The sequence below is a fragment of the Melanerpes formicivorus genome, unplaced genomic scaffold (assembly GCF_026170545.1).
Source record: "Melanerpes formicivorus ecotype bairdi unplaced genomic scaffold, bMelFor1.0.p_v2 SCAF_32, whole genome shotgun sequence".
NCBI lineage: Eukaryota > Metazoa > Chordata > Aves > Piciformes > Picidae > Melanerpes > Melanerpes formicivorus.
The window spans coordinates 5,319,834-5,560,473 of record NW_027142384.1 but is presented as its reverse complement, the minus strand read 5'-3'; the positions used below and the strand labels follow the sequence as shown (position 1 = coordinate 5,560,473).

At 41.0% G+C, this 240,640-nt stretch overlaps 2 protein-coding genes across 4 annotated transcripts; both read right to left on the bottom strand.

Moving 5' to 3' along the window:
• Positions 1–1,428: 1,428 nt before the first annotated feature.
• HHLA1 (HHLA1 neighbor of OC90) lies at positions 1,429–18,867 on the bottom strand. The gene is made up of 15 exons (XM_068155436.1): positions 18,760–18,867; positions 17,256–17,312; positions 15,618–15,698; positions 15,078–15,161; positions 14,889–14,972; positions 13,433–13,516; positions 12,735–12,791; positions 12,542–12,628; positions 11,744–11,836; positions 10,493–10,678; positions 9,803–9,874; positions 9,571–9,642; positions 2,133–2,289; positions 1,693–1,775; positions 1,429–1,472 (listed from the first exon to the last, which is right to left on the bottom strand). Exons 1-15 carry the CDS (start codon positions 18,836–18,838, stop codon positions 1,429–1,431), a joined length of 1,320 nt encoding a protein of 439 aa, XP_068011537.1. The 5' UTR covers positions 18,839–18,867.
• Positions 18,868–26,543: 7,676 nt separating this feature from the next.
• KCNQ3 (potassium voltage-gated channel subfamily Q member 3) lies at positions 26,544–213,632 on the bottom strand. 3 transcript variants are annotated; one of them, XM_068155519.1, is made up of 17 exons: positions 212,939–213,632; positions 62,612–62,702; positions 60,802–60,928; positions 58,658–58,830; positions 57,289–57,444; positions 56,569–56,679; positions 54,754–54,849; positions 53,298–53,392; positions 51,669–51,695; positions 47,437–47,493; positions 39,937–40,124; positions 38,908–39,010; positions 36,029–36,160; positions 34,758–34,856; positions 34,250–34,334; positions 32,374–33,154; positions 26,544–26,624 (listed from the first exon to the last, which is right to left on the bottom strand). In XM_068155519.1, the coding sequence occupies exons 1-16, from the start codon at positions 213,277–213,279 to the stop codon at positions 32,417–32,419; spliced, it is 2,619 nt and encodes an 872-aa protein (XP_068011620.1). In that variant the 5' UTR covers positions 213,280–213,632; the 3' UTR covers positions 26,544–26,624; positions 32,374–32,416. The 3 variants fall into 3 exon arrangements, with proteins under 3 accessions (XP_068011620.1, XP_068011619.1, XP_068011621.1); XM_068155518.1 differs by lacking the exon at positions 26,544–26,624 and having other exon boundaries at positions 27,364–33,154; XM_068155520.1 differs by lacking the exons at positions 26,544–26,624; positions 47,437–47,493 and having other exon boundaries at positions 27,364–33,154.
• Positions 213,633–240,640: the final 27,008 nt, after the last annotated feature.

The following is a 240,640-nucleotide window of genomic DNA, read 5'->3' as shown; positions in this document are numbered from 1 at the left end:
AAGGTTGAGCCAATGAGCTTTGGGAAGGCTTCTCCTGATCGAGAAGGTGCACTTTCTGCTGGGGCCAGATGCATCTACCCTTCAAAGATGCCATCAACAAAGGCAAACAGTCCACCGAGTTCTAGCACAGAGCAGTGACAAATTGGGAATTGCAGCAAAGCGTGAGCTGCAAAAATATTTTTGTGAACAAAAAGCTCTACCAAAGCCCTCTGAATTACATTGTTTTCAGAAAGCCTTTGACACTGTCTCCCACGAGGTACTCTTAGACAAGCCGTTGATATATGAGCTGGAGGAGCCCAATGACAGCCTGAAAACTGGCTGAATGGTGAGGCCTAGAGGGTGGTTGTTTGCAGCGCCGTGTCTAGTTGGAGGCCAGTGACTAGTGGTGTACTCCAGCTGTCCATAGTGGGTTCAGTCTCATTTACCAGCTTCATTATCTGCATGCTGGGGCAGAGTGTACCCTCAGCCAGTTTTCACTTTTCTTCTGGGTAATCCAAACAGTAGATCTTAAACAACTCTGACAAGTTTGTCATTTGGAACACCTACTATTAATCCCTTCTCAGCTCCTTTGAGAAGACACCCATAACTGTGTGATACATTCTAACTCTTTCCCCATGAACACAGTTAGGTAGTAGCTCCCAGGCTTTCCCAAGACCTAAAAAAATGGATACAGCTGCTACCTACCTCCAGTGTTGGGACTTGTCTCAGCCTCACCCTGTCACTGTAGAGAAGTTTGCACTCTGTCAAGGGACTTGTATTCCTGCAGAAATGTCTTATGCACACACACACATGTCCTTTATCATGTAGATCAGCAGTGGATCAAAATACGGGATCATGCAATTTGTTTCATTACTCCATTTTAGTGCTGCCTTTTAATTCACCAGAGATGTATATAAGAAAGGAGATGAATCTTGGCGAGTTGATGCCAATATATCACTCAATAAGTAACATTCTTTTGGCCAAGTTCTGCACTAGGTGAGTTGCTGAAGTAATGGTAGACTCTTGATTTGGAATAAAGGATAATCTGCATGCATTTAACACTAGGAAAATCCTTCTTCTCTTCAGTATTTTATGCTTCTTTTAAATTATTTTATATTTGTTAATTTTGATGACTGTATTATAATTGTAAATAAAAGCAGAAAAGCTATTTCCATTCACTAGCCAACCATACAAGTACACTTCATAAAATATGATTTTTAAAAGTCTTTCAATGCTTTTATTGCAGTTGCATCACTTACAAAATGCATCTGTTTTTACACATTATTTTTACAATGCCTTGGAGAAAGACACATTTCTAAGTCAACATCTGGTTAATAGCTTGTCATTGCAGTTGACATGTTGCATCCTGATTTTTACACTGAGAAATGAAGGAGGCAACTAATAAAACTGCCACAGATCTTCCAATTTGCAGTAGAATTCTTCAGTGCTCTAGAGCGACGCACAGATATTTTTAAGGCATTTTTGTTTTAATGCTGAAAGAACAACAAAAAAAGCCTGTCATTAGAGGAGGAAAATGCTAAAAACATAAATGAAAGTTATATGATAAGTTGGGGTTTTTTTAATCCCTCAAAAACATTATGAGATGAAATAGCTATCTGATGAAAGATAGTTAATGCTCTTGTGGAAATCTGAACCTTTTTGTTATGCATTCCTAATATGGTATATAAAGATATAAAGAGAAAATCTACTTACTGTAAGAGTAAGCAACTCTTTTGACTCTTTCACAGACATAACTTGCATTATTCAAGAACCAGGAATAGTATTCAACACAGTACCTGTAGTGAGGAGAGTAGTAGCTTGTTGCCTTTCATAAGCACAGCTGTACGGATATCGTACTGCTAATAATGAGCATGGAAATAAAAAGCTAGGTTGCAACCTCAATGGTGCTATTAGATATTATTATTAGATACTTAGAAAAATTCAGCTCAGTTTTATTCACTTTGTTAGAATACTGGAAACCAGACCAGGCATTGATTAGTGCACTGAAGACCTATTTGGGTCTCAGCCAGTAACCACAGACTCTTAAAAATGAGCATTAGTGACTGCAAATTGTCATTTTAAAAGAGCCTGATGGAGCATTTTAAACAGAGAGAGAGAGAGAGAGAGAGAGAGAGAGAAATGCCAAGTTTTACCTCATAGATTCCTTCCTGGAATATCTTCTCTGACCAACACAAAGACATAGCTGAAAAAACCTACACAGCTCCATCACACAGGGATTGATCTTTTGAACTATAAGAGTGACAGGAGGTGAGGTCACACGGGACTCTTTGAGGATCGCTTGTGGACACCCTAGGGAAAAATGCAACTTTGAACTTGCTGAAATGCTTGTTCCAATGATTTTTCTTGCAAAAAACCCATACCTGGACTATGAGAAATATGCAGATTAATAATTTGTAGAGATCTTAAAATCAAATATGATTGAGGCATATAATTGAAAGGAAACAGCACACAGCCTGGCATTTACTTGTATGAAAGCACAAATATTCTGTTCTATTATTATTTAGCAACATTAGTTAGTTACTTAAATCCACTTCTCTTTCATTTATCACAAATGCAAGGAACAACTCTAAAGATGCAACTTGTTGCTGTTGCCTTTAGGTTAAGGCTCAGTAGCCACTGAAGCATCAGTGTAAAGCAAGACAAAGAACGGCACTGTAAGTTTATTTGGTTTGATCTTTTCTATATGCATATGCTACTTCAATGAAAAAAAATTACCTCTAGCTCCACAAATGTCCTTTGACCCACCTTCTAAACATGAATCCTAGATTAAATATGACTGAGCTACTAAACAAACAGCCTCTTAATGTTCTTATCATCACATTTTTTTCACCTTGTTAGCAAACTAAACTTCATTCGTGCAGGGGTTATGACTTCCTGTCAGTTTTCCCCTTCTTGCATCTAGTAGTTTGAATAATCAACTAAATTCAGACCAGTTTTTAGGGATGGGTTAAGAACCTCTGGATAAATACATTCCCACAGGTTTTGTGAAAACTGACAAATAACTAGAGGAACCAAGAATAATTTCTTCATTTTATTATTTGTTTGCCAGAAGCCAGTTCATTAACTACTGTTTTTTTCCTTCAAGAGACTACCATGATACTATTTTAACTTAGGAAGAATGCAGAGAAATGATGTACCTGGGGGTGAACTCCCCCTATCCCTCTTTTGAGTCAACTGAAAGGAAAAATATCTAGTTTATACTATTCATTGAAGCTTCTACAGTCAGCAGCAAGAGATAAACATTTGCACATCAAATATTTCATCCTGACAGCAAATGCAGCTGCGCCCGACTGCAGAGAAAGCAGTACTACAGAATAGGTGATGGCAGTTTATGAAATAATCCTGAATTGCTATGCAATTTTTCTGTGACAATTACAATGTCTCTTCAGACTCTCTTTCTGTTATAGAAGAGAACATGAGGTGAAAACAGGAAATTGAGAAAAGGTAAGGGGAAATGGAAGCCTTTTCCAGGGCTTTCTGTTATATTAAAACCTAAATTCTGCCATAGTCTTTTCTTCCAAACCATTATCTGTCACACACCATATTGTACCTTAGCTAACAGTTGCATTACAATAGGTCAGAATTGAAGGACTTGATAGAAAATAAAAATGCAATTCTATAATTCTATGAATATATACAGTATGCTAAAAGGCATATTTAATTACAGGGCTCTAAGGAGGACATGCTGTGTCACTAGGACACTCTGGGTCACTGCAGTAAAGCCACCTGCCCTTCAGGGCATCACATCTGACTCCAAGGAGCTACATGCACACCTGTGTTTTCCCTTGCATAGAGCAATACTTCTACAGGAATGTCTCTACTATGCCACCACTCTGGAAAGTGAGGGACGTCCTTGTAAACACCGTGCTGGGGCTCTGAAGACCAGGGACCAACCTGTTAGAGGGCACATTTTGCATGACATGACTGTCCCACTCACATGCATCTCTATTGGTGTAGAGGAGCCTGAATGCAGAGAGGAGGTAGCTGCAGTGTGATTGTCAACTGGCTTTTCTGTTTGTGTAACTAGCAGCAGATTTGGCTGTGTGCAGATAAACTGCCTTACCTGCAGAGGATAATCCCCTCAGACAGTGTAATTGCATTTCCAGGTTCACATGTCCCACATGCTTTATAGATTTGGGCCATCTTATGTCATGTGATAGGAGAGGTTACAGAGGTTAACTGTGAACTAATGAAGTTCTGTTGAAATAAGCTTGAGCTGTCTAATGCTGACAAGAAATTTAATATAAAATGGCATTCATGGGCAGGAGGAAAATAAAGGCACTGCCAACCTGAAAGAGAACACTATGAAACTATTTCTCTTCTGCCAGTGCTTGCCCAAAGTAGCAGGTATCACGGAGGAGTATCAGGCAGATGTTTGCAGCTTCCAAACTCAAGGGCTAATTCAAAAGCTAGTTGTGTGTCGAAAGCACTACACAAATATCAGGCACAATTAGTCAGGGATGGGCAAGAGTGAGTCCTCTTTCTCTTTGGAAAATGTCACAAGGCTTTGTCCACTTCATAGAATTTGACACACTGATTTATTTATTTTTTTTCCCCACTTGACAGCAATTAAAAATTAATGATTTAGGGCTTTAATAAACATTCTTCGTGTTAATAACTAAACATCAGAGCATGTGGCAATGAGGCTTTAATATAAGATATCCATGCAAAAGGATGCAAAAGTTACTGTGAATAATTAAAACTTGCTAAAGGCCACACTCCAAGGAATCTTAAAGCCTCCACTCAAGTGGGTACTCGCTATCCTGTCTAACAGGTGTAATTGCTTTACTCAAGCTTTGTGTTTTGCCAGCAGAAATTCAGCTTTATCTAAATGTAAATTGAATGACTGCAATTTCAATTAGAGTTCATCTATGTGGGAAAGACAAATCAAACAAAGAAGCCGAAAGTTAAACAAATTACTTGGTTTTCATGTTTGACAATCGCTTCATTTTAAATGAATGCTGTGTTTACAGAATGCTGCATTTATTTAATGCTGAAAAGCTATTTCAATTAATGCTGTGCTTAATTTTGTTTGGATTGGATAGCATGCTCACATTATATCACTGAAATTAAAATTTCCAGTGTTCACAGCAATGTTTGTGGTTTGCTTTTTTTTTAATCCCTTCTGCAATAAATTTCTTCTGTGAAATGAGAGTTTTGTATTCAATTCCTAAGTTCCTAGAGCTTTGGATTGAAATTTTAATAAAATAGAAGCAGGCATTTATTTCAGGAGTTTCTTTCTAAGAATTTTCTTTTCTATGAATTGAATCAGTCAAAAGAGGCCAGACAATACAGGAACCACAGATTCTCTGTGCAGATCTTTGCTGTTGTCTGTTTGAAATGACTATGTTACTGTCACAGGCAGATAAGTGACCAGCTCTTGCTGCAGTAAACAGACTTCTCCTTTATTAATACAGTATCACATCCCTCTGACACTGAGATTAAATTTTGACTTCAGCAAAAAGAAATGCTATGGCTACTGTGAATAATTATGACTTAAAATCTCCCTCCCTGCATGATCTAATACACACACTTGTGATTGCCTGTTGGAATGGGCTGCCCAAGGAGGTGGTGGACTCACCATCACTGGAGGTGTTCAGGAGAAGACTTGACAGGGTGCTTGGTTGCATGGTTTAGTTGATTAGGTGGTGTTGGATGATAGGTTGGACACGATGATCTGGAAAGTCTCTTCCAACCTGGTTTATTCTAATCTATTCTACTTCTTGGCATAATGTCTCAGTCTTCAGGGCATGCTGGGTGCCCTTTGTTGTTTTGCAGACCCACTGTTTGATTTTTTTTCCCCAAATATATGATTGTTATATGCAGGCAGACAGCATTTTGTGACTCCATTCCCTGATCTCACTGAAATCCATGTTTCCCAGCTTTCTCAGAACAGGCTGGCTCCCACTTCTAGGTCTCCAATATCTGTAGTGTGCACACCAAACAGCAATGGCAAATGAACAAACACTATGGACCGGGCACACAAGTCTAGTCACTTCCATTTGACTGGCTGTAACTTAATCCTCAAGGAGAAGTCACCCAAAGACGACAAGACATGATGAGACCTTTGGGTTGGTGCAGATTTTTGGTAGGTGTTAATTACCAGAACATATTACTGTGCCCTCAGTCAAGGCAAGGAAGCCTAGTTTATCTCAAATTCTGCTTTTAACACCACCAAGAGTGTCGTACTATATGACATTGGCATTTTTTTTCTCCATGCAATAAATATATGTCTTGAGACATGAGAGGAGAACTCCAGTATTTCAATCTCTTTAAAGAGTAGTAAATCGAGATAAAGATTAAAAAATAAAGATAAAATATATAATATTTGGGGTTTTTTTAACCTCCATGATTCAAAAAGCTTCTTAACATCCAGAATTGCTCCTTGACTCAGTCCCAGTGAGTCTTGATCACTTGATCCTCTTGTCAAACTGTATTTCCTGTTCAGCATTTTATCACTGATAACAATATTCATTTCTGAAAGTAGGTGCCCCACCGAGTTGTATACTCTCAACTGCTTTCTTTTCTAACAGACTGAGTTAATGCTTTCTTTTAAGAAACTTATGACAATAAATCCAACATACACTGATAAACTCAGCCAACCAGAAGAGGGCTGGCAGCTATGGAAAAACCTGGTTAGAATCAGCAAAAGCTACAAAAAAGTAACAGCACAGAATCCTGATCTTGGATTGCTGCTGTAGGCAACAACAGCAAAATTAAAGGAAAAAGCAAATGATGCCAAAACTGTAGGACGCTACTGCTCAGCTACTATGTGGTTATTCTCAGAGACAGAAAAATTGAAGATTTGTGAAAGAACCTTTCTGACTCAGACATATTTACCTCCCCCAGAAAACCCCAAACCTTTACAGACAAATAAAGTCTTGCTGGAATTCGGCAATGATACAAGGGAAGTCCATATTGAAAATACCATTAGAAATGGTGTTATTAGCAAGGAATTCAGGGAATTCAGAACATGGATTTTAATACCAAAATGAAGACCTGGGGGATTGTCTTTATGGAACCAGGGAGCTGGCTGCATCCCCAATGCTCTGAGTCATCTCCACTAGCAGAGGAGGACCATATGACTGCAGTTTCCCTTGAAAAAAAACTGCTGGTGATGATCAGCTTTCCACTTTGCCTCTCCTGTTTTGACAGGCTGTCAGCACCAGTTTAATATCAAAGCATCCACATCAGCAGCATTCACATCAAAGACCCATTATTTCCTTTGACAATTCCAGAGTGGTGCAATTTATTTTGCCATGTTTCCTATTAATCCATCACAACTCCTATAATATTATATGGTTGGGTTTTTTTTTTGCTCTTCTTGCCTGCCATCCTTCAGAAATTGCAAACCTTTATTTCATCATATTGATTTTTCTCTTATATTTTTTACATGTCCAAACAGATCTTTGAAAAAGTATTATTTGACTAGCATTTTAGTTCTTTAGATTCCTCTGCTTCTACCTGTAGTATTAAGTCAAATAATACTGAATATTCCCAAAATGTAGTCCTCTATATTTGCACCACCCAGCATCTATGCTTCTCTTAGACAGTTGACAAACAGTTGAGGGACAGATTTACAGAATTCCCTCTGGCAGTCCTCACCACCCAGCAAGAGATGTGCTCCCATTCATTTGTAGTACCCACAGAATCAGTTTCAGCAGGGAGACCAATAGCACTCTCTTGCCAGATCATCCCATGAGCTCCTATTCCCATCACAGCTCCACGCAGCCAAACTGGCAGGACATAGTCTTAAACCCAGGAAACCTTGAAATGGAGCCACCTGCTTATTCTGAAAAAAGTAGGGACCATTGTTTACCTTTCTAGTCTTAGGCTGAACACAGTTATTGCCCCAGTGTCGTACACTAGGATTTTCCACACGGACCTCAGTGGTAGCTATTAAATTTCTCTTCTTGAAAAGATTATGCTGCATGAAAGAGCAGACTATTACAGCTCCCATCTGGAATACAGGCACACAGATTTTACCTGGATCCTAGGATCAACAGTCTGGATTTTTCTCCAGTATGAAATCATAATAGTATCAATGTGCTTTCCATATAAGTATCAGTGCTGGAACATGTACACCAACATACTCCTCAAATTTGCTTCCTTAACTAGCATGGTAGGAAACACACAATTAGGGACTATGCCATACATGCAGCTTCAGCTGTACTTTGTTGCACTGCAGCTAGTCAGGTGACTGGGTTTCCAGTGTGACCACTGGGAACAAGGGCATGAGACAGGGTGGAAGGATCCCAATGGTCCTGAAAATGTCTACAGGATTTTGCCTAGTTGTAAGCGTCCCTGATGCCAGTACCTAGAGCTGAACTAGTTGTATTCAGTTCTCAAGACCTGAATTTGTAGCTGAGATTTATTCCACATTGTAGCCCTGAGTACTGCTCCTGGTTTGCAAATTTGTGCAGATGCACACATCCAGCAGCCAAAGCAAATGCTGGGCTCTCCCAGAGTTCATATTCTCCACCAGGTATTGAATCAAGTCCTGTTTTCCAAAGCACGTAATCTCTTACTAAAAAAATTATCTGTAAATAGAAATGTATTGCTAATGTGAACATAAGATATTTATGAGTGGAGTGGCACGTCATCTTACATTAACTCTTAATTTCTAACTATTGTGGTGTTAAGAGGAAGAAAAGCCTCCTGAAAATGTAGTTCATAACAATCCTTTTTTAGCTGAAGAGGAATTTTGTAGCACTGCAAACTCAGGGCAGTTCTGGAGATTTCATGTGTCACGGACTGACTTAATAGTATATTTATTTCAATAGGGAGATTTAATTAATGATATTTTAATTTGAAATGAATGAAATTTAAGACCCTGCAATAATCAATCCATGCAAAAAAAAATACACAGAGTTTACCTATTTTCATTCCATCAGCAAAGCAGAATTTACATTTTGCCTGTATGATTGTGCATGAAGCTGTCACAGAATCACAGAATCACCGACGTTGGAAGAGACCTCAAAGATCAAGTCCAACCTGTCACCACAGACCTCATAAATAAACCATGGCACCCCATGGCACCAAGTGCCATGTCCAATCCCCTCTTGAACACCTCCAGGGATGGTGACTCCACCACCTCCCTGGGCAGACCATTCCAATGGCTAACAACTCTCTCTGTGAAGAACTTTCTCCTCATCTCCAGCCTAAACTTCCCCGGCACAGTTTGAGGCTGTGTCCTCTTGTTCTGGTGCTGGTTGCCTGGGAGAAGAGACCAACCCCCTCCTGCTTACAATCTCCTTTCAGGTAGTTGTAGAGAGCGATAAAGTCTCCCCTGAGCCTCCTCTTCCCCAGGCTAAGCAATCCCAGCTCCCTCAGCCTCTCCTCATAGGGCTTGTGCTTGGGGTCTCTCCCCAGCCTCATTGCTCTTCTCTGGACACGTTCAATAGTCTCAATGTCCTTCTTAAACTGAGGGGCCCAGAACTGGACACAGACATTTTAGATGTTTTAGGTACCTAAGATACCATATCAATTAAATGCACATTATTTCTGCATGCACACTGATACACTTTCAAACACACTTCTGGTTTTGCTGCACAAGATGCAGCTACTTACGGGTAGCTGAGTAAAGTTTCAGTGACACACCAGGCTTGTGTGGTGGCAAAGGAAGTACTGAGGAAGACAAACCTAGGGGAAAAAGAATATAACTATAGACCACTAATAAGCACTTCCATAGATATTGATGTATGCATGCATTCTACATTTACAGCTCTTTCTATAGATCTTATTTTGTATTTCATAAATGTGCCAATTGCCATGCTCTGTTATTATCTCAGACCCATCTCACCTGGCTCTGTTTGCATCACTTTGCTGCTTTCTTGAGGAGACATTGTCTGCATCCAAAACATGTCCATGTCAGCTATGGGAACAGAAAGATACATGCTTCATGTCATTCAAGATATTTTTTTATATCTGTCTAGTGAGAAGAATTGCTATAGCTGAGACAGCTCAACAGCCAGAGTCCCAATATTTCCCTCACCTAATATTTCCAGTGTCGTATAAAAATGTCAAGATGAAATAAGAAGGATGAAATTGTGCTTTGCTAGATCTTAAGGAGACTGAGGGCTAAGGAAGTGTAAGATTTGAAGAATATATGTTTCCTGGAGACCAAGAGAAGCAGCTCTGTATTGTCTTTCCACAGATTCTCTCACAAAATCTGGAGTTAATCTGTGTCAGCAGTGTCCATGAAAAGCAAGACTTCGCTTTTTTCCCCCCCAAAGTATATGAAACTACAAGATGGGCCCTGCAACCGGTGGTTTGTTTTTGTGTTGCTTTGTTTGTTTGGATTTTGTTGGTTTATTTGTTGGGTTTTGATTTTTGTTTTTTTTTTCTTACAGTAAGAAATCGACTCACTAGTGACCTAGAGTGGGTGTCCCTGAAGGGCCTCCCAGCCTCCACCGCAAAAGATGCAGTTTCAGCTTTTGTCCAGATCCCCCCGCTAGCAGGGTAAAACAGCATCACTCCTTGCCACACTCACTGGTGCTGGGCTGCAGGGCTGGCGACAGGGCTAAGCTCCTCCCAGCAGTTGGAGGGGGTATGGCTGTGCCTCCTGGTCTGGAATCATCCACTTGCGGTGATCCTTTTGCTCCCGCTGTCTTTGGCCATGCCGAGAACCTCGTGGTGGGGATTTCCTCCTTTTTCTGGACAAGAGGGATCCTGGTAGCTGGAGAAGCAGGAGAGGCAGAAACAGGAGGAGGGCACCAGCAATGTGCTGTGGATGCTGGTGCCCCATGGCAGCAATGAGCACATCACACAAGCAGGCATTAATGTTAAAAACACACCCTTGAAATCTCATCTACCTCTTGAGTGCCTCCCTGGTAGGTGAGTGGCTACCTCTCAGTGTCATTAAAAATACAGAAACATAGGGAGTGTCAATAATACTTGAAACAGATAACATTGCAAGCTTTCATAAGCAAAACAAGAAACTGAAATGTTCCTGCAAAGTGGTGGTGTTTGGTTTTCTGCATAAATTATTTTTCATGTCCTAAAATGCTTCACTATAGAGGAAAGAAGTGGAAGCTCTTGTCTGTGTGAAGGAGAGCAGGCAGGTACTGGAGGGTAGAATCTGGATTTTGGGAACTGATGACATTTTGAAGCAGGAATGACAGTTTGGGCCAGAAGAAATGGAAAGGTCAGCATGTGGTTAAGCAAATCAGAGCTGACAAAAAGACAGCACACTGGCTAGGGAAAATGTAGACATTTTGTTGTGGAGGGTTGCAGCTGCAGTGACAAAGGTATGAAGTCAAGGTCTGAATTTCTTTTGGCTTCTGCTACACGCAAGCAAGTGTGAAGCCTTGCAAAATAAGGCAGACTAGCACTTTTCCATCATGTAGCCCTGCAGTGAAAATAAATGTAATTAAATGTATTAAATGATTGGCAATGAAAGATGGAGAAAAAGGAAGAAAGAAAAGGACAATAAAATGGAGAGGAAATAGTTGTTTGTTTTTTTTTTAAATTAATACCAACAACTATTTTTCTTCTTCTTTGCCTTTTTAGAAAATTCCTTTTTGTAATGAAAAGGATTTTCACACAATTTTTTCTATCCTTCCCCTATTCAGAGCAGTACTGACCTAGATGATCTCCTGTTGTTTTGGGCAAACTTCTATCTTACTCTGTAATTGCAGTACAGCATCATAGTACTGTGCAGAACTCCCCCCCGCCCCCCATGCTCACTTGTGAAGACATTAATCAAGGAGAATATAAATTAGGTCTGACAACTTTTGCTTACTTATTGAAGTCCACACATGTTCTGTCAATGCATCCAGTGTTTTGTTTGAGTCTTCCTGCAATTTCACGAACCTTGAAAACACCGAATCTGGGTCTTCGAGGTACAAGAAGATGGGGTTAGAATGCTCACCATCCATCACATGTTGTGTGATTAAAAGGAAGTAAATTAGGTTCTGATCTAACAGTTGTTGTCTTTTTAAATTAATGCCATTTTTCTAACAGCATCCTACAGGCTTCAGCATAGGTAATCTTGCCACTGCTTTCACTATCTTCCTGTTTCAGTCAAGTGTTGAAAATAGTCTTGGGCAGCAATGAGAGGTGAGCATCTGGAGTGCAGCTCAACCTGGGAAAGAAGTTTTGGGTGGAAAAGCCATGCAGCACACTTGCTGAATACATTCATGTCCTTTCTGAAGGCAGCTCTCATAAAGGCAGGAGGAAACGGATGCTGAGGGCTAAGGCCCGTACCCACTTAAATTAAGAGCATCAGGGAGCCTCCCCAGTCCAACACTGAATTCTGCAATAGTTCTCATCCCAGTCAGTTTTGTTTGTTCCTCAACTAGAAGACCTTGTAGCTAGCAATTTAAAAATTGGAAAACTTTACTTAGAATTATGATATTACAGAACACAAAGTAATATAAAACATTCCAATATAATGATAATAGAAACATATAATAAAAATGTCAACTAATATTTTAAGAAGTATTTGTACATTCTGAGGATGGAGCATTCATTGCAAGTGCTACTTGGATGTGGGTTTCATTGTTGTTGCTGCTTCTTTTATTCTCCAGGATATACTCACCCAGGTCAGAAGATGCATTGCTGGAAAATGTGTAATTAACAACAGGAGACTTTTCCAGTGTTTCCCAAAAGTCAGACAAATTTCTCCCTGCAAATAGAAGTGCTTACAAATATGGGGAAAGGCTCATTTCTGGTATGTCATTAATGAGAATATGGAGGGCAACATTTTGAGGTGAAATGGTTTTAACTTTTACCTGTCTGTCCTGTCATCACGCAAATGTAGATACAATCAGAATCATTGCTCTGACGCACTGAAAGGCAAAAAAATATGTAAACCAGGTCATTGTTACCAGTTTTCATTATATGATATTATCTTGAAGAGTTGAAAACACAAACACAAAATGGTATGCAGCTACTGTAGCTGGCCAAATATTTTCCTTCTGATCCGATTTCTGACAAATACCTTGAACCAGTTGCAAATACAAACGCTGTTTCCAGGGGAAATATTTCTATCTAATGAAAATTCTGAATTTCAAGTATTTGTACATTAAAACCCCAAAACAGCTTCTGAAAATAAAGCCCATAGTTATCTGTGAATCATAAGTCCCCCCAATATATATATATAATGATATTATAATATTATTTTATATTATTATAATATTATTATATTATATAATTATATTATAATAATATATAATAATAATTCAGCAATTTTTCAAGCACAATATAGCTGCTCACAGAGACATGTATGTCTCTGTATTACACATAGAAATGTTATGTGTGTATCTTGATCCTCTAAGGAGACTTTGTTTACGACTGCAGTCCACGCTTTGCAACTGAAATACTGCTTAGTAGGAGCAACAGGCTTTTAGGCATCTCTCTATGTTTGTTTCCATGCCAGAAGTCAGTCAGACAAATAAGACAACAGTAAATGTCAAAAAGAAATGCAGACCTGAGAGAATAGAACTGGATTTGAAAATCTCTGTGAGATAGCTGGTGGAGTTTCCAACAATATCAAGAAGCAAAGCTGTAAAATCTAGACAACAAAGTAGAGAGAGGTTATGATTGAGAAGACAAATTCTGCCATCTATGCTAAGCCAAAAGAAAATAATCACTTTTCTAAATGATCATAATTTGGGTATATCCTTGTATGTGACAATGTTTACAATATTTTAAAGTTTAAAATGCCCCTGTTGAAGGAGATCAGACTTAAGAAGCCACTGGAATACTCTGCAGAAGTATCTTCTCAAAGGCGATATCCAAAATAATACCAAATGTGCCTGAAAGTAAACTTCAGTGGAATTTATCTGTTCATGTGAACAATTGAAAATAACACTCTGCTTAGCCTGCTTAAATGTAGAAAGAGACCTAAAGCCTCTAGTTTTTGCTTGAGCTAACTTCCCTTCTGCCACATAGGACCTTCCAGGAGGCATCTGATTGTCTCTTCTGAGGTCTCCTTCAAACATAGCTATGCTGTTGTTGGCTCAAAAATGACTAATGATGGTGTGATGCTACAACTTTTTCATGAAGGTCTATAGCAGTAACAGGGAGTGACAAACATGAGCCCTATGTTGCATTCTGGATTTTTGCTGCTTGGGAGGATGCTCTAATCACCAAGATATTATGGATTTGGGACAGAAAGGCTTAAATATTGCCCTTTTCCTCCAAGGCATAGTGAGTCCTAATGCAGTAAGGCTTGTGAGATATGTGGTTCCAGAAAAAAACATGAGAGCCATTGTGGCTTGTATGTGGTCATCACACACATCTTAGAGGATATGGGTTCTGGTCCCTAGCTGTTGAGCTACTCTTGACATCTTACATTAACCACACATAGAATCCAAGCTCTCAGATCCATCCTGGAATGTTAAATACTATGAGATCAGGGTGGGAACGAAGTTTATAGGGGAAAGATTTGCCCCAAAGCATTTTCCACTCCATTAAACAGATGTATGAAAATGTTGGTTCTTGCTTTTTCACTCCTGTTAAGCTCAGTGAAGTTACTGGAGTCTACTGGTGTATAGAAGCCCTTATTCATCTCTGCTGATTATCTCAGAAGAGGGAAAAGACACTAAGACACTGTACCATGCATTGCCAGGTTGTTTCTCCTGTGCTGCTTTTTTGTATTCCAAAGAGAAAAGGGAGTCTTTTCCACTATAGAAACCATGATGGTCACCTGAATGATGGCTCCATCCCAGACTGTCTGGCTGGGTGCAATCATCTACAACTGAGTTCATTGAGTCTCCTCAAGGTTCAGAGCTTCCACTTGTCATGAGTTATGGCTGCTGACCTCAGTATGGCGATGCTACTCATAAGGATGAAGTCAGCAGAATTCAGGCTACAGCTTTCAACTCCAAAGAATATAATTCAGCTTAAGCACATAAAATTGCCAACCTCTTTTGTGTACCAACCTGTCAAGTCATTTGTCACGTTGTTCAAACAGTAGCAGTAATGCATAGGGAACTTGCCAGGGTCAACATTTTTCACATTAGAAACTGGAGAGAGAGATGGAGGGGGAAAAAAAAATGAATCATTGTCTGGGTGCACAGGGAGTGTGAGAGAAACTGCTCCTGTGTGGAGCAAGGCACTGAGGCACTCACTGTTATAAATGGTGACTGACACTTTGTGGAAAGCAAAGGAGCTGTAAGATGTGACACTCAGCAAAGAGAAGAGTTTTTTGGTACCTGCAGAAACACATGCCCTTGTAATTAGTGGTTGGAACAAATTACGAGAACAGCATGTTTTGACTCTACTAATTTAATTTCCGAAAGACTCCTGAGGTGCCTGAGACTCAATTTTTTCTCATTTCACTGAGGGTAGAATGATTTGTATTGCTTCTTCCTTTCATTTTATTTTTTGGTACTTTTTAAAATTCAAACCTACACTGGATTATAAAGTGCTTTCTGAAGGCATCCCAAACGTAATTATGTTGTGTCTATATATAAACACACACTAATTTCTGAATTCTTGGGGGCAGACAGCTATCTGCATTATAAATCCACAGGGCTCACATGCTCTTAGAATCAATTGTGGAGCAGATGCCCTGCATTTATGGCTCCTGCTGCTGATGCTGTTAGCCCTTTATCTCAGTGACTGCCGGGCTGACAGCCTGCATGACCTGCCCTGCCCTGTCCCATTACCTTTGAGGGCTGTGCTCAGCATACTATTCACCAGCTCTGTCAGGTTAATAGCAGCCAGATCCAGGGACTTTGCTGGCAGCTCTGCAAAAGAGGAGGACTCTGAGCAGCTAGCTGTGTGAGCATACATAGGGAAATAGCCATTAACCCCCTTATAGAAACATAAAATTACAGAATTATTAAGGTTGGATAAGACCTCTAAGATCATCATGTCCAACACTTCTTACGTACTGCAAAAATCTTGCAGAATGGGAAAAGTAGAATAGAATAGAGCAGAGCAGAGCAGGTTGGAAAAGACCTTTTTGATCATCGAGTCCAACCTATCATCCAACACTACCTAATCAACTAAACCATGGCACCAAGTGCCTCATCTAGTCTTTTCCTAAACACCTTCAGTGATGGTGACTCCACCACCTCCCTGGGCAGACCATTCCAATGGCCAATCACTCTTTCTATGATGAACTTCTTCCTAACATCCAGACTAAACCTCCTCTGGCACAGCTTGAGACTGTGTCCTCTTGTTCTGGTGCTGGTTGCCTCGAAGAAGAGACCAATCCCCACCTGGCTACAACCTCCCTTCAGGTAGTTGTAGGCAACAATAAGGTCTCCCCTGAGCCTTTTCTTCTCCAGGTTAAATGAGCAGTTATGTAGTGGAGTGCACTGAAAAGCCTGTGCTGGGAAAATAAAGATGCCAGGAGTGCAACGAAGAGCCCAAAACCAGCAATCTCAAGTGGGCAGAGAAATGGTAGGCTAAGATTTAGGTCAGGCTTTATGTCCCCTAGTCCCTTGAGCTTGCACCTGAGCACAGGCTGCTGGGTAACAGACAGGCCCAGTGGCTTGTTGCCCTCTCATGCTGGGCAGTGGGTATTTACTGCCAAAAGAACAGCAGATCTCTCCTGGCAGATCACAAATGGAGAAGAAAGTGCCTAAAAAAATGTTCTCCCTTCCCCAATGCTACATGGAACTGGGGTGAAAATACAGAATTTAATTTTTTTCAGTTGCCTTGGAGGCTATACTGCTATGGCAGAATAAATTGATGGTAGCTGAATCACACTTCTTCTTTTAATATGTTTTCTTCTTGTTGATGTTGCTTATTTATTTTTCCCCAGTCAAAATTTCCCAAGATGTTCTTTTGCTTCCCCCCCACAAAGCTGTGAAGAGGCAGAGCATTGTGTGTGAGGAGGAAGGTCTGTGTGTACTTGACAGAGAGAGGAAAAAAAAACAGACCAGGATGGAAAAAGCACAGAAAGCTGAGATGAGAGCAAAACCAAACTTGGAGAGAAATGCAATTTTACAATTACATTAGTATTATTTCTAACTAAATCATAACCAAGCTGCTGAAAGTAGGACTTGTCCACAGCATAGAAGAAAGTGAAGATTAAGAAAAGGAAGGAAGGAGCTGGGAAGGAATGAAAGGGGAAAGAAAAACCCACAACATTTTAGATTTCTTCAAGGACACAGGTTAAACTGACCAGGGACTTGGTTAAGCCCTGGATTGGGCAAAGAGCCCTTGCTCCCAATGGTGGGTCATCTTCTCACCCGTTGGAAGAGGGGTCAGTCCACTAACACTTCCATGCCCAACATGATACTTCCCATGCCCCTTAACACCCACACACAGACTCCTGACATACTGCTTGTTACCTGCTGTAGCCAGCACTGCCACTTGCTTCTCTCTCTTTTCTCTTCTTATGCATGAAGCTGTGAAGTGAAGAAAGAGACTGAGAAGCAATTTTCCCTGTTGAGATACTAAGCAGCTCTCTATTGAGGTCTCTCCCCTGGTTACTTTGCTGCTCTCATTCATTGTATGTCAGAAACTGATGGGCATAAGCGCTGCAAAGCAAGCCACCAAGTAGCCACAACAGCAGCTCATCTAGTGCCTGAGGGTAAGGATGCCTTAAAAGACTTATCAGGTCTTTCATATATCAGCTAAAGAAAGAAAGTAGGTTAAAGATCTGAGCTCACACCCTTAACTCAAGAATTAAAAAGAAAATAGTAGCAAAATGTTGTGAAGATATGCATTGGGCTTGCACACAACATTAACTGCAAGGTGCAGAGTATAGTAAGGAAGATCTAAGTAAACCTTCACAGGCTGTGTGTATGTTTGTTATTTAGGGCAAGCGTTTAATGGAGTACTGTTCTCAAGAGCTGTATTGCAGAAGGAATGAACAGCAATGTGCCCTTGTGGCCAAGAGGGTCAATGGTATCCTGACATGCATTGAAGCGTGTCTCCAGCAGATCAAGGAAGGTTTTCCTCCTCCTCCTCTACTCTGCCCTAGTGAGACCCCACCCGGAATATTGCATCCAATTTTGGGCTGCCCAGTTCAAGAGAGACAGGGATCTACATGAGAGTCTCCAAAAGAAGGCTACCAGGATGATGAAGGGACTGAAGCGCTGCCCTATAAAGAGAGGCTGAGAGCCCTGGGGCTGAAGAAAAGACTGAGAGGGGATTTAATAAATGTTTATAAACATCTGAGGGCTGGGTGTCAAGAGAGAGAGGACAGGCTCTTACTTGTACCCTGTGATAGGACAAGGGGTAATGGATATAAACTACAGCCCAGGAGGTTCCACCTCAACATGAAGAGGAACTTCACTGTGAAGGTGTCACAGCCCTGGAAAAGGCTCCCTGGAGAGGTGGTGGAGTCTCCTTCTCTGGAGACTTTCAGGACCTGTGTGGATGCATTCCTGTGAGACCACTACAGATTCTAAGGTCCTGCTATGGCAGGGGGGTTGTACTCAAAGACCTCCAGAGGTCTTTCAAACCCCTAACATCCTGTGAACTGAAAAAGAAAAGCCTATAGACAATGCAGGGTCATACAATGCCTGTCAGCTGTATTGGCAACCCTCACCCAGTATGAGCTAAACTTGGACTGCCAATCTAGGTGGTAGAAGCTCTTCTAACCCTTAACCCTCTTTCCACATAAACCCTTCTGACTCTAGATTTATGACACGGGACTTAAGAATAGACCTTTGCCAACATCTGGTCTACTCTGCTGCATAGCACCAGCCGTGGTGTTCCAGCCCATCAATTTTGCCTAAGCAGGGTGAAACAACCAAGCCTGCTACAGATGTGGGAATGAGGCTATGGGAGGAATTTGAACAAGACATCTGGCTTATTCCCTGGGAAGTATGGAAGCATCATCCTTACCAGTACTGAAAACCAGAAATAGGCACAGAAATCCCAGGCTCATCTTCACTGCCACATGCCAGCAGAAAAACTGCATCATGGACTCTGACTTCCAGCAGGTTTGGCTGCTCTAGGAGAAAGAAATACTGTTTTGATGGTGTTAGTTTGTGGTATTGCATGATTTTTGTCCAAGTCTTGTCTTGGAATGCTATGGCTATGAAATAAATGTTAGGTCTCTAGGACGTAGAGAAAAGATTGGCTGTGTAAATGGCAGAGAATCAGACATCATAGGATCAGTATATTCTGCATACATGTGGGCAGCAAGAGCTTTATATGTAACTCCTGCTTTTTGAGTCCTATATGACTAAGGCTTTGGTAGGACTTGGTAAGGTCATCCACAGAGTCTGCTTCTCTGGCAGGCTGACTTGTGCCCAAAGCACACTGACACATTAGATGCTTACATCCTTTCTGTTGAAACAAGATAAAATTTACTTATTCTATTTCAGACAGGATATCAGTCAAAGTCCTTTTCTGCAGAAACACTCTTTGCCCAGTCACCTCTAGTCTTTCTATGGTTAATTATTGTCACCAAGCTGCATCCTGTGCTGCTTTACCTAGTTGCTTGGGAGGGATAAATGGTCCTCTGTCTTTGAGACAATGAGCCCCTTTCCAGGTTTCAAACATTTAATTAAAAGGGGCTAGGAAAAGAAAAAAAAAGGAAGGAAAGGTCTTGCTTCTTTCTGCATTCTGCCCTGTTTCTGTAATATGTGTGCACACCAAATAGCTCTGCAGCTAGCAGAAAATGAAGGAGTGTATGACAATTCATTAAAAAAAGTCCAACAATTTTTTCCCCTATCCTCTCTTAGTGGCTAATCTTGTGAGTACACAGGAAACCATTATCTTGAAGATAATACTGTTTGATTCACAAACTATTATCACAGTGTTTAAAATGTTTCTCATATTTAATGTGTACTAGAGAATTCACATGTTCTGAAAATGGCTAATTTGTGCTGAGCAGTTCTAAAGAGACACTTTCCAGGGATGATGAAATGATACCAAACACTTCTGTTGGAAATATCTGCGACTGCTCATCTGATTAGCCTAAAGCATTTAAGTGACAGCTCTGCTACTTCAAACAAAGCTGTGAGAGGCTTTTTAGATAGTTCATCCTATCTATTCAGTTCATCTGCCTAATCCTTTTTATTTAACTCCAAGCCTGTACTCATCCTTGGTTTCTGCACAGTACGTGCAGAAGAGTAGGGCTGAGGCAGAGAGAACACCACGGCCAAATCTTACTCCCCAGATTTCATACTCCATCACCTTTCTGGGAGCTGGACTAATTATTCATGGACTGATTCCAGTGTCCTGTGGACTAGTCTAGCATCAAATATCTGAAACTTGGCTCTTCATGCCACAAGATTTGGGATATGACCAACAACTAGAATACAGACTATGAGTGTATTGTTGGCATGACAATCTGTCAAGGCCATCCTTACTTTCACTATCAGGTATTAGGAAACTTACTGGGACTTGTAATGACTTATTTTATGGACCTGTGGACACATTAGTTAGAGGATATAGAAACTGTATGATGCTAGCTCAAGTCTGCTAGCATGCTCGTGTAATGAAAACAGAGGTGATGTCTGCACTGAAGTCAGTATAAAAACTAATCCACATTTATGGATTCTGCTCAAGGTTATGGTGTTTTTCTCCTCTTTGGTTTGACTGTATGAAAAGAAGAAGAGTTAATGAATGATACTTGTCAATGGTGCTGAGTTTGAAGAACTGATGTTCCATAAAGGTGTGGGGAGGTGGATGTTGGGGAAAGCAGGATCTGTGGTCAGCTGGTGTTATGGGATGGAGAGCTGGGAAGTTATGTCAAGGGAAGATTAGTATCTACCTATGCCTTGCAGCAGGGGGGCTACAGCGGCTGCTGCACCTAGTCAATAAAGTGTCCTGCTAAGGAGGAACTCTTTTAATGTAACTTCATGAATTTTTATTCCTGTACTATGAGATGTGGCTGCTTCTAACTCTGGAAGATCTACATTAGAATGACCCATGCTTCATGATGATAATTCAGTTTTTATGGGCCACAGATCACCCCCTGACCAAGTTTCTTATGACCTGTTCCCTGCACAGAGTGTGTGATCAGGCTGCATGGCCAGTGATGTCTCTGTCTACATTGATCTTAGGGAAATCAACCTGAAGCATGGCCAAAAGCAGTGTTGGCACCAAATTGTCCCTGTAGCATAAGGCTAGTCGTACCTGGGGGGTCTGTGCTGTTCAGGCAGCCAAAAGAGCCCAAATCTCTGTCCTTCATGAAAATTTTGGCTGTGTGGAAAGCAAGAGACTCAGACCTAGGATGTGAGAGGAATTTGGGCTCTCCTGCATCACCACTGAATCATGCTTGGACTAATTCAGAAATCCTTAGTAAGTGCATTCTACAGCTGTTCAACCAGCACAGCTGTTCTATAGAGCTTCACAAGTAGAAGGGCTGATAGACTGGACAATTTGTTGTCAGCAATCTAACTTTATTACTGATTTACTTAAACTGGCCCACAGCTGTTCATGATAACAGACTACAGCAGGGACTAGAGAAAGCACATTCCCAAGAGATAGAGAAGAGGCAGCAAGATTGACACCTGAAGGCACTGTCCTACCAAAGTACCTTAGGAGAATGAGAAAGGAAAAGAAATGAAGAGCAGCTGCAAATCAGAAACAAACTTGAAAGAGAGTGAAATACAAAATTATGCTTGGAAGATGCTTTCTTGCTCATCTGAATTTGCAGCTCAAGCTGTCCTCTCTGCTGGGCTGCTCCTCCATGCTAACACACACAATTTGATCCTCATATAATGCTGATTTACCACAGAAATTCAGAGCAGGCATCAGCATGGCCATAGCATCCCACATTTAACTGAGGTGTGATTACACACTACAGACTCAAAGTATCTAATGACTGTGACAACATGCACACATAACCTGGAAGGACTGACCATAAGAAGACAAATCCTGTTCTAACCTGTAGTACAGACATTTTAAATAATGTTTGTATAAACTGAATGGAAAGGCTTGGTTGTTTGTTTTTTTTTTTTCCATGGGAAGTTTTGTTTTGCCTGAATGCCAGATTTAGCACTGTGGTGGTCTCTGCCCAGGTCAAGATGCTTAAAAGGAAATTTCAGAGAAATCTCAATGCTAAGAGCATTGTTCTAGAAGGGGCTGCTCTTACTTGTCAACTGGTAGAGAATGATTTACATTTGAAGCATTAGAGTTTAGCTGCTTTCCAGAATCTTTTCCCAGTATTAACTCTCTGAGCCTTTATGCTAATTAACTTCTAAAGCCATCTGTGGCAAATACTCCTAGATCTTCTGCCTAAAATATCTTCTCCCTCAACAACATCAATATTACTCGTAACAACTCTTATAAGTCATGTTTGTGTTACTCTGGTTGTCTGATGATAACTAATTTTTATCTATCAGAGACAAGTATTTACTACTTTGCAGCTGCATCTTTTGTGTTTGTCAGTGTGACACTGCTGTGCTGACTAAAATACAGTCAGGTTGCAAATACTAAACCTTCATTGTACTCCAGCTCAAAATCACCAATTTCCATTTTAAAACATAGTGTTAGTCACAGGCACTACAAGCACAGGTGCTGCAAAACCATCCCATAAAATGCCTCTCAGTGGATATTTTCCTGCCAGACATTTGTCTGATACAGGTCAAGGCTTTAGTAACAAGTTCTCTTTCACCTCTGCTGGATATGATAATCCTTCTGTATTTATTTTAAGCTGAATGATACTGGTAAAATTAATTTTACTTAGAACTGTTGATCCAGAGTTCTTTGAACTTCTGAATTGAAGATTTTAATCCACTTCAGATTACCTTTACACAGTCACGAAGATCTCTTATTAAACAACTCTGTTCGTCTAGATTAACAGCAATCTTTAATCAACATGTTTATTAAGCTATGTTTCATTACAATTCATTTTAATGGGGCAGGAAACCATGAGGTCTGAATTGCTTGCATTTTCTTGTACAGAGTACAACCAAATGTTTCGTTTTCCTGTGTCTTTGTGTTAAACGGAGCAGAACAGAAGTTAAGAGACCAACTAAATTAAAAGGAAAAAGAAAAAAAAAGGAGGAAAGTCCTTGAGTTTTAATTTCCTTACCTTCATTCAGCTCCAACATCTAAAGGTCATGTCTCATTTTAAGCACACCGTGATACACCAGGTCTAAAGAAATACTGCACATTAATATGAAAACATGCCCCTGTTACAATGAAGGGTGCAATTGAACTGCTACAGCTACTTCCTAAGTTCAGGTTTATTTGTATGAGAATTTAACAAAATGTAACAAATATGCTTTAAACACTACTCTATTTCATTTGCTACATTTTCACTGAGCATTAATAGCACAATTGATACGGTTTCCTCCAAAGTACATGTGAATCCAGCGAGGTCTGGAATGGTTGATATCAACTTACCTGATTTCTCTTGACAGAGATGATTATCTTCAGAGCCTATATAAAACTGAAGGTTATTGCCAAGTCCTAATAATCACTTCATGAAAGACTTTGACTAGACAGGCTTGATAATCTTTCTTTAAAATCCTGTGAAAATTGTTATCCTAATCCCAGAAGGGCTAACCAGAGGTAACACAATCATAAGCACACAAAGTGCCTGTTGAATCCTGCATGGAAAGGCTCTGTGACAGGCCAGGTGAGGGCTGGAGGCTCCTTTTGGCAGTAATGACTGCAACTGCTGAGCAAAAAGGACTTTTTTCCCCCTCTTTTTAAAGGCACAGCTCATCTTACTGCAATTAGGCCAATGCCACCTTTGGTTGTGAGAAGTAGGCCAGGGTAAGCCCCTTTGGTAAAGCTTTGGTTATCCTTAGAGAGAGAATTTAAACAGGGAGGCACTGTTGAGATGATGGTGAAGAAATCTGAAGTTTGTCTTAAAGGTAGAAAACCAAAAGGAACAAAATGACTGATAAAATAGATAGTCATCTGGCTTGTGGTTAAGTGGCAAAGAAGGAAGAGTTAATCACAATGATGCAGGACAACTTCAGTGATGAAAAGCAATGTTTATAGCATTACCCAAGAGACAACTGCTAATAGAAGCAGTGGGTGAAATTCTGCTCCCATTTACTCCTGTGGACTGCAAGCAATTCCTCTGAAATCAGTGAGTTTAGATGCAACTACGTTAAAAGCAAATACTCATCTGTTCATATGGAGTTTTATCATATGCCACCAAACACCTCAGTGTGTGAATTAGTTCAAAACTCTGTAGCAATTAGAGGCACCCTGAAAAGATTCACAGCTGGTCCATGAAATAAAAGTACTTTAAGGATCTGCCCAAAACCTCAAGAGAGAAATGTTCTAACTCCTGTTTGAAAGGGAAAGAATAATGAGGAAGTGGTAGACTGGATTCACAGGATGGTTGTATACAAACTATCTGTTTGGAATAGTCTCTAGCCTCTCTGTTTCCAAACATGTCTTAGAAAACATTGCAGCTTCTGGTCAGGAGCACTCTGGGATTGTCCTTTCAATGCCATGGTCCTACCAATACTATGGATATTTGGACCACAGGGGTTCCCAGCATCACTGAATTTATTATTTTAGATGCTGCCTGGTAACTAGTGTGTCATTAGGCTTGCTTTACTGTCACTTGTCTCTGTTTAGTTCTATCGTCCCTGTCTTGCACTTTCCCCAGTTAATGCAAAGCAAGCTGTGATGTTAACCAAAGAAGGAAGAAATGTGTTGCAACAGATAAAACACTGCAACCTGCCAACCTGTCAGATAGGAGAGAGTGACTTTCCTGGTTTCAGATTTTAATCATCTCCTTTGGGGATTCTGATTTACCACAGAAAGCTATTTAGGGGATCATGTAATGTGTTGTGGTAGGCTGTGTTTGCCTGTTCTGCAGCCCTGCCATCACAAAGAACTTCACATGATGGAAGGTAACTGCAGCCACATTGAACAGTTAAAGCTGGTGAATATGGCCCTTCCATACATGTGCACATGCATGCACAATCTTAACTTTGTTTTCTTTCCCTCTTCCTCTCATGAAAAAACATTATCCATTAGAATATTTCATCTAAAATTACCTGGTTCTGTATGGAAGTCACTGGGGTGATAAAAGGAAATGTTTCATGACTCATGAAACTGCAGCTTGAGGAATATGGAAGCATATTTTCTTTGACAAGACTTACCTTTACTGATTTAATTATCAGTTGCTCAATATCTCATTAAATACTGGGATGAAAGTCCTCTCTGTAACCACCAACAAAACCAGGTATGGCCAGGGAAATGTGTGCTGGGATGAGTTCCAGCTGTTTGATGTTTGGCTATGAGGATAATTTGACTTTCAGCAGGTTTTGCCTCATGCTGGGTCTCTGTAATTTTAACTTTCTTCAGCTGCAGAGCAATGCTCAGGTGACTGGGGAGGGGGCTATTGTTCAGCCCCAGCTTTGACTCCTGGGGACAATGCTATGTTCTCACTCAGAGCATCATTCTGGGCAAGTCACTTTCTCAGGAGTATAGTCTTTACACACCTTCTTTTTCCATCATCTCTTTGTGACAACCCTGTATCCATAACCACCATCCCAGCATCCAGAACAATAAAAGCACACATTTTGATGCCTTCTTAGTAACACAGTATAGGTACATAATTCATATAAATTACTGAGTAAATGCATTCAGTTGCTGAAGGCTACACAGGGTAAGTCCCTGCTAATGCAATTAAATAAGCATGCTTTCAAGCCAAATGCCTGTGACATCTGAAAGAGAGAGGACAATATGGCATGAAGTTCTGGTGAGGAGGGAGAAAACAAAATCTGCATGTTGGTGCTTTATTTCCCTGTGTTCTGAGAACACAGTGCAGAAGCAATTCACTGCTTCTTCCTGGTGTCTTTTTTTCTTACACATTTTAAGCACACCCTTCTACGCAGCAGCTGCAATATGCATGAGTGACTGCAAGGGCTTCAGCCATATGTTCTTGTGACCTGTGCCAGGGTCAGCAGCCAGTATTCTCTCCCACCCTCTCTGTCTCAGCCTGTCAGTGTTTTCAGGTGTGGCTACCTACCACTCTGGCTGAATAATAACCCATCTGTGCCATAAAAGATGATCTGAGGTACATGGAATACAGCAGTACATAAAGCCTCTTGCAAATCTACCTCTCTTATATGCCTCTTAGTACAGCACATCTGTTTGCACCTCTGCCATCAGAGGCTAAGATGCAATGGAGATGGAAGCACTGGTTTAAAAAAAATAAAAATAAAGAGAGCAAAGAAGCAAAATTAATCCAAACTTGTCTGAGAAGATTGAAGTAGTGAGGTGGGCTTTAAACTGAGGGGCTCGAAGTGATGGGTCCAGCGATGTTTTGGGGAAAGGTGATGTTTCACATGCTCTCTCCCTGTCTCATTCAGGACAGCTACCTTTCACCATTTTCTCTGAACGGGTTGGATGGAACTCATCCCATCTTGTTCAGCAATCTAAAAGATATGTTTTTATCCAAGCTGGTCATCTTCATCTCTTTAGTTAAGAAAGACACCAGTTAGAGACAGGCATCATCTGAGAGAGGGATTCTGGGTCATTTGATGTAGGAGTGATTGGACCATGCTCTGAAAAGTGCTGATTTTCCTTCCCCAAAAGGGGCCTGGGGCCTAACAAGAACAGAAACTCCTATCTTCAACTTGATATTGATCTATTACTTGACTTGTAACTCAGAGAAATCAAGTCATGCTCAGCCAAACAGGCTGCGCAAATGTTCCTCTCCTTCCATACTCACCAATCCTTGGCTCCTCTGAGCCAAGCAAATTTTGTTTTGTGCATGTGCAGGCACTTCCTGTGCCTTTTCCAAGGAAACGTGGGAACTTCCAAACCAGCAGCTAGGAGAAAAAAACAACATATCCTCTATATATGCACACATATATATAATACTACTAAAATGTTATCTCCAGCCAAAACTACAGAGACAGTTGTTTGTAGAAAAGAGCTGAGTATTCCTCAGCAATACTGTCCTATTTGTGTAAGAGGGCAAGACATTTTAAATAGTTCATGTGGTCCCACAGTTTTGCTGGAGGCAAGTGAGCAGCCTTCTGGCAATTGTACACATCAGGAAGACAGACAGACAGCTGAAGATGCAAGGCCAAGACCACACAGAAATGCAACAACAGGATCAGGGACAGAATTCAGGCAACTGAACTCTCAACCTAGTCCTCTTGCCAGCTGTTAAATTCCCTGCAGAGGATATTTGGAGCAGCCTTGTGCCATTACTATGTTCTCTATATTTTTTTATGTAACTTCATCATATTTTAGCACATTAATGTCTCTAATATGAATAGATTTGTCCATACTTTTCATTTTTACCACATGTATGATCAAAGCCATATAAACTGCATGCCCACAAAATCAAAGGAGTCACAAATAATTGGACCTACTGCATGCTATAACAGGGCGAGCTGTGGAAGCCAGATAAAGTCTACTTGTAGGTATGAATTCAGTCCTGCAAAGATCAGGTCAAAAGGATCTTTGTTAGTGTCTTTGCTGTGGGGAGATTTGCTGCTGTGTTCTTTGAATATGTGTGAAGATATCACAATTTAAGCGAAACCAACTTCCTCCACATCATAATTGAAATTTCTATTTATTAATAAGTGGTGCAGTTTTTAAAGACAGAACATAAAAAAATCAGTTAAGAAGTATTGTTTGCATAATATATTGAAATAAACATATTAAAGTTGTTCAAATATTGGACAGTGCCAGAATATAAATTACACATACAGTTTAAAAATTACAATAAATAATATTATAAAGAGCACTAAAGGCCACTTGTATAAAAGTTGTGTTCCCTTGTCAGCCAGAATCTGAAAAGCATCTTTGTAGCATGGAGAAATTTCAGTGAGCAAGGCACAAATACTAGTAATAATAAGATGCCAGGACTAGAAAACAAAATGCAGTTGGCTATGTAACCTTCAGTCTCAGCATATTCTTGACAATGGAAATAAAATCCCACTTCCAGTATTTTGCTTCACTTAGCTTCAGAGGGAAGCTGCTAAAAGCTGAATTGGGAGGGATCAGATCTTACAGCCTAACTAATCAGAAGCAGCAGTGCTAACCCAGGATCTTCATTCCCACAATGCCCAGATAAAAACACTTGAAAATGCCCCTTTTTTCTTCTGCACCTCTGATAATTGTCTTCAAAGGTGAACACCCACATTCAGTTGAGCTCATGAGAAAGTGATATCACAGCAAATTTAGGATGTGCTGAAGAAAATGAAATTTTGCAGCTCAAACACCTAAAGCTTAGTTTTGGGGAGGGGGGGGCTGTGGGGTGCAAGGAATCAAGATCCAGCTCTTTCTTACATATTCTGCACTAAGCAAGACAAATTCAGTTCTTACATAAGCAAATGTGACAACCCTGAAACAACTGGGCTCCCAGCAGGGCTGAACTTCCTCCTTAATCTGCATTTTCTGATTGCTTTAGGCTGTGATCTTGTAAATCGATTGGGCCACGGTGCTTGCCTGAAGGCCACAAGTCAGCAGCCCTGCTGTGCACAGGTTCAGACATGAATTAGTTTGCAGCACTGCTAGGCCACAATTCGAAGCAGAAAAAATGTAAAACTATTTCCACTCTGAACCGTAACAATGCAGCAAAGTTACAGATAGAAATAGAGCAAGTATAGCAAAAGTCAGTTTAGGGACTTTTCAATCAATCTCTCCACATGCTGAATTCCCTTGTATTTTGATAGGAGCCAGACATCAATTCAGTGCAGGGAAAAGCCAAGGCAAGGACAATAGCCATTATCTGACTAGATTATTTTTTTTTAAAGGACTAACTCCTCCAGTGGAGCATAAATCACATGTTCTGTATGTGTGTACTTTTAACTAAACATTCACTTCTGCCTTAATGAAATACTCTGAGTGTGAATCTAAAGTGAGGAAACTTGACTGATAGTGATGCTGTAAAGACAGGCACACAGTGTAAACACAGATTTCACCTTTTCAAAAACTTTCAGACGTGTGTCACTTGTTAGTGACTGAAAAATCAGTGCAAAAATGTAGCTAAGAAAAACATCTCCAGATCAGCTCTGTCTTTCACAAGAAAATTCATCAATAAAGGCAGATTGATACCTGGTTCTGCTCCCAGAACCTCAGTGTGAGTTTTCTTGCTGACTTCAAGGAGAACAGAGGAGAGCCCCATACTTTATGACAATGAAAAACATTTCAGGGCCTGAAATAAATTCTTGGCTACTCGTAGGAGCTAATGTTCATCAAAGAATAGACTCCAATAGTTAATTCTCTTTATTGTTAACCATAGATAAATGAATTCTCAGTATCAGTCTTAGACACTAGGAAGATCAGACCCAAATAAAATGGACCGTTGTTAAACCGAAACACAAAGGGAAGAAGACATAAATTTCATCAATTCCTAGTATGAAGACTACAATTGAGTTAAATGCCTCTCTCATATGAAATTATTAATTCATTGATTCATTATGATTCATTGTATGTAGTGAACTTATGCCACAAAACAAGTCCTGACTTCTTAAATGTCGCCAGTGTCAATAGCATCAGACACTTTTGTCTTGTCCAGTACCTCTGGCAGGCATATAAGCTGTAGCTCAAGTTTGTGCATTCCCTAAACTGAATCTCAGCTGGAATCTGATAGAGCTGTTGTGCACATTCCATATCAGGGATGGTCTCCAGATATCACCTTGCTAGAGACATCAAGACACATACCTGTTTTCAGCATAGACAGCAGAACTGCTGTACACCCTGTTTTTAATCTAGATAATGTAGAAGGCAGAGAGCTGCTAAGCTCTTCTACCTTCTGAACAGAGCAGTGACTGTTCTCAGGGCAAAATAGTGAGATAGAAAACAAAAATATTAAAATGAGCTAATCAGACCTTCCTTGACCCTCTTCTTGGGCCACTTCCAGAGGATCCAGAGACATCCACTGCAGAGGGTCTTGCTGAGTTTTCCGCCAGTGCCTTTTAAGAAGAGACAGATCTCATCTGGCCAGTTAGCACATTAAATATCTTATGATGTGGCTACAAATACCTGACCTAGTGCTTTTAAGCTGCATGTAGTAAACTGTTGCTTACAGCCCATAGAAATTGCTAACCCAAAGACAGTTCAGCTGCTGAGTCTCCACAGTTCAGGGCAGCCCTAATCAATCCCACTTTCTTTGGGGCTGTACTCTGTAGGCAGGTGAAGACTCATCCAAGTCTATGGCCTTGTTTGGATTTTCTCTTGGAAAGAACATACCTTTATAATGAAGGGATTTAAGAATTTTCAGCCAGGTTTAATACTGAAGAAGATTTCCTTTATATGACCTGGCATGGCAGAGATCTGAGAGACCTGAACTGAGGAATCTGAAGGGGAATTGGGCAGGGAACTACAGAGCACAGCCGACGCCAAAGACACTCACAAACAAATTTGTCAGATTTTGCTTGGTGTTTGGCTGCCTTGAGTTTTGATTGCTCAGATCTAGAAAGCATTTTAAGAAGGGCCCAACTCAAATTAAATCAGCAGGAACGCCAGGCACTTGACATAGAAGAAAAATGAAACAGGCTTGTCTAACATATACAATGTTAAAAGCAGTTTTCATTCTTTTTCATTGATTTTTGCTGTGAGAGTTAGCTTTTACAAGCTGCCACAGACATGCATTACAATGTCTGAAAGGCTGCAGCAGCTGCAATTCAGGTATTTCCAAGAAATCACCGATGGCCAAAGAATTCTCAATATGCCAAATTATAATGAATTATAATTTTGTCAACTAGTTTTATTCTCTTTCAGAAACTGCACCGAGCACAGATTACCTTTCAGGTCACTGGCTATTTTTTCAATTATGCAATTACTAAAATTGTGCCTCATGTCATCATAGTTACTGGCCTCAGAATTAGCCCCATGGACTCAGCTTAGTCTTCAAAGGTTGTAACTGGTCTGCATTATTTACTCAAGTAACCAGAGCAATTTGTTCTCGCTGTAAATTTGTCCCAGAAGGATGATTTAACTAAAGACACAGATGAACTAAAGCAATCCTAATCTTTTAGATGTTTCTTAAATGGAGAATGAACAATGAAGGTAATGCCCGCATAGGCTTCCCACTGACCGTAGGTGCCTCTGATCATCTGCTCCCTTTGAAATCAGCAGAAATTTGGCCATTGTAGATAATCGAGTTAAAGATGTGATTAAACTCATCCTAAACTTGATATGTGTCTGTGCTCACCAACTGTACTGATTAGTTTTCCACAAGCCCTAAAGAGTGCATAGCCATAAAACTTGACATCAGATGGATGCTGTTTCACAAACACTTGGGTTGACGTCAGAAAAGAGCATAGACTGTTTGGACAGACTAGTTTCACTAGCTATATAGATAGTACATTCCTGCTGTAGTGGTGAGATCATTGAAAGCTTCCTGCACTGTTCCCAGTGGGCTGGGTTGTTTTCCTGCTCTCTCTCAACAGAATTTGCAATTCCCATGAAAAAATATTAGGCCGAGGCCTACTTGAACATTCTTAACCTTCTGTTGCTCAGGGGAAAGTGACATACATTGATCTTCCATATGGCACACATTAATGGATTTGGAGAAGTCCATTTTCAAGAGAAACACTACACAGAAACAGATCCTAGGAGCATCCCACATTGTGGAAGTCCCAGGGAACAGAGCAGTGATACTCTGCACATCTCAGGCTGTACAGAGTGTGTGGCAAATAGTGAACTGAGCCTTACAACCTGTGTTTATGCACGGAAGCTTAACTTCCAATTAACAGATTGGGAAACTGAGACAGTTACATTATGTACCTTGCTTAGCAGGGAAAAAAAAAAAGTCACTAAAAAGAGTGTAGTGTAAAAACCTGGAGTTTCCTAAACTCAACAACTTTCTTTTTCAAACAGAAAGAAAAATTGGTTCCACAGGTAGCAAATGGGCTCAGCAAATGATTTTCTACAAACCAGCATTCTAGTCAAGTTTTGAGCAATGTCTTGAACACTGATGAAGATTTTCAAAGTAGTTTGAGGAACTTATATTTACATTTTATAATAAATAGTCATGATCAGTCCCACAGAATTTTAACTGCTGTCCTTAATTTTGCTTTGACATTGTATTTCATAAAGAGCTATATAAAAGATCACATGAGAAATATTTGATTCACAAAATTGTTTCAGAAAGGTCATTTGCTTTGGCTCAGCTTTCTTCCTGCTTTGAATATTAGATGTCCTTGGCTAGGTTGGTTAGAGATTTATTTACTTACACTGGAAAATGGACTCAGACATGTGTTTCCATACAGGGATATTGCTCCTGAAAATATTTTTACTTTGCTGCTCTGTTTACAAAATGTAGCAAGGACCACCATATCTTGCCTGTTATCAATCCACCATTGTATTGAAGAGTATCAGAGAGATATGTATCATAGAAGAAATCAGCTGTACCATTTATATAGGGTAAAGTCATGCAAACCATGCTCAAAACTAAGCTCCTTAGTTTTGGTAGCATGAACAAAACTGCATTAGTAAATTGTATGAAATGGTGCAGAATGACTACCACTAATATCACATGCATCTTATGCAGCCATTGGTGTTTTGAACTAGTAAGCTTTGGGTGTAGAGTAAGTGAGATATACAAAGTATGCTTACATTACATGGAGAAGTCAACCAGTGACCGCCCCCACACATATTTTTAAACTGGCTTATTTGAAGGGGTCCATACTGAATCTGAAATCCCATCTCCTGTAGAAGACAAAGGCATGGAGCCACTTGGTGTGAAAGGGTCGGTGTCTGTGTCCGTTTCCCCCTCTGCTAGGTAGCGTTTCTCTCTCATCCACGCTGATCCTCCATTGGGGCCAAACGGGAAGTCGTCTCTCTCTTGGGAGATACTGAAGCCACTTGGCGAGCGCTCAAGTTCCTCGTGGTTGACGGAGAGAAGGGACAATGGAGTATCGCTGTCTCTTGTTAAGCTCCTTCTCTGCCTTGGAGACACCTTATCTGAGTAAGGGCTTTGTAGGTCTCCTTGGGAGTGGTAGCTAACCTGGGAGTCCATTAATGTAAATATAGGCAAAACTGTTGGTCTTTCTGCATATGAAGTTGAAGAAGGTGTGGCTTGCATTTTGCCAGAGTTTTGCCCACCTATTGATAAAGGTTGTGAATGAGTCATATGACCATGTGCTGAAAAACCATAAGGACTAACTTTGTTGACTGGAACCTGCTGGAAATTATAAGGAGTTTCATGAGCACTCTGCTCAGTGTATTTATATATTATTGTTTTTAATTCAGAATATTTGTTATCTTCTCTCCTCTCCTTTGCAGGAGAAGCAGTTTCTTTCAGTGGACTTATCTCAGCGACTTGTATTTGTAGCTGTTCCATATGATGCATATGCATATCAACAAGAAAATCCAGTTTCTTTCCCATGTCATTAACCTGAAAAAAAACAAAGTCATGATATTGTCCCGAGTTAATTGTTCAACAAAAGAGTTGCTGCTTTCACATGTGCACTGCCCCCAGCTGTGGTGTGCTGCCATCTTTATTAATTCATGAAGGTATTTTATAGGATAATCTCAACTTTCCCCTGGACTTCAAGGGATGCCAGTTTTTCCTCTAACTGCCTCAGATTACCCAATCCTATGAACTATGCTAAAAAACTCCTTAGCTTAGTCCACATGTCCCAACTAAAGATCATGGTGAGAGTCTTGCTGCCATATATAATGGTATTCATTCAATGGGTTTCCAAATACATACTTCTCAGTTTACTAAGTTATTGAAGGAAAAAATAACAACACTGTTTTGTGATAATTGGTACAAGATCTGTGCGACTCTAAGCATCACAGAATCAACAAGGTTGGAATAGACCTCAAAGATCATCAAGTCCAACCTATCACCCAAGACCTCATGACTACTAGACCACGGCTCTAAGTGCCACCTCCAATCCTCTCTTGAACACCTCCAGGGACGGTGACTCCACCACCTCCCTGGGCAGACCATTCCAATGGCCAACAACTTTCTCTGTGAAGAACTTTCTCCTCACCTTGAGCCTAAACCTCCTCTGGTGCAGCTTGAGACTGTGTCTGCTCATTCTGGTGCTGGTTGCCTGGGAGAAGAGACTAACCCCCTCCTGGCTACAGCCTCTCTTCAGGTAGTCGTAGAGAACAATAAGGTCTCCCCTGAGCCTCCTCTTCTCCAGGCTAAACAATCCCAGCTCCCTCAGCCTCTCCTTGTAGGGCTTGTGCTCAAGGCCTCTCACCAGCCTCACTGCCCTTCTGTGGACATGTTCAAGAGTCTCAATGTGCCCTTCTTAATTTAAGGGGTCCAGAGCTGGACATAGTACTCAAGGTGTAGCCTAACCAGTGCTGAGTACAGGGACACAATGACTTCCCTGCTCATCTGGCCACACTATTTCTGATGCAGGCCAGGATGCCATTGGCCTTCTTGGCCACCTGGGCACACTGCTGGCTCATGTTCAACCAGCTGTCAATCAGTACCCCCAGGTCCCTTTCTGTTTGGCATGAAATTACATACCTGTCGTTCAACTTTAACAAATTTGCCCATCATACTTTGGTCTTCAGTGTCTGCTGTGGATGCTTTGGCTACATATGGATCATTTCTATAAATAATTAATGACTCTATTAGTGTTCATATTTTCTTTGCATACCAGTAAATAATTTACATCAGAAAACAGGTTTACTAGCTGAATGTTAGAAATTCAGCATATCAGCAATCAAATGTGCATGTTTCATATATAATCACATTTCCAAAACATAAGGAAGAAGAGTTAGACATTTAAAAAGACATTAGGTTTGGATTTCCATCATACATTGCTTTTAGGGAAGTTTGTGTCTTTCTGTCTTAATGTCTACACACACTTATATATATACACACACATATATATTCTCAGTTTCAGTGTACTCTCAGTTTCATTGCTATAACAGTGTACTGGCTGGATAAATGAAGATAATGCTTCTTTACATGAATAAACTTTTGGTTTCCCTTTTGGACTGTGCAAAATACTAGGCATAAAAAAATTCACCTGGGAGACTGTTGTGAAGGGTAAGAAAAAGCTCCTCCCTTTTGGGATTTCTTATGCTTGGGAGTAGATGGAGGTCCAGGTGTAAAAATCATATCTACTCTGAAAAAAAGAAAAAGTGCAACTGCATAAGTCCATCTCTAAATGCTAACACATGATAGAAAAAATAAGGCATCTGTGCAGCAAAGCATCATATGGAGGGTCATGATGCGTTTGTTGTGCTCCGGATCCACAATCAATACACTCAGTTGTGAATACCTGGGAATTCCATGGCAATTAATTAATTATCTAGCTCACTGTTTTTCAGCTTTAACATTTGAAACACATTACTTCCTTTCCTTCGAGGAAACAAAATAGCACTGTTGCCAAAAAAAAAACCTACCAATAATAGCTGCTCCTAAAATTGTCTGGAGACACCCATCGGCTTGTGTGATGGGTCGTGGAAATCATAAAGTGGTTAAAGGTGGCAATCCCTGACACTCTTAATAAACCAACAGCTTTCTAGAAGTTATTGTATCTAATTATCAGGTTTGGGGGGGTTGATTGTTTCATTTATTTATTTATTATTCTTTTGGTTTGAGTGACTGGGGGGTTAGGGAATGTGGACAGTGCTGTTCAACAGGCACATACACACACAGCTCAAGCTCTGAAATGAGCAATATGGCTCAGGATGCAAGCAGCACAAATTGTTGTTGAAATGCTTCAAATGCACATCATGTTGAACCATTTCTGTGAGGAAACAACTATGGGGGCAGATTGCACCTGATCAGTCACAAGGGCCTGAATTTCCAATGTAGTTTTGGTTTTTTTTACATAGGTCAATTTACATCTGAGTGAAGGGGATGTAAAACTTTCTGTGCTGATGGATTTTTGCATTTGTACAAGATGTTTCAACAAGGCACAGTTCAGCAGAGAATCCAGCCCAAAGCCAACCTCAGGTAGAGCATCTATTATTTATCATCTGTTAAAGCTGGAGAAGGGGAGAAGCTTTGTCCCCAGTCAAATAAAGCAATGGTCAAGCAAATTCACAGGATTTTTTAACTCAAATTGCCTTGTTCTAAATATGAGCCAGTGGTCTCTTTTGCTGCCATTACCCCTTCTAGTTGCTCATTTGCCTTTATTCTTTGGGTAAAGGTCTGGGTTTTATTGACCAGCTACACTACACAAAGACATAGTGCCTGTACGTGTGTACTTCCACACACACAAATAGCTAATTATGCTTTTATTTTGCCAGCACAGCTATGCAGGTTCCCCATTTGTCAGAGGATTCTTACCTTGCCTGAAGATACTTGATTCTGGAAAGCATATCAAGATGCCCTGCTGAGTATTGCTCTATCACATCCTTTACATCATAAGGCCTCAAAGTCTCCTTGAATTTTTTTTTATAGAGACGAAACTGTAGTATTCTGTGAAATAAACAGAAAAATTATTAACTTAGATAAACTCCATATGGATAACTTGCAGCTTTATTGAATAAGTGCTGTGGATGTTTAGAAATGTGGCATGCTATTTCAAAACAAGGTAATAAGAATCTCTAATATCATACCACATCTGTAAATATATGAAAGTTGTTTTTTCATAATTGCTAGGCTAAACCAGATTATCCACACAAAATGTCTTTTTCATCAGTATCATTACAACATGGCTAAACATCTAGAAAATCATGGAATTTCATTTTGAGCAACACAAGTCATGGGAGATTTTGAAGCTGTGAAGCTGAAGATGCCTTTTTATGCTTTAGCCTATTGTAAGGCTAATACGTAGTATATATGATACTGAAGCATTTTCAGCTTGATTTCCATTTTGCACCTGGGAAAGTTTCAGATATGAAATGTTAATTGGAGAGTATTGTGAAAGCTAAGTCAGCAGCAGATCAAGTTGTGGAGAAAAGAAAAAATGTTAGAATTTCATGGAGTGTTCTTATAAATCCAGCAGTATAACATTATAGCTATTGTTGAATAATGGCAATAATTGCTGTTATTATTACTGTTGTTTAAAATGATCATAGTAATTAAGAACCAGTGCTGGTCAGAACACTTGAACACTGACATTCTCTTTTTTTGCCCAATTCTTTCCTGTTTATGCATTAGTTTACACTATTATGGCTTGCTAGACTGAACAAACAGCCAAGAAATATATTAAGTGCATGAAAAGAATTTTGACCTTGGGTTCTGCGAGCTTACTTCCTCAGTAAAGTCTCCATGTTCTTATTGGTTTGAGTTGGGGAATTGCTATTCTCTGTTGTGATTCTAACCAGTTGGGTCTTCTTTTCAAGTGTTTTTTGGGTTTTTTTTAACCTTTCTAGAATCTGTATAAACTGTTATTTAACAAAGATAATTCTATTATGACATTTTTAAGTGTTTTCAACTCATTAATTCTGTTGCTTATAAATGTGTCAAGATACACCTATTTTAGACAAACTATGTATGATAACAGCAAATCAATAAAAAAACCTATAACTGATGAATGGGAATCACACTGCTAGCAATTTCAATGTTAAATCTCCTTGATCATGATCTGAGACCCCAATATGTGGTTTTGACTGAAAGAATTACTTACCATTAGCACTGAGGGTCTTATTAAACCATGAAAACAAACAAAAGCCAAAACACACCAATAAAAGAAAAAAACCCCACCCAAACCCCCAACAAACCACCAAAACCCACCAAAAAAACCACCAAGGGCAAAAGAAACTCAAACTTGACCCATGAATGAGTTTAAATGGAAATTACATTCATCAATTAGATTTTGATGGGATGGAAAGGTAGTTTTGCAAAGATAATAGGCAAATGTCTCATGGAGATGCATCTGGAAACCAGGATAGTAGCAGAGTCTCTGTTTGAAAGCAAGCAGGGAAAAAAAAGGGAAAAACTATGGGGGAAGTAGGGATGAAGAAAATTCCAGCTGGAGGGAAGCCTGTGGAAACATGGCTTTCAAGCAAGCTTTAGAAAACTATCATTTTTTAATGACTGGTTCTGCACCCAATTGGAAGCAAATCAGAAGATATATTATGGTTATATACTTGCAAACATCTTCCTTGAAACTTTTTTAAGAAGATAATTTTACAGCACTTGCAGACTTGCAGCATTTCACCTGAAAGGCAGTAACTCCTGGGCTCAAAACTTTGCAGCTTCTGGGATAAAAAGCAATTGTAGTGAAAGCAGAGTATTCTCCTATGGGGACATTTTTCAAGGGAAGAGAGTAAAAAATATTGAGTGGAGGCGTTAACAGAGCCTCAGTGAATGAATTCTGTCTGCTCAATGTGAACATTATCGTGATTTAGTAGGAGTTTTCTAACCCTAGGGAATACCTCTTGTAATATGAAAATAGAGGTGACATGTCACGAGCTGAAGACTGCTGAAATGAAGACTTCCCCATCTTTTAAAAAATGACAGGTGAAAGTATACTGCACACTCAAACAATTGTGAATAAAGAAGAGTTGAGTCAGTTCAGAGTTTATTGTTTAACAAAAATTCCAGTTTTACACAAAACAGTGCAGTCACTGGATTGAACACGATATCCTATTTAAGGCATATTTTAATTTAGAACTGTATAGAATCATAGAATCAGTCAGGGTTGGAAGGGACCACAAGGATCATCTAGTTCCAACCCTCCTGCCATGGGCAGGGACACCTCACATTAGATCAGGCTGGCCAGAAAATACTATTCTACAGTAAATACATTTGTGATATATATTGCAAAAATGGCATGGTCAGTGTTACTGAAAAACTTTTTCCATTCTGTATATTTTCAAAGAGGACCTTAAATAAAGTCTGTCTTATGCTTTTCAAAATAGCTAGACTTATTTAATCTATTTAATTTATATTATAAAAAAAAAAGCAGTAGCTATGTATCATAGAATCATAGATTCATAGAATGGTCTGGGCCGGAAGGGACCTCCAAAAGGTCATCTAGTCTGACCTCCCTGCAGTCCACAGGGACATTCCCAACTAGACCAGATTGCCCAGGGCCTCAGCGAGCCTCACTTTGAATATCTCCAGGGAAGGGGCTTCAACCACCTCCCCAGGCAACCTGCTCCAGTGTTCCACTACCCTCATGGGAAATCGACATGTAGCAACATGGTAGTGTAATTTCCTGAAGCATAAGCATTCAAAGTCAGAGCAAAGAACTGAGGAGCATCAGGGACATTTACCTGACAGCTCGGATGGCTGTCTTGAATGTTGGAATCATGTCTTCCATAAGGAAGTCGTTACTGTCGCCTCTCTCTTCTGCCATGGGCTCCCCTGTTCCTGCATCTGCAAAGCAGGCCAAAAAAAAATGCTGTGTGAACATCTGACCACACAGTATTTAAAGGGAGGTCTGGCTGCCTAAAATACTACATAAATTAAGTGCATTTTAGTAAAGGAACACTTCTTGCAGATTCCCACATTATTTGAGGGTTCTCCTCTCAGATTCCAGCCTTTCTGAAACATTGGAAACATTTCTTCCTTTCCAATGGATTTAGAAGTTCCCACTCTTAGGAGCTTTTACAATGCAAAATCTTAGCCAAAATTATTTCATGTAAAGCTACAACTGGTTTAGAAGCTACAGGCCAAGTTCTCCCACTTTCACTGCTTGGAGTTCATGTACCTTCTTGGAAAAGAGTAATCAAGTTCCCAGTGTGGACACTCAGATTACATCCACAGTAGTATGACCGTATACACTGATGCCAGCTGGCACAACAAAAAAGAAATTTGTATTTGGACACCATTTCAGAACTACCAGCAAGAAGAGGAAATTCTGTGCTCAGGGAAACTGAGAGGAAAAATGCCCTATGATACAAAAAGCTAGGGCAGGTATGGATGCAGTCTAGGAGGGAGCAGCATTAGCATAGCATCCATGTTGATAAAACAAGCTGTGACAGCATGTGCTTTTTAGGGGGTAGAGTTTCACTCCCCAGTGTGTGCTTTCTTTCTCCAGGTCAAATCGGTTGATTCCACCACTGGCTTTATCCCATGTCCCATTTGTTGGTTTTATGGACGGCCATTGCCTTATTTCAAACACCATGTTGCTTGCACTCCGGCATTCATTTCCTGGGGCTTTCCCAAGTGTGCTGTGTAAAACCAAGGCCCAGCCATGCTTGGCCCATAAAGTCACAAACCTTCAACAGAAGATGAAGAGAAAGAAAGTAAAATGGGGAGGACAGGGGATAGACAGAAAGAAATCAACACAGGTGGGCTACCTTCTGAGCTTTGCCAAAAAGCGTACGCTTTCATTCGGAATGCAGTGCGAAAACGTTCCTTATTATTCAAGACAACATTCTTAGGCTCTTTTGAAGGACTTTCTTCAATGGCATCTACATTCAGAGGGGTAAATAGCTTTCCTTTAGTATTGGTACCACGAACCCGATCCAAGAGACCCAGCTTTTGGCTACAAAATAAGCAAAAGTAATCATTTTCCTCCTTTGTACACTTCTAACTTGTTTTACATTTTTTTTTCCACGATGCTTTAAGTATATAATGGGCTAAATAAATGTTTTGTTCACAAGGACACTGCTTGGGCTACCATAATATATCAATGTCTTTGTAAGCAACAGTTAAGCTCCACAATTAACTTCTTTTTATGAGCATTTCTTGTATCAGTGTTGAAAATGTTACCAGAGGGTCTTAATGTCTTCTCTATGTAATAGATCACAGTGCTTCAGCTCCCACAGGATGTCAGGAGCATTAGATTTATTATAAGAAGAGAAACACCACTCTCAGGCAGTTACAGTCGCTAATTATAAGGATGCTTTGCCTTCTCTGTTTAGTACTTGCTTTGATTACCAAGAGTGTGGCAGGCTATTAAGTTGATAACTCATAGAATCGCAAAATTATTTGGCTCAGAAGGGAACTTAAAAGTCATCTAGTTCCAACCTCCCTGACATGGTCAGGGACACCAGCCAGTAGACCAGGTTGTGCAAAGGCCCATACAACCTGGCTTGAACACATCCAAGAAGGGGGTGTGTCCACAACTTCTTTGGACAACCTGTTCCAGTGACTCACCATCCTAATAGTGAGGAATTTCTTCCTGTTATCTAATCTAAGTCTGCCCTCTTTCAGCTTAAAACTGTTAACTCCTTGTCCTATCATTACAATCCCTGATAAAATGTCCCTCCCCATATTTCCTGTTGTCCCCTGTTAAGTACTGAAAGGCCACAGTAACATCTCGCTAGAAGCCTTCTTTTCTCCAGACTGAACAACCCTCAGTCTCTCAGTCTATTTTCATAGGAGAGGTCTGTGTAGCCAAAGTAAAAAAAGAAGCCAGATATGCCATGAACCAAATAAATGATCAGCAAAACACTGGAAAGGCAACGCCAAGCAATTACTAGCAATGTGCTAAGGCAGACTACCCAGTTCTCTCCACCATTATCTTTCAGTCATCTTTCATTAGACTAGAAATTGAGGTGACCTATATGAATTGTAGTAAAGGGACATAGTTTGTTCCTCTGATGAGTCTTTGTGCAGTCTTCTTAGCAGATATACTGACCAAAGATACTTGTCCTTCACTAGCAACATATAGTTGGAATTGCATCTACCTGCCATCTTACCAGCATCAATGACACTTCTGATAGCCTGGTGACTGTAACGGTCCCAAGGACAATTACTAATACCACTGAAAAGGGCAACACAAAAGCAATTTGCTAGTGAGTCTATCAGCTTATATATGCTCCGAACAGTTTGTAGGTGATAGATGGTTTAATATTTGATTTGCTTTGTTGCTTAAATATTTGTTAGTTGCACATTTGTTTAAGAATTGTGGGACTAAGCCATGAGGAAAAAGCCTGCTGTGCCTGGACATTGCAGTGTGGGACAGCTCTAGGGGGACGTTACTTGTGTACACATGGTCAAGAGGCAGTTCTGTGTGGGACATTGGGTTGAGTAGGTTAAGTGAGGGTAAGGAAGAAGCCACCACAGCTGACAGGTCTCTGAGAGCCACTGATGGCAGCAGAGCTGAGCAGTGGTAGTGACCAGGAAAAAGATTTTGTAGGTATGCTTCGATGAAGACACTAAATTTGCTGGAAGGAGAGGCAAATGTAGGGAGGGTCTACAATGCAAGAACATATTGGAGAAAGATAAAGACTAATGTGCAAAACTTGCAAGTGAAGAGTTTCACAGAACTATACATATCCTCTATTTAAAGGAGTTATCTTGGTCAGATGGATTATTTTTATGTTCTATAATCTCTGGTGTCATTGATGCACCTCATTAAAATGAGGATCTATTTCTATCTCAGAGCTCTCTCTGTTGCAGTATCCCACCACAGTGGAAGTTCCTAGGATATTCTAGGTGAATAGTACTAATATTATTCAGAGTTTGCCTTAATGTAAGTTCCTGAGGAATTCATGACGTGGAGGGAAGGTAAAGCGCAGATGAATGGACAGAGCAAAAATCAAGGATTACATCTTTGTGGAAAAATATTGGATGCCTCTTGTTGATATCTGTGGCAAATAATTCACCACAGAATGTGTAAGGGCAGTCTCATGTTCAGTCTTAAGGACTTATTTAAAAAATAGTTTCATTGGTACTTGCTTTTAGGTTGGAATCTTGATCTGATTGATCCACTAAGGTGCTCTAACAGCTGAAGTGATGGTGAGAGTGGAGTCCCAACAAGTGATTTGTGCTCCACGAAGGGATATTCCTGTGCCTCTGCACCACTTTTACTTCCTTCTTTCAGAGGCCAGGTTCAAGGCAGTAGTGCTTTACAAGAAAGGCATCTGTGGCATGTCTCTGAAATTTGGATTCTGCAAGCACTTCAAGCACTCAGCTACCATACGTGAATATATAGAGGAGATGACCACAGCTGAGGAGCAAATTTGAAAGGGCATGAAAAATACAGTTGAGGAAGTCAGCTGGAGGAAGTCACTAGTCAGTTGAATGACTTTTATCTGTTTTTTTTTAAGAGGGTAAAGTAGGGAAAACAAATTATTATGTCTCATTAGTAATAAAATCAATGTTTGAAGGAGGAAGTAATTAGAAGGGTGAAACCATGGCACATCACTGAAAAGGATTTAATTCAAAGAAATGCACCAACAATCTGAGTGATATAAAGGGGTCAGCTCATAAGTCAATGAGCATGAAGATGTTACAGAGAGTGACCTTAAGAAGCCTTCAATGTGGAAAAAAAAAGACAGCATTTAAGCATGCTTGGCATGGTGGTGATCTTTGTAGACTGAAGGAGACTGTGAAGTAAGCTACACAAAGGAAAAAACTGAAGCAGTTTTAGGACCTATTCATAATTAGTAAAATAAAGACATTTTTCCCTAGGTCTGAAAAAATCATGTGTACAACAGGCTTGTTTTGGAGATTATCTTTTCTTCTTGGGGGGATTAACAGGTCACCAGTGACAGATGAATCTCAAATGAAAGGGGAGATTTTAGTCAGGATATCAAGACTGAATGTTTTGGTTCAAGAGTTTCTGGAGAGATCTCCCAGGATGAGAAGGAAGCTCCTAGAAGGATGAAATCTAGCAGGGAAACTCAGTTGATTTCAGATGATGAGGTGATTTCTCCAAAGGCAAGTTTTCACATCACACTGACTTTGTGCAATGTATTTAACATCACAAGATTTGGTTCAGTAACAGTGCAGAGAAGTTCTCAAGACAAGAATATGTTCAGGACAGAGAATCTGAAAGATGAAGAGGCAAAAAATAGGTGAGACAGAAGATTGCTACTGTTTATAGAAAGCATTTTAACATTTAATAGAATATAGTTGTCATTATATATGGCCTCTGATTCTTTCTTCAGAAACTTCTTAATCCCTCAAAATACATAACCAAATTTCTCACGGACTGACCTTCGAAACTGTTTTAATAACTCTTCCTTTCCAAAAGACAAAGAGGCATGAAGTGTATTACAAGGATCTATAGTAATCAGGCCACTAGGAAAAGGGTCAGTGCAGGATGCAAAGTATCCAAAAGGAAAATCTTGTGGGTTTCACTGGGGGGGAGGGATTTTGTTTGTGTTTGGTTTTGTTTTGTTGTGTTTTGTTTTTTTCTTGCACTATAGGACAGAAATATGGGCAATATGTGTAGTAATCTCTGCCATGGAACTACACAAGAATAGGAGAGTTCACAATTTGGTAGCTTTGTTATAGGTCAAATCAGGCCAACATATTCTCCTGCATTCCACACAAAAAGCTCTTTATGTGCAGTGATGTTTTGCAACACCTAGGGAGGGAAACTCATTTATGGGTTGAATTTATTTTATTTTTTTTTCTTTTGTGGGATGGAGTTTAAGGTAGATAATATGAACCAAAAGCATTCCCAAACTCTCTTTCTAGGGAGCTTCTCAGCTTTGCCAATTAAAAAGTGTCAGTTTAGGAACAAACTCACATTTGACCAGACACTTTTTTTTATCCAAGACCCTTGCCTTTACATTTTAGGCTTAGGAGCTGTATTAAGCTGATCTGTATTAAGCTGTTTAAAAAGTTGCATGTCCTGTCTTAAGATTTATCTTTAGACCCCTTTCTATAATTGGTGGGAATTAGTTACCAATTGATTAGGTAAATTAGCAACCTACAGAGTGCTATTCAGCTCCGTTTCACTTTAGGATGACTTTATAGCTGGAGAAACTTGTCTCTTACTATCGAGTGCAGAAAGATCTTGATGAGAAGTCATTTAAAAAGCAGGTCTCTATTCTAAGTTAGTTACCTGAGCTGAAGCTTTCCTCAGCTGAAATCCTGATGATTAACCCTTAAAGTAACATTCAGATTCATAACAGTATATTTATGCAACAAATATAGGCAATTGTGTTTATATCCAGGCAGCCAGAGCAGTAGAATCATTATAAAATAATTCAACAGCTTCAGATGAAAAGCAACAATATGTTGTACACACAAAAAAAAAATCCAAAACAAAACCCAAGCGTCTTTCCAGATAATGACTAACTGTCATCAGATGAAAAATGGACTCTCTTCTTATTTCCAGAGGATGAAATCTGGGTCTGCTGGGGTTTTTGTTTTCATTGTGCTTTTAAAAAGGACTTATGAAACATTTGTTCTCATGACACCATTCCCTTCATTAAAACAGCATGCGCATGGCTCAGTCTCAGAGTACAAAGCATGCGCAGATCACATCAACCTTCATGAGAGTGGCTAGGACAGTGGTTCCCACCCACAGTTTCATGTACTGCTGCTTGCCTTTCAGACTCCTCCTGATGCTATTAGCTGTGATTCCTCCCCTTGGGACAGTGATCCCATTTCATTTGGCTTCCTTTCATTCAACAAAATGTTATTCTCAATTTCCAGTGGAGTTCCAGAAACTGGAGTGATTCAAATGCATCCCAAATATGCTGATAAAGGTGCAGAGTAATTTCTCTGACTAGCTTGTATACGTTGTCATTGCTTGTCTTGCATTCTATTGCATCCTCTACTTTGTGGAAGAATAAGGATTTTCCCAAAATCTTTTTCTTTGAAATGGAATCCTAGGATGAAAAATTCTTAACTTTTTGGTAGATACCAATCACCATAAAAAGAGGAAGGCAGGAGCAGTGCAGACACTTTAGCCTGAAAACTTCCTACCTAAAGGTAAATTCAGCTCTCAGTTTATTCTCCACATGAGCAGAGGATATTATTTTAGACCACCTGAGATTAATTTGGTGGCTGGATATAAAAGGGATGACTGGCTTCCACAGCAGATATTTTTACCTTTACTTAGAATAAAGAGTGGGAACCACTGAACTAGAAATGCTTTCCCAGAAACAATCATGCAAAATAATGCAGTGGCATCCCATCATGCAACCAGATACTCTCCTCTCTGTGCTTTGCTTAGTATTGGAGTTTCATAAACAAATGGTACATGTATAAGAATAATAAACTAATGCTAACAGTGAATAAAAACCAGCTCTCTTCCATGTATTTACCACTTTGACCTAAGAAAGACTAATAACAATTGAGAAACGTTTCCTTATTTCTTTCACTTTAGATAATCACTAGATTTAGTTGGTGTCAAGTAACTGAAAGCAAAAGGCAGTCAGGTTAACTTCACTATTTTAGTACATTGTTATCTGTAGTTATACCAGTGAACTTAGTTTTGTAAAGTCAAACATTCTGAATGAGATTTCCAAAGTAGTCTACTTTGAACTGCTCCAAACAGAAATCATTGCAAAACTAATGTTATGAGAAAAGCCTGCAGTGAACATATTTAACTCATCTCAGAGAGTCCACGAGTACTTCTAAACTTTGGTCATTTAGCCTTTCTTTTTATCAAGCAATACTGTTTTGTTTTTTTCTTTAGAAAGGATCTCATTAAATTTTTCAACCTCAAAATAATTGACTGCAACTTCTTGACAACTAGTGTCATCTTCAAAAGAAAGCCCCCAAAACTGAAACAAACAACAAAACACTTTGCATCCTGAATCTTGAGATCTAAACTTGCAGGTTTCTAATGTCTGAGAAGGAAATATTCCCTTTTAGCCAACAAATTTCCACACTCTTTGATGGTGTATATCCTCATTGGTATTTAAGTGTAGTGACTCTACACGCAAACTCACCTATCTTCCAGATTATTTGCCCTGAAACATGAACACAAGTCCTAACTTGGGCTCAACTTTGATGCTTTTCAGAACAAGAAAGACCCCTTATGCACACTAAAGACCTTTGCTTAGCCCCTCTTCTCATCCACACTTTCTTAATTGACTGGAAATGGGTAAAAATAAGCAACATCACACAAAACCATGGGGTGAATGATCTGTGTTCAATTATTTCACAAAAAAGAACAGATATGATACTCTTCACTAATGGTTGCCACCAGCAATGTAGATAGAAACCATATGGATGCTGACCCACTGTTTACTTTGCAGTGAACATATCTCCATTTATCAAGCACTAGAAAGCAAACCAGACTGCAAAATCAATATCTTTTTGCCATTTTGCAGGGGCCAGTCATCCAACAACAAAAAAAAATGGAGTACCTCACTAGCAGCCCTCCAAGAGCCGAAAAGCTTAAGCTAGAAGAGCTGTGTTGTGTGTTGACGATTTCATGTTTATAGAATGAAATGGGAATGAGAACAATGAGCTAAAGTTGAACGATTGCAATGTGTTTATGTGGTGAAAAATAAAATGCTTGGAAATTAAGTATATATTGTTATTTCTGATGATGTGTCTTTCAGATTCCTGGAATGCCACAAATTATTTCTATGTCACTTTTCAGGGAAATAAAGCTCTTGGCCTGCATCTAGGGTTACAGTTACAGGACATCACTAACTTTACTCATATAATCAAAAGTATCAACTTGTTTTCCATTTGCTGAACCAGAACCTACAAATATATGTGCAGAGACATTGTTCCACTGAAGTCAGGTGTGAATAAAATTACATGATTTTTTTTTTGGTGGGGTAGGGACAGCATAAGGAACAGTATTTAACTCTGACAGTATATATTTCTTAACAGCAAATTTCTAAATTATTGGCAGAGTAGGTTAGTATCATTCCCATTTTATGTAAACAGAGAAACATACTCATTTCTAAGCAGATCCCTGGCAGAGCCAGGATTAGATCCCATGTTTTCTGAACAGCAGAGCATTGAACCATCTGCAAGGTCATGCAACTTTGTTTAGATGCATAATTAAGTTTACAGTCTTATTGACCCTTACTTTTTTTTGGTGGTTAGATGAACTACTGTAGTAAAAATGGAAAGTGCAGGCAGAAAATGGCATGCAAAAAATATGAAAAGGTAAGGATCAATTGTTACTTGAATGCATATACCTAAGTTTTCTTGTGAGGCTTGATCCAAAGAATGACTCCCTACTAAACATGACATTACTGTAAAGCGAAGAAAAGTTATTAAGATGAGACATTAATGATTACCCATGAAAAGCTCTGTGAAAAAGAATGGGAAAGCCTTTCATCTGTAGTTAATGTAGTGTGCAGATCAGAGTGGCTTTTTTCTCCTTCTTCTTTTGGGCAGTTTTATTAAAGAAGAAATGCTGACAGTGAAGTTTTCCACCATGAAAACCATTATTTTGTTTTCATTGTGCTTTTAGTCCTGGCAATACAAAAATGCACCATATTGTATGCATTCTTTCATACATACTAGGAAGGATTAATACTTTCACTTAAAAAAAAAGAATAAATAACAAAACAAAACAAATCCCACAAGTTTCCAGAGGCTGATAAAGATTATTTATCTTGTGGAGAGAGGGAAACAGGAATGAATTTATTTTCAGCAATCACATAATAGGCCTAGGGATGAGCATGCTCTCCTGATAACTAGTTCTGCAGATGGACAATGCTGATTAGGAGCAACACTCGAAGGCAAAGTTTAAAATTCTTTGCTAAAGGGCCCATGCATACAAGTATCAAAGTGCTAAAAATAGCACTGACAAATCAGACTCACAATCCGTTCCTCACAGGCACAAAGAGTTGGTTCAAAAGAAACAAAATGTTTATTAAGGAAAGGCCTATTTCAATGTAGGTCAGGCATCAAATATCTGCTGAATGATCTGCTGCACCCCAGCAGAAATGAGCTTTACTCTCTCTTGCTCATACATCTTCCTTCTTGGGATCTGAACAGAATCAAAAGCTTCACAATACCTGCAGAATAGCAATTGCTACCCTAGATTTTTATGGGCCGGCAGGTTTAGGCATTGATTAAGGAAGGAAAAGTTAATGGCATCTCTGGCATGAAGTCAGTAAACTCACTGAGCACCACCCCAGTTCCCCCTGGTTCAGGGGACAACAGAGAGCACTTAGGGAAAATACTGCTCTTGAAGTAGCACATTTCTCTCCACTATTTACAGGACCCAGCCCACTGTCTTGCTCAAGGGTAGTCCCATATGCTCTTCATCATAGCTGCTCACATCTTCACACTATTAGTTTGAAGAGACAGCTTCAATAAAGCCTTGGACTGCTACCAAATTGTTAGTTGGCTTTCTACTATCATAAGTCTTTCCCTGCAAACTTGGCTTGGGAACTAACTTCTGAAACAGACTCTTCCACTCTGTTGTCTCCCCAGTGTTTTTCCCCAAATGCTCCAAGAACAAGAGCAGCATCTAGCTGTGACTCTGTCACAATGCCAACTCCTGCTTCCAAGGAGTGGTCCTAGAAGGATCTGTCTCAGAGTTCAGCTCTGCTGGCATGGAGTTCCTACAGAATTTCACACCACTGAATAGAAACCCTACAAACTTAGAGTGCTACACATCCTCAAATCTTCACACAGCCAGGCCTTATTTTTAGTTTATTAACTAGTTAAATTTTCTGACTCATGTGGGAAAGCTTTGGAACAACTCTTATCTCTCTTTTATCGACCACTGTTCAGACAATGTAGTTTATCACTGCAGCTTTTCTCTTAAATACTTAACTGATGCAAGAACCTGAAGACTGAGTGCCCTTATGGCCTGTTCTTTCCATTAGGTCTGTGCTCCCTTATTGCTCATTTATTTCAATACAGCTTTAAATGCAAACTGCAATGGAGTAAGAGCAATGCTTTCTATAGCAGATCACTGTAGGGGAGAGAAGAATATTTGATTGGGGTTTTTTTAATATAATTTTTTTTTAATTGTTCTGGTCTATAAATAAGAGTTTAATGAGAGATGGGAGGTGAGACTGTCAAAACAACCAGTTATAGCTCAGTCCCATGTCTACTGAAGTCATTGGATGCTCCCACAAGTACCATAATTTTTCTGTTTATCTGGAGGGTTTCCAATCTCTCTTTTTGAATGCTTATACCCATAAACACATTCCTGCTAACAGGAAGGCTCCAGTGAATGTTTACTGATGATTTTTGCTGAAGGTTATTACACATGTAACAACATAAAAGCACAACACATCCAGCTAGAATGAGGGGCCTTGGGATTACAGTTTTAAACATTTTGAGCTGTGAGTCATGCTTTTCAATTTTCAATCCAGGGCTTCCACATAAAATGACTCTACTGGCCTGAAAGATACAGTAACTCAGAAGCTACCCCACAAACTGTTCTGTCACTGCAGGTGTAGGATCTTCCCTAGGGGGCTGTGACACACAGCAAATTGTAGTAATCATTCAGTTGCTGCTGCATCTAAGTCAGAACGTTTTTGCTAAAGGCATAGGTTACATACTCAAAAGGATTTCAGCTCCTAAGCTCCTGCCAACATATTAAAGACCAAAATTCAACTGCTTCCCACACTGAAGGTGGCTAAAATCTCCAGACATCTGTAACAATGCAACTGAGTTTGTATGTGACTGCTTAGCCTGGGCAGTGTCATAGAGGTATAGTACTTAAGCTAGATAAGGGTTCACAAACTAAGTAACAACCATCCAAGAGGTCTTAGAAGAGGAGCAGATTAGCTCATGATGATGGGGGCAGGAGGAGGGAGTCATCTTTTGCCAATAGTTCAGCCCTATAGCTATTACCTGTATTGTATAGAAAACTAGAGCTAGTTTTTCCTTTTCTGTTAAAGACAGTTTGAACTAAAAGCCAGGTAGGAAAAGACCTTCAAGATCACTAAGTCCAACCCATGACCCAACACCATCTAATCAACTAAATCATGGCACCAAGTGCCTCATCCAATCTCTTCTTAAACACCTTCACTGATGGTGACTCCACTACCTCCCTAGGCAGCATTAAGTAATTCACTTTTTTGTCCTAAAAGGTTGAAGTGGCCTGTATCAAGAACAGTGTGGCCAGCAGGAGCAGGGAGGTCATTCTGCCCCTGTACACTGCGCTGGTTAGACCACACCTTGAGTACTGTGTCCAGTTTTAGGTCCCTCAGATTAGGAAAGATGTTGACTTGCTGGAATGTGTCCAGAGAAGGGCAACAAAGTTGGTGAGGGGTATGGAACACAAGCCCTATGAGGAGAGGCTGAGGGAGCTGGGGCTGCTTAGCCTGGAGAAGAGGAGGCTCAGGGGAGACCTTATTGCTCTCTACAACTACCTGAAGGGAAGTTGTAGATAGGTGGGAGCTGGCCTCTGCTCCCAGGCAACCAACACCAGAACAAGAGGACACAGTCTCAAGCTGCACCAGGGGAAGTTTAGACTGGATGTTAAGAAGTAATTCTTCATAGAGAGAGTGATTGCCCATTGGAATGTGCTGCCCAGGGAGGTGGTGGAGTCGCCATCATTGGAGGTCTTTAGGAGGAGACTTGATGGGGTGCTGGGTGCCATGGTTTAGTTGATTAGATGGTGTTGGATGATAGGTTGGATGCAATGATCTTGAAGGTCTCTTCCAACCTGGCTTATTCTATTCTATTCTATATGGTTTTGAATCTGCAACCTAGATGAAGTGGATTATAAATATGCAATTTCCATTAGAGACCTTGTAGGATGACTGACAATAGGTTGGACTCAATGATCCTCGAGGTCTCTTCCAACCTTAGTTATACTGTGATACTCTAATAGTCACTCCTTTGTACCCTTCAGTAACTCTTTGCTGGTAAATTCCCTGGAATGACTGGGAGCTTTCCCATTTGTTTCAAAAGGGATGGCACCAGGGCCTTAAACCTAATGCAAATGTTTGAGTACTACCAGAAAGGTTGACTGTCCTGCTGACCCATCTTATCCACCCATCTTAGTATTTATCATCAAGAAATCTTTGCATATGGTGAACTGACACAGCCTCAATCCGTTACACCACAACACTGCTCTGTGCAGGACTGCTGAGCAATAACATGAAATAGAACTTTAAATTCACCCAAGGACAACATGGATGATAAACTCTGGCTCTCTGTCATGGATCAGGAGAAGTCTAGACCATAACTAATCATACCAAACAGTAAAGCTGTTTACAGACAATCAGCAAGCAACACTGGATTTGTACAGTTAGCATTATAGCTGTGTTCTTTGAGGAAAAAAAAAAAAAAGGCAAGCAATTAGGCAATGGATTGGTTAATCATTTTAATGACTACCTGTTGTGTTAGTAGAATGTTTTGGTTAATAGCTCATGGATCCACAAAGAATCATTTAAGATGCGTTCTCCAATAACCACATTAAAACAAAGCCATAATAATCATAGCTACATACCTGGCAGTACCATCCAACTGCTCTTTCCTTTTATAGAAGAGAGGAAGATTAAAGGAAAGCAAGAAGAGAAGAATTACATAATAAATTCAGCAAATTTTTTAAACATAAGTTACTAATCTATTGCTAACACTTTATACCTCTTTTGTTCTATAACGGTAACTGACAGCAGAATAAACATTACATTTTCAGTTAATCACAAAGCAAAGAAAATGATACACGTTCCTGAAACCAATCTGTGCTATTTAGACTGGCAATCCAGTTTTTGGTGAGTAGGGCATGCTTCTTTGCCCTTTCTCCCAGGGCCTTATTTGCAGAACACCTGTTAGATTTCATCTCACATTTGAGTCACAGAAGAACCCACATAAAATGAGCTAGCTTGAAGTCACAGTAATGAGTCTAGACTCCAGGTGAACCTGAAAATTGTTCTCTGGACAAAATCTGAGGTTAATAAACCCTCTGCAAATGCCTCTGTAGTGGATAATGTGGAAATAGAGAGTGCAAAGGGATAAAGAAAAGGAAAGAAATTTACTGAGCCTTATTTAAACACTTAGAGATTTCCTTTTTGATGTATGTGAAATCAATCCTAAAGAAATATATTGGGAATAAAACGAAGAGTTAGTATTTGTGATTTGCCCTTTGTGAAGGCAGGAGCCTGAAATATTTCCTTAAGTCAGTTCTGAGCAATAGTCAGAGCTGCGACATTAAAACATCGAGCACAACTTACACATGGAGACTGCTGTTTGACCTTAGCAGTAGTTTAAAAGCACATTTGGGGTTTGGTTTTGGTTTGTTCCCCGCCCCCAATAAGACATAACAGAATGCCCAGAGTGAAAGTTTAAAGCATAAAGCTGAACACATAACGCCCATAATTAGCAGCTGATAGTCTATGGCTAAAAGTCTTGGCTTTCGCAGGGCCAGTGTTTTAAAATGTTACGACCTGAAGGTGAGGAAGATGCCTGTTAAACAGGCAAGAAAACTGAGGATTGACAGACCTGTAGAATCATAGAATGCACCGGGTGTCCATAAACATTTGAACATCCATCAATTCAGAATGTCTTTATGTATGGAATGTTTTCCACTGAACTCAGAAGTGGCAATTGAATCAAAAGCATGAGACTAACCTCCCAGAAAAGGTTTCTTGTGAATTTTCAGTTAATAGTTTCAATGTGAGACAGTTTTAAACATGCTTGGGCTCTCCTCCACTGATTTATCTCCTTGAGAAACTGGCATTTCCAAAAGACAAGCATATAACAAGCATGAATTATGTTCACATGCTGTGGTCACCTCTGAACAACACAATTCACAGGCCTGCTGTGTTAAAGAGGGAAACCCAAGAATTTTCAGCATGGTTTCCTTATCTCAAAATACACGACCACATCATAAAAGGTGTGAGAAGTATGGGTGCCTCTGAAACCCAGGGCTAAAATTTTATCAGGCTGAAAATTACAGAGGAAGTATTTGAGATTTCTAGGGCAATAAACACCAGTCATAGAAAAAGAAGCTGGCAAAGAGGAAGTTAATCAGGAAGTGATCTGGCAATTGATTATATACATATAAAAAAATCTCTGTTTCCTGTCCTGACTTGTAGCTCACATAAAATGATGATGGAGAGGTGGACAATGCACATACCTGAAAAATGGAAATGACACTATTGACTCATAAAACCTCCAGGTGGCAACTAGGTCAATCCTGTTGGGGTTAGTAGCATAGTATCTCCAGGCAGCCTGAATTACAAGGGAGAGGAAATAATTAGCACTAGGTAAAGCTATTCCCAGGCTGACAGCAGCCAGATTGTTTCAAGGAAGATAATGATGCACCAGAGTGACTATTTGGAAATTAATTACTAATCACCCATGAGTGTCACTATACAGCAAAGTTATAGACATTCAATTGTGATCTGGGAGGGCTGTTAAAGGAGATGGGACATGGAGAGAATCACCAACATTGACAAGACATTAAGTTTGACTCAACTGATCTTATTCTTCCCTCTGATATGTCTCAAAGGGCTTCAAGCACTGCTGAACTTGTCCAATGTTTCTCAAAGTGCTTCAGGTAGTTTACTATCTGATGTACCAGCAGAGGAAATCTCACTGAGCAATTTTCTATTCCAGCATTTAGGTGCAAACCAAATTCTCTAAGCACAAGTCTAAAAATACTGTAGCTAAATTAGCTACCTGCTAAAAGGAAATGCTTTAATTTAAAAGGTGAATTCAATTCACGACTCGTCCCTGCAGCCCCTTCTGGTTGCTAAGGAGTGATTTTAATGAGAACAGCACAGTATGTCACTCAGCCTGATTCTCCTGAGGGCTGGTTTAATTCTGAGCACCAATGCTTCCATCTGATATCACAGACTCTTTCAAACTGCCCCTCTTTCAAACTGCTGTCATTTACTTCACTGCCATAAAGGTGTGCTCTGCATCTACTAAGTAGTGTAGTGACCTGCTCCTGTCACATCCATCAGCTCCCAGACTAGTAATTTTAAGATTAATCTTCTGAATTTGTATCAAAGGCCATAACTGAAGTTCAGGTGAGCTAAGGAGCCTCTTCCCATTGAATCCTCTGTTTGTCCAGTGACATAACAGAAGATTCAGGGTGTGTTTCAGATGTTATAAATCACACAAACTGTTCATGTCATTTTGCTTGATTGAAGCAGGCATTACCTATTGTGTTACTTCTGTGGCTGTTTTCACAGCAGTAACAAAATAACTTTGTTTGCACTCTCCCAAGAGAGCTGACAAAACCTGGATTTCGGAAACTGTTCTCAGCAGCTCTCTTTCTGTGGTTTTGTGGCACTTAGGAGAGGTAGGTTGATTTCTGGTTGGTAGGAGATGAGACTATTTCTTCTCAAGACACTTTTCTTCTGGAAGATGTACTGGGAATTGAAAGACTCAAAGCCTACAAGGATCTCTTGAATCATCTATCTCCATGTGAAAAAAAAAAGCAACCTCCTTTACAAACACAGCTTCTCATCTCTTGGAATGAGACATGAGAATCTGGGCAGGGAGGAAGCAATGGCCCTTGTTAACACGATGCAGCAGTTTTCATACACAGTAATTCTTCAAGGAGAGGACAAGTGGCTGCCAACCTGAATGAGTTCAGCTGCTGGCTTTCTTCTTTTCTCAAAATGTTTTTGACGATGTTGCTCCTGGACCTTCAGCGCCAGTCCCGAGCCCAAAATACCCTGAAAGCATAGTGATGCAAGATTTTAGAAGTTTCTTACTCAGAAAAAAAATGGATCAATAGTGAGAGGAAACAAGTCTATTGGTGGAGATGGCTATGTAGAACCTTTTTGCAGTACAGCATGCCTTTCCTGCTGCTTCACACTAGACATGAGATTGTCATGATCCTCTAAAGGGCCACAGGACATACCAAATCCTTCTAGGTCACTGGAAGGCTTCTTGAATGTCTACCGCTTTTCCAAGCTGGAGGTACCTCGAGTACTGTGTCCAGTTCTGGGCCCCTCAGTTTAGGAAGGATGTTGACTTGCTGGAACAAGTCCAGAGAAGGGCAACAAAGTTGGTGAGGGGTTTGGAACACAAGCCCTATGAGGAAAGACTGAGGGAGCTGGGGTTGCTCAGCCTGGAAAAGAGGAGACTCAGGGGTGACCTTATTGCTCTCTACAACTACCTGAAGGGAGGTTGTAGACAGGCGGATGATGGTCTCTTCTCCCAGGCACCCAGTACCAGAACAAGAGGACACAGTCTCAGGCTGTGCCAGGGAAGGTTCAGGTTGGATGTTAGGAATAAGTTCTGTACAGAAAGAGTGATTGCCCATTGGAATGGGCTGCCTGGGGAGGTGGTGGAGTCGCTGTCATTGGAGGTGTTCAGAAGGAGACTTGATGGGGTGCTTGGTGCCATGGGTTAGCTGTTTGGGTGGGTTGGATTGGTTGATGGGTTGGACGCGATGATCTTGAAGGTCTCTTCCAACCTGGTTTGGTTTATTCTAAATAAAGGTTTTATTCTAAATAAAAGTGTCCATGTGGTATATTACTCTCCCCTCAGGGTAAAGTGATACTGTGCTTGTCTGACAGAAGTGTTATACTTTGGAATTGGGTGAGTGGGAATTCCCATCCTCTGTTGCATTCTTTTCAAGTCTTGATCTAAAGAAAAAATATCCTAAAATCTGGACTTGGGATTGTTTCTGTTGCTATTCAGCCTATCCCACACAGATCATGAGGACTTTGCAGACAAGGTAAATACTTGGCCCATGTAATACAAGAGATAAATGTAATTTCAAAAGCAATTAAGAGAGAATTTCTTAAGTAGCCAGAGGAGAATTCACCTGCCTCGATCAAAAATACCTATACTGTCACCTGCTGTCTGGGTAGAAACAGCACTTTCCATGGTGGTGTTAGAGATCACTGGTAGGACAAGAGGGAAACAGGTGGGATGAAATGCTCTGCAGACCTGCACTGGTTGTAAAGGATAATCACTGCACTCAGATGTAGATCTCTGCCTTTCAAGTGTTTAGACTGGGTGAGATGGATCCAACTTTAATTATTAAAACAAAAGGTTTCAAATACATCTTGTGTAGCTGTGTCATTAAAAGTAAACTAACCCAGGCCAAGGTGTAGGCTCATGAACTGTCCTGGGATTTCCCAGCCCATTCACTTGCCAGATTTATTTTGTCCTGTGCAGGACAAAACTATCTGTCTCAGCATTTTCTTGGGCAATGACCACATGTGTTTTGAGGAGTGATGGGGTGACATATTATTCCCATCAGGCTCCATGCAAAGTTGGTAAGAAAGGAATTTGATTTACTCCTATAGACCAGCCCAAGTGTCTGAATGACATTTTTAAAAGGGATTTTGATTGCACTGATAGTTTTTGATCACTTTACCTTCATTTTCCAAGTGCACAGTACTGGGCTATGGCTAGCAGAGTTGGGGAAAGGTACTCACTGCAGGAAGAGCAAAGAAAGACACTCCAATGAGAGAGAATGTAGCTGCAATCAACCGTCCTTCCCATGTTTTAGGGGTCTTGTCACCATATCCAATTGTAGCAAGGGTGATCTGTAGACAGAATCATCAGGATTTCCCATGAGAAGAACAAAGCCAATGGGTCTGCTTTAAACATCACTATGAAACCTGCATAACTCACTTAGCTCTATGAGTGCTCATGCACAGCTTCTTGAAACAGGACCTTGATAATGGGCCAACCAATTTTTTTTAATGGCATGATAGTCCAGAGGCATTGCACCAGGGAGGATACACTAAGTCTTAAAGCAGCTACCTTTGCTGAAAGGAAACTCCTTGTGATACAAAAGGCAAGACCTCTAGTTCAATATTGTATCACCAATGGAATTCTTGAGTGTAGTGCATGCAAGACACAAAAGAACTGTTTATTCTTTCCAAAGATATTTTGGACTTGTTAAATTTCATCCCATTAATCACAGTTCAATGAACCAGACTATCTAGATCCTTCTTTGCAAGGCCTCTTGTTCCTTAGGAGAGTCAACAGCACCTCCCAGTTTGACCAGTTGTGGTTTTGCCATTTTTAGATTGATGTAGCACCCACAGTCAGGATACTGCTGTCATGAGAGCTAGATCACCCACAGGAGAGACCTAATCATACACAAAGAGACACTCCACTAAAAGAGAGGTTTCCCAGAAGCCACTTACCAGTCCCCACCAAAGGGCATCTGCATAGGTTTCAAACTCCTCCTTCATCTCCACTCCATTAGCGTCCTTTTCAGGAACATCTTTTTCAACCAGATAAACAAGAAACGAGGACAGGATGAGTGTCAGGAACCCGATGTACCAAGCAGTGATGAGTTCCTACAAAAGAAACAGATGGACAACGAAGAGGCTGAAAGCTGTCTCAGTACCCACAGTGACAGACTAAACAGAGAAGAGAGAAGCACTGAGGATAACAGCAAAGCTGTCACTACTGGCTTGGTCACGGTTCATGACTAGCCCAGCTCAGCACTTACTGGGAAATAATGCAGAGATTTACAAGAATTAGCCCTTACATGGCATCTTCCTTGGGAACAGCCTGGAGCAATTGCAGTTGTAGTTCTGCATAAAGCTGTGTTAAGGTCCATGATACAAGGCTCTCTCTCTTTGACCTTAACTTTTCCCCACTCTAGCTGCCCCTGGTCTAGGTCAGTCTTGGCAAGCTAATCAACAGCTCCTCTCTCTCCCTTCCTTCAGAGACAAGGTTGCAGAATGCACTTCCTTCATTTTTTTTGGTAAATAATTACAATGTTCTCCTCCCCATCTCACAACCTGACCTCGATTTCCTGTAACCCTGCTCAAGTGATAGTGACCAGTGGTGGTCATAATAGATGTGTCTGTCTGGTCATGTGGATTCAAAGGAGACAGATAGCAACACAATAGTCAAGAGCTAACTTCAGCAATGTGCCCATTTAAATACAGTGCTACTCCACGTCTGACAGTTTTGTCTGACCTTTTCCTCTATGCAGTCAAGAATCAAGTGCAGCTTGTCATCAAACTGATGTTTCATATCAATAAACATACTGTTGCTTCTCTCTTACAGTGGTGAAATGCACCACTCCATCCACAACACGCATCAAAGTAAGTTCTACCACAAATAATGCTTTCACTATGAACTGATGTAATAAGAACGGAACTCCAAAAATCATCTTTATGAAAACAAAACCTGATCCCCTTTGTTTCAGAGAACTGGGTTTTCTGAGAACTGGGTTTTTTTGGGGAAGGAAAAAAAAAGAAACAAAGTTAAAAACGTGGTAGTTGAGAATTTCATAACTGAGTCTTGAGATAAGTCCATTTTCTTGGCTAGTTTCTGGGATGCAATCACAGAAATAAGTTTGTTGGCTAATCTTGCTATCAAAATAGTTTCTTTAGTATCTCCAGTAAAGCAAAGTTCTCACAACCCCTTCTTATCTCCCTCACACAGCTGTGGACTAATGAGGGGAGGAAGGGAATCAAACAAGGATCATTTGAATGAAATCCCACACAATGAAACCTTAAACTTTTTCTAAACAATGTATTTGGCACAGAGGCTTACTTTGCTGTGTGCACAAATGGCTGATCCCAAAAGTTTCCATGTGCCACCTCTCCTGTCCATTCGGAGCATCCGTAGGATCTGGAGGAAGCGGAGGCTTCTGAGAGATGTGGCCAGAACATTTCCCTGGTTCCCAACAGCAACCACTGGCACTGAAGCAATCAGCACAAAGATATCTGCAAGGCGAAAAGAACAAAGCCTGCCAACAAGTGATCCCATCACCTGCTTCTTAATCCCACCTGGTTGTACTGCAAATTTCCCTAAGAAAATGTTTAGGCTTCCTGAAAATGCCTTCTCTTGCCAATCTGCACCTGCCACACAGTCAGCATCATAGACACAACCCACCAGAAAACCTCATAATCTGCTTACAGACCAATGCATGGGATTTGAGACACTTTCTGAGCTAGATTAGGGGATGCACAGAAACAGTGTCCCAATGATGACAGAAAAACAGCCTGAAATTCATCTGTCCCACAGGGACACCATAGTGAACAGGTCAGTAGATAAACTCAGATCTTGGTGGTGCATCTAGTGTTTTGGGTTTTTTGGCTGAGTTTTCCCATTAAAATCTCAAAGTCCGTACTACTATTTCTGGTAAGAACTCACAAGGCCAATTTACTGATCAACTGAAGAGACTTGAAATGCAAATCACATCTCTTCTTCTTGGTTTATGACTTTTTGCTTTATTTTCCTCCCCTCCCCCATCCCCCATCCCCATCCCCCCGCTTTATGTAGAAAAACCCCCATGATATCAAAGGGCTTCAGGCACTCTCCATTCACTCAGTTGCATAATTGTCCTCATGTTCTATTTCCAGATGAAAAGAGTGGCACTGGATGGGTCTCAGATTTATTCAATCATTCTCAAAACAAACTCATGCCAGTGACAACCCAGAGAGGATATTAATAAATCCAGTGGGATCTTTTCTGTTATTTACTCATATATCAGTCAATATTCATTCTCAGAAGTGAGATGGTGCTTCTACCAAGAACACAAGGCAGTATGAATCCCACTTGCTTACACCATGCTCTACTACTTTCACAATGCTATTGGAAGTAAAAGAAATATTTATGCCACAGTAGCACTTAAAGGAGTGCTATTAAATTGAAGATAGAACAGATGTACAAAAAAATTTGTTTCAGTTTGTTCTACCATTTAAACCCACAAGATGAACAAAAGGAGAGAGAGGGAAGAGAGTAGCCTATGTTCATATAACTGCAGCACCACAGCTCCCCAGAGTGCTCTGTGCTGTACAAATAAAGAACAAAAAGCTAGTGCTTCATCTGAAGGGCATCAAAATAAAGAAGGGAGTCCTGGAAACAATGAACTAATGTGGGTATTCATGACAGGTGCTCCTAAATGTTGACTTCCTGGTTTGTGGACATAACAAGGAGTCTTAGGAGGGATTAAAAAATGAATAATGAGTAACTTCATGACAGTTGTAGGCAGTGCCTTCTGGGGCTGAAAAAGAACATGGCTGAAGTCACAAAGATACTTGTTTGCAGATGCAGTTCAACATTATGAAGGTAAAAGACAACATCTCAGTACGAGAGAGGGGAAGTTTAGGCTTGAGGTGATGAGAAAGTTCTTCACTGAGAGAATCATTAGTCAATGGAATGGGCTGCCTGGGGAGGTGGTGGAGTCACCATCCCTCAAGGTGTTCAAGAGGAGATTGGACATGACACTTGGTGCCATGGTCTAGTCATGGGTCTGTGGTGACAGGTTGGACTTGATGATCCTCGAGGTCTCTTCCAACCTTGGCGATACTGTGATACTGTGAGAGAGCACTGCAGAAGATAGCACCTTGTAGGGATGGCATCTTGTTGGAATCTGAATTGAAATTGAAGGCAGACACAGTATACTTTGGGATGAGCTTCAGGAAAATGCATTGAGGCTCAGGACAAGAAAAATGTGTTGGAAGAGTAGAAGGATTCATTTTTTTCTCTCTTTGACCCAAGAGCATCTTGAATGAATCGTTACTGCCAAGTACTTCAAATAACTGCTCCAAGCAGGAAGTGGGCAGGAATAAAGGGCAGTCCTGATTTCAGTACTCTTTGCGCTGCCATTTGGTAGTTTGACACCCCCCCAAAACTGGCTTAGAAGGAAAACAACATGGTGAGGAAAACAGCAGGAGAGAGCATGTGCTTACCCAGCATGCACAAAGGCTTCCTGGCAAATTTGAGTCTCCCCCTCCATCCTTTGTATCGACAGCAACACCCAGCAGCCCAGATTCTTAAGGCAAACTCTGCTCCAAAGATGAAAATGGCAAAAGTTTCCTGTATCAAAGACACAAACTATGTTGTTAGACTTGAAACACGTTTTGCGGTAATTCTGGACATTTGGCGATAGGTGAAGGGAATAGATGAGATGCACACGTTGTGGTATGTGTCTGTGAGTGACAGAGAAAGGAAAGAAAGTTGGAAGAAGGACAGAGACTAATGAACGAGGCAAGGCAAAGTGGGACACAACTTTACAGCCGTCTAAGTGCTCTGTAAAAAAGATGTGAAGTGCTTACCCTGCCTAAATGGAAGGGCAATTACTTCACAAAAAGACCTCCTGTTTAACGTGAAAGAGAAGACACCTGTGAGTGATGGCTGCAAAGTTCCCAGTGCACTGTATACCTACAATCAAGGTTACCCACCGGCAACTCATTCATGCAGCTGTATCTTTAGAGACAGGGACAAGGTGCATACAGTATATTCGTAAGGTTATAAATTGAAGACAAATCTAAAAGCATATATAAGACAAATTTAAGGCATATATTATCCACCTAAATTTATGGTCCAAAGAATAGAATTTTTCCATGCTGCTCAAGAACTTTTCTAAGCATGGGAAGGGAATAGAGAGGAAAGCTTCTCTGAGGTGCTCAGTGGAAATGGGCCAAAGGCAGCATGGGGCATATAGTTACTTTTTCTTTCTGTGACTAGCTGACAAGGAGAAAAGGAGGATTTTGTCTGATGCAGAAACTGACAGCTGCTAGGGAGTTCTGAAAGTCACTGAGAGCCACAGAAAAGCAAGCAGAGGAGAAGGAAAAATACCCTCAGGCTTCATCAAATGTGAAAAGATGGGTCTGAGCAGGGCAACAGGGACCAAAAGTGAGTTTCACATTCCTTAAGGGATGAGAGTGTTTTCATACAGGCACTTTTTGAGAAGGAGCGTACAAGGGGAAAAGGCAGAGACAGAGTAGTTCCAGGATCTCAATTTTCATTTCCCCTAAGGATGTTTTTCTACAAGGCCAGGTTAGGTGAGAGGTTGTGGTCTCTATTTCATGACAGCTGTGGGAGCAAAGGAAGTTCTTAGTCAGGGTCATTGTCATAAAGTGATGTCATGTCTATACTTAATGAGGCCTTCCTCCCCCCCCCTCTTCTGCTTAGTGGGAAGCCTACAGAAATACAGCCTGGATCATGAACTCCACTCATTTATAAAACAGGAATACTGGAAAACACAGAGAAAGGAATATATGTGTTGCAAATATATTTTGTCTCAAGGATAGTCATCAGAGACATTGCTTGTAACAGTGTGAGTTTTGCTATTGGGCACAAGCGTGAGTCGAATTCTGATGACATCCCTTGAAAGAAATGCTCTGATAGGTAGAATACTGCAAAATGAATAACAACTGTTGAAAGAGCCCAAAAAAAGGAGTTTTCAAATGTGCTCAAGTATGGCATGGTCAACAGGAAAAGTATTGATGCTTTGATAAGAGACCTGTTAGGCAGATGCTGAAAACCCATTATTTAAAGTTCCTGGGCTGATATTTTTCTTCTCTCCTTACTTCAGTTTTACTCAGCCAGTGCAAACAATGAATTGAGGACTCTCCAATAATTAAGTGTACAGTCATTGCTCCAGGATCAACAAAGAAATCTTATTGCATGCAAACTTGGAAGTAAGTTCCCATCACTGCTGATGGGACTGACTTCAGTTCAAAGACATTACCAGAATGAAACATTCAATCTGCTTACCAGCAAGAGGAGCCAGTCTCCCGAAACAGTTTCATACTCCTTGAAAGTTGTCAGGACAGCTAAGATCAAACATCCCAAGACAATCAGAAACCTGGAATGACATCAAAAGAAAAATCATAACATTGTTACCCCTCCCTGCATTGGCATTGGAGATGTTGCCTACAAAAACATGTGCGGAGACATTCAGGGGATGGCTACTTCCCATCAGTGTGCAGCAAGGCAAGCTGTCATGAAGATCAAGAGTTCTCAACCTGGACAAAGGGGGCCTGGAAGTCAAGAAATGATGGCAAGATCTTTAATCTGAATGATCCTGTGACAGACATGAATTAATTACCTTGGTTGCATTCTTCAGGAAAGAAATGGATGAGATTGCATTTTGGGAAGGGATTGTAAAGTATGGCAGAGGATTGTAATGCTGAGGATGTTTATTCCATGCTGACATGCTGTGCACTTTCCAAAATGACACTGCGTTTGCAGTGGAATAAATCTTCTTGGCATATCATGAGACCTCAGAAAAAGTAAACACCCCAATACAACGCAGCTCTGGCACAAACCCTCCCTTGAAATTTTCAGTGTATTTATTATTTTTTCACCTTTATGCACTCATTTCTAAGCAGTTGGGGGGAAAAAGTTTAAAAGAGAAACAATAAAGACGGCAAGGTTCTGCTGTCCAATAAACACAATATATTATAAATCACTGTCCCTGTGCTATTGCCTATGAGGCTCCAGAACACAGAGATTTGATGGAAAATGTAACTCTCACTACTGGTAAATCCAATTCAGTCCAATCTAAAGTCACATTGATCTGCTTTGTAAATGCATTTCCAGGTTCAAGATATTCAAAACCTTTTAAACATGAAGAGGTAAGAAGAATCAAGGGAGTCTTCTAAGGAATAACTGTGAAGCAGTGTGGGGGAAGCTCATATTCGAGTACTTCATGTACCTAAATTGTGGACATTTTAATGTGCTCCCAAAGCCTAACCCACAGGAACAGTAGGGCAGAAGGCCATAGCAGGGCAGAAGGCCATGGAAGTATTTCAGAGCTTAGTGAATAATTTGGAAGGACATCTCCATAAAAGCTCTGAACCCCTTGCTTTCATAGGTAGGATACATCAAAGAAGTTATAGCCATTAAGTACTGAAATCATCCAGGGAAGAAAGCTTGTTAAGCATCAAACTGTGTTTAATGTGTTCTACTTGTTTTGAACTTCAATCTGATATCTAAAGTGTGATTTCATTTCTCTCTGACTAAAACCCCACTTTGTTTCACTGGGTAAAATGGGCAGAGTTGACAGCCAGCCATGCAGAGGCAGTAAGGACTTTGAGGAAGGGAGGTACATGTCACCTAACCTGTTCTGGGGTTGTGTTTCCTTCGTGTATAGGGAAACCTAGGGCTAAGGGTGCCTGTTCTGAGAGCCTGCAACATTTTTAAAGCTGGAGTAAAAGTAGAGAGGTAAGCTCCAGACAGTTCCTGCTGCCTTTTAGGGGGGAATTTCCTCCAAAAAGCATCAACTAGCACTCTCGATACAAGGAATGGGCAACAGTGAAACACTTCACAGCAAACACTGGAGGATTACTTTGCTGTGGCTTTCCTAATATTAGATATTCAGATTGAAGTTTCCTATGCCAGGTAAATTTCAGATCAGCCATTTTGAGCGAGGTTAGAACAGAAATACATGTGTTTCACCTTGTCCCACTCACCAGCCATGCTCTAGAGCAACAGTTATGTGGTTGATAGGAAACAGTTTTGCAATCCAGAATGTTGGGGGGGGGTGTGTGTGTTTGTTTGTTTGACCTTCTATGTATTATGACCACACCCATTCTGCTGAAGACATTCACCAGTTTACTTAGCAATACTGTGATACTCCTGCCAAGCCCCCAAGATTGTCTTGTCACACCACACCTCAATACAGTAAAATTAATCTCAGTGGAAATGAAGACTTGCTGATGAAGAGCACCTATGGAATTTGCAAGGACAAGACACTGCTGTTCTAACCAGGCACAACAGATAAGGAGGAACCTTGCTTCCTTGATAGGAAGTGAACTGGCCTGAATCAGACCACCCTGAGATATCACGAAGGATGAAAACAAGTTGTAAGATTCCAGAAAACTGTGGAAATTCAGTACTAAACGTCAACTAAAAGTAAGACCTCAGGAAATAATATGAATATGTATGATTATTATGGGAAATCTAATGTATATGCATGTGTTTAAGAAGTGGAAAGCTGCTACTCTGTCTCATCAGTGTGGAAGAACTAAGAGTCTCCTTGCTCCCAAACTTGAGCAACTTTGTAATGAAGAATGCTTGCCTCCTGAAACTTAAAACTGGAGTCTTAGAGGGTTTCCTTATATAGCCTGATTTGATGGCATCACCTTGCTGTTCCCACCTTGTAATTATAAACCCAGTGTCTCTGTGTCTCCCAAGACCCATGATCTGGCTAAACTGCATCTCTGTCTGCAAACTGGTGCAATCTCAACCAAGACATGATTCCTTTGATTAGCTATAAACCACCTATGATCTGCCACATTACAGGGGTACCATCGCTAACTTGCCATTTAAAGCCTTGAGTTGGTGCTATTTGTTGCTTTTCATTGTAGCCATTTCTTCATATAATGTGGAAATTTGGTCACCCATCAGCTCACAGGTATCATTTAAATTATTTAATGAAAAGAAAAACACTCTGAAAAAAGTCCAAGGAAACGGCAAACAACAGCTACTTAAACTAGAGGTGTAAATTTGCAGCAGTCAGCTAAAGATGATGTGCAGACTTTTGTCCAAGAGGAAGACAGGAGGTAAGTTAGTAGTGAAATCGTCTTTTGCCTAAAAATGTGAGCGGTTTTACCACTAGAGGGCACCAGTGCTCTACAAAGCAAGGGGATACAGACTCCTGTTTTCCTTCCCGAAGAAGATGCAGGTGTTCAGGAGATAGCATACATGTATTTGATATGCAAAGAAAGAGACTGTCACAGAGGTGAAAATTATTTTCCTTGACCATCAAGAAACCCAGATGTTGGCATTACTGAAACCCGGGTGCTGCTTGCTTGATTGCTCTGTGCAGCACCATTCCAAGTGAGAGCCCACCCGTGAAAACCACAGATCACGCAGGACAAAAAACCACTGCAAACAGAGCGGCAGGGTGAGACTGGGAACTACCTATGACCATAAATAATTTTAAGGGCAAATCTGAGTAGGGAATGTGGTCTGAATCCCCAGTTGCAGGAAGTTCATTAATGCAGCCCATTAGAAGGTCTCAGAAGTGCAACTCCCTAGCAGAAGCCACAGTTCCAAAACCTACAGAGCAAGGGTCTTGCTCCCTCCTTCAGTAGTCTGGGCTGTGCAGGGGTAAAGAGCTTCTGTTGGGACATATAATTGCAACCCATCTTGGAAGGGACAACTATTCTCCCATCACACTGTTTCCAAAGCATAAACAACTACAAGTTAATCAAATCACATCTCAGTAATCTCAGTTATCTTCCCCTAGCATCTGCAATGACAACCGTGTGCAGAGCACTTCATGAATTTTAATCTCCATTGATACTATGCAACCCACAAATTTCCCTGCAGCCTCTTCTGTTTCAGATCCTGGTGTTTACAAAGCCTGTGAGTCTTCTTGTGTCCTCCTTCTATGGAAGATGCTACAAAGGTGTCTTCCTCCCCCCACCCCCCTATCCCTTGCTTAGCAAAGATGATAAAAAGCTACATCTTCACCTTGCTGCTTATGCCCATAATGTAAGCACACACAGAACCTATGCCTGTATTATGGTCTTGCAAACATAAAGACTCTAACTTGCCTAACCGTTGCTGAATCTGTATGGTTCTATGGCAATGGAACAATAAACAAGTCCATATTGTCCAATTCAGAGGCAGCACTGTGGGTCCAGTGATTGAGCCTAACTATAACATCAACCACAGGCAAATCATATGGAAAGAAACTGCTAAAAGACCAGAGGGTGAACAGAAGGGACACTAAGACTGATTTGAGGAATCAAGGGACAGAAGAGAGTTTGGAATTTATTCAGTTATAAAGATAGTATCTATGGGATATAGAACACCAAGGGGTAGAAGAAAGAAAGAGGGTAAAAGTCAAGGTTCACTAAAGAAAATTGAGTCCTACTAAGCATAAGCTTCCTATCAGACAGTCTTTCAGCAGGTGGCAGTCCAGACTTCAAGATCAAAATTAGAGATGCCAAATGAGGATCTGAATTAGGTTCTTCATTTTTTAGAGTTGTCCTTGCTATGATTTTGCATCATTTTTTCCACAGCCCATTACATTGTGCCTATTTTCAGTGCTGTGCCTATTTTCAGTATTATGCCTAAGATCCCGATTCATTTCTTGTATGTAGCAAGTATGTAAGTTGCAAACCTTCCAAACCACCAAATGGCAGTGCTCTTTTGTCACAACTAATATGATAGCCTCGTGAATACATCTCTTGTTATTGGAAATCATGTTTCACACTCATATTTCTAATTGTACTATTTTGCTGTCTTAAAGACAGTATTCCAAACCCTATATATATTTTTTCATTGATGAGCATCACTCACTGTTTTGTTTGATAAATTTTGATTCAATATTTCACATTCTCTGTGGTTTTGTTCTATATCTGCTTTCATTTGAAGTTGATGCAATGCAGATCTAGCTGAAAACCTTTGTATTTTTACCATCTGTAAGTGCTTGTCAGGTATCCTGTTCACCAGATCTTCCTTCAAACTCCTAGGAGCAGATCACACAGTAAATTTCCTACAGTCTGTTTCTAAACATACCAGTCCTTTTGAAGCTGTTATGAGGACTAGAAACATCATAGACAAGTCAAACAATATTTGCATTTGGTGTCATTTTGGTAATTTTTTGTGCCATGTAACAAAATACTAATTAGAATAGAATCGAATAGACCAGACCAGATTGGAAGAGACCCAACCCATCATCCAACACCATCTAATCAACTAAACCATGTAACCAAGCACCCCATCAAGTCTCCTCCTAAACACCTCCAATGATGGCAACTCCACTACCTCCCCAGGCAGCCCATTCCAATGGGCAACCACTCTCTCTGTGAAGAATTTCTTCCTAACTTCCAGCCTAAACCTCCTCTGGTGCAGTTTGAGACTGTGTGCTCTTGTTCTGGTGCTGGTTGCCTGGGATTAGACTTGCAATTAATGGATAGGAATGTGTACTTCTAGTGTACAACTCCTGTTGTTTTAAAGTAGACATCTCAAAGTGGTCAGAAGCACCCACAGAGACAATTTCTTCTGTATAACTATAAAGAAAGACTCTGTGAGCAGCTCCTGTGGAGATATTTACTGTACAAATCACCTGAATGGTGGCCCTTATGTAGGTTTTGAATACAATTACAAACATTGCCTTTTAATAATGCTTATATATTTTTACTACTAAAAGAATTAGCCTACCAAGTGTACTAGTTTCCCTCATACATGACCAGTTTTCTCTGAAATCCCTTGTTGTAAATTTAGGTGTTGCATCTTAAAGGTGTTTGAGAATCCTGCTTACAAAATAGTAATCCAGGCTCTGGGCAGAAAAGCCTCTTGAACAGTTACTAGTAAGAAATCCCTTCCCATGCAACCAAGCATAGATTTCCGTCTATCTACACATCTACAGTGCCATTTCTTGCAAGCCATTGGAATTGCTTCTGTCTTCAAATGTCCTTATGGATCTTAGATATTTTTGCTTGGCTTCATTCCATACTTTCTTGTTTTTCCTTAAAACTTGTGGTCTAGGTTCATTATGTTCTGCCACCTGGTAAATGCTAATGAAAATCTCTAAGATTAGATTAGGAAAATCTGGCAAGGTTTTACCAAATTTTTGGTGTAGTATTCTCAGTGCAATATGGTTCTAAACCCGTGATTCCCACACACTCTCCCAAATTTCAGATTGGAACAACCTTATTTTCTTCAGTTATTGGCTTTTACCCATAAGGAATAAAAATGAATCTTTTTCTCACTGTACTTTCAGTTGCTTTCTATTCCTACTCACCATCTTTTTCTCTACATCCAAACTTCAGCTTTCACAGAACATCTGCAGTATCTTGCACTGATAGTTTTATGCTTGCTAATGAGATGCTTGCAATGGGATTTTTAACACAAAAAAAAAAAAAAAGAGGAAAAAAGGGGGGGAAAAAGAGGCATTACCAAATATTTGAGAACAGCTCTTCAGAGAGAAGGAAGTGCCTGCCTGATTTTCACAGACTTGGGAATATTTACTGGTTAATATTTAGATTCTTGTATCTCTGCTCTTCCAAGCAATAGGCCAGCTAATCTTACAAAAAAAAAAAAAAATGGTACTGAGATGAGGGCTACAGGAAAGACACAAAACTTTTGGGAGGCTACAAATGTGCACTGTGCAGAAGGGTGAATGGAAGGTCACTTAGTGGAGATCCCAAAGGCAGGAATATTGGCAAGTGTTGCAGGTAGGTATGTTCTAAGTTTCCTCTTTCTCTGAGTCCACCATTCCACTGGGTACACACAAACAATCCTATGCAGGAACCCTTGGCTCAATGCCATCATACAGCAAGGATAGGGTAGAAATACCATGCTTGCTAAGATGATCTGCACTCCTGCTCTGCTGCAGTGGCAGAGACAGAAGATTCTCTACAAGATGCTGAAGGAAACCCTAGGAAGTAAGAAAAGATGCCCAAAAGATTGCTGGTCTCACTGGCATACCAGCTGACCTGGCAAGTGATGAAATGGTAGCCCAGGATGATACTAGCCATTGATGACTGAAGTGAGAGTCATTGTCCCTCTCATAGTAAGAAGCTGAGATAGAAAAGTCTAAATGCTTACTAAGGCCAGCTTTTTATGACCTTGGTCTTTCACTGGCAGCAGTGCCTCTGAACAGGCTTTACTGCTGCTTTCTTAAGTTTGGAAAATGTAAAAAGTAGGATCTAAGAGAAGAAAGCTGTGCTTCACAGGTGCAGAACAGCTTTTAAATCAGATAGTTTCTCTCTCCTGTTGCCCATGTACAAGCCAAAAGCCTACTTAAGGCTTCCTCTTCTTGCTTTTTTCTTCAGGGCCACTCCTAAAAACCTTGTGTCAGTGCCCTGTGTATCACCACTGCCAGCTTCCTCAGGGAGTTTGGCATGCTGATACAAAATATTTGGATCAGCAATGTCAGACAGCATGAACACCATCAACATGGATTTTCTCTAGGGGACATTTCAGAACAATGGCCTGATGCATTTCCCAGGTTTTCTGGCATAAGTGTGCAAAATAGCCCAGAACACTAAAATTTCCTAACTGATTTTTCCCGGCTTGGAAGACAGGATTCATCTATCAAGATTACATTTCCATCTTGTCTCTGACAATAGTTTTGAAGATGCTCTGAAAGAGCTAGCATACATAGGTTACAAGATGAGGCCTAGACATAGGTGAAAGTCTGCAGAAGCAAATAATAAACTATGAAAGCATTAGCTACCAAGAAGTTATATGTCTTGTATCCTCCTGTGGCTTGAATAAGGACAGAAAATCTGACTGTTGCATCTAAATATTGTGAGTTGCTCTGTTAGTAATTTTAAATTCTATATTTATATTGAGTGAAAGACATTGGACTGAACTATTGTTTGGGGCTTTTATCTGTCATGACTAGTATGCCTGTCCATAGGCTTATCTATAGCTGTCAGCATGCTGGTAATTGAGTTGAGATATATAGACTAGGAAACATGGTGGGCTGTGTGGCACAGCAAAGCAGGAACAGCAGAGAGACAAACTGCATTACCCAGCAACCCCAAAAGCACTAACAGCAAATGAGTTTCAGAAATGCTTCTAAGAGGACATTCTCCAAAGGACATACAAATTTATGTGAAGCCATTTGAAAGTCAATTTAAGATACACACATTGGTTTCTGCTAAATGTTGTGAAATACAAGTATTTTGAAAGTCAGCCTGTAATTCAGCAGTCAAGCGTCCAGTTTTCAGCAAGAGAAGTGAATTTAGTATATAAGGAGCCTAAGAGGAGAGTATTAGTCATTCATGTCAATACTAAAACTTCCTGAGTAGGAATTTCCAGGAAGACATCTTTCAAAATGTCACAAATACTGTTGTGTCCAGAGAGACGAAAGATCAAGGTACACACTTCTAAACATGACAAAATCTCAGGCATACTCAAGAATTAGCATCTCTCACACAGACATACACTAATCTCTCCACAAATCCTTCTAATTTCTTTAGAAAGAAGGAGTGGGATGAGTTATGTTCTCTCAAGGAATTTGTAGAGAGTGTCAAAGAATGCAAATCTAGGGTTTCTAGGTAGGGAAGTGATAACATAAATTCAGTGTTTGCTCAGCCAGATTCCTACAGCGAACTGAAAAGATAATCTTTACCCAAGACTTTGATCTATTTTTGAGTTTTGATAGGTTTATATTTTTTTTTCTATTTTTGACCCTACATTATAAAAGAACATAATTTTTAAACAATGCCAACACTTCCACCCTAAACTAGCGCTTTCAGACAGGTGGGATTGGAAGTGCAGAAATAGTTTCCACTTTGGGCTGTATCTTCTTTGCCTGTGCCATTTCAATCACACACTCACCTTTATATGTGATCATGAGCATTTTATGCAACGATCTCAGTTGTCAGATGGAGTGGGACATTCCATGGAAAAGTTGCATGGCTCCATTCCCAATGGATTCCTTTGCATGGTTAAAGGTTTGCAGCTGTGAAGGGAAGAGCTACATGACTCCACTTAATTTGCACCCCACAACAACACTATCAGTACACTTCAGGTCTATGTAAGGTTTTAGTATGTTTTCTATTATGGGCAATAAAGCTTTCCTTCATTTTCTAACAACTCTACAGAGACCTCTATCATTTTGCACCTGAGGTGGACACAGTTTTGGCTACATTGCAGGACACTTGACTCAGGACTTCTCCAGCTAAAACCATGAAGCATACAGCTAGAATGATCTTTGTCTATGTGACACATTGCACGTCAGTTTTCCCTGACAAACTGGTCTGCAGCCTATGACCCACTCCCAAATCCAGTGGTGCCACAAAACAAGCTCACATCAATCAGTCAAGAAAAGACTTCCTATTGTGTGGAATACAAAGTAGATGAGCTGCTCTCATTTTGTTCACAAGGAGAGAAGAAGAGCAGAAAGATCCTATGCTAAAAGATACCAAGATTAAACTCATGTTGCAGCAGCTGTGGATCAAATAAACAGTGGTGGTGTAGCGGAACGCTTTTTCATTGGATATACAAGTCAACATAGACAAAATACTATGTTAACAGATAGACCCAACTTCCCAACAAACTAAACCAGAATTTTTATCTACTTTGACTTGATAGTGTTCCTATAAAGCTTTAATTACATCAGACTCTTAACAATTTATTAAGAAGAGATAAGAGGGGCAGAAAGTGAATTTCAACCCTAAAATATCAGTTGCTACCTTGATGGTTTAACAAATGACAAGATATGGGGTCTGGATAGAAATGTGAGGGGAATGATCAATTACTTTGAGGTAAATTCCTTTATAATAGTGATTTTTCCAGTGTCTTGTATTTAAACTAATGAGAGTATGCCAATAATACTAAAGCCTCTGCTTACAGAGGCTGTCATGGGGAATTTCTGTAGAATCTCGATCTCTACAAGACCTTTGAAGGATCTACAGTTCTCATTGTGTTCTAGGTGCATGGTGCTAACACAGCCATTAAGAGCAACACAGGGAGAACAAAAACATAGAGGAAACGTAAGTTATACATGTTGCTTTTTCACATCCAGTTCACATTCATTAGTAAATTATGAGTTGTGTTAGCAAGTCAAATGAATCACATCCTCTTTGAAGGTGAACTTTGGATATGCTCTTTAGAGGTCATTGTATCCTCAGGACTCCAGTTTACACAACTGAACAATAACAATAGCACATGCTCTTTGCACCTACCTAAGTTTAATGCTATTTTAAAGTATTTCTGCTGCTTTGCATTACCATAAGCAATTAAGCAGCATTTAAAATTCAGGATGATCATCTGTAAACATGTGACATTTCATTTGAAGACTGAAGTCTTTGGAGAAGGTTATCAGCCTCTTCCAGACCTGCTCAATTTTATTCCTGAAGTGTCTCACCAGCATCTGCAACAATGCTTCTAAACACAATATACGATGGCCCTTTTGCTCGACTGATTCATTAATATCTCAGATTACATCATCCCTGTTCAACCTGACAGTTTCAAAGACAATTCTATCAAACCTTCAGGAAAAAATAAATGGCAATATGGAAGGGAAAACTTGTAATTGTTTTTCTTTGAAGAAAGAGCTCTATTTAGTTGAGCAAGTAATTTGAAATGGCACAGAATTCAGCATACGTAAGTACATTTAGAAAAATAAGACCCATTTTGCAGTAATGAGAAGTTTTGCATGCAGGATACAATCTAGCAAAATCTGTGCTAAGCAGCTCTGTTGGGAATCATGTTTTTATCTGCAAAGAACAGGAATCTGTTTCTCTCCTAAATGGAGGAGATGGAATTACTGAAGAAAGGCCTTCTACAATAGAGGAGTATTAGGCACAGTGGGACACAGCATTGACACAACTTTCCTATTCTTATTCGACATTCATAGGAACAGGAATTCCTATTTTCTATTCCTATTTCCACCTTCTTCTGTTGTGGCATCAATGCAGAGAGTGGCTGGAATCTCAATGTAATTATGACTCTCTAAAAGTGGCAGGTTTTCAGCATGACAGGTCTATAAGCCTTCAGCCAATAAAACTCATTCACTGAGCTGAACTGTCCTCTAAACCCCACAGTTTATACCAACTAGATTAGTGGTCCGGTGTAAATTCAAAAGTTCAAATTCAGGCCTGGTCTGAACCAGGTTCAGAGGTCTGGTCTATACTCAAAGCAGTCCTGTTTAGCCTGGAGAAGAGGAGGCTCAGGGGTGACCTCATTGCCCTCTACAACTACCTGAAAGGTGGTTGTAGCCAGGAAGGGGTTGGCCTCTTCTCCCAGGCAACCAGCACCAGAACGAGGGGACACAGTCTCAAGCTGCGCCAGGGGAGGTTTAGACTCGAGGTGAGGAGGAAATTCTTTACCGAGCGAGTCATTCGTCATTGGAACGGGTTGCCCAGGGAGGTGGTTGAGTCATCGTCCCTGGAGGCATTCAAGAGGAGATTGGATGTGGCACTTGGTGCCATGGTCTAGTCATGGGGTCTGTGTTGATAGGTTGGACTTGATGATCCTCGAGGTCCTTTCCAACCTAAGTTATACTGTGATACCGTGATTTTATAAAACAGGAAATTATGGAATGGGGTAAGAGTGCTCTTCCAGCACTGAGAACAAGTCTGCAATGAGAACATTTCCACTGGCTCCAATGAGCACGGGAATACAGTCTTATCCTTTTGCCAGTTAAGAGTTCTACTTGCTTTTTGATTCAATAAAAATTTGTCCAGGTGCAAGTACATCACAGGCTGGGATCCACTTCAGCTTATTGCAGACATTGACTGTGTCAATATCTGCATCTCAGCATGCCCAACTCACTTTAAAGCAGTTGGGAAAACTGAGGACCTAGGGACCATTTGCCCTATTTTAGGTACCTACTTAAAGAGGAGATGAGCTATGTATCAGAAGTGCCTACTTCTCCAGCTGGAAAAAGAGCCCCAGGTGACTAGGCCAGGTGAATCTCATTCGCAATGTCAGATAACCACTCATGAATCAAACCTAACATTCTTTTGCAGAGCTTGGAATGATAAAAAAGGAGGTAAAAGGAAGAAAAGTTTCCACTGGGCCCCAGGGCACACATGTCTAAATACCATCTTTAACAATGGGGGGCGGGGGGGGAAGGTTTTTTCTTATTCATGTCTTACAATTGTAACCATAGCAGACTTGATGATCAAAAAGGTCTCTTCCAACCTGGTTAATTCTATCCTAATTCTACTCTACTTTACTCTACTCTATTCCATTCATACATAACATGTCATACATAACATGTTTGCCTCTCAAGTATTTGCCAGTCTGCATACTGAAGAAACATGAGATCAAGCCAAAATGAGCAACCTTAGAAATACCCTCTGCACACAGTTTTCACTCCTGAGAGTGCATGCGTTCTAGTCAAGACAACTATTAAAGTCATAGTTTCTAAAGAACAAAAGGTTAGTTTCTCCTATGAAGGTAATGTTAATTAGAGACAAGTTGAAGAAACCAAGTAGTGCAATCCCACCTCAACCTATAAAATTATCAGACCTGGTAACAGGTTTTCAAATTATTTGAATTCTGAGGGTGCAGCGGTAAGTCTGACAATGAAGTTAATTACTGAGAAGAGCAAAATGGGAAGGATTTCATGGTGGATACTCCACATTGAATTGCTAGCACTATTTCAGTCATTGTGGCATTTTAATAATAATCCTGTTTACATTCAGCTCACTCATAAGGTTATTAGATGTATCTCAAGGTGCCCATTTGAAGTGTACTCCAAACAGCTGCAATGTGTCTATGGATGTTGTTTACCTAACACGAATGATTCAACATGCCTGTAATAGAAAATATGTAATTATGTTCTGCACACACTGTGATTGGAGCTATGGGACAGGCTAAGAACTATTTTCTACTCCAGACTCTTGAGGGAACTTGTGCTCCTCTCTCCAGAATGAATCCCTGCATTCTTTCACAGAATCACAGAATCACCAAGGTTGGAAGAGACCTCAAAGATCATCAAGTCCAACTTGTCACCACAAACCTCATGACTAAACCATGGCACCAAGTGCCACGTCCAATCCTCTTTTGAACACCTCCAGGGATGGTGACTCCACCACCTCCCTGGGCAGCACATTCCAATGTCTAACGACTCTCTCAGTGAAGAACTTTCTCCTCACCTCAAGCCTAAACTTCCCTTGGCACAACTTGAGACTGTGTCCTCTTGTTCTGGTGCTAGTTGCCTGGGAGAAGAGACCAACCTCCTCACAGGACACAAGGATTAAAAACCATATAAAATCTTTCAAACTTAAGTATTTTTGGAGGAATTTTATGTCATTCTCCTTACATATGATATGCCATGCTGTACACAAAAGCAGGAGCAGCTTTTCCCTTACAACTGGACAGTAGAAGTTAATTATGGAGTGGTCACCTTGTGTCTTGTACCTTGTAGTTGCATCGTTCTATCTTGTTTCAGTGCTTAAACTCATGAATTAGCATCAGTTTTATTTTCTCATTTTTTAATATGTGGAAATTCTTTTTGCTATAGGATACTATAATACATTTTTTTTGTCCCCCTGAGTACCTGAAAGTTGGTTGGGATTGAGGTTTGTTTTTTTTTTAAATATTATTATTTTTAAAATGTTTATACATTTCTAGCACAGCTTTTATTAGTTTCCTAGTTTACAGAGCAGGGAGAAAATCACACATGTCTGTCTATTCATCCTTTATTACAGCATTAACCTTTCCATGATCATCTCAACAGCAGGATTTATATTGCAGGCATCAGTTCCAACAATGACTTCATAGGCTGATTTAATAGCAACCCCTTTCAGTTGATGTCCTACAGACCCAAACTTCACGAGATAGATGATAAAAGAAACAAGAACCAACTGCTAAAAGCAGATTGAATTCAGGGGTTATTGGCTCCTGCACTCTTGCTTTTATAGTATAGCACCTGGATAAATTTGGCTTACGTTAACAATTGCTTCAGCTAGTGTTTCTAATTGATAAGATATTCATTCATCAGTTATACCACACATCAGGTCAGACTTTTTTTTATATGCATGAGTTTCCTTCATTCCCCACTTACTCCTAGGAACAAATTAGGTATTGATATATTTCCTAGCATTTGCACATATAAAATCCAGGCCATATTTATTTCATAAGTATATAGCCTAAAACCTTTTGGGAGTTCTTATATCTTAATGACTTCTGAGAGACAGCATGCATCAGCACTGTTTGTACGTTATGCCTACCCTTTCAGATTCTTCTCTCCCATTAGTCTGTTCCACCTACACGATAGCATTTGGCCTGCTCCATGCCATGGATCAATTTGCTTGCTTGCTTGGGGAGAAAATTAAAAAAATGCTTTGCAGTGGACATCAGTGTCTCATGGCCTCTGCAGTGAGGATAAAACTAATAGGTTGGTGCAGAAGTTTCTTGGGCAAGGAAGCCAAATGATCACTTGAGCACCATTGCATAAGACAGAACAGAAAGCATCTCAGTAATGAGGAGAGATGGTGAGAGTCAAGCCTGTGGCTCTCCAGCTACTGGCATTCAGGAGAGCCAGCATCAAATGAAAGGGAATGACAAAATTATCCTGGGTTAACTGTTTGTCCACTGCTGATCCAGGTTAGTGCTGCTGCTTTTAGAGATATTTCAACTAAAAAAGAACAGATATTGAAACCTTTAAGAGAGTTTCTAATTCCTTGTTGCCCAGTGGTAACTGACCAAAACTGAAATATCAACCTGGAGAGACGTGAATAACCTTAATTCTACCCTGCCCTCAGACCTGTACGCTAATCTTGCCACCTTGGCAATAGGAAATACTGAGTTTAGGGGAAATTCAGGCCATGTGAGTTTGTTTCCCAGGCTCCACTAAGCACCAGAAATGTATATTGACCTCACTGTAGTTTGTTTGCTCTACAATGGGATTTCAATCCAGGTTAGTGAAAAAAATAAATAAATAAAATTATCTGTGGTCCCTGAGATAAGTTTCTATACACACATCCTTACAAGCTTACATCTGGTCAAACAGCAAGCCAAACTATTACTGTTACTTGTCAGTACCTCTGACTTAATTGTAGGATGTTTTAGTACCAAAGTTAGAATTAATGAAGCTATCTAGGACATTAATGCAAACACAGTTGAAGTAGAACAGGTTAATTTTCCATGCTGAGAACCAATTAATTAATGTGATGAATTCATCTCACAGCACAAAGTCCTATGTTCTTACAGCTAATCTGCTCCATTATCACTGCAGACTGGTTAAAACTAGTTCAGGTGTTTGTACACTCCATTGAAACCCATTCCATAGTCTGTCTGTTTGTTTGTTTTGTTTTCTAATGAATTGCATATACAAAGGCCACCATTTAAGGGAAGTAGTGAAATGATAGCTTGAACAGAAGAGGTGTAAAATCCAGGAAGCCTCCATTGCACAGGATGACACACTTTCTGTATCCTGCTTCCACAGTCAGTAAGCCAAGCACCAGGTTTGGCATCAGGAAGGGATACGTCACCACATCACTCTGGCACTGAGTATTGGCTTAGGCCTGGAAATTTTCTCTTCTTTTCCCTGGAACATAAGGCACTGCCTGTTTCTTAGGCTTATCTGGGAATTATTTTGCTATAGCAGAAAATGGTTACAATCTCACTTTTCCTTAGGTACACTAGAGTTGAGATGGATTTTTAGTACAGGCCTTTTTGTTGGGTTTTTTAATGCTTCAGGTTCATTGCAGAGGTGACTCTGTCACTGTTCTGGTGAATTCAGTACATAAAGAGATGGTGTCTGATATCATCCGAAGAAAATTTTCCTGCGACTGCACATGACTGAAGCTGTGGGTCCTGCATCCTTTTCCAATGAAAGACAGGATCTCATCTTCACAGTTTGAAGCTTGACCCCTCCACCATGGAGGCACAGGAGGGATTGTAACTCCAGCACATGCAGCAGACAGGCCCTTGAAATGAACCTAGAAAGATGCACTTCTGTCTCCCTACTCCATCTTCCTACACTTGATACACACTCACTGACCCAGCTCTTCTCCCTGGTTCCCTGACCAGTGGTAAGGAGTTGATGTGAGAGTACAGAATGTCAAGCAAAAAGGACTAAATAAAGCAAGCAGACACCAGTAGCTTCATTTCCCCCCCGTCAGGTTTAAAATATCTTTTGATGAATAAGGAGAACATCTTTTCATGTGAACTAAATATACTACAGGAAATTAAACAGGGCTGTGAAGACGTTAAATCTAGAAATTATATTCAATCATTATATCTTTTTTTATGACAGTTTTAGTTCTAATTTGAGCTCAAAATCTCAAAGTAAACTTAACTTTGGAGTCCTTACAACATTTCCAGAGTATATATTGGTTGCTGTATATATAGACAGCGTTACATGAGCGTTCTTAGCTCTTTGCACGCAGCTAGTCAATAGATAGCACAGCAGTGGGTAGTACTCCAGAATACATCTGCTTGGTATGCCAGCAGCATGGAGTCAGGAAGTATTCATTTAGCAGCTTTAACTGCATGGATTTTTCAGCTTAGATGTGAGCAGCCACAAATTATTTAATTATTTTCAACATGCACCCTCAATTCCTTAGAGGCAGGTTTGTACACGGGACTGAGCGGGTGCATATGTATCTGAATTTATTTTCTGGCAAGCTAATATACCACAGACATTGGTTTGCTACTTCTAGAACAGGTATCATAGTATCAGTCAGGGTTGGAAGGGACCACAAGGATCATCCAGTTCCAACCCCTGCTGCCATGGGCAGGGACACCCCACACTAGATCAGCCTGGCCAGAGCCTCATCCAGCCTGGGCTTAAACACCTCCAGGGACGGGGTCCCAGCCACCTCCCTGGACAACCCATTCCAGGACTTCACCACTCTCATGGTGAAGAACTTCCTCCTCACATCCAGTCTGAATCTCCCCACCTCCAGCTTCATTCCATTCCATTCCCCCTAGTCCTATCACTACCTGAGATCCTGAGAAGACCCTCCCCGGCCTTCTTGTAGGCCCCCTTCAGATACTGGAAAGCCACAATTAGGTCACCTCAGAGCCTTCTCTTCTCCAGACTGAACAGCCCCAACTCTTTCAGTCTGTCCTCGGAGGAGAGGTGGTCCAACGTTCTGATCATCCTCATGGCCCTTCTCTGGACATGTTCCAGCATATCCATATCCCTCTTGTAATAGGGGCTCCAGAATTGGATGCAGTACTCCAGGTGGGGTCTGAACTAGCCTGATCATCACCCCTATCCTAAAAAGGATTTCCCAAAATGCTGAAAGAAATCTAGTAAGTCAAATTGTTTACTATGCTTCTGAAGTGTTTCTATCCTTCATCAAAAAAAACAGATAGACAGAAAGGAAGATCTGTGATTTGGGGAATGATGCCTAGAAAGGGACATTCGGAAAACTTACAAAAAGTATGAAAGGAAACTAAGAGATGGATCTTATGCTTACAGAAACTATTGGCAAAACTCTCGATGACTTTAATAGTGAAAGATCAGAGCTCAAAGCATAAGCCCAAGAGAGGAAGATAAGAAACAGGTCTATGATGAAAGACAGTAGGCACAGAGAAATTGTGACAGTCAGACAGCAAAGCCCACAGCCAAACACTTTCATGTAAAAAGCTTCATGCTTCAACAACCTATGCACTCCTCACATCTAGCAATTTCTCTCTTTGGAGAAGATGGCTCCAAATATACTGTCACTACACACGAAACTCGAGATATTAAAAGCTGCTGATTATTTTTCTTTGATGTTTTCTCTTTTTTTTGCTTTTTTTTTTTTTTTTACAGTCTATCTCCTGTCAGCTCAAAAAATTTTACCCCACCAATTCTGAGTCTCTAGTGCATAAGAGAAGCCTTAAAGAGCAATTTAAAGAGGGATCTTACAGCTGTAAAAAAAATCTTGACATTGTAATAGCTTGGAATACAGATGGCAAATTGAGGTGCCCTTTAGCTAATGCTGCAGTTTCATGTGCTTTCCAACAGACAGAGATGTACAGGGGAAAGCTGCTAAAGCAATGAAAGGCTTGTAAGCAGACAGGATTTAGTTAAGGTTTTATTAGGAGAAAAAATTAGCTTTGAATTTTACCATGGCAGTTTTGAAGGCTTGGGGCTTTAATCCTGTAAAGACTTTACTGAGCAATTTGTGCTGGATATTGCAACACCATACATCATTCTCTGTTCACAATTCTTTTCTGATTGAGATTTTTGAAAACTTTGGGAAAAAAAATGCAGCAAATACAGCATGTGATTCACCTCCCATTGATCAGCTGAACTGCACTAGGCTGCAGAGCTTGTTAGGATGGAATCCTTTGGGGGAGTTAAATTTTAACAGACTGCTGGGGCTATTTTCGGTTTGTCATGTGCAAACTGACTGTAATCTCATTGGTACTCACTAAGAAGGCAGAAAGGATGATGGCTGTGCTACAGTTGGTGGTGAAAGGTTATTCTTAATTTTGATCTGGCAAACAAGTTATCAGCCATCATGAATGACAAGATTCCTTCTCCCACTCAGCCAGCGATGAGCAGACTTTCAAACACACTATCTTAAGAAAGCATAATTTCAAAGGCAAGGTTAAAAACCTCGGATGCTTCATCACCCTTTGGTAAGAGACTATGCAATTGTGTCTCTCTCCTTGCTCCCTGCCATCATCAACTATTTTTTAACAGTATCTGTGGTCATTGTTCAAGGAGGAAACTGACAGTTAAAGACTAGGAGAAATGTTTTACCTTAAACTGGAAAATTAGGTTTGTGGATATTTTTTGCTAAACTGGGCTCTGGAGATGGAGATCTTTATGATTACTTAAGAATGAATGAGGCTAGTGGGTACTGAAAAAACTACCCATGGCTGGAAATGACTGTAAATTAGAAAGCAGTGATTCAACAAACAAGAAAAGTGGGGATTGTTTCCTGGATTTGTGGGAAAGAACACCCAGTGTAAACTAACAGAATAAAGTTTTCCATCAATATCAGCACTGATTTGAAACTGGGGCTGTTTTCAAAGCTAAATCAGTCTGAGGGAAAAATAAATGACAGATGATTTCCTAAGTAAATCCTTTCATTCACCCTCAAGGAAATGTTAAAAGAAACATGCAAGAGGATTGTTCAATCTAATTATATAATGTGAGCAAATCTCTGAATAACAGCTGCAGCACGAAGAGGGCATTAATGTTAACTCTTCAGCATGGGCATCAATGTCTGATGATTATCACTCATCAAAGCCACTTTGTTGCACATGCAAAACCCAGTTGCTAAGGGGACCTGAAAACTATTTAAAGCAAAAATAGCAGACATCTTTATGCATGCTCAGTGTTATGATGTTTCTGTAATCCTATTAAGTTTAATACCACAATTTATGACAAGAGATATCACCTAAGTTGAGTAAGATCTATACTGTCTTGCACATAAAGACAGAAGAACAGTACAGAAAAGATGTATGGCCAGCAGACATATTTACAGTCAGAACAAACCATTGGTTTCTGTGTAGCCTGGTGTTAAAATGAAACAGCTACATTTATTCTATATATCCATTTTCAGACTATTTTGAACTCTATTGCTGATGAAGACCTGCCAAACACCTGTATGGTACATGTTTGCTGCTTTCCACATCCTGGCAAATACAGAATCATAGAATTGTTTTGGTTGGAACAGATCATCAAGTCCAACCATCAACCTAAACATATTAAAAATATGAGATAGAACATTAGCTAACTTGTTATAAAGTTTACCTGCTGATGACAAAGGAAAAATAAACCCACAGAATTGTAGGAATTGTCTCACACAAATACAGCCAGAAGCTTTACAGTTACACTTTCCTGTCCTTTATTATTCACACAATTCAAGATAAGACAATTCAAAGAATCTGCCTGACTTTAATCACATCTCATAAAATGGTGAGTTTTTACTTTCTGGTATTGGTTTGATGTCTGCCTGTAAGCATTTGTAAAGCCCTAGGTCTCAGTAATTTATTTTTGCAGAAAGGGAGCTGAGGTGAGGAGAAAGTTCTTCACTGAGAGAGTCATTAGACATTGGAATGGTCTGCCCAGGGAGGTGGTGGAGTCACCATCCCTGGAGGATTTCAAGAGGGGGTTGGATGTGGCACTTGGTGCCATAGTTTAGTCATGAGGTCTGTGGTGACAGGTTGGGCTTGATGATCTTTGAGGTCTCTTCCAACCTTGGTGATTCTGTGATTCATGCACAGCCTCTAAGCGTAGTCTTGCAGTTCTCTTGTTATTCACATTATTTTGAAACACTTCACAGATGCAGATCCCAAAACAGCAGAGTCCCCCTTAAGGTGAACATTTCTATCAGGAGGTTTCTATTGGAGGAGATAGGTGTTCAAGAGGAGATTGGACGTGGCACTTGGTGCCATGGTCTAGTCATGGGGTCTGTGTTGATAGGTTGGACTCGATGATCCTCGAGGTCTCTTCCAACCTTAGTTATACTGTGATACTGTGATAATAATAGACCAAGAAATTAATTCTGATATCTTCATAATTCTCCTATATGATGCCAGACCATACCTAAGGCTGCTTTCCCTGAGTTACGCTGGTAACGCCAGCATGCAGCACAACTTCAGAGTTCAGGTGAAAGGCAAGACTCCAGGAAATACACATTTACAAAAGCTACAGGCCAATATCTACTGGGAATTTCAAGAAGCCAGTGGGATAACAAAACTTTAGTAAAGGCAGGTGTAAAGCTTGTCAAGACAGCCCTGAGGTGTGAGGCTGGTACTCACAACTAATTTGAAACAACAATAAAAACGTGTGTCTTTGTTGTTCTTAACACACAATGTCTTGGCAATTTCCTTTGCAGGACATATTTTATCTGGAGCCAGGTTACAGTCTTGGAATATGAATTACCTTGCACTAATCCTATCAATACCAAACACACAGAGGTACTTTTACAGAGTAACGGATCTCTTTATGCAGCCTAAATTGAAACTATCCTTTGCTTTCCAGTGCTTATCACCTCAGTGCTTGATTACAGCCAAAAGCAGGAATCGAGTAGGAGATGAATGTTATCTGGTGACAAACTACTATGGTGGATTTTCTAATGGTGCTGCTAATAACTCATTAATCACAAATGAAACCCTGCCATGAAACAGCCACTGTCTGAGAGCATGAAGAGGCCTGCCTCTGCTGAGAGCAAAGACTTCTTCCTGCACCCTTCCTGAATGTCACATAATCCAAATGGTATCTGTTCATTTTGATGACCACAGCTGCTGTCTATATAACTATCCCACTTCTAGGAGCACTTGCCTTTCTGAGACATGGGGTGAAAACCATCTCTAGTACAAGACACTTAGTACATCACACCAGGCAGAGAGCTCTGCTTGGGCAAAAATCCATTTGCTTTGAGCTCCCAGGCAATGGGTATATCAAGGGGGACACTGGCCAAAATCTCACAGGTAATATCATCACAAGGAAAGATGAGATACTTTTTGTTATCCAGGTCTACATCAAGCATAGCTGCCCTTGGATGCCATCATGTTTTGAGTCCTAACCCCTCTTCACCCCCCCTGAAGCTAGCAAGTTATTTTGACACTATGAATACAGAAGTAAAGCAATTTCTTCTAGTGCATGGTGGCTACTATGACCTTGGTGAAGAAATAAGCAGTTTCTGTATTCTGAGAGCTGTGACTTGCTCCCTCTCCTCTAATCCATGAAAGCATGGGACCTGCTTGTGTTGGTGCCCAGTTCCCCATGAATCCCAGTCCGTAGCAGAACTTTTGACACAGCAAAGCAGGATAGGCTTTCAAGGCAATAACCCACATTTTAAACTTGTTACCTCTGCCATGTTTTTCTATTCCTTGGCAATTCCCTATTACTTGCTGTGTGTTGCTCTAGCAGTCTCCTAGCCTGCATCTGTTGGTCAGTTTCTCTACATTCCTTTAGCTTTGACTTTGTTCAGAAGCAGCTGAGCATCTTAGTCTGTAAATCTGCATCAAGTATTTAGGATTTGGTTTATGTTATCTTTACACTGCAGACTAAGTAGTAATTTTAATACATGAGCAAACACACGGATTTAACACACCAAAGGAGAAAACATTCTCCTGCCATATATACAACTTAGTGATTTTGCCTCTAAGGCTTGGCAGTGCCAAAAGATTTTGAAATTTATCTTGTAACTGGCCACTGCTTCTTTTTCACCATGCTGCTTGTTCCTTCTCACCCTGATGACACACTACTTTACTACAAATAGATACAGAGTTTGCCCTAGAAAACAAAAACATTTTTACTGTGGAGAAGAAAGAGACAAGATATATATTTAGCAGCTCCTTTCTCACCTTAGTAAAACAGAGCTATTGCCTTCAAAGGATTGAAATTAATCCTTCTTGGTCTGCTTTAAATATTTATCCATTTAACTTTCATTTTAAAATACAGCCTTCTGGCTCTGGGCTATTAAACACTTAAATGGATGAAGCCTACTCTCACCTACCAGTTCTCTTGGGATAATGACTGTTCCAATCCTACTGGGAAAGATAACACTCTCTGCAGTCTTGAGTGGACTAAGATTCAGACCCTATAATGTGCAACTTTCTCCCTCTTCAAGTTACGGTATTTTATCGACTTTCAGTGGCAGACAGATGAACAGGCTGAATGCCTGTATATCTCATTTCAAGCTAAATCCAAGAATATATAGTGAGTGAAGGTCTAATACATTAATAAATAATAGCTGTGCAGGGAATGTAGGAATTCAACACCTTTTGCAACTGCTTGCAAGGTTAACAGAAGTGTCACCAGGCAGCCCATGATGAGCCACTCAGTCTGTCAGCCTGGAGGACCAAGGGCACAGTGTAGCTATGATGAAATGACTAGTGTTCCCTGATGACAGAAATTTACTCTTTGTTAATAAAATGTTATAGCTGAAATGGGTGATTTAAAGGCATTTTTGATGCCCTGTGCTTCTTTCAGGGAGGCACCAGAAGAGTGGTAATAGTAAGAGTGCAGGAGCCAAGTAAACGTCAGAGTGAAATCCTTCGAAGCTGTCACTTACAGTGATGGATAGGCTCCAAGAGGTGATACAGCTGGACCTGACTTGGCTCTTTCAGACAGTACATGGTGATATGTGATACTTGGCAAAACCAAGAGTCCCGAACCAGCCAACCCAAAATAAATTTGCAACTGTGTTCAAAATCCATTCCTAAAGCTGCAAAGGCCAAGAAATTTAAAATGCAGACATTCGTTACCCAGTCTCACCTCTATTTTTTGGTTCAGCCATCTGTTGCTCCCCTACTTACCTCAGGAGAGTTCAGCTCTCCAGAGCCATGCTCTGGAGCTTTCCAGTCTATGCCATACACAGCACAGCTCTGCTCTGATGGGAGGCACCACAGCCGAGAGCACATATTGTCTCCGGACAGCCTCTGAGAAGAGGCTGGGGCTGTTCTGTGCTGGATACAGCTGGTCCCAGGCAGTTCCAGTGGACTCACCACAGGACACAGCTGAGTTCCTCATCCAAGCTGGGGACACCAGGGGGGAAAACAAGTTTCAGAAAGGGCCAAAGGTGACACAGGCAAACAGGAGGAAGCCAAGGAAGGAACAACAGCAGAGGGACCAGAGGCTGAAGAGCAGGAGGTGCTGCAGGGCCAGAGCAGGGATTCCCTGAAGCCCCGAAGAGACCCTTCTGGAGTGGAGACCCACTCTGCAGCCTGGAAAGGACCCCAGGGAAAGAGGAGAGCTGAGTCAGATCCCACAGCAGGAACACATTTTCTCCAGCACCTGGGCAACTGAGAGTCCAGGCAGGAGCAGGTTGTCCCTGAAGGGCTGCAGCCTGGGGAAGGGCTGGTGCTGGAACAGGGAGAGCTGTAAGTAGAGAGGAACGGCCAGAGGGGTTGTGATGAACTGATCACAACCTCCATCCCCGCCTCTGTGCTGCTAGTTGTGGAGAGGAAATGCTTTCAGGCCATGTTTCCCTTTGAATGTTTTGGGCAAGCATCACTGGAGAAGTACATTGCCCTCAGTGGACCAAATATCATAGAATCTGAGAATCAATAAGGTTGGAAAAGACCTCAAAGATCATCAAGTCCAACCTGTCACCCAAGACCTCATGACTACTAGACCATGGCACCTAGTGCCACATCCAGTGTGGCCTAACCAGTGCTGAGTACAGGGGCACAATGACTTCCCTGCTCCTGCTGGCCACACTATTCTTGATGCAGGCCAAGATGCCATTTGCCTTCTTGGCCACCTGGGCACACTTCTGGCCATCTGTCAATCACCATCCCCAGGTCCCTTTCTGTTTGGCAGCTCTCCAGCCACTCTGACCCCAGCCTGTAGCACTGAATGGGCTGGTTGTGGCCAAAGTGCAGCACCCATCACTTGGACTTGTTGAATGCCATCACACTGGACTCTGCCCATCAGTCTATACATTCTGGAAGCTTTAGTTTTCTTTATTACTTAATCCAAATTTAATAAAATAAAATAAAAAAAGTATTTGCACTGTCATTCTAGACCTTTTGTTTTGCTAGTATCTTTCTATGTTTCTACAGTTAGTATTAACATCTTTTGTCTATCTGAGAGCCCAGAAGGTATCTGATTCTTGATGAACAATTAGTGTTGTTCACACTCTACTGGACACTATCAGAAATGTTTTTGTGTTCATCACCTTACCAAAAAAAAAAAGAGAGATTATTTCACAGTTGTAGTTGTAACCCAATTACACCCCATGGCAGAGCAGAACAAAGCAAACATGATTTTGGCTTCCAGCCTGCTAGCATCGCTCAGTGCTTCAGTGATTTTGTATTCCCTAAGTCAGCAGTATTTAAATTTCTCTGTAAATTATTCCTGGTAGTTTATTCATATCTTAACAGCTGGATTGTGGCATTGTGCCCTACACTGTATCAGCACAGGGTAAGCAATGTGGAGCCACTGTGCCACAGAGATCATTTACTGAATTATGGCTGACTTAGGCAAAATTTATTTTGGGAGGACATACTGAGTGGAAAACCCATTCCCAGTGCCCACCTGACAGGAGGAGGAAAGTGGCCACTGCCTAGTGTATATATGGGAAAGGAACAAACTCATGGTGAGAAAAAACCTGGTAGTCTGGCCTACCAAAATTCAGACCAGAAGTCTAAGTGAACCCTTAAGCCAAATCAATCAATGCATCATTATATAACAGGCTGGTGGGCATGTTATCTGGCCATGCATCCATTCCTAGCCCTCTACAGCTGCGCAATAAACTTGTCACCTTAGAGCAGGAACTTCTGAACCATAGAATCATCAATGATTGCAGCCATGGCTTTGATTTTGGTAATAGCTTTGGCCAGGCTGGCAATTATGGTAATGATCTTTATTGTACTGCTTTTTAAGCAGTGACTTCAGTGTCAGTCTTCAGGGTAATGTCTTGGTAGATTTGTTTGTAATGTCTCACAATCTAGGGAGGAGGCACAAGGACAAGTATTTTCTGGATAGACCATTGAAGAGTATTTCAAATTTTTACCACCAACATACATAAAACTTCCCTGTTTTTCCACTAATAGAAATCTGCCCAGTGTCAGTAAAAAATCTTCTGTTCTTAATTCTTCTACAGATTCACTGCTTTAACCTCAGTTTACTCATCTGTGAAATAGAAATCACATTTTATCTACATTTCAGATCGAATAAATATTTGTAGTTTCAGTGATTTAATAAGAAATCGAGAAGCATTAAAATGTTGTTTCTATGGCTGTTGTTATTGATGTAGGGTATCTCTAAAAAAATCTTAACATCTCTTCCTACCTGAAAAGACCAAGGCAATACAGAAACTCTCCTAAAGGAGTTGCTAGAAATGTAGGAAAAGGAATCCAACCGTGCCTATTTCACTTTTAAACTCAATTCACAGACTGCTTACAAGCATTCTCTACATTCACCAGCCCAGAGAAATCCTCTCCATGGCACATGTAGAAGCTCTCTGGGATATTCCCAGCAGCTGAGCATATGGGCTGAGAGTTTGTTTGTGCTTCATCTTGAGGGCACCATGCACAGAGATAAGGGGCTGTGAGACTCTGCGCCAGCTGTAACAAACATTGTTCAGGCAACTCCCTGGCTGCCTGTTCTGGTGTATGTTCAGCAGCAGCAGCAGAGCAGTAACTTCTGGGTACCACTTTGCAGCTGTATTGTGACTCACTCCCTGACCCTGGACAAGTCAGTTAACCTCTGCCATTTTATGCCTGTGTTAACAGGATGTGGCATTTATCCTGCCCTTCCGGGTGTTGCAAAGCTTTAGTAATGTATAGTTGGCAACTGCTTAGGGATCCTTAGACAAAAAATGCTAAAGGATCATTATTAATATTCATGAGATAGTAAAACCTCTAACACAATGCATGCAAGTTGAACACAGCCACATGCACTTTGTCAGCACAGGTTTACAGCATTGGACCACTGGGTTTATTCCTCTTCACTTTTGGGATGAGTATGATTGCAACAGCAGCCTTGAATGGCTATGCCATTTTAAAAGGACTGTATTTAGCACTAGCTGTGTTTGACACAAAAAAAATCAAACAGGGGTAAAAAAAAATACCTCGATGCCCAAGGTACCCCAAATGTTGCCCAAACTGATGCAAGAAACACCTTGCAGTGGCACCTAGAGACCTTGAACCTCATGCCCCCCAGATCATGTGTTTCTACACACATCCACAAAGCTGGCATATCCTGCTGTGTGATAAATCCTAATCGGGTACCTGCAGTGGGACTACACATGTGTAAATGTCCATTGATGTGATAGGGCCTTTTTCTGGTTCAGGACCCTCCTGTGAGCATCCTCTGCCACATGATGAGAACTTATTGCAAATTATGCCTTTGATGCAACTGTCATTTCTCCCAATACATCAAGTTACTTCTATCACTCAAGAGAACATTTGATTATAGTCATGTCACAGGGGACACTGAACCTGAGGCAGGTTGATGTGTTAGCTTCTAGTCATGTGTCTGTGTGGCTCTTTCAAATGACAACATCAGCGAGTGCCTTGCTAGGACAGTTTGTATAGTCTGTGGCTCACTCCTAAGATGCAGACCCTTGGGAAACATGAGTGCAGGTGATGGTGAGATGGTCTGCCTTGATCTGTTTAGTGGGACAGCTCTGAATTATATAATCCCTTAGCTTCTCTTTCAGCCTTTAAAGCAAGTCTATCTTTCTTTGATCTGAAACACTGTTAGTCTAATTTTTATTGTGTTAATCATAGTTCTGTTTTCACAAGACTTTGTACAGAATTCAGTCCTGCTTAGTGACTGAATGCATGGTCTGGAACAAGTACCTAGAGGGCTAACCGTTATGATTCCAGCTTCATAGAACAATTTCCACATGACTGCAAAAGAACCAAGACTCCTCAAGAGTAACTGAAACTAAATTAAATAAGAAAGGGATCTCTTTCCACAAATCAGTCAATACAGAGAGAGATCTGAATGTAAGAATTGCTCGACCAAGTCAGAGGGCAGAGAGATGTAGTCCTGTTGGCTTCAGAATTGTCTCTCTGCACTTCACAAGGAGTTTCGGAGCTACAGCTGCTAAGTACAGCCAGGTTATTTGCCTCTGTAGCCTTTATTTATGCCTAGCCAACCCTTCTTAAATAGAGTAGAAACAAAGAAGGTGGCAAACCTCACAAACAGTCTTTTGCAACTAGGGAAAAAACCCTGTTTATCCATTGGGCTTGCTCAAAGATAACTCCCTGTGCTTTTTTAGAGTCTAGTCACGTTCTCTAATTGCTCTGGTGATTTGTACTTAATCACAGCCATTCTCATTTGCTACCCATTCCCCTTCCCTGTCTGGCCCTAGGATGAAGTCACAGACTAAATTTGTATTGATGACAGTCAGTGTCATAGTCAGTGTTTTGGCCTGCTACAAGTGTGGCAGTTCTGTATTTTAAGGCAGGGTAGGGAAGGTGGAAATCTGTATTTTTAAGGCAACGAACTCCTTTCCAGCATGCTGGATGATAAAACATGCAGAAACATTTATATTTTTAGGAACCCCAAACTAGAGGAGAACATTAGGGAGAGACATTTTTGAATGTAGGGTATAACAAGCTTTAGGGATTTATAGGAGCCCACAGTTCATTCCCCCCTCTCCTCATGGCACTCCTTTTCAATCTACTTAAGCATAAAGAAAATGACATGCAACTTCAGGATGATGTAATGCATCTATGTAATTGAGCATACATTGTCAAAGCCCATTCACCATAATGTTATGCATATTTGATGGAACAATTTCCACTATTAATATTCACTGAGGATTCCTAAAATTAACTGTAATTACTGAGGGAAAGGGCCTAGATATGACTGAGCACAGCTCAAAGAAAACATCTGTTCAATGCAATGTGGTGGTCAAAATGACAAGGATGATGTTAGGCTGCATTAGGAAAGGGCAATGTAACAGAATATGAAAAGAGGCAATTGAAAAAGAGAGATGAAACTATGAATGGCTTCAAATTAAAACTCAGATATAAATTCCACTACTGACCTCCAGAAATGGGAAAGCTGTGGGGTTACCTGCCTCTTTAAGACTACAGAAATACTAAAGCAAGACAAATCTGTATTTTTATCCCAGAAAAGCATGAGTTATGGTAATAAGTAGGAAGCTTATCTTATGAACAAAGTCATATGTTACCATATAACTGTACTGAAAATCAGAGCCCTAAAAAAGAAACATCTCACACAAAGGAGGAGTGTGAGGGACTGCAGCATGGTCCTTCATTTATTACAAGGAGCCAAACAGCAACGCTGATTCATTAACAGACAAGGTCAAAACATGGCATAGAACAGCTTGTTGTTTGTCTCCCGCAAGCTTATAAAGCTCTTGCTGATTTAACTAATGTTTCAAAGTTTGACACCTCTAATGAAAGAATTTTTCAAGTGAATGAATGCTAAAAAAGGTTGTAAAAAGCATTTAACGAAGTCATATTTTCAGTTATTGTTGCTGTTCTCTTTCTATCATTAAGTTGCCCTATATTGTTAATAAATACTTAGTGTGGGGATTTGCTTTTATGTTATAGTTGTGCTATACCCATGACAGTGGATCCTTGGTGTTGTCATCAATACAAAGAAATGGAGGGAAGGAGGCTGGTGAACAGGCCACCATCCAGTCTGTTATTTATTCTCTGCCCTGCATCAAGCATAACTTCTTTTCTCAACTGGGAGGCAGGCCTGGATTTCAGGATTTCTGGAGCCATGAATGTACAACTAGCCTAATGGGTTTGTGAGGTCTCATCCCCACAGCCTATGACATCCTCCAACATGCAAGGCATTTTGGAGGGCATGGATTAGCTCTACCATCCTGTTTCTGATCTGGTTACGAAACAACTTCCCAGCAAAGTTTTGGGATATACATGTTTCATTTTGCTAAGGAGCAGGACTCCTCATAAACTTTGATCGATCAGTAGCCAGGAAGAGTGGCTACTCTTATAATAGACAGCCTTATAATAGACAACCTTATAATAGACAGCCTGCCTTAAACTTTAGTGCTCCCGAACTATGGTGTCATCTTGGCACATTTCATTCCCTACTTGCTTCCATTTTGGAGATGAAAGATTGGATTCATGTGTATGGTTAATGCCTACATATCCTTTCATTGAGGACTGAATTCTAACACATTCACTTCTCAGTTGATCTCATGAATCCTATAGGTCTAGTCATGGAGAAAAGTACAAATCATTATGAACAGATTTTTTTCAAAGCCATATGAAATGGCTATGTAATGTCATGTAAGGCTACATTAAGCCATTACTGTAACTACTAGCACCCAACTAGCTGCACCAGTTGTACTTTATTCCAGGTTGAACCTCAGGGAGGTGCAGTGTTTTGTGGAGATGTAAAAGTATCCTTTGAAGCTTTGTCTGAAACTTAAATGCACAGAGAGCCTTTTTTTTTTCCACTTTAGTAGCAAAATATCTGCCTTAACCTTGATGGTACTAGGATTTTTCAGTTTGACAGGTTATGGGATTAAAAGAGCACTGCGCAGTGAGGCAGATTACAGGAATATAAAACATCTAAGGGAAATCAATCCCTTGGGTAATTCCAGACCTGCTATTTTGGGGCATCATATAACCCTGTGTAAAACTCCATCTCCATCAATGTGTTTGCCTCTCCTCTGGTGATTCTAATGAGAAAGTGCCACAGAACCTCACTCAACTTGTCATGACACTTCTTGTTTCCAGCCTAAAATATTCATGAGCAATATATTCACATTTGGTTCTTCCAGCACTGTCCTGTCTGCTTAATAATTGTTTCTGCCTCCCCAGTGATCACACACTGATATAGACAGACAGCATATATTTTTGCAGCCCCCACTTTGCTGAAGTTAAACAAGATGATTCAGTTTGTCTTTCCTCATAAGAAAATTGTATCCCTGTTTGCTTCATTATCCTGTGGCACACCTCTGCAACTGACCTAGTTTGAGTTTCTCTGCTCTGAAAATGGATTGCCAGAATTGTGCATAGATGGGCTGTAGCTTTCTCAGTCTACAGCCTTCCACAAATTTTTTAATGGAGTTTGGGATCCTTTTCAAGTAGCTTAAAGCCTTTGGACAATGAAGCTGATTTTCCAATTTGTCTTTTATTCAGTCCTTTTAAGTCATCCATAGGTCTCAAATAGAACCCCACAGATGTCCATAATTTCAGATCTTAGTATCTTATCAATACCTTGCTTCGATATTTACCCCTCTTCAGTGGCAAAAACTTCTGATGCATCCTGTAAGTGCATTTGACCTTTCACAGTCACATCATATTTTTTGTTTACCTTTTTCTTTTAAAAGGAAGAAACTCTTACAGCTCTGTATGCTACTTAGGCCAGACTGCCAGCTGGTTTCCACACACATCACCTTCTCAGCATCTGACTGCAGGTAACATGCTGACTATTCCACATGCACATGCTGTCACTCACTTTGATAGATTAACTAAAAACACTTCTATGACACTCAGCATGCCAGTTTTTCAAGATTGTGGGACAAAGAATATAATGCTCTTCTACCGAGAAATCTGTATTTTCTTTGAGACTTGTTTCCATATTGGGTATGGTAATTCCCTTTTTTATATATTAACTTTGTATTTTTTGGCTTATACCCAAATAAGATTTGCCCTGTGCCTTACTTGCTCTGCATTTCTGTTCTTAGTCTCTTTTTATTCTTACTGCTAGTAAACCTTCTCTGTTTGCTTTCTATTTCTTTTGCAGTGTTTAAATCAGTTGATTTTGTAATTAGCTTATCAAGTCTTCAGTTCCTGTAAAGACACTACTTTTCTTGCTCAATTAATATTTTCCCCTTACTCTTAACATATTTTTCATGTGAACATTTTAAATGGTTTTGAATTCATGGGGGGAGGAGGTGGGAGGGAGGTGGACCAAAATATTTCTTTACTTTCTTCTGGTTCAAATTCTTCATATGTAATTATACTCTTGGCAAAAGAAATGCAAAGTTTACAACACATTCAGACTGAAGTCTCCAATCTCCATGGCTTCAATGAGCCAGACACCCCTTTTATTCTCAAAGAAATATGCAGGAACAGATCTACTTTCATTTATTCTAACTTTAATCATTGCAAGTCACTTGATTTAGTAGTATATAATAATAATAATAAAAAAGCTAATTCCCCTACCCTTTAATAATGACCTCACTGTTAGCAAGCTGATTCAATGACTATTTGGTGAAGAAATATGTCAACTACACATGCAGGATTAGCATGAACTGCTTGTTTTTAACTGCAGCTCGCCTTCATACTTCACTAAGGCTATTAAAATCTTCTTAGCAACTTTAGGAGTTTTCACCTCTTTAATAATTTCACTGAGCTCTGTATGTATAATTAAGATGAACCTACCCAAGGTGCCTCACGACATGTTGCCATGTGATGCATCCTGTGTTAAGGAAAAAACAGGATTGATTTTTCGTAAGAGCCTTCTCCCCAGGCTGAGGTCCATATCTGAGGTACAAATGAAGGCAGCACCTCCAGCCCAGTGTTAAGCTGCCATTCCAAGAGCATGTCAGAATTTAGAATTGACTCCTCTTTACTTTTTCTTGACTAATTCACATATTCATCTACTTGCAGTGACAGACCTTACTCTTGGATACCTAACTCTCTCTACACACCATATAGTGGTCACAGGACCTCACTCAAGCTGTGAATTCAGCTGGTCTGTTGTGTGTTGAAGAGTATACTGTAAGGCTATACTTTTCTAAGTTTGTGCTCACAGATTGGTTCAGTAAGAAATCAGAGTTTGACACAAAGGGATATCTGCATTGAAATAGGAGTAGAACTTGGAGGGGGGTCTCAGCAAATGATAATACATGAAAAGGTAATTTTCTTGTAGCACCTCAAACATGGCAGGTTATTAGGGACTTGTTAGGAAGCATAATTGTCATTTTGTCTCTGTTCCAAATTGGAATAGATCATCAGTAATAATTCAGTGATGAAGAGAGCCACAGAACTGCTGCCTTCAGAGTGCATTAGATATTAATTTTAATTTAAGTTTTCCTCAGGGATAGTTCTAGTTTCCTTGGATTTAATATGAGGTTGAGAGTCAGGACTTGTGGACTCCCAGAGCTTCTGAGAGTGAATCAAGTATTTTTCTTTGAAAACTCACTGAGGCTAAAGTATCAAATCAGAAGCAAAATAAATTACCTAAAATTTTCAGATGATTAACTTCACATTAGCAATAAAGGACAGACAGCTTTACTTCCTATTTGCTTCTTTTATACTGAGACTATTATGCTGGATTTTCCTTCCCAGAATTTTGTCAACAAACACCAACAACTCTAACATTTAAATTCTTGCTAAAACATGATGCTCTGACAAAACAAAATTCAGAATTCTTTTATGTGAGCCTCTTTGTCATTACATGAGTTGGCTATACTAGCTTGACTAAAAAAATATGAAGGAATTCAAGTAAAAGGGTAACTAACAAAAGGTGTATACTAGTCCATTTTGACATATTCAGTAGCATTTAGTGAAACTAAATAGTCTACAAAAAGAGGAAAACATGCTAAATCTGAGTGATGATTTTTAAACATCTTGCCTAGTACCTAAAGCACATCAGCTCTGCTCTAGTTTAGAAATGCAATGGCTCTCTGTTTAACCACATCGCTTGCTAACTGCTGGCATTTCTTTGAAATGTAATGTACAACCTTCCATGGCTAGAAGCATTGCGTCGAGAGATTCTCCCATTTACACATCACAATCCCCTTTCCACCTCTTTCCTTAATGGCAACAGACTCTTGTACAGATCTAAGGATCAAATCACTCCTCAGAACTTGCCCACAGTATTCTCGGTCACAGCGCTCTTTATCCAGTTGATGACATCTACTTCCCCTTTGGGAAGGAACGCTGAAAGGTGTTAGATGGCTTAGGATAACTGGAATGTCTTTTCTATTGTAGGTTATTTTGACAGAAACAGGATAGGAAAAGTTCATACTACATCTTTTCTAGCAGACCTGTGAGGACAGTAACGTCCAGGTCAAGGTGTGAGGCAAGAACTAAATGGAAGAGGGTGAAAAGGCAGTAACCTCTTTCTCTGATATATGTCCTTACTAGGATTGTTGTCTACATTTTGAGAAGCAGAAACCTTTCCCCTTTACTATTTTTTTTCTTTTCTTTTTTTTTTTTCTGGTGAACTGCATGTCCTACACAATAGTCTGAAAGAGAGGTACCAAACAAATATCCTGCTAGCTCAGACCAGTGGTACATCCAGGTGTTCTGTTTCCAGGAATAGCAGTAGGATATGCTGTGTAGGAGCAATATTCAGAGTGTAATGCATTTTTCATTCTATTCCCTGCACTATTCCACCATACAACTGCTGTATTAGCAATGTTGGACCTCACAATTCTGAAATTATCCATCTAAATCCCAACTCTAATAAGAAATCCTTCCAAAAAATTTATCTTGCTAGCTCAGTCGAGAATGATTTTATTATCCAAAAGTAAAATGCAGTCTGAGCATGAAAACTGAAGGGTGTTCAAACTGAGATTGGGAAGAAAAAAGTGACATATCTAAATGTTTACTGAGAAGGGAAAGAGAAGGGTTAATAGATAATAGTGAGAATGTCAGAATGGGAGAAAGGAGCAGATATGCAGCAGTAACTGATGTTTTGGGCCACAGTCCTGATGAAATCTGGTTGAAGAATAAACAAAGATTTGAGATCCCGGCTGCTACAGACACATCAAGGCTGAAGGGTCTGAACTGCATAAAGCACAGCATAATGATTGCATGGCAGACAGCATAATTTTTGTGGACTTGAAATTTCTGTTGAAATAGGAAGCGGATCAAAACAGAGTATGGTGCTGGTGGTCACTCTCTACTTTGGCTCTGGAGACAGGTCAAGCTTTGTACTTGCTTCAAGTCATTACAAACACCATCACATAAAGCTGTCCAGCTTTTGGGGCCTAACTCTGAAATTATACCAATGTGCCTAATTCCGTAGTATATTAGGTATCTGCATTTCCCATTATCATAAGTGGAGAGCTAAGGCTTGCTTTATTCACACAGACATGCTTATTATTTAAGCTGACATGGAGGAGCTTCTGTGTGTCCTACTTACCACCCCATACTGATACTTGCAGCATCTCGAATTGCACTAGACGACTAGTAATAGACAACAAACTGAGCCTAAAACAATAACTCTTTTCCAGCCTGCCCACACCCCAACATATATTCCCTCATTCATAAAATGAAGACTGCATGTTGCCATCTTGCACCCTTTTTTTGATGTCAAGTTCTGACAAACTCAGTCTCCTGAAAACTGAGAAATTGTGGGTTTAGTAGTTGCTAACAAAGCCTTAAGTGGGTGATGCCTTGATAGTATAGATGCTCTCAGTCTGCCTAGTATCTGCACAAGCACAAGTTGAAATCATATATGTGTGCATGTGTTTGTGATATTAATGAAGCCTTGGAGTTCAAATTCCTTTAGTCTTACTTTCTATCCAGTGTATGACCTCTGATTTCTGTTTGTAAAGGATGTTCCAGACTCTGGTTTCTATTCAAGAAAGCTTAAAAAATTCATCCACCCAGAAGTGCCAGTCTTCTTTTTGTAAACAATAATTTAATTAAATTATTTCTTGAGCTTGTCATAGCATGCCATTCTGCAAACCCCCTCATGTTATTGTCCTGGTATAAATACATCCTCAGCTCATTTGCTCAAATCCAACTGTTTGCAATCACAGCAGGAGCTGGAAAATAATGAATTTGATCATGCAGTAAGGTAAAGAGGCTAACCTAGCTTACAGAGAGACCTTCTAAGTACAATGCTTCCATTAACCCCCTAATGACATTCTGAAATGAATGTTTTCAAGCCAGAGCATAACTATAACAGCAGCATGCCTGTGCCTGCTGGAAATAGGGTATGTTCATAATACTGTTAACTTCCCCTGTGACCCAAGCTAGAGTGTGCTTTTCTGTCCAATGGCTCCCAAGATCTGCAAACAGATGAGTTAACACTCAGACAGGGCTCATCAGAGTCTGTGGCTTTTTCAGTGAAATGTCTAAGTAAGTTAGCTGAGCTTGGCTTTGGAGGGAAGCAGGTGCCTCCACAGGAAGAGTCAGCGGATCTCAGATATTCCTCCCAGGGTGAAATGAATTGCTGGATTGCAGCAATTTTAATTTGGAAGTCTTAAATTAATTCAAACTCACAACAGCCCCCTGGTGTGCAGCTGAGAAGTGGTTTCTTTGAAAACAGAAACAGAGGAAAAATGAAGTTAAACTGCTTGTCTTGGGCATCTAGTGAATCAGCAGCAGCTGGCAACTCATTTGACAAGTCCTGGCTCCACACTGCAGTGACAGGAGCTCTCTTTGAATCCTAAATCCTGCCCCTTTGGAACACAGCGGCCCTGGTGGCAATTGAATGAGTGTCTGCAGATTGACAAGACTCCTCACTTAGGCTGTAGGGACCCACTGGGTCCTCTCTGGGTGGTCACTGGGGATCTGGATGGGGAAGGTGGACAAAATCTTCAGCTATGCAGCTGGAAACAGTGCTGGAAGTACATGAAAAGAGGCTGACTCTCCATTACATGAAGGGCTTTTCAGTTGCTCTGATAGAAAAGAGACTATTAATATAGAGTGGAAATAGTCCTGTTTAATGTCCCCTGGCATGGGCCACCTCAGTGTCAGAGGTGTGATTGCAATACACCCCCATGCACCTGCTCACCAGTTCCATATTTAGGCTCTGCCTAGTGTGTATGTTGGTGGTATAGAAAGGAGCCAAAGGTGTTGATCACACCATACACCTACTGAGAATCTGCTTCAGGAACCGTAATACTTGTTTTACTGCTCACATTTCAATTGCTGCAGGCAACAGGGTGTATGCAGCCCCTGGGAGCTGTGAAACTCAGCTCATGGCTAGGGGAAATTCCTGTAAAGAAATTAACTGATTGATGGATAGAACTGAGTCCTTGCTGCAGAGGGGTAAGGGCAAAGGTAGGAAAATCCTACTCTGAGATTGTCCCAGAGTAATAATCATGGAGCTATATTTTTGGATTCTTAGTCTAGGGAGGATTTATTCTGTATTATCTAAGCTAAACCTCCTTTTAGATATCAAGTGCTCAGACAAGCAATTCTTTTGACAAATTGCAGCAATGTAACATAACATTCAGCATTTTTCTGAAGCACCAGCTCCTTGGGTTATATAATGGAATCTCTGGGTTTGATAAAATAAACGAAAAAAAACCAACAGACTGATGATGAAACAGCTATACAGAAAAGTCTGAGAGGATCAGACATGAAATGTCCAATTTCAGAAAGCTGGTAAATTTGTTTGGTTCTGGATTTTAGAATTTCTAGGTTTTTATTATTTGGGGGAACAATATCATCACTTCATTAATGCCACTGGGGTACTGGATAAGTAATGGCAGGAATCTAAGCAGTTAGTAGTTGGCCACACTGCAATGAACGTGAAAAAACATATCCTCTTCTCTGTCAAGATTGTTCAGGAGCAACACTAAATAACAAGAATAAATCAGATCTCCAAGCTGTATCCCAGAAAGTGAAGACCAATCCCTGGGCCATAAAATGTGACAAAACAAATCCAAAGGCATCCCTGCCATTATGATGGAGATCACTGAGGCATGCTTGCAAACCTGGAACAGCTCCATGCTTGGAGGCCCATTTTGCTTGTGAGAAAGGTGCTTTCCAAAAGTCATGGTTTATGTCAAGGCTCAGCAACTCACAGCCATACAACTATGCAAGCCATGAAATTTGTCACGCAAGCACTGAGGACAGTCATAGGCTGTGAACTGGAAAGAAATTTGAATAGGTTCCTAACACACATGAGTGAATGGAGAAATGAAATCGTGCTCCTTGTCTGTGCAATCACCACATCCACATGATCACAAAACCTCCTCCCTTGCAGAGCAGCCAGCTCCTGTGGCTCCTGGGCACTAGGAAAACACTGCTCATCTCCTCTTCACTTTCCTATCACCCCTTCCCAGTATTCAACTCCACTTGCTCAGATTCCCAGAGGTGTAACAGCTATAAATGAATCCCTAGGACCAAAAATTACCTATGGTTAGAACTGCCTGTGAGTTTTGCCACAGTACCCTTCAGCACCAGAACAAGAGGACACAGTCTCAAGCTGTGCCAGGGGAGGCTTAGGCTAGATGTCAGGAAGAAGTTCTTTGTACAGAGTGATTGGCCATTGGAATGGGCTGCCCAGGGAGGTGGTGGAGTCACCATCACTGGAGGTGTTTAGGAAGAGACTGGATGGGGTGCTTGGTACCATGGTTTAGTTGATATGGAAAGTACATTCAGCCATATTAAGAAGTAGCAGCACTATTCACCAGAGTGGGAACAAGGTTAACTGACATGAAAGTGTGATGGCTCTAAATAAAAGTGACTGCATAGACAAGATTGTATTAACACAAACCAGATCAATGCAACAACACCAAGGAATGTTGTCAGATAGCATTTTCTCTTGAGGTCCCTCAGTAAGGAATATGCTTTTGATGCACGCCAAATTCAGCAAGATTTAGAACCTATAGTCCTAAAGCTAGCCGGCACTTAACCCACAGCTAAGCATAGGGGCACAAAGGCCCCAGTGATTCTACCATCACCTGGTTTAAACAAAACTTGTAGTAAAAAACCTGGGGGGTTGTTTTGTGATTTTTGTTGTTATTGGGAAGAGTGGTCCTTTCAACCTGTGTATTCAAAGAGCCTGAGATCTTTTCTGAAGAGCAGATGCTATCAAGTTGCAATGCCTTAGACAAACAACTGGGACATCTGTGGCCTGATCCAAGAAGCACAGGACAGTTTTGCATGCACAGGCATGTAAAGATTCCCCTGACTTAAACCCGTATGTTTGAACACACTTAAGTGTCACAATGACAAATCATTTATTCTGTATCATTGTGCCCTTATCTGATAGAGAATTCTTCACTTCCAGACCTGGTAGAGTTGAGCAGGTTTGCTGTGTTTTGTAAACAAATCTCTCACTTGTTTGTAAAGCTCTTAAAAAATTCAGTCAAAATGTTTTTGCTAAGTTATTTATGGCTGCTCCAGATACAGCTGTATGAAATGTGGCTTCTGATGCCACCTGTGCCCTATGAAATGCATGTCTATAAATCATTCTGAGATCCACTGTAATGAAAGATCCTACATAAGCAAAAATATGATGTTTCAGAGCCTTAACAGTCAGGTTGAAATTCATTAGTGGACTTCAGTCAATTTAGTCCAGGGAGAGAGCTAGAACAATTATTATTATTTTTTTATGTCCATAGAAACTGACAGAAAAATCTTTAAGTGGACCTAAAGTTTCATTCCGCTGTTGTATAGCTCAGAAGCTACATAATTCTTTTGATCTAAAATCATATTAGCACCAAACAGACTTTTGCTTTGTGAAGGTCAATGTTACTTTCAGAGGCATACATATGATTCAGGGATGTCATTTTCATATTCTTTATCATAAATTTCACTTCTTACAGCCCTGAGGGTCTGCAGACCCCAACTTGGAAATTACAGCTTGATATTCAAAATGAAACAAACTTGTTTGCTGCTCAGATTGCTGAGAGAGACCATGGAAGGAAATGGCAGAGGACAGGAGAAAGGGAAGGGGGGAAAAGTAAGAAAAACAAGGGGCAAGGGAGGAAGAAACTGATGTTAAAGCAGCCCTAGCTTAATATAGTAGTGGTGGAACAATATACTGCCAATTAATGTCTTTTTAATTAGACCTCTAATGATTAAGCCTGAAGGAATTTTATAGTCATTTACTTTCATACTACTTCTGAGATTCATTTACTTCATTTGAGGTAGTCCTTGAAATTCATTTTCTGTCTTTGACTGTGGATAAATTCTGACTGCGCCTTTCTAACTCATTAGCCCTGCCCCTGCAAGTCTGGATCTGCTCTAAATCAATTACAAATTATCTTAACTTAAAAGCCCAAACAAATAAAAAGGATAAAATCAATAGAGAAGAACAGGCCTGCTGCACAGGTTTTACAAAGTAAATATCCTTCCCTACTTAAAAATCACCTTAGAAACTGGGAGTGAGAACAGGAAAGCAGAAGTATATTGAGATAGTTTTCTTTAGGGTGGGAATCCCTACAATTCAAGTTTAAAACAAAACAAACAAACAAACCAACCAACAGATTTTCACCAGTATGTTACTCTTCAGTAGATTTGAACTCAGGTGCCAACACATGGAGTCTCACCATATCACTCACAAGGAGCTACGTCCCAATGAACAACCCCTGATCATTCTTTGACTTTCGCTCCAGCAGAGTCTTCAGGACTCAGGAAAAAAAAAATCTAAATGTATGGGTCAAAAAGAGGGAGCTGACTGTGATGTTACTAAGGAATATCTAACACACTTAGTACCCTGAAAACCAGAGCTATAAACATTTTCTGTTCATGTCAGGTGACTAGGATCTATTGAAAATGTGAGCTCGCTCATAGAATCATAGAAACAATAAGGTTGTAAAAGATCTCAAAGATCATCAAGTCCAACCTATCACCCAAGACCTCATGACTACTAAACCAAGGCACCAAGTGCCATGTCCAGTCCCCTCTTGAACACCTCCATTCAGAAATGGAGGTTGAGGATAGATTGGTAGAGTTTAAACAGGTGTGTTCAGAGAAATTTCTGAAAATAACTATGTGCTTCTTTGCTTGCAGGCATATATATATGTATATACCCATATATATGCAGGTATACCAGAAAGAGAGGGTGGATGAGACCAGCTGGGCCTTTACTTGGTCTTTGCAATACCAGATAACTATGGAGACATTTTATCTAGAAGTACCCATAAAACCTCAGCTCCACAAGTCGTATTCACACAGCATAACAATGTAGAAGTACAAAGGATCAAAAGCCACCAGAACTACACAATATAGCAGAAGAGAACAGCAGAGGTTGAGGACTTCATCCCTTCAATTGCAAAAACATTCAGGTGAAAATACCCTGTTCTTCCTGTGTAGTGGACTATACCCCAAACTACAGAAGTAACAGAAGAGGAAAAATGAACCCAGTCTCTGTTCACTCAAAATGGGTAGAGGGGGGGAAAAATCATCCAAATTATATATCTGATAGTGAGTTTAACCCAAGCCGCATGAATAAAACTCTGGAACAAGACATCTAACACTTGTGGGAACACCAGTGTGCTTCTGCCTATCATCCCATCTCTTGTCATAGCCAGTGTCTGCTGGTTGATAAAAGGTGACAATTACTGTGTCCTATGAAACCAAGTGATCTGCCAGGCATAGGAGGCTAAGTGTGAAGGATATAATTACTACTTATTACAGACAACCACCCAATGTATAGGTTTGGAACAGAAGAAAATATAATTAAACAAAAGCTGATCAAGACTCAGCTGAGTATTATTCATAGGACTGGGATGGATCTGGCTACCTATTACGTATCTAGACAATGATGATGGCAAGACCATTGCCATGACAAGATCCAGACTATTCTCCTACATTGAGCAATGTGAAGGGCAAAAGAAGGACAAGTACATGCCCCTCCATCCAACTTTCATGCAAGATCTCATTAAAGACCAAAACTAGCAAGAGAGCACAGGATAACCTTGATTCTTATTCCTCTATCAAATAATACAGCCCTGTTTTCACTGACAAATCTGCTTTGTTGCAAGTATTCTGATTTGCCCTTGGTATGAAGGCTGTTCATTACCACAAAACTTGTGTATTCAAGTAGACAAAACAGATTTTTTAAAACCTCTTCAGCTGAAATGTTTTGCTGTACCAAAAGACAGAGCAAGGATACTGCCATCCATCAGAACACTGGAGGATACTGAACAATTTTCACAATTAACGATTTGTGTTCTTTCCTGCAGAAACTCAGGCACTCTGAGATGGAAAAAAGTCAATGATACTGACCTCCCCACGTTTGAAAAGTGAACTCCAAAAGCCTGGGAAAAAGAGAGTTAGCTGTTCTCAGAGTGAAGCAGAAGGCAGTCAAGTTCAATAAAGTTTGGTGAAGAGAAACAGATTCCCAAAGATATTTCAAGCTTCTACATTTTAAAACATCCTTTATCACAAAACACTGAGTAATATGCAGAGAACACAGCTTCAGTATCAGGGAGATGGAGATAACTCACATCCATTTGTGACTTACAGAATAAAGTAATTCTGCTGCTGTAGGTTCAGATGACAGTTTTGCCAGAGATACTGTGTGTGTCTCTTGCCAAGTGACTTGGCCTGTTATTGAAGCGCTTGCTTAACTTGCTTTCCACCAGGCATATTCATTAGTTTAAGTATGTGCCTGAGTTAACTTCAGGCATAAGCTTAGTATTCTGTAAGAATTTAAAATTGCCATTAATTAGGCCTAGGCTGAGACACAGAGTTAAGTGTTTTGCTGAATCATGCTGAATCATGATTAACATGCTCAAACATTAACATGCTCAAATCGCCTTGCAGGAAAAGAGCTTTAAGAAAATTTTGCTCTCTCATGAGGAAAAGGTTCATATGCTGGGTAAAGATTTGAGGCACAACAGCAGTGGAAGATACTAATAAGCTCATCCTTTTTTTGTTAGGTTGCCCCCCAAATGACTAGATTTCCTAGTTGTCCTCTTCTAACAGCACACGTGGAGAATTGCCTTTGGGGAAATCTCATTTACTGAGAAATTTGCCCACTTCTTTCCACATTCTCAGAAACTTCAGAGGTGCTTGGATCTCTCCTCTGTCTACGATAAAGGATCTTAAAGCAAAATAGTTCTTGCAATACCCCTTGTATGCCTTAATTTAGATAGAATAATTTCTGTCAAAATAAGCGCAAAATCTCACATTTTGTCAGATATGAGCTGCTTATGATTAGCAGACTTTCTCTTACTTCTTTTGTTGAACTACTCTGGTGTAATCAACAGTCAGTTTAAATTCCTTATTTCTCACTTGCACTTGATTACTCCCTAATTTACCCCCTCTCCCGCCCCCTAAATCACTCCATTTCTTCAGTCTTTACATGCCTATCTATGTTTTTATAGCTTTCTTCTCATTTACCCATGATTTCACAACTGAGGAAGACAGGAACTTTTTCAGACCAATTTCTGTAATAAACCCAGTGCTTTCCAAAGCAATCTCAATGCAAATAGTTTATTCCAAAGATCGAGCCCCCTTAAAACAATTCAACAAACAATGTGTCTGTAGGGTAAGTATAGAATCCAACTGATATACATGTGACATACCTCTAGAGAGAGATGTGACTAGAAACTGGAGACAAAAATGGGAACTGAAAACTTCTATTTGAAAAGAAAGCTTTGTAAAGTCTATAAGGAATATTAGAGAGGAAGGGGAGTTGGCAGAAGGAACCACTGTCACCTGTATGCCATGAGCAAAGAAATGCATTCTTCTGTCACACCTGGTGATCCGGGGCCCAACAGCAGAAGCAGCTCTACATTAGGTTTGCCTAACATGTATGCAGCAATACAATATAGTTTCATAGTTTCATTCAGGGTTGGAAGGGACCACAAGAATCATCTAGTTCCAACCCCCCTGCCATGGGCAGGGACACCCCACACTAGATCAGGCTGGCCAGAGCCTCATCCAGCCTGCTCTTAAACACCCCCAGGGACGGGGCCTCGACCACCTCCCTGGACAACCCATTCCAGGGCTTCACCACTCTCATGGTGAAGAACCTCCTCCTCACATCTAGCCTGAATCTCCCCACCTCCAGCTTCATTCCATTCCCCCTAGTCCTGTCACTACCTGAGATCCTGAGAAGTCCTTCCCCAGCCTTCCTGTAGGCCCCCTTCAGATACTGGAAGGCCACAATTAGGTCACCTCGGAGCCTTCTCTTCTGCAGACTGAACAGCCCCAACTCCTTCAGTCTGCCCTCATAGGAGAGGTGCTCCAGCCCTCTGATCATCCTTGTGGCCCTTCTCTGGACACGTTCCAGCACCTCCACATCCCTCTTGTAATAGGGGCTCCAGAACTGGACACAGTACTCCAGGTGGGGTCTCACCAGGGCTGAGGAGAGGGGGAGGATCACCTCCCTCGACCTGCTAGCCACACTTCTCCTGATGCAGCCCAGGAGCTGATTGGCTTTGCGGGCTGCAAGTGCACACTGAGAGCTCATGTTGAGCTTTTTGTCCACCAGCACCCCCAAGTCTCTCTCCTCAGGGCTACTTTCCAGCCAGTCACTGCCCAGCCTGGATTTGTGCCTGGGATTGCCTCGACCCAGATGCAGGACCCTGCACTTGCTCTTATTGAACTTCATGAGGTTGGCTTGTGCCCACCTCTCCAGCCTGTCAAGGTCCCTCTGGATGGCCTCCCTTCCCTCCAGCATGTCTGCTGCACCACACAGCTTGGTGTCATCAGCAAACTTGCTGAGGGTGCACTCAATGCCACTGTCCATGGCACCCACAGAGATGTTGAATAAGACAGGTCCCAGGACTGATCCTTGAGGGACTCCACTTGTCACTGGCCTCCACTGGGACATGGAGCCATGGACAGCCACTCTTAGGGTGCGGCCATCAAGCCAGTTCCTTATCCATCTAGTGGTCCACCCATCAAACCCATGTGTCACCAGTTTGGAGACCAGGATGTGGTGCGGGACAGTGTCGAAGACTTTGCTCAGGTCCAGGTAAACGACATCAGTTGCTCGCCCCTCATCTATTAATTTTGTCACCTGCTCATAATATGTCCCAAATATATATGCCTTTGATAATTCTGTTTTGATTATAAACTTTTCCTATGCTAGCAAGTGCTAAAAAGTTGTTATTGGCTGATAATCCTGCAAATTAAGGCTACTGCTGACCTCCCCGAATCTAATCAGTATTATTCATAGTCATCACAGCACATAAACCCCTGGCCTACTACTCAGATGTGTCACTTCTTTCCTACATAATACTAAAGAAAAAGTTATTTTGGTTGAGACATGTGGATGATGTTTTGATGGACAGAATGACAGCAAACATCAGCATATCCCCAGGGATATCCAATACCAGGAGTATACTAGTAGTGCTCTGTTTCATGACCATCTCCATTACTGGAAGTTTGCAAAGTCCAGCCAAAAATAATTTTGACTATCTAAGCTTTCCTCTAGGCAAAAGACTGTCATGGCAACTTCTTCAGGTCCCTTCTGGGCTGGTCTTAATCTGTTTTGAAGATAGGAAGCTGCAAGCTGGAGCTCTGCCAGTCATCTCTTTTCACAAGCCTAAAGAAGCTCAGTAAAGTAATCACAATGAGTTCAGCAAAGGAAACATTTGGAAAGGAAAATAGACAATGTCCTGGTGCAAAGAGCCTGCATTCATCTTTCAAAAGCCCCTGTACTAATTTTTTGAAACCTAATTTCCCTTCCTTTCACATAGGTTCTTTATCTCACTCTCTGTATGCTTTAAGTGAATCAACATTTGTAGCAATCACAGAGAAAAGAAAAACATCACATTCATGGCTGGAGGAAGCATCTCTGCTTTGTTGCATCTGTGTAGCCATCACCAGAGGCCATGACAATTCCTAGGAAAATGAAAGCCACTCTGAAAACTTGGAGAGGGAGAAGTGATGGAGCACCTAGCAGAACAACTACATTAGGAGACAGAACAGAGAAAGGTCTGTATAATAAGACTTCCTAGAAAGGGAATTGATGTGCTAACAAATGATTTGGCCATGTAAAATATTTATTTCCTCCAGAATAAAATTTGATAACTGAACAGACCCTTAGAACATATGAGTGTACTAAATAAGGAAAAGAAAAATACAGATACACTTCTTTGTATCACAACTCTCCAAATATCTGAATAATTTCTATTCAGTAATGGCTTCTGCTGCTTCTCCTAAGGTAGCTAATAAGGTATTAGCCTTATTTTACCGAAGAGGAAGCAAACCATAAAGTAGATTAGGTGAGCTACCTGAGAATGCACAGAACTATTGCATGATAGGCATTTGATAGATATCCAGCAAAATAACTGGCAGCAACTGAACTGAGAATTAATCCCAAGTCTCTTGAATCCAGTTTACCAGACTGAATTTTATCAAACTGTTACTGGGATTTCAGTACCAAGAGGCATGTATGCGTTCCAAATATTTCATTTGTCGCTATATAAATAAGGCAGAAGTAAGTTCAAGGCTATGTGCACTGGCAACAGAAAAAGTGAGTATTGTCAATAGCAGTTGAACACAGAAAATCAGCCTGGCCCTGGCTCTATAATGTTTTGCAGAAAATGCTGTTCATCACTATAGGAACATTTGCTCCTATCTTTGGCACAAAATTCTCTACTTAAGGGAAAATGGCTTTGGGTATAACTGGAAAAACTAGATCGATGATTAAGGCTACAAAACCAACCATAGCCCCCAAGAAAACTTATGCAGAACAACTCATTCTGCTTAGGTGATACCAGAGTTTGGATTCTGATACAGACCTTTGCCAGATACTTTCAGAGGAAAAAATCCCAGTCTTCATCTTGAGGAGTTAAAACCCAAAGGAAATTCCCTCATTGTGACCCTGAGAGTACGGATCCTAGCTAAGCTGCTGAGTTAGAGCTATGCAGTACCAGGACACAGCAAGGAGGTATCCTTCTGCATGTCAGCAAGAAATAGCCAGACCTAACTACACAGGCTGGGGAAAATAATCTATCCCTAAATCCCACGGTTTACAGCAGAAAACAGGAAGATTATCTACCTTGAAGCAAAGGCAGCCTTAGCAACTGCCTAGCAACAATACCACAGAGAAAAGCAGGAGATGCTGGTTATCCAGATGCTGACTTGCAGGGATGAGCCAGCTCAGCAGCCTCTAATGCACAAACTGAGCCTCAACCTTGTCTCTCTCTCAGGCCTAGAAAAGGCAGGAAGTTTCTGTCAGCAAAGAAGTGGATATCCAAAACACATTAAATATTTTGACTAAAAAATCTGTTTTTCTCAGTATTCTACCTCACCTGGTAGGAAACTCACCAGCCACACATATAACTAGTTATTCAAATATTAACAGTCACTCCCAAGACTGACAGGTTTTTCCACTACATATCATCATAACTTATATTGTGTTTTTTTCTGCTTATAGAAATGACTTATGGGTTCTGGAACTCATACGGTCATCTCAAATTCTTCCCTGGAACATTGCACAGCTTTAACTTGCAGCATTGCAGTTTATAGCTTCCACAGTTGCTTGATTAACACTGCTACAAACGAGAAATACTACTTGGGCAGTATATTGGTACTCATTAGTACTGCAGACTGAATGTTATGCATCATATGGTAATGTCTCTGATACCACAGCCAAAATAGCTCCAGGATAAATAAGGCTATTAACTATAGAGGCTGTGAGTAACTTATTCAGAGGCTGCTCCGCCTTAAAAAATGTCCTTGCTGTGGGCTTTGAGCTTACAAAACTGAAGTTAGCACTTGCCAGGTAGAAAGATGTTCCTATGAAAACAAACTAAAAGCAGAAGCAAACTGAGACATTTAAGAAAAGTATTTACTTTGTCTGTTCAGTTGTGAGGTCTTTTTTGTGTAATATCTTGTTAAATATCTTTATCAACGACCTGGGTGAGGCGATTGAGAGTACCCTCAGCAAGTTTGCTGATGCTACATAACTGACACCCCCTTGAGCTGTGCAGCCATTCAACAAGATCTGGACAGGCTGAGAGCTGGATGCAGGCAAACCTCATAAAGCTCAATAAGGACAAGTGCAGGGTCCTATATCTGGGGAGGAATAACAACAAGCACCAGTACAGGTTAGGGGCTGCCCTGATGGAAAGCAGCTCCATGGAGAAAGACCTTGGAGTCCTAGTGGACAGCAAGTTCTCCATGGAACAACAATATGCCTTTGTGGCCAAGAGAGCCATTGATATCTTGGGGTGTATCAAGAAAAGTGTGTCCAGCAGGCCTAGGGAGGTCCTTCTACTATGCCCTGGTGAGACCACACCTGGAATACTGTGTCCAATTTTGGGATCCCCAGTTCAAGGAAGACAGAGAAATGCTAGAGAGAATTCAAAAGAGAGCCATGAGGATGATTGGGGCACTTGAGCATCTTCCCTATGAAGAGGGACTGAGATCCCTGGGGCTGTTCAGTCTTGAGAAGAGAAGACTGGGAAGGGATCTCATCAATGTGTATAAACATCTGAGGGGTGGTTGTCAAGTAGAGAAGGACAGGCATGTTACTTAGGACATTGTCCAAATGCCTTTTAAGCACTGACAAGCTTGGGGCATTAACCACCTACCCCTACAGGAAAGCTGTTTCAGTGTTTTGCCACCCTCTCAGTTACAAAATGGTTCCTAATGTCCAGTATAAAACTCTCCTAGTGCAGCTTTCAACCATTCCCATGTGTCCTGTCGCTGGATACAAGTAAGAAGAGATCAGCTGCTCCCTCTCCACTTCCCCATCTCAGAAAGCTGTAGAAAACAATGAAGTGGCCCTTCAACCTCCTTTTCTCCAAACTAGACAAATTCAGGGTCCTTACCCACAGCTCACAACACATTCCTTCCAGCTGTTTCACCAGTTTTGTTGTTCTCTTCTGGACACACTCAAAGACCTTCACATCCTTCTTACAGTGTGGGGCCCAGAACTGCACGTGGTGTTCAAGGTGAGGATGCACGAGCACTGAGTACAATGGGATAATCACCTCTTGACTGTGTGTGCCTCCAATAGAACAAAACAATGAAAGATGTAATGACATGAAAGATGTAATGACTACTGGGAGCAGAAGTGAGGATTTCTATGATCACCAAGTTTCCCTTATAAAACCCCTCATTTAAAATATACTTTAACGTATATATTTCCTATAGGATCAGCTCTTGGATTGCTCTTCCTGAATACCAAAACACCAGGTAGCTTTTACTGGGGTCATGTCTGGGAACAGTGATAAGGACTAAGAAAACTTACCCAGTTTTACGGGTGTGAAAAAGGCTTTGGATCCAGATACGTGTGAGGAGGAAGGGAGAGTGTTTATCTGAAAATCACTAAGTGTAAATGCTGCAATTTCAGCCTTTCATTAACTGCTAAACCAAGTTGTTATTTCAGAATCACAGTTAGTTCCATGATGCTATTTCCCTTTAACATCTAGATCAGAAATTATAACAGTTCTTTGTGCTATTTAAAGATTGCTATCTGCATTGCCATCTTTTTTTCACCTCTTGTAGGAAGTTGAGTTATGGCACAACCTAAGACCTCCAGATCTGGCTTTTCTATTAGCCCTAGCACAAAACAGGTCTTAGAGAAATTACTAAAATAGCTGAAAAGAATAAAAACATACAACCAAACCAACAAAATAACAGACCACCTGCAGCATTCATTGCAGAGAAACAGGAACAGGGCTATGACAGTCCCACATATTTATAAGGATGAAGGGGACTGCCCCTGTTATTTCACTTGGGAAATCAGAATCTGCAGTTGTGGATACGCACAAACTAAAAGAGAGAAGCAGGAGAAGGATCAGAGCTTGCTGTTAAAAAGCAGTTGTTTACTGTCTTTAGTCAGGCAGGGACTCAGTGGGAAAAATGTTACATTTCTGTGTAGGTCAGACTCCCAGTGCTGCTCTTGGCTTGTGCTGGTGAAATCCAGTGTAAATTCAGACAAGACTTAACTATAAAGCTACATCTTAGAAAAGTGTATCTGTCTTCATGTTACCAGTGAAAACAGACAGCAGGGCAAGTGAACGAAAAGCCAAAGAAAACAATATGTAAGAGAGAAACAAAACCGAATAAAAGTCAGGAAAACAAGCAGGATCTGCTGAGCCGTGAATCAATCTCACACTAACACATTCAGAACAGGTAAAGTTAGTCTAGACCAGATAAAATATGATAAGGAATAACGTTGTGAAGAGCATAGAAATGGCTAAATAATGAACCATTTTGACTTCGGCAAGCTTTTGATTTATGTCACTATGAACTGGCATAGCCACCAAACATACTGATTTGCTACTATTAGAACCACAGAGGCAACAAACATCACCACAGGCTTCTCTCTGCATCATGGAAAGGAAAGAGCTTTCTTTTTTTTTTTTTTTTTAAGCCATCTAAGTTGATTAGTGATACTTTTTCTCTTGGAAACTTTCCATTTTGGTAAAAGTAAAATAAATGACCCCCCTCTCCACACACTCACCACCACCCAGAAAACAAACAAACAAACAAAAGACCCAGAACTTTTGTTCCCAGTGCACTTTTTAATACGAATGTATTTTTCAGGGCCCAAGAACTCACATCTTGACATACGAATTGTAAAGATGAAATCAGAATCTATTCTTCGTTCTAATTCCAAATACATAAGACACCAAAAAAAAGGTTATTGATTACATCATTAATTCTCCCATGAAGACTTGTGGCTCTTGGTAACATATTTTTACCTCTCTCTTCATAATATATCCTTTAGTGTTAACAAACTCTGATCTTTTTCAAATATTGGCCTATTTTGTAAAAATAATTTACAAAAAGCTTACTGAAACATTCAGATCAAGGCTGGAATCATAATGACACAAAAAAATGCTTAAGAGCAGAACTACTAGTTGCTTTGGTAAATAAATAGCTGCATGTAGGCTCCAAAGACGAGACCTGACACTGTTGTACCGGCAACCTCACTGTATACAAAGTATAGTCAATTGGCAGACCAGGCGTACATTACTCAGTTGCCAAGGCTTTGGCTCTGTAGTGGTAAGACTATAAAGATGTGAAACATTTCAATCATACAGTTTTAGCTTCTAATGTTCATATGCATCAAGCTGACTTCTGCTAACTATAGAGGTTTCCATAACTACCTCATTCCCATCTGCTTCACTTTGAAAATAAAATACCTGGATCCCCAAAGAATTGTTCCTCTAGGTCTCTGTTGGTAACAGAACAGTTATGAAGGTTTGGAAAAGCACACTCTATTCATGTTGACCATGAAAAAAAGTACTGTTAATAAATTCTAAAAGTTAGGTCTAGTAGAAAAGTAACAACATACATCAGCAACAGCTGAAGATGCAACTCTTCTTATCAGTGACAAAGATGCATCCCTTAAGAGGCAGAGTTCCAGTTCTCTAGGTCCTTTTTATCAATGAACTTCTGTAAACCTCTGAATGGAGGTTTCCAAAGGCACTGGGATGAAGTAGCTTCCTTTGAGTCAATCCAAAGCTCACTTAGGTAAGTAATAAGCATCCCATTTGTTCTAGGGAGACTTGAATCTGACCTTATAGCCATTCAAATATTGACTGTGGAACACTTCAAAAATCCTGACACTTTGAACCAACCACAGACCTACTTGGGGGCAAGGCATGCTGCCAAAGCAAAATGGTTGTCCTGATTTTCTCACTGAGTTGTTAAAGAGGAAAATGTTGTTCCTGCTGTGACTGCTAAAAAGGATTTCCCCATGTTCTGCTTGCTGGGTTGTGAAATACAGGAGACATGGCTTTGTTTTTTTTTTGATTGTTCTTTCACCCTCAGTTGTGTCATTCTCATATGGATGTCCCTACTGCAAGACTAAGTCAAAAATGAAGTCATGTCATGCTTTATTTCAGGCTCAGGCTGTCTATTACTATGGGCAATGCTCACCTGTTTTGAAATCTGAAGCAATCTGTAGTAACAGCACTAAATCAAGGACTATGTTTTATTCCCAGAGCCTTTGTGCTTGATAGCAAATAGGCAGTCAAAACTAGGCATCCAGCAGCAATAAAGCACAATGTTACTATGGGAAACAACACCCTACCCAGAAGTATCAAGAAGTGAGAAGTCTTTTACCTTCACCCATAGTTACAACAACAATCTTACAGATCATTTCTCAGGCCCATGCTGTCACTTCTGCCTTGACACTTCAAAACTAGACTTACTCCTTTGTCAGTGCATCTCCTGCTGCTTGTCATTAGCAAACATGACACATACTTTCTTTTGACTCCAAATCCATCTTCCAGGTATACAGTACAATGTAAAGTACAGTCTTTCTACAGCATCACCCTGTGCAGCACTGCAGTTTCTCAGCAACATCCTTAGTAAAAGTCCTTTGCTGGCCCTCTTGCTCCACTTGCTAAGCAAGTCTTTCACACAGCTACATATTTCACTTTCAGTGCTCTGATCTCATGCCGTTTGTGCAACATTTAGTTTGATCAATACTTTCTTCCCTGTCTGCTGTGGAGATTCCGTAAATGCATCAAGTAAGTTTGGCTTTTTTGCATGTTTGTTTTGCTTCTGATATTTGTATAGGCTACCTTTAATCACTCTGTCTTAGTCAGTTTAGTAGCAATACTAAAAGCCAGTAGTAGCTACTAATTTCTGGTGCTCTTGTTTCCTGGCATTTAAAATAAAACCTTCTAGCCTTTCTATGATGCAAGGAAATGTCTACAGATAATGATGCTTTGGAAAAGCAGACTCAAAAGTAAATCTTACATAGCTAAGCCCAAGTGCTTGTGTACCATGCAGGGTCACTGGCAGCAGAGCTGATGTTATTCTAAAGCAGAAAGAGTCATACTTTTGGAGAAGTTTCAAAACAATGTCCTTTCCCATATGGACTTGAAATGAGCAGGTAGCATGGGAATGGGATGTTCCATATCAGAGAAAAGGAAATAGAGAGGAATACTGATACTGTGAAGCTTATTTCAACCATCAAGATGAACAACTTCTGCAGAGGTAATCCTGATGATATGAATTTTTCTTGTCCTGCAGCTTGCTCATCTGCCCAGCCTTCCAATCTTGCAATAGCACTTCTTATACTATAAAGGATGACTTAGGCCTATTAGAGAAAAAATGATCAGTTCTCCCTCATAGGATAATTCTGGCCATCTCAATGTCTATTTTTCTTCTTCTTTTTCTTTTTTTTTTTTTTTTCACAGTGATTTCATCTAGAATATCCAGATAATGTTTATCTACCACAAATGGATTTTGTTGAAAGAATAAGAGTTTTAAACAGTATGTGAGAGGTCAGCCAAATTAAGCTGGTATTTCTCTCTGAGTATTCCATTGCGCCCTGTCCTTTTCTTGTCTGCTCTCTCCATCCAGTGTTGGGGCAGGAAACATTTTGGCAGTAAAAGGAATACCTCTATCAAAAAAATGTTCTGTGGAGTTTGGAAAAATCTTTGGGCACTGAATGTGAAGAGGCCTCAAAGGGGTCAGGTTTGGATGTATTTATAAAGACAAAACTGGCTGAAATCAGCTCTATTGGCTTCATTTCAAGCTCTTCAGGCAAATTTCTTGTATCATGGAGGCCCTTAGAGAGCCCTGGAATTTGACTCAGTGGGTTTTGTAACATCTCTATTTTCAGAACTTAAATGTTGGTCCTCATTTGCTTGGGTAGGGCTGGTCCATTGGGCAATCACTGCAGGGCACTGTAGCGATATTCGTTATGTTTTAAATTCGCTACTTTGGCTACCCATACTTGTTGGAAAATAGTATGTCTTCCCTCAGACAGCTAAGATGTAGAGTGTTGATACCCCAGGTAGCTAATTTAAAGGCAGCTCAGGTATTACCAGTGCTACACTGTAGCCTTTTCTGTCACTTAGGAGTGGACTTTCCCTCAGTCTTCCTGTGTTTAATATAGCCCATGCTGGGGACCATGAAATAATAAGCAACCTCATGTCTCTGGAGATACTAGCACTGTGAAAATTCATTTCTGATGCTAGAATTCCTAGACAGCTTTCAAAAGCTTGAAGAATGCTTCATTTTTAGGGACACAGCTTCTAAGTCCTGTCTGTTGCTATAAAAGTGATACACGTTTAAGCTCCATACTGTTCATGCATTTTTTAATATTTCTATTTAATTATTTGCTTGCTTCCCTGGGCCAATTTCTTTTCTCTTAATAAGAGCAAAATGAAGTTAAAGAGTGTGCATTATTGAATTTAATATGAAGTTACAATTGAATTACAAAGTAGTAGCCATTTCTCTTATTTATTATGATGTACTGGTCTCTCTCTTTCACTCCCAATGGAACTTCTTTTTCTACTTGTAAGATACTGGGGAAATGGCATAATAAGCTGTCTTTTACAGCTGAGATTTTCAGAGCCACTTCAGAAGTCTGGGTGCCCTCATCCCATTTAATTTAATGAGGATTGAGAATCAAATCCCTTAAGCAACCACAAAAACTTCAGAAGGGATGAGGATATTCCAGCAGCCAGTGACTTAGTGTACCAAAGCTGCCTGGTCTGCCAGGGACTCCATGACAGAGGTTTCACCTTGCGTTCCCATCTGCAAAGTGTGGACAATACACTTCACTTATAATAAGAGCCATGAGGGTTGTGTGGGGATGAAGATGTTATATATTTAGACTGCAGAAAGAGAGTGGTTTGCAACTAGCACAGAAATCTACAGCATTTCAGAACCATTTCCCTGCACTGACACCACAGACCTGGCTTTTCATCCATACCTGTCTTATTGTAGAAAGCTATCAACTTCAACATGACAGAACGTGCATTATTCACTACGAGAAATCATCAATCTTCATGAACAAGAGAGATGAAAATAATGATTCACACAGAAACATTGAGAAGAAACAGGAGCTGTTTAGGTTAAGAGAGTATCCTGTCCCAATGATTAAAAAGTATTGGCCATGAAAATTTTAAGCTAAAAGAACTGGTCACAAGTAGAATAGAATAGAATAAACCAGGTTGGAAGAGACCTTCAAGATCATCACGTCCAACCTATCATCCAACACCACCTAATCAACTAACCCATGCAACCAAGCACCCTGAACACCTCTAGTGACGGCGATTCCACCACCTCCCTGGGCAGTCCATTCCAATGGGCAATCACTCTCTCTGTGTAAAACTTCCTCCTGACCTCCAGCCTGAACTTCCCCTGGAGCAGCCTGAGACTGTGTCCTCTTGTTCTGGTGCTGACTGCCTGGGAGAAGAGACCAACCTCTGCCTGTTTACAACCCCCCTTCAGGTAGTTGTAGGGAGCAATAAGGTCACCCCTGAGTCTCCTCTTCTCCAGGCTAAGCAATCCCAGCTCCCTCAGCCTCTCCTCATAGGGCTTGTGTTCCAAGCCCCTCACCAACTTCGTTGCCCTTCTCTGGACTCGTTCCAGCAAGTCAAAGTCCTTCCTAAACTGATGTAGATGGCACAGGCTTTCAGAAGGAGCAACAGATACAAAAATATGTAGCATGATTAGAATTTGGCATCTACAAAGTCTAGCAGCAAATGATTGAGTATGAAATACCAGGTCACTTTCATTCCAATTGTACTGAAAACTGTGTAGGCTTCCTTCTCTCAGAGTGAAGGACTCTTTTTCTAACCATAGTCACCTTTCTTATGTAATTCTTACATGATTTTGATCAAGAGTAGTGGAGTATATGTATATTGGTTTCTAAGGTGTACTGGAACTGAGAGCCACAAAAAAAAAAATAATGAGGAAATGCAAATTGATCAGGGAAACTCAAAAGGAGATCTAAATATGGTCAGAAACTTTAGACTTTAAATAATACACAAACATCTTAACACAAAGGAGCGACATAGATCACTGAGATAGGTGGACTGGAATTCTCACTGCAGAAAGTTGTCTCTCCTGCTTCCCCTGGAATAGGCTTTGGAGGATCCCTTCAGATCTCTAAGTTCATGCCCATACATATGAGGAAAAATATAGTACTGATAGAATGATTCTTAGTTTAAATTTTTCTTTGTCTTCTCCAACAAATACAGACAGTCTAAATGATGCTAGATTAATAGAGGCAGCATAAGTTTAATAGTGTCTCATAAATTAGAAAATAGATTATGAATAAAACTACTATGAATCTAAGCTATTTTCTACTGAACTTAAAAAGGGAAGGAGAGGGAGAGGGGAAGGAGAGGGAGAGGGGAAGGAGAGGGAGAGGGGAAGGAGAGGGAGAGGGGAAGGAGAGGGAGAGGGGAAGGAGAGGGAGAGGGGAAGGAGAGGGAGAGGGGAAGGAGAGGGAGAGGGGAAGGAGAGGGAGAGGGGAAGGAGAGGGAGAGGGGAAGGAGAGGGAGAGGGGAAGGAGAGGGAGAGGGGAAGGAGAGGGAGAGGGGAAGGAGAGGGAGAGGGGAAGGAGAGGGAGAGGGGAAGGAGAGGGAGAGGGGAAGGAGAGGGAGAGGGGAAGGAGAGGGAGAGGGGAAGGAGAGGGAGAGGGGAAGGAGAGGGAGAGGGGAAGGAGAGGGAGAGGGGAAGGAGAGGGAGAGGGGAAGGAGAGGGAGAGGGGAAGGAGAGGGAGAGGGGAAGGAGAGGGAGAGGGGAAGGAGAGGGAGAGGGGAAGGAGAGGGAGAGGGGAAGGAGAGGGAGAGGGGAAGGAGAGGGAGAGGGGAAGGAGAGGGAGAGGGGAAGGAGAGGGAGAGGGGAAGGAGAGGGAGAGGGGAAGGAGAGGGAGAGGGGAAGGAGAGGGAGAGGGGAAGGAGAGGGAGAGGGGAAGGAGAGGGAGAGGGGAAGGAGAGGGAGAGGGGAAGGAGAGGGAGAGGGGAAGGAGAGGGAGAGGGGAAGGAGAGGGAGAGGGGAAGGAGAGGGAGAGGGGAAGGAGAGGGAGAGGGGAAGGAGAGGGAGAGGGGAAGGAGAGGGAGAGGGGAAGGAGAGGGAGAGGGGAAGGAGAGGGAGAGGGGAAGGAGAGGGAGAGGGGAAGGAGAGGGAGAGGGGAAGGAGAGGGAGAGGGGAAGGAGAGGGAGAGGGGAAGGAGAGGGAGAGGGGAAGGAGAGGGAGAGGGGAAGGAGAGGGAGAGGGGAAGGAGAGGGAGAGGGGAAGGAGAGGGAGAGGGGAAGGAGAGGGAGAGGGGAAGGAGAGGGAGAGGGGAAGGAGAGGGAGAGGGGAAGGAGAGGGAGAGGGGAAGGAGAGGGAGAGGGGAAGGAGAGGGAGAGGGGAAGGAGAGGGAGAGGGGAAGGAGAGGGAGAGGGGAAGGAGAGGGAGAGGGGAAGGAGAGGGAGAGGGGAAGGAGAGGGAGAGGGGAAGGAGAGGGAGAGGGGAAGGAGAGGGAGAGGGGAAGGAGAGGGAGAGGGGAAGGAGAGGGAGAGGGGAAGGAGAGGGAGAGGGGAAGGAGAGGGAGAGGGGAAGGAGAGGGAGAGGGGAAGGAGAGGGAGAGGGGAAGGAGAGGGAGAGGGGAAGGAGAGGGAGAGGGGAAGGAGAGGGAGAGGGGAAGGAGAGGGAGAGGGGAAGGAGAGGGAGAGGGGAAGGAGAGGGAGAGGGGAAGGAGAGGGAGAGGGGAAGGAGAGGGAGAGGGGAAGGAGAGGGAGAGGGGAAGGAGAGGGAGAGGGGAAGGAGAGGGAGAGGGGAAGGAGAGGGAGAGGGGAAGGAGAGGGAGAGGGGAAGGAGAGGGAGAGGGGAAGGAGAGGGAGAGGGGAAGGAGAGGGAGAGGGGAAGGAGAGGGAGAGGGGAAGGAGAGGGAGAGGGGAAGGAGAGGGAGAGGGGAAGGAGAGGGAGAGGGGAAGGAGAGAATAGCTCAGTTACCTGATCCATAAGAGCAAATGGAGCAAGTAGATGATGTGACTAGAAACCAAAATAATCACGTGAACTAGCCAAGATAGGACAGACTTAATCTTTAAGTAAGATATAAATGGCAAAGGTCAAAATTTGATACTGCCGTGCATAGTCTTGATTTTTCTGCACCTGAAAGCCCTGAGATCTGGATCATGTAGCCTTCTGCAGTATTCTGAATTTACATGGCATGTACTCTGTTCTTCATGAAAACCCTGGCCAAGGTCCCTGCTTCTTCTCACAGAAACCTCACAGGCTTCAACAAGTACTAGCCTGGTCATAAAATTGAATTTCTGGATTTATTTGCAGGATTAAGGACTGTAAATCCATCTCACTGGGGAACATCTGGCTCTGATGCTCAACAACAGATATAGATGCTTTCCCATGTAGGTCATTGGCTGGATCTGCTCCAAGTGAGTAGTGGCCAAAGGTAAATGTTATCTCATTAGAAAAATCTAAAGTGTATCCCATTAAAAACTTTAAATGAGCCGTTGCTACTTCATGTAGTTCCTTATGTTAAATTATGAAGTATCTTGCAAATGTCATGACAGAGATTATTAGTTTAAAATCCAACTTTCAGTTGTCCAGGATAATGGTGAGTTCAGATAACTGGGTTAGCAGAAAGAATTGGTGATATGGACGCAAGTTGCAAAGACACCCATCTATCTCTGTGTGGAATCAGTCTGGGTCCAGCAGGACTCAAAACCTTTTGGCTCCAGCTCTGCAAGATTTTGATTAGTTCTTGTAAAGCCACTGTCCACTGCAGTCCCCTGCAGTCCCAGAGGACTGTGAAGGTGGTGTGTGCTTACAGATGGAACAGATGCCTGTTGCCTTGAAGCCTTGTGCTGCTAACACTGGGAGCACAGTGCAGAAAGCTTACACTTAGAAGAATGACTGCTGCTCAGCACTTGCCAGGGCTTTCATTACAGAAGCTCCACACAGGAACACTTGAACTAGCTCTGTAGAGACTGAGTTTGCATCAAGCACTAGAGAACATCTTGTATTTCATTACATATGCAGGTGCCTCCAGTAGACCCCACAAGAAGTGAGAGAGCACAGAACTGGAAGGGGGTGTATGTGGTTCAGGGCTCTCCCACTTCAATCCACAGCATCTGACTGCTGACAAGATAGGCTATTACAGCTCCTGTAGGGCTCTTCAGCCTGCTTGTGCCAGTCCTTAATCTATGGATCATTGACATGATGGAACATAATGGCAGCTTCAAAGCTCATTATATTTTCTGTTGTCAGATTGAACACAGGGAGATGCCCATCAGCAGAAATTCACTATACCACTACATACAGACATGCTCATGAAGCCTTTAATCTTTCATATTGGAAAGGTACAAGACACACCACTCCATAGTTATTTATTTATTTGAATTGCAGAGGCCAAATTGCCAAGTATAATTAAGAAAAATTATGTCATTAGAGTTGCTTTTTTCTCATTTCTAAGGTAAAACATTGCCATTACAAGACCATCACAGATTCAGAGCAGTATTTTTATTCCTTTGCTTAGTATCTGATTAGGAAATATGTTTTGTGAAGACTGCCCAAAAACTGCTATGCATTATTACAACTTCCCTGACAGAACTCAGAAGCACATTACTGTTTAGAGATTAAGCATAAAGTGCTACAAAGTGGGATCCAGAAGGCTGCCTCAACAGCATCATGTCCAAAATGCAGCTTAAAACTGCAGTAGCCAGAGCAAGTAATTAAATCATACCTACCTTCACCTTAAAAATTTCAGCAATAAATTTCAGATCTCTGCACTGCCTTTCACATGAGTAAGAGTGGAGTGGATAAAAATCATCAGCTCTATGATGAAAGAAGCAGAGATTTGATTCATGAGCTGGCAGGTAACAACTAGTGTAGTTTCATTGTCAGAGCATTGATGTGTTTGGTTTGTTTCTGGCTGAAGTGGAGAACTCATATGGAGGTCAGGATGACTATAAAAGCTTGGTAAAATAAAGTCAGCCTCCACCATTGCCTGATTCCCTTTGCATTCTTTCTTTTCTCTCTGCGATTGTCCCTTAAGATTACAACCTTGAAGGCAACCTCCTGAGAGCTACTCCAAAGTAATTTCTAGCAATCCATAATTACCATAGGGCTGAAAGCTACCAGCCCACAAAGCAAGAGCAGCTGTGTGAGATCTAGCCCATCTGCCAAGATGGTAGCTCTAAAAGCTTCTCCAGCCTCTTTATCAAACAAATAGCTTATGCACTTGATCACAAAAAAATTAATTGAGGCTGTGTGGGACCTGGGGCCCAGCTCTACCTTGTTGTTCTGTGAGGAACTGCTTCATTTCTCCAAGGACAAGGAAAACAGCAGTTAATGTTACTGAAAGAAACACAGCAAAGTGTGCAAAATGGGCACTATCAGAGTATGTAGGGAGCAATAAAAGCCATGACACAGCATCCTCATACTAAGCATAGTCCTATCTATCTATCTACTCCCATCAGCTGTCAGCTAAAGTTTAGATTTCCTCTTGAAGTTTTTTCTCGGTATTAATGGGAAAAGCATCAGATACTGGAGATGTGGTTTTAAGTGATGCTGGTAAATAGCAATACATTTTTTAGCCCCTACCTAATTCATCTTGAAAATTGTTTTGTCACTGCTTGAATTTATCTTGTCTTTCCCTCAAAACTCTCATCCAATACAGGTTTGATAAGCCTCTCCCTGTGCATGTACATTGCTCAAGTAAGTGTTTAACAAATAGTCAATACTGACAGGTTGAGGTGACTCTTTATTGAACAGAAAATTGAAAGCTTTTCTTCAGAATTCTATAACTCAGGAAGAGAAGCAGCTTTAGTGATCAAAGTAATTATTAGCCCTGGAGAACTAATCACTGCAAAAGTCCTCTCACTAGTTTAATATTTCAGAAAGCTCAAAACATAATTTTCTTCCCATAGCCTGTTTCTACGCTCTGGCTAAGCTGATTCTCATGATTTGCCAGTTTTCATTTGTGCTATCTTTGAGCTATGAAATAGAACACTTCCAAGCTCAGGAAGCCATACATGCTGCACTTTCTAAATCTGATTCCTTGCCCAGTCACCAGTCAAAACAATGGGGGTCCAAACACTGCCTTCAGCAGAAACAAAACCATGCTGACTGGATTTGTCTTACATGAAAACCAAACCCAAACTGTACAATCAGCTTCACAGAATAACAGGTCCCAGCCTGCAAATACACTTACAGATCTTAAAAGTCACAAAATAAAAGTAGTAAGAACAATTTGTTTTGCAACCTATATAATTATCATTGGCCATGGAAGGTGCCATACAATCACAGAGCAGGCTCCCATCCACAGCTCTCACATTGCCCAATGTGGTCTGTCTGACATATGCCTACATGGAGGGAAGGGATCATGTAAAATGAACATATGCAAAAAATGTCAGTGCCTATGGCATGCATTCCCAGTATTGACATGACAATGCAGTTCATACCTGTGCCCTGTGAATCAAGAGAGAAATTCCCTATTATGCTACTGAGACCTCACACTGCTTGAGAAAATGTCAGGGTAAAATAACAGTGAAGTTCTTTGATGCTCTTGAATGAACTATAATTGTCTAGAAAAGTAGCTCACTTGACAGAGATGGGGGATTATTGTGGTTAGGAAAACTCTTCCAAGGAGTTTCTGCTGAAGTTTTTACTCAGAGGGGATTTTAAGCATATTAAATGCTGGGCATAGAGAGCACTACAGGTAAAGCTCAGCTGTGCTATCAAATTTTGAATGAAGAACAATTTATATTACTGGAACATTTAGAAATGGTTCAGGCAGAAATAATAAATAATTAATGACTACTAATAAATGGTTGGTACATGTTTGTGACAGTTAAGAATTTAAGAGGTTAACAGACTTGCTAATGTCAAACAGGATTGTACTGTGCATAAAGTACATGCTACTCCTGTTAAAAATGTTTTTAAGACCTTTCAATTTTTATCTTTGAAAGCTACGTATAAAGATGGAATAAATATTAATATAAATTATGAAAAATTATTGGAGCCTGTCTGATCTATTGCAAAGGTACAAAGCCACAAAATCTAGAGGCCAGAGTAAAGCTCAGGGTCTGTACCTGTCTGGTGTGTCAGGAAGGGCAGCAGAAGCAGACATTGGTTACTTACTCTGTGACAACTTTTTCAGTTTGCACCTATTTACAGCTATGATTCCTCCAGGTTAGTTCAGGAGAGATTTCCACCTGCCTCTGCAGCACTGTAGTCCTCTCTCTAGCCCACCTTCTTCTCCCTGCATATTCTACCTTCCTTGCTTGCACTGCAAAGTGGCAGCTACCCTTCACCGTTGTAAAGATGGATTCAAATCAGTCCCTGACAAAGCAGCACGTATAGGGCCACCATTTCATGGATGGGAAGCATCATTCCATGGTCACTGTCAGTCTTTATTTGATGATAAAAGTGATTCATTCTCCCTGTAATACTGCTGACCTTTTCAGAATTACACCTACAGCTCACCCTGAAGCCAATAAACTCTTAGTGGGAAGAGAAACAAACCTGCCTTAGCCCATTGCAGGGCTTTTTAATTATGTCTGAAGTGCTTTGCACTTATGGCAGATCTTGCAGGGATCACTGACACATGACACATGCAAAAGCTCCTCCCCAAATCTGGGAAAGGAGCAGGCTGACAATGCCAGGCTGATTTCTGAGGACACATAGATACAGATATCTCTCTTTACATAGTAAGTTCAAAATACTAAGCTGCCAGGAAATACAAGTACAGCTGACATAACTTCAGTGTCTTAGCTTTGTCACACTGGATCTATGTCCAAGCCTCCAGTACTGAATCAAAACTGAAGTCAACAGAACCAATGGGGACCAAATATAGGAAGCTTAGGAGAAACTGCATCCTAAAGTCCACTGATTTTACTGACCAGCTCTGACCCTTAATGTAATAGAGAGGCAGGGACATTTGCTCAGTTATGGATGTTTATGCACATTATTCCAGTGAATTTCACTCTTGGGAAGATAAAAAATATTTCCCACTGCAATTTCAGCCTGGAAAGCCTGTACTGACCTCTGCTGTAGGAAATGCTGCCATTTTGTGAGCTTCACAACGGGGAATTATTTCAGATGCATCTTATACCTGTACAGCCCAGTAATTACTGAAGCAAAGATTTTTTCACAGTATTTTTTTCTCTGCAACCAGATTGCTTGTTGTAACAAAAACTAATTGAGAAAAGACAAGCTATTGTTAGTGAGATTGATTATTTTTTTTTCCCCATGGAGAAGGCAACATAATGATGGAGAAGAGTAAACCAATGAATCATGAAGTTGCTGCCCCTTTTCCTTGGATGTGTAATAAGAAAGAAGTGTTATTCTCTCCCCTGTTAGTCACTAATGTAGCTATGTAAGCTTTATGGGGTGTCTCCAAATTTATCTTGGTAAGTCACTGACAGCCCTGCAAGAGGGGAAGAGAAGTGAATTTTGTTTTGCTCCTAGCTGAATTACTAATTAAACTCATTTTGAAACACAACATAGTCTGTTTCTTTGACTCTCACAGGTCACAGACAAGACCTGACAGTTTCCAAACCATTTTCTTACAAACCGAAGCAACTGACCCATCCCACTTTGTTAATGACCCTGTGCTGTAGTGTTGGGATGAAAATTATGCAAATGACTACCCTAAGTAAGGAAACATCATCATTGCCCATATGTGATGCACAAGAAATGTATTGCCTGTGAGAAACTGGTGTTATCTGCTGTGTAGAATCATAGAACCAATAAGGCTGGAAAAGACCTCAAAGGTCATCAAGTCTAACCTGTCACCACAGACCTCATGATTACTAAACAATGGCACAAAGTGCCACATCCAATCCCCTCTTGAACACCTCCAGGGATGGTGACTGCACCACCTCCCTGGGCAGCCCATTCCAATGGGCAACCACTCTCTCTGTGAAGAACTTTCTCCTCACCTCAAGCCTAAACTTCCCCTGGCACAGCTTGAGACTGTGTCCTCTTGTTCTGGTGCTGGTTGCCTGGGAGAAGAGACTAACTCCCTCCTAGCTACAACCATCTTTCTGGTAGTTGTAGACAGCAATAAGGTCTCCCCTGAACCTTCTCTTCTCCAGACTAAATAATCCCAGCTCCCTCAGCCTCTCCTCACAGGGCTTGTGCTTGAGGCCTCTCTCCAGCCTCATTGCCCTTCTCTGGACAAGTTCAAGAGTCTCAATGTCCTTAAATTGAGGGGTCCAGAGCTGCACACAGTACTCAAGGTGTGGCCTAACCACAGGACAGTCAAAAGTTAAAACTGACACCAAGACATGCTTTTCCAGTTGACAGCCAAGGGAGAAAAGATCAGTCCTCCAGCAACCCAGGCTTGAATACTCTTCTTTCTGCATGAATGTGAGAGGCAGATTTTCTATCCCACAGGAAAACAAAACAAAACAAACAAACAAACACGCCACCATAAAACCCTTTGATGCTAAGTGCTTCCCTTCTTACATATTGTTGAGAAGGTCTGGACATTCATTGCCTCTGACTCCACCTGCCTAGTGTGGGGGAAATCTCTGTACCCAGACCTGTGTGATATTATCAGTTCCTCCAAAAGAACTTGATTTTCTTGAGGATCCCACTTTGTCTATCTTGAGATCCAAAACACCTAAGCACCATTTCCAACAATATTAGACAGCTTGGGCGTATATGGCTGCTACAGAATACAGTCACTCTGGAGTCACTTATACCTATTAAATAGGAAGTCAACAGATCTGAGCCAAGCACTTATCTATGGAGTCTGAGCTAAGTCTATTGTCACTTTAGGCCTGTACCACTGATTTGGTTTGGTTTTATTACCAAGAGTACTTTTCATGCTTTGGTGATGACAAAAAAGCCACAGATAGACTCACAGATATCTCCATAGAGCTTCATTTGAGGTGATTTAGGCTTAAGACATGTCCACAAATTTGGACAGAAACCTGTCCAAATTTGGTTCTTGACCAATACCTTTGAAAAAATGAGAGCTGAATGAGGCCCTGGCAAGGACCACTGAAAGGTGATGCAAACATCAGCCGGAAATGAGCCCACCAAAAATTTATTATTAACAAGCTCTGGTACTGACCTGAGCTCAAGATTATGGGTGTATTATCCTTGCCAGTCAGGAGCTGCATGTTCTATACAGTTAAAATTGAGAATATAGGTGATTTGTGAAAATTATTCATGCTATTTCAGATTCAGGTACTTATTTGGGTTTCTTCAGCCTTTCTGTCTTACCTCATTAGTAAGTAAATCAAAGGCAGATCCATGTACACATTCTCTAATGAAGCTGCAGGAGCGACAAGAAATAGCAAGAAAATTAAATCCCATGCTGTACTTCAGATAGAACAGACAAATTTTAATCTTTTTGAGGTTGTTCAATTGGCCACTACTCAAATTTGTAAGTCTGTAAGTTTTAGATAAATTATAAAGGCTCCACCGAACATGCACAAGGTATTCCTTAATGGTCCTTACCCTATCTTTAATTTCAGAGAGTTTATATCCTTTAGGATTAGCTCCAGTGAGTGCAATGGCTTTATAAAACCCTGCTGTGCTAACGAGTGCTCTCATAAGACTTTGAGTTGCCAGGTCATATTTTCTGTCAAGTCCTTTGTTTTGTTCTTCCATCATGTTGTTGGCTTGTGTACTTCATCTGTCAAATTATATTTCTTTAGGCTAATTCTAGATTCAGTAGTAATTGTATCTCTTAAAATTCAGCCATTAACAAGACGTGAACAGAAAACACCGGTTCTCTAAAGAGTTGGGTTTAGACCAAAGTGTTTCATTGTTCATAGCATCCAAATTTCCAACTTTTGCTTTTTCCTGTCCTTCAGCTCTCTCCTTTTGTAGTCTCTTAGCCTTAATTCTGTCTTTAAATGTTCAAGATGACAATTGACTGTCCTGGAGTTACATTAATTTAAACGTATCTGACTTAAAAATGGCATATATCAAGGAGAAGGAGACACACAGTAACAGCTAGAGAAAATTATTATCTTGTCATTGGAAAAAAAAATTAAATAAGTACTTCTCAAAACGTGGAGTTGTGTTTGTGCTGGCTTTCTTTTCCTCATGTCTGGCATAACAGGAGCATTGTCACTCACTGCTGCATTAAACACTTTCTTTTTTACATTCCAAGATTTTAAATCTCAACACCTAAACCTGGGTGGTTCAGGCATAGTTAAACAAAATAAAAGCTACTTTATGCTCTTACATGCTGGATGGGTGCTAAAATCGCTTTGTGATTTATTGCCTAACTTGACAGGTAGATTAAATTGATCATTTAGTACATGCATGCCAAAAACCTCTATCAATTTGCTAAATTCTTTAATTTAGATACTGAAGTTTAGGTAAGTACCACTGTCATTTGGCTTTGTTTCATGCAGCACTGAGAACCCACAGTTATTTTTGATGAAATAAAGAACACGAAGGATAGAAAAGATGCTGGCATGATGTTTGGGATCAAAACTGTCTGTCTACACAACTGACACAGCTCAGGCACCACGCTGCATTTGCATACTCTATCTTCTGGCTATACTCCTGTATGACCTTCAAGGGCAAGCTTTCTGAATGAAAGAGGATGTTGTCATCAATTCTAAGGCAGCCATGGTCTCTGAACAGGCTGTAAGGTTGCTAACTTGAATCAAATGTAAAGGCAATCTTTACTCTGGAGAACTGTCCACTGCAAAATGATACAAAGCAGGTGACCTCTGCTGCTGTTTTCTGTTTTGGAGTAAAAGAAACAAGCACAAGATTGCTGGAAACACCAAGTTGCTGGAAACATCTGCCTTCACAGGCCAAGAGATTAAAGTTGGGAAGCCAAAATGAGTTCAGCACAGATAACACTTGCATTTTCCTGAATGTCACAGGGGTGGCAGGACAAAACACCATCTTCCATCCTTTACAGAAACAGACCTTCACTACATGAGAGAAAGGAAAGCCAGCTCAGACCAAAAATCAAAAAGCTCATCATCTCAAATTCTCCTCTCCAGGGAAGACCTGGACCACTTAGCTTGCTACAGTCATCAGCTTTGTGATAGAAATAGGTAACAATTCCAACACTCTCTGTCATTACACAGCCACAAAGAAGGCTGTAATGCTCTACGGTGAAGAAATAATACCTATACTTCAGTGCCCTCTCCTCATATCCTATGTCACAGTATGCTGGAGGAACTCCTGGGAGAAACCCACTATTCTCACCCACATGCAGTTTAGCAAAGACTGGCTGGGGATTGGGTGCCTGATTACTCTCTTGGTCATCCACTTTCAATAGCCAGCAGAGTTAACCTTGTATGAGACAAAGAAAAGGTTAGTTCAGATTGGTTCCCTAATACAGCCTCATTCAGTCCCTATGCTACCCTTACAGATAACAAGGTGGTCCTCACTAAAGGCAAACTGCAAGCAATAGCTGTAGCTGTCCAGCTTCATCTCCTTTGGAAAGGAGTGACATGACAGCCATAACCCAAAAGGAGGCAATTAACCACTGACAAAACAGCCTGTGGACCACAACAGATTTGGTCTTTGTGGAGCACTGGGCTTACAAATAGACCAGCAAAAAGAAAATAGAAAGTGAAATTTAATGGAAAACAAATGAAGTTTCTTAAAGCTTCATGATCTTTGCAGAATTACCTGCTGTGTGTCCTGTATAGCGGCAAATCCTTGGGCAGCCTGTGATACTGTGCCATGTTAGTGGGTTGTCAAGTTCTACAGACAAATACACACCAAGATGTTCTGCCACCCCTCTGTCACAGAGCTGAGATCTTATTAATACTGAACCATGTGGGATGATTACTGTCCTTCTGCGTCTAGCTTTGCTGCAAGAGCATCAGTTTGTTCACATAGTCAGCTTCTTACTATAAGTTCCAGAACTTTTCCTGCAGATCTGCTTTCTCACATCTTCATTTGTGAGTGTGTCTGCTGAAAGGCAATACCTGCAATCTTTGCTGCACTGTAGTTTGGCCATTTTCTTTAAAAGTTCCCAGATGACTTCTTTTGAATGTGACTCCCACCCACCAGTGTGATCAATCCCCACTTAGCAGCACCTGCAAATTGCCTAAGCAGGCTTTCGATTTCATCATCTAGGGTATTAGTGAAATTAATATTAGGCCAGACTCTTTAATATCACTCAGTACAGACTTTCATTCTTAATAAATCATTCTTTGGACTATTTTCCAGGCTATTATGCATATGTATTCAAGCAACTTTACTCAGACTCTACTCCAGACCTTGCAATGTATTGTTATACCTGTCTATCAAAAATTAAACATCTCTTTCCTTCTAGGTTCATCTAAGGCTAAGGCCTAAGTCATTCTTGAAATGCTACCTCTGGTTTTCTGTTTTGACAGACTTTCTACACAATATCATCTTTCCTTTTTCCTCTGCGGGTTGTTTTTTTGTTTCTTTGGTTGGTTGGTTTGGTTTGGTTTGTTTTCTTCTTGTGGTTTGCCTTTGATGTGAGCTGTGAAGTCTTTTGAGTGTGCCTTTTGGTTGATGCTGTTGGCTCAGCTAGTCAACCAGTAAGTCTTTATCTCTTGACTTAATACTTCCAAAAGAGCAATTGTGCACCCAAATCAAATGAGAACTCAGCACAAAAATGTATTGATTGAAGGAGCTTTTGTTCTTTTTCATATTATACCCGGCATACTACAATATCAATACCTTTCCTGTCAACAAAGATGAAGTCTTGGCATGGATTTATTTTAAGTTGGACCCGCAGCGGAAATTCTAACTGTGGTTTGAACTCAACCTGTTACCTTGGGAAAAAGCCAGCGTTGCTTTGGGTGGAAATCAAATAAAGAGTAGAGATACACTCCTCACCCTGAAAGTGGGGTGTCTTAAGATCTTTTTGCAGCAAAGACATTAAGTAAATATAGCAAATGGGCCTGAGTTATTTGGTCATCCAGATACTAGCTGTCCACTCTAGAGCGAGCTGAGTTACTCTGGGCATTAGGTACCAATACCCATCATTGCTGAAATAACCAAAATACCATAGGCTCCTATTGAAAAGGTAATCAGGAAGGGACATTGACAATATACAATATGCGTTTTATTAATAGAGATTGACCAAGTCTTACATTTCAAACTCAATCAACAAACAAATTAAAATGACCTTCCTAGTCGGAAGCAAATGACATTTAAAATTATTTCCACTTTAATTAATCAGGGATGTAATTAGTAAAACTGGTGTCTTGTGGAATTAGCAGAGATTTAGAGTGAGTTACATTTGTACTGGGGAAGTGCTTGAGGTTTGTGTTTTCTGAATAAATGGGAAAATAAGAGGTTCCTGGGGGATCCGGTGATGCCTAAAAATTAATTCCTGTGAACTAGAAATGCAAAGCAAGTTCTAAGCCAAAAGCTTGGACCAGTCTGCTACTGTCTACTGCCAAATACAATAAAGCCTGGACAGACAGCAATCCTGAAATTGCCCACATTCAAAATGGGGTTATTTCTGAGGTCTCTGGTGAACATGTATGCCCAAGAAAATTCTGAGGCAGGGAGGCAGGGCAAGCTAAGCCAGAGGAAAGATATTTGAAGTGTGTTCATCATCTTGCTTGTTTTCCTTGTGCACTGTTCAATACTAGTTGGACACTGCTTCTTTCTAAGTTGGTTCAACTTCTCTGCCTAGATGGTATGCTGTGTCACTGCCACACACAAGGGACACCAGAGTGTGACCGTTTGAGGCTGTGCCTTTAAGAAAGGGACAGTGCTGGGACACTCTGGCTGAATGTTTTGTAAACAAAGACAGGTCTAAATGAATTTCATTGGTAGATTGGTAGAACGCAGCTTTAAGTTTTAGTGCAGCTAGAATTTTTCTCAGTTCATTCGTTCCTTTCCCTCTCTCTTCCAACTTGCCTGCTTCTGGGCACCTAGCCAGAGCGACCTTGGATAACAGATAAGCACTAATTCGCATGAGGCCTACTAAAATCATTTTTCCTTAATAACTGCCTTTTTCTCTCTCTAACCCTTTTTGGGAAAAAAGGGAGGTAGGGGGGAGAGTGGGGTACAGGGGGGGAACCCTCCTCTGTCCAGAGGAGGGAATTTCGTTCCTGTGGTTTTTTTCTCTTTGCTGTATATTTCTGTATATATATATTGTAAATAGTGTAAATATTGTGTATATAAACAACCTGCATTTTTCACATTGCTTGTAAATATAGCATTCGTTTGCTTCTCCAACTGAGTTAGCTGTGGGGTTTTTTTTCTTCTTTGTGGAGGAGGGAAAGCTAGGCCTTCTCTCTCAACCCATTACACAGAGCCTCATCTTGATCTTGGAAAGACAGCCTCATTGTTGTCCACAGGCTCTCAACAGGAAAACTGGGTCAGAGTACACTGCTGATGTGTAGACAGCACCTTGCCCTAAAATGAGTTGCCTAAGGCATATCCATTTGGTTTCCTTGAGCATGTAAGAGCTGTTGACATCCAAAGAGAAATCAAAGAGACAACATAGGAACAAGGAGACTAATATCCCTTACCATCAGTCTAGCTGAGGGAAGAATCGTCTTTGAGAGCGGCATACCAAACTGAAAACACCTCTGCTAGTACTGCACCAAACCATGTTGCAGCACTTTGCAGACTGTGAACACCAGCTAGGCTTCACAGAGGATCTCACTTACACTGCAAAGAGGATGAAACTCCAAAGTTTTAAATTGTGGTTTGTTTTGTTTTTTTAACAATTGCTTTCTCTCTTGCTATTTCAGTTCCCTGAAAGGGAAGAACAGGACACAGAGAATCAGGAAATGCTGATCCCTTTTCTTTTTATTTAGTGGTGCTCCTTCATACCATGTCTTGTTTTTTTGGTGCTTACATTTCCCAGCATCCATTCAGAGACTGTCAGAGAGGGAAGGAGTAGAGGGGACTAATAATTTCTCTTGATCTACCTGCTATACTCCTGCTAATCCAGCCCTATATGCTGTAAACCTTCCCTCCTGCCAGTGAGAGAGTTCTGCCTGATTTCACCACTCTAAGGAGCACGAGGTTTGCTCAGTGATTGCAGCTGGAAGCATAATCAGCACTTCTAAAGCTTGGAAAGTGAATGAGATCAAAAGACAGACTGAGAGATCCAGACCACAAGTATATGCCATCACAGTCAAGTGTCTATCCAGCAGATTTCAAGTGAAGGTGCAGACAGAAATCTTCTCCCAGAAAAATACTCCCTTGATTTTTGCTTCTGAACAATGACAGCCTGAACTCCACCAGATGTCCAGCAAATGGGACTCAGATCTGAGTACTTGTTTCTGCTACTCAGCACCTCTTTAAATGGGTATCATTCTAACTGCCAGCCATTAGTCTCTGAAACACCTTCTCACATCTATGCTGCCCACTGGTAGCAGCAAGGCTTTAGAAGCACTTCAAGTTCTCATTACAGGTTACCATGACTTTCAGCTCTCACCCTCAGCCAGCCTGTCTTGTGTCATTGACATAAGGCTGGGCACTGAGCTCAGTCACCTCACCTCCTCTAGCAGGAGGTAGCAAGGCTGCTCTGAAATAAGATGTGGCTCACAAGAATAGATGACAAAATAATCATTCCTTGCTACTCAAGGGAATAAAAAGCAATGTTTTGGGATTTGAAAGTCATCTTCTGTTTACTAATCACAGAGCAGAGTCTCTCTATGACCCAGGAAACATTAATTAGTGTCTCCAGCTCAGTGGGATCCACTTATGCAGCTCATCTCTGTGCTCTTTACTTTAGCTGCCCTCTAAATTTTGTCCTTTTGATGCTCTCTCAGGGTTTTCATTAGTGGAAGTTCAGAGATAATGCTACCAACAAACATCTACTTTCTCCAGACAGTTCCTGAGGCCCCACAGGCTACATCTATACTAGTAAATAAAAGGACCAAGACTCATTAGTTGTCCCTTGGTACAGTGTAGCATGGATAGATTCATGCCCATGTGGCCATCTCTCTTCCTGTCTGACACAGTCTGGCCTCATCCCTGCTTTTCACTGAGAATAACTCTTGCTATATTGTTCTGCAAGATGTGAGTTTTGAGGAACTTGCTCAGGTTACAGCCATGCCAAGGAACATGCTAACAATTACACAATTCTTGCACCCATGCCTTAGCTCTGTTAAATTTATTAGGGCAGATGTAACCACTGACACCAGCTTAATCCAGGAAGGGCAAATTTTTCCAGACATAGTGTCTAGGATTAGATTTAAGCACACTTCTACTCAAAAAAGTCTACTGAAAGTGGAGAAACAGTTACATACCATGAGCTTTAAATATATCTACATGTTCTTATATTTCCTGCATTACAGATAAACGGATATGCTAACAAATCATAGCTATGGGATGTGCAACAGAACACAGCAGATAACTGTGAAATGCATACTTGTATTTCCATTTAAAAATAAATATCCTGCGAGGGTTTAGGTTTGGTGGTTGGTTTTTTTAAGGGAGCTAAACTGACACATTGGTACTTGAAAACTTCATCCTGCACATCAGTGAAGTTCGTAACTTTACTGCAGAAACTACATTTCTTAAATGTATTTCTCCATTGCTCTGGAATGAAATCCACTACAACAGCAGAATATTTTTTCTACGTATTGAAGATTCAGTCTCCTGTCTGCTTGCAATACTGTTAGCAAAAATATGAACATTAAGTACTTAAGGTGAGACAAGAAGTTTGTATACAAGACCTATTATGGAATGGTTCTCAGATCCACAATAGCTCCTCTGGAAACAGCAACTTCTTCCTGAACATTCCTCTTGCTGTAAATGATGCTGATGCACTGAGTGCATTCAAAATAACAGCAGTTTTCATTAAGGTCAGCTGTCAACAAGAATGCAAACAGCTTCTGTCAGGCTGATGTTGCCAAGCAAGTTCTTCATTTAATATGTAATAAGAGACTAGCCGTCCCGGCCCACAACAACTGAGTAAATAGAGAACAAGAGTTTTTTATTGTACTGGAACTTGGTAAGGGCAGAGAGAATATCATACGGCCATATGCAGCTAATGAGATGAGGGACTACATTCAAGATTTCAAAACAATAAAGAGTGAGCATGACAGAGTCAACATGATGGGTTAATGTCTATTTGCTAAAGGCTTATCCCTGTCAGGGGATTAGGTTCCCAGCACACAATTGCAAAATATGTACAAAATATACAATGTGTCATAAAAAGATGATAAAAAGCCGTAGAGAGGAGGTTCATTCTAGCTTAAGCAGGGGAAATACTCCAGCCCCAGCTCTGATGTCAGATCAGGTTTTTATTCTCACTCCAAGAAAGAGGAGAGCAATCAGACAGGTGCATATGGCCCGCATTTTGCCTTTTGCGAACAACCAGTGGATCGTGCCTCTCAGATTTATGTGATAGGTAAAGCTATCTGCTAAAACCAACTCCATAAAATCCCCTTTGTTTTAGATACTCCTAGGTTTATATTTTATGGCTGTCCCTTCATTTTGCTCTTCCCCAGATGATGCCAGACAGATGGAGGATGCGGATGTATGAAATGTCAGAAACCGTTTACATCTGACCTACACAGACCTTGATGGAAAGCACTGTGAAGTCAATGACAGATCTTTCTTTCCTTCCTTCCTGTAGCACTGGATCTGATTTGTGAAACTCAAACTTGCAATGGAAGAAAAGAGACTGAGCAGGTGGCTAACTTAGGATGGAAAACACACTGCTTTTACCTTTGATTTTTAGATAGCTGAACATGGGGTTTTCAATCTAAAATTGTGTTTGCACTCCAGAAACCAGGAGACAGTCACCCTTGTATAAAGTCTGAGTAGAAGATGAAAGCCTTGGGCAGTGACATATTAGTCACAAACACTATCATATCCATTGGCACAAAAAGGCAGGATATAGGACAGTAGGTCTGGAATCTTGTTACTTCTAAGGCGGCTGCAGCTTTTCATATTGTGAACCTCTCCTGTTTCTTCCTGTGGTTAGCTTCATTTTGCATCTGGTTTTCTTGTGAGCTCTGGTGGTAAAGGTGAAAAATCTTAGATTTGGGAAAGTCTGTTTCAATGGTTCTGACACAAGAGGAGGAGCAAGATGAAGAATTAAGCAAGAGCTAATACAGGGAGAAGTCAACACTCACCCCCAAAATGAAAACTTTTCTAGGACATTCTTGACTCCTATGTCATTTCTTCTCTTGTTCAAGTATAAAAGAGAATAATTAACCATACAGTGTCCCAAAATACCTATGCCACCTGCAGGTGGTGGGTCAGAACTGCGACCAGTCAATTTCCTAGGGCTCCATGGAGGAATGAAAATCAGAAGAGAAGATTCATATTTGCTGGAGCCACAGTGTCTTTGGGACTGCAGTGGAGAAGGAAGCTACACAGAAATGTCTACTTCTCTGGCCACAGCATCTCTCATCACCAAACAAGGTATGTGCCCATCACATGGCTTGATTTTCAGACATGCCCATTATCAGTCATGAGACTCATAGTTTGGGTCAGATTTATGCCGGCCTTCAGGAGGAAAAAAAAAAGAGGTGAGGAGGAAGGGGATGGGGGAAACATTTGATAGTTTTGGTGAATTTCAACAGTTTTTGGAGAGAAGAACATCTCCCATATACTTTTCCTGCAGGTAACTCCTACAAAGAGTCTTTGACATTGAACACAACTGCATTAGGGAAGAAAATGAGAAGATGGGGATGGTTTTGACATTCTTACTTGGATCCCATGCAGTTTCCTTGGACAGAGTAACAGGATACACATAGGGGAGAAAAAAAGAACAGCAAAGATAAAACCTGCCGTTTCAATTTTGGTGCTAACTCTTGTAAACATGCTCACTGAAGGAGAAAGGCAGACACAACATACTTTCATGCCACCTGGAGACCTGGCAAACATGCCATTGTGGCACTCTTTAGAGCATTGCTGTTTAGCTGCCTTCTTGGTGATAAGTTCACACCAAATGTTCTCTCTAATCCCTTTTTTAAGCAAGAAGAGATGGGAAAAGGAAAAAGTAAGTAGAGAATGAGAAGGCAAACAAAAGATAATGAGAGATAGTATAAGCCCCAGTCCTTGAGCTGGTCAAGCCTTAGCAGAAGCCAATCAATGAAGAAAACTAAAATAAAGCTACATCTATTTCTTCATGTGTAGCTTGCCCAGTCATCCCTTAAAGTCAATATATAAGAGTTCAATAACATCAGGATGGTTATCAGAGTCCAGCAGATGGAAAGAATAATGACTCTGCTCCTTTCTTCTCTGTATGTCCCTTTTCCAGTCATAACTCCTATAATTTCAAACAAATGAGCCCCAAAAGCTTGTATGTCCTATTGGCTCATTTTCTTGTCAGTCCCATACAGATTTTAGTCCACTGATTTCCAGCTCCTCACTTCTTTTGTTTACCAAGGATGATCTCAGCACTGCTCCTGATTGGCATCCACAGACTCTTTGGATAAAGCTAATCTATCTTTAGCTCTTGCTGACTTATATGAAAAATCCTTCTTTTCAGTCTTTACTTCAATGATGTGAATTCTAGACCTCTAGAGTACATTCTGTTGTTTGCCCTGACTTTCTCTATGGTCTGGGAAACCTTTTAAGCCCTGTGGTATCATTTCCTAGATGAAAATCTGGGATAAATACAGAAGTCCTAGCTGCTCTAGGAAGACAGTGAGCAGGGCAATGTTATCAAGAGCATGCTGAAATCTCTTCAGAAGTATCTGTTCTTATCAAGGAGCAGATGGTTTAAAACCTGGCCATGGCTCTTCGGGATCTTTTTGAGTTAGACCAATTTGGTATCTAATTTAAGACACTATGGTGCTATCCTTGAAAAAGCCCACTAGCAAGATCTGTTTGACCCAGTGAACTCAGCATTCCTCCTTGCTCCTTGTTGATTGAGATGATCATCACACAAAACTGTTGCAAACTATAATAATGGATGAAGACACTTAGATCCAGACTGTACCTCAAAGCCAGTCTAGATTTAGATTGAGAATGTAACTCAAAGCCAACATGGGTACAGTTTGACATTTAAATCACTTTCTGTTTAATTACCCTATCTAACACAAACTTGCCCTTTTGGAGAAACTTCAGGTGAAAGGTTGGTTAGGTGAGCTCTGTGTTTTGAAATGGGAAGTGAAATATAGCATGACTTTGGTCTGGAAACTCCTCCTGAGCACCCCAGAGATGTTAGTCACCAACTGATCCCTGCCTTCAGAAATTAAGTTCCCCGTCTGCAGCATGCCTTGCCTCTGCTTTCATCTGACCAATAAAAGCCATGATCAGCATAAAGAGGGTGGACAGATCCACATCCAGGCACAGGATGGCTGAAATCTCTGCCTGACTAAAGACACAGTGATGATATGATGATCACAGACAAGATGATGTATAAAAGAGGCAAAGATAAAGAAAAACCCATCAATAAATACCCTTAAGTTGCAAGTTAAATGATCCCCACATACATAAACCAAGTGCCAGCCTTGCAGGTGTAACTGAAGTAAAATTGTAACCTGACTTCTTCTCCAGATATTTGTGTTTAGAATGTAGCTGTTTTGAGGAGAATTTTTGGTAGCAATCTATGAGGCAGAATATCATCACCTCCTTCATCTAGAAATGTGTTCACTCTGTGAAAGTCAAATTCAGTGCATGGCAGACATGAAACATGCCTGAATCACACAGGAAGGACAGATCTAATGACTCACTACATACTATTTTTACCCTGACCCCCAGGTTCTTCTGTATTTACAGCCACTTTTTGTATGATTTCTGTTCAAATCCAATACAAGACAGATCAGAAAGGCAATTTTGATCGAACTAGGGACTAGATAAATTTTCACCCAGTGACTGCTAGAAGACAGAGGCACCTAGAAAACTGCAGAAGATGGACAATGTCTAATTGACTTAGCTCTTTTGCACAAATTCACTCCTGAATGCTCTGACACTCTTGCTATGGAAACAGAAGTTGTCCTAGCTGATAATAGATATTTTTCAAATGCAGGCTCTATGAATCCAAGATTAAACTGCTAACAAGATACAGGAAAAAAAAAAAGTACTGAAATAAAGGAGGGCAAAATGGGTCACAAGAAGTAAATTAAAATTATTTCAGTGCTTCTTGTAATGTGTTCTAATAATAAATTAACCAATACTATAAAAATCTATAGGGAAATCTGTCAACATAAACTAGGCAAAGTCTGACTTTGAACATCTTTCACAGAGCGACTTCCCAGGTTAGTATGTAGGTCAACTGACACACTGAAGCTCAGCATTCACAAGAATGGCAAAATGAGTCATACAGCAGCTCTAGGCTCTTTTAGTCAATTGATTCACAGCTACAGACATTTGGGGGCATTATTTTTCTGTCATTGGAAGCGTGGCACAAAGTTCACAAGAAGTTAAAGACGCTGACCCCTCTGTGAGATAACGTCTACAAGCAAGGGGGAAAGCTGTAGCTATTGTGCATTTGTTAATTACACTACCAAAAAAAGATGTTTCTAGCGCTTCTTCATAGGCCACAACATCCCAAAGACTGAATTCTGAGAGTTGTCAATTGCCTGGCCTTGCAGTTTGGTTTGATAATAACTTAATTCCCAAGAAAATTCATGGACTGTTTGTCAAAAGCAATAAACCACAAAGTTTGGATGGGAAGTAGGAGCAGACAGAGAGGTTGGTTAGGAGAATTAAAAAAAAAAATGGGGGGAGGGGGGGAAATAAATGTACAAAGTAAACTTACCTATTTCAACTAAGGAAAAAAAAAATCACCAAAAACCCCCAACTAAAAATATCAGAAACAACAAGAAAAAAAAGAAACAAAACAAACAAAAAAACAACTTAAACCAAAGAATCTCAGGCTGAATATTATTAAATAATGGCATCTATTCTTGGTTTTCACTCTTCAGTGAATGGTAGGAAATTCTTTTTTTTAAAGTTTGAGATACATATTTGATGACTTATTTGATGATTTGATTTGAGGACACAGTCTCAAGCTGCACCAGGGGAAGTTTAGGCTCAAGGTGAGGAGAAAGTTCTTCATGGAGAGTCGTTCGCCATTGGAATGGGCTGCCCAGGGAGGTGGTGGAGTCACCATCCCTGGAGGTGTTCAAGAGGGGATTGGACGTGGCACTTGGTGCCATGGTTTAGTCATGAGGTCTGTGGACAAGTTGGACTTGATGATCTTTGAGGTCTCTTCCAACCTTGGTGATTCTGTGACTGTCTTAGTTGAAGAAAACAGACATTGGACTTTAGACATCCATTCTAGCTCATTCCCAGCTTGAGCAAAACTGGTTCTAGCATGCATCCAAGTTTCTATGGCTATGAACAGTCAGGAAACTGAACTTTATAAAGCTGAGGGTTTTATGAGAGTCCTAAATCAAATTACTCACATACTTACCAATTCTTTCTACAGGGAGAATCTCACACACACACACTAAAAAAGCCTGGAAAGGTCTTAGAGTCATCTAGCATACATTCATACACCAAAATCCACTCTTATCTAAACTTCTTCCAATTACAGTATGCACCAATAAACTATATTATTTAGATGTGTCAGCTTCTTGGCAACATATTACTAAGTGAAAGATGAGTATTTTTTTCCTGTGAAGTTAGCTGAATCCCTTATTATTATGCTCATGCTACACACTTTCATTTTTCTAATGTAGTCCTCCCAAGGTCCTCATCTTCATGTAAACTTTCAACAAAATCAACACATTTACTGAATTTAAAACTTCTTACCAAATGCTTTTACATGTTCATTTACCTTTATTTCAGATTAGAAGCTGATACAGCTGATACACTTTTAGACAGACTGTAAAAGCTCTAAACAATAGCAAACTTGGAGAAGACCTATCAGAAACCAAAGTGTGCAGCATTCTTAGCACTACTGGCCATGGAAGACTGAGCATGACAGAAAACAGGCTTCCTACGTTCTTTGTACATCACTATCTTCACTTTCCCACTGAAAGGAGTGACAGATATTTCTGGAAGAATTCTCAATATGACCTTGTAGCTGAGAAGGAAAACTACCCAGGTACCAAAGCAATGAGTATTCATTTATTTGATTTGCAACTAAAAGGTTTTTTTAACCTGAAATAGCCATGATGCGCACAAACCAGAAGGCTTAAGGATGTCTTCTTTGAAGCCCAACAAATTAAGAAAGCAAGCAAAAAAAATTGAAAATAAATCTCCTTATTTTCAATCTGGATATCTGTAGTCTCCCTTGTCTGCATCTCTGTTTGGATTGACATCAATGACCATACTTCCTTTCCAACAAAATGGCTGTTGGTAGGCCATATGACTCCCCACAGTAAGAGTGCCCTGTTTTATGATTAGAAAATCTGCTGCTATTCACCTGTCCCAGGGCAGCCAAAAATCTACTGCTGAACAGAGCTAGTTCCTACTGTGTCTGCCCTACTTTGTGATAACAGCATACCCTGTTATCAAGATAATCTACCATGCTTCAAAGGAATAATGTTATTAGCCATCTTGCATTTCTAACCACAATATTAGCACCAGCTCTGGAGACTGACTGATATTCCCTTAACAGTTCTTAGATCAGACTTGAATTCTTACTATAGCAAAGGTTTTCCTTCCTATGTGATTAAAAGGGATCCTCTTTTCTATATTGACAGACCCCTGTGTAAAAGCACAGTGCATAGGTCAGTTTGGATAACCTGCAGCTTTAAAAACAAGAGGCAATGAATATTGGATTCGTGATCTGAAAATGAAGTCATGCCTTTTCATCCTCAAGTCTTGATTTTTGCATGCGCTCTGACAACCATACTGCCTACCAATAGGAAAATGATAACACAACCTGTTTCCCTACATGCTGATCAATGGCTTGCTTTATAAGGATATTCTGATTGGTTAGTGGCACAGGATTCACCTTATTCCTTGGGCAGATCTAAAATTGTAGACACTCTGGGAAAGTCACTAAAGTCTTCCTCATAGTCAACAAAGATGTAATAAGGCTATTCAGTGGAATATAAGGGTGCAATTTGTCTTAAATGTCTTTAATTATTCATGTATCTATGAATTATATGAATAGTCTTCATACATGCTGGGATGACCTCAAGAAGAGTTAGATGAATGGCACACATTACCTGCATTGACTGTAATGAAAGCTTTGATTAATTTTTGGAAGCAGATACATCATATATACCTAAAGATTTTGTCAGGTGAATTTCACCTAGATGTCTAAAAGTGTCTTCATACATCATTAATTGTAGCTTATAGAGAAAGGTACCTTCCTAAGTTCAATTGTGATGGATGCCTATCCTGAGGCCACAGTGCTCCAAAAGCACTGGTCCCTCTTCATGTTTATACCACAAGCCTAAATGGCTGGTTCAGAGGGGGACCTAACTATCAAAGAGCTAAAGATGTGTCAAGTGGGACCTGCACTTCTGTTCTGACACCAAATCAGGTAAAAGTAAAGCTTTCAATGAATGATTGTGCAAAGTGAATCAGCCATAGTTTTCACTCGTTGTGAGATGGTTCCTCAATAAATAAGACATGTCATATGTTTTCTCTATAACATTTCTCTCTCCTTCTTTGACAGCCTGGTGGTCACCCTATCCTCAAATGAGTTGAGCCAAACAGCTTCTAGTGTCAACACAATGATTTGATGTCTGCCTTCTTAACAGAATGTGAGGGGTATGGGCAGCTAGAAAATCTGGAAATAGACTCACTTGGTTCGTGTCTTTGAAGAAAAAGACTTCACACTCCTTCCTCCTTGCCCTACACATATGCAGCTCTCTCTTCTGGCTTCCTAATATTGCTTCCTGCTCTGCAAATCTTGTGTGTCTGCCACTCTGCTCTGAACTGAAAACATGAGGCAACCATGACAAATCATAACAAACTCAGTTCCACCAAAGGCAAAAATTTAGTACACAACTAAGACTCTATTTCTAAGAGCTATGCTTACATAGGTCAAGCATTAAAGAAATAACTATGTAACAGCATCTTGTTTTATATAAAGGAATATGAGGCTTCATTTCAGCCTTTGTCAGACTTAGTTCTCAAGTGCATCTACTCTGTTATCTGAATGACACTGTGTGCATTCTCCTACACCTGGTAGGCACACAGCACTTCTATCTAGTTATTCCTTAAAGTTAGCACAACAAACTTGCAGAGGTTCTGTTTATGGAAACTCAGAACATCAAACAATATGAAAGAAATAAGGGCTCTGTTTAGCATGGTGTTGACAGGTGCTGAATATGGTTTCCTGATTCTCTAATCCCAACTCCAGCTAGAGAAACCAACAGACTGCACACCCACTGAGCACAGTCAGAGAGCACAACAGCACACTGCAGCATCATCTTCTACCATGGCCTGACCACAGAGCCACAAAAGCACGAGCTGGGCTGACACAACAGCTATTGGGGTGTTTGGCATGCTGCTTTGGCGAGCAGACTGTGTGGGAGCATCTGTCCCTGAAAGCAGAACAGAAGAAACAAGAAGGATGATAATGAAGAAGCACACTTGGACAGACCAGAGAATCCTACTGATGCAAGAACAGGCATGAACAAAGGGTCATTCTGCTCCATCCCCTGTAATCCAATCAGCTAATATCCCTTTTTAATTAGCTGCAATCAAGTTAGCATAATGAGTCCCTTCTCTGTTTACAAGCTTCATCTGTCCTCTTCCATTCTTGCATCCAAATCTGCAGTGCAGTTGAGGCTGGTTTTGACGATATTTGCTAAGCAGCTTAACTGAGGGCTGTCCTGACCTTCCCATTAACCTCAAGGGCATTGCAATGCATCATTCTGGAACTTTGAGGCATTGAAAGAGAATATCCTGCTAACTCTCACTCCTTGTCAATTTTCTGTCCTCTAGATAACAACCTCTACCACTCTGGAGGAATATTCATGTATTGTCAATAATTTGATCTAGTGCATCAGAGATGAGAGTCTTGCACCGCACCTGTGCTCGTGCACAAGTAGAAATATGGAGGACATTGAAGAAGCATTCAAGGGGCAGGCAAGAAGAGGAGCTGTCCTTGAAACCTAACATGTCACCTATGTTGATTTGCACCCAAAAGGCATTAAAAGTTACAAGACATTTCAGAGACTTAAAGGACCTTTGTAGCAATAGTCCAAGACAAAGCCTGCTGTGTAATAATTTGCTATGGATCTTCACATTAATGCAACAAAACAATTCTTTCATTTCACAGCTCATGATTCTTTGTCAGATTATTGCACAGACTGCTTTTTTTACTGCTCAGTGGTTTTTAATTGGTGTGCATCATACAAAAGGAAATATCAATGCAAAAATGACTTAGAAATGCAAAATAACTAGGTTATTATCCTATTTTACAGTAAGCCTTCTTTTAATAGCCACTCATTTCTGCTGTTCAAGCAGCCCCTGTGAAAAGAGATTTTGTCCTTCAGCCAAAATAAAAGACATCTTGTTGCTAAAAATAAAAGAAACGGGACTCACTTGCTGAAGCTGGAATCCTCCCCTGCAAGAAGGCTCTGACAGCACTGAGGCTGGCAGAGGAGCGGTGTGATGGAACAAAGGCAGTAACAGCCCTGAGACATCTCCCCTGCACAGCAGGAAGAAAATATTCATAAGGGTCTGTATTTCTTCGAAACCATCCAGTGATGCTGTATCTACTGTCAGACTAACTTTAAATAAGACAAGCCTTTCCAGCAGCTTCACCATGCTTAGCCAAAGATTTTCTAGTAACTGTAGGACAGCATAGTCCAACTACAGCAGCATAAAGGGGGCCAGAATAACATTCTGTGGGCTAGAACTTGAAGTTCATTAAAGCAACAAACTGCCAGAGCTTGTCCTTTATTTTGAACTTTCTCTGTTCTGTCTTTTATTTTTGCTTCTCCCCACTGCCCGTTTTCCTGAGCTAGTACCTATCTGCTGACGAGATGAATCAGAACAATTCACAGCTTCAACTGAGCTGTACAGGTACACAGTATCTTAAGATCTGGTGTATATAAATTGAATGCTCCTGTTGTAAGAAATATCTACCTACAGACAGCCTGCACCTGCACTCAGGCAAGGAAAATGACAAAAATAAAATATGGGAGATTCCTCCCTGTAAAGTGTCATCTTTTGTAAATCCAGATAAGAAAACAGCTTTACATCAATGCCCAATCACCAAGTGCACAGCAGCTAATTAAAAAGCACAGCCTCAGCTAGGAAGCTTGTTCTGACTTCTGGCTATAACTGGCAGGCTTCAGCCTGCTTAGATAAAGGATGATGGGGAAATGGAATGTCAAACAGACCTCTCTCTTAGGCTTTGTTCCTTTTCTTGTACTCACCAGGAGCCAACATGCAAAGTGTTGAAAGTCTGAAGCTGCTCAATCATTCCTTTCTCATCTAGCACACAGCCCTCCTGATCATCAGGACTCACCCTAACAAGAAAGCCTAGTTCAGATAAGTGAAAAGCAGTTTATCTTAGGTGATCTGTGAGAGACTTTATCAACACAATATAATGATTGGCATTCTCAGGGGACAGTGGAAAAGATGAAAGGTCACCTGCCTCAGAACCAGGTACTTCTATGTGTTGGCTGGTATTTCAGCATAAAGCTTGCACACATCACTCAGGAAACTGCCACTATCAAGCCAATGAGATGATTCTTTAAAAAATTAGTATACCTCTAGCCAGGCATCTCTGGAAGCCAATTTGGCTGCACATGAAATGCACCCAGCTGCTGGCTCTAACCATAGCAGCTGAGTCAGAGGTAGCACCCAGCAATCTTTCTCTCTCGTTATGTGACTGGTGCCAGGAAAAGAGTATTACCAGTCTCAGAGGAGTACTGTGCAAGGACACATCACTTGTAACATGTTTGACCCTCTTTTCTCTGTAGTTTCCTTTGCTGAGGTAAACCAGAGAACAAATCAGAGTCAGAAACAGCCTCAAAAGATGAAATGTCTCTCTCAGAGATGTTCTCCACATCTGCTATTTCTGTGCTGAATTTTCAAGTATGCAAGTTCCTTATGGTTGCCTGTTCTCCACTTGAAAAGCAGCTTCACTGGTGGTTTTACACAGCACCCACTACATGACAGAAGAGAAAAAAAAAAAAAAAAGAGAAAAAAAAAAGAAAAGTGCTCAGCTGCCATTGTGCAGAGCTTAAAGAAAGGATATCCACAGCATAATTACACAGCAGTGATAATACAGCCCTTCCTGTCTTTCAGGATTAATTGTAAAACACAAGCAAGCTGTAACTCACCACAAACACAGTGATACCTTGTCCTTAATTCTAAAATGTGCCATGCCAGGATGCTCACTAATATGTCTGGGATGTTTTTAACTTTTCTCACAGTAACAGCAATCTACAGACTATGAGCTGACTTGCCTGCTCAAGGGTATTGCCACTTGATTCTAAAATGAAGCGTGACACGAGCACCAATTTCTGTGTTGTTTGGGTTTGCTTTTGGTTAGTACTTTTGATTTTCTTTTTTTTCTTTCCCTCAGATATTACAGAGGTACCAACTCAGATAAAATGCTGCCAAAGTAATTCTAAAAGCACAGGATGGTCCAAACAGAAATACATCAAGACTGAGAAGAATCACGCTGAATGAAGAAAGCTAGAAATGAGCTCAGGGAAGGGAACGATCTGGATTCACAAATCTCCATTTTGGTGAGGTTTGCCTGCATGGATTCCTCTCCAAGGAACTCTGAAGTTCCCCGATTCCTTTCTTGGCAATTCTTCTATATGCTGGTATGCTGTTAGCACACTGCAGGGACACAGATTTCCATGATGCAAGTTGCTTATTTTTCCTTAGTCCTTCACTTTGTTTGTTTAACTTGGTCTATATGCTTCCCATGGCAATTTCAATTTTGATGACAGAATTATTAACAGTGGTAAGGGCTGATGGAGAATCTCAAGCAGAGTAAGCACAAACACATACTAGTGTAGCGCAGTGTTTGCTATTGCATGTGTCACAGTAAAGCTTTATGAAAAGAAAAACAAATGTTCCACTCCTTATAAATCTAGCCTCATGGGACACAAACTATCCCATAAAGAAGCGCTAAGGGGATGTTGTAAATGAGATTTTTATGCCTCATTAATTGATTTTTGTTACCACTCATTGAGAAATGTATATGATAAATAGCAAGTTTCAAGGTCAAAGCATTCCACAGTCAAAAAAAATATCAAAAATAGAACAGTCATTTAACCTTCCATTCCTTTTTATTTTATATTCATTCTCCATGGGTGCTCTGATAGTCTTTAAAAACATAATCACAGATTATTTTTCCCCCTGGGCCTCTACCTAATTTATTGGATGTAAGATATAACGTGCACTGCCAAGGTGGCTATTCAAAACTGTATGCCACTGTTTAATGGTAACTCTGTACCATTATTTTCATGACTCATTCCAACTCTGCATAGCTGGAATTCATTATTCACTTTTTGTCTGAGTGCTTCATGATTGTCCTGATGTGCTTCAAGAGGGATTTATCTTCCTATGTCTTCAAGAATATTAATATTCCCATTTTAATTATGAGGAACTGGGGCTGAGAGAGTTGTTAGATACACTTAACTTTGTGAGCTCAGTTTATTAAGCCTATAGAACGCTTAACATTTTTGTAGCACTTCTGTCCACAGTGTTGCACAGACACTCGCAGGTAGAGTATCTCTTGGAAAGAAGAACTAACTTATTAGGAACTTGGCACAGGAAGAAGAATTAGATTTCTCAAACAGGGGCAGTTTCTTGTAGCCACTGGTGATAGGAGTCTCTGTTGTGAATATCCTTGCACCAACATCTTCAGCTGGATTGACTAAGGCTTTTCTGCTTAGTTCCCCTATTCCAGCTGGCCTGTGATCCTATGTGAACACTCCAGCAAACATAGTTTATCACTACTGATATATCCTCACTACATATCTCACAAGTAACTACACTTAAAAAGACTGTGCCATATAACCAATTCTGCACCTGCAAGAGTAATTTCTAGTTCCAAGTGTCATATTTAAGCACAACTAACCACTTCTGGGAATCTCCTCTCTAGTAATTCCAACCATGTTGTTAAGATACACATTGAAGTAGACCAGGAGCTGCTGGGAGGGATCTCTGTAACTGTCCAAAATTCCCTTCCAGATGGCTTCTGTAGCCATCAGTCAATACCTAACATCTGGTTTCAAGTCAGTTCAATCTCTCAAATCAACTCATTATCTCATCTTCACAAACAACTAGCCAAAAAGTTCCTGTATAGCCTGAGATAATAAAGCCTTAAGTACAGCAGATGTGCACACACAGGCACAGTACAGGTACACCACAATTATAACTACAAAAATTGATTAACTCACCAGTAGCTTCAGTTCCATAACCTTGTCACCAGTTCCCACAGACTTCAGCTGAAGATACCAGCAACTGACCTTTTTTCCAGATGAATCCTAAGCCTCAAGTGCTGTATATCCCATGAAAGAATACCACTTTGAGCCAGGTGCAGTATATCAATCTTAAATGAAGATAAGGCTGAAGAAGAAGCAGGTGTGTGCAAGGGCAGTCCGCTGGTTAACCACATAATCTTAGTCATTATACAATGTGAATCCTAATTCACAGCCCTAACAGAGCACCACCCTTTCTTCCTCTACACAGTCTTGGTAGCAAAATGAGAGAGTCCAAGAACACTAGTAGTTGTCTTTCTACTTTTCAGTGCTTGCAAACAAATCCTAGTGCCAAGGATCATGAACCAAAGGAACAAACTTTTCCAGACCTCTGATTTGGTCTTTGTTCAGTAGGGAATGAGCTGAATGCAAATCATTGTAACACAGTAAAAGAAGTAAAGGAAGGAGTAGGTTTAACATAGTCAGAAGGAGGACCACAGAAAGTAAGATTTCAGATCTCTGACACATTCAGAGGTAAAAAACACAGCTGAAGCCTGCCTTTCAAGGCAGGAGAGCATCTTTTTTTGATCTACTTCATAGGAAACTTCTCAGAGTGACATATGAAAAAGTACCCCCTCTTTCCCTGGGCTTAACCTTCACATTTGCAGCTGACAAGAGCAAAGCTCCTCACAAACTCACTCAGGAAAAAAGAATACTTAGCACTTGAATGTCTGCTTACGTTTGCCTGAGTATAACTGGGTGTGGTGAAATCTGGGATCATTACAAAGTGTTTGTCTCCTCTGCTTATCCAGAGCCTTCTTTGCATGACTCTGAGAAATCTCATAGACTCAGAGCTTCAAAGTTATTTAGGAATTTCCTTACAGTTTAAATGTCTACTTTCCTCTGGATCCCGTTTCACCTATACACTTTTGAAGATCCATGTTTTACCCACTCTGTTTTAGTTTCCAATCTGTAAGATAAAGCAATATTCCCTGAACTTATGACAGAGTAGGGATGACAATAAACCTTTATTAGAATAAACCAAACCAGGTTGGAAGAGACCTTCAAGATCATCGTGTCCAACCCATCAACCAATCCAACCCACCCAAACAGCTAACCCATGGCACCAAGCACCCCATCAAGTCTCCTTCTGAACACCCTCAATGACGGCGACTCCACCACCTCCCCGGGCAACCCATTCCATAGCACAATCACTCTCTCTGTATAGAACTTCTTCCTAACATCCAACCTGAACCTCCCCTGGTGCAGCCTGAGACTGTGTCCTCTCATTCTGGTACTGGGTGCCTGGGAGAAGAGACCATCATCAGCCTGTCTACAACCTCCCTTCAGGTAGTTGTAGAGAGTGATAAGGTCACCCTTGAGTCTCCTCTTCTCCAGGCTGAGCAACCCCAGCTCCCTCAGCCTCTCCTTATAGGGCTTGTGTTCCAAACCCCTCACCAACTTTGTTGCTCTTCTCTGGACTCGTTCCAGCAAGTCAACCTCCTTCCTAACCTGAGGGGCCCAGAACTGGACACAGTACTTGAGGTGTGGCCTAACCAGTGCAGTGTACAGGGGCAGAATGACCTCCCTGCTCCTGCTGGCCACACTTTCTTGATGCAGGCCAGGATGCCATTGGCCCTCTTGGCTGCCTGGGCACACTGCAGGCTCATGTTCAAATGAACCATGACTGATAACACACTTGGCAGCCTGGAAACTGAGGAGGTTCTGCATATCATTTTAATCAGCACTACAAGCATTTTAATTTTCCTTGCTGCCCAAGGTAGCTAGGTAAATGCAAATAAAAATAAAAGAAATGCAATGCAGCAAAGTTAAATGAAGAGCCCCAAATTCCCTGCAAAATAAGGAGCTGGTGTAGTTTGTGGAAAATTACTTGCTGCCTTCTACAATCTGCTCTTCCAACAGGGATCATTGGGCATGCTTTACTACAACTGCCCTGTGGTGAAAAGTCTTTAATGTTGGTGGATAATGTGCAGACACTGGGAGCTCAGGGGACATGCAGAAGAGGTAAGAATGTCTCACTACACAATGTCTCATGCATTGAGATGGAGGTTACTTGGCTGACTGGGATTTATGAGAATTTATTATGACATTTATGGTTTGCATTAGCCAAATATACACACAGCCATGTGCTCCTTTCCTCATTATTTAGTTTCCCATAGGTGAAAAGATAACAATTTCTTTTGAGGAAGCTGTCAAAGGAAGGAAAGGACTTTTAGTTACCCAGAAAAGACAGACCATGGCTGAAAAGTGCAGACCTACAGAGACTTAGTTTCTGAGAGATGATGTGATGGAGCAGAAAACTCATGAACCCAGACCATGGTAAGTAAGCTGTCCTCTTACTCAATGGCTACATGCATATGCTACATCAAATTAAAATAAAAGTGCAGGTTAATATGGCATTTAATGCATGATCTCCTCTTTTGCCATGTTAAATCCTTTCTCCTATAGGTCTAGGTTGTTTTTCATTGTAAGAATTGTTTTGAGTGGTAGGAATACACTCTTCTCATGGCATACAGTCTTGCTCTCCAGTATGGAGTCAGGTATTACTTTAATTAACAGCGATGGTAGCTGTGACTATCAAAAGGAGAGAAGGATGTCTAAGAGCACCATTTAACATAAAAAAATAAATTGGATCTCAGGAAATGGGACCACAAGTACATAATACTTTATGGACAGATGCTGCTAAGCAGGCAGCTCATCTGACCTGAGGAGATTAATTTAATGAAGGTATGACACTCCCCTTTTAAAGCAGCATTCATATGAGCACAGGGTTCTCCTCTGTTCTTTTGACTTTGTGCCAGAATGAGAGAGAGGACAGCCAAGTTGCCTAGCTTTAAGAAAAACAGACCTTCAAATACACTATCACCAGATTTCTGAACTAACATTTTGTAGCAGGGCTGGTAAACCCTAAACCCATAGGCCAATTTGTGTTTTAATTCATGCAGCAAATGGCCTGGTGACAAACTCGATATTAACTCATTTATCATCTCTTTTTTTTTCTGCGCAGCTCACCAGCTACAGCTTTATTTGCAGCTTTAATGATGAACTATAGACAACTTGAGAGGCAGAATTTGAAATGAAAAATGAGTGCACCTTAAAAACTTACAACCTTCAGTGCTGATTTTGTCAAGCTTTACAAACTAAGCAGAATTGAGTTAGGCTTGCAGAGAGTTATCAAGGAGAGGCAAGAGAAATTAGAAGGTGACATTCAGCTTTAGCTTCCCCAGGACAGCAGAAACATGGTTCCCTCATGTAGCCCTGGGCAGATACCGAAGAAAAGCTGTAGTCTGGAGCTTTGTAATGTTGTTAACTGTGGTTGTCAAGGCATTAGTGTGGAGATTTGCATTGATGCTTTTTATAACTGCAGGTTTTTTACCATCTCCATTCACATTGCATCCTCCTTCAGCAGTATTTGCAAGTCAGCCCTGTAGTTTTTTGACTGATGAGGCAGCAGTACTCATTTCTACAGCAAAGTCCAGTGCTCTCCATTTGAAGCATCCTCTGCACTTGTGTCTGTTTTCCACTAAAATAAAGGAGCAATGGAATTGCTGCAATGCTGAGACAATATGAACTAGAGGCAAAGAAAACTGCAAAAATAAATATGTCTAACAAGTTGCAAGCATGTACAAGAATGAAATTTAAATACCACTGCCTAGAAAATAGTTTTAAAATTTTGTTTCTACTTTTTAATCATATTTAAATTTTATGCAGTGAAATCAGTCTCTGTGTTGTCATTAGTGCATCCCCATGTCATGTGAAACCAAAGACTTTATGATCTGTCTGCCTGACACTCCTCCACCTTTTTCTCTCGACACTTTTTAACCCTCTTCCAATTTCCATCAAATTCAAAGATGTGAAAGAGAAGATCTTACTTCCCACAAGCTTCCTGAGAGCCAGTGCCCAGAAAGAGGAAGGAGAACTGGATGAGTGCCTCCAGCAAGGAAAAACTGCAGTGGGAATTTATTTGCTGCAATCAGATTGCACAAGCATGTACCCACCAGCTCACCATGCAGGACACAGTACAAGCTGACCAGCCAGTGCATACCATGTCCCTGTGCAGGGCATGCTCACCACATCAACTGCCATGTGCCCAGCCAGCAAACAAGGAAGCATGGGAGGTGAGGTGAAATGTGTGTCTAGGGTGGAAGACCTAGTATATGCAGGCATTTCCAAGATCAGAGGGAAGGGGCTTACACTAAAACCCCCAACATACTCTTTGGAGTAAACTCTGGGAGTTTAGTTCCTCTGGATTGATTTGACTAAATAACTGTTCAATATTTTTCAGCAGCACAAAATCCCTGTGACAGTGTTAAGATCCAAATGCCAAAATGCTCAAGTCTGATAGTGGCTAGGCATCAGACTGGTTTCAGGTGCCAAAATCTACACATTACAGCTTGGGTTAGTAACTCTGAAAATCAAGCTCCTTACAGACAGGGTGGGAACAAACCCTAGACCTTGAAATAATTTTATCTGATAGGCACTTTGTTGTGGCCATTTGAGTTCTCTCCACTGATCAGCTCAGCTTCAGATGATGCTTTTCAATTTCTTTTGAATTTTGTTACTGTTAGGAATTAAAACTTCACCCTGGAGGGAGTTTTAGCTCATTGTGGGTATGGACCTTCATGCCTATTAGTGCTATTGCATGAAAGCAGACTTGCATCATTCCCTGGTATTCTTTAGGGTTAACTTCCACGGCTAGTTAGTAGAAAAACAGCATAAGCTTCTTGCAAGAAGAAGAGGACTCTGAAAGACTAAGACCTCTGAGGTCCCCAGCCTTCACTTTCATATGCCTTCCCAGAAGTCTGTTTTCTATTTCCACAAAAGTCAAGAGGTATTTAAATCAATTGTAGCCTGTACCAAGCCAGCATCCTTGGCATGTACACTTGCATAAAACAGGCTAACAACAAAATGCTACAGCCTCATAAAATTAAAGAAGATGAATGATCTCAGTAATAGATATGACTCAATTCTTACCAGCTTCCTCAGCAAATCAAGTTATGTCACTGAGGTAACTTTTCAGCATTTACAGGAATAGGAACAGCCAAGTCCTTGGAGGGATGATCTGGCATAATATCTATCAAGAAACACATAGAGCAATCGGTCATCATAAAAACTGAACAGAGGTTGACTGCTTTCTCAAATGTCTCAGGCACAACCCTGAGAATAACACAAAACCCAACAGAGAAAAAATACTGAAATACCGACTTTGAATTACTACTTCTCCAACTTAGAAAATTACAATGGGGCAACAGAGGAATCCCTCAGTGCACCTGACAGCAGTGAAGACATCTGTGAAAGTCTGTAAACACTGAGTCATCTGCATGAAAAGTGAACCTGAGGGGTGCTATAGGAATCAGCAAGAGCAGAAGTCAAAGGCAAGATGGGAGGCTGAGGTAGGAGAATGGGATCTCTCACTTTCCTCAGTAATGAGGCAAGCCCAGCTGGATGCCTGAGCACTTTTCCCCTCAGCAGCAAATTCATCCATTATATTTCACAGCTGCTGCTGAAGCAGGGTGTGGTGGGAAGAACCCAAGACAATGCTCTGAACTTCTTTAGAGTACAACAGTGTTGCTGAAGTAACATATATTTTATCTTGACCAAACTGCTGCTCTGTGTGAGAAATGAGGACACTATCTTGGGAGGTATAAAGAAGTATCTGACGACACAACAAGCCCAAAGGGAATGTGAAAGATAGAAGTTATAACTTCATAAGAAGTTAAATACAACTTTTGCAGAGTGCAAGGTTTTCCTGGATGAGTACATGACATTTTTGTCTTTGCCTTCCAGACACTGGAGAAAATAATAGTAATAATAAAAAGTTTCAGTCATTTTGAATGGGCAAAACATAGCTTTCAACTAATGTACATTCTCCTCAAGCATGTTTTGTCCTTATTTTTTGACTTAGCAGATAATTAAAATTTTAAGGACCTAACAAAGCCTTCTTGCCTATGGATTTGCATCTTAAAAGTGAACTACTAGAAGAACTGGCTGCTGTATAACAATTTGTGCTCCATCCTTATCTTAGACTCAAGGTACATAGAGAATTGCCAAGGAACAAGGACTTTAGGCTAAGGCAAAGCAGATCACAAAGTATATGACCACATCATCAGCTATAGGATCAGCTATAAGCATCATTCTAGTGTGGTCCCTTCCTTTGCAATGATTTATATTTGTTTTCTCCTATCCTTACATACTCATAAAATATTTCAACAATATGCGGTACTTGAGACATGACTCTCCCGAAAGAGAGCCTGTTGCATGAAAAGGTGAGAGGTGCTGCATACATTTTGCAGATGAAATTTCCAAGGTGACCTCAAAGACTCAGATACATGCCCATTGAATATAGCATATATCTAAAATCCTAAGCCCACTTTGGAGATCTCAGAGTTTATTTTTGGGGAGGACTGTGATTTTTCACAGTTACAAGTCTGTAATCTTCTTCTGCATCTTTTCTGGACAAAAATCAGATTTTCTTATAAATCTGGTTATCTGCTTAGTACACAAGATATACTGAGATATTTGTGGGTTTTAGATTAACAGCTAATAGTTTTAGACAGGGAGCAATTGGTTTTGGCTTTCCTGGTGGAATGATCTTTAAAAGAACTGTGCAGATTGGTCATTTGACTTGTGAGATACAGCTTGAGGTACAGAAAAAAGGAAGGGACATTTGTGACATGTTCAGTCAAGGTAATATCCCAATTCATATGCATCAAAACATGCTTCTTGAAGGCTACATTGAAAGGCTCTGTTTGAAGTCACACCTTTAGATGTATATTGTTTGGATGCATCTTGACAGATGTACTTTCCCAGAAAGGCCTCCTGACAACAGTATGCCCTGCAAGTGTCAGGCATCTCAGAGAAGAAGCCTCGTCATATTCAGAAAGGCAGTCAGTGTAATTCATAGAGGAAAAAGCTGTTGAGAGATGAAGTTTCTTGACATTGGTCATACGTCAGCATCAGCCAGTAGTTCTGTACTCTATCATGACTAGATTCCTGAACTCCCTAAAAGCAGAAAATGTGTGCAGACTCATTCTCTTACCCTACCATATTTTCCCTCTTATGAAGGTTCTCCATACAAACTTTGACTTTGAGGAACACATGGAAGGTTCTTGTGGTCACTGCAATATCTTGTGTCTTGTGGTTCTTGGTCACTGCAATATCCAAGTCTTTCTTTGCAGATCAATGGGAGGACATGCAGCCTTCACTGCTCAACTGCTCCCAGAAGAAAGTGCTAATCTAGCTAGTCTCTTAATCAATATATCAGCAATATAAAATACCATTTAACTAACCAACACAGGAAGGATTTATAGTAGCACCAGGTACTAAAGAGGAATATTAAGTAACCAGGCTCTTCCTTGAACCAGGATTTAGACCCCTGTGCCCCAAAGAATGAAATATGTGGTTTTCTGCCTCCTCACTTACTGGAACTGTAGTGTGCTGTTGAATTGTTAATAAATTCAGATGAACTTCACTGTATTTCTGTCATTTTCATTTTAAAGCCAATAGGTAACTATTTTGACAATATAGCATAATCTGTACTGTCATATTATTCACAGCTATTGTTTAGCAAAGCATCAGAGATGACTGTTCCATGGTGACAGTGCACAAAACACGCACTTTGTTTCTAGTAACTGCTTCCTGGTGGATGAAACCAACATGTTTGTGACGGGGGCAGCCACAAGCCAAAACATGACCACCCACCACAGCGCTGATCAAACTGCACTAAGTCACTTCCCACCTCTCCGGTGACTTTGCTTCAAGTTCTCTTTTGTAGTTACCCCAAGATCATATAGAAATTTTGTGGCAGAAATTTCACCTGACTGGTGAAAGTGTTCTGGTCTGTAACCTTCTCAATGGAAACCTGAGCAGATGCAACACCACCAACTCGAATGAATATATAACATTACAGAGAGGTCACTAATAGCTCCTTCTCCCCTAGCTTTTCATCCTTCTCCCCTAATTCTGCTACTTCTTACCTGCAGTTCAAATGTTTCCTAGAATTCAAATGGGGAGCAATGCAATAGATACAGGAATACAAGTCTCTAAGTGTATTTGTTCAAACCAATTTGTTTCCTTTCTTTTGTGTCCTTGATGTTGAGTTAAGGTGGAAGAAAATGTGTCATTTGATGACACATTACTTTGCCCAGCTCAATCCATTTTCCCCAATGCTTATTCAATAGTTACCTGACTTGAATTCTTCATGTCAAGTGTACACTAAAATTAAATTAAACAAAACCAATTTGAGTCAGAAAGCATACGGATGCTCCTGTGTTCCCCATAGCTAAGAACATCCTGTTACAGTAGCACAGCTGCAAATTTTGAAACATTTAACAAGAAAATTGCTTTATGTGGGGGAAAGGAAGGAGAAGAAAGATGTCTGATTTTAAACAATTAATGTTCTGCATTATGCTGGCTTGTATGTTTTTGAAGTTTTAGGAACAGGAATGCTGGGTAGAAAGGAGGAAAATTCCATTAGCATCTCCATAAGTGTTTTAAGATGCTCTATAAAGTGTTTCAGCACTGAAGAGCATTCTTCTAGCCACATTTTGCAGGGCTAAATTAGACACATTCTTACTCCACTGAGAATTTAAAATAGAATTAAAGAACACATGTTTACAGATGCTTTAAGAAAGGGATTTCTAATCAAATCTAGTAGACAGAAAAAAACAACAGTGCTAGGGCCAGATTCTCAGCTGTTACAAACTGGTAGTATAATACACCTGAGAACCTGGCCATGAACTTCCTCCATTTTTACACATATTTGCATGACAGCAGGGGTCAATACTCAAATTTACTGCTTATTTAATGGTAGGAAGAGCTGACCCAATGCAGAGATCAGAGGAACATGCTGAGCAGAACTATACCAGGGAAAAGGATCTGACACTAAATAAGATTTGCAGTCAAGTCCTCCTCTGCATAGCTACACTGCTCTACAACAGATACAGCAGTAGTAATCCTGATGCAAGATTTACCTTCATGCACTTTGAGCCTCTTCTCCTTATAAGAAAATTGAGACCCCCAATCCTTTTTGCACGATCAAGCCTTTGCCTCAGTATTGTGTGTGTGAGCAAGGGTGCAATTTACTTTTATCGGGTCTTAAGTGCTGACACATTATAATTCATACACGGATAGCTTCTTATTCATTTAGCATTAAATACATATAAATAGCATAGTATCAAGGCATTCTGGCATAATTTCTTTTTGTGCTAGATAGAATCACTGTTAGGAGAATTGGTATGAAAATAAAACAAAGAGAAAGAAAAAAGATGAGGCTTTTGTCCTTGCTTTCAGAGGTAGCACAAGGGAAAAGATGAAAGATTTTCATCCCTCTGTAGCAAAACTGTTGTGATGTTAGGCCATCTTTCATGATACTTATCAATGTGCTTCCTTTTCATAGGCAGCAAGTGAAAGAAGAGATTGAGAAACTGAAAAGGCTGGGAACCTGTGGGAGCCCCTGGCCCTTTTGCCCCTTTTTCCTCTTCCACAGTAAATGGATACTCAACCAGCCAAGTATTTTATTTACATCTTTGTTCTTTCTCGCTAAACAGTAGCAGATGAGAGAAGTGTTTGTAAGGTTCACTCACCCATGGGAACAGAAAAGTAAGTGACCAAATCACAGCTATAAATATCTTCTCATTTCTACATCCACAAAAATGAGGCACAGGGTCTTTGGTAAGAAAATTACATCATATGTGCATATAGCCTCTGTGAAGCAAAGTGTAGAGCCCAGCTAGACCAGATGATGGTTGTGCATCCATTTGACCAAGAAGAGTTCCCATGGCCCCAGAGTATTTGATCTTGGACATGACAAATGAGACCATGGTCCAAAGGTTATGAGGCCTTTGGAAATGGACTGGACCATCCAGAACAAAACTCCCTCTTTTGGAAAATGCATCACAAGATCTTTAGTGCATGTGCATCTCCACCACAAGGATGCCTGGCACCACGTGACAACAACAAATGCAAGACTCGGCAGTCTTGTACCACTGAAGCACATTAAATCATTGGCCTGACCTGAGAATACACCCAGGATTAATCCCTAAAGGCATTTTTATCCAAGTTCATACTTGGCTTGATATCAATTAATTTGAGACATATAACAAGATCACAGCAGGAGATGAAATGGTTGCATTTTTGCATGCCCCAATTCTTAACTATTGAATTTTCTAATTAAAAACTGCATAAATAAAGAAGACATCCAAGAGCTTCTAAGTTCCTTTAATTAGAACATACAAATAAAGCCACACAAGAACATCTAGAGAAATGACAGCAATGCTAACCAAATGTAGATTCATTAAACAGTTGCTTACAGCACAGCTGGAGCTCTCTTTTTATTCATAAAGATTAGGATAAAAATTATCATTGTGTGTAAGTGAGATTCATGACGACAGCTTTCTTAAACTGAAGTACTTGAAAGCCAACACTTAATTTCTTATGTGGGCATCTTCATAAAGAAGCACTAACTTGCAGTGGTGTAGAGAAGAATCACCTGGCTAAAAGGAAGCAGCAAATATCCCCTGACATGCCTAGGTTATCTGACAAAGTCCAGATCACATTCCAGAAAGTTAAATCATAGAAACATAGAATCATAGAATCAATATGGTTGGAAAAGATCTCAAAGATCATCAAGTCCAACCTGTCACCCAAGACCTCATGACTACTAAACCATGGCACCAAGTGCCACTTCAGATTCCTTCTTATTTCTGTTACCCTCTGTAGATATCTTGGACCACCTGGGTCTTCTTATATGTGACATCTATGCTTAGGCAATTGAACAATTCCCATCAAACAGTATTGCGTATTCAGGCACACTGACAACTCCAGACTTTTGGAAAGCCAACATTGGTTCCTGACCAAAGAAACTGATTATTATAGAAAAACTTTTTAAAGTGAAAACAATTCCACATATACTCCAATTACTGATAAAGGAAGTCAATAATATCCCAAACAAATAGGATTCATACCAGCAGAGGGTTGTATCTTCCAAAGAACACTTACAGTCTCCATTTGAGGAAAGACTTTATTTCTTTGCCTGGAAATGAAACAATGGTATGTAAAAAGTCTGTGATGCCAGAGACAAGAGTCAGCTGACTTTTCCAATAAAATAGAAGGAATAGCATAAACAAGAAAAAATTAGATATTTCATATTTGTAGGTGACTGTACAAGCCATCTTAGAAAAATATCAAGATGTGGTTATCCTCATCTTAATCTTTTCCTTTGTGGCCAGCTCAGATAACTATTTGAAAGAGGATGATGAGATTGTGAATCTTTTCTGATGATGAGGACTCTTACATTAGCAAAATGCATGTGCTGTAAATGTTCGCTGGGACAAAAATGACCTAAGGTTCCTTGATTTCCTTTCTTCTGTCTTACTCTGTTACCTACATCATAGGGTGTGAATCATTAAGATTACAAAAGACATAACACATTATATCCATACAAATAAAAAGTTTTCTCCTTGACAAATAATAGTAAAGAAACATCTTGAGATTTTTCTGGCCCCACAGGTGAGATCATACTTGTTGATTCATTCCATAGCTCACAGTAGAAGGATTACAGTACAGGGTTGCAGCTAGGAACATGCATTAACCATTGGGACTCCTCTGATAGCCAATCACCAGGCAGTCTGCCATAGGCCTTTCAGCAGACCAGGAAGAAACGTGCCATTGTACTCACAAGGCAGAGCTGGGGGTAAATTAGGTGAGCCTCCTGCCCAATCCCTGCGATTTTGCTGGTCCATGGCTCATTTTTATTGAAATCCCTTTCTTTTCCAGGAAGCTAAACAAATCCTATTCTTACAGATGGGAGTGGATTAGGAACTGGCTACACCACAGTCCCTGGGACACATAGGAAGCTCCAGGAAATTCTAATTTATCAATTGCCTTTTTCTAATTCTGAAATAAGCACTTCTTGCAATAATCCAACCTCTTCCCCCAGGAATTATGAACACTTCAATTTATATGCCTCTGCCACTACTCTGTGTACCCAATGTAGCTTCCACTTCTGTGTCCTTAATTTCATGTACATCCTCAGCTCCACATGATCTCTCTGCCAGTGCTCAATTGGTCAAACCTTTGACATACTTAATGGAAAATTAATTCCCACAAGTTCAAGTGGAAAACCCATCTACTTCAATGCCATCAAAACTGGACTCAAATCCCCACAGAACAAGGCTATGGAGAGTAGTGTTTAAACTGCAGGAGTCAATCACCTAATTTGTGCTTACACAGCACCTAGCACAATAGGGGTTCCCATTTAATTTGATCCCTACATACAGAACTGCAATGGAAATAAATAATAAGAAGATTACCTCACTGATCTTGCTGTTCCCTGCCACTGTTTAATGAACTCTCTTTATTTTCCTGAGGAAATCTAAGTGTGTGTTCTGTAATTAGTCTTCTATCTGCCACATACCATAACTAGTCCTTGTGCTCTCCTGAATGACACTGATAGTAGTATGGGGCCTTACAAATGTATTCCCTTTTACAGACAGACTCTATATGTTTCACCTCTTTCAATTATCCTCATCTTCAAATATGTGAAATAATAGTACTTTTTGCATCTGGTCCTCCTATAATTTTATCTAACAACTCCACACACCCTCAGAAAGAAAATCCTTTGCTTTAATTGCATATTTGACTTGATTTTCATAGGACCAGACAGCTATATATTTATTCAGCTAATTCCTCTAAGAAACAAAGCAGTCCAGCATCCACTGAGTTAAGTGTAGGTTAGCTGAGCTCACTGTCTGAGGAACACTTTAGATTCACAGAAATCTATATTCTTCAAATTCCCCTGTGTAAGTCTAGAGCCTCTCTACCAGCATCAGCAAGAAGATGAGAGAATAGGATTGCTGGTACCAAAAAAAGCCATGTTTGGTCTCTGATTTCCACTCTTGTAGCTCCTGCAGCTAAGCTCATTATTGCTGGGAACTAGATATATGCCTATTTGTCAGTAAAGAAATAAAGAGAGTCTGACAATGTTGGAAAATCTGGTGTGCTATAATATAATTGGCAATGTAATGCCAGTTATATATGCAAGCAACTCCTAAAAATACCACAGCTCTTAACAGAGGGTTCAGTACCTAGACAGGTGAAACAGGCTTCCCCCAAGACAAGTAATACCTACATGAAAGGAAATAAATTAATTCCAGTTATTTTGACTAAAGAGAGGGCAGGGAAGAGGAAAATGAAGAGCAGACAGGAATATAGGTACTAGATGAAAAGAATGAAACAGCCCCTGGTAAGAAAATCACTTCATTAGACGTCATAGGCTCACTGGTGCCTGTATGATGCCTCTATCTAAAACTTCTGCCAATAAGTTTCCAGTACTCACAGTTTTGTACATTATTGCCTGATTTTCTGACAGATGTTAGCAACCATCTCTGTCTTTCCCCATGAGGTTAGTCAGTACAGGTGTGTTTCTCAGAGCCCCTTCTAGAGAAATGGGTGAATTGGATGTCAGTTAGAAGCTCCTGATCTGGAGAAGAAAGATCAAAAGTCCAATGAATCAGCACAGGTTGATGTGATGGGGTCCAGCATGGACAAAGAAGGCCCTTAACAAGAGGAAGTGTTGCTACTCATGCTGTAACAAGGTCATGAATCATTCCCTAAGCAAAGCTAGAAATTCTTGAAGTCAAAAATCAGCTTCATCTTTGAAACTTTGTCTTCTTCCCCAGTTGATTTCCTATTCTTTTGCACTTGTATCTGGGCAGACTTTGCTGGTACAGTGCATTTCCCTTGAGAAATCAAGACCTTCTCTGTTCACAGAAATGAGCAGCTGGTCTTCCACAAGTAGGAACTGCCAGCAAACAAAAGGATTTTCCAGCATTTCCCACAAAAATTACTTTTGGCAGGAAAATAAAAATCATTCACAATGAAGCCATTTCTAAGGGATGCCTGTACCAATTTCAACAGAAACAAAACATTTGATTAAAAAGAAAAACACAGAGAGACAGCACAAAGAGATTGGTTTATAAGGCATTCCACCAGCCAGGCTCTCCCCAGTCTCTCCAGCTTCCTGCAGGAAATGCTCCATTTTGCATACACAGCCATTGCTAACCCAAAGAAGAGAACAAGATGCTGTGCACGTACTACCATGGCCTCTTTTGTTCCCTATTAATACCAGGTGCTGTCACACATGCCCACCACCTGTGACATGATTCCACACCTCCAACATTCAACCTGGGGTTATTTTCACCCTGCTTTTGTGGTTCTTTAGTTCTAGCAAAGAAATTAAAGCTTAGAGATCATTTCTATGGATTGAACCAGAGCAGGAAGCAGAATGTCAAGTCCCCTCTCCTATCATTATCTCATCACCTGAGAAGACTCTCTGTTAGTTCTGATGAGAGACAGGGAAGTCTGGCTTCCGGTAGACTTTCCCAAGTGGAAAATGACTTCTCAGTGATTCAGAATCAGCTTCAGTTCAGAAGCAGCTTTAGTTCTTTCTAGAGTTACATTAGCAGTTAGATTCCAGTGCAGTATGACTTCAGATTCAAAATTTCCCTTTCAACACTTTATAACTTTGTATGAGCAAAACCACTTGTTTTACTCTAGTAATATTTTGTTTATTAAACAAATATACATGAAATTCATGCAATTTCTTGACTTCTTTTCTCCTTGTGACAACAAAACATCTCAAGGAACAATGATGTTTTGGAAAACCATTCTAGTGTTGGTCAACGAAGTTTCAAGTTTGTTTGAGAAGAGTTGCCCATCAAGTTGCATTGGCATGAACTGGCTCTAGACTGTAGCTCCTAATTTAATGGGTATCTGAGGTCTCTGGTGTATGGGTTAAGTAAATCTAAGGTTTGCTTAGAAAAGCTGAATTTGTTCAACATCCAATGGACACTGTTGGTGTTGCACATGTAACTGTGTATCTGTTTTGACCTCAGGAGCATAAATGAATGCCTAAACTTGTTCTTCATGATATGTTGAAGGCAGAGAGCAGCAGGTGAAAATAACTGTTCCAATGGTGGTAACCAGCTCCTCACTCCCCTTTTTCCAGGTTGAAAAATATACATCTATCACATGGCAGGGATGGGACCAAAGAAAGAAGGCTAGATGCATAAGCACACTCCATAAACAGAATACTTTGATGCTGCACAACCTTTTCTTCACAGACAAGCTTCTTGTCTTTTAACGAGGTCCTCTGCTGTCCATTGCAACAACACTGGTCCAAGTGAACCAGGGGACTGCTTTGCAGCTTCATCACACCAGTGCTCACAGTCATTTTCCTACAACCTGCCTACATCTTCCCTTCAGCAATTCCAGTTCCTTACAGATAATTATACCACCTTGTACCATCCTCTATAATTCCTCTTCCTTCTTGCTGTTTACACTTTTCAGAGATGCGTGGGTTGCCCACAGCAAGAACTTCACTCTGGCTCATTAACATTTAAAATCTCCAGCAAAACGTTTACAAGGTTACTTTTCTTTTAAGCCAAACTAATGTATGAGCTTTTCTATGCAGTTACATATTAAGAGGACTAAAAAAAAAAAACATAAAATACAGATATTGACAGGAAACTGGAAGACATAAGAGAAGGAATAGACAGACTTTCCAGCCTTGCTAAAATGCAGTGCAGGTTTTTTGGTATTTTCTTCTCTCAATTAGCTGGTTTGATTCCTGTATTTACATCTTGTTTCTCTGACATCAAATAAGACAACATCAGTGCATTCTACTGAACATTTTAGAAAAAGACATAAGAGATTCCATCCTCTCTATTCATCCTACTGGCCTGATTGCTTCCTAATCTGGAGGGGTCATAAATTTGGTTTAGTTATGCAAATTGTTTGCTAGTAAGGGTGTTCTGGAACAAAGGAAAAGCTCCATGGAAAACCAAACTCTACAAATTCTTTTTCAGCACACAAATTATCTTTCAACATCTCCCATCAAAAATTAAAGAGGCATTTTTCCATTCAAATACAGTAGTAAACAGAAGGAGAAAGTGTCCACATTTTCCAAGGAAATTAAACTGTGGGAGACAAATAGAGTTCAGACAATCACAGAAACAAACAAATGAAGATCAGCCATGGTCCACAGGATGTTGAAAATGTCTGTGATCTCTGCAATCACAAGGCCAGTCATTCAACAAAGAATCAAAATCCTTCCTAAATGCCTCTGGTCTGAAACTGGATTTCACAAACTGCTGATCTTTTGCCACTTAGAGCAAAAATAAGGCTTGTTTTTGGAGACTTAGCTTCAGTTCTAATTTCCTGTATCTACAGAGGGCTTATGTAAAATTAGGTTATTTCTCTCTTAAAATGCTGACATGAAGGATCATTTTCTTATCTCAAACAGAAACCCTGCAAGGGGTGGGGAGGAGTATAAATAAATGACACCAGGTTTTCAAATCACTTACCTATAGATAGGTATCAGGTGCCAGCAGAGATGCCCAAGAACCTTGAAGAAGACTGGCTGAAAATAGTACTGAGAAGAGTAAAGATTTGCAACTAAGGGAAATTAAGAAGTGGTGCTGGAATTTCTGAGTTCCAGCACTATCATTTAAAGGGGTGAGCATCCATGCTCTGGGCCTCAAAGTGTTACCTGAGCCCTTCTTTAGGTTGGAAACTCCAGAGAACATTTATGGGAATGAAAAAAAGGACGGGAAAGGGGAGTAAAGCTGATCCCCACCCTTTCCCTATACTGAAAGAGCTCATGTTCAAAATGAAGTCCTGCTGCTCCTGCGTCTCTGCATTCTCACCCCACCAAACATTTGGGTCAGGGTTCAGGGTAAATCAGTTGTTTTAATGAATCATTTAGTACTTATAAAATAGTATAAGATCCCACAGCATTAAGTTAGCAGTGATTAACATCCCTGCATGCATGGATATTTCATGCAATATTTATCACAGCCCCCCACGTGGCTGGGTCAGCACTTTCATGATGAACCTCTAGGGCCTCTAATGTTAGACTCATATAAATCATGAATAGAGTGTAAAGGAGGGTCATAATCTATTCCTTCCCTGTTCAGGAGGGTTACAATGTTACAAAAACATTAAGTGCACTGTATTTCACAGTTGCAAACTTAGAAAATTAGTCCTGAGGTTGCTTTTTGTCCTTCCTGGTCAACATTTTAGTGGAGAGAAGAGATGATGCCCACTTTATTTCACTCATTGAGTAAAGGAATGGATTTTCTTCTCTAGGGTTCCTAATCTGGAGTGTCCTTGCATTCTCACTAAGGAGATTTAGATGGATTTTAAACTGAGATTGAGTAATTAACTGCACACACTCTTCCAGTGCATTGCAGGCTTCACTAGAGAAGAATATCATAACATGCTCCTACTTTAACCTGACTCCTAAGTGGAATAGATTGGGGTTAAGACATATGTGTGAGGATCACGTCAGCATATCTTGCTTTGGATCTCCAAGGAAAACTGGCAATTGTACTATATCTCAGTTTCCCCACCTGTTGCGTGAGGAAACAGAAAATACTTATAATCTGGAGCTGAATTTCATAGCATCTCAAGGTTTTCTGTCAGACCTGGATGTCCAATTGATTTGTTTTTCTCTCCTTGCAAATATAAAAACAACTTTGTTTTCTAGGACAAATGCTTCTGTGATACTTAAAGATCAACTTTTTTCCGTGTTTCACCTAAAGGGTTTCTTGTATCTATGAAAAGTGGTCCTGAAACTACTAGCCTTGATACAGTTCAAGAATTCAGGTAAGTATCACTGCAAGTAGGTCATTGCTCCATGCAGTCTTCCTTCAGTGCAATTCAGGGAATCATGCAGATATACTCTCACATCATTCCAAAAAGTAGGCTTGGAGCAGATGTCAAAAAATTGCCATAGCCTCCTAGTTATGTACAAGCTGAACTGTGTTGTATATAAAGGATTTCCTGCTACCTCTTCCTTTGTAAATCAAGCTTATGAACTGTTGGGCTGGCAGATTCAGAACAGCAGCAGTGATAAAGGGTAGTCAGAGCTGATGGGAGTCACTGAGTCACAATAGTTACTAGCCATGAGCTTAAAAGGAACAGTGACATTAAGACCATCACTGTGCTATCCTGGCTCTCCTCCTTTATGATTTCTAAAGAGCGGTTGTTAAACAAGAGGACAAGACTGTCATTTTATCGAGCTGCCACTTGGGCAGGCAGGGTCTGGTTTGCACTAAGTGCACCATGAGTACTTTCCCCATCTGTTCCTGGCTGAGCATGTGGGGTGTGAGAGCACAGATGCCACCCGGGGGCTGCCAGCTCCAGATTGAGATGCCTCAATGGAAACATCTATAGCGGAGGTGTCTGGGAGCAGTGTGTGGAAACCCAGCACAGCTGAAGAAGTTTATGGAGCAATTCTGCTCATCCACACCAGTATCTGCCAGCCCCACAGAGATACTTTAGATTTACAAAGGCATTTCACATAAGGTTAGATGTTTGTGTCTAGACAAATTCAGACCTGGGTCTCTATTCGCTATGAGTATAGACACCTAAAGCATGCTGCAGACATCCAAATATCTGTTTTTGAAGTTAAATCGTATCCTTTGGGCTCCGTTTAGGTGCTTAAATATAGGTTGTTAATGCCATTTAGATGCTCTGAAATGACTGGGGACCTTTGAGCAAGCCACATCCTTCCAGAGAGAAAGCTGATAGCTGGGCTGGATACCCCAAGGCATCACTGATGGCTCAGAGACATGAACAGTGCTCCTAGCATCTTTGGTCAGTGGAGTCAGCATTGAGATCAGTTGCAGAGATATTGAAACTTGTTCTGTTCAGGAGGTTTAGGGTGCCTTCATCTTTTACCCTTAAGCACTGTGAATTTAGTTATGTACATTTGCACATTAAGAAGGTAGCTTAGCTTCACTTCATTTATTTGCCACAGGAGAAGTTGGAAGCAGTAGTCTGTGCTCTACAGGTTGTTAAAAATTAACTTCTCCTGACGTCTTGATATTGCATTTCATGGCCAATAACTCTTTAAAACATTTTGGTGGCCCAGGAGTTAAAAAAAAAGATGATAAAACATAACTGCAGAAAAGCTACTCAGTTTGTCAGAGGCACCATTGCATAGAGGCAATACATCTAAATAAAAACACCATGTCCAGAACTCTGCATATTGAATAATGGATTTGTTCTTTATTCAAAAACTTTCCATCCAGCAATGACTTTAATTCTCAGTGAGAAAGCCGAGTTTATATTATATTGAATATAAAAGCTATAAAATCAGATGTGCTCTGAGATAATTCTGCATTTTATCCCAAATCAGGTTATAGTGACATTGAATGTAGCTGTGTGACAAAGTCTGTACTATATCATCCCATATTGCTCTGTGAGAAAACAAATATTCTGCTCCTATTAAAGTCAATCTCGGTCACAGAAATAAAACAACCAATAAAACATTCGCAGACAGACATGTAACCTAAGAACTATGGATATGTGGACATTTGAGGATCCTGCTGTCCAAATTGTCATTATAACGTAATCTCATGGCTAGAACATGAATACTATTAATTACCTTTAAAAAACAAATCTTATCTCTGGCATGATCTAAGGACACTGCATACCCATTTGAACAATTTAAGGACAAGCTCCCTGCAATGAGTCCACCATCCACAGCTGCACAGAGTGAAAACTTGTATGTTTATAACCTTAATAATTCTAATAAATATGATTTGTGCCCAGATCATCCATTATTTTTTTTCTCTGCAGGATGTTTCTTCTTCTCTTATGCTGGCCTGTCTACTTTGCTGTGAGCTGATCTTATTTGTTAGAGTTAGTTCAGATCAAAAGCCCAATATAAATAAATAACATGTAATGCAGCATTCCTCTCTTATTAGATTTGAGGCCACTGGAACTCAAAAAACCCAAAAATGTTACTATTGTATTTCTTATCTTTCTAATGGTTGATTGAGCTAAGCACAGGGATACTTTGGAACAAACTTAAGTCATTGTTTTGATATAGAATAGAATAGAATAGAGTAGAGTAGAGTAGAATAGAATAGAATAGAATAGAATAGAATAGAATAGAATAGAATAGAATAGAATAGAATAGAATAGAATAGACCAAGTTGGAAGAGACCTTTGAGATCAAGTCCAACCTATTAACAAACATCTTCTAATCAATTAAACCATGGCACCAAACATCCCATCAAGTCTCTTCTTAAACACCTCCAGTGATGGTGACTCCACCACCTCCCTGGGCAGCCCACTCCAAAGGCCAATAACTCTTTCTACGAAGAACTTCTTCCTAACATCCAGCCTAAACCTCCCTGGCGTGGCTTGAGACTGTGTCCTCTTGTTCTGGTGCCGGTTGCCTGGGAGAAGAGATCAAGCCCCTCCTGGCTACAACCTCCCTACATCCTGCATCTAAGAAAATCCTAATATTCAATGAGACTTAACAAAGTCAACAAAAAGACTTTAAGTTGCCAATGCTGAACTGCCTCTAAAAGCTAGGAAAAGGAGTCCAAGAAAACTCCCAGTTAACTTCTTATGTTGTCTTTACCTTCCAGGTACTTTCTTTGTCCCTTGGTCATATTGAGCTTGTGAAATCCCCAGGGCAGAGACTGTTTTATATCTTATGCTGTCTGCACAGTGCCCAGTAGATGAGGTCTTTATCCCTGAGAAAAATTACTGGACACTATTGCAATGAACCTGAGCAGCATTGCCAGGCATCTAAATGTTCTTTTCCTTTTCACCATACACTGCTCTTCCTGTCTCTGACTTGAAAATAGGAAGTGAGCAATGCAATACAATCACCTGCATGAAACATCTTACATATCTCACAAAGGTTGGGGAAAGATGATCCCTAATTCCAGTACTGTTGTATGTGGGTCTCATGCCTTTACTGTGAATTGCAAGCTACCTGCACGGTGCACCAGAACTTGCCCATATTACTGCCCTTTCACAGCAGGGCTTTCTCAGGTTCCTGTCTCAGCTGTTTTGGAAAATAACTTGACAGGTGGGTGCTAGAGACTAAAAAGCACTGTGTATAGATTGGACTGGGGTTGCTACAACAGGGAGGAGCACTCAACCAGAGACTTCATCACAGTGATTTCCTCTTTGAGTCCAGGAAAGGTCACTGCAGACAAACACAAAAGTATTTTGCTGACATAACCTTGCCCAGGGCTCTTAAATGGTCTAGAAAAACAGTAGTGTTTCATTTTCATATTGGGAGCACAGGGTGACTTCTCCAATGTCCACTGAGAGTAGAGAAATGCAATAACTCATTTTATGGTGTGCTCTGTATGGATGGGGATTATAAAGGGTTAGAGGAAATTAAGTTTCCATCTCCCTCCATTGTGTTTGGGTGCACCTTCTTAATTAATTTGTCCTTTCAGGCATACCCCAGCCTTTTAAAAATTCCTGTGCATGAAGAGTGGAAGGCAGGTATTGCTTTTACATAACAGCACCAATCTCAGAAGCCAAAGATAAGAAAATACAGGTGAGGCTAAAAATACTGTATGAACCTTCTCAGAAGAATGAAATGTAGCAGACAAAGGCATAACATTCACAGCTTGATGCTCTTTCCTACATTCAAGGTAAAATTCAAATTTCATTGAAAGGTATGGAGAAATTCAATTTGTGCAAAGAGAAGATATCACCTCTATTTTTTTCCTCCAATACTCTATCTTCCTGCAAAGGTAGAAATTAAATCCAAATGGTCCTTATTTGACATCAAGAAATATTTTTAGCTTCTGAGATTTTTAGAAAGTCCTTACTATTAAATTTTGTACACACAGCCTGAAAAAAAAAGGATGCTAAAATAAATAAATGGATATTTCTCATTTAGCTGGGACCAAGCTTCACAGAATAAAATTACAGTATAGGGCTCTTTAAAACACACATGTTCATATCTACGCATGAACACACAATCACACTGCAATCTGGAGCTCAGAACACTGTTTCTTATGTTGATAGTATAGGACCAAATGGCCACCAAGCAGCAAATGGTCTCTGCTCTGAAAAGAGTATTATTTTTACATCCCTTTTCTTGAATCCCAAAAATAAAAAATTAAGTAAATACTCTGAGTCTTAATAAAGCAAAGAAAATCATGCTGTAGGGAATAAGCATGGTAAGGCACAGAATGGTATTACAGGCCTTTTCCATCACTCACTGAATTAGCCTGATCCTCTAGCTGCTTTAGCAAGATGCTGTAATTTAGAAAGTTATTCAATAATTGCACAGACAGAAACCTTCATTTGCTTCCCCTGTGCTCATGCATTATGATGAAGCCTTTAATTACAAATGAATACATATTATTATTTTTACAGGTTTCATAACTCATTCAATGCACAGAGAGAACAGGGCATGCCAGGCAAACCTCTAAATAGGGTATATTATAGTATATTATCGCTGCACCCTACATCTGCACTGTGTATAACCTTGCTGCACACTTCAAAACCCTGCTAGAAAATAAGACTATTAGTTTTATTACACCCCTGAAAGCTTCACAGGCATGTACAGATTTCTTTTCATAAGTCTGCTGTGACATCAGAGCAGTCCCAGATTTATTTTACTAAGGAGGGGACTAAGGCCCAAAGGACTGGATCAAAAGAACAATTTAATTTTGACATCATAGAATAAGGACACCATATTCCACTTTTCTATTTTCAGAGTTTTTATCAGTCCACAGCACAGCTCTCACTGACTTTGTCTGCAGCTACAAGCAATGAGCACTTCTGCAAGTTAGATGTGCTGTTCCATTTACTCCCACATATAGACACAGACCTCCTCCGCCCTGGGGTATCAAGGAAGAAAGTCAGCCAGTCTCCTGCTGCTCCCTGGGAAGAAATTGTCTCTAGGGTAATCCAGCCAAGACCCCTCAGTTCCAGCAGAATCAAGAGCTGTCAGAATCTGGGAAAAAGTCAGCTGCCCAGTTTCAGTGAGTTTCTTGTGGAAGACCAGAATTTTCCAAACCTCACTATTCGTCCATATATGGACACTTCTACAGGAACAGCAAATAGATTATTCCAGACATAAAGCAATGTTTCTTACCAGTATTAAACCTACAGTCATAAAAACACTATTAATTCCAAAATAGTATCCTTTTTTCCTTTTTTTAACATGCAGAATAAATATTTCCTAATTTCATTGTTTTGAAATAGCTTTGTGGGTTTTGTTGAAAATGTTAAAAGGCCTGGTGGCAAGTTTCCATCAGGGTCAATGGTCAAAATCTTGCCAGTGACAGATATCAGTACCAGTCCTACTTATATTTGACACCAAAGGAGCTGCATACTTACTGTCACTAGGGGATACAGGAGTGAAGTACTTTTTTTTTTGGAGGGGGGGGAATCAGATTGCTGTATTTATTGAGTCGCTTCTTTCTCCTACTACCCAACTTTCAAGAGGCAGGAGGAGAGCTGAGATTTGAAGTTGCAAGCACCAGAGTATTCTGCACCTAAACTGAGAGGGCTGTGTGAGCTCTGCGTTCCCACCGCCTGCTCCTGCCTCGCTGCAGCTCAGCTCCATGCGCACAGACACTGCCGGCTGCTGCCGCTCATGCTGATGCAATCACCCCAAAATACAACCTGTGACTTTTTTCTTCAGGCAGTCAAGACTCAGCTCATTAATTAGCAGTTGCAGCATGGCTTCCAGCTGCCATTTCAGTCAAAGGCAATTCTCCCCTCAGTTTTACACGGAAGTGGGGCTGGGGTCAGGAAACGCGTGCCCCCAGCCACCTCAAAACCAGAAAGGGTCTGCAAAAGAGCTGACACATACACAGAAGATATTATCTGGTCATGGGTCTGAATTACTCTGCATGGAAATTACTTACTGATAATCTAGATAGAACTTGCATTTGGTGGTTTTCAGGGTGCTGTTCATTTATAATATGCTAGTCAAAGGCAACCTGGAGAGTACTGTGAAGCATGTGTTTGTCAATAGGTTTTACAGCTAGATACAAGATTTTTCTACTAACCCTGAGGCATGAAGAAGGTGGACTAGGAACAGCTAGCAGTGGCTAGCATGGCACCAGACCTGAGCTAAGAAGCCTGCTGAGTGGGGAATATTAACAAGAGGTGGGAACAAAAATCTAATCTGCTGATTTATTAAAATATATTAAAGCTTTATACAGTAAATCTTGAACAGGATGTGTGTGTAGGCAGTTGTTTACATCTGCACAATTCATGGCAGAACAGAGCAGGAAGGTTGGCGATGGAGGGGTGGGGAGGAGGTGGGTATTGCTTTCACCCAAGTCATGTTCAAAAAGCAGCTTCTGCTTCCAGAAAATTCGACATTCTTGTTCTGTTGGCCACTATCAATACATTTATATGGCCAGGCAGCTAGTACTGCATTTCATTCCAAGGTGAACATTGCCTAGAACATGAGCATAACTGTAGCCTTTGAGGTTGGCCAGATTTGGCCTGTGAGGAGCTGTTTGAGCTTTGCATCTCCACGGCAGAACTTCAATGTCTGGTCTGTGGGCTTTTACTCAGAAAAAAAAGTATTCAGTACTGCTCTCTCAGCTGCAGTCAGTTGGGGATGTCAAAATGAGATATTAAATGCTGTATATTATATTTGTTGACATAGGCAATCAATGTGACAGTGTGAGTAAAAAGTCCAAAATAAATACAGCCATTCCACCCTATACATCTCTGTCAAGCTCTCTCAAGCCACATGGAAATAATACATCAGTAGGAAAGTTTTCCTCCTGTCAGAAAAACAAACAAACAAAAACAACATTAAAAAACACTCAACAAACAAACAAAAAACCCCAAACAACAACAACAACACACAGCCAAGGTATTTCAGTTATCTTCTGTGATTTGGCTTTTTTATTCAGCCAGAGATCAGATTTTAGAGTTCTTGACCACACCTTGAAACCAAGGAACAGAGGTGATGTATCCCTTGGCACCTTTACTTCAGCTATGGTTTAATTAACTTCAGGATGTCTCAGCCAAGTACTGGTGGGACTATGTGTGAGTTGTTTCTAAGGTCTTAAGAGGAAATTTAAGACACAGTCTTTGCTTTGGGAGCACTGACACAAGCAAAATCAGATTGATAAGGTAGCAGTTTATTCTTCCCTCAAATGCTCTTTCCTCAAGTTATCCAAATTGATTTAAATTCAGGCATGCCAATTTCAGCTAAAAATCATTTTCAAAGGAGTATCTGAAATGGTTAGTGATGAGTCAACAATAATTTTCAGTTTGATCCAAGAACTAGATACTTCTTGTTTTGATGTTTCCCATTCAAAATGGTCCTGAACAGTTTCTAAAATATATTAACCAAAAACAAAAACAAAAAACAAACAAACAAAAAAAAGGGCAATTTTAACTTTGAGAAACATAGAATCAACAAGGTTGGAAGAGACCATCAAAGATCATCAAGTCCAACCTGTCACCCAACACCTCATGACTACTAGACCATGGCATCAAGTGCCACGTCCAATCCCCTCTTGAACACCTCCAGGGATGGTGACTCCACCACCTCCCTGGGCAGCCCATTCCAATGACTAACAACTCTCTCTGTGAAGAACTTTCTCCTCTCCCCGAGCTTAAACTTCCCCTGGAGTTTCCAGTTCCAGTTACAGACAATTACACAAAAACATTGAAACTCATCAGTGAACAAGGTTTTGGGTTTTGCTGACATTTTATTTTTAACAGATGCTGATATCATCTGGTATCAGGATTATTCAATGTCATGGTTAGGTAAATGAACTTCATTAATTGACTGAGAAACAATTAACAAGCCTAGAAAAAGAACTCTAGTGTGGCCAGCAGGAGTAGGGAGGTCATTCTGCCCATGTACACTGCACTGGTTAGGCCACACCTTGAGTACTGTGTCCAGTTCTGGGCCCTTCAGTTTAGGAAAGAAGTTGACTTGCTGGAACGAGTCCAGAGAAGGGCAATGAAGTTGGTGAGGGGTTTGGAACACAAGCCCTATGAGGAGAGACTGAGGGAGCTGGGATTGCTCAGCCTGGAAAAGAGGAGACTCAGGGGTGACCTTATCACTCTCTACAACTACCTGAAGGAAGGTTGTAGACAGGTGGGGGCTGGTCTCTTCTCCCAGTCAACCAACACCAGGAGGACACAGTCTCAAGCTGCACCAGGGGAGGTTTAGACCAGATATTTGGAAGAAATTCTTCATAGAGAGAGTGATTGCCCATTGGAATGGGCTGCCCAGGGAGGTGGTGGAGTCGCCATCACTGGAGGTGTTTTGGAGGAGACTTGAGGAGGTGCTTGGTGCCATGGTTTAGTTGATTAGATGGTGTTGGATGATAGTTTGACTCGATGACCTTGAAGGCCTCTTCCAACCTGGTCTACTCTATTCTATTCTATTCTATTCTATTCTATTCTATTCTATTCTATTCTATTCTATTCTATTCTATTCTATTTCATACTAGCAAATGACAAAGAAGAAGATCAAGAATTTAACAATCTCAGAACATACAAAACAATTAATACTTTCAAATTATTTTACTTTTCTCATAATACTACTGCTGACACCCACTTGAGATTAAGGATGCATCAACCTGCTCTCCCAATGAGTGTCACCTAGGAAAGACTCAGCTTCCAGTCTAATGAGAAGCTTTCAAGCAGTGAAGGGAAAGTGGGCCAGATAGTACAGTAAAACTATTTTATTCCTGCATGGAACACTTTTGTCAAACAGCTTGTGGAAAGCTGCTGTTTTCACCTAGAGCTGGGAAAGGTTCAAATCAAATTTGATTCCTAGAATGACCTTCAGTATGAAATGCTCCATGAAGCATTCCCTCAGCTGCATGAAAATTTCTCATTTCAGAAATATCCACCACTAGGTCTATCACTGTCACAAAACTTCTGAGAGTATCCAGAGTCATGCTCTAAATGCAATACATGTCCAAAATGGAAGAAACATCTCTGTGACTTAAAATTGCAGTTGAAGAGTCTAATCCTGACCCTGAACACAGAGAGTTTCTCACCCATGCCAAAGAGGTGACATTAGCACCTTTGAGATTGCTTTTCATAATTTCTGATTGCATGGAACATATGAGTCTTGTTCTGAGATTAATCTGCACTCTGCTGCTCACGTCACAGCTTCTGGAAAACAGGAAATCAGTGCAGCCTAAGGGCTCAAATAATGGTAACGAGTAATCAGTTTTTGTTGTTTCCTGACTTTTGGATGCTTGTGCAACTGGGACCTGACTTCTCAAAGCCTGAGAGGTTCTTTTTCAGTCCTTACAGTAGTCCTGAGAAATTTTCCTGTGCTGAGACTTCATTCTGAGTGGCAGGAATCTTCCTGGAACCCTCTGGACCCAGATTCTGAAAAGCCTCCACAGAAGTGTCAGTGGGACTATCTGAATAACAGTCTTGTTTATGATATTTGAACATTTGCATGGTATTATATTTGAGAAAGACTGAAAGTTGGACACTGTTCACTTGTTCTCTTCTGTCATAGGCCCTGAAAAATCCTGGGGCTGGAAAATAAAATTCAGAGTATTGAAATGTCCTTCTGAGCTGCAGACCTTCTGATGACCAACGACTGAAAGTGATCCCACAAATTTTCTAACTCCCTCCTCTGTTTCTACCCACTGCCTCCTTTTTCTGCCTTTTCTGCCACTATAATCTATTCTCAGCAATGTCTTCTCCGTGTTGTTTTCCACAATCTCATTTTAAATGAATGAGAAGATTTTAAAGCTTTAAGAGAACCTTTCCCTGGTTAAATTAAATATTTCCATCTTCTGAGGTCTCTTTCTCAAAAGGATATTCTGAAAACCTCAGATATGTTTCATTACACTTTGCCAAAACATTTCTGATGTTTTTTCAATAATCTCTTTGAATGTTGGACACAGTACTGAGTCCACCTAATTAAGCTGCCTCCTCGATACTGTCCTACTGCTACAGTCAGGATCCTATTCCTGTTATCTACCAATTGATTAAGAATACTCAGCAAATGACTTTGAAAGCAATTTACTGGAGGAAGTCCTATAAGGATTTTACTACATTCTGCACATGTAATTATCATCATCATATTACTGAGAAGGGAAAGAGTCATTTCATGAATGCAACATCATTTATTATGATATTCCCCATATTAATACTTAAAGACACAATACCAGGTCTAAAATTTCTTTTGCTCCTCTTTTCCTGTGCTTTAAGGCTTCTAACACAAAGGAGAAATGGCTCCAGCAAGCAAACTAGCAGATATTTGAAGCTGTATTATCTGGGCTCCCAGTCTCCCTGTCACAGCCAGACATAACACTATTTATAGCCAGATGCTAAGAATTAATTGTATCTGTGGCTGAATGGAAACGAGCAAGCAGCCTCGAGCGTGAACAGAGCAGCGATACAGAGGTTATCCCTTTCATACGTCATGTGGAAACAGATTGGGAAATCTGCATTTCCCACCGAGAAGCTAATTAAAATGAGTGGAAGAGGGAAAGACATTTCTCAAAATGTGTGCTGGAATTACTTAAATTATGAGAGAAAACAAACCTCTGTGTCTGCAGTTGGAAAAGTCACAAAGAGCTGCCTATTTACTGCCAGTTGCTCTGGCCTCCTATGCTTTGGGCAAGGATTGTTGCTGGCCCCAGTTCTCTTCATAATTTACAACCTGTTCACTCAAGCTCAGTATCACTACTTGCCCCAACTGGAGGGGCAAATCCTCCATGACTAATTACCAAATATTTCCTTGGGTTCTGGATTTGCAGGTGGGAAATGCTCATTATCAAGCAAACAACCACAGGAAAGAGCCTCCCTCTGGTCCTTTACCACCCACCTCCTCCACCCCATTCTTCTGTCACCAGGGCAACTTGCCCCTGTGTGTGATACAATGACAAGGGCACACCCACCACCTAGACTGCAGTCTACGGTAAAACAGCGCTTCAGTGAACTGAGTAGTCCTGTGCTGAAATTGTTGACCAGGAAAACAGAACAAAGTCAGCTGGATTGTAGAAGAATGATTAATGACAGTTTGTGAGCTATTTTCTTGCAAATTAGGTTATTAGGAAGGACACATTGAAATTAACTTTCTTCAGTCAGTACTCCATCTTTAGGAATTAATTGCAGCTCTAGAAAGGAAATTTTAAAAGCATGTGAAAACTGCAGAGCTTAACAGAGTGGTCACAAACCCAAGACACACATTTAATGGAAGCTCTCAAGTTGCATTATAGGGTAAAATAAAACAAGGTGAAAGGTAGCTATAAAAATGGCAAAGCTAGAAAGACTTCTGGACCAGTGCTCCTGAGGCAATATGCTAGGGAACATGCTGAGGAGCAGATATCTCTGGGCTAACAAGGGAATTTGGAAATTGTCACTGGCAGCAGCACCTTAATCCAGAGCAGCAGAGGCAGCAACATCAAGGAGAGCACCAGTATGGATGTCAAATAAAAGTTGCATTGCTCAAACTGAGCCCTGAAGGAAGCTCTGAGTGGTACGTGCATGAGCAGAGAACTGGCACGCTGAACAGGTCATGTTGCATAGTTCATTTTATGTCTTAGGTCTGAGAGGATGGGCAGAAAACGAAATACCTCTGTCCTATGGCACTCTCTGTAACTCATTACAGGTCAAACACTGAGCACAGAGCTCACACAATTGCTTCCTCCTCTCCAATCAACACCTGCACCTTATACCCTTGCAATCCATCGTTATGACCTCTCTTCTGTTCCCCAGATACCGCAGAATAGACTAAAGTGCTTTGCCAATTTGCATGCCTTCTGTCCCCAGCATGTAAAGGAAAATACTTCAAGAGTAGTATTTGTAGCAGTACAGGAGCATGGCATGTAGCAAGACCTCATGTTTCCCCCACTTCAACACCACCTTCCAGTGACAGCTTAACACAGTCAACACTCCCTCATCACGTGGATAGACATGGGTCCCACACAGTGACCACTGCAGTCCTATCCCCTGAAGCAGAAAAACCTTCAAATGCCAGGTCCCAAAGTGCAGAGGGAGAGGAAAATTTGGACACATTGTACAGTGTCTGAAAGGGAAAATGGAAAACACCTGTAGGAGATGCATAGAGGAGCTGCAGGTGTGGTCATCAATGAACACAAATATTCTCAATGCACCACAAGTCTGAGACTATTTGTGAATGCAGGAATGACTCAGCCAGTCCCACAACAGAGACCATGCAGCTGATATATCATTTGCATTGAAAAACAAAAAAGCTTAGAAGAAAGCTTGTAGATCCAAAAGCAAAAGCAAAATATGATGCAGTCTGACTGACAGAGCAGAAGAAATTGTATCATTTGATGAATGCAAAAACCCCCAGTAGTCCACCTTTTTAGAGCCATCTTCAGAAAGATTTAAAGGCTTTGGCAGAGAGGGGCAGACAGAATGTGTATCCATGACTGAGCAACTGAGAAGATCTGTAAGCCAGGCCTGCTTTTCCTGTGTTTGGAAAAGAGACTGGAAGTGACTATTTTGTTCTGAAAAGGGGACCACTAGATATGGATAGTCATGTTCCTTCCATGCCTGAGAAAGGTATCGTCTCAAACTAACTGCATCAGTTCAGATTGTATAGTCATGGGAAAATGAATTGCAACATTAGGAAACTGCATCCTTCCATGGACACAGGACTAAGACGAAATGTTAGATCAGGATAAAACCATTAATGAGATGAGCACTTCTCAGTTTGATTGGCAGGTGAGCTTGGAAAGAAAGAAGTACTAGCAGAAACACAAAGTCACTAGATGAAACATCATTAGAACTTAAAATCTTCCATAGACTTCCTTCAAATTCCTGCCCAAATGTCTTTGACCCCGTCTAGTCCCAAATCGAGTGGACATTCTCTGTTCCTCCAAAGACCAAACCCAAATAGCTTTATAATCACATATTCAATCTTCCCAGAAACTATTTCATCTTTAGTTCTAAACAGCAAGAGCTGGCATACACATTTTGCTATTGAATGGTAAAGAAACTCTAAGATAGTAGCCATAAACTATTTATCTTCCAAATAAATTAGAATCATCAAAGCTACTCCTCTTCCTTTCCACTTTGAACAGCCAGAAAATGTATCTTACCAGAAACTTGAAGAAGCAACAGCTCTTAATAAATCAGAGAGCTCCACGTGAATTCTGCAACATATCTACTGATAATGCTGACTCACGAGGTATTTACAAGCCTTGTACATAGTATTTAATATGCAACATCCAAAGTAGCAATGTGTATTGAACAAAAGGGGAAAACTGAACATATGACTGAAAGCTGAATTCATATGTTCTTCTCAAAATGTACCCAGCTTATAATTCTCTAAAAGACTGCAATATCTCAGTCCAAGCACAAGGAATTCAGTCCTGTTACTTTTTGGCAATATATTTCTTCAAGAGTCTAAGCACCTGCTAGACTTTGATTCATGCCCAGAAGATCCTGATTTTCCTCCAGAGAGTCATTAGCTCAGGTAACCTTCCTCTGGGCCAAGCACTAGGGTATTCTAAGAGTTCAAGTGAGATAAGTATCACCAATTTGTGTGCAAGTGCTTCTCTTGTGCTTGTACATGTGTCCCCTCTTCCCTTGCCTGTTACCACTCCTCACACTTAATAGGATCCTTCTTTTCCTGTAACCCACGCCAGCAACCTGTTTCTGTTGGGCCACGATGAATGAAAAACTATCATCTACCCAGAGAAGACTGATGATTTCTTTTCCTAAATTAAACCAAAATGAGGTGCATTTTGGCAGCTCACAGATGGATACCCAAGCCCTTGGGAAGGGGCGTATTTAGGCATGATATAGGGAACTTCTCCACCTCATTCATAATTGTGGTTTCAAGGTTTCCACAGTTTTGAGCAAAGTCCCATTTTCAGATCTCGAGAAATGAGTTCTTTCACTCATGGTCTCTGGTTTAAAAGTACTTGGTCTCTGGAATGAAGATTAGGCCTGATCCTTCCTCTGATACTTTTTTGTAGTCCACAAATATTCCTGAAATATACTGACCATTTTGGTCCAGGAGCACTGCCAGGGATGAACTCTGCCTGCTCTGCGCTGTCCTAGTACCAGTGGGGATACGGACTCATAGTTAATTCTACTTAAGACTAATTTTGATTAAGAATACATTATTTCCCAATGAAAATACACCATTTCCTGACATTCAATGTCAAACTGAGTCAGGCATGAGAGTCATTATTGCTCTACTTAATGCCTCCCACCCAGGATGTTAATGACTCAAGCTGTGGAAGAACCTATGCCATAGGAAAAAAACCAGAGCACAGAAACTGAGATGTGTGCAGAGACATAAGAAAAGCTGCTGCTCTTTTCAAAAAAAACATAGTCCTGCATGTGAGGCATCTATAAACCTGCTCCCCCTTTCATAACTGTAGCCTACACAAACTGCCCAAACCCATTGTACAAGCAATTCAGACGCCCAGTTTCAGTTTCTAGAGTTAACCTACATTAGCAGGTGTCCTGAGGGGTGTTGTCTGCCATGATACACAGCTTGAAAAATTCAATCTGCTCCTACCTGCATCACACAAGCTTGGAGGAAACTGAAGAAAATCATTTTCTGTTGCACACTAAATTCCTTTGAAAAGCACTTTGGGAAACCTTGCAAAGGAGAGCTATATAAGAGCTAAAAATTACTGTTATTGTTAATATTACTACTACTAGAAGTTCTCTGGAAAGACTTGATTGCATTGCATGATATAACACTGAGCAATCAAAAAGAGGTTTTACAACAAGAAATATCTTTAAAACAAGCTCAGTGATGAAACCTCTAACCACCACATTTTGCTTTACTATTGCACAATTGCACATAGTACAAGTATTATTAATTAATTCCTGCACCAGCAGGAGGGAATGAACTGCCAGTTCAGATCACCCTGAGGTCTCCGTAGTTACAGCATCTCATCTCCCATAGGAGAGTTCAGAGAAAGGTATAAGAAATCCAGCAGCTACCCAGAATCTAACTTCAAGGAAATTCTTCTTCTAGCCTCATGTTATTTGGAAGGTAAAGGTAAAATTAGGTGGCATCATTCCTCATCCAAGGCTGAAGGGTAGCACCTTGTTGATCTGACAGCTAAAGGAGATAGGGATGGTAAATGATTTGCCTAAGACATTAGGGCCTTAGGAAATGCTGTACAATGTGACTATGTCAGTGGAAAATCCATAATGCAGTCATCTGCACTGGCTCAGGGCAGGGCTTAAACTGCTGCAGACACCACTGGAGTCTATTTCCAGATTAAAAATGCATCATCTGTACATGCAGACTGCCTTAGAAGTGGCACAAGTGACACTTCCCAGCACCGACACCTTTCGCCTAGACCACAGTACCAACACCAGACTGCAGTCTTATGCTTGATCAGCCAGAATCTCAGAGAAATCCTGGTCTAACTAGGTAAAGATTTTGATTCAGCTGAAGCTTACGTTGTGATCTATCCTATAGAAACAGCAATTCAAAGAAAATCTCTAATATGGGCAGAGCATTCCTTTTCTTACTGATCCTGCAACTCACACTGTGCAGCATTGCAGCAGCAAGCAACAGGCTGGGCTGTGTCATAGGGAAACCCCTCTGCTCTCGTCACAGATTTATGGCTGCCCATTACAAGCAGATGTATCTTTAGCATTGGCTAGAAGATGCTTGTGAGTCTGTCTAAATAATTCATCTTTAAGAGCTCATGTCAGCCTTTCCAAGGACACGCTCCAGTGAGAGCTGCCTCTGCAGTTAACAGCCAGAAGTCCCTACAGCACACAAAGCTCATATGGAAAATGTGCATGGAGACTAAGGCAGCTCGTCATGCTGCATTGCAAATACCAGGCATAATGAATAAGTTCAGATGCCTGAAACAGGCCACTGTCTCATTTTGCTCCTACTGTCTGCAGTGCTACTGCTATTTTGCTATTTGCACAACAAACAAAGCCCTGATCTGCTCAATACGCTGGAATCAATATTGCTCTTTGGCAGGCTACACAGTTATGCACAGTAATGAAAACTGAAAGAAGATAACTGGGGCTTCCCAGGAAAACAGAAAGCTACTCTATCACTATTAGGACCCCACTGATAAAGGATACGGTAAAAATTTCTTTATTTAGTCCATAAATGCAGCTACAGCACTTCTGAGAAGACACTAGGCTGAATGCAAAGATTTCAAATTAGTCTTCTGCGCTCTTAATAAGCCTCAAACAATTCTGGACAGACCAGCTGTGTTGCACCCATTTCATAACCAACCAAGTTCAGAGTCAAAGAAGCAGCTCCTGAAGGTCACAGAGAAAACATGATGGTGGAAGAAAGATGTTCTCCACTCCTGTTTTGGTTCTAACCAATCATTCAAACATATCCAGCAATCCTGCATGTGGCACCGCAGCCTCTCCCCTCTTACAAAACAACCAGATCTCTTCAACATCTTCTAGTGAGTGATGCAAGTATGGAGGGAATGGTAAGTGCCAGCTGGTTAATACAATCATGAGCATGTACTCATGCTTTTCCATGGTGTCCTGCAAAGCCATTACCAGCACTTCCTAGAAAGAAAAATGGTCTCTTGGACTGCAATAAACATTCAAAGGGAAAAAGGAAAAAAAAAAAAAAAACACAACCACAAGTTGAATTAATTGATGAGGACATTGCTGCTCAGCTGACTGAAACCCAGACTAGGTTCACAGGAGAGCACAGCCCCACCAGTAAACTCAGGGGCTGAGTTTGAAAAATCTAGCCGAGCTATAACTCTCTTTGTGGAGGTTTTGCCTGCTTCATCTCAGGCAGTCCATTTTCATGCATACGGTATCTGCACAGCTACATGGCAGGGAAACCCCCATCTGCTCCCCTTGGATTTACCCTGAACCGTGAAAAATGACTTTAGCTTCAACTATCTGCTAGGAGATGCATGTAGAAAATGAGGTCAAAAAGGCTCACTTTAAATTATTCATTGCAAAAAATTCGTCCTGGCTTTTCCAAGCCTGTGCAGCCAAAGTGGAATCACCAGCTCCCTGGAGCCAGAAAAGCTGATCTGTGCATTTACTCTGCTGCCTGTAGCTCTGCTTTATATGAGGGACAATGAGTGTGGCACCACAGCAGGGGTGTGGGAGTGGGGAGATCTGGATTACTCTGTTCCAAACACCAACTGTCTCTGTGTGTCAGCCTGAGAGAGTTAAGAGGCATTGATCTGGAGAGTAGAAGGTTCTGGGTTGATGCTGGAAAATCCCCTCAATGAAATCCTTGATCCATGCAACACAAGAGGTCAGACTAAATGATCATAATGGGGGCAATGCAGGGAAATTTCTGAGGGACTATTAGGATCATCTGCCCTGATTTTATGGTGTAATACAAAAATTAACACACAGATTTCAGGAATCCATTCAGTTGGTTTTGGTTAAGTGAAATAAAATGAGGGCTAATGTCAGTGAAAAGTCTTTCTGGCAGACTGCATTTGGATGAACCTCCTCAGTTAATCTGACTCACACTTTAGAAACATAGACCTTTCCTTCAGTTTAAACTGTGCTGACATGACCTTGCTTGTTCCTGTGTTGTACAAGGGCCTCACTCCCCACAACTATTCTAGTTTTGCTGCAACAAGGTACTTCTCCACTTACTGGTGAAGATGACATACCAGCTGTTGAAAGAAGAAAAACCTCGAGTAGGAAAAAAAAAAAAAAAGGCCTAGGAAAACAACATTTGGGCACAGATGGAAGCCAGAAAGTTCTTAGTCAGTTGCTGTGCTTTTGGTGCAACATGGTAAAAGGCAGAGGCAGTCCTCATAAAAGGAAGTGCTAGGCAGGGAAAGGTTGGGGCTGTAAAATCAACTGTATGCAACCTACAGCAGAGGTGCTATTCACACTGTCATTTAACTGCTTTGTTGGCTATTTATGTAGGCTCACTCTCGGTTGTCTTCCTTGTTCCAGAGGGATTGATTGACTCTCATTTTTCCTCAGGCTCCACATACTCTTTACAAGCAACTTACGTGACACAACAACCTAATTTATTTCTTCAAGCAAATGGTATGTCTGCAGCTTGGTACTCAGCAACTGCAAAATGGGCACCTGCCTTGGCTGGTATTCCTCCATGTCAGCAACTACCAGGGTCCCATTACCTCCACAAACCCTCCACATCTCTGTGTCAGTCTCATAATGACACTATTGAGTGCCATTACTAATCTTGTTTTAATGTATTTTAGTACATTTTGAAGTTTCATTTCTCCCTGTATCATCTTATTTTGAGCATCTGGATGGGTGAATTCTTAAACAACAAAAGCTAGGGTTTTTTTTTTAAACAGATAGGAAAAATTAATTTTCATTAGAACCACCTCTTGACACTTATTGCCTGGGTCCATCTTTTGAAGTACCAGACCTAGAGGACATTGATTAAAGGGCTGTGTTTAATTTTAAACCTAACTTTAAGTTTTTAAGAGATTCACTCGTGCACCTTTAGCATTCAAACACTAGTATCAACAAACAACATATCCTAGGATTACAGAGAGGTGTAGCTATCTTTTTAATGACTTCAAAGTAAGTATTTCCTGTAGAAGACTTTTTTGCAAATGAGTCACAAGACAAAGTAGAATCAGAAAAGTTATTCCAAGCTTAAATACTAAAAGATGTTAAATGCTAGTTTCAACTTTCCCCAGCTGTGAGAGTCTAATAAGCTTGCCTCTCTCTATGTGAGTCAACAAAGATAAAGTGATAGCAGAGCCACTGGAAAGAAGGTGGAAAGAATCCTGTCCACCAATCCTGGATGCAAATCAGCTTGTGATTGCATCGTGATAACACGGAACTACAACAATGGACCCAAGGACCCAGCCATCACACCTTTAGGGCAAGACCTCCATCCATCAAGTACCCTGGGCAGGGTGATACAATAGGTTTTACCACCTGTTTCCTGAGGTGTAAGGAATGTGGGGAGCCTTGTCTGGATGGAGACGGGGTAGAAGGAGATTCCTCCCCCTCCAGCCAGGATCTTGCCCAAACACACAGCAATACACAGAACCTAAGGATTATTTCCTGCCACTGGAATTCCTGAGGGACAATATTTGAATACATACCTAAGGACTAAAAACTGTATAAAAGACTGGAGCAACTACTGGTTTGTAGAGAGAAACAGGAGAGAGAAACAGAGGAGAAAAATGGGGAGAAAAAGGGAGATGAAGGAAAACACAGGAGACGGGCCAGGCCGCTGAGAAGAGAAAGCCGGGACAATGCTGCTCCGGAGAAAAGAAGCTGCGCGGAGGACCACAGCTCCAGCCAAATCCTCAGCACCCTTTCTCTACAGACCCAGGCTGCCCAGAGGAGCCTCAGCACCGTTCCTGTATCAACCCAACATCTCCCCAGAGGACCACAGCTGTTCTCCAGCAAAAGCCTCACCACGGTTTCTCTACAAACCCAACATCTCCTGCAGCACCTTTCCTCCACAGACTTTAACTGTCTTGGGGGGGATGAGGGGTGTGGTAATATAATTCCTTTCCTCTTCTCTCTCTCTTCTCTCTCTCTTCTCTCTCTCCCTCTCTATTTTCTCCCTCTCCCTTTCTTATGTCCACTTTATTTATGTAATAAATAGTCTAGCTGTTGATACTTTGGCCTCGTTTGTGCCTTTAATTTCACAACATGGGAATATTTAAAAGAACTGTGTCTCTGGACCGAGACATCTAACATCTCCGGACCTTGACACCAGCATTCAAAAATGCTTCCCTGAATGGTTTATACAACAATTTATGAACCAGATGAGTGTCATCAACACAGAGCACAAAAGGGGCTGGACAGGCAAAGGGAGTATCAGTCCTTCACTGAACATCATCAGTCTCAATGGGAATCAATACTGGAAACAGCCTCTTAACTTTTCAGGCTAATATTTTGGGATTCAAGCTTAGTCTTGGAGGGCAGGGAATATCTCCAGTGCCATTCATTTCAGTAACAGCTGAAATTTAATACCCTCTGGGAGGCACAACTCTGCTCATGAAGTTGGGCTTTTGCATCAAATTGGGAGTGAGGGAAGGAGGGAGAGAAAATAACGCTATAATGATGGCCACTGAATAGGCTTTATTTACTCTCCTGGAACTACATAAATACCAGTCTGCAGTTTGCCTGCTCAAACATCTTTATAAGCATGAAATTTACTCAGCAGTACCCATAACTTAATAGGCCAGTTATTGATAACAACACACCTTCTACACCAGAATTAAGAACTAAACATAGGTTTTCTTTAAAATGCATGAAGAAATTAAAAAGCTATGTGTATACAGTATGGGGGAAATGCTGAGACCTCAGCTCAGCTCAGAAACAACCATGCCAGGAGCTGTGTACATAGAGGATAGGACAGTATACATCAGCACGGGCTGAAAATATCACAAGAGGAAGAAAAATATGGGGGAGGGACAGCATGTAGCAGGACAGCTGTAAGGAGAGATGTGTCATTGAGTGTTGGGAATTGTCTAATCAGGATTTTCTCTATGGGGTGTGTTAAACAGAAAGTGTGGATGTTGCTGGCAAGGCAGAGGGAAACCCAGAATGTTGAGGAGCAATGCTGAGTTAGAGAAGACCATGAGGAAGGAAGTGGGAGTACTGGCAAACAGAAAAATTGAAGTGAACTGTTAGTTGAACAATCAGGAGTTGAGATAAGGACAGTCCACCTTGCAGCACAGAAAGCCTTATGGGAACACACACAGCCATGCAGAGATCACAAGACTCTGCTAGCAATTTCTCACCAGCCCACAGACTGGATGTCCTGGGAGCCTGGAGCCTGGAGGTGCACAGATTCACCTGTGTTAAGATTCCACAGGCTCTCACACACTCCCAGGTGCTTCACTCCTGTTGCCTTTTTTAAGCTCTACAAGTCTCTGAGCCTGGTAATGCTTCTGCTTACTTAGCAGTTGCTTTTCCTCCTCCAAGCTGTCATACTCCTTTCATCTTTCCCAAGGGTGCTTTCCTCAGCCTTCCTTATGTCCTTTCTATTCTGGTCAGTGAGCCCTAAATCTCATAGTGCAGGTTCTCATCTCTTCATGGAGGGATGGGAAGTTCATGACAAGTTGGAAAGGCTGCCTTCTGCTCCTGGCAGTGGGAGGTCTTTGAACTACAAGACAAGCTCTATATCTGCTCATGCCTGTGATACAAATCAGCTCTCACCATCAGCATCTCAGACCCCAGCCAGACAATGGTTTGGAGTTGAAATTAGGAATGTGCCTCAAATAACATACAGAAGTGTCTAAATGATGGACTGAGGGCAATTCTGTCCAATTCTGACAGTGATGATGTGCAGGGGCAACCTGAATCTAGATTTGTTGCCTGTCCACACTTTACATATGCTCCCAGGTCCTCACCTGAGATTCCTGGGGGATTAAATATAAGTGTACCTTCCTCAAATGACCCTCAGGAGCATGGTTTCCTGGGTGGGGCACAAGTCTGGTCCTCTGCTCCTGTAGAGTAGAATCATCTAACCAGTCCATCTTTAAGGCATTGTCCCCTGACAGATGTTTGGCAGACACAAGAGCTCCCTAAAATTACCCTGAGATTTGTCTGCCGCAAGGATGTTAGGATTGAATGCAAGCTAACATAAGGGTTAGCTCAGGTTGCCTATAGAAACAAAAGCACAATCTGTGGGTGGTAGGAGCTCAGTTACAGCACTTTACATGAGCCAGTGTGTCTATGGTCTGCTGCCCATACAATGAGGCTAAAGATTTTACTGATCTTTGTTAGCTGGCAGTGTGTTTGGATTTGTTGGGTTTGGTTTTGGTTTTGTTTTGCAAGAGTGTATATGACTGTGTGCATCACTAGCTTCAGATGGTCTAAGCTTTTTTTACCACTATGTTACAGGATTCAGTGTAGGATCTACTACATCAGGGACTATCTTCCCAGACCCTCTCAGCTCATGTCATATTTCATCTCCCATTTGGAGATGAATATCAATCTCAAATGACTTTCAGAGAACACAAGGAAGGATGATTGACTGTTATTTTAAGGAAGTCCAGAGATATAAAGCACTGGGCACATAATTATGCATGCCAATCACCATGCATTGTATGGATGCAGCTATTTAACTTACTTATTTGCATATGCATTAATCCACATTATGTATGAAGAAGTGGTACTCACAGAGACAAATTAAGCATGCAGTACAATGGCTAAATTGTTTAAATAACATGAATGTTTATCATTCAGTTCCCTATGTGCAAGACAGGGCTGTTAATAATTGGTTTCCTACCTCCAAAAGAGCATGCATGTTAATTAATTAATAGTTGCAAAGCACTTTGAAGTTGCAAAGCACCATAAGAAAGCTATCCATTATTATGTATAGTAAATGTGCTTCAAAATGAAATAATTTGCCTATTTAAAATCATTCCCCTTCCAAACTCCCCTAGAACCCTTTATCCATAATATTAATTAGCATCTAATAAAAAAATGTTTGTTTAAATATTCATTTGGAGTTTCAGGAGCAGAACTGGTTTTCCATCTCCAGTGAGTCAAGGGTAAGACAGAGTGGTATATTCAAGTATACATACAACTACAATTGTGTGAGCCTGGTACTGAGGACAAGGCAAGGAAAAAGGCATATAAAAAGGCATATCCTTGTTGAATCTCATTAGGTTCCTCTTTGCACAGCTCTCCAGTCTGTCCAAGTCTCGCTGAATGGCCTCACCGCCTTCAAGTGTCTCAGCCAAACCTTCCAGCTTGGTATCACCAGCAAACTTGCTCAGAGCTTTGTCTCATGTCATGTGCTAGCTTTCATTATGGACATACCATCTTTGGACTTTGATGATTTAGTGTTGCTTCACAACACAATCTAGGTGAATATCTACCTATTATATGAGAAATTGCATCAAATGAGAAAAATCTGAGAATGAAATAACTCAGCAAGCCTTCAAGAGCCTGTGGTAGCTGTAATTTCTGCTTCTTTCTGCTACAGAAGCACTCTACAAAGAAAACAAGCACCACCATATTACCACTGTGCTGCCTGGAGGAGGTGTTTCATGTTCAGGAGGCAGAAAAGATTTTCAGACTGGAAGGGTTGACCATCTCAGGATTTCCTGTGCTTCCAAGCACTGAGAAAGACCTAAAGAGCTACATGTTGCAATAAGAAATAGGCCCCCCAAATCTTCTGAAACCTGCAGTGAAGTCTTTCAGCCTGATGAGCCTGGCTGGGGCCATGGGTGAAGTGACTTCAAGTGCTCTGATATTTCCCAACTGTATCAGAGTAGGAGTAAACTCTTCTGAATTTGCCATCAATTTACTGAACGCAGCCAGTAAGAAAAACTTCCCCAGATATTCAAAATGTTACAGGCATTTTCTTAAAAGAAATCTTCCACCTAGCATAGTGATGATGATTTGTTTGCACTTATTGTGTGCAAACAGAGAATACCAGTGACCAGTAGTGTAAGAGTTTTTGAAAGGGCTAATTGTGAGATTGTCAGCATCATTGGCAGGGAGGAAAATTTAAAGCAAGAAATCCTTATGAAAGACTGTAGTGAGAAGTGTTCTCAGATTTTCTATTTGAGACTCCAAAAGCCAGAAGCACCCATCATGCAAGTTCTCTTCTGGGAAGATATCTTCTTAAATATTGAAAGAGGATATGGAAGTGGCAGTAAGGCATTAATTTTAATATATTTGTAGAGACAGAGAGAAAATGGAAAGGAAATGGCAATTAATATAATTTTCGAAACACATGACTGATAATAGGGAAATGAAGGGAACAATGAAAGAAACAATACAATTAGAAATACTTACAGCATATTTTTCAGCATGAGTTATCAGTAGAGGCACACAGCAAAACTGTTCTTAGGCAAGTAGAAAAGGCAGAAATTTTGAAAGGATAGATATTTTTGTCTGTATATCAAACTGAGGAGGAATTTTGTATTGAGGGTGGAACAGAAAGATTGCCATCTGGGATGAAGAGGGGATGTGAGGTAGCATTTGCTAAATTTAAACACTTTTTGAAAACAACAGACATATATCTTGCACCAAGAGACTTTAAGGGATGAAGAACTCTCAGTAAAGTTAATTTCAACAACTCTTGGGAAACAAAATTTAAAATGACTGAAGCACCACCAACATCATATGAATATTGAAAAGCATGAAAGGAATGAACTTGGGAATTACAAACCAACCAAGCTGAGGCTGATTATGCATAAATAATATAATGCCAAGTTCTAGACTATAACACACAAAAGCCCCACAACAATTAACACAAACATGTCGTTAAACACTTCAGCATGATCTCATGGCAAGTGTTGGGTGGTGGGTTTTTTTTTTTTTTCTCAAACTATCCCTTTTTTTGGACTAAACAACAATTGATCAATTAATTGTAGTGAGCATATTTAAAATCATGTGACAGTACCACAGAGCATTTTGACTTTAAAAACTTGCATTAATGTACAATGAACAGGTTACAGTTGGCTTACTGACAGATCTCAAAAGATAGATGTTAATGGGAGATATTTTACAGATGAAGTTTCCAGGAACCGGTCCTTGGTCTAGCACTGGTTTTATTTTTGTCACTACAGTCACTGATAGGCTGCCTGGCTGCCTGTACCAGCGAAGCCTACAGTGATACACAGATCAGTAGGTAGAAAGTAATGAGAACAAGTGAGTAGTACAAAAAACACCAACTGCCACAGCTACAGAACAAACCATGAACCCAGACAAGACAACTCAGACAGCTATTATCCATGGATTATGGTCATAACAAGAACCCTTGCTGCAGAAACAAAAAGGAGCAGAGGATATGTGATTCATAAGAAGACAGGTACCAAATAAAAGTGAGTATATATAAAGACAAAGGTATGAAGAAATTAATTTCAAATAGACATGGAGAAAAACTGTGCAACAAGAAAAATAATTAAATGGTGGTAGATGGTTAAAACCATTATTCACTCCACATGATTTCAGATTTTAAAGAAGAGGTTGAACAAACACCTTTTACAAATGGCACAGATGTGCTGATGTGCTTTTGTTTCTAGTTTAGAGGCGGACGAGGTGATCACCTAAGGTCCTACTCAGTTTTATTAGAATAAACTTTATTAGAATAAACCAAACCAGGTTGGAAGAGACCTTCAAGATCATCGTGTCCAACCCATCAACCAATCCAACCCACCCAAACAGCTAACCCATGGCACCAAGCACCCCGTCAAGTCTCCTTCTGAACACCTTCAATGACGGCGACTCCACCACCTCCCCGGGCAACCCATTCCATTTTACACTCTGAGGTTATGCTGAGTTTAGGGGAGATGTTCTGTATTCTCCGTAACATATCTACTGCTGGTGTCCAGAGGAACATGAGAAAATGGGAGGAGTTCAAGGAAATGTTATAAAAAGGTAAAACAATTAGGGGGTTCACAAAGTCTTCCTCTGAAAGTCTGCTTCCTTGAAGCTGGTTTAACAAAACTAGATTCCAGAGAAGAGAAAAAGTTAGTTTTCAAATATTTTTCTGAGCCCTACATCATTACAGTGGCTTTTTAATATTCCTAAACTTCCCATGATGTCTCGTGAAGCTTGTTAATAACACAGGATAATCATCCACTGGATTCTAATGAAATTTTAGAAGCTGTAAAAAAAAAGAAAATGAAAATGAAAATATCCTGCATGCCTATTAGCTATTTGGGGTTTCTTCTTCCTCCTTCTCCATCAAATCGTTGGCCTCAAACTTAACACAAAGGGGCTAGTCAATCACAGTCATTTTTATCTGATTCCTTTGTCATCATTTATCTGCACAGCTTTAAAAACAAAAGCTGTATGTGGCAGCATCAGATGCTTCCCCTTTGTGCATTGCACTCATCACCTGTCGCACTTCTCTTGTTAAACCTTTGATGGGATTCTTCAGCAATCCTGCGAAGTAATTTATGCATTTCCCCCACCTCTGCAACTACCTTGTGACAAGAACGAGAAGAAATCAAGGAGGAGGCTGTAATTAATGAATTTCCACCATCTGAAATTAATGCAAAATCCATGCCCAGCCTTTTCACAAACATACCACAACTTCATCTCTACTGACAGAGCAGCACAGTTGCAAACAAGGATTACTCTGGCCATGAATCATCTGTGAACCTCAGTCATACTGTAGCCCATGCCTGGGATTAATTCTGCAGTTTAAGGTACAGGAAGACTACATATCTAATATCTGTACAAAAATAATCCATTTGCCTGATCCCTTGCTAAAAGCTGAGGATTAGCTTCACTGAAGAACTCCAAGCATTGAATCCTTCAGATATGAAGTTAAATTAAAAACAAGTGAATTCGTCCCATTAAGGTTATCACTTGGAGGAAATACTAATCTGTTCTAATACAGAAAAGTGGAAATCAAGGACAGAAGTGCCTTAAGAGAAGACGTTGAAAGACGTTGATTAAGCAGCATAGCATTACCAGACTTATACCTGCACCATCTTCAAACAGTTTGGAGGCATTCATAAGGAAAATTACAGGAATTCTTAGGGGAAATTATGGGAATTCAGAAAGAGTACACAGGCAGCTGCTACTCAGAGAGGTAAACTCAGTGACACTCCCTCGAGAGACTGACAGGTAACAAATGCTGGGGCCTACTGTTGTAATGCAGATGAACCTGTAGGCTGTCCTGTAGATGCAGGTGAGACATGAGTGAGACAATGGCCATTGAGGGACTCTTCAGTGCCACTGGCTCTGCTGCCCAGCACTCAGATAACAGAGCTGGATGGAGATGTCAGGAGTTTCAAGCAGCAGGGCTTCAACACATGCCAGAGCCTCCTCCAGAGGAGCAAAGATTAGCTTTGACATTTTCAGTATTCGAAGGTATTAAATAAGAAGAAAAAGCAATCTCCATATTTTAGGTACTCTTCCTGACTAGATTACTTTTCCCATAATAAATCATAAGAGAACAAAGAGAACCCAAGCTTAAATTTAACTGTTTTCAAGAAACCTTTAATGGAAGCAAGTTCATCCATTAACAAGGTCTCTCCTGTCCCATGTTTCTGTTGTCTCTCCCATTTGTTATAAACTGGGCAGGTGGAGGGACAGTGCTTATTCTGTGCGCTTATGCAGTGCCTAGGAAAATTAGAAGCCTGGTCTTAACTGAGGTCTTAGAAACAGTGATGTCAGTAAATCACAAGACAGTAAGAGTCTGTCAAAGTTAATTTTGGGTTCGAGTATTATACAGCAAGGTGGCAGAAATTGCTAAGAGATCCAAAAAAAAAAGTCTCAGTGCTGTTCTTTGGATCTTTTCCTCCTAGGTCCACAAATGTTATCGTTTCAGTAAGCTGTTAAGATAGAAGATGACTGCTCCCTTTACTTATACTGGGAAGTGAGGAATGGGGGTAGCAGAAGAGCTGTTTGAACTGAAAACCAGCACTGGCAAAAGACAGAAATGAATATACACAGGCTGTGCATAAATATAGATATGGAATTGAAAGGTTTTGAGCCACTAAAATAGCAAAAGCCTTGAACAGCCTTCAAATAGCAGCCGTGGGAGCAAGCTAGCAGGATCCATGTACCCAGCAGTGATGTGCAGATGTGCCCAGGCTCTCGGTACACTGTTCGCTGCTTAGCTACAGAAGTATGGACCTCAGTTCAGGTTAATTTGCTGGGTATTTCAGCCTTTTTGCTTCCTCCTCAGACTCCTTCATGGCCCCTGTAGAGCTCCATTCTCAACTGATACTGACACTGGAGCTCATCATTCAAAACTAGTGCCAGTCCAGCACTGCACTGCAGTCCTGTTCTGAGTCCGGTAAGGACAGCCTCTAATTAGCTTTCACAAAGACTTTATTCATTTAAGGAAAAGATCACATTATGCTCCTGCCTCAGACAGAGAGATAGAAGAGGATAGATAGAACTTAGTCCCTGCAAAGATTTCCTTCCTGTCCTGGATTCTTGTATTGCTGGCTGCTTCTTTTCAAAGAAACAAATTAAGATCTCCTTCATCCCAATACGTTTTTCATTTGCTTGCCAAGGGAGTCTGAGAGCTATCAAGTCTCTCCTGATGTCCAAATGAAGACAGAGTTTTCTGAACACATGAGGGAAGGACCCTTTCTGTTGTGGCTGAACAATGTGAAGTCCAGCGTGGTCCTCATTCACAAGGACCCTTGCCAGGTGCTCCTGTAAAATCACACAAGTAAATGAGATATTGTTTCACAAAATAACTTCTGAGTAGAACTGTCACTTTTACCACTTAACTACATCAGCTATTTCTCGTTCTGCACTCATAATCTCACTCACAGCATATTTTTAGATTATGAACCTGTTATGTTTCAAAGAACTTCTACATTTTTGCTCATATGAAAAGATGCAACAGCATCAACCCTTCACAGACAAAACCAGGACTGAATCCCCAGGACAAACACAAGGATTAAGATTTCTTCTTTATAGACATTTATTTTTGTTGTAGTTTTGCTGTTGTTATTGTTGTGTTTGGGGGGGTTGTTTTGGGTTTTTTAATAAAAGAAACAAAAACACATGAGAAAGCTGGAAGTATTAATTTCCCAGTTTTGTACCTTGGAAAGCCTATACATACATCTCTGTGACTGCTTGGAAATGTGAAGCTTCCAAAGGCAAAAATAATAAATAAAGATTAGCATATATGTAAAAAGATGCTATAATTATCACAAAAAGGGCTCTTGTGGTTAGGACTGCAAGAAATACTGTAAATATCTTGGGATCTGTACTGAAACTGGGAGTCAGCACCTCTAGGAGCCATCTTTTAAAAGATTGACAGGTTGTTAAAAGATTGCAAGTCATATCTAATTCAAAATTCAATAACCAAATGTATTGAAATTTCTTTTAAAGTGTGTTTGCCTATCAGTGATATAATAGACACCACGGATCTAAAGGGATTTTTTGGTTGACTGGTTGTTTTTTGATCAGGAGCGCATTCAAAATGGTTTGGAAATGGCTTTGCAACTTTTAACTCCTAAACAACAAGGTATTAGCAATAACAGCTTTGAAACTCATTTTTGTAGAAGGATCTCTGTGATTTCTCAAAACACTGAGACACAGGCAGTGGCAGCAGTATATAGATACGTGACAAAGACTGTGCCTTCCCATTGTCACAAAGGTTGTTTTATAACCTGGGGGAGACTGGAATATTTAAGTGATCTTTATATAATCTTCTTATTTGCAATACCTACCCTTTCAGCTTTCTGGGCTATAAATAGTCCTTCCTCACATGACACAGCATACCCACAGATCCCTTACATACCTTTATGTAGATACCCAAGGAGTCTGCAGGAGGCCATTTACAAATTTTTCCTGAGCTGCCTGAATTTCAAGAAGAACATGTGCATGGGCATGGACATGGAAGAAGCCACAGAGGATCCATGTGTTCCAAAGGACAGTGATCTCACAAGCACAGGGCTGACTACAGCAGATGTGTCTGCTGCAGGATCCAGCTATGACTGCAGAGCACTCCACACTGATGTTGCTTGCTGCAAAGAGCCCTTTCACAAAACCATAATTAACATTTCAAACAGCAGTTACAGTTAAGACCTCCTTAGAAAAGATGCCCAAATCTGTTTTCAATAAAAGCATTTTAATTGCTGTAAAGGTTTTATTAAAATCCCAACAGACCAATTATAGTCAATTGTTTCCAGCCTCTACCTGTGTAGCAATCACTCAGTTCTCAACAGTGAAAGATATGTGCTCCATTACATGCTCTCCTCTTCCTCTCTTTCTGGTAACTACATTTTGTACTCAATACTGTTCCCCAGGTAGTCTGGAAGTTTGGATTATCAATCTCTTTTGCTAACGATATTCTATTTTACATTCAGCTTAGGTGCTCATATATCAAAAGATTCATGCTGTCTAAAAGAACAAGATCCCACTCCAAACAACAACAACAACAAAAAATCATGCACAAGAAAACACCAAATCTAGAAAAAAATCAGTTTATACAAAATATTACATTTGAAAAAAGCAGCAACAAATTTGAGCAGCAAATAAAAATTCCAGGTAAAATATTCTTTGCATTGAAAGCTTACTTCATTTATGATGGAAACAACTAGCAAATCCCCACCACTCACATAACCACCCTTTCAGCTCTTCATGCCATGGCAACAATGTCATTAAACTAACCCACTCTATCAAACAGAAAAAACTCGTAAGGAAGCGCTACCCTGGGCTGCAACAGAGGGCCCTGGTGGGCAGATAGAGCTGCAAGCATGGAAGCCACAGCATGATGCTCCAGGGACATGGCTGTACTCAGAGGAGTTATGCCCCTGCTTTGGATGAGCCACCATATCTCCTGCACCTATCACAGCCAGAAAGGGGTCTGAGAGGCAACTAGTGCAGTTATATGAATAGCTAGAGGGGAATAAAAGAAGTGTGTAAGGGGAGAATACAACCTGGAAACACCATCAGGAACAGTGACAAAGCAGAAGTATCCTGAGATAGTCATTTAATCTGTGGCACAACTGAAGACACTGACAGTGAGGATGTTGGCTCTGGGGATGGCTTTTGCACATTATTTCAAGGCCAGTCAGAGGGATCAGTCTTTCCAGTGATCCCTGACCTTTAATTCCCACTGTCTTCCCAGAACACACTATAAAGGGCTGAAACCCAGTTTTCAAAGTACAGATACTAATGTTGAACCATTGGCATCCCCGGAGTGCCATGACCACTGATACCAACTTCTCTACAACTACCTGAAGGGGGGTTGTAAACAGGCAGAGGTTGGTCTCTTCTCCCAGGCAACCAGTACCAGAACAAGAGGACACAGTCTCAGGCTGCGCCAGGGGAAGTTCAGGCTGGAGGTCAGGAGGAAGTTTTACACAGAGAGAGTGATTGCCCATTGGAATGGACTGCCCGGGGAGGTGGTGGAGTCGCCGTCACTGGAGGTGTTCAGAAGGAGACTTGACAGGGTGCTTGGTTAGATGGGTTAGTTGATTAGGTGGTGTTGGGTGATAGGTTGGACGTGATGATCTTGAAGGTCTCTTCCAACCTGGTTTATTCTATTCTATTCTATTCTATTCTATTCTATTCTATTCTATTCTATTCTCCTACTTACTAGTTCACTTCTTTTCACATTCTCCTTTTCACTTTGTCCCCTGAGTAGGGAAGGAGAAGTCCATATGAATCACCAAATCCAGAACTATGCTCCTTCTAGTCTGCCCTTGTAAATGGCTTGTCTCTCTGCCATGCAAAACCCCAATATTACTGGAGCATTATTAAAGGCTACTAATTATTACAGTAAACAAATTAAATAATCATTAAGTTATAAATTAAGGTCCATATGTAAGGGGTGGAGTGGACTGCATCTTGTTGAAGAGGTCAGGTGAGTCTGTGTCTCAGCTACTCAGGAAAAAATTGGAGGTTTTATGGAAGCAACGTGATGGGACACATTGTTAAGAGGGGTCTGGGGTACTGTGTGAGGCACAAGGGTGCAATGCCCAAAAAGCTTTCATTTCTGCTTGTCCCCAAAGGTACTTCTATACACTTTTTGTATTTATTCATATACTTCTATATTCATAGTCTATATAAATACATTATAAATAATTTCTGAGTTAGTGAAAAGGCACTTACAGGATCCAAATAGGAATATGAGCTGTGGTACTATGCTATTTTAGACACATATTCATAGGCATGTCAGACATAACCTTTGCCATCACATTCACCTCCCCTTCATTTTAGCTTATCACATGACTCCACAACACTACTAATTTCCTTATCTCCACTGAAAAATTGTTCAGGGGCTTAAAAAGGGTTTCATGACATAATGATAAACCTCCAACTAAAAGCCTGATTTTTATGCCAGATTTGCTGACTCAGAACAAGACCAGTGACTTTCTTCTGCCTGATTTTAAAAATAAATCCAACAAACCACCAAGCTGCAGAGAATGTCCTGTGGATGATATAAAACCATAAACAGAGAATTACAAAAGACCTTGCACCTTGATACTGTGTTGCAGGTTAAGGCATTATGAGTCACAGAAATAAACTTATTAAGAAAGGCACTGTCAGGCCATGAGAACAGAGAGAACAGCTGAAATTATCACCCCACTTATATGCCTTTCACTGTGCTGCAAACTCTTAAGTTTATTTTTGTGATATGTCATGGCAGACACAGCTTAGAAAGAAAGAAAGAAAGAAAGAAAGAAAGAAAGAAAGAAAGAAAGAAAGAAAGAAAGAAAGAAAGAAAGAAAGAAAGAAAGAAAGAAAGAAAGAAAGAAAGAAAGAAAGAAAGAAAGAAAGAAAGAAAGAAAGAAAGAAAGAAAGAAAAAGAAAGAAAGAAAGAAAAAAAGAAAGAAAGAAAGAGGAAAAAAATGAAAGGAAAAAGAAAAAGAAAAATAAAAAAAAGAAACAGGAAAAGAAAAAGAAAAAGAAAAAAGAAAAAGAAAAAGAAAAAGGAAAAGAAAAAGGAAAAGAAAAAGAAAAAGAAAAAGAAAAAGAAAAAGAAAAAGAAAAAGAAAAAGAAAAAGAAAAAGAAAAAGAAAAAGAAAAAGAAAAAGAAAAAGAAAAAGAAAAAGAAAAAGAAAAAGAAAAAGAAAAAGGAAAAGAAAAAGGAAAAGAAAAAAAAAAGAAACAGAAAAAGAAAAAGAGAAAAAGAAAAAGAAAAAGAAAAAGAAAAAGAAAAAGAAAAAGAAAAAGAAAAAGAAAAAGAAAAAGAAAAAGAAAAAGAAAAAGAAAAAGAAAAAGAAAAAGAAAAAGAAAAAGAAAAAGAAAAAGAAAAAGAAAAAGGAAAAAGAAAAAAAGAAAAAGTAGAATTAGTAGAATTTTTGGTTCATTACTACAAAGAAACTGTGGAAAACCCTGAAGAACCACAATCCATTTGGTGAAGAAAACCCCTGCAAATATACACATTGCAACCAGCACTGTCTACAGCACACAAGTTTTCAGGTCTGGTTCATAGAATCGTAGAATTGTTAGGGTTGGAAGGGACCACAAGGATCATCTAGTTCCAACCCCCCTACCATGGGTAGGGATCCCTCACACTAGATCAAGTTGCCCAGTGCCACATCCAGCCTGGCTTTAAAGACCTCCAGAGATGGCATAAGACTGTTTTCCTATGTAGGAATGGTGGCAGAGGCTGTCTTTCCTGGGCTACACCACTGAAGCACAGGGCTCTAGCATCAAGGAGAAGCAAGATTTTTTAGAATAAACCAGAGCAGGTTGGAAGAGACCTTCAAGATCATCGCGTCCAACCCATCAACCAATCCAACCCACCTAAACAACTAACCCATGGCACCAAGTACCCCATCAAGTCTCCTCCTGAACACCTCCAATGACGACGACTCCACCGCCTCCCTGGGCAGCCCATTCCAATGGGCAATCACTCTTTCTGTATAGAACTTCTTCCTAATATCCAACCTGAACCTCCCCTGGCACAGCCTGGGACTGTGTCCTCTTGTTCTGGTACTGGCTGCCTGGGAGAAGAGACCATTATCTGCCTGTCAACAACCTCTCTTCTGATGAACTGATGAACTGGCAGTTGCTTGCGAACCTTTTCTAAACTATTGCTCTGCTGCTGCACAGGAATGGTGAACTGCAACACCAGCATTGGCTTACTTCTGGGTCAAGGGGTTGAAGCTCTAAACTTGCTTTCCCTTCATAGATACTCCTGCATGGTTGTTATTTGAGGTAACAGGGACACACCCTCTAATAGTGTTGAAGCAGAAGTGCAATTTGCCTTGTGTCTCATTCTCAACCTTCTTATAGCTCAAGAGAAGATGAAACTGTTTCTCTTTTGCCCCTGCTGAAATTGTATTTAACATGCATGTAGAGGATGAAAGGGAGGCTTGCTGTCCCAAGACCAAGCCCAAATTGCCACAAAACACACTGTCCTTGGATTTCAGCTCTGAGGGCTGTGCTCTGCACTGAAATGATAAATGAAGTTTAATTCTCCTGGCGGTTGAGTGCCAGTATGTAGCTCATAGCTCTGTGCTACCAAGTGAAGACGACAACTGTGACATGTACAATGAAGATGGATATACCTCAGAAATCACAGTCCCTTGGCTGCCTGCTGAGCAGGAACAGCTCAAGCAACAAACAGCTATTTTTTATCACTATCTGGCCAGGACACCTCACTGCTGACCAGGTCCTGGGCTTGTCCTCAGTCCACCCATAGCAACAGGTTTTAGACTGCAGAGGCTTTGCAATTAGAAGAAAATAGGCAACTTGCCTGAAACAGACACCGAAGCACCAGGAGGGTAATTAAGTTGTTTTCTCTGTACAAACAGTACCTTCATTAAGTATCTCCAATTGTGTTCTTCTACAGAGTAGCCTTAATTCCTCTTCTTCTGTTTTACCTCTCAGTGTAGTTGCAGTCTTCCTTGTCCTGACTCCGGCTTTATCTCTCAACATCTCCCTTGCTTCCTTCTCCAGATCAGCTGCTGGTTTGTCATCATCACAGGAACTGCACTCGCGTCTGGCAGCTTCTTCCCTGCACCACTGCTGTTCTTACCTCACTCTGAGAAAAACATTTGCTTTGTTGCTTACTTTTTCTTTTTTCTTTTCTTTTTTTTTTAACCCAAGTGGGCTGGAGACCATTTTTTCTCTCTGGTCAAGACAGAAACCAGATAGGTCCATCTGTTCCCCTTGCAGGATGAGTTGCAAAGAGATTGTGTGGACATCTAAAAATTACATCCTGCTTCAGAGCTGACAGCTCTGACAGAATGACCATGTTGTGATTACTTTTTTTAATAACTCAGAGATACAGCTAGATATTTGTGTCCTGGATAGGATAACGTTGATTTAGGGCCCTTTCCAGGCAAGACAAACAAGAAACTGTTCTGGAAATTACTATTTGGCTATTGATGTAGGAACTACATTGCCCAAAGGAAAGGACAGCAACAATTTCTGACTCCAATCCTTCAAAGCTATGCTAGAGGAGCTTTCATTTCTGCATGCAAGTGGAGCCTGGGGAGCATCAGCAGGGTCTTGCAGGAACATGAGGTAAACCTAAGAGGCACCACAAGGAGATTTATGTGCAAGACTGAATCCCAGTCCAGCACTCCAGAAATTTGGTGATCCTGGTTCATGTATTTAGCTCTATGAGAAAGGTGTTCCAGACATAAGAAAGTAAAAGATATTAATATTTGCACCAGTCAGCACAAAGGTCAGAAAGGATGGCTCCATTTTAACCACTTGTCCAGAGCACTTTGTAAAGTTATTATCCCTGCAAGACCATCTACAATGTGATTAGCATAAGATTCACCTCGCTTAAAGTTCGTGTTTGTAAGTACATCTAAGCCATGTATTGAACCTCCCATTACAGTCAGGGGATATCTGTTTATTCAGTATCATCTCTGATTATCAGGATGTGATTTATCAGTGCCACCACTTACTTCAGGAAGAGTTGAACAATAACCAATACTCCTGTAGCAATGGTTTATACTGACAACTGAGGAGAGTGAAATTACTTGGCCATGTTTAGACATTTACAGGGTAGACATCTACATTTAGTCCTAAGAATCCCAGCCCAATTACTACTACTGCTACTAGTTACACCGTGTTACATCATGGTGTTAACAATCCAGTTAAGAAACCAGTGAATGTCTTTTTCCTGTGTTAATTCATTGCTTGTTTGATTATCTGTTGCTAAATAGAAGAAAAAAAAAAAAAAAAAAAGGAAAAAAAGTCCCCAGACCAACATATTCCTGTTTATAAATCAAAGTTCTGATTAATCACCAGCCAAGAATATGCCGATTTATTGATTTACATCCATATTTTGCAACTAAGCTACAGCCTACAACTATAAAACTATAATTTGGAAAATTCCCCACATTTGGTGTAGAAATGACAAGTGGAACATGGATAATTTCTTGTGCAAAATCTTCCAGTAGATATCTGCTCCCCTACCAGACCTTATCTATAGCCTGCATTTATCTTACATCATCTTCCAACCATTGCTATAGCGTCGTTTATGCAATTAAACAGTCCTTTACAATGACAGAAACACCCAGTCTTCATAGGCTGGAACAAACATTAATGGAGCACCCAGATTAATGCTTATACACACATTATCTACTTCAATTTCTTGAAAATTAACTCATGATAGAATAAGAGAAAACCAGCTCTGCCAATGAAGACAAAACCTGACACATTTCCATCTGCCCAAACCCTCTTTTCTTCACTCATCCTAATAATGTTCTTTTTAGAGTTACTGTGTCCAGAAAACTCTTTACTGGAAGAACTTTCCTACAATCTCCAGTAAAATGTTTCTCTGGAGATGATTTTGTCCTGTTTTGGTCTCTGGGAGCAATGTTGTGTTCTTACCACACTTGCTGGGTAATGTGGTGATCTAGGCAGTAAGACAGCACTCAGTCCTGTCTATGTGCTCACACACTAGAATAAGTTACCATCCATTTACTGTTACGCCAGGAGCTCCCATCCTTTCTTTTTCTTGGCTATCAATGCTGGCAGTAAATGGAGCTGCAAACTAAGACCTTTTATTATCACTTACAACTGTGGGCAGCTGCAGCTGTGTTTCAGGATGTATATGAAGTAGCATGCAGATCTTGGTTGAGCCTGTATGTGGTGCTCCTAAACCTCTTCCTCCTACCATCAAGATCAGGAAAGTCAATAAATTCAAGGGATGTTTGTGCTCTTTCTGGTGAGAGAGATGGATATCCACCTCCACTTCACATTCCCTCTTTCTGGAGAGAACAACTGAGTCACCAAATCTGTTACCAACATGGGTCATCAATAAATCACCCTTGTTTTATGCACTCTCTCCCTAACACCAGTATCAGCCCTAGAGCAAAGAGTGATCAGGAGCAGTGACTCAGAATTGTGTGGGTCTGAATCATAACAACTCTGAGAGCATCTCCTACAGTGATGCTGTTTGTGTAGGGACTCTAACTTTGGGCTATGCCCAAAGTCACAGGCTGGTCCTGTGGGAGTACCTTACAACTGGATCCTGAATTCAACATCAGGGAGCTGCGTAACCTAAAAAGAAACATTAATGATGATGGAACACAAGGTGATTTAGTGATAATTCCTGCACCTTAACTACACTGCATCATATGGACAAAATAATTCCTACTGAGTCCCTATTCTGTGGCAATTAGAGGTACAATTTTAATGCTGATACAATTGAACTCAGTGTCAGCGTCCAGTAAGTTAAAAGAAAGGCATAAAGAAGACCAAAAAGTAAATACAGCTATGACTTGGTAAGATACAAACTGTCATATCAGTTCCATCAATCTGCTATCTGCACTTAGGCCAAATGAATTTAAGTCAGACTGGATTCTACTACTTTACACAATAATGTACAAAGAGCTGAGAGGTTGCACAGAAAGCACATCTGGATTATCCAACGACTGGTGCTATCCTTCAGTAGAGAGGTGAAGAATGCCACCAAAGGAAGGAGAGAAGATCGGGCTGAGTGAGGAACGGGCAGGAGAAAGAAATGGGAAAGCAAGGAGGAGTTGTACCACAATGAATGATGAAAAATTGTTGGAAATATCAAACTACAATATCAGTTAAAAAAAAAAAAATAGAAGATATTGGAAAGGTTTCCTATTTTCTGTGAACTCTACAGATTACACTGAAGATTACCTCAAGTATTTCCAGTGTCAGTACTCCAAACACAGACAATGTTGGTGCTCCTTAGCCAAGCAGAAAGCAAATTTCTTAGTGGTTAACATAAGCATTGTTTCCTCTATAGTGGAGGACAGCGACTCTGTCCAGGTGTTACATCTCACTTATCATCATGCATATTCTGGACTGAATGGAGAGGGGAGAGAAGAAGACTTTCCGTGGCTCTGGGCCCACATGTGTGCCCGTTGTAAGAAAACTATGAAATGATACATTCTGTGAAGTGTAACAAGGTGTTTCAAATCATCACAGGATACAGCCCTGAACAACCTGATTTGGCTTTAAAGTTAACCCATCTCTTCAGACTGAACTGGAGACCTCTAAGACCTTGCAGATGAAATGGTTTTATGATTGCAATTGCCAGCTCTTTTCATACAGCCCCAACATCAGACACAACCTATACAGCAAGATGGGCAGAAAGACAGTGCTTTGCTTGCATAACTTCCCCAGCTTATCTGCACTGTATTTGTTAACTAAACAACTGCATTTATGAGAAAGGAAAACTCCTCTCTATACTTTGGGGAGCAGCAAGGGAAGGAAAGACTTCATGCTTATGCAAGAGCTCACAATTGAAGGAAGCAAGCCACAAACACCATGCTGGCAGCCCTGGGACAGATTAATGTCTTGCCAGGGGATCTCTGTCTCTCCTATTTGGCCCGTTTTTCAAGCTGTCTTACCTTATGGGGAGAGCAAATTTGTTGTGGCAGGGAAGTACCTCATCAGAGATGTAGGACCTTGACCTTGGCCTCTGGCACTAGCAGAATATAGTAAAAACAAACAAAAAAAATTCTAGTAGGTCCAAAAGCTTGTGATGCAGCAGCCAAATCCAGTTGTTCTTCTAACTGCAGTACATTTACTCTAAATTTGCACTGAAATGACTAGAAGAGGTTGCTGGCTCAGTTCTACAAAAACAAGTAAAACACAAACTAGCAGCTTCACCGCCACCCAAAAATGTCAGGACACCTCCTGATGTCAGGACACTTTCATGCACTGAAATGCACCGTTCTCTTATGATTCCAGTAGTAGACTCACTTATGCTAGCTTACTGCTTCAGCTGGTGAGCACATCCTCTAAAAGACCAAATGGTGCTTGCATATCTACAAAGTCTCCAACTTCACAGAGAAAACTATAGCGTGTAAACAAACAGTCTAAGCTAATGAATGACCTTCCCCATCAGCCTCATTCAGCCCACACCACTCAAACTGACCTGCATTTGTTACAGCCTTGAAAAGGACTGGTTAAGCCACACTTTGAGTACTGTGTCCAGTTCTGGGCCCTTCAGTTTAGGAAAGATGTTGACTTGCTGGAACAAGTCCAGAGAAGGGCAACAAAGTTGGTGAGGGGTTTGGAGCACAAGCCCTATGAGGAGAGGCTGAGAGAGCGAGGGTTGCTTAGCCTGGAGGAGACTCAGGGGAGACCTTATTGCTCTCTACAACTACTTGAAGAGAGGTTGTAGACAGGTGGGGGTTGGTCTCTTCTCCCAGTCAACCAGCACCAGAACAAGAGGACATAGTCTCAAGCTGTGCCAGGGGAGGTTTAGGCTGGATGTTAGGAAGTTCTTCATAGATAGAGTTAGTTGCCATTGGAATGGGCTGCCCAGGGAGGTGGTGGAGTCACCATCATTGGAGGTGTTTAGGAGGAGACTCGATGGGGTGCTTGGTTGCATGGTTTAGTTGATTAGATGGTGTTGGATGATAGGTTGGACACAATGATCTCGAACGTCTCTTCCAACCTGGTCTGGTCTATTCTATTCTATTCTATTCTATTCTATTCTATTCTATTCTATTCTAACGTCCAAGCTACTCACAACATGTTTTCTGGTACTTAAAATGTATCTTCCAGAAAACAGCATTGTCTGTTCTTTGATTTGGGGAGGTAGTTTTGACTACTGCACTGAGAGGAGCAATGCACATAGACAAAAATTCAGGAATAGAAAGAGGCAGGAATGGTGATAGAAATCCCATCACAGTAACTCTTGTGCCAGGTAAATCACAAACAGCCACAAGGAGATACAGAGAGAACTGAGTCAATCACAGCCTTTGACCTTTGAAGCTCAGTACAAGAGGCAGTTAATCTGGTTTTGACCATGACCTCAAGATCAGATGCAACTATGATTTAAAATTAAGAGCATAGTAATGGGAGGGCTTGTGAAGACAGCACCGATAGCAAACCAGAGAACAAAGGGAAGATGGAAAGGTAAACTCAAGACTTACAACTAGGGGAGGATCTTAAAACTCTGGAAACCAGCATTGTAAGTAGGATGATAAAAGTGAGGACATCAACTACACTATCATGTGATTTATTTCATGTAAAGTAGACCTCTACATCTGGTAGGATGAATCGCACCATAAAATCTATTGACTGTATTGACTAGGTCTCTACTGGCTATAAAGAGAACTTAAATCCCTATTGCACATGCAGAACCGTGCAAGAACATGTCTAAATTTAGTTATCTTAATGTGGCTTTGAGTCCTGCCTCTCAGACCAGGCAAAAAGTTTCTTATCCTTCAGATGTTTTCAGTGCAAATAACTAAATTCATGTTAGTCACTCAAAGTCTCCTCTGCAGGCAGTGGAAAGTTTGAAGCATTGCAAGAGGTAATTAATCTCACCCATTTTAGAATCATCTTTAGGATGAGATTTACTGCAGTCCAGAAATTTCTATTTTCTGGTTTTCTTCAACATCTATAAAATGAGTTCCAGAAAGCTCCCTCAGACAAAGCACTAGATGGATGGATTCCTTTGTGAATGTTGAGGGGCAGCCTCTCAAGCCCTGAGGAAAAGTAAGGAAACACAGTTGGTTTACGTAATTTAACACTGAAGAGAGTAACATATTTGAGACTGTAGTATGCCATAATGTGAGAGCAGAAACTGCCATGAGCATGCAGCTGCTAGATCCCACCTCTGTGTAGTGTTATTGTGCCTGGGATCTAACAAGGTAAAGAAGCAACATCTACAACAAGTGAGACAAAATCACAAAAAATGGCCAGTTATCAGCAACAGTGCAAGCAGAAATACATTCTTCCATGTTTTAAACAAATCATAAAAGGATTTGTAATGAACCATCAGTGGGATCTTCCTTCTGGATTACAACCACAAAAAATGTTGTTAATACAGGGATGAAGTATTTAAACCCTCTGAGGAGTTGGGTCCACACAAGAAGGAAAGGAAAAAGCCTTGACAAAATCCCATAAGCAGGAAAAGGAAAGGATATAGAAAATAAAATGTACTGCATATACCCTGTTTTATTTCAGTGGAGTAGGGTTTCTTGGGTCTTTATCAAAGCAAAATGGCTTTTTGTATAGTCCTAGGGGAATATCCTCAAAGTGGTATGGTCACACTTATAATTATTATGTCTATTCTAGTAACCCAAAGATGCTCATCATGCTCTATGTCCCTGAGGCCAGACAACATGACCAGCATCCATAGCACTAATTGGCTTTGCCTCCAAAGCAGTGGGCCACACACAGACTCCTACTGGGAGTGGTCCTAGGTCTGTGGCAAGACCTGATCTGTGCCCAGACAGCGTCTGAGGTCTGATCAGAGCCAATTGTGTGCATTGAAATTCCTCCAGCATGCCTCACAAGAGCAGCAGTGTTAGCAAAGGTAGAAGAGCAAATTCCAGCTCTTGTAATTACCTTCCTAAATTAATTCCCCTGCAATTTCAATCAGCTGCTCTTGACATTGCCTCCTAAGGGTGTAATCCCTTCTCATAAATGCTCTGAATGGTGCATGGAGAGGTATGAGGGGAACAAAGATAAGCAAAGCTGATGCTGCACTGCTGAGACCCTGGTGGGCAGCTACCTGCTGTGCACTTTGGGGATTTCAATAGCTGTACTTGTTTCTCCTCCATCCCCACTGAAAACAGAAAACTTTAGATTTTCTATATTTGTAGTCAGTGGGGAATGCTCTGTAAAGAGTCTTCTGGCTTAGATTAACATCTTTGTAGTTCACCTGGTTAGGTAAAACCAAATCTAATGGCTCCTGTAAAATATATAAGAACTAGGCTTGTATGGATTGGAGCAGTTAAGCTTTCAGCATTGCTTTGGATCTACTGTAGCGGTGGATGGCACTAGGAATATTGAATTATTGTGGTGTACAATATACTCACAATGTCAAAAGCATGAAAATGGGCAGAGTGTGGATACTTCTCATACCAAGGTCTCAGCATCTATCCAAACTGAGATTTAGCATTGTTGGAGATACACAGCTCTACATCAGCATGGTTTTTAAAAACCACACAAAGGAGTAAAAATCAGCACCTCTAGGGAGGGCAAGGCATTGTCCTGAACCAGAGGTGACTATTAAAGTATGGAAGGGATGAAGGCCTTTGATAGATCCTGTGGAGAACTGTAGTTTAAGAGGATCTCACCAAGCCCAAGTAGTAAGTTGGCTGTGCAGAGGAAGATTATGATACTTAGTTCTACTTTCCACCAAATCTCACTAGACTTCAACATCACCTTGGACAGGGTCCTCCTGACATCAGTGGGACCCTTTTATTCCTCCAAGTTAAACACGCTCTTAAGTAAGTTGATCACTTAAGGCTGGGGAAGGTAATTTGCAGATTTCCAGCCTGAAAGTTTTCCCAAAGTGCCTTTTTCCAAAGTAGGTTACCATGAACCTAAATATCCCTGGGCATGTCTCTCACTCCACAAAAAATGGTACGTTTCCCAGCTAGCATCCTGATGGAAGGTAACATATTCTTAATCACTTTTGTGGGCCATATTCCTTGTAAGGCTATTAATATTTAAGTTATCCCATTTAATACAGTATGTGCCAGAAGCAACAGAGGATGCAAAGTCTCTGTGGCTCCATTCTTTCTGTAAAATTCTACACACAAGAAGGGAATATAGTATTATTAAATACAAGAGTAAACATCATTATTTATTTATACTGTGTAAGGCTGATCGTGGTAGCACCCATGCTCCCTAGCTCTAAGTCACCAATCTATTATGCTTTTAAACAAGATATAAATTATCTTAACACTCACTTGACTGATTTGGCCTGGAAAGTTTCTTACAACTGTTAAATTAGACCCAAATTACTCCAATCTCGGTTTTGTCCTTGAATATGAATTCTATCATCTGACCTGGTAAACAATGGAAATTACATCTGAGGGTATGACTTCTTTCTGAGGGGCTTATTCCTGGAGCATTGAGAGACCAGCTGCTGAGTGTCTGTTGTTGCTGGTGGTACCGATGTTTGCCTCCATGACAGGCACTCCCTCACTCACTACCAACCACAGTAGGCCTGGATGCCCATCCACATGAGGCTGTATTGTGTGGTGTGAGTGGGGAATTGCACTTGCAGAAGGGCACTCAGGAACCTGCATCCCCAAGGATTTAAGAGGACACAGAGGTGCACACCTGTGCTATAGGCAGCCATGTCCCTGCAGCTCCTGTGAGCCCATCGAGCAGGCATGAGCAGCACCAAAACTCAGCAAGTTAGCAGCGTAGCCATGGCAACACCAAGCACACAGACTGATCAACCCAACTTGCAGGTACCTGCTCCAGGAGTAGGTCTTGACAACGCTGAAGCATTAGCAAGAAGACATGAGGCTATAAGTGAAAGCATACTAATTCCTATTAAAGAGCAGAGTCTGTAATTTCAGAGGTTGTTTGGGTGCTTGAACAAGTGTTGGGCACTTCTGAGCTGTTGAATACTTCCAGCACTATGGCTGGGATCATAAACCACTTACATCACACAGCCTGTGGCTCTCCCAGGCTCTGCTGCCCCTTCTCTTTCCCACCAGCAAACCCCATCTGTTGGCAGCTGGTGACCACAGCCTGTGATATCAGCTGATCCCAGTGGCTGAGATGTGGTCGCGTCTCACTAAACCACACACAAACGCAGGGCAATCTCCACAAGCCTCAGTGGAGATGCAGTAGCAGAGGTGTGTGGTGAGGTCTCCAATGACTAAGACTTCATTATTTTTTACAAAGTATACTGCAGAATATTTATCCATGCATTACGAGGAATTAGCATAAATAATTAAAACAGAACTCATATTGGTGAATACATAAGCTAAGGGAACTCGCTAATGGACTGGGCTTGCTCTGCTCCTCCAAGGACCTACTTAGAGGAAAGTTCTGCCAAACAGTCCAAGGAAGGATTCATATTTGTCCTTCTTTTTGCCCTGAACCTATTCCCATCTCACTCCAGATGGCTGACATAGGATGGTGGATCATCACATCATCTCCCCAAGGGCTAAGAGGAAAATACTGGCAGGTCCCCAGGTCTTCAACCTGTTCCCCAAGTCCCATGACACTCTTTTCTGCAAATAACCCACCTACAATCAGTCATGTAAGAAGTGCTCACCGGTGCTTCCCAGAAATGCTGACAATTTGATGGATCGCATGACTCTGCCTCCTCTTTTCATTCCAGGTATTAAGAAGATTGCATGGCAAATAGGGAAGTGTTTTAAAGCGTTCCCCATGGTTTCCCACTCTCATCGGTAGGCATGCCATGGTGATCTACATCAGCAAATGCAGACAATATTTCACACTTTCCCCAAAATGAAAATCTAATCCCAAGCCTTTTCCTAGTCATATTTTTCCATGAAAGTAAAGGTTGCAGTTGTCTCAGAGGATGATACGAAAACAAGAAATCTCCCTTCAGCCTCCCTTTTCTGTAAGTCAGATTGAAAATTTTCCACAACTTGGAATTTCAAACTTGATCTGTGTTTTGTTATCTTTCTGGACTTGGTCCACTATCCACCAAATATTTTGTGCTTACAATTAAAAATAAACTGAAAAAAAAAATCAAAGTCTTACTTATTTTCCATTTTTCCATTCCATTCATTTGTGCTCCTGTGCATAAATAAAGCATTTGGGTGGTTCATGGAGGCAAACAGGTCTCAAGTTGCTCTCCCTGGCCAAGGCACACATCCCATGAGGCACAGCCACAGGGGTTTCCTGCAATATATTGCACTGTTGAACACAAAGGAAAATACAAAACATCCTGGGAGCACCTACAAGGAGACCAGCTCAGAAAAGAGCAGGGATAGATTGTAGCCTGACCTCCAACCCTCAAGAGACATTTCAAAATTACAAACACAAAGCTTAAATCAGTTTGTCTAGGTTGGTGGTGGTTTGTTTCATTGTCTTCTTTGGGGTTTTATTTTTACTTAAAATGTTCATCAGGAGTTTGGCTTTACAGGGGTGGATTTTTTCATGGGAAAATCAATTTTCTCTTACCAAATACGCCATTAAGATATTGCCAGATTGCTGAGATGCTTCTGAACTCCGGTGTCCTAGAAGAGGGCAACTTCATGAGTCTTATGTAAATTTCTTGTCTAGCAGAGCTGACAGAGAATAAATGTTTTCAAATGGTGAAGGAAACAGAGTCAGCTTCTTTAGGACCAAATCACCCTTCTCTCTGATGTAAGGATAGGCTTGGACAAACTCATTGGTGCAGAACAACAAAGGAAGAAGAATCACAGGGAAAATATCTCATGTCACTTTCTGTAAATCACTGCCAGTGAAAGCTGAACACTAAAATTGCCATCAGGAATTCCTCCCTTTCTCCCCTGCAGTTTTGTCCCTGGGACTTGGTAGGGCCTGATCATATTTATGCATTCCCATATTTCAATAGATTTTAAAAATCCAGTGGATCTAATCCCAGCTAAACTAAAGTGAGAGTTTACAACAGCTACTGCATCAAACCTTAGTTATGTGCACGTTGTAACAGTGAGATACACAAAGGATCACGACCCCACATTGCATGATTTAACAAGACCCCATCTGTATCATCCTTTTAAAGGTTCTAGCATCCAAAGCTTTTGCAAATACCTTTGCCAAACCTCTTCCTGACCCCACACAATACCCTCAGCATGTCCTGAAAGTGGCAAGTCTCTCCCATCAGCAGCTTCTCACTTCCTAAATCCTGGGATATATACAGCACTGGAGTCCTTCATATCATTCCTTCATTAAACACCCCTGAATGATTAGATCTATAAGGAATTCATCACATCCACCCATACTGCAATCCCTTTTGGCCCTCAGCTGTTTATTCTCTAGGGTTTTTTGTTTTCAAGATCAACCTTCTTATTCTTAATTTTTGTTGCATGGTGTTTATTGCAAAGTTACCTAGAAGACTGAGACATAGTGTAATGTCATTAAAATAAATGGGACTGGTCTTGAATATTAAAACAATATCAAATTTGTAGATTTTATGGAAAGGCTGGCAAGCTCTCACATACCCAAGGGAGAGCATAAACTGTTTTAGTGTGAAAAGCAGCACCGGGGGACTGCGGGGATGGTGCTGTGCAGCGTCACAGTAGCACCTCCAACATGAGAGAGACTCCTTCTCATAAGGAAAAAGGTTAAAAGACAATTCATTTGAAAGCAAGCACAAAGACTCCGGATGTCAACTTAGGCGCTGCTTCTCCATGCTCCTGCTCTCAATCAGGTCATCATTCTGTAGTTGCAGGAGCAAGGTCTGAAGCCTCTGAACAAGATCTCAGAACACTTCCATCACTTTCAGCAGATTTCTAGAGTTTGATCCTACAGCAAGGTAAGAGCTCACAAGCTCTACAGAATCTAAAAGGAACTGAGGCTGAATAGAAAGTGTGGTTAATGGCAGCCTTGGACTGCTGAGCCCCCCTGCAGGTGTCCTGGGAAGGGATGGCATGTCTGTGCTGGAGTAACAAACCAGGACTTCTGTATTTTACATCTTTTAAGGATAAGGACACCCAAAAGTGTTGTTTGATTTTGGTTTCTTACTTAATGTTGAATTCGGTACTGATCATCTTATCAAGACTGCTACTGACTTCTGTGAGAGCAGGTCAAACTCACATCTCAGCATTAAGTAATCACTAAACAGAAGTTAGCTACATACAGTGTCAGGTCTAGCACTAAGAGAGACCAAACCTTACAAATGCAGGGATTTTTTCCCCCATTCTGTTATCTATATTGGATAAGGATCTTAAGGTTAACCACACACCTAGAGGAGCTATCTAAAAGGAATGTAACTTTGAAATTCTTATACCATTGTAAATCCATGTGAATCTCACAGCTCACCTGAGCATCTCTAGACTCATCCACTGCCCTATTGCTTATATGGAGACATGAGCCTGAGCATAGATTTGACCCAGCTGCCAGAGCTGGCTACAGAGAGATGCCAACTGATTATAACCCTTTGATGTGTGCTAAAGCCTCACTTACATGGTGTGTGGGCTGACCAAGGCCGGATGAATGGGGTGCCCTTTTGAGACCTGTTTCTTCCCAAGAAGAAAAAGAATTAAGCAATACTGAGAACAATCAAATAGTGCAGTCGGGACCAGAGTCTTCCCAGCATAGCACACCTCAAAATCTGTTGCTCCCTGACTGCTAGTACCAGTTTTCCTGTGGCAAAGAGGAACAAAAGTACTGAAAAGAGTCACCACATCTAGTGTCCATATTTTCTCAGAAATAAAGCTGGAAATCAGAAACCTGTATCCCAAGATACACTTCATGAAAACACCGAAAAGAGGGGAGCAGAAAAGAATGGTGGTACACAGCAGCACTGATTGCTGTGATTGATTTTACTCCTCCCAGAGCTAACCCTGTAAACATTTGCAAGAAATTTGCCTGAAGGAAAAATCACAGGTCTTAGACTCAAGGTAGTTTTTCGCAAGTGCAAAGGCTATAGCAACGATCAGGACTTCCCAAAACCCAGCTCCAGGCTCACAGCCCATTCAGCCCACAGCACTTTGTCTTGGGCAAATAAGCCAGTTTCAGAAATCACTGCTTCAATCCTCTGCCACAGAGCTCTGTAGAGCAGTAAAGAAAAACAGCATCACCATGATCAGGGATAATCCCTTTGGTTTTCAAACACATTCACAACACTAAAAAACACATGTATTTTAGCAGGACTCTGCCGATTCCATTCTATGCTGTAAACACATTTTTTTTTTCTATATCCCTTATGAAAAGGGCAAATAATTTTTTGGGAATGCAAAGCAATGGTCGTTAACTTGTCATCTTTGGGCCACAAAACGAGTTTGTGTTTGATCTCAGTTTGCAGTGGTCAGTTTAACTTTCTGGTTGAGAGTGCTGTAATACTCGGGTTTCATGCACCACAGGGCTCCACTTTCTGGACAAAACCCCGATGTTTTGCACTTGACACTTTCAGCTATTGAAAGAGACAGCTCACTCGGGGGTTTATAGCAGCTAATTTAACCGCACGCAAAGCCCCAGCCTGATCTGCAGCCGGCAGTGTCACCCTTAAGCACTTGGAGCTTTACAACTGCTCAGAGCTTGGCTTTTCCGCCATCCGTTTTCTAGGGTCTAAGGCACACCGGCTCGCGGAAGCCGCTCCAAGCTGGGTGTACGTGTAAGAGAGACACAGACTGAGAAGAAGCTGCTCATTTTAGAAAACCCGACGACAGAAAATAAATCTCTAAAAGCACTCAGCAGCATCCCCATGCTAAGACCCTTGCCACCCGCTTCAGTGCTGGAGCGACCCCCCGGCGCACCTTATGCCAAGAATGATGAAGCAAAACGGTGGCCGCCAGCGCATCTCCTCGGGGCAGCCCCGGGGCAGCCCACGTCGCCCCGGGACGCGCCCCCGGGACAGCCTCGCCCCGCGCTCCCGCCCCGCGTTACTCACACGAAGGCGTGATAGAGCAGCGCCCAGCCGCGGGGTCGCTCCAGGGCGTCGTAGATCAAAGTTTGGATGCGGCGGTACTTGGCGTGGTTCCGCTTCACCGGGCGGCTCAGGGGGGTCTTCGCCAGCAGCCCCAGCCCCGGCGGGCTCCGCTTGCCGCCCTCCTCCTTCCCGCCGCTCTCCAGCAGCAGAGTTCCGTCGCGATCGGCGCCGGTGCCCAGGGCTAGCGAGCCTTGCTCGGGGTCGCCACCGCCTCCCGCCGCCGCTCGCCGCCCGCCCGCCGCCGCCGCCGCCCCTCCGGCCGCGCTACCACCCGCTGCTCCGCGCCGCGCTTTCAGCCCCATCGTCGCCGCCGGGCCCCGGAGGCGAGCTGCAGATCAGCGACGGCAGCCCCGGGAGCCCCAAGGCCATGATCCGAGCTCCCCGCCTCTGCCCCCGGAAAATTATTTCTTTATCTCTCTCTATATATATGCATGTATACATATATATATGTGTGTGTGTGTGTGTGTGTGTGTGTGTGTGTGAGTGTGTGTGTGTGTGTAGGGATTGGGGTAAGAAAAAGGTGGGGAGGGGGCGGCAGTCACATCCCTATCAGGTCATCCTCGCTGGTGGGCAGCGGGAAGGCAGGAGCGCGGAGGGCACCTGGGCCGGCGCAAGGCAGGGAAATCATCGCGGAGTTTATTTACCAGCCCGATGCCCGAGCCCCTTCCTCCCCACCTCCCCACCCCCCCCAACCCTCCCTCCCCCCACACACCCCCACCCTCTCCCCCGCCTCCTATTCCTCCTCCTCCCAGCTCCTGCCTACCCCCAAGCCCTCACGTTAGGGAGTGGCCCATTGTATGCAGCCAGCAAATAGCCGGACGCCCGCCCCCCGCACCCCCAGCCCCGGGTGTCTAGTCATCCACGGTGAGTGGGGCACCGGCGCCGGCCCCCCCTTCCTCCGCCACGGGACCGCCCTTCACCCGCACCTCCCGGTTGACAGCCCCCAGCAGCCGCCGCTGGGGCCGCCGGCGCCGAGTGGGGAGATCCCGGCAGCCGGCGGAAGGGGAGACCCCGCTCGACAACCAGGGATCCCCCTGCAGCATCACAGCCCCACTCCCCCGTTGCGGCTGGAGGGGAGGGAGGGGAGGGGGAGGGCATCCCCAGCCCCCGGCTGGGGCTTGCTTTCACTGCCGGAGCAGGGAGGAGCGGAGGATGGGGAAGAAGGATGCTAGCAGAGGCGGCGGGTGGGCGGCTGGAGGCGCTGCCCGCCGATGCTGCTCGCTCCGAGCCGAACCGAACCGGAGCCGCCGCCCGTGGAGGGAAGGGTGTGGGGAGCAGCACGTCCAGGCAGTCCCCAGCCGCCCCAGGAAGCAGCTTTTTTGCACGAGTCTCTTGCAGGAGATACTGCTTCTGCCTCAGACCGGGCTGTGGTCCCTTCCCAAGTGGCTCCTCGGGGGAGCAGCGCCGGGGCCCAAGCCCAGCTGCAGTCCCGGGGGATCTGTCCCTGACCCGTCGGACGTAAAAACTACACACAGACCCCAAGCTCCCCCGTTGTAGCATCTGTACCAGCACCCCGATTCTGCCTCGGATCTAAATCCTGAAGCGATGTGATTGACAGCCATGTACCCTTTTCCTTTCAGTTTCTTGCTGCCATAAAGATGGGAAGGGACAGCTTTTGTGTGCCCCCCACCGTTGGTGCTCTGGGACTGGTGCCACAACACATTCAAAACCTCCCTCTCATTTCAGAGCTGCTCTTGAGTAAAAACCTGCCTGCAGAGCTGAGCATTTGCATAGCTACACCTTGGGGGGATACAGAGTCTAATCAAGCCTCTCTTTCTTGCCAGACAATTATAATAAAATATTATTCTTTAAAAAAAGACAAAGCCTTGCAGATTGCTGGTTGATTCCGTGAGAGGTGTCCACCTCCAGATGGGGGAGTTTTCCTGGTGTCTCCTGAAGAGATGCCAAGACACCCAAGAGGCTTTCCACACTCATAAGAGAAGCAGATTTGCCACCTGCTCTAGTTGTTTCTGCTCCATTCACCAAAGGATTTATGATCTGAGCAGTCCTCCTCCTATTTCATACATCAGGAAGGACAAAGGATGCAAAGAGGGCTCCTTGAGGTGATTTTTGAACCCAGCAGAGGGCTTCAGAGGCCATCCTGCTTCAAACCAGACTATAGGCTACTATTGAAGATGTTCCAGGTCACTCAAAAATGACACATTGCATTGCTGGGCAGAAGAATATTTGACCTCTGAGGTTCAAACTGTGCAGGTTCTGTGCCAAAGAAAAAAACACCTCTGCTCTCATCTCTGGAAACTCCAGCATTAACATGCCTTTTGAACCTTTGCAACCCCAAGTGATTTGTCCGCAACAGATTCACAGATATGCAGGTTGCATTGGGTTAGAAGGGACCATCAAAGGTTATCTTGTCCAAACCCCTTGCAGTGAGCAGGGTCACCTCTAAATAAATCAGGCTGCCCAGGACCACATAAGTCTGACCATGAATGTCTCCAGGGACAGGGCCTCATCTCTGGGCAGCCTGTTCCAGTATTTTACCACTTTCATTGTAAAATCTTCCTCCAAAATAAACCTACCTTGCTCCACTTTAAAACCATTGCCCCTTGTCTTATTGCTACAAGCCCTTCTAAACAGTCCTTCTCCAGCCTTCCAGTGGGACCCCTTCAGATACTGAAATGTAGATATATAGTCTCCCTGGAGCACTCTCTTCTCCAGACTGAACAAACCCAGCTCTCTCATCCTGTCTTCATAGCAGAGGTGCTCCAGTTCTCCACAAAGATCATCTTTGTGGCCCTCTTCTGGACTTGATCCATCAGATCCATATCCTTCCTGTGTTGAGGGCTGCAGAGTTGGATGCAGTACTCCAGGTAAGGTCTCACCAGAGCAAAGTAGCAGAATCACCTCTCTGGATCTGCTGGCCACACTTCTTTTGGTGCAGCCCAGGATGCCGTTTACCTTCTGGGCTGCAAGCACACACTGTCTCCTCATGTCCAGCTTCTCGTCCATCAGCACCCCCAAGTTCTTCTCTGAAGGGCTGCTCTCAACTTCATGATCCTCCAGCATGTACTACTGTCTGCGCCAGGGGAGGTTCAGGTTGGATGTTAGGAAGAAGTTCTATACAGAAAGAGTGATTGCCCATTGGAATGGGTTGCCCGGGGAGGTGGTGGAGTCGCCATCATTGAAGGTGTTCAGAAGGAGACTTGATGGGGTGCTTGGTGCCATGGGTTAGCTGTTTGGGTGGGTTGGATTGGTTGATGGGTTGGACACGATGATCTTGAAGGTCTCTTCCAACCTGGTTTGGTTTATTCTAATAAAAGTTTATTCTAGTATTACCCTGATCTAAGTGCAGGACCTTACATGTTGCCTTATTGAATCTCATAAGATTCTCCTCAGCCCACCACTCCAGCCTGTCCATGGCCCTCTGGATGTGAGCAGACAGGGCAGACAGTGTGGTATCTCTCCCATACGGCTGTAGCATCAGCAGCCAGTGTCAGGTTAGCTGAGAACTCCTGGATACTAACAGCAAGAAGTGGCTGGCCCAAACATGGCACCAGGAATGCTGGTGTCCTGCTCCCAGCTCAGCTATCATCATCATCATCTGAATATCATTTATAGCTGTATTCCCAAGGAGGGTTGTGAGAGGCTAGGAAGCTTTGGTAACTAGGCCTTTTATCTCTCTCCAGCTCTGTTCTACCTCAGTACAATAGTGATGATACTTCCAAATACCACAGGGGAGCTGTAGGCATTAGCAAGCAGGTATGGGGCACTGAGAACAGAGCACTTGCTTCAGACAACACCCTATGCCTTAACCTTCATCCCAGAAGAAATGGAAGGAGAAGGGGGAAGGACATAAAATTTATAGCTAACCAATGCATCACCGTTCTAAACCACAACAGTAAACGTTCAAAACAAAATGAGGATGGTAAATAATTTTCAGGAGCGGTAAGAGGGCAGGGTAGTAAATTATTTTAACTTGCAAAGGGTTGTACTGATGTCAGATAGGAATAGGTGATTGATAGGCAGGCATACAAGTTTGCTCAGTTTGTATAGCCCTCACACAACACTTACCAGTTACATGTTGGGATTTTTCAGTTGCATACTCCAAAAGGCAAGTTTTTGGTACATTTTCCCATCTTAAATCACCCTTGTACAAACCACCTTTCAAGACCACATAGGAAATTGTCTACATCTTGTCTCTATATTTAAAACCCTTTCTCTTAGCTTTAGGAATTCTCCTCTTCCATGCTTTATCTGGGAAAACTACTATGCAGATGTAGCTGTGCTGACTGGGAAGCAGTGTAACACAAGGGAAGTTAGTGAAAGTCTTCTAAATCAGTGCAGAGACACCCAGCAGTTTCAGAGGATCTGAATCAGACCCTAATAGTGGTGCTATAGTGTCTCAGTGGTGGTACCACTGTTTGGGACCCCAACCCTATTACAGACTGCTGGCAAAGCTCCCACTTAATATCAAAGGGAGTTTGCCCAGATGGAACACTCCAGGCTATGATTTGGCTTGATGAGCAATTACAGTTCATTAATATTATTTATTATTTGTTGCTGGCAGCACCCAATGTGCACAGGTTTGATATCCACCTCCTTGGCTGACACAGGAGAACTCTAATCAAAAGCAAGTGCTTCTGCTGAGGTGGAGTTTGGAGCCAGTAAGATATAACAGGCTCTGTTGGAAGCACTTAGAGAGACTGGTGATAAGCATCTCCCAGTAGGTTATTCTGTCCTTTGTCAGTGAGAAAACCAACACAGTCAGAGAGGTCATAGTCTAAAATCAGAGGAAAATAGGAAGGGGTTGTGTATGTTGGTCAAGATAATACGTCTATATCTTGGCTTATTAGTAGACGAGCTGGATTCTTGTGAACAACAATGCACTAGAGTGCTTGGTGAACCCCACACAGGCACAGGCTGTGTTTTAGTAGAGTCACATGAACATTCAGCTGTAACATCTGGATCATGCTTATGAGAAAGAAAACTGTAAAGAGAAAAAATGGTTGCTTTGCAAAAGACTTCAGGAGCAAAATGGACAAGCAGCTGCTTATGAGCTTCAGTGATAAAGAAGCAGATTTACTACTTGAAAAAATGATTGTGGGGGCTATCTAGGAATTTATATCAGAAAGCATCACCATCTATAGTGTGTGTGAAACTGTCATTAAAATGTCATGTCGTACTTCAGTAGGACATGCTTTGAGAAGGGTGCTAAAGGGCAGAGCCACAGGATTAATTTCCTGGGATGAAAGATTTGAAGCTTGAGGTCCTCTTGGCCCAGAAGTCATATATATAACAAAACCCAGTGCATGGAGGGTGAAGAAATATAACCATAGAAGTAGGTGGGATCTCAGTTTCAGTGTAAGCACGCAAGCAATGTTGAATTTTGCTGCCCTTTTCTTTCTGTCCTTCTGCTGGCTTCTCTATCTAATCAAGCAAACATTTTGCACAGCTCCAAGGCTTCTTGTTTCTCATTTAAGGTGACAAGATCTGATCCCATTTTTAGCTGGTCTCTAACATCATCCTCCTCTCAACCTTTCATACAGAATACTTAAATACTTTCATGCTCTCTTTTCCAAAGCTCTAAAGGCTTTGAGGGGGACTCTATCCATACATAAACCTATCACATGATCTTTTTCAATCATTTTGTTAAAACTTGCTACTGCGATGCCCAAAAAATATGTGTGCCTGTGCACAGTCTGGAAGCACCTAGTGATGAATGCCAAATGAGACAGTGTGAGTGCAGAGTGCAGCACTGATACCTTAGGTAATTCAGACAGTGGCAGCAGTTTATCCATAAAAGAGACCTGGAGCCCCACAGGGGCTGATGTAGGAGACTGCTGTCCCAGACACAGCACTGTGCTGCCACAGCTGTTATTCAACTGCAGTGTTCAGCAGCATAGATATGCTCAAGCATTTCCTCTCTCCTCTTTGTGCATCCATCCCTTCCTTCTTCCTTACAGCTACACATCAAGCTTTTTTTATTTTAGGACTTGGTATTGAGGGACTCTAAATTGTGGCTGTGCCTGCTAATCTAACATAAAACAAAGCCCAACAGTCATTTAGGGGACCAGCATGGTCAAGCATGAAACACTCTCAGACTTGGTCTTAAGCCAGAGTTGCAGGTTTTGTCTTTATTTGTTAAAAAACCATGGTTCAGTTTAACTTGAAGTTATGGTCTCTGATCCACAGATGGTCAAAGTGATCTTTATGTCACCTTCTGGCTTCCAGATCTTTGGATGAACTGCACAAAACCAGGCCAGGCATAAGGGCACACAAGAGTCTTGCTGGGGAGACTGAAATCAGTGTCTGCTCCTTAAATCTGCTGATGGAAGAGTGATGGAGATGTCCACAAAAATCTCAAAGCTGTGCAGGAAAATAAAAGATAGTTATGGCAGCCAAACCTTCCTCCCCTAAACTGCAGATGAGCCTGATGAAAATAGCTGCTGCCTCAAGCAGTTTTCCTTTTCTCTGCCGTTACAATGTGCAACTGGAAACCAGACCTGTTCAGGGTCAGAATAATTGTGGGGCTGGCACTGCTGGTCCCAAAGTGGGGAAAATTCATTTAAAGAAAAACAAAGCAAAGTCAAAAGAAAACACCAACTGTCAAATGCTTACATAGAAGGAAAGACTTACCAGGATAGGTCCTGTGGTCTGTGAGCTGGCAGGTCAAATGTTCCCTGGATTGCAACTGCAAGAATTTTGACCTAGCAACCAATATTGCTATCTGTCAGGGAGGGAAATGAGTCCACAGAAGTCACCCATGCCAGGTCTGCTTTCCCTAAGCACTGAGCCCCCAGCACTCAGTGACTGACTGAGCACAGGAGGTAGTCACCTATGTCATCCATAAGAATGGGAGTCCAACTGCCAGCCTCACTGCCTGCTAGCTTCAGAGAAAACATAAAGGAGGAAATAAATCTCCACTACTACAAATTACTGCATGGACAAAAGAAAATCAATACACTGTAGCTTCACACCATCTCAATGCCATTAAAAGATCGTTGCAAACCAATCAGAAAAGCATCCATAATTCACTCATGCTCACCTTACTAAATCCATACCACAGTGCAGAAAGCATGTGTGCAGCCATAATCTTGTCCAATCATTTTGTACAGTCCTTGCCCTTGAGACAAGAGGAGGGATTTCAGCAAGCAAGGTTCATGCATTGTACCAGAAGCCCCAAACATTGGACTTCTAGCTCTGCTGAGCTCTGACTATCCTGGTCTTTGACTTTCTTGAAAAAGCACATCCTAAGTTTTTTAATTCCTTAATCAACTGAGCAGAGCATGCTCATCCTCTTCAGGTTGTTGGATCTGCCTTATAATGATTCATTTCCAGGCACACAAGACAGGGCAGCACCGTAACATTAAAGGTCAAAGAGATGCCTGCAAAAAAATAATGGGATTCTTCCAGGACAGAAAGCAAGTAAATAAAGATGGGTCTTCACAGGTCTTTTGCTTTATCTCATCTATTCTTGTGTTTTATGACTTCTTCTAAGCTGCCTGGAATTTCTCACTTTCCCTCCTGACTGTAAGTGAATGAAAATAAGGTGAGAGTCTCACTTCCAGGTGTTGGGACATCACAAGATCAAGCCAAAATCTTGACATTTGAACTCTCATTACTAGAGCTGGCAAAGCAGGCAACTGTGAGGACTATGTAGTGGAATCATTACTGTCTGAAACAATTTTCAATTTCTTTTCAGATAATTTTTAAGCTCCCATATTCCGCCTAATAGAATATAGTCACTCCATGTTAAAATTAATCTATTAATTTTTATTGTTTTAACATTAGAATAATGAACTGAAGAGTCAGTAGTGGAATTTGAATCAGGCCATGGATTCAATTAAAAAAATGAAGTCACTCTAGAGTTACTAGGAGGTGCAGCCTGAGATTGCTCTTACCAAGGGTTCCCATTAGAATACCTCTTTGCCTACAGACCTGAAAAAAATCACATTTGCAACCATGTGTCTTGCAGGGCATCTACCCACTAGTTTCCTTCATGCTGCCTACTTTTAAAGAAGGAAGCAGCCTGGCTTAGCGAGCTAGTATCTCTTGGAGGAATTTTCTGGAAATATTTATTCTATGCTTCTAATTTTACACAGAATAGGAATGGACACATGGTATGATTGGAGCAGAAAGGAGAGAGGAAGGGTGGCTCAATATAGAGAAACCTCTGAATGTCAGTTTATAGTTGCTATAATCTGATCCATTTCAAATTCTTCAGTCAAATCCCTTCTAGTGGAGCAAGAAAAGAGAGGAGTTTGCTTTGAGTGTCCTGGATGCCAGAACTGTGTTTTCCAAGACATGGGCTCCATCACTGTTGGTAAATTATGAGGATGAATGAATATTGTTACAGCTTCACCGCCAGCTCTGGGTAGGATCATAACTGGTTGTACAAAGCATCACACAAACTGGAATGGTTATGTTGGCTGTTCAGCCATCATGATACATTCTGCCTCACAACACTCAATAGTTGTGTTCCAGTAGACTCCTAGTAACTTCAATTGGAGCTCATTATAAGGGATTGGAAAACATCTTCACAGAATCATGGATTTACAGACTCACAGACTGAGAGGTTGGAAATGACCTCTGGAGGTCATATGGTACAATTTCTCTGCTCCACCAGGACCACCTAAATCCAGTTGCCCAGGGCCATGTCCAGATAGCTTTTTAGTATCCTCAAGGCTGAAGACTCTGCAATTAAATATTCCATCATTTCTAAGTTTTGAACATGTAGCTACACAAAGGTTTGATTGAAGTATCTGACATATATATTTAATTTCAAGGAGCCTGTGGGGTAGCAATGATCCTATGGGCAAAGTTTCAGTCTTCTGCCCATTGTAGCCCAAATATTTCACTCCAGTCTTCCATGGATGTCACTTATCACCTTCTTCAAGCACAGGAATAAATCTCTCTGTGTTAGGATGGCCTTTGTCTTCATAAATGTATAAGTAGTAACCTATTTCCAGTCTCCCTTTCCTTCCTCAGTAAACTCCAACATGACAGAAATCCATTGTAGATTCCTTCTCTCATCAGAAGCAGTCTCTGACAAGCAGCTCCTTGAGGACTTCCTGAACACCACAGCTCTAAAGGACCAGCAAAAAACATTCAAGTTCACACTACACATACCCTAGTTTCTTAGGGCTTCTCTTAGGGATAGACAGGTAGGCACAGCTATCCAGCCCATTAAGTCTCTTCATACTGAAAACAACAGTGAGCTGCACAATGCCAGGAGCTCATAATTTTTTTTTCTGCTTGGTTTGCAGCTGAACTGACCTGCCCTGATACAGATGTGCCCTTTGAATGATGCTCCCAGATCTATGACTTCTGTTGTTTTCAAATGTTGCCTTTCTGATTCATATTTTGCACCTTACATGTGCTAGTTCTCATCAAGAGAAACATGTCATTGATTATAGAAAACTGTAGGGGTTTTTTGCCCAAAGATAAATGCTGATCAACCTGCACCAAAGTCAACTTCAGGCAAGAAACTATGGTGCGCAAACCCTTGTTGCATCTCCCAGGCATAGCATAATGCTTATTGCTTAATGAGAAAGAGATGCACTGGGAATCTGCCAAACTGAATATTTAATCCACTTTTCTGCACAGCAAATGTCCACACCTACCACCTTGGATGATGTGGGGCACTGCACTGTCAGATTATCTTGCCTCTACTGACATTATCTTTGCTGTTCTTAAAAAGGATGTACTTAGGAAGTACAATGAGAACAATGTCGCAAGGCTCTGCTTTGGAGCAACCTTCTGCCTACCCAGCAAGTCACACTTGCTGCAACCTTGCAAATACGGCTCTAGGTAAGCCCAGTATATCTGTCCAGTGGCAATATGAATGAGCTTCTTAAATTATATTATTGCTTAGCTTGATTTTGTGATGCAAAACCCAAAGACACTGTGATCAGAGTGTGCCTAGAAGACATAGCAGGACAGAGTAAGATTTACTCTCTATTCAGAAGGAGAGTTGATTTGGCAATTAATACATAAGTGAAGATCTTGCTTTTCATGCTTTTCCTCTTACTAATACTTATTCCATGTGTGACTGTGATCAATATTACCCTGTGTCTCATTCAGGGGGCAGTTGTTTGTCTCAGTTCTTTCGGTCTTAGTCCTGTGCTGTTTTCTTCCAAGGCCAGTGCAGACTTCTCTGGAGCATTAAGGCTTTAATGTTTTCAGACTGCAATGTCTGGCGTTATGCAGGAGCCAGCATGATGCATGGGATCCCTCAGCACTGCAAAATCAGAAACACTACATTATTAATAAGCAGGTGAACAAGGAGGTGTTCTTTCGTATGTGGATTGAGGAGCTAGCAGTGAAAGCACATCTGTTAGCCCCATCTCCACCAGATGGTTCCTTTCAGTGCCCAAAGTTACTGTCATTTATTTCATCGCTAATTTAGTCTGGGGCTTGCTGAGGAGTGGACACATCCCAGATAAGAGATTAGTGGTCTGACAGGTGAACAATTTGCCAGGAACATAAATCTGGAGACATTCTTCAGCAGTAAGTTAAAGACTTGGAGTTTTCTTTTGAATTATATGAACTGATTAGAAAAGATAAACTGTATTTTTTTATCAATATATAAGTAGTCTTGGGAAAGGAGATGAAGTCACTTTATGTCCACTAAAATTAGTTTGAATGTTGAGTCTTTTTCAGTTTAACAAAAACAATAAAATGGAAATTTTGATAAGAAGTTCCTAAAAGGTCAAGCAAACAATAGTTTAAAGTTTTGATGTCTGAGTAGTTCCTCATGCCCAGGACTTCAGGGAGGTTTAAACCAGAGCACTCATTTTTCCTTGAAGTGGACACTGAGGACACACATGGCTGGCCAGGGCAGCATCACTGAAAGGCAGGGACTGAACTGGAGCTGTTTCCAGTCAGTCAAATGTCTGTTTGCTGCTCTGTGGACCCTGTAAACTGGGAAGATTTGATGCTTTTTTAACTGAGATTCTGTAGCACAGCCATGTATCCCTGCATCCGAACCTTCAGACAGCCTGAAATCTCACTCAGCATTGGGAAGTTTTATCAACTGAAGAGGATGTCATAAGATCTTGGACTTTCAAGCTAAACGTTGGTTTTATTCTCTGGCTTTTTAATGAAAAATAAAATCTTTATTCCTTGCATGCTTGTCTCTTCATCTACCTGTCCCATCTTATTTTCACAGCAGCAGGTGCTTGGGCTATGACTGTGGCTGGCAATTAGGTTTTAGGAGACTGCAGCACTCAAACTTAATTCCAGCTTGATCCTTTGTGTTAGGCAGAAGATCATTTTTGGTGCAAGTTCATTATGAACCTGAAGTCTTTGGTAGGCTTTTCTAGCAAGCTATCAGAACAAAAGCATTGTGAGATGAATAAATTTAGTCTTGAGTTCATGACAGGGCTTGAAACATTTTTGGGTCAAACTCAAGATATGCTAAGGGGAAAATGATGACAAGGATGAAATTCTTTGTAGGGAGTTTTACTTATTTTGCTGAAACTTAGAGTCAATTTCATTTTGAGATTCATTTGAAGTCTGTGTTTTACCGTTTCAAGGTTCTTTTTTTAGAGGTTCAAACCAGTGGTAATAAAAGTAGAAATTTGGTCACAGCCAAATGCCTCACGGGGTAGAAACTTTGGACAGTTCATGGACCAGAGCCCATCCCAATACTTCACTTTTGCTTGTAGAGGAACATGCTACAGCCTTCAGCTCAGCAGGCTTTTGCAGTTTTTATTTGAATCCCACAAACTTAAGAGATTTAAATGTGTTTTAAAATCTCCCTGGGCATTTTCTTATTACTTTGAGTCCTGGTGGCACTTGTCAATGTAGTAGAGTTCAACACAGAGGCAAGTTAACGAACAAAAGGAAATTTACTACAGGAAAAAGAGCCAAAGGGAAGAGCTGCAGATGAGAATTCATTTTGCCAGGTCACTAGATGCTCTCAGTCCAAATTACACCTGATTTGCTCATACCTTGGCTCAATCAGTCTGGCATTAAAAAGAAAGATCTAGGTGTATCTAGTCTTGGAGAAAGGATTCCCAGCAAAACATCATGGAGGAAAGTGACAGAGCAGTTTAAAGCTTCTTTGCCTGTAGCTGATCTTTCTGCTTGAAAAGAAACCTAGTTCTTTTAGACTGTCAAGACCTTATTCTTTGGAGGCATCACTGTTCACTCAAAGTGTGTGCACCACAGGATATTTTTGTTCTCAGCAGAAAGCTATAAGAGCATTAATTTAAATGCATTAGCGAGACCTGACATATTTGTGCACATTGGAGAGAAGCCCATGTTCCTCCTCACTACCTCAGCTGCCTTTTGGCAATTCCATCTGCAGCATAGCTGTTCTGGGCCAGAATTGTGACTTGCTGGTACTGTAGACTGAAAGATGGAAGAGAAGGAGATATAGGATGATGAATCTGGAATTCCCAGATCTCATGCCAGCTACTCACAGTGTGGCAGGGAGTAAACCACTTGGCCCACAATTTCCAATGTTTGCCCTTAAATCACCTAGGCACAAGCTGAGTTAACCAGCACAAGTTCTGCACTAACAGCACTGATTGAAACCTTAGGGCAAGGGTGACTTGGCCAAATCAAAATGCCTCATTCAAATCTTTTGAATACCCCTGTATTCCCTCTTCCAGGCAAGCTTGGAGAGAGCAAAACACTGCAATTAGTTGGAAATTTTCAATATGAATTTCAGCATGTTGACTGGAATTTGTTATGTCTGAAAGCTCCAGTGCTTACTGATCCATGCCTTAATTTCCCTACCTTCAAATGGGCATGATGTGGCAATAATTAGTATCTGGAAAGCACTTCAGATGCTAGGCAGTGCATTCCCTAGAGCCAGCTACCTACAATCAATGGGCTATAATGGCCTTATATTATCGCAATAATTAAATACTTCCAGCTCTTCACTTAACCAATGTTTACACTGTATGAGGGAGACAGAGGAAATCTTAACTTTATCTGGTTGACAGAGAACAAATGCGAAGGAACAATAAGTACAATACTCAGAACAACTCCATAACATGCAAACCCCTCATGCACTTCTGATCAATTAAATTCAAAGAACTCACAGGCAGTTTAAACCTCTTAATTTTAGGACTGCAGGAGTCCACCCCACAGCTTAAGAGCATTTCATCCATGAACTGCAGGTCTTGTGCTTGGATCCTGACATATAGCAATCAAAGTTATACAGATTATGGCTGTAGAAGCTGTACTTTCAAGGCCTTCTTCTCTGTGTTCCTAAATAAAGATCTTTAATAAGTTGTTGCTGGGACAGAAGGAGAAATACTTTGCTCTGAAGCATCTATCCTACTAGCTAAAGTCTTTGGAAGTTATTGGTATTGTACTTCTGTTACCAGGCAAATATTTAAATCCACACCACAATATGGAGATTATTTTTGCCTTCATCCCATTCATATTGTATCAGATGTAAAAGTCTGTGCTGAGTGGATCAAGGATAGTTGTTGTAGGTTAAAGCATTTTATATATAAAGATATCTAAGATTTAATGAAGAAAAAACAATTCTAGTATTTTATGTCTGAATGGCTGAGTTAAGTTCTACCTCCCCTATCCTTCTTCTTTCTATCTGGAAAAGAAAGGATAAATAAGAACAGTCAGGTTTACAGTGTAGCTATGTATACATATATATACTCCTTTTGCTATAAAGAGTCACACAGTCTAGAACCATTATCACAAGTTCTGTCTCACCAAAACCTGAACTTCTCTTGACCCACCTCTGTGTTTTATATACTTGAAAGAAAACAGAGACTGAAAAGTTGGATCTGAATGAGACAACAAGTTCTGTGCATAGCATGGTGCAAAATGCATTTCCAATACGATTTCCAGCAACCAAGTGAGACTGTGTTATTTCAAACTGATTCTGAGTCATGTAATGTATCCCACAGAGAATTTATGGTAACATAAGTAACAGCCGACAGACCATCCTGTGTTTGGAAAACATAATCCATTTGATGTCTCTTCAGAGTAATACTGAATAATAGAAGATTTTGTGTATTGTGTCAACTTTTTATGATGCAGCACCACTATACAGGCCACACAGAAAAATTCACCCTGGAAAACAAAACAAAACAGAACAAAACAATCCCCGAAAAACCCTAACATGTAAAAACTCTAGGAAGTCAATAGGGAACTTTGCTTTGACTTCTGTGAACCTTGATAGATCACACTGAGTCTTTCAAATATGGCATCTGATGCTATTTTCTAGCCTTGAGATGAAGAAAGTACTTTCTGGCAGGTCCTGAATGAAAAATGAACGGAACTTCTGCTGTCGGTTTCTACTTCCTTGTGTTACTCTAATACATGAAATTGCTCATAATCACTCACAGAGAAATTACAATTCAGCCTCATGTAACTAGAAAGATCTCTTTCATTGTGCCTGACCCAAAGGCCACCTAGTAATTCCACCATTCCCAATAGACTTTTCTGTCAGATGCCTGACAAAAGTTTCACTCAAACCTGCAGTAAACTTGGTGCAATGTCAACAGGAACAAATGCTATCAGATTTTTGTAAGATACACTGGCCCTAACCTTATGCCACTCATACCTTCAAATTCAAAACTCCCACTGTTCATTGATTCCCCACTTTTGCTTCAGGGGGTTAAACCACTTTAAATCTGTGCCATCAATAAACATGAAACAAACTCTTCATTACATGAACTACTCCAATAACAAAGAAATTGTTGGCTTAAAGGGACACTAAAAGAAAGGGAAAAGATCTTCAAAACATCTACTTGTTTGTGCACTACATGTGATTTGAGGAACATTAGCATTTTGGTTTGGCTTTGTCTTGTAGTTTGAAGAATTGTGCTTCATTTTCCTACTCCCACAGTGACACCATCCTGGTTAGCTTTCTAAAAGAAATATTTCATACACAGTGTCATTTAATTTGGTCTATTGATTATAAATGCTTTGGAAGTGTCTCTGTTTCATATTTCAAGACAGTATTTAAATGGGGAAAAAAAATCAAAACCAAACCAGGCAACAACCCAACCATTTATTCTTATGGAGTTTTTACATTCTTGGGAATGATATAGGGAAGCAATTAATTTTTTTGTGCTGGTTTTGTGCCAGACAGAATGTGGGATTTACCCCAAAGGAGTAAAATGACAACACTTGCACAGAATGTGGAAGTTAACTGAAAATAATATTCACGAAAGTAGACAAAATACAGGATAAACTAAGTATAAAAGGTAATAAACATATACATGTATATAACCTGACAGTAGTCCAGACCCCTCTGGACAAAACCCAAAGGCTGTTGTGCAGCTAACAAATATTATCTCTCCCTGTCCCCACTGCACCAGTTTTTACCTCCCACACAGCATAACCCAAACAAAGTTAATCTGGAGAGGGGAAGATGTGGGAAAGCAAGAGCAAAGAACAGGAGAGGAAAGAGCGAAGAGAAAGAAGATACTGTAACTTCAGATTATATAGAGGTTTGCCGAGGAATGGGGTATTTTGTAATGTCCTGTCCAAGCCCTCAGGACCATGCAGCTGTTAAGGAATTTATTTGCATTTATAATTAGGATATGGCAAATATGGATATTAATAAAAATATTAATAACTTTTATTAGTATGAAAAATTCCCAAACACTTATTCCATAGGTTCAATGTACAGTTAGAATATATATTTACAATGGGAATGTACAATATTTAGGCAAATATAATCATTTTAAGCAAACTGATAGGAATAACAGAGAGAATTCCCCAGCTCGACTGCAGTGGGGGGTGACTCGATAAGAACCATTAAGCCAAAGAGGCAATGAATTAATTACTCACAGCTGATTCCACCCAAGTGGGGAGCTGCTGCTGCAGTGCATTAGCTGGTGAGGCTTTTGGGGTGCTCTCATGTGCCAGGCATGGCAGGTTGCCAGCAGGAAGGCCATGTGGTCTCAGGGCTGGTCTGGCTTCAACAGACAGCGAGCAGTTTATGACGCTTCTCATGATGGGCTCTTACTTTGTCCTGGGGAAACTGCGGAACGGCAAAATTCAAGTTGCAAGGGGAAGCAAGGCTGGGCTCTGGCTCTTAATGCTTGTGGCTTCTCTAGCTTGCTGTGGGTAGGCTCATAGCTTTTATCCCAGGCTCTGGACCAGGCAACTTGAGGAGGGACAACTCAAGGCAACTCCAAGCAAAATAGGTCCAAGCAGGCAATGCAGGTTCAAGCAAGGCGAGGTGACTAGAAATCAGTCTGTATATATATCTTGCCCAAGGCTCAATTGGGCCAATAGAGCAACTGAAGCCAGCAAACAGTTACCCAACAAAAAGGGGTTCTGCCAGGCTGTGGCCATACAAGGCAGAAACATAGGCCTGGTTGGGGAGAAGCAGTGGCCAGTACACGTGCTCTTACCCCAGAAGTAGACTTATTTACCAGACATGTTAGGTCCTGTCCCTTTCTTCCTTTTCCCATGTTACCCGGACTTTGTGCAGGAAGGATGGGGGAGAGTGGGACCATGTCTAGACACGTCAGGGCCTGTCTGAGTTTGTGCTGGGCTCATTTGCCCCCTCCATGACAGTAGCCCACTGGTATTCTGGAATACTCTGAAAAACTTTCATTTACAATAGTACGTTAGTCCTAAACCTCTCACACTTCCATAGAACTGAGTACTTGGAATATTTGTGGGAAAGTTGTCTTTTGATGATTTGTAAAAGTGATGGAGAGGAGGGAGTTGCTTATTGGGGCTTTTTCCCCCAAAGACCCTGAAGACGCTGTAGTAAAACAGTCCATTTTCAGTCTAAGAGGTTTTCAAGGTAGTCTCAAATTGCTCCATCTCTTGCTTCTTCTCATCTCATCAGCCAGAATGTTGCCCTTGCTTTAACAATCAGAGCCTCTCCTTGTACAAAACATATGTTCATAGCTAATAAGATGACAGTGCCAGTGATACATATAATCTCAAGTTCCTGTGTGCATATGTTAACTACAGCATTCATACTGAGTATTCTTATATTCAGAAGGGAAAAGGTCTTTCCTATATTTATGCTAATTAGCATAACATACTCTACCCAGAATTCATCATATTCTGCTAATCTCTGCCAGGGAAAATTTATTAATAGCTGAACTGTTGCAACCCTTTATTAATATCGGTACTGTAAGCTCTGCACCAATTTTAAGGCTTACCAAGAAGACAGGATTTTTGTCCTTATTCCTTAAATCTTTATAACTCAGTACTCAGAGATAATGAAAAAATGCTCCAGGAGGAGCAGCTTGGATGTAAAGGCACACTCCACACTGAGTTGTTCTACCTAGTCGCTGTTGGATCAGGGACATGACTCTAGGTTTTGCCTTGAAAAATAACCTAATGATGTTTCACCAGTTCCCAAACCTTTATGAAAGAGTCCAAAACATGATGAATATTACCGAGAATAGCTTCATGTGAGAGGAAATTATACCTAGAAAGTGGAAGTAGGTGTGCATGCTGCATCTTTTTGGCTTTTTGTCCCACTACAGCACTGAGTGTTGTGTCCAGGTTTAGGAGGATGCAGAAAATAAGAGGAGACAGATAGCCAGAGACCTTGAATAAAAGCAGAGGTCATGGCAGCACACTGGATTCTCATATCCAGGCAGATGGATAAGAAAACTACAGGTTTATTAACAGGATATTTCTTTGGCTCCATTTCAGGGAAACATCACATGCTTCCTTATTCCAGATAAGATATACCTTAAATCCTTGCTGTACTGGCCTGGGGAGGCTTATCTGATAGGAGTGTGTTGGGTTCCTTGCAGAGCTCTGTTCTGATATTGCTTTCTTCTCATTATGACTTACTTCAACCTTCTTCTTTGGTTCAGCTTCACTCTTGTGTGTGGCTACAACACTCTCCATGTCCTTTACTCCCTTTATTCAAAGTCTGACTTTCTCTTACAGCTCATCTTTAAAGATTGGACTAAATGATCTTAAGGTCTAAATGATTTCATGATTCTATCTTCTCTGAACTGCATGCTTGGACTTGTGACACAATCTTTGCAGAGAAATGGAAAGCAGAGGGAAGGTTAACATATCCTCCATGGCCAGTACATTGTCTAGTATGCCCTATACTCACTCTAGGGAAAATCTCTTCTGTTGAAGATTTTTGGTGAAGCAATTGCTTTGCCTGCACACACACAAAAAAAGAAGAACTCATTCATTTTGGGTTTCTGAGTGCAGACTGACACAAATGTGATTAATACAGACCTTCAATAATTACTACTGGTTAAAAAAAAATAATAATCAGCAAGCTGCATAAAGAAAATGTGAAAAAATGAAGAGAAGGAGAAAAGAGAGGGAGGTATATTACAGTTTGTGCAAGAACAGATGTATGGCTATAAAGCAAAAAGACAAATGACATGAGACAATTGCAAACAATCCTGTCATGTGAGCTACTTTCTAATGCCTCTGATTCATCAAATCATTGTAGCAAGGCCTATGGATGGACCAAGGAAATGACTTTATCTCAGCAGAAGTTTCACTACTTGGCTACACTGACCAAGAATATGGAAAGAGAGTAATAGCCGCATAGATCCATTTGGCACAGTTTTTACAAGCCAGTGCCCAGTGCAGAAGAAGCAAGATAAAACCTCTGCATCTGCTGCTGAACCCCACAGTAGACAAACAGTTGTTTCCCAAGCCCTAAGATGAGGGCTTTCTCCTCAGATGGCAGCAACCTTCCTTTGCCCGTTTCCTCCTCCAGTCTTTATTCTGCCTTGAAAGGACATTCGAGATCTCCCTGGCTTTAATGAGGTCTGTTTCACTAAAGCATAATCTTTCCCACTCTATTAATTATTTGCTAAAGAACATTCGTTTTCTGAGCTGCTATCTCTTCATCTTTCTCATGTTGCTCTGTTTCACCAATATAGATCATCTTTTAGGTGAAGAGGTGTTGCTAAGAGTTACTTGTACTACAGATCTGACAAGCTCAAGTCTTTAGCACACATAGTAGCATTACTGAGTTCTGAAACATGACTTTTCATCGGTTTTACTGGGATGGTAGTCAAGACAAGAGAGACAATGTGTCAATATATGAGCTACAAATTAAAGCTAACCTTCAAGTTTAAGGTCAGAGCTCCATCTATGATGCTGGACCAACATATCTGGCACTGGGACATGCTGTGCTAGAGTCTGTTGCCAGTTGGCTGAAATGAAAACTCCATAACTCAGATATCTTCATGTATCATTGTTAAGATTTCAGCAAGATTTGTTCTCTTGCAGAACAGCAAGACAGTGTTCTGAGTTTACAGTTTTAATTAGCTAAGGATAAATTGCTGGAGGAAACCAGATACTGTTCCTTTGCTGTGTCCATACAGTAACACTCTTTAAATGATCACAGAAGACACACAGATCGAATTGAAATTGCAGGCACAATTTCACTGCACAGGCATTGTCATGCTTCTGTTTCTCCTTCCATCAGAAGTTCTTGGGGGAAAATTGCCTCTGGCATCCAAGGCCCTCCTCTACTTGAGTATCCATATTTTTCTGCATCTTTATGGTACAGTTTAGGGAGTACAATGTCCTCTAGAATTTGATTTTCTTTTAGTTCAGTCTAATTATTTCCCAATCAGCCCCAGAAGGTATTCAAACTTCCTAATAGCTTAAATATAGTAGCAAGAAACCAATAAATATATTCTGATTACTGCAGTGGTGCTCAGCTGTACCTCTTGATACAAGAAGAGGTGCAGTCTAAGGTCATCCCTGAGACAGAAAGGAGAGAATTAGGAAGTGAGAACCTAGCTGGTGAGAGCCCTGCGGCTAATCAATGACAGGAAAGTTTTCAGTCAGCAGACTAAAGTTAGATGAAAATTACTCTGAACATCTCAGAATAGCTGTAAATGGCTTTGAGCATGGCCTTGCCTATGTAAAACTATAACAAAAGTTGTCTAGAAGAGATATGCTGGACGTTGCCCAGAGTCTTAAGCCATTTGAGAGCAATTTGAACTGGCACAGCTTGTCTCCTGGTTAGCCATGAAATGTGTTTCAGGTTCCTGAGGTCTTGGAAGCATTAGCTGATTTGGCAGGAAACAAACCTGGAGCCCCTTGAAAGCCCATTGAGCAAGAGTTGACAAGGAGGCTAAGCTCATTATGAGAGTTATGGCCATTGACTCTCTAGACTTGGTTCAAATGATGCAGCATTTGATCCTGGGACAGAAAACCTTAGCCAGTGTTCAGTGGAAAGTATAACAGGCTATCTGTTGCAATACAAAAGAGACACAGACCAAATCAGGAGAACTATATACTGCAATTAATTAATGAGGAAGGAAACAGAAGAATTTCTTGCCTTGTGATATCCATCTACTAAGTATGGAGGTTAAGATATAAAAGCATTGCTTTGATGCCCACTAGCTCAGCCTTATGAATCACCAAGTCAAATCTATCCCTGTTTTAATATGGATGCTATCAGTGAATCAACAGCAGAAAGAATTTTAGTCTTTCCCTTCTCCAGAAGCAGGCTGTGATCTCTAAGTTCAAATACCTACTTTATATCAGAGAGAAAGTGAGTATCACAGAAGCTGAGCCCTGTGTTATTAAAGTAGGTGAGCTAATTAAAGGTATCTGCTTTGGAATGAGGATTGTGTCTGGCTGCTAACAATTTTTATATTGGAGCTCTCCTGAAGAGTCAAGAGTTCTCCTTCCTGTCATATGAGTACCTTTCAGCTGGGTTTGTGGAGCAAAGATGACACTCAGTGGCTGGTTAGGTTATCACAGATGTATATATTCAGTATTTTTCCAGAGGAACTGCTTTCAGATGCTGCTGGCAGAGGCTCTTCACAGAAGCCTGCAGTGCCATTTTGGGTACAATACCATCATCAGATTTCCAGTGAAGGACAGTCAGAACTCCTCCACTTCAGTCACGTGCATGCTAAGCAGTGTTTTATTTTTCATGTACATTTCTGATAAGTGCATTTTTCAGCAGAATTTCTTGCAGTTTTTAGAAGACAGAAGATAAAAGAGTTGAGGAATATTTCCATGGAAATTTTCTTCTTTATATTTTTTGTAGAAAATAGAATTACCTGCTTTTTGTATTCACAGCAACAGATTTCCCCACACTGTTAGGAAGAGCCTTTACTGCATAAAACCAAAGGCGTCTGCAAGCAATAGAGACACTGGCATTCACAATGTGCAGCTGAGATGGAGGCTTAACATCAGTACTACAGTCAGGAAGCAAGGCAAAATTAATGATCATGGGCCAAAAGAAAGATCCAAGCAAGCATTTGTCTAGTATGGAAGGGATTGGGGTTTGGGAGGTTTAGCCTGTCCCCCAGTATCCTCCCAATAGTGTGGCTGATGCAGGACAATGGTGTGGGAATAGAAACCATCTCTGTGGCCACTTTGTGACTGAAAGACCTCAACAAAAGTCCTTGAGCAGTATGGTATGTACTGCAGTGCATGCTTGTATGTCTCGGTACCTTCTGGTTACACCTGATCCCTTTCTAAACAAGGAGTTATGGAGAAGCTCTTGGTTGTAGCCAGGTCTCTTCTTCCAGGCATCCAGCACCAGAACAAGAGGACACAGTCTCAAGCTGCACCAGGGGAGGTTTAGGCTGGATGTTAGGAAGAAGTTCTTCATAGAAAGAGATAGTTGCCATTGCAATGGGCTGCCCAGGGAGGTGGTGGAGTCACCATCACTGGAGGTGTTTAGGAAAAGACTTGATGGGGTGCTTGGTGCCATGGTTTAGTTGATTAGATAGTGATGGATGATAGGTTGGACACAATGATCTGAAAGGTCTCTTCCAACCTGGTTAATTCTATTCTATTCTATTCTATTCTATTCTATTCTATTCTATTCTATTCTATTCTATTCTATTCTATTCTATTCTATTATCTGGAAGTTCAATCACAAGTATGATTGTCTTTAGTGATGAGATTCCAGATTAAATGAACTGTGCTCTCAGTCCCATTTCTAAAAAAAATTTTAAAAAATTAAAAAAAAGTCTTTATCCCAGAATGAATGTGTCTGCAAGCTGCTTTCATTAGCAACATAAATACAGGGAAGGCAGAAATTCAATTCCTCTTGCTCCCTGCCAGTTCCAGGCAATGGAGCACAAGGTATATTAGCAGAAAAGTAGAGACAAGCTGCACCACTGCTGTCTGTGCTCTTTCTGAGCTAAAAATTAAGAGCTGTAGCCTTCAGGGCTTCAGGGCAACATTTGCTATCTTTAAGGAGGGAAAGTGGATGGACGGAAAAAGTAATTATAAAAAGAATTCTAATTTTAAGAGTAACTCTAAACAGAGTATTCTAAACAGAATAATGCTCATTTGGATAGCAACTGGCATTGGAAAGTAATTGGCAAAGTCCTCTTTAGTGATGATCTTCATAAAGACAGTAAGAAGATCTCCCACTGATGTCAAGTAGAAATTTGCACAGAGATCAAGGATAGAATAAAGCATTCCTGTTGTGAGCAAACTCTCACAAATCTCTGTGATTTCTAGCACAGCCCCTTGCTGCAATGGAGAATGTCCTTTCAAGTACAGCAGCTTACTTTTACCACCTTTGCAATTTGGCTTGGATTCCCCTGATACTTACTTTCTTTGCCCCACTTTGCAGAGTTTCCTCAGCTGCCTCCACGTGGCAATGCAGTCAGTAGTGGAGCTTTCATTAATATTATCTTACAGATTTGACCTTAGGCTTTACAGTCATTAGCTTCAGGCCTCAAATAGTGTATACATGTCAATGATTACACTTACAGTCCTTCCGTGCTCTTTGGCATGGGGACCATGTTTTTGTCCTGTGTCTGCAAGGCGTGGTGAACAATAGCAAGTCATATCATAACTACTCCAATGGACAAAAGTAGTGCAGCTATAACCACAAGGGTAATGATGACTGACAGATGCAGATGTTCAGAGGTGGTGTTTTTGGCTGCCTGCAGAAAGAATAAATAATGCTGTGGCAGTGCTTGTGTTTGGTAAGTTTTGTTGCACCTATGTTGGTGATTTAGAATACATATGTATATATGCATGCATATGCTTATACACGCTTGGTTGTTCATACTATGCTGAATAACTGCGAAACATACAGACAGAACACCTCAATCTGGAGAAATTTTGTTGTCAGGCTTGGGTTTTGATTTGCCATATCACTAGGTTTTATTTGTTTTTACTACTTAACCTTGAATTAAAACAGATAAGACACATTCTTCTCATCCCCTCAAAACAGACTGCACTGAGGTGATGTTTCTGGACTATGCTAAAGGCTTTTTGCAGAGGATCATTTCCCATATAAACTAATGTGAAACCACATGCTGACCTGTTTTCTTAAATCCAGCTTCCTAAAAACAGTTGAGCTGTCTGTCACTACTGAAACAAAGCAAAATAATTTTCTAAATGCTTCTAAGTGTCCATTTCTTAAAAAGTGAGTTTTCTGGAAAATCACTGGAGGTTTTTCCTCAGGGTAAGAACTAGCCAGACTAATTTAGAATTTATTTTATTGCTTCACCTTATTTGTTTTTTACTTTAAGTCAGCAGCTTCCATCTATTCTCACTGTGATTGCTTTCTCCTCCAAAACTCACTTCTCTTTGCCAAAATCTTTCTAGAATTATTCTATTACTTGTTTCCAACTTGCCTAAAATTTCTGAAGTTCAGTTTGAAAATCAAAGTAATACAACAGCATAACCAATGAGCAAGAAGAAGAAAGGTTATCCATCCTCAGTGTGTGGCATGTTGTGAAGGCAAGATAGATCAAGATCAATCCAGAACTCCACATACACCCACAGGAACTCCACGAGGGATGGCACCAAAGACCAGAAACTTCCTACCAGAAACTTTCTAAGAGTGTTTTGAAAATGGTTTGTGAACATCAAACTTCAGCTAAATTTTCTAAACGTGACTTATGTAGGCTTCAAAAGAATCTAACTTGCATGCTATCAGAACATTAAAAAATGCCTTTTGTCTTATTTGAACATATCAGAATAAAAATGCCCAAAGACCTCTGAAACTAAAGTGAAACCAATATATTGTTAGCTTTGAACAGGGGGATACTGACTTACATTTGATAAAGGAAATAGGCTTATGAGCTGAGCCCAGAAATGAGTAAATGGAAGGAGAAGCATCTTATACGGAGCAAAGTTTGCAAATACAAGCCCAGAACTGCTCTTTCACAACTGCTTCCTGTGCAGTCTGGAGTGGGAAAAACCTAGTAAACCAGGGTAAAATGATGCTGATTTCTTTAAAAGAGTGCAGTTTCCCTACTGGTTTGCAGGCTTGTATCTTATTCACTGCTTATTTTCCCTCACACCTCCTATTATTGCTTCCTCAATGTCTTTCTCCTATTCAGCATTTCACCTGATTTCTTTCTCCCTGCATATATATGCACTTGCATTGAGTCCCATTTTGTTATTTCCTGATCTTATTGTTAACTTCTAAGAAGGCTTCAACCAGTAAAAGGTCCTTTGTGCCTATTGTATGTCCATCAGCTGTCATAACTGGGATCTGTTCTCTGGTTTTCTCTGCAATCTCATCAGCATTTGAAACTGCTATCAATGCATTTCCCCAACTGGGTGCAACAAAAGTGGAGCATCTTATTTGAGACTCTTTTTCTGATATTCATTCCATGTATTAAAAAGACATGTTCAAAGTAGGACAGTTCTTTTCAATCTGGATATTTATCTTTGGCAAGGCTGTCATGCTTCTTTTTCTCAGTACTGGCTGTCAAGTAGTTGGGATGTCTAGAGAATCCTCCTTAATCCTGTGGTTTTGGAAATCTGTTTCCCACACAGTGATGAATATCAACAGTGACAAAAAACCACTCTATAGCTTGTTTTTAATTTTCTTTAACATAACATACCCTTTACACATCTTCCTTGTACCATTTCAATAGATGGCCTACTAGTAGGAAGAAGAAAATCAGAGGAACACATAAATGAATTTAGTTGCTGAGGTGAGATTGCCTTCTACAAACATTTGCACAGCCCTTAGTAAAGATAATGTCTCAAACACAAATTCATATCAGGTTTAGTTCCAACACAAGCTTTTGGATAGATAAAGAATAGCTAGACCAAGATGTCCACAGAAGGGTGGTGGCCCTCCTTTGGCAGAGAGGTTGGACTAGATGATCTCTGGAGGTCCTTTCCAATCCCTAACATTCTATGAGTCTATGATTCCATGATTCTGTGATTCAGAGAAGGCATCAACTGGGTAGCAGTGTGAAAATGTGGCTTAGCCTTTTAGATATCATGGCATTCAGGCAAGGTTGCTCTAGAAGGGATAAGCAATGTTTTCTGCTCCCTGAGGGCAGAACAAACAACCTACACCAAGGAAATAATGTGGCATGGAAGCTGCTTTCAAAGGCACATTAAGCAAACACCTGGGAAAAATTTAGGTACAAGCTGTTCTGACCTCGAGAAAGGGAAGCAGACTCTATGTACCCTCAGTGATCTAATCCAGTGGCTCTGTGGAATCCTGGAGCAGTGCTGGGAACCAGATACCAGGATCATCCAATGTCATGTGGGTAGGCACAAGAAGGGGCACACTGAAAAGCAGCCTAAAAGCCACATCATCCATGAAAGGCAAAAGACTGTAATCTTTATGGCTGTTCACATCTCGTTCCCTGGGGAGTAGCTGCTCTGGAGGGAAGGGGAAGAAGGGCCTCAAAGCCAGCTGAGGCTTATTCTGCTGGCATAGTCTCTAAGAGTCATCAGTGCTGCTGGTTTAATTGCATTTACATACTGTGCTATTTCCGAACACCATGCACAACAACCCTAATTTTGTGCTCAACAAGATGAGATGCCTTTGAACTTCACTGCCAGCAAGTTTTTGATGGTCGAAGTTTTAACTCACAAGCGGCACATAGCTCTGGACCTGTGATCACACCACTAAGTACTGATCCCATTTCTTTTTTAGACCAGATCTCTCTTGGTTCTTAGAAAAAATAACCCAAGATTAATCTGGTAGGAGGACTTGATGGCTCTTAGAGAATCATATCATGTCTGATCTGACCTCCATCCACAGACCAAACTGTCCCTGTGTAAATGGAATTGATTTCCTCTCCTGCTCTGCCCATGGAAGGACAAACAAAACGCAGAAAAGTAGTGGAGCTTGTCTGTCCTGCCAGGCAGTAAAATTCATGATGGTCTTCAAAAGAAATCATTGGTAGGAAGTAGAATAGCAGGGCAAAGGGTGAGATTCAGGTTACAGGGAGACTTAAGTCATGTCCCTCCGAAAATTAAACAAGTACCTCGATGTGTAGATGGGGAAGGGGTCAATCATTCTGTTGTTAATAGCATATCACAATACACATCACACGCAATAACTCAGAGCTGATTTATAATTTTTACAGTGTAAGGCATTCAGCCATGGTTTAAGGGCCTGAAATGATGAAGAAAGACTTTACTTGATTTATCATGAAGTTGTGACGGTTAATTGCCCTCTTCTTTAAACATTGGTTTCATTTTTCCATTCCTGGCTGTGTAGTTTCAGTTTACAGTCACTGGGTCTCAATGCACCTTTATTTGCTGAATTAAAGGGCCTCTGATTGTCTGTCAGCACTTTATGGAGCTGCATACAAGCTGTTAGAGAGTCTTTCTGCAGTGCCTGTGGGTTCCCCATGTTAGACTGGGTTCAGGACTGTCACTGCAGTGCGTGGTTTTTCAGAGCCCAAACCATGCCCAGCCTGTGCTGCTAGCTCTTAAATAAGCATCACTGGCCACTCGGCCCTGAATGACTGTAGGAAGCTCTCATTAAGACCCATTAAGACTTGTGAATCCGGTGCATGCATTTCATTCTCTGTCTTTGATTGGTGCCCTATTAGCTATCATTTGCAAACATGGAAGAAACCACTAGGTATTTATTAAATGTTCACAAATCTCATAATTTTCAGTCATTGTGGTAGTGCTAATCTGAATTGCTTTTTTTTTTTTTTTTATTTTTAATAAAGTTTTGCCCTCTATTCCTTTTTATTACTGTTTGATTCTGGAATAAGAAATATGCTTAACATAATTTGATAGCTGAGCATTGAACGTCTCATTCTATTAATAGACTGAAGTGTTCCTGTTGCTGAGGGAGATTACTGCAACCCTGCTTGCTGAATGAAAAGCAAAATAAAAAAGAAAACATTAGCATAGATGAGAATGTTTTGATTGTTTGCTGTAGTTGTCCTTGGCAATGAAATACAAGGTGAAGCTGGAGAAATAATACGATCTTAACCAAACTGCAGTAAAATTGAAGACCTGTGTGCATGTAATCAGTACAAGGGACTAGTTTCTTGGTGTTTTCCCTAGGGCACTGTTCTAGATATCGTGCTGTCCTCATTACTGCAGAAGATGTCAAAATAGAGTACACATTTCCTTAATTTCAAGCATAACACATCTAACTCTGCTTCTTCATTTTAGTCTAAATCAATCCAGAACCTCATGCAATAAATTTGTGTAACAGACTGAAACCTAAACTAGCATAGATAGCAAAGATTAACAGAGCTTTGTCCACCCACCAAGAGCACAGTCAATAATAGTACACTGAAATGTACTTTCTGTCATCCTTTAAAGTTAAAAGTAACATACTTGCATTATATACTTTCTTTATGTATAACAAAAATAGTTTAAAGAAGGCTGAAGAGGAATCTTATCAATGTCTATAAATATCTGAGGGGTGGGTGTCAAGATGAAGGTGATGGTCTCTTTTCAGTGGTGCTCAATGATAGGACACAAAACAATGGACACAAGCTAGAACATGGGATGTTCCACCTCAACATGAGGAGACACTTCTTTACTGTGAGAGTCACAGAGAACTGGAACAGGTTGCCC

Bases quoted from the DNA above. Each gene is read 5' to 3' on its own strand.
- HHLA1 (XM_068155436.1), bottom strand. From the start codon at position 18,838: ATGATGCAGTTTTTCTGCTGGCATGTGGCAGTGAAGATGAGCCTGGGA. The intron at 11,837-12,541 runs GTGAGTATATCC...TGTACCTCGAAG, and splicing joins CAATGCATCTTCTGACCTGG to ACCCAGATTCGGTGTTTTCA. The intron at 2,290-9,570 runs GTAAGTAGCTGC...ATTTTTCCCTAG, and splicing joins GAAACTTTACTCAGCTACCC to GGTGTCCACAAGCGATCCTC.
- KCNQ3 (XM_068155519.1), bottom strand. From the start codon at position 213,279: ATGGGGCTGAAAGCGCGGCGCGGAGCAGCGGGTGGTAGCGCGGCCGGA. The intron at 39,011-39,936 runs GTAGCCCACCTG...CCTGCTTTGCAG, and splicing joins TTTTTGGCAAAGCTCAGAAG to ATGCAGGAACAGGGGAGCCC. The intron at 33,155-34,249 runs GTATGTAATTTC...GTTTTTTTTCAG, and splicing joins TTGTTAAAGTTGAACGACAG to GTTAATGACATGGGAAAGAA.